Source organism: Leptosomus discolor, chromosome 11 (assembly GCF_034619465.1).
Source record: "Leptosomus discolor isolate bLepDis1 chromosome 11, bLepDis1.hap2, whole genome shotgun sequence".
Classification (NCBI taxonomy): Eukaryota; Metazoa; Chordata; class Aves; order Leptosomiformes; family Leptosomidae; genus Leptosomus; species Leptosomus discolor.
Genome location: NC_141401.1, coordinates 20286835 through 20533618, shown reverse-complemented (window position 1 = coordinate 20533618; position 246784 = coordinate 20286835). Strand labels below are relative to the sequence as shown.

Genomic DNA, 246784 nt, shown 5'->3' with positions numbered 1-246784 from the left:
CTCTGCTGGTACTTCTGTCTGTGTTAGTATGGTGGGGTTGTTTCCTTACTGCATTTGAGGAAAAAAGAACTGTAAGAGTCTTCCTTGAGAAACAGGATTTGGATTTTTTTAAGTGTGTGGCATTGAATCATATGGCTGAAATTACAAGGGTGCTTAAATGCAGGAATGGGAGCTGTGGATTCTTGTGAACTTCGGGTCTGTTTTCAGGTGATGATTTTTATACCGTTGAAAAAATCTAACTAATACATTGAAAAGAAAATACGTATGTGATGTTCTAGAGACACGAGAAATCTTCCTAGTATCGGCATAGGTGGAGCAAGGCAAGCTTTCTGCATGGGGATTTCATCATGTAGGTTTTGTCTCGTCTTTTCTGTAAGGCCAAAAAACCTGGAAGTAAATCCCAAGTATTGCTGGGAGAATACTTGCATGGTACACAACTTTATTTCTTCCTACGTATCTCTTGCATTACATTTCAGAGTTCTTGACTGGTAACTGTTCAATCAGTACTGGCTGAAACCAGCCCTGTCTTGTTTTTTACAGCTAAAAGTTGCAGGCCTAATCCTTGTAGTGGGGGAACACAGGAGAGGGTAGGAGGAGCATTTTACCCTCTTAATTCCTCAGTTGGCTGTATCTCTTTCCAGTGAAAGCCACTTGGAGCTAACCTGATGGTCAATGTTGAATATACAAATGCTTTTCTGATGAGTGGATAGACCCATCCGCTGTGCCACATAAAGCATCTTGTGTTCCTTATGTTACCACTATATGTTATTTCTGTGCCTCTAAGGATTTTCCTTTTTGTTTGGCCAACAGAGGATCCACTGCTCGCTTGTGGTACAGTGTGACAACAACAGAGTAGGAAATCCTAATTGAGAAGGGAGTTTTTCTGCCGCAGTTGAACAGATCATGGATGTAAACAGAACACAGATGTAAGAAAAAAGATCCAACAGACGCTTTGTAGTCACTTCTGAAAAAAATTACATAAACTAATCTCAGTTCATAGAAGGATTATTTTATATCTTTTTTTTTTAAATTTTGATTGGGTTCAAATTCAGTATCAAATTCTGCCTGTGGACTCCGTCAGCTACATCAGCCATACGTTGTCAGCTGGAGTACTCTGGGATATATGCTCTGAAATCAAATGCCATAGATGATGTTTTTGAAAAGATTCTGTGCAAGATGGGAGATGAGGACAGTTAAAATCTTGCCAGCAAATGTTTGATGCAAGAAACACATCTTAAAGTAATAATTAAGTAGTCAGTCTAGATACATTACAAACAGGTTGTATTTTGGCAAATTTCAGTGCCCCCGATTCCTGTCCTTAATGACAGATTTGAAATCCTGGTTTATGCAAATTGTATCAAATCACAGCATATTTTGGACTCTGATATCTTTTTTCTGGGGCTTATAATAATTACATTTGACTCCTGAGCTCCAGCTGTGAGGGCTGATACAGTAATCCACCGTCCAAGCAAGCTCCTGAAAGGAGTGTCTCTGAGTTTAGAATGGATACCATCCTGAAGAAAGGGTATTAAATATTGGATATGAAGCAGTACGCAGAGGGGAGGTTCAGGTCCCTTCTGAAAACAAAACAGATTTATGTTCATACATCCAGACTTTTAATCTAAGACTGCTAAAGGGGGATGATCACACTCTTAAATGAACCCCAAATCACTTTTGTGTTACACATGAAAGATGACTGGTAGCTTTAGTAGCGATCTCTCTGTTTTGCCACAGTGTGCCTACGAAGAGCAGCTGTGCAAACTTCTTGGATAAAAAACCTCACCCCTGGCCTGGACAACAATTTGCAGGAACCAGTTCTGGGCTTCTCATAGGACTGTGAGCACATGTCCAGCTCTGCTGATGGGAGTGAGCCTCCCAAGCGTGGGACAGTAACCGTAATGGTTGATAATCCTGGACATACTGGCAGAACATGGGAAGGAAGGTATTTTTTAAATTAATTTCTCATTAGAGTTTCAACTCTGAACTCTCCCAGCAAAATCAATAATTTTTTTAACCTCTTTTTCTGAATTTACTAACCTTAGTTTACTAGCTGTGAATACCATGTGTCTGTGCCTAAAACAACCAGCTCTAGGTAAGGCTCTGTATTTTCATCTTAACTATTTCTCCTTTCCATTTGTGCTTGCTACTTGCTCCATCTCCTTCCCTTCAGATAGCACCAGTAAAGTACATCTGGATCATAGCATTTATTTGGAGTGTATATTTTGGGAGTCAAGATAGCTTGATTTTTATTTCTGGCTGTTACCAAGTTGAGTGATTTTTTTTTTTTTTTTTTTTTTTTTTTTTTTTTTTTTTGAGCAGGTCACCCATCTCTTTCATGGCTGATTTTCTCTGTAAAAATAGGTTTGTCTTTGATAGCCGCGACAAGTTTCAGGGCGAGTACAGATATTACCCACTGAAAACAGCTGTTATGTTACCTAAACAGCGGAATTTTACAGTTGTTTCAAGTCAAAGCACTTCGGTGGAGAGCATGTCAAAGATACTTTTTTCAAACTTGGTTTGTATTTTGGACCACTTGGACTGGTGGGATGCATTCCCAAGGTGAAAAAGGAAAATACAGAAGGATAGTAATAGCTTCAGTTCTGCTGTCAAAAGAACTCTTGCCAGAATGGGAGCTGTAAAAAAACACCCATTAATGATTCATAAAACAAGGTGCCATTTCAAGACCTAGCCAGAACATGGATTATGCTTTTCATTCCCTTTTGACATGGATGCTAAGCTTCCAGAGATGGGTACTTTTCATTTCTTGGTGGGAACTGGAATTGCTTATCAAAGGAACTGTTTCGGGCCCCTTTCTCTTCACTGTTTTTAGGTAGTGGTTTGAATGATAAGATGCAATCAAGGGGGAAGAGGTTGTAAACAATTTGAAGGATGGGACCAGAATCAGACAAAAAATTGAGAACTTGCATATATATATATATATATATAAATACATGCAGAAATACACCAGGGGAATAACTGGATGGGTGGTAGGAAGGCAGCCAGGCACATAGAGGCTGCAATAGGCTGTAACACCGATGTAAACCCAGCGAAAGGAGGCTGCTCGCAGAAGGCTCATCTCCTGCCGGCGTGGAGAGCTGCCTGGGAAGGGATCGTGCTGGTTCCCGGCCGGCAGCGCCTGCGGCCTTGGGAACCGCACCGCAAGGAGCACACGGGCTGGAAAGCGACGAAAATTATACACGTCCCTGACGAAGAAACGAGTAATTTGTTGGGTCTAGGAGAGGAAAAAAAAAAAAAAAAAAAAGAGAGCAGGGCCAGGAGAGAGGGGCAGCCCGCCGGTTCCAGCACAAAGCGGCAGGCCGCTGCCGGGGCGGGAGGAGGAGCGGGCTGAGTGCGGCGGGCGGGCGGGCGCCGCGGCTCTCTCGCAGCCCTGCTGCGCGGTCCGCCGCCCCCGGCAAAACCTGCGCCGCGACCCCCGCGGGTCCGGCAGCGGGGAGCGGCCAGCGCCTGCGGCACGCCGCGCTCCCGGGCAGCGGCCCGCCCGCCGGTGGGAGGCATCGCGCTGCCCGCCCGCCCGCCGGCCTCCCTGCCCGCCGCTCCCACAATGCACAGAGCGGCGGCAGCCCCGCCGCCCGCCAGGTAGCAACATGGCGCGCCGCGCCCCGGCCGCTGCCTGAGCATCCTCCCTCCCTCCTCCGCCTCCCGCCGCCGGGCTGCCGCAGAGGGGCCGCTCGCCCGCATCCTACGCCATGGCAGCCTCCGAGCTCTACACGAAGGTAGGGCGGCGGCGGGGCCGGGGGCTGCGCGGGGGCGGCCGGGCCGCGGGGCGGGCGAGGCGGTGGCGTCAAGGGGGGGAGCGCGGCCCGGGCGGGCATCCCCGCGCTGAGTGAGGGCGGGAGGGCGCGGGCCGGGACCGGCGCTTCAGTCCGCGACCCCGGCAGCCGCCGGCGCCTCTTCCCAAAATGGACCCGCATCCCCGTAGGGCGTGGGGCAGGTCCCCGCTGCCGGTGCGTGCCCGCCCCGGTGAGTCACGGCCCCGCCGCGCCGCCGCTCCCCGGAGAGGCTCTGCCCGCCGGGCCGGGCCGCCGCGGCGTCGTCCGCCCGCAGAGCACCGCGGGGGAACTGGCCGTGCTGCCTTTCCCGTCTTGGGCACCGGGGACTGGCCGGGAGCGAGCGGCCGGGGCGGCCGAGCCGACGGGGCGGTGCCGTGCCGCTCCTTGGAAGAGGCGCTGTGGGTTGGGATGGCAATTCCGTGCCGCTCGGTTATCGCCTTCGGAAATGCCGGCCCGTTCCTGGAAGAAAAAGCACCTTCTGCGACTTAGCCGCATCGGTGTTAAACGAACCCATTCGGTGACACTGCACCTTTAGCTCGTATTTATTCTCCTGGCAGTCGTTCAGAAGCCCTACAGTCAGCAATGATGCATGGCCGCTCGTACGCTTTTCAAACACATTTTTCTCATCTTTTTTAGTCTTGTGTGTTAGTCTCTCATCAGGTTCTACCCGGAAACAGTTACTGCCCTGCGTATGTTGATGATGGCAAAGCCTGCAAATGGACAGCTGTGGAAAGGATTGTTTTATTCACTAGCAATGCATTGTTTTCATTGCTCTGCCTTGATCTAGTGCAAAAATCTGAAAAAAAATGACAGACCACGGGTTTTTAAGGGCATAAGGGATGACTGGGGTTATCAGAACTGAGCACTGCGGTACAACATGGCAAACTCCAAATACTTCTTTCAAAAAGCTTGCATAGTCAAAGTGTGTTTCAGTGAAAGCTATGCCATCTAGATCCCTGAGCTGCTTTATGAAACACTCCAAAATTATCCCCAGTCTAGCTGTTTGTGTGAGGAGAGAAAGGAAAGGAAACAGCATTTTTGTTTTGGTATGAATAGTTCGCCTCATCTGTAGAGTCCTCCCCCTTGGATGCGGTGGACAGCACGTTGTCTGTGCATCAGTACAAATCAAACTGGACAGTCCCTTCAGTAGGCGTGACCATATCTGAATAGTATATTTGTGTAGGAGAGATTGAATGTGAGGAACTGAGGTGCACACCTGCACCCCCTAAAGAATGCTAAATACATTTGTTGATATGAGGCATCTTGGTGTCTTATGACTCATAGAAGTGTATCTCTGTTAACTGTCATTGCAAAAAGGGGTAAAAATTAGCATTCTGGTCAAGAGAGCAATGGTACTGCAGAGTTGTTCCCAGGTGCTCAACAGACCTCCTCTATGTAAGAAGTTATTTTGGAAAGGTATTCTTGGTTTATCTTTCTCTGGATGTTCTTAAAGAGTTGATCAGAAATACTTGGGTTTGTTGTGGCTTGTTTTTTTTTTTTAATTTCCAACCCTGTCTGACCTTGAATTCACTTCCTTGAGTGGTTAAATCCTTTGGTCAGAAGCTGCCTCTAAAATGGTGTCCTGTTGTCTTGGGACTGTGTTACAGTGGAAAGCTCAGGGCCCCCTTGTAGTTCCTGAGGAAGGCATGGCTCTGAATTAGGTGCCGGGGTAGGAAAGCTGCTCGGTGTTCAAGAGAGACTGTCTCTGCTGTCTTCCCTCTCTGCTGGCTTTTTCCCCAAGTGAAGCCGTCATGCTGTTTAAATCACGTTCAGTATCTCATCCTTGATTAAGTAATATAAATAATGGATTTAAGGTCATAGCATGCAGAGGTAACAAGAGCAAACACAAAGTCGAACTAGTGCAGGGATCATCCTCCAGCAGGGACTCACTGGGTGGCGAAGGCCGTCGAGATTGCTTCTATGCTTTACTCTCACACCACAGGCTGTTCTTGTCCTCTTTAGAGCCATATGTAGGCACAGAAAGAGCAACTTTCACATCTTTTTTATACTGGCAGGCAGTCAGGATTGTCATTCAGGACAGTTGCTGAAAGTACCAGAACTTCCAGTATAGCATCAGCACTTAACGTATGGCATTGGCATAGATACTTTGCTGGCAACCAGGGTGGGGTATGAATTTGCAGTACATGGTTGCTCATTGTGTGTGCATGTGTGTGTCCTGAAGCAAAGTAGCTGGCAGATCTCTTACCCTCTCCTGCTGGAAACCCATGTCCCAGTTTGCCCGAGTTGTTCCGGTCGCTATGTTCGTGTGAGTTACTTGGAACAACAGTTGGTAAAATTATGTTGATGACTGGATGACCAGTGTTGCAAAGAAGTTGTCAGCATCTCTTCAAATGTTGTCTGAGAACGGGAGAAGTAACCTCCTTATTTCCAGCTATTGTTTGTGGAAGTGGGGCTCTGCTGTACATTTCAGTGTGCCCAGTTTTGCTAATATGCACTGTTAAGGCTTCAAAGTTGGTTTCTTTGCATGCCAGCGTAAAAATGTCTGTCCCAACACTGTCCCATGTGCCATCTTGAAATAGCATACAGGAACCTTTGTTTTCCGAAGCTAAGTTGTTTTTTGTAGAAACCAGCAATATACATTTTTGACAAAGTCATGCCGATCCTGGGAAAAGCCTGTTCCTTTGATCCATCTGTGTATATATCTAAACTTGGTGACTGTATAGACAGCGTCTTTTTTGCGCATGGTTGTAGTTAATGTGGAAGTCTGGATTTAAGTTGGAGGACTGGCTCTAGCGCACTCACGATCTAGTTGTGACCAACAGGCCCAAACCGTGCCGGGCTCTAGTATTCCTGTGCCCGGTGATGTTGCAAGTACGGACTCTGCGTGAAGGCATTAGCTTCAGTTTTGGGGTGCAGCAGTTTAAAACTGCTCCATGGGTTATATCCTAGGCATCCTTATTTAAAATATTATGCCTGTGAGCTCTGTTTGACTTGTCCTGTTTGACATCTGTCACTGGCAGGTTGGTGGTCCTCCTGTAAGATCGTTTCTGAAAGTTTTGGTTCTTCGATTTTGGAAACAAACTTAGGAGACTCTCGTGTTTCCTGAATCACCGTAGCCTCGCTGAGTAGCGCTCAGATGTAGCTGATCAGCATTTCGGTAACTGTTGACCAACAACAGATACATTCTTGCTTCTGCTGACCCATAAAAGTTGATATAGACAATCTAGGCCGTGCATCAGCTTTTTCTAAGTGTAGTCGGCTTTCCTTGGAAATTAAGAACAAGTAGGAATGCTTTGCCTAGGCCTGGAACTCATCTGACTTCTCTGTGCTGGCCGAGCCGTGCTAGAAGTCACTTCTGTGAGTTCCAGGTGTGTAACACCAAGCTCCAGCACATGCTCTCATTGCCTGTACCTGAAAGTTAGCAAAGCAGATCAGACACTGTGTTATGCTGCCTCTTTTAAAGTCAGAGTGAAGGGTTGACATTAGTCAGTCATTTTTTGTTCTCCATTTGCACCCTTTTTTTTTCTGGGTTTGAGTTGTTTCTGTTTCATGTTGTGCTTTCCTAAAGCGTACTGCTTTGCCCTCTTGGGATTTCTGTTTCAGTTTTGTATGGCTGAATGCAACGTGCTTATTTATTTATCTGTTTATTTATTTATCTATTTATTTATTTATCCATTCAGTCAGACACTCATTTATTTTTGTTCTTGCTGCTACCAATATGTTACTCCCTCTCCAGTATCTTTGATAGGGGCAGCTGGCTTCAGCTAGCTTGCTCCTAACTTAGGGCCTAATCCAATTTCGGGTCAAGTGAGTGGAAATACTCCTTTGAACATAAAGGGATCTGTAAACAGTTTTTGCTGGAAAGCACAGTCTGGGCAAGCTGAACTCAGTAGCTGACCTTCAGTCCTGCTGCTCTCTCTTTGAAATTGTTGAGTTTGAGGGTTTATAAGCAGTGAATTGAGTTAGGGAAGTGTCAGAGGGAACTGCAGAGAACAAAAAACCACTTGTGCAGTCCCCAGTGTCGCAAGGAGCCCTTTCTTGCTTTCCTGGGGCTGTCTGCAGGCAGCTGCTTCGGGTGTGCAGCTAGGGTGTTATAAGACTTGGTCTTCCCCTTCAGTTGCACTGGGCTCTTGCAAGTGAAAATAGTGAAAGGCAGATTCTTGACCAGGTTACGGCTCTTCTTGGGTATGTTAATGGTGCATGGGGAGGGAAATAAAACAAACAACAACCTGAGCATAAGAGAGAAAACATAACTGTGTTTCCCAATTTCTGTGCTTATTAGTGGGCTTTTCTTGGGGGTTAAAAAAAAGCTGCCTTAATTATATAGTCTTGTATACTGCTATTCAAACTATTGCTTGTGACACGAGTGTTTTCTAAACATTAAACAGTAACCGGTTGCCTCAGTAGATAGCTGCTTTGTTCTCCCAGAGCTGTGCTGCCAGGTAATGCAGAGGTGGGAGCCGTTCACCTCCACGCACAACTTGGGCGTCCCGCTCTGCATCCGAGCCGGACCCGTGCGGTTCAGAGCGGGGAGGCTGTTGCAGAGGCCAAATGTGTACTGTCAAGCAGTTGCATCTGCAAATGACAGGGAGCCTTTACAGTGTATTTTATAACCGTATCTGTGCCTCTTCTAAAAATCTAATGCAGCAGCAGAAGAGGGGATCTTTCAGTTCGTTTTCTGCTTAGGACGCTGCTGTGTCACTGGAATAAATGTGATGGCAACTCTGCCAGTGACAATTCACAGTTGTGGGCACCAACTTTATACTTATTGTCTTTAAACTGAAGGTGCTGGGAATGTAATTACCCAGCAGGCTAACAATACTTGGTTTAACCTAATCTTGACATTTTATTATGTTTTTGTGTAAAAAAAAAAAAAAAAAAAAAAAAAGAAGAGTTTCCTGTAGTTGAATGCCAACCACAGCAGCCTAAGAAACTGGAAAAACTCTTGGCTTTCTAACGGCAGTTTTGCAACATGTCAGCAATCCATCATTCTTGTTAAAAGAAACTATGAGCCTTGGGAAGCAAGGGGAGTGATGTTTTGATCCAGAGCCTTCTGTGGCAGAGCTGCTCCCCTAGGCTCCGAGTGTGTCTGGAGGGGGAAATGAGACCACTCTGGGCAGGGCGATGGGGCTGGTGAGATAGCAAGTTGTTCGTGAAAGCTTCGGGGGGGGGGGCGTAACCTGTAGGCATAGTGAAATGCTAAAAGCATGGTATCGTTGGGAGCTACTTTTTGGGGAGAGGAGATCATAGCTTTATATTCCAAAATTTGTTTTGTTTGTTTTTGCTGTAGACTAATCTTGAAAGTTGTGTGAATTCTTTGTAACATCTAAAGAATAATTGTGACATTTATAATAATTAGTCTTATTTGTTTAATTCTTTGAGTATCATGTTAAAACATTTACCTAATAATATTAGTGGATTATGTAGGATTCCCTACAAACTGTCATCAGCAATCTTTGCAGAATAATAATGTCTGTACATCTAGCTGCCACTGGTTATTTGCAGTCTGTTTCTACTGCGGTGATTTTATAGCATGTGCCAGATGGTTTAGGTAATGGAATACTAGTATTTTTTAGATAAATAAATGAGCAGATAAAGCGCTGTCGAGCTCCTGCTATCTCAGGAAATGTGTGCAATGACCACCGTTATCTTTCAGTGAGCCACAGTGCTACAGGCTGAGTTGGACAGAGAGGTGGCTGATCAGGCAGAGATACCTGGCTCCTAGGGTCTCCTTGTGGGGCCTTTGGGAGTTTAATCCTCTCCATGTGTTCTAATAACAAAGTAATTTGTCTCTCTCTTTAGTGACACTCGTTGTTTAATCTCTGTATGACTAAAGAAAGCATTTTTGTTATTGAAATTTGCTCATTGAACCAGTTGAATTGGAGGAAGTCACAGAAATGGCCAGTATCACAAGGTTTCACTGTTTCTGGATGGTCTATTTTTAATACGAATTTAAAAAAGCAAGAAGTGGTGTTAAGGTTCGTTGTGGATTGTGTTTCTACTATAAGGGAAAAGCAGTGAGCAGCTGGCAAGTCTGCTGTCCTGTGGGTGCCAGTGGGATGGTGCCTGGATTTCTGGTGAGTCAGAACAGCCTCTTCAGCAGCTCTTGGAGGAACCAGCCACCTTGGGGTGTCCTACAGGGACATTAATTGAATTTGGATTTCATTACTTCAAAACACAAAGCATACACACAACAAATATTTAACTATTTGAAGTCTTGCTTATATTACTGGAGTCTTTGACACCTGAACATATATGTGAGCATATGTACAGACACTGCTGGTTTGAAAGGCACCTTGGCTAGGGAGATGATGATGGACCCAGTTTCACTTCGCGATGTCAAGCATCACGAGCTCCTCTGATAAGAGCCGGTGGTTTGTTTCATGCCTCTCGATTAACGACAGCTTAGCTTGGTTTGCAAGTATGACGTTAGGGACAAGCAGAGTCTAAACTCCTTTGCTTGATTGGGTTTTCTTTGGTACGCTTGAAGGTGCAGAGGTTATCTCTGATCTGATTTTGTGCTCGCTGTAGTGGAGCAGTGTTTACTACTGCGTGTATTGTGCTTGACTCCAATAGTATTTATACAGTTGAATTCAGGGCCAAGAAACGGTGTTTGGGCAAGGCTGTTGTTCCTGCTGCTTTGTGAGCAAACTACTCGAGCGAGCCAAGGCAGCAGTGTGCACCTTCTGCTTGTCTTCTCTGCTGCTGAAATAGCAAGGAAGAACTTCCTATTTTCCCTTAATAATCAATGGTTCTTGTTGCCGAAAATATTAGGGTCAGAATAAACCCATGGTTCTTGGAATTTTTCATCACATCTGTGACTTGGACTTTTTCCTTAGACTGTATCTATTTGCTTAAGTTATTTTCATAGACCATGCTCATGATACACCACAACAGATGTATTTTCTTGTTTTGGGGGAGAGGCTCCTAAGAGTTTGATTGATTTAACTCGGTATCAGAACTTCTAAAGAAGTAGAAATGCATTAGGTACAAAATTAAACCTGTTATGTAGAGGTCATGGGAGACAGAGAAAATTCAAACTGTGTTGAATTCAAAGGCTCTTTGTACACTGACTTTTTGTTGGCTTTACTTTTGAGCTGCATCCAGGATGGAGAGTTGTACGATTGGGTTGCTAAGGCCTCAATTACCGATGCGAATAGCAAGGCTTTTAGTGGCTTTCCTGGCAGAGAACAGCACTTTCATGCCCATGCCAGTGCTACGTTCTGTGCCACCCTTTGCCTAGGACTGCATCATTTCCTCCTTGTTCTTGGTGTTGCTTGGCTTTGCTTAGCCCTGGGTTTGTTTAAGCCTGCTCCTGCGAAGATTTATCTTTACTCCATGTGAGTAATTGCATTGCTTAATTCTATGCTTTGAAATCAAGCCTGTAAATCTGAAAGACTGGGCCTTTGATTCTCTATTTCCTCTTATTGCAGGGAAGTAACTTTGCTGTCATATACCTGCTCAGAGTAATTTGTGCAGGAAAACAAAGGAAAACATATCCTAGGGATGTCGTCTTGTCAAGTTCTTCGTGTTAAGCTCTGTGTATACAATGTTGCAGTAAGTTAGGACTTGTCTACTTAAAACCCAATTTTAGTATTTAATAGCAAGAGTGTATTTTCAGGAGTAGCTTCCGCTTCCAGGGCCGCCACCATCTCAGGGAGGTAATGGTTCCACTCATCTTCTTTTAGCATAGCCCACTTTCTCAGTTTGCTACAGGCAGCAGCGCAGGGTGAAATACTGTGTGAGATGGATAACCTGAGCTGCCCAGCAGTGCGCAAGTGTGAAAAGCACCAGAGTTATCGAGCTGATGATCTTGATGTTTTTAGGGTCTTTCTGTTCCTGGCCATCCGGGTCATAACCCCTGCGTTTTCTGTCACAATATAGCTGCTTTGCTGCCTGCTCTCAGTTAATCACAGTATTTAGAATTTTTATTTCTATATATCTTAGTCTATTTATATACAAATAAAATGGAAAGAAGAGATCTGTGCTGGCTAAAAGGTTTGTGGGTTTTTTTGTGTGTGTGTCTGTTTCTTTTTTTTTTTTTTTTAAGAGGATAAGTACTTGGTGTGATTACCTTAGAGAATCACCCTCCTTGCTGAATCCTGGGCATTAAGCAGCTGGAAGGTAAGCACAGGAAACTTAGGCACTACTAATAAAGTTTAAAGACTTCACTTCTGCTGAATGTCTGTGGATTGAGATATTGACCCAACTTTTAATGTAAAATACCTGCAAATTTTAATGCAAATTCTGAAGAAGGTGAAAACGAATTACTTACAAAAGCAGAGGTCTTGTGTCTTTACACCATCTGTTCTCCTTAGTGGGATGGATTTAATTTCTTCAGCCTGTTAATCGGGGACAATAGCAAGAATTGTCACAGATCTTTCCCTGAATAATAATGGCATGGAGGTGCTTGAGGCTGGGGTAAAGCTTCTTAAAGTGTTAAGGGAGAAGAAGGTACAAACCTAACATCACATAATCAAATAAGCAAGGATGAATGAGAAGTGACCATGCTGATGAAGGGCCTGAGGGAGCAGTATGGAGATTACAATGGAGGAGAAGCAATCAAGAAAGCAGAATGCAGCTGTGCCTGCAGGGTCATTTTGAGTCTGTTACCTCTGTGCTCTTTGGTGAAAGTTGTGGTTTTTTTCTGAGCATCTTGAAAGCTGTTGCATTTCCCTCATTGCTCATCAAGTCTTCATTTTTGCCTTCTTAACCCTGCTTCAGGTGTGGCTGTAGGTAAGGCTGTCTGGGTAATTAGCGGGAGAAGGGGCTCGTTGAGTTTATTTGGCTCTTAGGAGACAGAGGGGATGGTTGAGAGCAGACTCTTTGAGGCTACTTACACCATAGTCTGCTGAGAGCCCTCACTTTAAAATTAAATGTTACTTTGAAGAGCTCTCATTCTGTCTTTGTAGTACTTAACACGGGGAAAATATGACGTGTGACTTCTCATGTCAAGTTCCCTAAGATTGCTGTGTGGTTAGATGTAAACTGAATGTTTCTAGCTTGACAGTCCTAAATACAGAAGAACAGAGACTTCTCATCTGAGTGACTTTCTTATCCATATGGTCTCTTTTTTGTAAATGGATATGATAAATCACAAAGTCTTGCTGCAATTACCAACACTGTCTTCGAGTTCTTCAATTTGGTTGTCACAAGACAAGATAATTTTGCAATTTGTGATTTACAGGAGGACACTCTTGCTCTTTGTAGAGCCAGAGAAATAAACTAAAAATACTATGAGTCGGCCTAACAATGTGGGAATTCATTACCCCAACATGGCTTGTCACACGTTACTCTCTGCAGACTCCATGGGTTATTCATAAGTATCTTTAAAGCAGATGACCTCAGTTGTTTTGCTGAGGAAACCAGAGAGATTCCCAAGTTGCCTGATGAGTTAGAGTACACCAATACAAGAAATATGGAAATATTTTCCATGGAGATAGAGCCTATTATGCCCGGAAAGGACACACCAACTGCCTCTGCGAGAGCTGAAAATCTGTGTTACAAGAGATACGGGATGGAAATAGATGGTATAGACTACACTTATGTTAAAGTAAGTAGAGTATGTTTGGTTGTTTTCTTGGTTTTAGCATAGGTGAAGGCTGCATAGCCAAGCATCTAATAGCTTATTAGTTTATTAAAGGTTTAAAGTAAGTAGAGTTTTGACTTATGATCTGGAGATACATAGAGAAGACTTTTTCAAACATGCCCGACAATGATTTCATTGTCTAGGACATTGTCTCCCTTAGAAAATATTTGTATGAGGAGAAGCATTTGCAGAAGTTGTTAGAATTTGATGTCGGAATGCACTTCTTCCTTGTGACGATCTTTATGTATTGGAAATACAAAGGCAATATAAACTTTCTGCAAACCATCAGATAGATAATGCTTGTAGAGAAAAGGAGTGGAATAGTTTCTCTAAGGCTAAATATGGTATACAATTTCCAACTAGCATGAAGGGTTCTAATTTCACTCCCCTCTACAACGTAGAGGTGTTTTCCATAATTTCTCATGCTAATCAAGGTTAAAATTGCACTAATGAAATGGACTGGAGCAGGCAGCACCCGGGTCCCGGTGGTGCCTGCAGCCCCGCTGACCCAGCAGCTCCATGCCCGCTTTTCGCTTGGGGATTTATGAGGACAGGACTGAAGGTCGCAGAGGAAGAAATGCAGCTGCTGTCGCCGGAGAGTTTCTGAGAGCAACGCTGTGGCCGTTAACCAAGTTCTGCTTTCACAGCTTCCCCCCAACACTTGTGGGGGCGCTTTGGGAGGTGTAACTCTGCTCGCTGGTTTTAAGTTAGAGCTTGCCAGGTCATTCACACCGGGTCATTCTGGTTTCCTTGCATCATAGGGCCTTACTGTTACTTTCCCATGAAAAAATGGTGGGACTAAATATAGCTTCATTAGATGTGCTTCACTGGAGTCAGGTTGCTGTTATGGCAGAAAGGTATCTGACCATAATGACAGACTTACGTTCTGGGTTAGCTGAGTAAAACTAGTTTTTCCTGAATAACTCAAGCTAAGTCACTAAAAGCTCTGTTTAATAATTACATGTCAGCCTGGGGCTTCTGTGTCATTCTCACAAAAATTAATCAATTAATTTTGGATTTTTAGAACCTCAAGCAGGTGTTTTACTTTCAGTGTGACTTTTTTAGGGGGCTAGGATTAAGTAAAAAGAAAAGAATGCTGTTTGGACTTGAGCTCAACTTTACAGAAAGATACTCGGAAAAGTACAGCCTTATCCACTATCAAAGTTTGTGCCAAGTATCTTCCCTTTCATTTTTAACTTTTGAATTAAGCTTTCACAGTTAAGTCAGCAATTGTTCATGCTCCAGATGTTTTACAGATATCAGAAAATCTAGCCTTATTTCACCTCTGTGAGCTAGGTGATCAGTTACGGCTCCACTACCCTTTTCTCAATAACTTCTTGTTTCAAACTCCAGCGCTGTAGCACGGCACAGTGCATCTGCCTGGTCAATACAGCCCTTTATTTTCCCTTCCTGCCTAAGCAAGTGCTAGATACACCAAATAATCTCATGGCAGTGATGCAGATGGCTCTGTGCTGAAGCAGAGACACCGAGACAAAAGACAGCGCTTCCTCTTTCTGCGTGTATGAGCCCGGGATGAACAACCAGCTGCAGCCAGCGCCATGAGCCCCTTCTGTCCCTGAGCAAAACTGGGGCTGTGCTGCGTGTTGCAAGAAACGATTTCGTTATCCTGCCTCCTGTGGGTGAGATTCCTGGAAACTGCGGGGAAAATAATTATAAAATCTTCTGTAAGGTCTTAAATCCATTTAAGAACTTGAGAAAATGAAATAAATGTTTCCTTCTGTGACATCAGCATGTAAAAACATACAGGGAACAGGAGGGTTTTGACTGAATTTGTACCTGTGATCTGGAAATAATACTTATTTCAGCGTTTAGTTAATTATGCTGTGAAGCCTGTATTATGACTTGCATCATCTTAGTGTTCAAACAAAATACTACAATGACTTGTTTCATTTGGCCTCACAGTATTTGTTTTCTTGGATTTTAAATTCAGGCACCCATGAAGTTAATCATGACATGTTGAATGTTTTTTTATTTATTTAAGTATTGGCTTTTTAAAAATTTTTAAGTTTGGGTATATTTGTAATATACCCACAACGTTCACTGTAAGCACACAAACATGAAATCATGCATCCTTTTCCTAATACTCTTTCTTGAATGCTATGTGTCTCACTAGCTTAATATTCAGGGGATGGCTATAGTTGTTTAATTTCCCCTTGAATTTCTTGCAGCCACTCTTCTAGAATTCTTGTAACGTGTTTCTCAGGTTGGATGAATTAGGTGTTTTAAGGCAGACTTATAATTAACTTCCTTTTGAAATCCCTAGCGTGTAATTCAGTGTTGGCCTTTGTTTTTGTGGTCTGGATGGAAATGCAATACAGTGTATGCCTGTCTGTGTGGGTATGACCCTGAATGAAGTTTTACATGAGTAGAATATTTTTCTGTCGCTCACTCTGGGGTAGGGGTCATGCTTCTGCTCGGTGTTTTCGCTGATCTTGCTGTGGTTATTCAACTGTTTTGTGTCTCGAGTACTGACCAAAACATTGGTGGTTCTGATCTAGCTGTAACTGCCATCTTTTTTGAAGATCTTTCAGAGCCACATTCATTCCTTTGACAGGTCTAGAAATCAAAGCTGTTTCAAACACAAAATATTCTTAAGCCTGATTTACTTAAAATGAAGAAGTGTGCCGACTTAAATGAGACTAGCACACTGCAGCAAGCAAGGCACAAGTACTGCTGTTTTGCCGGGTTGTTACGCTGTAGGTTTGCTGGTGCCTGGTGATGTGTGAGGAATCGCGCAGGCAGGTGGGCAGCGGTGCAGGGGCAGCGGTGCAGGGGTGTCGCTCCATGTCATCCCGCGCAGGCTGGTGCAGCAGCGGGGACGGAGGGAAGGATGTAGCTGCGCTTCCCTTGTAACGCAGTGGCCAGTCCAGCCTCTGTTCCAGTCCGGGTGGCACTTTGTGAAACGTGTTTTGTTTTTCTGTAACTGATAACACAACCTCAATTAAGCCCTGTCAGAAGCGTCATGTGGGCAAATTCATGGTGCCCCCAAACGGTATCGCATGTGACTTCCCATCGCTGCCCAGTGGGTTTCAGCGGTGCTGGCAGCACAAGCCGAGCAAGTCACGGAGTACGAGATTGTAGCTGTGGCTGCTGGTGGAGGATGGCTGCTTGGGCAGGATGGAGAAGAGCCTGTGACAGTGGTCTGTGAAACACAACAGGAGCTGACAAATGCGGTTCCCACGTGCAGCATCTTAGGGGGGTGAGTGGGCAACATTTTGATAGCTAAAATATTGTCTGGGTTAATAATGACTGAGTATAAACCAGAGCTGTTGCCCTCCATATGACATTTTGAAGAGGTGGTCAAATACAACCAACATCAAATGTAGAAAGCTATGTTTTTAAAGATGAAAAAAATTCACAACTTTTAAACATTTCATGTGTTTTAACTCCTTGAAAATGTTTCTTATAAAAATCATATCAATTACAACCTGGGAATATAACTGTTCTTTGATAGATTTGGTAGTTTAAAGTAAACAACTGAGTTTTCTGACCTTGATGTCAGGCCCCGTGTGTAGATTTGTAGGGTGATCATTTTCTTTGAAATTCAGTGGAAAGGTTGCTAATAATTGTAATGTTTAAAGAAAAAAAATTACTTTTTTGTTTGCTGACCAAATTTTCCTGTAGTAGCATGTATATATACCCTGTGTTTTGGATTTAGCTTTTTTTGCATCACTTTGAAGTAAGGTGAAGTTTCAGGTAAGTGTATGTCAATGGACATTTTTCCAGTGGATGAAGATGTAAATCTTGCTGCAGTGATTCTTTGTGGGATGCTGATATTTTTTGATTGTACCTTGTACAATCAAGGCGTATTTGGCAAACAACGCACAAGTTGTTTTTGTTGTTACAAATCACCAGGCCCTAAATACAAAGAGTGCCTAACAAAAATGCTTAAAAGAAAGAAGGAAAGAAAGAGACAAGAAAAAAAAAAAAGCTTTTATATCCTTAGGGTTCAAACCTAGTGAATATTTATACAGTAGATGAAATACTGAAGTACAACAGATTTTTTTCTCATTGAGCTGCGATTCAGGTGGTTTCCTTGTGTGTGGTGAAGGACACAGTGCCTTATGTGCCTCACCTTGAGTACTGCAGGCACTTTGACCCAAATTTGCAAGCCCAGTGTCAGTAGTATGCAAGCTTGTAGTAGTGGTCTCTTAGGGTGTAGCTCAGAGCCTGGGTCGCCACTGTCCCCCAGCCACTGTTTGGGAGCTCCGCGTGTGGCCGGTCACAGAATTCTCCTGAGTCAGAACAACATTTTGATCTTCCTATTGGGTAAACTAGCTATGTGAGGCTATTTTTCAGACAAAACATTAATACAAATTGTCACATATATTTTCCGACTATATATGATGATATAAATGTCTTTTTAAATTAATGCTTTCTAAATAATCAGGCCTTAAACTGTACAAGAGGTAGATAAATGGCTGTTGCTGAACAGCAAGACTGAAAATATGCTCCATACCCAAAGAATGCTACTGCCTTTAAGAAAAGTGGTAATTTTTGTTTTGATTCTTTTGCAAAGTTAATGATGCCATTTCCCTCAGGCTGTAAGAAGAATTTACATGAGTTGGTCAGAGGTTTTGCAGCAGCCTGCTTGTCATGGAAATGCTCTACTTTCCGATCCTCCCTGGTTACTTGGCATTTTTATGAAAGGAGAGTAAGTCTTATCTTTCTTTTCAAACTGCAGCCGGCAGCTGCACTTTGTTCATAGAAATGCAGAGCTTCCTTGGGAAGCTTGGGAAATGCAGGACAGATGGCAGAAATTTTGGTGGTTTCAGCAGTGGAAGAAATGGGACCTCCTTGTGCCTCATGTGTGAGTGATCAGGATCTCTTTGTAGGGGATCCAGGTTGATCAAGTTATGGCTTGTGTTCGACCTGTTACTCGTATGTCTGTGCATCTGCACATGTTAATATAAAAGCTAAACTTTTCTGTTTCAAGTGTTTCTAGGCTCAGTATTGTCTGAGAGGTGGAGGTACTGTGAACCAAGTATAGGGAAAAATACAAAGCTGAACGGAAATTATTCTGATAGCGTCAGATTATGTTTCCAGAGCAACCCCATCAAGGAAATCACGCAGCTCAGAAATCCTTTTCTAGTAAGTTTGCATTTTGCATAGATAAGTTCAACACTTCCGCAGTGTGAACTTCTATGACTTTGTGCTCTGTTTCGTGTTATGCCTTCACATTTTTTTTCCCAGCCTAATAACGCAGCCTGTTCTCTCCAGGTGGCCATGTTCAGTTAGCAACAGGTACACATTGAATGATTTTGGTCAAATTTGGCTTTGACTTTCACTGGCTGATGTTGTTCCATTGGCTTCTTCAGCTAGTGCTGCCAGAATTGACGGTTATCTCTTTGATCCAGACATTAATGAGCTGCTTTATTCCTACACAAAACCGAGGAAATTCTTGAGAGAGGGGCAATGTCTCTGAGAAAGCTTTTCATGGTGTCCTGGGTTAGGGCTGGGCCAGCCACTAATGAATGGTAGATGCTTACTATCAACGCCTCTCCCTTCTGGAGGGAGAGAGTCCAATGGATTGGGAAGGAATACTAAAACAGCTTTAGTGGAACAATAATAGTAAAAAGAAAAGATAATAATACTAATAAGAAAATAATAAAATATGTACAAATATACACAAAACCAGTACTGAACCCAACCCCCTGATGACAATACGTCACCAGTGATGCTGCAGGGCTGGCACTGGGGCAGTCCCAGGCTGGTCTCGGCAGCAGGCGGGAACTGGACTCAGGAGCTGGATTCTGGAACAGAATTCAGGGACGCATGGATTGGGATAGCAGACAGAAGAACGGACGCAGTCCTCCTTGGATGATGGCCATCGAAGAAGAGAGCTTAACCCTCGTGACCCCTCAGCGTTATACTGGATATGACGTAGATGGGATGGAATACTTAGCTGGTCAGGTTTGGGTCACCTGTCCAGCTCGCTTCACCCTACAGGTGTGACCTTTCACTTTGTTAAGATCCTTTTTTCACTTCTGGCACCTCAACACGGGATACAGAATTCAGCAGTGACCTTGGTTTCTATTGAAGCAGTTATAAGCAAGAGCCTTTCTGCATCCCATTCCTTGGCATTAACCATAAACATCAAGCACTGTCACTACTAGAAGCAGACACTGTCTGGAAAAATACGCTGTTGGTTTCAGAAAGTGCGGTTACTTGGAAGAGACTTAACTGAAAAGTAAAATCACTGGACGGAATTGGTTCTGTCCCAGCTCAAACCAGGACACATCATTAACATCTGAAAGAATACAGCTTTTGAGGCTGTAAATAAATAAATAGATGATCTCTGCTGAAGTGAAAATCATACGTGTTCACTTGTATAGGTAGATCTTGCTGAGAAACTAGGGACAGTTTTTTATGAGTTGAAATTTCCATTATCTTTTTAGCTTGTAGATAATTTCATGAACTCTTTCAGCTCTTATCAGAAGAGCCATAAGCTGGGAAGATAGCTATATCTCCTTCCGCAGTATTTGGGATTGTGCAATGGAAGTAGAAAACTATTTGATCGCTGAAGCGACTGCTGAGCCGCTTGCATTGCTAATTCCATTCTGTCAGCAATGTCACTGAGTACTTCAAGAGGTTAGTATCTCAGAAGAGAGGCTTTGTGAGTCATATGGTTTCATTTGATAGATATAGTCTGCTGATTTCTTCATGTGATCTAAGATGAAATCATGAGGTATGAGAGAACACTGCAAGTTCCCATTATATTTTCTTATGTAAAATTGTGGTAATAGAGCTAGTTTTCTGACCTACCAGTAAAAAATGAAAACTTCTGCCTGTGCTTTTTTTCTGCTGTGAACTCTTTTAGAGTCACTATATAGATATCAGTAGGCCGTTGCCTTTCAGCAGCCCAACTTGTCCTTCCTTGAACAAAGTAAGGCGATTCCACACTTCCATGTGATTTTGGACATGGTGGAATTTTTTTTTTTACGTTAGTCTGCTGAGGCTGGAAGGGAGTCTAGGCAGGAAACTGAGTTTTGAGGTAGTCATGTCTATATGCATTTAATTATTTGTTTTCCTTCTGAATTCAAGGCTATCTTATCTGTGTGTCTTATATTTCATTCTGTTTTTTTTTTTTTAAACTGGTTTAGAGTAAGCTGGGTCCTGTGAATGCTCGGCTGGAGATAGCTGGCTGCTGTCTCCAGCCCAGAGTGCCAGCGTGATGGTGAGGCGTTGTCGCAGGGCGAGAGGATGGGCCACGTGTCCTCCGCATGCCTCTTCCAGCCCTACGTCTCCGATGAGGGTAGGAAGAAGTCATCAGCGGTGAGCCAGAAATACACCCTCAGAGAAAGTACAACATTCTTACCTGGATAGTAAAGCAAGTTTGTTAGTGCCAAATCAATACTGAAATGTAAAGTGCAAGTGGTGCTATCGGTAAGCTTGGGTTATCGTGAAGGGTAACAATATTTACCTAAAATTCCATTCACTGCCTTCCCTTAAGTAAATCATACTGTTATCTCGCCTAGGAGTAGTTTTATTCTGGTGGTCCAAAATTTACATTGAATTGTTGCAAAGAGTAATATATTAATTGATCATAATTGGGCACAATTTCAGTAAAGTTCATTTGTTTCTTGCCATAATTTTTATTGTAATTTCAGTGCATTTTTAGGCTAGAATTTCCTTCCCCTTTTAGAAGGCTGATTTGTAAATCAGTGTCTCTAGAAGTTTATTATATTTTGGTCTTATTATTATGTAGTGATAAACTTGATTTTGTATACTAGTAAATAAAGAGGGATGAATAGTAGACATACTAGAGTAATGTACTTTGCAACAGAGAGGCCCCTGGTCCTGTTTCTACCAGTGATGGTGCTTTGTTTTCTGCTGTAGGGTTGGATCCCACTAAAGGTTAGGCAGTGATGGGATTTTAATGTCAACTGATTATATAAAAGATAGAATGAAAATCTGATTTTGCAAATTATTCTGCTAAATTAATGAGGTGAGAATGTTGTGAAATGATTCAATGCTTATAATTAGGAACATCTCTCTCTTTCCTCCCACCAGTTTTCTTTGGCAGGGATTTAAGGCTAGGCAGTGATGCTAGAGATGAAAAGCTACAGCTTAGTGCTCACAGGATGACTCTAATATCTGTAGGGTTATGTCATGTGGAAGGTTCAGCTGTCTGTAGTAACCCAGTTTCTGTGGTGATCTGTTTTCTGCTTTCTCTTTCCCTTCTCTAGACAGTAGAAAATACACAGTTTCAGCTGCATAAATTAAAGGTGCATATTTCATGCTGGCGTAGATCACGCAGTTAGAAACTGCTACACAGCATTCACTGCCTGAAGTTAATAGTGTTTGTGTCTCACTAGGCTACAGCCTGTTTTACATCAGGAAACTTTTCTTTGTGTAGCCTAGAGGAGACCAGCCTGCTAACCTGTTTTGCTGGACAGTCTTTAAATGCTTTCCTCTTTTGTATTACATTTACTTTGCTTTCTGTTAATTCCTGTGATGAGAGGGAAGCAATATCCCATCAGAAATATTGAGGATGGGGAACTGCTGCTATAGCTGGGGCAGTGGTGGAAACCTGGGCAACGTGTGGTATGTATTCGGTCTTCAGCTGTGTCTGCCACTGCAGCATCTTTGTGTTAAACTAAAAAACTTCCCTGCTTTCTGGCAGGGTTTTGATATTTAGGTGTTTTTTTGTGGTTGTGGTTTTTTGCTGTGTTTTTTTTTTTTTTTTTTTTTAAATAGGGTTCTGTGAGCAGGTACATTAGCGTAAGTTTGGATATATGTGTGTTCTTGAAGTTTACAGGGAATCCTTTGTTTAAAAAATAAGCAGAAAGGAAAGAAGACACTGCTCCTGAGCACACTACTTGACTCTGTAATACCGCACCTCTATTGTCACGTCCTGGTTAATTGTTTTGGAATTACTCAGTAGTTTCTGTGGGTCTGTACTTGCATTGGCCTGTACACTTGTTAGCACACACCTTCATTTTAACTCAAACGAAGTTTCTTAGCCTGTGAGTTATGGATGCAGCAGGGCTGAAAACAAATCATCCAAGTGCCCAAACTGTGGCTTCTGCTGCTGATTTCCCGGCTGCTCCACTGCCTTTTTGTTGGCCTCCATTGTGTTTTAGACAGGGCTCTGACCACATATGGAAGAATTGTTTTGGGAGTCTTTCATTTTTCAAGTAATTCATCAATATTCATATCTTTTGGGGGAGTTGGGAAGAGGATATGTAAATAATAAAGTAATACTGCGCTTTTGTACTGGAAACAATAGCAAATACATATGAAACTAGTAAAGCTCAGAGAAAAAACCCCGCAACCACATATTTACTTTTTTTTAATTTATTTTTTTTATTTATTATAAAGAACATAGTTTCTTGTCTTTGTATAAAGCAGATTCTTAGGGCTGGCATAAACATCCAGCGAAAATGAAGAAAGGCCAGGTGTGGGAGCATAACATACTCAGTAGTGGGAACAAGGAAAGTTAATTTTTAATTATTTATTTTATTATTTTTCCTCTTTCATTCGATGGAGAGAATTGGTTTCCACACGTGGCATAAGCTTTTCAGGAGTTCAGGAGCGTTCTAGATGAAGGCGGCGGCAGTGCTTTAAAGGCTGTAATGTGTTCAGGGTAAAAGCCAGTTGATTTAGGCTGTTACACATTACTCACGTGCACTGTTCTTGAGAAGCATCCTGGGCATGGGAAACAAATTGCCTTGTGAAGCTCAAAATAATTCCAGGCACTGAGCCTCCCTGGCAGCCTCCAGCTAGGCAGGGTGCCCATCTCTTTCCTGGGTCAGGGGTTGGGGCTCCTTGGGTCTCACTCCCCAACCCGCTGCCTTTGCTGGGCACATCTTATCGTGTCCTGTCTTGCAGCAAGAAGGTAGCGTTAAGTTAGTTTTTAAAAAAATCGCTAGTGGAAACAAGAAGTTCATAATTTTAAGTAGTGGGAAAACAGGGTTAATAGGGGAAAAAAAAAAAGCTTCAGCATTCTTTGAGGCAGAAGGTAAGGTGCTATACAAAAATAAGTTGTGTAAGATTAGGTGATGAAGCTGTATGACCAAATGCAATTTTCTTTGCCATCAAATGCTGTGCTTTGACAAGTACATTATAGTTATTTTGAAATAATTTAGTGGATTGAGAATGTTTTGCAACATGGCTGTACCTCGAAAGCCAAGAAGCTGTTGTGTTTGCAAAGATGGTGGGTGTGGGATGATCTCAGTGCTCTCTAGGCATTGCAAGAGCATCAGTTCAGAAGCTTTAATATATTAAAAATGTCATGGGTTTTTACTTGTGTTTCTCAAGAGCTGTTTCATATGTATCTATTTGCATGTACATGCAACTGTGTAAGTAACCAGATGGTTTCCATACACCTTTATTGATTCTTGAATATGAGATAACCATTGTATCTTCTTCACTCATTTAAAAATATTTCTGTTTTTGAAAACAACTCATATATTTGTTATGGGTTACTTTTATGAATAAAGTTTGGGTGAAAATGGTCATTATTTGGAATGCTGGTTTGTTTTGTTTTGTTTTGTTTTTTTCTGTTGTTTGGAGGGCTTTTCAAGAAAATATTTTCAGGTTTTTGGGTTTTTTTTGGTTTTTTTTTTCCTTCTGGCATTCTGGGGATAATCCATTTTAAACTTGCCCTATTTGCAATTACAAAGGAAATCTTTTAATACTTGAGATCAGATAGCTGGATAGCTTTACCTGAGTTAACACAGATCTGCCAGAGTGTTCTCTTAGGGGAAAAAAAAAAAGGGAAAAAAACGCTATATAATGTTATGCTGCAAATGGATTTAGAACCTACTCAGAAGAGTTGCTCCAAGTAATTTTTTTGGTAGCCAAATTTTTGATCTCTCTGAAAATACTGATCTTTTTTTCTTTGTAGATTTTCAGCATTGTATGTGTATCTTGGAAAATTATTTTGCATGGGAAATGCCTTTTTTCTTTTTGTGTAGACAATTAAAATTAAGCTCCTGTAGCCTTTTATCAATAGAACAACTTATTTACCTCAGACATACTAATTAACTTGTCTCTTGCTTAAGGGTTTGGCTGTTAAACATGTATTTAAAAAAGAAGAAAACAGTTTTGGTGTCATGTATATTGATGATCTAACTATAAAAGTCACTGATATTTTGTGTTGATACTGTATTTCAGTATGCCAGGGTTTGGATCCCTGATCCAGAGGAGGTCTGGAAGTCAGCAGAACTTCTCAAAGATTATAAACCTGGAGATAAAGTCCTCCATCTTCGACTTGAAGGGGGCAAGGTAGGTCTGCATATTGTTTATAAGCCGATTGGTTTTTGTTCTTGACTGGAGACTGGTGTATCTAACACAGGAAGCTGTACTGTCAGAATACATTTGTTTTTATGTATGTGCAATTATTTTTGTCCACCAACTTCCAGTAGTATTTTTTTGGAGTGATAAATTATACTGTTTAGTTATAAAAATTCATTTACCAGATTTTAAAAATAAATAAAATTTTAAAAATTGTCACTTTTATCCAACTGCCTATTATGTTCAGTTGCATCATCTTTTTCTACTTACGGTGTTAAACCTATAACCCTGGTTTGATATTCCAGTGAGAACAGCATTGCTGGGAGAACAGTGTTGCAGAGAAAGAACTGTGTCTTTGAAGTCGAGTGTAGCCATCAGAAGATTAATAAAGATAAAAAGGGGCAAGGATTAAGGGCATTACAAAAATCATGCTGTATATGGTATAGAGAAATGGTGACGTGTCTATGAAAAGCTCATATCCTTCTAGTGAAGGCCTGTTCATTTTTTTTCATGCCATTTAAATGATTATTTAATTTTAATATATGATGACGGTGATTCCACAGATCATCTAATGGAAAATAAAGGTCTACTGCAGTTGGTCAAATATTTATTTTTAATTTCTTTTTTTCTTACCAGTGAGCAGCTTAAATCCTACTTTCATATAGAGGCCTGCATAGCAATGAAGTAGAAAGAACAGATTGTATATATAGAATAGCTTCTAAATAAAATATCTTACTGGAATGAATTTCAGTCTTTGACTCCCTTACATTTCTTACATGGCAAGCTCAGTACAACCTTTTTCATCTGACAAGATTAATTTTTCCCCACATATTTGAGACTGTGTGGTGATGCTGCACACTTGCACATTGCATGTAGATGAATGGGGGTGTTTGCCAGTTAAGTCACATTGTGTTGGGACAAGGAAATAGCAGGTAAAAAATTCATTTTGGATCTAGAGACAGATGCAAATAAAACCGTCTATATTGGAGATTAATTGTATCTGCAAAAATGGTAAGTCACATTTTTTCAGTTACGTATTTTTCACGGCTTTCTGCCAATGTTCTCATGTCATATTACTGTGTATGAAGCTGGCTGTAGACCGATGGGAATCTACTTCCTCTGTCTGGTCTGCTCAAGAGGAAAATAATATGGAAAAACTTTTTAAGTTTATGATATAACATACTTTGTTTTATTTAATAAAAAGATTTGGCAGCAAAAGCAAGGGGTTTGCTTAAGTAATAGTCTAAAAAGATACTATCTCTTTACGGTTGCTCGTTATGCATAGAGAAAACCCTTTTGGGGTATTTTAAATCACATTTTTGGAGGAAGAACTGCTAACTCAAATCACCAGATAATTTAAGTCTTGCATTTTTGTAACTTGGGCATGTTTTACTGCGAGAATGGTTGGAGGGACTGAATGAGGAAACCTAAATACCAGATTCTTCAACACGTGTTTCCATTTGATTTTCAGGACCTAGAATATTGCCTAGATCCAAAGACGAAAGAACTCCCGCCCTTGCGAAACCCTGACATACTTGTTGGTGAAAATGACCTCACAGCGCTCAGTTATCTCCATGAACCTGCCGTTTTACACAACCTCAAAGTTCGATTTATAGACTCTAAACTGATCTATACTTACTGTGGCAAGTACTCTTTTCATACCATAATCTTTACAGAGAATGCCCCAGGCAGGAAAAGGAAAGTTGATTATTGATATGTCTGCCTTTAAGTTAAAGTCATTTAATGATAGAGCATTTCGTTGGGCTATTCTTATGAAAGTCCCTATGTTTGTGTTCGTTAAGTGCATCATGAAGACTTGGAAGTATTAAGGTTCAGAGAAGATTGACTTCGCTTGTGTTCCTCTAGCTACCCAATGGACTCTGTTTATAAAACATGTATTCAGCAATTGTAGCTGGCCGGTGGGATTCTGGGCTGATTGGTGTTCCCCTTAGGCTTGCTTCGATAGGCATGGGCTGGAGGAGGGCTTCACGTGGTGCAGATGCAGGAGGCTAGCCTCGCTGTTTGGTGAAGTTATGGCCCAGCTATGATGCTTGCCTCTGCGTTGAGCTCCTCCGTCTCTCCATGGAAGATACCAGTTTATTTTCTTTTTCATGTTTTCCAATCAGTGCAACTATAGGAGTGATTTGTAATAGTGCATGAGCCAATGCTTGTCCGATTACAATTAGGAACAATCTTGGTTTGAATAATACCATTTAACTCACAGTAGAGGTTACCCGAAGTTGTAATTCCTGTGATATATTCAGGTGGCCGGAATGGGGAGATGTTACTTTAATGATTGCTTCATCATAAGTGCAAAATTGCAGCTGAGTGGTCTGTTTTAAAGAAACATTGTGGAATTGTTTAGGCTTAAAATTGAGATTTCATGCTTCTGAGCATTTTTCTCTGTGTAGATATGTTTCTTTTAAATCTCAGTGTTTAGTCAAAGTACATTGCTAACTTTTTATTTAACCTTTCAATATACATATACTTTGTAAATTTTCCAAATATTTCTACAGATAAACTAGAGTCCCTTTGGACATTGTGCTAGTGCATAAGAAACAGTTTAAGTCATTAGTGGATTTTTTACATTTTAAGCTGAGTGAAACAAAACATCAGATGATGATGTGGTTGCTAGAAACCAGATATTGAAAATTTCCTTCTTGTAATTGTCTCATTAAGGCCAAGACACAGTTTTCCAGTATGTGTAGTCAAATTATGATTTTCATATTCATTGTAGCCCAGTTTATGCCAGCAGAAAACATACCTCATGATTTCTTTTTTAATATGCAATTTAACTTTGTCTCTAATTAGACTTTTGTAGGATGGTCCCAGTTCTTGGTATCGCAAGCCAGAGTATACTGAGCCTTCTTGATGTTATCATATGTTATTAGACTTATGTTTATAATTTCGTTGTACTTTGCATGCTTTGCACTGTTTTGCAAACTATAGAGTAGGGAAGTTGTGTTGCAAGGTGGCCCTTGACAGATATCAGCTAATCATGGCTGCAGGTATCTGAAGCAGGAATTTGTGTTTTGCGGCTGAAGGCCATGTCCTTTCCTCATCTGCATGTGGAATATGCCAAGGGTCAGATTTTCCCTCTTCTGGTCACTGTTACAGCTCCACCCATGGTGATGGGTATGGAGAGCTAAGGCAACCAGCATGTTAAACCTGTTGTGATGGACAGACTGCAGGCATTGATGGCGTGCCACGTTTTGCTAACTCTGGCTGTTGCTAATCTGCAGATGCTCAGCAGAGTGCATCTACTCCCAGTCTTGCTTTCAGCAGGGTCCAGGCCACGGAGGACTGAATCAGACTTTGCCACCCTCTGCTTGCAGCCAGCCTTCAATCCCGTAGGAGTGGGAGATGATTCATACCCATGTCTCATCCCATCATGCAGTCAGAGCATGACTAGAGGCACAGAATAATATAAGTTGGAAGAGACCTCTGGTATTCTTCAGTGAAGCTCCCTGCTTAAAACAGGTCTGACCAGATCAGGTTGCTCAGGGCTTGGACCACTCAAAGTATCTGAGTATTTGAATATCTCCAGTGATACCATAGCCTCTCCGGGCCATCCCTGCTGAGGGTGCATGTTCTGGTCCCAACACTCGCAAACCACCTCAGTTCCCCCAGTTTAGACATTGTCTATGTTTCTCTCCCTAGTGCCCCCAAGGCAAAGCTCTTTCTTGATGGGGGAGCGTCTTGTGAAAGGGCTTTTGTGCAGCTGGAGTCTCATGGCCTGTGCTTGTAAGGGATTTTCAGTCTGAGTTTTGTGGTCCTGTGCCTGCTTATACCACCATACCCCTCCCATAACACAGCCTGCCTGGTTTGTGTTTCAGCTGCTTGCAAACATGCTCTGTGTTTAGCATCATTTAAGAGGCTTTCAAAAGGAGTGTGCTGTCTGCTGGTTTTGTTTTGCTGTGTTTGGGAAAACATCATGGTTTCATGTTTTCCCTAGAGCAGCTTTAGTTGTGGGTTTGGCTGGTTTTATAATTTCTGATAGGGCTGGAAGGCCTTTAGCTCTTCATGGGTGGGTCTGCCAAAGGGCCTGTGGTGGGGGAGCTTGGCTGGCTGTTCTGCTTCCAGACAAGACTCAAGTGATGATTCTGGGAGCAGCATGTGGTTTTATTAGAAACATGTGGATCTGGTAGCGTGGGGGTTCCTGGTGGTCAAAGTGCAGGTGAAGGAGGTTTAACACTGCCTGGTGACCTGAGGAATGCAGTGTGCACAGTGGACTTACTAGCTCGGGTTGTCGGCATATGTACGTTATGTTATAAGCTAAGGAAAATAAAGTTGGCATGTGAGCCTTTAAAAACTTGATCCTTTGGCCATGGACATTGACCTTTCAAACCACTCTTACCGGTTCCCATCCTGAGTACAAGTTACTTCCCCTCTGCACAGGTTATTGCCTTAGAGCTCTGCCTCCAGAAGAAGCTGTATTTGCCTCATTAATCTGACTCACACATTAGCCAGGTTAGTTTAAATATCCTGTGAAGGTGGTTTGAGCTAACCCAGTTGATTTAGCCCAAAGGAGATTAAAACCACTTTAATCCACCAAGAGAATTACAGTAACATTATTTGCAACCAGTGGAACTAGAACTGGGATGAATGGATGGACGTCCATGGCCCTAGAAATGAATTTAACCATGCTGTCTTAGTATAATACATCAAACAGATATTAAATTCTTCAAAATTTCACTCTGAAGTAATCCAAACTTTTAAACAGAAAACCTGATTTCTTAATTTCAAGTCAGCTTTTTACCAGCAATTCAGAGGTGATTTGTAACTTTGCTTTACTGTTGGGACTATGAAATGAAGAATTAATGAAGGGTGTTGAAAAGGTACAAAGGAAAATGTGAATGCTTACATGGAAAAACTGCTGTGGCTGTCATGAAAACTCAGTGAATGCTGCTGTTTAGTTCAGATGTGTGAAGTACTGCCTGCTATGCAGGAGAGTAAACTTTAATTTAAATAGATACATTATTTATGTTAATATCCAATTTGTCCACAGATGGGTGAATACATTCAAGATAAAAGAATTAGATACACTTATTTTGGGTATATATAAGAAGAATGGCAAAAAGAGTATCCAGAGTTCAGTTTAGTCTAAGTGTAGGAACGAAAACACACATAAATCTGATTTGGGAAAGGCCATGATATTTCTTAAAATAGCAATATGATTTAGTGGAGATAAAAAAAAGTTATATATAAATTAATCTGGATTATAGTCCTGTGAGACAGACTGATTTAAAAGTTCCATAGAGGCATGTAATTCCGAACTCACATGTTTTGGATATTTCTAGATGGTGGTTGCTTGTTGATTTTACAGATCGCTACTGAAGTTAAGTGATTTAATATGCTGGAGACTTGTCTTGGGGCTGCTTGTTTTGAATTCGAGGGTTTATTTTTGTCAACGTAGCCAAAAGCAGGAAGAAATTGTCTGAAGCCTCGCATAGTTGGGTTTTTTTAATGTCTCTTTGATTATAGACTTGCAAAGCCTGGCAGGCTTACCTGACTTTTTGCTACTTTTTCACAGTTACAAAGGGCAGATGTTAAAAACTGAGGCGAAAATATTCCTTGAGTCTGCTAGTACTGAGGTCCCTTCCCCTCCCTTACCCCCCTCTTGTTTTTTGGCTCATCACTACAGCATTAGAACTTGGCATAAATTTTTATAGAGACTTTTTGCTTGAGCTCCTGAGTCATTTCAGTGAAGTCATGGCTGATGGAAAAACACTGACTCTACTTATATGGGCGTGTCTAGATGTAAAACTTGCCATGTATTTGAGGAAATAGATTGAGGTCTCAGATCTCTAGTGAAAGATACTCTGCTGTTGTTTAATGTTTTTGCTATGGTTTGTGCTTGGTCTATAAATGCATGACAGGATTTAAAAATGGGATGATGCTCCCAGCAGCAGTGCCAGACTGTAGATGCTTTCACTTCCCTTCTCCCAGCTTTTCTATGGAAAATTTCTTAGACAGACATCACAACACTATAATCTGCACAGAGCAGAGGGCTGGACTCTGCATTGAGGAAGCATGTATGTGTGCATGTGAATTTCTGAATAAATTTAGAAGTGAGTTGAGTGCTATGGAAATGCTTCTGGTGCAGGTTCTTCAGGGATGGTTTGTCCATGTGTAGCATGCTTGCTATAGACACTGTGCAGCCATCTGCACCTGCATTGTTGCTTTTAGGCACCAAAATATATATGTAAGAAGAAAGTATATTTTTTAAATGGCCACAGTTAAAATTAGAGTTTATTTTCTTTTCCCATTGTCATATTGCCAAGGTGAGGAGAAATTGCCATGTCAAGAGAGCACGGTTTGCCTGACGCGGCTGGGTCTCATGTGGCAGTGATCAGTGTTTTCATCCCTGCACTGAGCAAATAAGTGTTCCCTACCCATTGTAAATGCTGCAGGAGGGAAAGGTATAAGTAATCTTTGTCAAATCATGCCTGTGGGCAGAGCAATCCTTGTTTCTCATGAAAAAGAAAATTGTACCGAAAGCATTTGAGATCTCACTTTGTGGCTGGGAAGTTTGTATGGAGTAAGACTGAGTTTTCCTGTGCGGGGAGAGGAAAAGAAGGGCATGAGTTTAGGAATACTGTAATATTAAGTGGTATTAAAACAGACAGATAAGTGTTTAATTGGGGTGGAAAAATGAGAAAATGCAAGGTGTAAGTAGTTACACACGCAGATGTGTAAGATGAGGGTTTTACTGTGCCTTCTACAGTTGTAATTACTCAATTTCCTGACATGAGTGTGTACTGCTGTGTATCAGCCCTATGAAATGTGTCTACATGTAGATTTTTTGATCCCTTTGAGGATCAAAATAGTTGGTGTTAAAGCCATTTTTTGGTTTCTTTTATTTTGAAACAAATGTTAGTAATTCCTTTTGTTTCTTTTCCTTTGTAGGTATCGTCTTAGTGGCCATAAATCCTTATGAACAACTGCCTATCTATGGCGAAGATATCATCAATGCATACAGTGGCCAAAATATGGGGGATATGGATCCACATATCTTTGCGGTGGCTGAAGAAGCGTATAAGCAGATGGCCAGGTTTGTAGACCATGAGTCTTGAATGCAATTTTTTTCTAAAAGGAATAAAACTTAACATTTCTGGCTGATGGCCTTCTCTTTAATTTATAGCTTATGAAGTATTTTGCAAGATCTGTCTTTAATCCAGTGCTTTATTACATTTCACAAGAGGGTAAGTTGCCTAAGTTAGTGAACAGTAAAGCCTTATGAATGCCATGGAGATGATGGCTACTGACAGGTTACAGGAACAACCACAGATCTCATCAGTATTTAGGTCTAAAATTAGACCAATGCTTTATAAGATTATGTTGTTTTAATTTGATTATCAAAATGTGGAGATACTTTTTAATCATCAGTGACTTTTTAAAGAGAAAAATGCCAGATTCTTAGCTGTTCCGTATTTATATGTGACACTGACAACAGAAAAAAGATCACTCGGCTTATGAGTGCTATTATAGGCTCCTAGTGGAGTCAGTAAAGTCCCAGCTACGTAATCTGCCTGCGGCTGTTGTTGGCTAGAATTAAGAGGCAGCAGAGGGACAATTGCACAGTGCCTGAAAGCAGTGTCTCTAAGGACACTGTAACAGCTGCACAGGAAATCCTCGTTTCTTTAAACATTGCATGAAAATGCACTTGTCACCCAAGGAGAGTGGTTATTAGAAACTTCTTCACCTTCACCCCAAGACCCTGCCAATTTGAGGAGCTTTTGAAATACTGTTTCTAGGATAAAGATCTTTTGGGCTACTAGGTGGTCTTTGGTTAACAAGATGGTCCCTGGTATCCTCACTGGTGAGCTGCAAGCTATTGATACAGTTTTGCTTGCTGATAATACAGCTCATGATTGAATTAATCAAGTAAAGCAGTGGCAGATCTCTGCATTAATCACAATGGCCCTCAAGCCATACTACAGGAGGGGGAGACAAGGGGAGAATAGGCTGAAAATGGTAAAATGTTCATCTTTCCAGTTAGCTATCTGTTCATTTAAGAAGCCAGGTGACTGCTGGAATTAATAAAATGCTCTGTACTCTGTGAAGTCACAGCTGCACATGTGAATATGGTGGTTCACAATACCCACGTAATAGATAATTTTCAAAAGACAGCGGTACAGTACAGTGCAACATTTCATGACTTAGGGTAACTGCAAAATAGCCAATCTTTCAAAAATACCCTACATCTGCACTGTTGAATGGCAGAGGTATTTGTCTTCTTTCCTTTCTGCTATGAAAACAGACATTTACTCTGGTATGGGAATATAAAGGCAAAACTCTGTGTTGTGACAGTCACATCTGCGTTGTGGTTCTTTCAGTCTGGATCACTGTTGTTTTACAGATTTAGAGCACTGTTGTTTTAAACAGACTTGCTACTCAAGTCCCTCTAAAAGCTCTACAAAACAAGAATTTATTAGCCTTATTTTACATCTGAGGCATGGTACAGTGACCTGCAATTATATGTCAGTGATGGATGTAATCCAGATTCCCAGAATTTTTATTCTTGATGCTAACCAGTGGAAGTAAGAGGTTGAAGGGGGATCTCTCTCCACTGTCTGCCTCTAAGCGCTGTGTGAAGCAGACTTACTTCTTACCTGTGTTGAAGTTTCAAATTGCTGGATCGGATCGCCTGTGTTCTGTGTGCTTATTAGCTGAAGCCTGTGCAGTGGAGATTTCTGTCTGCCACCATCTGCATTCTCTGCTGTCAGATGAAGGCTCAGATTTTGGCTGGAGTTTCTGCTGTGGTTTTTCCTTTTTGTGTTAATTGCCTACTCTTTAGCTCTTGCTGCGCCCTCCAGCAATTCTGCTGTCCTGAATAACAACAGATAAGATGCGGTAGAACTTCCTTTTTGAAACAGATGATGAGAAATGATATCTTAAGTAATCCTCTTGCATTAATGAATTCCTTCCTTTGTGTGTTTGCAACATATTATCAAAAATTTGTTATTCTTTTATGAATAACTGACAGTACTTTCATAGGTGCAAAATAAAATCTGAGCACAAAATGAAAACAAAAAAATTCCTCTACACTGAAGTAACAATTTCATTGTTTATTTAGTTTCACAATGTTTATTTCCTTTTCTGTCTGTCTATTTTTTTTTGGCTTGTTTGTTTTTTAAGAACTTTTTCTGTCATTTGGACAAACTGGATTTGCTCGTTGAATTTTGTTTTCTAACACTGTTTCCAATGCCTTAATAAGTTGTCCTGCCCTTTAACTTCAGTGATACTTTCTACATGCTGAACAAATCACCTTTTACTCCTGAGTTACGAAGTTAAAGAAAAAAATGTGTAGATTTACATTTCTGCAGCTGGTTATTTAAAAATGAAGATCAGATTGTCTGTGACTATTTCATTGGCGCTTTAATAATTTTGTTGAATATTCATATGGTAGCTACTAGTATGGCATTAATCTGCATTTATGCATGTAATTGGTGGGATTTATTTTTCTGTTGTTTCTAACTATATTTAAATGAATGTTGGAATAATTAGTGACGATGCTTCTATCCATAAGGTTTCAGTGAGCTCTTTTAAACATTTATTGCTTAGGTCTTGTTAATTTATAACGTAATGATTTAGGATTTATCCTTGCTAGCTTCGTTACTTCATCTGCTGTAGCTGAGAAACTCCTTCCATGTGCATGGTTGTAACTAAATGATCTCTGTGGTCTTCTTCAGCCAAAGAAGATGGCCCATGACAGCAATCAGGAAAGCTAGTGATTGTACACTAAATATTTGCATTGCCTCTTCAGAAAAAATACAGTGCAAAAATGTTGGCTGCTAGAATGACAGGGATGGAGCTCACAGCTGGCTTGTGCACGAAAAGTGATATTCAGGAACTGCTTGCATTATTACCTGCAGTATAAAGCAGCACATAAAGATACCTTTGCATGTGAAATTTTCTGCATAGAGAGAGACAAATGGTGTGCTATGCGTGGGCAGTGAAGTGGTTTGCCTGTTTGGGCATCCATTATCTGCTCCTTCAACAGCAGTTCTGTCACTCGTTTCCATTGGAGGGTTAATGAAAAGGAATATGGATCGTCTTTACCGGCAGGTGACAATTAAATGGGTGATTGCTGTTTGCTCAGTACCTTCTTGTCTTTCTCAGCACAGGAAAATGTGCACAGCTCTTTTAAGACTAATCTTGTTTTGGATTACCATTTATTTTCTTCCCACCCACCGCCTCCCTGACTCTCCCCTTCTACTCCCTCCTTCTCATCTGTATCTTTGTGCCCTTTTCCTTTTCTCTCTCTGTCTCCTGCTGCTTTTCTGCACAGACCGACAGCTTCATTTCCACCTTTCCTCTGCTGTGCCCAAAATAAGCAATGAACTAGTTTTACAACTGCATTTAAATTGTGTTAGACTTAGGGTTATGTATGCTTCGTACTTACCAATAACTTCATTTGTTTCGGTTGTATGATCCTGAGCCAGGTGTTCCAGAGCAGATCCCTTCCTCTGTCCGGGCGGGAGGAGATCACCTGCGAGCGTGTCCCAGCTTGGGGGGAACAGGATTGGTCGGATGGGGACCCATCCGAGGGCCTCCCCCCTGCCACAGGGCTTCTGTGCAGAGCGGTTTGGGGGCTGCTGCGGTTCTGTAGGAACAACTGCAACAAGCTGTGCTTTTGGAAAGAGCTGGGACCTGCTCTCAGAGGTCTGTCTCTTCTCACAGATAGGAGTGCATTGTTCATGGAGAGCTTGCTTCATTTGAGCAAACATATACAGGTTAGGGACAATGTTTAAAGCAGACGAGCAATTTAAAAGGAAGTAGATTATTATTGAAGAACTTATTTTTGTCTCAGAAATGTAAACTACAGTGTCAGCATGTGAGTGTTTGCATGTGTTGAACCCTTTGAACTGCAATGCATACCACTTTTGTAAGTCAGCATTTCCAAATTGTTAACCAAAAAGTTCAGTCTTCACAGTTAGCCCTCTGTGGAAAATTGAGGCAAAGCATGAGTTGGCAAGTATTTGATTTTTAACTGTATGGTTTGCAGTAAGAGGAGATGTTGATGATTATACTCTTGAAACTGTTAAGAATTACATTAACGGATGAGACTAATGATTATCAGTTTCCTAACACTATTAGGGAAAGAAGTTCTAAATCTTTCTTACACGGTATCCCTTCCCCTGCCTTGTAGGGGTATATTGTGGTAATTAAGATAATGTATTTTTTTTTTGTCAGCGCTTTGTTGGTCTGATTTGTTCCATCCTACTCATGGTTGATGACAGATACGGCAGAGTTCAGTGCTTTTCAATTTAATGAATTAACCTGGAGATTTCCTTCTGATTAATTAGTAAAGTTGTCTAGCAGAGTGTAAGTTGAAAGTAACATTTGGAAACAGAATTACATACTGATGAGATCCCTATAAAACTTAATGAATACCAGGACAGAAAGCAACAGTGTTTAATAAAAACGTCAGTCTCCAAAGTTTTGCTTTTTCTATTTGGACAAAGTTTAATAATTTATTCAATGTTAGTGTGTATCTTTTTCATTAAATTACCTTTAATAAGCAGGCTGCCTCTCTGTTTTGTCAGATTTTCAGCTTGTATCTGATGGCTCTCAGCTACAGGAAGATTTTTTTCATAACACTTTCTGTTCAAAAGGAAGCTTGGTGAGCTGTTGAGTAGGTGGTTTGAAAGCACCTTGACTGACAGTCTCCAGTTATCCCAGGCATACCAAGATGATGTCCTCTTAGAAAAAGGCATGTTTGATCAGCTGCTGCTTTGCTTCTGAGTGTCTGATAAATGGATACTCCATTGGCAGAAGTCGGGAGGGGGGTGATTAACAACCTGTCAAGACCTGCATCCAGTTACAAAATGAGAGCCTACTGTGATGGGTACTGTGCAAACACACAGCGGCCTTCTTTGACTTACGGCTTTGACATATGACTTCTTAAATGAAAAACTTACCTTGAAAAGAGGTGGTACTTTTGGGGCTCTGTTGTTAAAATTGGAATGAAAAGGGAAATTGTCCTTTCTGGTGAGAACAGATGATTTTGGAACAGTCTCTATACTTTGGGTCTGACATTTTATGGTGTTACGGGTGCAAGACAGCAGATGGGGTAATCAACTTGACGTAACATCCAGGGACCTACTTCTCTGAGCAGTGATTATTTTTAGGCAACAAAAGGGTTAAGTATGGTCGTAGCTGGAAGCTAGAGTTCATGTGAGGTGTCCTGCTGGTAGCTAAGCAATGAGCTTTCCTAAACTATTGCAGGAGTGACCTCTGACTAATCCCTAGATAAATCAGTTGCATAGTGCTGGCTCATCTTTGTGCTCCTCTGGAGTGCAATCTGTCATGATTTTGCAGCATGTGCTGACCTCAGTTCTCTTCATTTGTATGTGTTGAGAGATGTTACTGTCAATTCATTATCTTTTCACCTTTTGCCATTTTTACAGTCAAGAGCAGTGTTTTGTGGATACAAATAAAATGGGAAGTGGTGTGATTTGTTAACTAAAAAGTTATGGGTAATAGTAATATTTCGCCTTCGTTTGGCACTTTTGTGAGCACATCTCAAAGTCCTCTCCAGAAGAGATCAGTATCGTTATTTCCATTTTAGAAGTTGAAACAGACATGAGGGAGTAGGAGAGCAACTTTGGGGAGTGCGGCAAAAGCAGGGTGTAGAGCCCCTGAATCAAAAATTGTGATCCAGTGTCTATGACTTGATCATAACAGCTCGACAATAAAATGCGTGAGAATAGAGTATGTAATTGATAGTGCAGCAGTTAAATGAGTTTGCTGGTAACATTCTCTCCAAGCTAACTTCTGTTCAGTATACAAAAGGGAATGTGCTCTATTTGGCGTGCCTTCATTTCCTGCAGCCTTGAGGGGTCTCTGTGCCAGGTGACATCTATTGCATAATAGCGTTTGCTTTCATGGAAGGCTTCGTGTGTTCCAGGCACTTCACAAGCATCACCTAAGTCTGTCTCCTTTAATACTGGTGTATCAATTTCTGCTTGTATAGAAGACAAGTAAGGCGGAGATGGTATGCTGTGGCCACGTCTGGATCAGCCCAGAGCTGGTCCCAGGCACTAAGCTTCCAGCCCATGGTCCTGTGCTCAGAACGTCCTCTTTTCTCCAGTGGCTAAAGATGTCAGTGAGAAATGCTGTTAGGCTTAAAAAACCAGTTAAACTCGAAGTATATTTAGAAATGTGATTAAAGAACAGGGTTTGTTGGACTAATGTTTCATGACTATTAAAAATGAATGATTTTACAAAGAATTTATTTACTGCTTAGTCGGGAGCCATTGTTGCGACTCAAGGTGCAGCTGAGCAGTTCTCTGAATGCATGGCGCCTGTGAAGACTGGGATGTGTCAGGTCAGAGCATGTTAGATCCAGATAGTCAAAATAAACCGATGGGTACAGGGTGTGCAGGTGGAACAGAGAGAGAAATGTGGCTGCTATTCTGCACAAGAAGTGGCACTTGCTCCTGGGGCAGAACTCACTTTTTCTTCCCCCTGCCCCATCACATCACCACAGAATGGTTCAAAGCGCTTCAGTCTCTAGTAATAATCCTTAGCAGTTACATAGCACTTGCACATCCTGGGCGTTCCACAAAAGTTACCTTGTTAATCCACACAACAGCCCTTTGAAGGTGGAAAACATAATTATCTGTGTCAGGCCGCACCTTTTGGGATGTGCCAATACAAGCGAATTTGGAGGCTTCGGCACGGGGAACAGCAGGATGACGTGACTCTGCGGGGAAGGAGGGGCTGTGCCCGCTGTGCAGAGGAGCACTGTGAGGAGGAAGCTTTAAAAATGAGGGAAAAGGGTTTCCTGCAGTACAGGTAAGGGTAGAGCGCTGCGGTGGCATTTATCAGTGCTGCCTGGTTGCAGGGGAGACTTCTGCAGAGGAAGGTGACCTCCAAGGGAGAGGGGCTCAACAGCTATGAGGACGGAGAGATTTGCTTGCTGTAGGAAGCAGCTGGAAAGAAGGAGGACAAAACGGGGATGCTTTTCCCGTGTTAAGCAAGCCAAGAGCCCAATCCAGAAACAGTGGATAACAGAGCTTATTTAGGGCTGCAGAGAACTTTGTGATTAAAGTAGTTTGTTCAGAAGGTTGATGAAGGGTAAGGTGTTGCATCCTGCCCTCGATGTGAGAGGTGCCGGGAAGGCTGCCCAGACCTGGCTGCTGCTGTTCTCTGTCAGTCCGAGAGCATTAGAAAACTGCTGAATTAATTCTTATTTATTTATTTATTTATTGAACAGTTAAATTACTTCTATTTGAAAAGCAAATCCTGGCTTTGTAGAGTTGCCAGTTTTTATAATGGCTTCTAACAGATGCTGCACACCCTGGGCTGAATTTCAAAGGCCTTTGGACTGAACAAGCGCTGCTAAACACGCACAGCCTTGTTTGCTGCCACGCAACACCACACTTCGGCAAAGGTGAAGCTAAATATATTGCACTGACTCATGCTAAACCTTCCAGAGCTGGTGGATTTTTACCAGTTGGTTTTTACAGTTGCCTTTCAATTTAGACCAAAGCAATTTTGGTCTTTTAGAAAGGCAAATAACTGTAGTGATGGAAGCATCACACAGGAGTGGAGCATGATTACCCCAAGAGTGAACCTGGGACTTACCCTGAGAGGGGTCTGGGGAGGGCAGGTGTTGGGGAGAGCACAGGCTGGTGAGCTCTGCAAAAAAAAATGCATTTATCTCTCGCAAACCACATTTCATGCTGAAAAAAGGAGAGCGTTCTAGGAAAAAAAATATGGTTGTATTTTGGTTTCAAGTTTACAATCACTGGTATTTTTAGGAAACACTCTGTTAATTTCAGCCTTTATTCAAGTCAGACCTATTTAGTGAGCCTTCAGATGAGGTGTGCAAAAACGTTATAATTTCATATTACACCGTGGATTTGTCCTTCTGTTACTTTGTTCTTTTCCCTGCATTCATCTGCTATGCATCCTTTTTCCTGTGGTGGAAGATGCCCAGTTCCTTGAAGACAGTGCTCCTTTTGGCCTGCTGGGCCTGGCTGCCTGCGTCTGGGAAGTTCCTTTCTAAATTTCTTAATAAGTTAATCAAGCTGCTTTCTGTGAAGCTCACAAAACGTTCCATACTACAGAGAACTCAACTTATATTGATAACTGATGAAAGCCAATGAATTTAACAAGAAATGGTTTTAAAATCTTTTCTGTGGGTAATTATTCCAAGACTGAATCAGCTTTAGTTTGGAATGGGTGGAGTATTAGGTGTATTTCTCTACTGCTCTAAGATCAGTATGTCTAAAGTACTTGGGAACGTTGATAAAGTAGTTACAATGCCACTTAGCACTTCCACACTGCTTTTACTTTCAGTGCGTTGTGTAAACTTCTTTTATTTCATCTTATCAATGAGGAAGTTACTTGGCAAAATTTTCTGTGCTCTTATTTTTTTTTATAGCTGCCTCATGAGGGGAAATGACCTTTATTAAACAGATTGGTATAGTCATGCTCTCAAATACAAAGATGTGTGAATGTATAGGATATCTGACTGTAGATACTGCAGATTATTTTGGTCATAATCTGTCACAAATATGCAATGGGGATGCTGAGAGATTGATTGCAAAAAATAGATTGCTTACTTAGGTCAGAGTTATGTTTGCATTGCTGGAGACACTCAGTCATGTCAGCTGCATGTATGTATGTGTATCCTTGCACAGTTTGGAAATCTGCTTTGTAGTTTGGGGTGTAAAACATATCACTTATCTTAACCTGGATTTGTATTGGTCCCTGATTAATCCTGTGGCTCTCGGAGTAGCTGCAGATAATGGAAGTATAGCAAGATTTCAAACATGCCAGCATTTCAAAAGGAATCCTATCTGACCTTTAAGCAGTGGCATTAGTTTTAAAGTTGTTTTCTTGGGTTGGTTTCCCTGCTGCTGTAATTCAGGATGGCATAGGATGGCATATCACTAAGTTCCTTTTGTCTTTGATGGGCACGATGCACATTGATAATAGAGGTAATTATGTGTGTATGCTGAGAACAGGATCTTTCCCAAATGGTCCCTGAGTTACAGGTTCCTTACCTTGGAGTTTGTGTCAGGCTCTTTGATCACTCAAAATTCACTGTTTTCAAAATGTAAAGCAATTTCAGACTTACAAGTCTACCTTATTACTACAGAACTGCAGTAGAGGAACAGCAGTGAGATAAAGCAGACATGACTGTCATTGACAGATTAAATAAAAGCTATTTATTGTGTTCTTATTCTTGCATTGAAGAAGTAGGAGATTTCAATGTTTGAAGATCGCTGCCTTTAGCAGTAGTTTGTGCTGGTTTGATTTCAATAAAAAATGAAACGCTTGCATGCCATGGGGTTAGTGCCCTTAGTCATAACCTAAACCTGTTATTCCAAAAGAAAAGAAGAAACCAGTATCAACTCCACAAAAAAAAAAAAAAACCAACAAACAACCAAAATAAAAAAACCCAAACCCACAACAACAAGCAAAAAAACCCCCAGCAGATTTAATTAAACCTCTTAGCACTGCAGCAGGGAGGAGAGGAGATGTGCTGAAAGTGGTGGCCTTCAAATCACCCTGACAAGAAGCTTCCTTAAAAACATCAGCACCTTGGCAGTGTCCTCAAGAGTAATAAACATAGATGATTTAGGATCAAAGGCAAATACTAACATCCTTCTTATCAGATTGCCCTGTTGTTTCATTTCTTCATTTTATATTAATGATATCTCACTCTGATCTTTTCTGCCAATCTCATCTATGTTATATGGCATTGAGACACCTCAACTTTGAAGTAGTTCATCACAGGCAAGCATTCAGTGTCCATATCAGAGTCTTTAAAATCAGCTGTTAATGATAACGCTTTAGCCAGGTAGAGATGCTGGTGGCTTGGGTATGAATGGATTGATACAAATATCGAGGTTGATGTCAATAATTCTGTATTCCTTTTGTTTTCCCAGGCTGATGTTTTTGTGGTGTGTATGCTTACATACATCTATTTAACATGATTTGCTGTGGAGTCATGAGCCTGAAAGACAAGATCAAGTGATACATCCAATGCATCAGTCATGTGAAGCAAAAAACCACAAAAACAATATTGTGCTTTGATGATCGAGTTTAATAGCTCCGGGCTTCTTTAATCCCCTCAGAAATGCTTATTGATGGATAGGTTTTTAACTGGTTTAGTGTTCCTGCTTCAAAGAGGGCTTTTCTGTTGGTACAGAGGAAGAAAGTAAACAAAGATATCTGTAGGGATTTTTCAGTCTATATGTCTTGATTATCCTGATCTGTTTGGACAGTTGGCTATGGAAATAAGGGCTGTGATGCAGTAAGGTGTTCTGGTTTTTGAGGGAACCAGCTTCAGTGGGTGTAGTGATCTGAAGGAATGAAAATTATTTGAAAATTGACAACTCTGCCTTTAATGTTGGTAACTTCAATGTTTCATTTCTTGCACTGGTTTTTCCCATTTTTTGCCTCTATTTTTCCAGTGGTCGATTGAAATCGTTAAAAGCTGCCTTAGATAATGACAGCTACCAATGTTTAGTCAGTGTTGTTGCAGCATTCTGTACACATTGAAGGTGCCCAGTGACAGTCTTGCTCTTGCTTCCACTGCAGCTGGCAACTGTGACCTCATGGGAGTAGCGTTTCCTCCATTCTGAGCCCTTCGGAAAGTGTCTCCTTAGATTTCTATGAAATACAGAATTTAAAGTTAGTAGTAGTCAATGCTACTAAAAGTTCTGCATTAAGATACATGCATATCCTCCACAAAGGTTTTTTTCACATCTTGAAAACAAGATTTTTTTGGTTTTTTAGACCACTTTTGGGTTTCTTATGCATTGTTATTTCATTCATATTCTACAAAACCCTTTTCTCCATGTAATGTATCTCAAGTCAGTTTGTAGCAGTCTCTTTTTCCCCAGTGCTCAACCTACTTTGAGCAGAAGCTATCTTCAGTGTTGAATTTTGCAATGATTTTTCAAAGTGTAAAAAAACCCCTGCTGGAATGTAGGTTATAGTTAAGCTTCCAGGAGTTAGGTAGCTTTACATCTATTCTGTTTTGACACTCTGACAGTGAATTTCCTCACAAACATATTGCCTGTCAACAGAATTTTGGAGGTAAAGCAAAATTGTCTTTAAAATTTACCAGCATATGCAGATATCTGTTTCTGACCTTTACCAAAATTATGACATGAAAAATTAGTGACTGTTATTGCTCGTGCTATGGCCATTGCTTGTCATAAGGAGTGGAGTTGTGTATGGCTTGGATACAGCATCTGAGTATTACCTTTGAAAATTAGACATCACCGTTATTTTTGTGATAGATAACGCTATTTTAAATTATCAGTTATTTATTCCATAGTGAGTTACTGTTCTTTTATTTGACAAGAAATAGCTGTTACCCTCACATGACGCTTCAACTATAGGCCTGAGAAAATGGATGTGGAAGACTTCTGAATCAAGTCCCCTGCTACTGCAGGCAGTCTCAGGCCATCATTTCACATTTCAGCTTGTGAAGTGTTCGGGCCTGTCCTCTTAGAACTGAAGTGTTTTTTTTGATTTTGTCATTCTTTTATTCTTCTGCATTGTTCAGAAATGGCAGAAGCTGAATGTGATCCTGACCAATACCTGAACATATTTTGTGTTTCCATGAATGGTAAACTGCTCCCAGTCAATCTGCTTCAGTCTGCTGGGGTTAAACACCTCTTTTCAGATAATTTGGCTTAGTATTGTATCACTATAATGTTGTTCTGCATCCTAGGATGCGATTATTATCCACTTTTGGGTGAAAGAGGACTCTCCCACCTTCTCATCTCCCGGCTTGCTTTCCCTCAATTCTGTTTGCAAAAGCATAATTAAAATGTTCCCTCTATTCAGAAGTAATCTTAATTTTTAAATTGTCTAATTATGGGCATTATTCAGAGAAGAAGCTCCAATAAGATGAAGTGTTGCATAGGTGATGGAATGGAGCATCAGGCTGCAAAGTCGTGTCACACATAACGCTGTTGCTCTACTTATTTGTTTCATTGTCCAAAAGTTTTAATTGTAGCTTTTTTCCTGACTGGTGACATGTTAAGTGCTCAAAATGTCAGGTCAAAGGTTGGGGGCTAATGATGTAACTAAAAATACCTCCAAAGGTGGTGTTTATACCTGAGAAAGAACTCAAGGTGTTGTTACTTGTGTTTTCTGGGGATTTTTTTCCTTTGTTTTGGTTTGGGGTTTTTTTGTTATTTTATTTTGTTTTTAATGCAGCCTCATTATGAACATTTCATTTTGCATAAGCAGAGGTTCTGTTTTAGGTGGACCATTGCTTATACCAAACCATTAAAACTAATTCTCACAGCATTTCATGCACTATCCAAGGTATTTTGATTCTATTTTACTTGTTATTTTATTTTCAATGTGGCGTTTTGTTTCCTTAAAGTGTAATGACATAAAAGAGCCCTCTGCTGAGCTGACAGAGCTGCCTGGCAGGACTACCCCACCCTCCTTCTTGAAAGACTTAAGTATCTTGCTGCCTGTGGTAGGACATCCATATGCCAAGTCTTCTGTGGGGTTGTGGCAGTAACAGCTCATGCCCTGACGCTGTTGTATTTGGGGTGTTGAGATGTTGTAATTTCTCTTTCTTCAAACGTTAAGTGTGATCTTGGGTGTTTTGTTGTGTTTTCCTTTCTCTCTGCCAAAAAGCAGAAAGAATAATATGCTAGAGAATGGTCACTCCAGTGTGTTAAAGCAAAACAATGGACTAATGTACTTTTGAAGACAAGAGAGGCTCTGAGCATGGATGGAGCACTCGCAGGGCGATGAGAGAGGACTCCGCAGCAGACAATGAGTGAGCCCTTTGTTTCTCATGGTTGCGGTAGCTGCTGCAAACACAACTGTTCCTTGCAGAAGAGATAGCAGCAATGTTTTCAGCTCTCGCAGACCCAGCCCAATCTTCTCTAGGCGAATATATGAAAAGTGTGTATGTATATGTGCTTACACAGTCGGGCAATAATGTGTCCCTTATTCCTGAGTACACGGATGAGTGCTAAGGAGAAGAGTACGTCTTCCTATCTTATGACATGGGGGAAGGAAACTCTAGGCTAATTAGCAACAGAATTCCTAAGAAGAAATTATTTCAACCTCATTTTTTCATTACTATGTTTGAAAACGTGGAGCTCCCTCCTCTGCAGTGCTCTGAAGAGTCTATTGTTTCCTACCACTCCTGAGCTCCCGATGCGGGGACTAGGGACTGCAAAACCAGCATGCACTTTCCATGCTATCACACATGTCCTTCAGGGATGTGATGGTTAGAATGAGACACCTTTATTTCTGTGTTCCTCTCTTGGCAACAGAGTTAGTTTTTTTGGTGACAGTTTTGTGAGAAGTATGTAGACTGAGTGCTTTGTTTTCTGAAAGCCTTCTGTGCTTTGGGAACTAAGCTAAAAATAATTTGATCATCAGAGGATATATTTCATAGGACTTTACTTTCCCAAGTCTTCATATATTTAATGATAGTTAATAGATGAAACAGAGCTTGGTGCTCTACAAATGAAAAGGTTGTTGTGTGGTTACCCATCTCCTGTGTTAGGCAGCTCCTGAATCACACCAGAAGTTTCATATACCATATAGAATAGTATGGTGGGGTTTTTTTATTTGAAAGAATACAGGAGGAATAAGGGAGAGCAACGCTGGTCCTATGAAGAAATTGTTCTCTGTTTTTGACTCACTGCAGGAACTGTCTGTGTGAGAGGAAACTTCTTTGTTATCGGTTGGCCCATTTAAGCCAGCCATTATGCTTTCAGTTGGACTTCTCCCCCATCCTTCGTCTGCTCTTTTTGACCATGAGCATCCATGTAACTCATGCCACCTCCTGACATGCAGAGCTATAGGCTATACCTAGTGCCCATCTACCTACCACTGGTGGACTCTGGGAGGGGGAATGAGGAAGAAGCAAGAGTGTTTCTGCTTCCTTTCCCAGCTGGGAATCTTCATCGCTACTGCAAACCATCCCAGGCACCACAGACCTCCCTTAGGAGCTTGTGCAGCAGGGTCGATGGCCAGTGTAATGAGAGGTCTCATCGGCGGATTTTCATTTTCCTGTGACCAAGGCTGGCGTCTCTGTCAGTTCAGTCTCTAACCTGGACTACACACAACCTGGATTCAAGCTAAATAGTTATGCTTTCCCACAGCTTCTCACTGAGGCTGACAGCTTGGTGTATGTGAATGTGTGAACTCTGCTGTAGTCATTCACACCTATTGCAAGTGTTAAATGGAAGTTGAGAACATAAAATTAGGTTGCTTTGATCTTCTTAACACTTTCCTATTAAATTTAATTCAGCACTCAGCCATTTCGAGTAATTTCCTTTTACCAAAATGTGGAAAATCTGCTTCAATCGATGCCTTCATTCAGTTAAACAAATCCCACCTTGACTCTCCTGGAGATGTGTGGCGTAATAGAGGCTCCTTTAGCCTATGTCTTTGTGGAACACCAAGTAGATGCTGGAGTTGTGCTCTTATCTGGGGGCTTGGCGATGTTTTTGAAGATAGTTGGCAGCTTGAGAGTAACAACGTGATCTGTAGTTTAGCTTCGTCATTTCATCAGCAGTTTTTTTTTTGACTATCTTGGAAATAGAACCCCAGATCTTCTGGAAAACCTGTAGGCTACAGAAACCACAAATCGTTTTTCCATGCATATTTCTTCGCTTCCCCTGCATAGCACTTGCTGATGGCTTCAGCAGGCGTTTGCAGGCCATGCAGGCAGTATATGTGCTGCCTGAACGTGTGCGTGCCTGAAATTTCATTCATAGTTACCGTGCTGTAAGAGCAGCCTGGTCTGGGGCTTGGCCATACTTTCTGTGTTCCAGCCCCATCTCTGTAAAGCTTTGGGGTAAGTTTTTATTCCTTCTTTCTCCACATTCCAGTATGTAAGATAGAGTTAAGCTCACCCAGCTCATATGAGTATTTTGAAATATCATTCACTTTAACCTCTTTTGCTTTGGAAATATAAAATACTGTATAAAGCATGTGTGGTCTTTGTTTTAAAAGATTCAAGCTATATAAATGCTAATTTCTATCCTTGTTATTTTGTACTATGTTTCTTAGTCATACAGGCGGGGTTTATGGATAGAGCCCTCTTTGAGATGAGAGAAAATTATTTTAGTAGCAAATGGAGATTATTTTTTTTTAAATGAGAAGAAATTATTTTGCAACAAAAGGATCACCTTCACTCCGGAGTTGCTATTTGTGTCCTGAACAGCCCTGCTTGAATTTTTCAGATTCAGAACAATTCTGGGAAAAGCTGGTGATTAGATCAGAAGGATGAAAGGTTTCTGTTGCTGACTCTGCTGTTGATTTCTCTGTCTGTAAGATGGCATTCATGATCTTTACTAACGAGCACTGATAATTTAGTGGAGCACAGTACCACAGACTTTGTATAGAAGTAGCTGCAGAAGTACGTAGTGAATAGTGGTAACAGGTACTTGACTGTAGCCAGGTTCTCTGGAGCAGCTCTGCTGGCTGGCTGGACTGTCGTGGCAGCATCAGTCCTGACTGAGCATCCTGCTTGCAGGCAGTCCAATCAGCCATTCAGGTAGCTTGGTGACTAACAGCCTTGTTTCTGCCACATGCATTTATGTTACTGCTGCATTGCTAACATTTATGGTGGAAGAGTTGTTGCCAAGTTGGGGGCACAAAAAATAATTGTGCTTGAAATAACAGCTGGTAATTAACACATCTTTGTGTTTCAGAGATGAGCGAAATCAGTCAATCATTGTCAGTGGGGAATCTGGAGCTGGAAAGACCGTCTCTGCTAAGTATGCCATGAGGTACTTTGCCACAGTCAGTGGATCTGCAAGTGAAGCCAATGTTGAGGAGAAAGTCTTGGCCTCCAACCCCATCATGGAGGTAAGAGAGCTACTGCACTAACCTCCACCCTCCAGCTGCAGTTATTATTCTGGGGCTGACACAAGCATTCATAGAGAGAGCAATCCATATTTTTTTTAAGGACCAAAGAACCTAGAATAAAGAAATTTTTAAATTTTGATTTTAATCCATTTACCAGGAGGTGCTCTAGGCATCATTTTGTGTAGTGTTTATGAAAGACTGAGAGAAGACAGGAGGTAATGTTTCAATATTGTTAATGTTTTTCACTTAACAGAGTAATTTTTATACGAATATTGCTTTAAATGTATTCAGCTTTGTAACCCTGGTAGTTCCCAGACCTCTGGCCAAATGTAAGTGCAGAAGGCTGGTTTTGTTTGTAAAATTCTGAAGAGGATTAAAACTTCTGGTCTTACCCACTGAACATGGACATCACACAGTGGGGCCAGGTGGATTATACTTTGAAGTGAAGAGAGTTGTTGAGTAAAGCAAATGTTCAGTTTTAGGTAACGTGATTAGGGAAGATAGGCTGAGAAAGCCAAGTTACGTGAGATGCACACAGTTTCTTTCAGAGGGGTAAAACATAACAGAAGAGGTAATTTTGTTATAATTAGCTCAGACCCATGCTTCGGTTCTGGAAATTTGTGTAACTAACTGTAGTCAAGTCCCAGAGCCATTGGCTTGGGAGCGTAGGTGCTGGCAAGAGACTGTGAGATACCATGTACAGTTCCCTCCTGCTTCAGGATCTCTGTTCTCTGGGAAGCTCAGGAGACACTGTAACTCTGACATCATGGCCAAGCAGAAAAGATTTCTTAGGCTCATCTGAATTGTTTTTTGTGTCTTTGCCTACATGTGTAGATTCAAGTTGTAGCTGAAACTAAGGAACTATGTTAAGAAATGATTCATCAGAGAGGAATGGTCTTGGGAGACTTCCTTGAGAGAAGCAGCACTGTCTATAGGCACGCACATGTGCATGCCTGTGGACAACGTAAGAAAATGCTTAGGACAACTGGTGCCTTGGTAGATGTTTAGCATCTCTGTGCAATAGTGTGAATTGCTAGTGGATAGACATGAGTAAATGGAGTGTGTGTAGTGAAATGTGAAATGCAAAATATTGCCATTGTTTTCTTTCTCAGGTATTTTAAAAAATGAACTATGTTTTATTCCTTCTTTCCTCCTGGCATGAGGAGTTCATGATACTCAAACTATAGCTGTCCCATCACAGTTGTGTGTGTTCTGTCACAAGGTAATTGTGCCTGGTTTGTAGTGCTGTGTGGTGTTTTGAAACTGTTTTGTGGGATAAAACAAGCTGTGCCCTGATGGCCAGTGGGCTCTGCTGTTGAGGGATGCAAATGTCCAGCTATGGGAGGAAGCCAGGGGAGCTGAGCCTTGCCTGCACCGACCCCAGTGGGAGCAGCCTGGGCCCTGGGGAGCAATGGCAGTTTTGCAGGTGTGAGCTAATCCCAGAGTACTCCTTTCCCTGCTCCGATGTTTGCAGTACATGTCATGCCATCCTTGGCCACCTTGAGATTCGGCGTGTGGCTGACAGCACCTGGGGTGCCCAGCGCCCCGTCTGCCTTCCCCTGCGTGCCACAGAGGGGGTGCCTGGGGCTGGGCAGGTGCCCGTGTCCTCACTGCCTGTCTGCCAAGTGGCAGCTGCCGTAAGAGGCTCTGCAGGATGGGTCTGTAGTTTGCTATTTGTTTGCTGGGCAAAATATCAACTGTCTACAGCTTTCCCTGTGCCACGTCTGTTTGGTCTCAAAGCCCAAACCAAACATCCTTCTCTCTCACTCCTTGGAGCCCACCTCCCAGTCGGTGGCCATCAGCTCACCACTAGTTGTCTGATTTAATTTCCAAAGCAAGGAAATTTGAATTGAGGACTAGAAATGAACTTTCCATCCATGCCTTCTTTTATCTAAAAAAACCCCAACGGTGGTCTTTATTTTCTAGGGATAACAACGATTTCATGAACCTGAGTATATCTAAAATTTCAATTACTTTAAACATTGTAATAATTGGATGAAAATTATCCTTTTAACTTCAAACTCTTGAACTTTAAATAAACTTTAGAGTGAGTGTTGTGAAATCTGGTGTTGAGACAGACTCTAGAGTAGTAGAATTAATGTTTCGATCTCTTCAGTTGATAAATCAGCAGAAACACAAATTAATCCATGTAGATTAGGAAGAAAATGAGGAATTAATTTTAGAAACGGGACACTCCTCATTTGCTAAGTTAATTGTAAAATCTTAGGAGCAGAAGGTAATTTTATTTTTTAATTTCTATTTGGACAACCTAAACATCACCATTTTATGAGCTACCATCGTTAGTGTCAGAAGTTCACATCATCTTTGCCTACTAAATACTCTGTAATATCAGCTGACCGCTATGCATTTCTAGCAACTATTTGAATAATTAGTTTTGTTGTCAATAAATATATACAGTCTTCCTATTGCAAATGTAGAAATTGTCGAGTCTTAAAACACATCTTTGTATGTAATTTCCTGCCTCTCGTTCTTTGTTACCCTGTATAGCTATGTGAATTGTTGTGGATTGTACAGCTTAGTACGTGCTCTGGAAAGCGATCTTATAATACCAAAGACTTTCTTAACTGTCTTTATAAGTAATAACTTTGAAACTAATAATTGTTTTCTGAAAATACTGTAATATATTGCTACCATCACCACCACAATACATCACAGTAGCAATAATTTGAAAAGACAAGAAATGCAGTTTGAGTACGTTTAGTTTGAATGAATTTAGTATTTCTTAGAACTGCAGAGATGCAATTTGTTCTTACATCCTTTATAGCAACTGTACCTTTGATACCCATGTTGACATCTGCTCAGTCAGGCGTGCGTGCTGCTCCTGCTGCAGTGGGGTTTCTGAAAGTCTGATCCCCGCTGTACCCAGCTAGCCCGTACCAATTCACTGGCCTTTCGTTTGCAGATTGGGAATACCAATACTCAGCATTGCTACTTGCTCTCATTGTTTTTCCCAAGTTTTATTTCAGTACAAAGTCCTATGGATGGCTACATGAACTGGGAAACTAGGACATAGATACAACTCTGTTGTTCCGTTACGGTGCATTTCAAAGTTAGGTCCTTGGTAACAGACACACAGTGGCGTATGATGAAAGGCAGTGTGCTGTACCTGAATTACTCCAGATGCCATGACTTTTGACACAGAGATGGCTTTAGGATTTGTTTGGAAGGTGAATTGCTATATGATGTCTAAAACATGATCTAATTAGGAAGAGAAAATGCTTTTCTTTGAAGTTCAGCATGTTGTGATTTGCGTGCCTTGAATTCTGATATATCCAGCTGGTACCGGTTGGGGGGTGAATCCTAACACTGGTGAGGTAAGGCAGAGGTGCACTAAGACCATTTAGGAACCACAGTCACCATTTGCCCTGGCACCCCAAGACCACATACTGTAGAGGAGAAACATTAAATATTGCTTATTGTGTATGAAGCTGTATTGAATTAATCTAAGAAAGTTAGGCGCGTGGGGCAGCATTGAAGACTGGCTCGGAGTCAGTAACCAAGCTGCTGTGGAAGGGATTCAGTTTCAGGCAAATTACATGATTCTGTACGTGTTAATTTTTAGATTATATTCAGGCACACAGTAAATACTTTATAATGATTTGTTTTCAGGAGTAGTTTGGAGATGTGGTTGATTATAGAGTAATAACAATAATAAACTGTTAGCCAGACAGAACATAGGGACTGTTTGCTGGCCTGTGGGTTTATGATAGGTAGATTTTCAGAGGTTGCAAGTACTGTACATATATCTGTACATAGATATATATGAGAATATATACAGTGTGAAATAATTGTTATAGTTTTATTAAGTCCTTAGAAGAAATACAGGTGTATGTGAGCATTTTGTTAGACTTTAATTCCTTTTAAAAGACTTCGGAGAGCAAAGAAGGATTTTTATCTGGAAAATTAGAGTATGTGGAGGTGAAATCATTGCTAGGAAGGTCAGCTCCTGATCTTGCGTTAATGAAATAACCATATAGTGATGTAACTTGCTGACCAGGCAGAGATTGCTCTTTAATAAATTCTTGATTATTTTGAAACTAGGACAGAACTGATGTTGTTAAGTGCTTATGAGCCATGTAGATGATTAAATAGATTTGGTAATTTCTAAAAGCTGTTTAACCGTCACAATATTCCCTTTTTTCAGTCTATTGGAAATGCCAAAACTACGAGGAATGACAACAGCAGTCGCTTTGGGAAATACATTGAAATTGGTTTTGATAAGAGGTATCGAATCATTGGTGCTAACATGAGAACTTACCTCTTGGAAAAATCGAGAGTGGTGTTTCAGGTAATACTGATGCAGTCGTCTTATTGCATATTTGTGTGACTGTGCTTTAAAAGAAAAAGCTATTTCTTGCTGATATTAGTTATCTCTCCGAAGAGATGGCTGTAATAATGTGTTTGTAATACAGCACATGTGGGGAGGGGGCAGAAAAGGAAAACCAAGTCAGCCCTTCATTATATGAATTATTCGTAGTTGTAAAATGTGTATTAAAAGGCTGTGTTTTTAAACATGAAATACTTCCAGTGCACTGCTGGGTAAGAGTTTGTGCTTACCATAGTATTATAGAATAGGGCTTCAAAACCTAGGAAAGCACCCATGCTCAAGAAGAGCTCTCTGTTGTGGTTTGTAAAGCTGCCATCTCAGCTCACTTTCAATCTCTTGTTAAAACCCACTGCTATTGCAATGCTTATGAATAAGTCTTAATTGCCATTATTTAGCCAAATGAGAATATGTAATTTTGTCTTTCTTGAACTCCCTTCATTTTGGTATTTCATACTTGAAGCGATCCACAACCCTTTTGTCTCCCACACTTCCTCTCCATCTTTGCTTAGCTTATAGTCTGATGTTCAGTAAAAATGAACCTACCCTTGACTGGCTGCCTAAACGTATAAAACATATAGTTACAGTTTGCAGTATATGGAGGTGTTACGTGCAGTACTGTTGTATATTTTTAAAATGAGACCCTTCTTGCTGGAAGAGAGTATTTTCTTCTTTTTTTCCTTTTTTTTTTTTTTTGTGTGTGTTTTGAAATTATGAAATTAGGAGCACTTAAGTTCAAAATTATGGTGTTTGTCATGAGTCATAACCTTCTGAGCTGTGTTTGTCCTTCATTTTAAAATTCCATCTTTGCCTTGGCAAGAAAGATACTCCCTTCACCAGCTTACGATAAATGCTGAGGCAAATGGTATTAGTTATTTTTGGAAAATGAAAAGCTTTTAAGTGTGATCATTTCACCCACCCATAGAATCCTGATCTATATTTAATAGTAATCCACAGTTCTGAAAAGTGAAATCATGCATTTTTTTTGAAATTAAAATGTCTGCATGCTTCTTGCTGTTGAAAATGGATTAAACTAATGAAGAAGGGAATGATAGATGCTGATCTATCTTTCCTTTTTCCGTGCGGCTTCTATGCTCTTCATGTAATGCTAGAGAAAGCATTAGACGTAGTCATTCTTTTCTACTCACGGATGTTTCTGGCACTTGTTAAGTTGTGAAAAATAAACAATTCCTTTCTTTTTAAAGGCAGAAGAGGAGAGAAATTACCACATCTTTTACCAACTTTGTGCCTCTGCAGCGTTACCTGAATTTAAAACTCTACGATTAGGTATGAATTTCCCATTCATTGTATTGTGCAGTTGTAGGTGCGTAGCAGCATCTCTGAGCTTTTTGAGCCATAGAACCAAAAGAATTGCTGGCTTTTAAATTCTAAACTTTTAATCCTTCAAATACTAAAATATGATGAAAATAACTAAACTGGCAGATTTCAGACTTTGTGTTTTTCAGATAAAGTGAAAGTAACAGATTTGTTTATTCAGCCTTCTCTAATACAGTGCAGTTATGATCACTAGGACTTGCTATGTCCTGGATTCCAGAGTAGCTTTCTGGTGGCAATGGTGACATTCTCTTCTCTTGGTCCTTTAAAACCTTTTTTTCCCATGGCTCCAGCTACCAGAGAATTTTACAATTTCTAGTATAATCACCTGAAAATCTTATCTTGCACCTGCATACTTTCACTTGGGCTGTTACCAACAATTACTTTGCCGTCTCTGCTAAGCTGATGATCACAAAGCTGATAAGTGAATTTTTTAATTTTTCAAATTAAAATGTTGGTAAAGGAAAGGTTTCTCGTTTAACAGGAACTGGTACTTTGTAAAAGAAAGGCATGATGATGACCTTGGGACAGGCAATCATCTCGTCATTTTTAAAATTCGATCTAAATTTCAGTGTTTCTTGTATATTTTTAAAAGTTAGCTTCATAGTGGGAAAACTGCATGGCCTGTTGGTGCTGATTTCTGAAATACCAATCTAGTTTTAAAGTGTTTCTCTGCTCTTCTGCACTGTCCTGGCACATTTAGGATTCACATCTGCTGACGCAGGAAGGAAAGGCACTGATATAATTATAACTAAAGCAGCCATTTAGCAGACTCCTCTTTCAGTGCGCTTGAAGCCTTAGCAGATCAGAAGAAAAGAGGTCTCTTACTGCAGCTGGAAGCATGGCCACTGAAACCGCAGGAATTTACACACTACCCAGGAGAGCTGCTGCTCTCCCAGTGAAGCCCAGTGCTGTCCCCAGAGTGGTCCGAAGCTACCAGTTCTCCAACCATGACTTTTCAATCAGAATGGATCACAGATATTCATAAGACTAAACCAGATCATAAATTAGAAGCAAGGCGAAAATAGGCAAGATACAATTTTTTTAAATATCCTGCTGCAATAATGGCATAATAATATATGCCACGTAATTGGAAAGTGGTGCTGCTGTCCGCCCTGCACCTACCACTTGAGTGGTTGGCTCAGACTTGGAGAATAATTGCTTCCAAAGTGATTATTCCACAGGTGTGGAAGTCTGAACCAAGGTAGAGAATATGCTTGAGGGCCTGTTGTAGGAACCAGGTAGCTTAAGAATACTTATTTGCACTGTTAAATCTTGAAAAAATTCTTCTCCAGAATAAGTGGGTCCTATGACCAGAAGGCAAAAATATACTGACACGTTTCAAATCTTGGATTCTGCCAAGAGCAACTTAATCATTACGCAGCTTTACAGATGTGCTGGGAATTTCCACATCAGTGTGTGTAAAAGGTTTGTTTTTTCTCTTATAGGGAATGCAAATTACTTTCACTATACAAAGCAAGGTGGAAGCCCTGTGATTGACGGTGTTGATGATGCTAAGGAAATGGTAAACACCAGGCAGGCGTGCACTTTGCTAGGTAATTTGTGAAACGCGGTTATATCCCAAATCCGATACACTAGTAAGCGTTATCTACATCGTGTGTGTGTATTTTCTTCATACTCTGTTGTGTTTAAAAACAGGAGAGTTTGATAAAATTTGGACTGAGATACTTTTAATGCATTAAGACGGTATTTAAATTGCGGTGGAATCACATACCTAGTGTAGGAGGAGCAGGCATTATAGGAACATAAATGGTGGATTCTCTTGGTGTAGGATACATGGTGTTGGAGGTCACTGACAAAGCATTCTGAAACAGCAAAATAAATAGTTAATTTTAATGGATTTTTTTTTGCATCTGGTTGTAAGTTGTTTTTAATAAAAGTGGAGCCAAGCAGTACTGTTAAATGCCAAAGTGTCTGAAAAAAATATGGAGTGGTCACTGACTTTTTCATCCACTGCAGCTCGTGATTCTTTCTTTCTCTCTCCATTCAAAACGTTTTATTCGTCGTTTTTAGGGATTAGTGATTCCTACCAGATGGGAATTTTTCGAATCCTTGCTGGCATCCTTCACTTGGGCAACGTGGAGTTTGCATCTCGGGATTCTGACAGCTGCACTATTCCTGTGAGTAGCAGACGAGCTGCAGGGCATGGTTTCTGCTCTGACAGTTCTGCCTTCTGCTTGTTTACAGGAACCTCTTCTGAAGCAAAGTAGCAATATAAAAATGCAAGCAATATGTTTATTTCTAATTTGTTAACATTTTCACAGTTCTTTTTTGCAGATGGATTCAACTCTTCTCAGTTTAGAGACTTCAGACAGTATTATCTCTATTATAACAGTGGCTCCCTTAATTTCATTTCAAAACTGTAATTGATCTGTCCTAGAAAAGTCTACCAGACATGCGAGCTTTGAAGTCCTGGGCAGGTGTCTAGATCTTTATATTCCTACATGAATACATTCCCTGCCCACAGTAAATGCTTTGCAGATTTTTTTTTTTAATGTTAAATGCCAAAATTGCCTCAATAATTGCAAAGCAAATGCTTTGCAAAGTCCTCTGGGATGTCTAGACATACGCATAGGATATACAGACGTGATTTGTGTGACTCATCTAAGTGTCGTGGTTTTATCAGTCCTTTTTTACCTTTGTGGAGGTCAGCAATGAGGACTACATAGTCTGATGTGAAAAAAACCTTCACTTTCAGTGGGGACCAAGGCTTCTCACTGAAGTCCATATTCTGGAGATGAGAAACGAAAAAGATCTGGCTTGTCCCTCTTCCATGGATTCACAAGTGACCAGTTTCTCCTTTTGCCTTTCCTTGAACGTCTACTGCTGGACTACTCAGCCTTCATCTTTCTCTCTCTTAAAATAGTCACAACAGTTGCAGGGTTTTTTTTTTCTCATTTTACTATCAGTCACTTTCTCAAGAATCTGCAGTAGCAGTTTCTGGAGCTGAGACAATAGGTCCTTCGTTGGGCCATGGATGATCAGCGTGCCTGGTCTGACACCGTCTGTCCGTGGGATCTAAGGGATAGCTGCTGTGAAACCACAGCGATAGTCTGGCTCTTTGGAGTGTCTTAAAAGGATTTTCACTACAAAGAAAGTGTCATTTAGTGATCACAGGTATAAAGCTGATGAGCCCCAGGACTTGGTGAGCGAGCCTGTGTTGTGATGGGTATCTCCAATGCAGGAATCCCACTGAATGAGCTAGTACAGAGCTGCAAGTTCCTATGCAGTCCTACCCTGACATGGTAATCATCTAGCAGGCAGTGGTGAATGTCTGCTCAGTGGCATCCGCTGCCTGAGCTATGCTGTTCTCTGACAATAGGCATGTCATTGCAGAGCTCTGTCGCTGTGCAGACTGGCCTACCTGGGAAGCGCTGGTGTGGTGATGCAATGGTGGTGCTGCAGGGAGCTCAGCGAAGAGCTCTGCGTGGTGCTGTGTGAATGCATCAGTTTGTTTAATGTCAGCTTGAGTAGCCCTAATGTGACATGCTTTTGTGCAGTGTTCGTTATTATTGTTATTACTTTATTATGATCTCCTGAGCCAGGTAAAGTGCTATGGCTAAACTGAAAGAAGACATGCTCTGTTAACTGGATTTTGGAGGTGTAACAGCATTGTGTATGCTGTAAGGACTGGAAGAAGCCCCAGGGAAGTCAGAAGGGTGTGGAAACAGGAAGATAAAGCTGATGTACACTGAAGTTACTGGGCGTGTAGTCACAGTCCCCTGTAATCTGTCCTTGTCAAGATGCTGCTTGTCCGTGTGCTGCTGAGCCACTGGGTGCAAAGTGAGCGTGATGAGGAATAGTGTTACGGGAGTTCCTTGGGAGGAAAGACCTGTCTGTCCTCCTTGATTTCTAGCTATTGCTTGCTTGGTAGTCACAAGGTGCAGTATCTTAACTCATTGAGTGGTAAACACACTGCATTGATTTTTATGCAGAAATCTTACATATACCCATCTCAGTGTGCAAGCCTTGCTAGTTGATTTTACCCAGTTAAACAAAGGTCAGTTTTTTCATTTGTACAGTCCAATTTGAGAGTTAGAGAACATCATTTCTATGCTCTAATATCTTAATGTTTGTCTCCAGAATTCACTGAGAAAACACTGTTTTAAATACCGAGACCAGAGCGCTAAAGCCCTTCCACACTTCTTCCTCTTCGCCTTTGGCTTGGGCTGCAATGCCCCATTGCCCGTCACTCTCTGCCGTGGGTGTGTACGAGCAGACGAGAGCATCACTCAGGAGCTGTAGTCCATTCTGTCCCCAGCACACAGCAGATGTCCTGTCCTCTGCAGTTTTCGAGCTTCTTCACTCGAAACTGAGACAGTTACTTACAAGAATTCAAAATACCAAGTCCATCCTTGCAAAGCTGGGTGATTCATTTTTGTGAAGGTTGCAGGTTCCCTCCACATGGGGGCTTTTTGGTGAACACAAGTATAGTAAAATGCCTTTGGGGAAACTGTGATTCACTAATTCACTTCAGTGATGTGAATGTGATAAGTGGGTAGGGAACTTGTTACGTTTTGAAGGAGGAAGAGCTGAGGAAGCTGCTGTTACTGCTTATCGTTGGATCACTGCAAGCAGGCAGTTCTGATTATGTGACTGCCTGTGTGCTATTGGTAATACTGTTTCAAGACCTAATGAGATTGTTTTTATTAGCCCAAGCACGAACCCCTCACCATCTTCTGTGACCTCATGGGCGTGGAGTATGAAGAGATGGCCCACTGGCTTTGCCATAGGAAGCTCGCAACTGCCACTGAAACCTACATCAAGCCAATTTCTAAACTTCATGCCATCAATGCCAGAGATGCACTCGCCAAACATATCTATGCTAATCTCTTTAACTGGATTGTAGATCATGTAAACAAAGCCCTTCACGCTACTGTAAAACAGCATTCTTTCATTGGAGTGTTGGACATTTATGGGTGAGTCTTTTTGTCAGAGATATGACACCTCTTACGTAATTATCTTACTGCAAAGCATCTTTGTTTTTATCATGTAGCACTGCATGGATTACACAAAAAAACCCTAAACCTTTAGCAGCTGCTTATTCCAGCTGAAGGAAGTAGGTGTTTAGTTTTGACATGCTGTCTAAGATCTTTGTCTTGACTGTCAGGTTTGACATTTATAGTGGGATTTCATATTTTTGCTCTTGGTAGTTCCTTTATGTATTGCACTGGGGAGAGTTACAAGGGAATCGCGATCTTATGGTTCCTCCAGGTTGACACTTCTAGAGAGGACAGACATAACTAACATGCTCTCCAGGAACATCAGTCCCTTCCCTGTGTTCCTCATCCCTGCCAAAACAGGGACCATCACTGAATTGCCCGCGTACTGCAATTTGCCGTTCTACTGTGTGCTTTGTTGCTTGATTGTGTTGTGTTGTGCCTGGAATAATGCAATGAATTTGACTGAATGGAGGGAATTTAAAATTATAGGGTCATTTAATCTGTTTTTTTTTCACTGCACTAGTAATTTTGAGTATCTGCATCTTTCAGATTTGAGACATTCGAAATCAACAGCTTTGAACAGTTCTGTATCAACTATGCCAATGAAAAACTGCAGCAGCAGTTCAATATGGTACGTAGGAAATGACTGGCATTTCCTCTTCCTTTTCCCTTCACCCAAGTCCATTCTGCTAATTGGGTCCCCAGTGGATACGATGAATTCCTTCAGTCTATTAACCAACTGTCCTGGACACGGGCTTTGGGGGATGGGGAAAGATTGTCTGTCTCCTAGAAATAGATTTTATGACTAACTGCTGCTCTGGGACTATTTGAAATTCTGATCACAGTAACAATTACAAGAGAGAAGCAGTGCTTGGCAATTAAGACCCCGAGATTGCCTGTCAGTGAGGGCACCATGTGGATGAAGTTGGAGTTAGCTGTGTCTCCGTAACCTCCAACGAGAGCCTGTGCATGGGAAGCAGAGAGCTGGGCTTTGCTGCTGGGAATCTGCCACCCACACTTCCTCTCCTGTCATTATTTTTTGAGGGTTTTCAGCCTCATCCTGAAGTTGATGACTGACGTGTGGCAAGAGGCGCCTCTTCCCCCTCCTCCAGAGAGATCACGATTCTTTCTCTCCCCTCAGCCCTAGTGACGTTTGTAATTACATAGCTTACCTGCATAATGATGAGGCAAGTTATTTATGCCAGATTTGTTGCTAGGCTGTGCTGCAATATGGGAATAGCTTTGAACTCTCTTTTTATGCGTGTAGCTCAATAGCAGGGTGTGCTCGCAGGACCGGATCCCCCCGTGCCGTTGCTCATCCCAGCAGCCGGGATGCACGCCAGGGAGTAAGCTGGGTGCTGGAGCGGAGGCTGGCTTTCCAGCCCGGTGTGCCCTTTGCGTTCTGGTAGTGCCACAGCTGGCTTCAGCTCCATAAGCAGGATGTCGTAACTGCCAAGTGCAAGGTAGCTTGGAGTTTTCTCAGCTCTGCAGCAAAAACCTAGTCGCTGTCAGAATTGTAAGGGTTCGCTGCCTTAGTGAAGATCCCTGTCCCCACGTTCCCTTCCCTCTCATGCTGTGTTGCTGTAAGCACTGGCCTCACGAAGGATGAGACAACAGGGCTTTCGTGTTGATGCCTCGCCGAGCTACCAAACCCAGCGCTGGTGGACACAGACCCCTTGGGATGCCATGCAGGTACATGGGGTGGGAGTTGTTTTAAATTGCAGCCCTGTGTCTGTGGCAGCAGCCAGCAGGCCTTCGCGTGTTGCCCGGAGCAGGCCGGTCGGGGACTGCCCAGCCGCCTCTGGGTCTCCGCAGCCTGCCCAGCCTCCCTGGCCACCCTTCCCCTGCCTGACCACCCACAGCCCGAAGGGAAGTCAGGTCTAAAGGTGTTTTTCACCACATGAATGCCTTTACAGTGGAGAAGTGGTTTTATGTTTTCTTTCAGGACTTAGGTGTGATATGACTCGCCGATAAAACGCAACTGTTGGCTTTCCTGTCAGGAAGTCACTCGGCGTGTAACGCCGCCATTAGGCGGCGGGGCGGGAATGGCTCCCGTGGGCAGCGTCAAGGAGCACTGCTTTGGAAAGGATGGCGTTAATCTAGTGAAATAAAAGGGATGCACTCCTTTATCAGGGTAGTTTTCTGCTGTCTGGCAGAGGCGTGCCAGAGAGCTGCGAGGCGTTTGTGGGCTTGGGCACTGAGCTCGGGGGCAGCTGAGGCCGGCTCCACGAGTGCTGGTGTTTGCGGCAGCCCCCCAAACCCTGCCCACAGCGCTGCTCTTTGCTGCTTGGTAGGGTGTGCTCTGAGTTCAGTTCTGCCTGCCAGAGCAGTTAGTGTGTGTTAAAATGTAAGTGGGAGTTAAAATGTCATTTAAAATAACTGGAGTCAGCGGTCTCTTTGTTTTTAAAAAGAGTGCTTGTGCTATTAAGACCACATTTTTCCTGTTTAATATCTTACTGTCTTTTTTCCCTGAAGTTTTAATTCATCTCCTATGCACATTTCATTAAAGCTGTGCAGGTTTTTTGTGATAATATTTTTGAATAAATATACAACTACATTGTTTTACTGATCTTTTTACCAGATAAGTCTTCCACAAAATTTTGCTTAAAGGATTTCTTGTGCCAATAGTCCTAGAGTCATTCTTGCAGGGTTTTGCTGAAGAGTATATTTTAATGCAATGCGTCATCTTAGAAAAAAATCAGCAGCCATTTAAGAGAAAATGGAGCTCTGTTCTTTTACAAGGAAACAGAAGTATTTATAGTGAAATTTTACTTGAAATAGAGCAGTATTCATAACTTAAAATCATAAATGCATGGCACATCCCACTTTATAAGTTACTGTTCCTGCACTTGAGGCTATTTCTGGGTTTCGTGTTGTTTTTTTAGTAAGATAAAAGAGCTTATGGTAATTGTGGGACAATATAGTAAAAAGATAGGAAAAAGTAGACCTTATTTGCTGTGGACGAGCACTTTAATTTGATCTGTTGTTTTTAGGCCAGGAAAAAAGGTTAATTTATTTTTCATACACTGACTTGTTAAACTTCAAGTTTAACTTCAACTTAAGTTCAAGTTAAACTTCAACTTCAGTTGAACTAGTGTGTCACTTGACAGCCTGGATTAATGTGCCAAGATGAATTCAAGTGAGAGTTCAATGTATTTATTCTGCATTTTATTTTACAGAAAACTGTTTTCTTTTTGCCCTGTAGCATGTCTTTAAGCTGGAACAAGAAGAATATATGAAGGAACAAATACCATGGACCTTGATTGATTTCTACGACAATCAGCCTTGCATAAACCTCATAGAGGCCAAAATGGGAATTCTGGATCTGTTGGATGAGGAGTGCAAGGTGTGTGTTCAAGGGCTTTCATGAAGAAAGAGGTTGTCAGCTGTCCTGCTGCTGGGGCCTCGCAGGGAAAAGGCATCTGCCTACAGCCATCATTTTGACAGTCTGCTGTTGAAAGGATTTGGAGAATGTACAAACAGAATTGGCAATTACAGGAGGAGAAAAATTTGTTTTAGTCATGCTCTTTTTCCCTCCTCTCCATCATGTGTCTGTATCTGTTTCTGGGTCTCCGATCAACCTTTGTTTTGATTCTGGCAACTTTCTCTTTCCTGAGTGCAGCAAGTGCAGTCTTTTTGGTTCTGTCAGATTTCTCCAAATTGCCTCTCACTTGGTGTCTCACCTTTTAGTTTAATCTATGCCAAGCCATGTACAAGGTATGGTGTGTGGTGTCTGCTTCAGTGGAAACCCAGCTTGGGGTTCTTGCATATCACAAAGCCTTACAAGCAATTGCTAACTGTGGTGGAGGAGTTCTGACCCGCTGAGGTGCTGCTCAGTCAGATAACTTGCCTTCAGGAGTGTGACACTGAAAGTGTTACTAGCGTTGTGTGGGTCACAGAGCAGCTACAGCTGCTGCTGGGCTGCACCCAGTGTGTTGGGAAGGCAAGTGCATAGCTGGTTACCGGCTTCCTTGCTAATGGCAGTGCTGGAAATCTGAGGAGTTGGAGTTTGAAAGTAAACCACAAAGTGCTGTCCCCTGTCGTCTGAGTTTCTTTTGCTACTGAAAAGTTTTCAAGACGTTTTAAATGGCTGTGTGCTCTCTTCCGTAGATGCCAAAAGGCTCAGATGACACTTGGGCCCAAAAACTATATAATACTCATTTGAATAAATGTGCCCTCTTTGAAAAACCACGTTTGTCAAATAAGGCTTTTATCATCAAGCACTTTGCTGACAAGGTAAGGACTTTTCCTCCAGTACCTCCTTTTGGGCTGGTGTTGCTGAGCACATGCGTGGGGAAGGGTCCTGGGGTGGGCGGCTGGGGTGGGCAGGAATTGTGCAGCGGCATCCCAGGCTCTACTTGGCTTCTTGCAAAATGTGTGCCCGCCCGTACACCCGATCAGGAGAAGAAAGTTGACCTTCAGCTGTGCAGAGCCAGGAACACAAACAAGAGCTACTGACTCCTGTCACATGCTGTAACCACTAACCATCCTTTTTCAAAACATGTCAGCTTACTGTATTTGCAATTCACAGCATAATTGTATCAATTCCTGTTGTGCTATAGAAATACACAAAACAGAAAATCATGTGTCTCCCTGTAGTTGTAGTTAAAGAGCAAATGATGTTGGTTTTGCTGCGATCTTCATCTGCAAACAGGAAAGAGGCCAACACACCCTTCTTTTGGCATTGCTGGAGCAGCCTGTACTGCTCGCACCCTTGCCTCTGCTGGCCAGTGAGCAGCCATCTCTAGGAAGCTGGATGAGGGGTGGCTCAGTGGAGTGCAGGCACTGTTCAGCTCCCACAGTGCATCATCAAACTGAGCAAATCCTCAGGTTAAAATAAAATAAAAAACTTTAAGATCCTATTTAAGCTTATTGTCCTGGTAAACAAAGAAGCTGCCTCAGAACATTGTCAGCTTTGTCAAAAAAAGTTTGGAGGAGCTCTGGGATTCTTACCAGTAGGTCTGTACATGCTGACATGGGTGGTTGGAGGCCTTTATTTGCCTCCACTTGATTTCTCCCAGGTTTTTGAATTTATGCATAGAATGGTCCTGTTCCTGTTACATCTAGTGTTACCTTAATGAAAGCAGCAAGAACATCTCTGTAACTGTTTAGATTCATGAGTTCTGTTTTATTTGGGGGGTGAGAGAGCAAGAAGGTTTTAATTAGTATTTCATATACTGTTCACTAGGCCAAACTTTGATATTTGAAAACAAGGCTTTCCTGTGCCTAGTCTGAGCAGTGAGTGCCAAGGAAAGCTTGGTAGTTCCAAGCAGGTGTTGGCAAAGCTCTAGGCTCGGATGCGCTCTCTGTGCTAAGCATTTTATGCTCTCCTGTGTGCTTACATGAATGCATACAGACATCTTGGAAAAAATAAAGCTATAGCTGGCAGGTTAGTAACCTCTGTGTCTTGGCGTTGTCTTCTCTGGGAGAAGGCAGAGATTCTGCTGCCCTCTCCTGGCATTGTCTCCCGCAGTAAGACATGAATGGTACCCGAGGCTTTCAGCTCTGGACAGACCTCGAGGAGATCCTCTGCCTTCTCCCCCCCTAGGAGTTTTTTTTAAATGTTTTGCAGCTCGAGGTGTAGTGTATTCATCTAAGCACTCATAAATGGCTCTACTGAAAGAAGGGCTGCTGCTGGCCCTCAATCTGTCTGCTCTGAAAGAGCAAAATTGCTCTAAGGGTCTGCTCTGGTATTTTATAGTCTGCACTTCTGCTGATAGAAGATTGAAGAGTGACCATAAGACACTTCATTAGAGTTAGCATACTTACATTATTTAATATTGAGTTCTAAGGTATAGGCTTTTGACAATAGCTTTTGGGTTTTCAGCCTTGAATTTAGGACAGTGTGATAAATACTAGGTTTTCATCTGATGCTCTGGCTGTTCTTTGGTCCAGGACACTCCATTGTGTCTTGTTGTTATCTATTGTCACAACGTTCAGACTTTTTATTGCTTCTGGTAAAAATAGTCTTTCTGAGTACAAATGAGGCATTTTTTGTAAGCTGCAGGCCTTATTGCCTCTCAGCTGATGAGATGAGATACTTTGTTCTCAGCTGCATCTGGATTTCACACAATTTTGCATCCCTGATAACTTCAGTGAAGGAGATGCGTGACACACGTTGTGATTCTTCATCTTGACTGTAACCTTTCAATCATGCTATCTCACCACAGGCATCTCTCAGCAGTGAAATATATCTGGGATAACACAGTAACAGTGTTCATCTATATGTTTTAATGTTTTACGTTTTACTAGAAAGCACTCTCTTTGAGGAAAATCTATATTTAACAAAGATGCACTGGGGGGCTGGTATTTTCAACAAGAATTCTGTGTTTTAAGTATGACTGTTACAGTTGGTGATTTCTATACAAAATATTCTTATTAAATATTTTAATACTTTTTTAAAAAATGGTTTTCAGGTGGAATATCAATGTGAAGGCTTTTTGGAAAAGAATAAAGACACAGTTTATGAAGAACAAATTAAGGTCCTAAAATCAAGTAAGGTTAGTATAAGGATTTTATTTTTGCTTCTGTTGCAGTTATGAATCCTTGAATTAAGGGTCATATAAAATTTCTTACAAGGCTAGGAAATATTTCTCCCTTAGTATCAGATCAACTGAAATGGAACATAGTTTGTGTTTTCCTTGGCTATCTGTATGAATTTAGAAATTCCTGTAGCCTAATTTTGCTACATGTAAGATCAGTCTATGTTTAACCACTGATTTCACTGTTTTGGGGTTTTTGGGTTTTGTTTGTTTGGTTGTTGGTTTTTTTTTTTGGTTTGGTTTGGTTTGTGTTTGGTTTATTTTTTTACTTTTCACAAAACTTTGCTATGTTTTCTGTAAAGGCATCAAGAACTTCTAATATACTATAGTAGTATAAGAAGGCTTAAGCCCTTATTTTGTTATCTGAAAACAGAAACTCCGTGTTGTTTATGGCCTGACAGTTGAGCAGAAAATTTCTGGAGGACAGACAAGTTCTGCTCCAGAAGCAAAATGAGAGAGAAATTAAATGTATAGACCCTAAGAACACAAACCACAATTTATGGAGTCTTGCCATCTTGAGATCTATGAAAGAAAGATAACATCTGAATTGAGAGATACTGCGTGGAGGAATATTATAGAACAGGCCTTCAGTGGCATTGTCTGCTTTTTTTAATGGTAAAAATGATAGTTGTTCTCTTCTGAAAGGTAAAGGCAATTAACTTGACATTGCACTGTGATGGCTGTTGGAAATTTGCTAGCTCTAATGGCCCCGGAAGCTGGGAATCAAGGACAGGCTATTTAAAATTATGCTATCAGGAAAACCAACATTATTCTCTTCTGTTTCTGTTCTGAGCAGATATATGAAGCTAAATGATTAAAACCTGTAGTATAATGAAAAATCACTGCAGACTTTCCACTGAGAGAAGTGTTGAAGTGGTTTGAGTGAAGTCAGTCACTGTGTGTGCGGGAGGCAGGTGGCATCCTCGGGGAGCTGGCGGGGAGCTGGCAGGGACCAGCCGCCTGCATAGTTCTGGCTTTGCTGTGGCGGGGCATGCGCTATGCAGGGTGGAGGTACAGGGGTTCTCCGAGGGGTGTAGTCCAGTGAGTAAGGGACGGCGGGGACACAGCTGCCAGAAGAGCATAACAGCAGCTTGGGCAGGCTCAGTAGGTCGTGTTAGTTCAGTCTAAACACTAAGAAACAACACGGTTTTCCCCAATGTTGAATTTTACCAAAACCTTTTTTTTTTAAAAAAAATCAACTATGAAGAAAATAGGTTTTCAAAAGAAGACTATTTTTTAAAAATTGTTTTCCAGCAGGCCCTCTTTACTATATTAGTAATTGTAGTGTGTTTCTGATTTTTTGTTGTTGTTGTTATCGCTGTTTTCTGGGTTTGCTGTGCACATTCAACAGAAGGTAATTCTAAATTGAATGCATCATCTGTCATCCCACCCATGCCTACTGTCACATACAGCTCAAATGCGTCTTTGCTTTCCAGAGTGCATGACACACACTGCTTTTGGCAGGCACTGTAGTGTTTAGCTATTTATTTTGGCCTTCTCTGTGAATCCACCTACAGGACCTCTGAACTAGTTCAGTTTCCATGCATGTATCATGAAAGCAATGCAACAGTCCTCAGCTTTTATGGTTGCTATTGGCATGCTGTTAAAATCTTCTGTTGTGGCTTTGTATTGTAAGAAATGATGTGTAAGATTGTTAGCAGCATGTCTGTTAAGTCGTCTGAAAAAATTACAGGGAAAAAATGCTTGCTTGCTTGCTTGTTTTCTACCACGTGAATTATCTGCCCTTTGATCAGTGTTTTCCCTCTCTTTGAACACTCATAGTGTTCTGCGAAACAAAGAAAATTGAAGAGATACTAAAAACCAAAACCAAATAACAGCACAAATGCCCTCACAGTGTGGATCATCTCAGCAATGCTCTCCTGTTGTTGACCTCTGCTGCAGAAGGCCATAGGTTGCTCCTTTCTTTTGCATGCCGTCACTGGGGCAGTGTCTATGAAAATGGTGCCTTTGAAATGCACTTGCCAATTTTTACAGGCAGATTCTTCCAGGGTTGGGAAAAGGCAATGAGAGTTAAATACTGATAGCTTAGAAGAGATCATCCATCTGCAGTCGGGACACTGGGGACTCCCCTCCCACCCCACCCCTGGTCTGTGAGAGCATCAGGAGTTTCAGGCAAAGCATACATTTCTGTATGGGATGAAAAGATGTGGCTCTGTAGCTCAGATGCCTGTGCACAGCGATTCACTCCATCTCACCACGGGGAGCTGAATGAGGTGGTGGTGGCCCAGTCACCCTGAACTCTTTGTTGAGTCGGTGGAAGGAGACTGGCTAAATCACCCTCTGGAAATGCCATTCTTCCACCAGCTACAGAGCTGATCTAAGGTGATGGTGCTCCTAATCCGGCAGACTCAGCTGAGATAAAGCTAAGCTGTGATACTCCTTTTTTAGTTCAGGAGTTTAGGGTGCCTTTGTAGCATTCATAGGCGTTATATTATGCTGGAGTGCTGTGCTGGATGCTACCGAGGAGCGTTTGATGCCTTCTGCTAGCCCATCTGGCACAACCACAGAGCACAAGTACCATTTTGTTGCGCAGCATGTTTCATTGGATTTCGTGCATGCTCACCAAGTTTTATAAGGCAAAACCAATTTTTTTATTTTTTAGGTTGTACTTAGCCCAAGCACTTTCTAGCACTGAAAATTGAATGCTCCTATCTCTTGGGAGAAAATGCACAGATGCTAGATAAAAGATTATTCATTGACAGGTAGAGAAGTTCAGATTTTCTTACTCTTACAATGCTTCTGAAGTGCTATAGTTGTCAGTAGAAACACCCAGTGGTGTTATTTTTAGTTATAAATTACTTCAAAGCAGCTATTATATATGGGTGTATTTTGTAGCCATTGGAAAAAGGGAACTGGAAGACCTGTATAATATTTGGAAAGGTGTTTCAGGTTTTTCCTCCACTCCCCCTGGCCTGAGAGTAGATCTTCAGTCAGATAAATTTGGCTGATTGATTTTCTTAGTTGATGGTTCCTCTTCTAAGTTGATTATTTCAATTTAGGGTGATAAAGCAGCAATATTCTTTGTTGCCTGCTGGGTTATTCTGTGTCCTAGATATTTCTCAACCACAAAGGAGTCTGATGCACTGCTGGAATATGAGAGGACTCTATTGTTTCCTTCTTAGATCAAAGCAGCCATATATAATTGCAATTGATACTTACGAAACTGCTGTCAGTATCTAACAGTTTCACATGGAAGCTATTGCTGGCTCTGTGGAAAAAAAAACCCTCAAATCAGAATTTGATCTTCAGCAGGAGACTCACTGATCAAACCCACAAAATTTTTAGTATTGAATCGTGGCCTACTCACTATACTACTAGCTTGAGTGCTTTTTTGCATTTGTCCCAATGTGAAATTCAATGAAGCTCCAGAGCTTACAAAAACTGAGCCTGGGTTTTAATTACCTTAAGCACAAACAGGTGCAATCCCTTGCTGGATTCTTACCCTCTGTATTTTTTTCTGCTCTTATACCAGTTTAAGCTGCTACCAGAGTTATTCCAGGACGAGGAGAAGGTCCTCAGTCCCACATCAGCAACTCCTTCAGGGCGCGTGCCTTTGTCTCGAATGGCTGTAAAACCAGCCAAGGCCAGGCCAGGTCAAGCCAGCAAGGAGCATAAGAAAACGGTGGGACATCAGGTGAGTTTGAAGATGCAGCTCTATTAAATAATCTCTACCTCCCTCTGTCTCGTAGTCTCAAGGTGTGCTGGTGCTTCTTGAGATCCCTTATGATTTTGAGGCAGGTGCAGCTGATTATGACTTACAGTTTGGAGCAAATATACCCTAATTACTGATACATTTTGGGTCACAGTTTCAGGGACCTCAGTTCTTGTTGTGCTGCCAAAACCAAAACTCACATTTTTCAAAATAGATTTAACATGCTGGTTGCTGAGAAGCTTTGGAAATCTTATACTGGGTCTTTTTGATCATGTACCATGTTGTCTGACTCAAACCAAAAGTGGGAGTTCAGTCTCTAGAAAACTTGGTTTGTTATCAAGGGGCTAAACATAAAACAGCCTTGTGTATGTGCCAGAATTAAATTAAAACTATGCAGATCAGTGTGGCTGGAGAACTCACTTCTTTGTTACTTTCCACTCAACAGATTTAACAGGTGTTTTCTCAAGATAGTTATATCCCCAGTCAGTGCTTTATATACAACAGATTGTCCATTGGACTGTACATAGGAGCCAAGGGGAACTTTTTTGACAGTTTAGTACTCAGTTTTTATCTACTTGCCAGCCTGTACTACTTTGCTAGTGAGTAGTGGCATTCTTCTTTTGCCTGGGGCTTCCAGGAGATCTGTGTGGATAGCTCTTTCTATGTTACTGTAGGACAGCCTGGAATATAAATTAGCTTTCAGAGAGTATAAGTTCTTTGTATCAGGGTCCCCTGCCAATTCTTGAAGGTTAACCAGCCACATCTCCCGGGTGCTCCGAGTTCTGATAAAATCACCCAAAATGCCTGGGCTTTGTCCACGGCCTTGGCTGGTTGTCAGTCCCCTAACAATGATGTTAGCACAGTGTCTGTGCAGTGTCTGAGCTGGTCGCACTGCTCAGTGAGAATCAGGGAATGTTTGATTTGGATATTCATAATTTCCCTATGATCTTCCCCAGGCCAGCTATGTCAAGCTATGGGTGGGAATAGGAGTGGCTATTCATGCTGCTGTACAGAATGCAAATCTGCTGGGCATGTGTTCATGGCAAATTCCAGTCTAAGAGAGAACCTCTGCCCACTTACCTTTACTTGAACTTTTCTGATTTTGCAAACAGTCAGTATCCTGAGGCTGGTACAGGCCTAACAGTTTTGTTGTGAGACTGAAACAATGAGTTGAAGTGTTAGGGGTACTCTCATACTACTCCTGTCAATCTACCATGTCTATTAATTTATAAATTTTGAAGAAAGCTAATGCAAAAGTGATTTTTTTCATATTCTGTTTAGAAATGTTGGCTTGGAATTGTGAGTTCGACAGAAAGAGGGAATCCATATGAATATGTTTTAAACATATAAGAGTGTTTTCATTTTCATCTGTTAGGGTATTCTGTGGTTAAGTTACACTGCAGTACATTAGGTGTCTGCAGTCCTGATACTTCTTTAAGAGTAAAGCTCCTAAAACTCTGTGATATTGGACTTTTAATCTTCTCTTCAGCAGGTCTGACAGTGGGATCAGTGGAGCTAAAGAAATGGATACTTTTTTGTCTTTACCACTCTGTTGATTTTAAATTTGATTTAAAATTTATTTAAAATTAAATGGCTATTTAGTAATGTGCCATGAGGTTTAGTCATGAAGAGATGGATTAGACAAAGATTAGGGTAGATGAGACAGTCAAAAGCTGAAAATAACTCAATCTAACCCATGTTTTTGTAATTTATCACATGCTGATACGGGAGATTTACTTCTGTAAAGCCTAACGTGTAGAAGTCTCACTGTAACATAATTCACCCAAAGATGCTATCTGAAATGAAAATCTATTTCCATAACAAAAACAAGACAGTGTTTTTTACTGAAAGCATTATTACAAATAAGCAAATATCCCTAGGTCCTCTTCCTGAGGTTATCTCAAACATGACTGAGCATATTGAGGCTATTCCCTGTATTTTCCTCTTTTTCTTTTTTTAAAAAGTTTCGAAACTCTCTTCATCTGCTGATGGAAACCCTGAATGCTACAACTCCACACTACGTGCGCTGTATTAAGCCTAACGACTTCAAGTTCCCGTTCACGTAAGCCGGTTCATGTGTGGTTCACAGAGCCTGTGCATGGGAGGGAATTGCCCAAGGCCTCGGAGGGTCGAGGTTCTGCTAAACCTTGCTCCCTCAGGAATGGTGTGTCTTCCTTCTCTTGTTATGGACTTGTCGTGCGTGTGTATGTGTACTTAGAGCAGGGATGAACAGAGGGAGAAGTACTTCCTGATGCTTTTTGTGTGTGTGTGTATGAGAAAAAATACCAGTGTTTTCATTGTTAGCTGTTTTAAATGTGACTGGCAGTTTGCACTCCTTGGGTTCATTTGACATTTGCTGGAATTCGCTTTTGCAGATTCCAATGTCTTACTCCTTACCTCTTCTTCTTATATGAACTTGCTTAGAAATTTTCGCAAAAGTCTGCTTAAAATCCAGGCACACAGGGACTCCTGTGGCTATTGGGCAGGCCAGTGGGAAGCAGGACAGGACAAGCAGCTTGCAGCAACAGCTGGCCTCGGGCAATTTCCCAGTCGGGCTGTCCTCTGTTGTGCTGAGTTGCAGAAGCATTAGCTGGACTTGTTAACCACCCATCACAGCCCACCCCTGCTCCCCATCTGTGCCACTCGTGTCCGGGCTGTGCGCAGGGCCAGAGCTCCCATGGAAGGCAAAACTAGCCCGACACCCACAGGCTCTTTTTATTCCTATGTAGATTCGATGAAAAGCGGGCAGTGCAGCAGCTGAGAGCTTGTGGTGTCCTGGAGACCATCCGAATCAGTGCAGCTGGCTTCCCCTCCAGGTGTGTTTGCCGCTCTTTAGGTTGCTTTCAGCCACAGTTCTTCCTTTTAAGAGAATTATTCATTGTCAGGAATGACACTGTCTCTGTTTTTGGGACAGGTGGACGTACCAAGAGTTCTTCAGCCGTTACCGTGTTCTGATGAAGCAGAGGGATGTTCTTAGTGACCGAAAGCAGACGTGTAAAAATGTCCTGGAGAAGCTGATTCTGGTACTATACTTAGTGCTGAAAGCATTTGGAATCTGAAGGAGTAAAGATAGCATCCCTTACTCCCTCATAGCCATGCTGTTTTAGTACTTCTACAAAGTACAAAACCGCCAATGTTAGCACAGGAACTGTAGAATTTCCCAGTGTGTCACAGGAAAGGAAGACAGTGATTTTAAGTGTGGATGGGTTGAGGTTGGGCCTTACCTTGCTTAACAGCAACATGCATTAACCACGCCTTAAGTAAGGTATAGTTATCTGAAGGTTTTCTAATGTGGAAGTATTTCTGTCTGTGTGTGTGTTGTGCCTTTCACACTGCTTTTCTCGAAGTCAACATTTTTCACTCCTTTTGTCCTTGTGACATTGTCTCCCTGCTTAGCACTGTGGCTGTCCTTGTACCTCAGCAGCCTCTTGCTATCCCTCCTGCCTCCAGTTGCAGCCCTACATCCCCAGGCTATGCAATCCACGCCACTGGCGTTGCACCTGAACTGGTGTGTTTCTTGGGATTTCTTAAGGACTGATGAACAGCGGAGGGCAGGCAGGGTCCAAAGAGGCAGTTGCAGCCAAAGGTGGTTAGTTGAGACTTCCTCAGAAGTGTCAGTTAGGAAGAGAAAGAGACAAAGTTTACTGAAGATACAAAACCAAGAAAGCTTACCTTGCTGAAGTGCAATGCCAATGTTAGAATGTTTATGGAAACAAAAAAAGAAATACTGTGCAGGCAGGTTGGGGCTCGGCTTTTTAAATCTTGCGTCGTTGGCTGGACTTAATTAAAATCTTTTGGTTTATATGCGTGTGTCTGTATTTATAGTGTTAATGTACAGTGTTAAAGTATCCTAAGCGGTAGGTCTTTGACTGCTGTTCCTTTTAACTTAACATCAAACGACCAACAAAATTAATGTTTTTTGATGTACCTTTGTATATTCTCAGAGTTTTTCCCTCTAAGGAGTACTACACGCTACAGAGAGAGAATGTTCTCTTTCTGGTTTAGTTCTGAACTTCCAAATGTGTTCGAGCAGCAGTGAGATGCTTTGTTCTGGCTTAGTCCTGATGCAGCAGCCAATGTGTACATGTTTGAAGACCCAGCTGTTTTGTTCGTACTGTGTAATGTGGTTGACGATGTACCATTTAGAGGGGTCATCTACAATTTAAGCGGGAAATTGTACGTGTGCATTGCCTGTATTGCTTTCATCCTCTGGGCCCCTTCGTCACCTCCTGTAGCCCTCCACAGCTCTTCTAATCTTTGTGGCATTATTGTCTAAGCAAAAATCCTACGTTACTCCTTTAGGCCGTGCTTGTGGCCTTACTGTATTAATTTGTTAACAGAATCATACAGAAAGAATACTTTCCTCCACTACTTAATTTCAGTCTAGGTTTACTTGAAATCTTACACAGATAATTTTGCCTCTTTATTAACTGTGCTTTCATTTAGCCCTTCATGCTGTTTTTATCCACTAACATTTAATGCTGTAACTGATCGTCTTTTTACCTCTGAAAATAGGACAAGGATAAGTACCAGTTTGGTAAGACAAAAATATTTTTCCGGGCTGGTCAAGTAGCCTATCTGGAAAAAATAAGGGCAGATAAGCTGAGAGCTGCCTGTATCCGCATCCAAAAGACGATCCGAGGCTGGCTGATGCGAAAGAAGTACATGCGTATGAGGAAGGCTGCCATCACCATTCAGAGATATGTCAGAGGGTACCAGGCACGATGGTAAGCAATGCTCGTGGGAAAACCCACACTAGCCTCAATTCAGATCCCTTTAAGTAGGACATTTAAATGTGATACATTTGTTCTCTCCTTCCTGTACTGGCTGAGAGGAAATGGTTTTCCAGGGAAAAGAAGGAAACTGAATGTAATGGTAATGAGTGTGTTTGTCCTGCCTGGTTTTGACCGTCCTGAGAGGACAGTAGCACCCTGGCTGTATGATGCTTAGAAAAGTATGTTGTTAGTGGGAGCAGAGTACAAATAATACTAGGAGGTATGTTGCAGGTGAGGTAAAGCAGGACTCTTGGCTGAGTCCTTATTGCCCAGTTTCCATGTGCCCACCCAGCTGGGTCTGTCTGTCCTGCTGGAGAAGCCATTCCTCATCCCAGGTGCAGCTGTGAAGGAAGATACGTCAGTCAGAGTCATTTGTTTGGATTGACTTCTTAGGGCTGGCCAGGGATGGGCCAGAGAAAAGGGTAGGAGTGCAGGTGGTATTGTTCAAAGACAAGATGTTCATGAACACTGTAAGAATCAGCCTTTGGAAAGAGGCTTATGTCAAGATGATTTGTAATTATCTTGCTGAAAGGCCAAGAACACACAAACATTTTCTACACGTTGAGATTAGGACGGGAGATCTGGAAGGTGGCTTAGTGGACGTAGCTTTAAAGCTGGAGAAAAGGTGATGAGAAATTAAGCTGAGTTTATCTTGTCAGTTCTATAGTACATTTCTCAGAGGAAGTGAAAATATTTCCCCCTAAAACCTTCCAAGTTTTCTGTAATTTGTCATTCTGTTGTACTGCCATACGATAAAATAGCAAGTAAATATGCTGTATCACTGACAACATTAGGGAGAAACTGAAGTACAAAGACGGTGAAGTTATAGGATGTAAAAAAAAATAGTATTCAAGCACTGGAAAATAATTACAGGTATTATTTATAATCTTTTTTCTTGCTTAGCTATGCCAAGTTCCTGCGGAGAACACGGGCTGCCATCACTATTCAGAAGTTCCAGCGCATGTATGTGGTCCGCAAAAGATACCAATGCATGCGAGCTGCTACTATTGCTCTTCAGGCTCTCTTAAGAGGTTACATGGCCAGGAACAAGTACCACATGGTAAGAAATCATAATGTTTTGCTTCTTCACTCTAGCTTTATTCCCACACACCTGCAGGATGAAGCTTCTCTGTGGTGTCCCCTTGGGAATCTGAAATGTTTGTGTGTGTGTTGTTACGCATAATGCACAAACAAAAGATCACAGCATGGATTGAGGGACAGCACCTGGAAATTAGAAAGATCCAATACTGCAATCAATGAACCTGTCATTTTAAAGGTATTCATATGTACCTAGACTTTCAGTGCAGTCAGTGCAGAATCTACCAGGGATTTACATTTCTCGCTTTTTCATTTGTTATCTAGGATGTTGAGACACTTAAATATTGAAAATGGCCTTGTCTGAATGTGCCTTGATGAGTCCAAGTCAGTATTGCGCACATCAATTCCTGTTCTGTCCCTAATTTCAGTGATTCTGAAATGGCTGATGGAACATATTGAAGGAGATCAATGTTAGCAAAAAGATACCTACAAAAATAGGAGATTAAAACTTAAGCATGGGGTAATTGTTTGGTTTTTTTTTTTTTAATGTATTGGATGTTGGTTTTGTTTTGGAGAGAAATTGCTATAACCCTGTCCTAGTGATATTGATAATATTTTCTTGATTACACTTAACAAAACATACAAATTCAACTGAGAAATTAGAATTTGCTCTTCAGCGGTTACAGGGCTGGAAACAGAATTATGATTCACATGGTTAGACAACAAAATGCCAATATGTTTCATCACGTATTTTTCAAGATGAATTATTTTAACCAGGCTCAAAAGTCAGCCTATATTTCGCTGAAAAGTGAGCTGAAAGATTTCTGTTGTTTTCCCAAGCAGATAGACATTGAAGGCATATAACCAAAAGCCAACTAATGCTTATGTTCCATGTGTTTCTTTTTTATGCTTGAAGTTTCTGTATATTTTTCCTCTGTATTAACGTTGCCTACACAGTCACATGTGAATGTGTCTAAATTCCAGCACTCTAACATATACTAACAAGAAAGTTTGAAAACAAGTAATCCCTGGTAAGAATTTCTAAGTAGTAGGATCCCTGTGCTTGACTTGGCTGTTCTTTTGTGGGGGCATCTACGTGCCTTTTTACTGGAATTCTTAGCATTTTCATTATTACCAGCCGTATTTTGTGTTGTGAGATTAAGTAAGACATGTTTTTAACAGTGATCTGACAGGTGTGACAAAGTGAGATGTGGGTCACAGCAGTATGTGGACTAAAAGCCACCCTTAGGAAAATGGGAGATGATTCTGTATGCCTGAAGTTAGTCGCGTGAGTGATGCACAGCCCATCTATCCTGTTGCACAGTTTTATAGCCCTGTTATATTCCCCCTTGATAGAGATGGTGGATTTCTGGAGGGGTCCCCGTGAGGGGTGATCAGGGAGCCTCCCCCTCGAGCAATGAGCTGTTCACCACAGTAAATCATGAAGTTCTGACATTGCACCTGTGGTGTGCTGTGTATGCATTGTCTCCTAAGGTAGCACTTCACTCAATCTGAGATACACGGATGGCCTGAGAGAGCAGCAAAGGCTCTGCGTGCTGTGGGAGGGAGGGTAAACACGGTTATTGGGAAGTCCAGGATGACTGCAAGCGAGTGAAACCGAAAGGTCGCGCTGTGACAGCACACTGGGGCTGAGCCATGGCTCTGTAGGTAATACACGGTACATATGCTGTTCATTTGGATTGTGAAAGGTACCTGTTGTTGTTAGAAGAGAGGGCATGTGTTGCAGTCACGTGACTAATACAAGGAATTTGAAATGGTTGAATCATCTGTTTCACACATCCTGGGGAGAGCTCCTGCCCGAGACATGGTGATGTGCTTCTCAGCGTAACAAGGAATTTAGTTCCTCCATAGCTTTTACATAAGCTTTCCTGGGAAATACATGGTCAATGAAATAGCTTTTCTAACCCTCTCACCTTACGTTGGAGTGGCCTGTTTCCTCACTGGATGGCATGGGTGTGAGAATTCACTGGCAGATGAGGACCATCCCTGCACGATGGAGGTATTTTATGGGACTTGTTGCTTTCAAACTTGAGGTGAAAATGTTGAAAGCTAGTTGTGTTGGAGCTGTTCAGGTGCCTGCAGGTAACCTGAAGGTCTGTTTCAGGAAACGTGTAAGAAGGAGGCAGGAATGCTAACATGCAGGCAGAAGGACTTTGGCTTTTAATCTTGCTGTACTTGTGAAAGAGCTATTTCCTTGCCTCGGTGTGCTATTTAACAGAGAGCTGGTGTTTCAAACTTCATTTTTTCTTCAGAAACTAATGCTAAGGGAGAAAATTTGTGTATCTTATAATCCTGCCACTAGTGAACCTTTTAAATCCATTTAGCTGGAAATGTAACACATTTCGGTTCATTTGCTAAGAAGTGTAAAAGAAAATAAAATTGTTATTACCCTACTAGTTTGTCTTATCAGCTTCGTGGTAAATCAGTGTAAGAATGTGAACTGCATATGATCTTTGAACTATCAAATCCAAGAAGTAACATAAAATCTTAAATGGTTCTGATTTTTTAGAATAAACTGTTGAACATTCAGAAGCTTTGTTAAGTGAACTCTAAAGTTCTCAGAAGCCTTGTGGGTTTGGTCAGGCTCTCCGAGCATATCTGTGGAATTCAGGTGCTCCAGACCTGGAGGATATCTGATTCAATCAGTGGGTGAAGGATTCAGAAACAAGTAGACTTTTCCTAATGGAAGTCTCTGGCTAACTTGCTGATGAAGATGACTGGTTTTTGTTAAATTTTTGTTTAAAATTATTTTTAAAAAATTATTATGATTTTTTTTTAACATGGTTGAAATTTGTGCCATGAAATAAGTTGGAATTATTACAGTATACATTTCTGATTAGAATAAATGGAGATTTTTCCACGCAGGCAAGTCTAAGATATGTCAAAAAAGGGAAAAAAAAATTAAAAAAAAAAAAAAAAAGGAAAACTGACTGGAACTTGTACTTTGGTCAGCTACACAACGGCTGCTGTTTTTAACAATTTGCTCTGGAGTTCTAGTGTGTACTGGCTGCGCTCCATATCAAGTGCGGTAATTTTAAACTTTGTATTGATGAATCCTATGCAAATTTGTCAATGATTCTAAGATGTTTCAAGAGAAAAGATGCAGTAGGGGAAAAAAGGATTGTATTTGTAATTTTGCCAACAGGTACCACATATTTTTGTAATTAGCTTGGATCTGACATCAACACAAAGGAATGCCTGGTTCTTCGGCGTGCCTCCAGTTCTTTCTTTCCACGTTTTTCCGTCCAGTTCCTTTTCATTTTATTCCCTGTCATTTTCCTTATTCCTGTTGTCTTTTCCCCTTTTGTTTAAACTAATTCTATATTCCTTTCCTGTTACTCTTCACCAGAAGTTTCTCTTTCCAGGCTAAGGTGTCTCGATATGTACGTCATCTATGGAGTCTGTTCAGCTGAGCAGGTGTAGTTTGCAACTCTAATACCCCTTGTGTGATTTGCTTAACTGTAGATGCTTCGGGAGCACAAGTCTATTGTTATTCAGAAACATGTAAGAGGCTGGCTGGCTCGGGTGCACTACCATAGGACCTTGAAGGCAATTGTTTACTTGCAATGCTGTTACCGGCGCATGATGGCCAAGAGGGAGCTAAAGAAACTGAAGATAGAGGCCCGCTCTGTAGAACGCTACAAGAAGCTTCACATTGGCTTGGAGAACAAGATCATGCAGCTGCAGAGAAAAATTGATGAGCAGGTAAAAGCTCCTGGGCCTCAGGGAAACCATTTAGAAATCTTGTATTACCTTTCGCAGTAGCACTGTGGGCATTCACAGAAGAATGCACTGAATTTTCATTGTAAGGTATCAGTTCTCTTTTCTGCTGAAGAACATTGATAGACAAAAAAGGGAGGCAGCAGTACAACAGAACAGTAAAGCATCCATTTGTGCCTCTCAGCAGCACTGAGAGAAAATGTCTGCTTCCTTAATGTCAGGATCTCATTTGAAGCACATCAGTTGCTCTGTTTAAGGGGAAGGTGAGGTGATTGTGTTTGATATGCGTGTGCTCCTTGTCTGATTCTAATTTGGGATGCTAGTGTGCGGGTTTAGCAACTGGACTGTTCTGTCACCTTACTAAGCGATTGGGCAAAACCACACTGAAACTTTTTTGAAATGGGGAAGCTGCTTGTTGTACTCCTGTGTCTGGGTATATTCTGTAGGGAACTAGAATGCTCCCTTAAACCAGAACTTCTCCAACAGCTGCTCTGTCTGTGTTGTGTTTTGCAAAGAACAAAGAGTACAAATCTCTTCTGGAGAAGCTGAGCAACCTGGAGATCACGTACAGTACAGAGACAGAGAAGCTGCGGAGTGATGTGGAAAGGCTGCGGATGAGTGAGGAGGAGGCCAAGAACGCGACTAACCGCGTCCTCAGCCTTCAGGAGGAGATTGCCAAGCTCCGGAAGGAGCTGCACCAAACTCAGTCTGAGAAGAAGACCATTGAGGAATGGGCAGACAACTACAAGCATGAAACCGAGCAGGCAAGTATGCAGTCTCAGATGCATGAGAAGATTTATAGAGGCCTGGTATCCACTCAGGTTTTGCCCAGGGTTACTCACTTCAGTAGTGTAGCTAATATTTTTACAGGATTTTTAAGCAACGTCATACCTGTACAATCTTAAATAGACTTGATACCTAAATAACTATGCCTGTGGTAGAATAATATACTAAATCTATATAGCGTATGTAAATATATGTATTCAGTCTATTCGGATTTGATATTGAAAGTATTTGCAAATCCAAATACTTAAGCTCCCTCAATTAGTCAGAGGTAGCGCATTCATAAAAAGAAATCATTTTACCTACTTAGAGAGTGTAATCACATAGATACCAGAAATCTGCCCCATACACAGTGTTCAAAGGCACCTGCTTATATCCTACCTGACTTAAGCGATTAGCTTATTAAACATATGTATGTGTGCACAGTCTAGTTCCACAGGCTTTGACTAACCCCTTATCTTTGCTTTAACCACAAACATATCAAACAGGTTGTCTCCTGTCAAAATTACTTGCTGATAACGGTGCAAGTTTAAATATTGGAAGAGCCATTCCATCATTATGTGATGCTGCAGTGATACATTTCAAAATCAGATAAACATAAGGAAAAACATTAATTGATTAGGCAAAGTGAATGCGTAGTAACCATAATCAGAGACAAATGAGCAGCTGGCAAACCTGGGCATGGTTAAAGTGGCACAACTTTTGGGCAGAGGCAAGGTGTTAGGCTATGGTGTTACTCAATGCAATGGAATATACAGCAGAACTAACAAATTTGTTCCTATTTTAGGAATATTTCTCTTTTAAGGAATAAATTACATTTTGGGGACTTTACTGAAAAATATTATGGCACGATGGAGTAGTTCAAGGCAGTTTTAGCATCTGATCAGAAATGGAGTGCAGAACATACAGGGGAACCTGCAGTGGGACATACTTAAGAAATGTAATTTGGGAAATGAAGATGTCATAACTTGGTTCACTGATTTCATTCTCTGAAGAAAAGTTTTAAGTATTTGACCTCTTACAACAAGGATGTCATTGCTGTTAGAGCTACTGATGAAAGATGAACTGCTTTCTGAGTCAAATATTTTATTATCTCTGTAGCTGGTATCGGAGCTGAAAGAGCAGAACACATTACTGAAGACAGAAAAGGAGGAGCTGAACCGCCGCATCCATGATCAGGCGAGGGAAATAACAGGTTGGCTTCTCTTCACTCAGGTGTTCTACTTCATGTTATCTTATAAAGCAACACTCTACTGCACAGATTGGGCTAATTCACCTTAGGTTGCATTCCTTTTTAGTTTACTGGTTTCATTTCTTTGTTTTAAGAACTCACAGGCATCAGAATTATTTACTGTTTGAGTTTCCATAAAGTCCTAAGGGTTTGAGGGTCTTCTTGGTGAGGGTGACTCTTACAAAGTGTTTTACTGTTAAAAAGAAGGCTGTGGTATTTAATACAGTTAATCAGCTGCAGCTCTTCTGGCTGCTGTGACTATGTAGACAGCAGCCAGAAGAGCGTTACTTTAGAGGCGAAGGCTGAGATGGAGGCAGTGTGATGAGGAGGGTCAGTGTGCTTGAGGCGTAAAGCATCTCATGTTTTGCTTTTTACGTGATGCAGCACTGGTCTAGTGCCCCTTTTTCCTCCCTCCTGGAATTACTAATGCAAGGTATTAGCAGAATAACTCTCTTTACTAAGTGAACCCTTCTGTAGTTACCACAATAATGCTTTGGTCCTTCATGTATTTGGCTTAATGTTTGCCTGCAGAAGCACAAATACCACACACCAGCCTCAAACAGCAGACTGTTTCACCAGCTGTGCTCCTGGTGCAGACAAATGCCTGTACCTCCAGGATGGATGCACTGCATAGTAGGTAGAACTGGTGTTCTCACTTTGGATTCCTGTTCTCTGTGGCAGAGATGATGGAGAAGAAGCTAGTGGAGGAAACCAAACAGCTAGAGCTAGATCTGAATGATGAACGGTTACGGTACCAGAACCTGCTGAATGAGTTCAGCCGTTTAGAGGAGCGGTATGATGATCTCAAGGATGAAATGAACTTAATGGTGGTAAGTGGCTAAACATCTGAGAAATCAAAAGCTGTTCACAAATGCGTTTAGGCAGAATCTACCAGTATACTGCTGCCAGCTGTGTGGTGGTGACCTGTACCTAAAAAGAGAATTTGGCCTTTTAAGTATTGATTAATTAAACTAGCTCAGCTAAAACAAACACATTTAAAGTTTGTGGTTAATTTTTTAAATTTTTTTTTATTTCTGTTTTCATGTTTGTGAAGAAGGCTAAATTTCTGCTATGACTTTGCTAGTGGTATTGCATGTACTGTCCACCCTTATTTTGCCCTGAAGTTATTCATGTGCTAAGGTTGTTTGTACCACGCTCATCCAATGTTAAATTTTAAGTAGTTCTAGGAATACTTTATGTGGCAGGAAGAAAAAATACTCCTCAATACAATGTCTGGGAAGTTAGAGAATTCCTGCGTGTGCTTCCTGTAAACCGAAATTTTCTTTCGCACAAAATGCTACATTCTTGCTTGATTCTACTTTCTGCAGCAATACTTGAGGGTGTAGGACCCGACCTGTCTCCATAGATTTGATTGTGAACTACATTTCATAGGCTTTAGTGGCATGAGAGACCAGAATCAAAAATCTTTTCTTGTAAATTTTGATAGCTGTGAAATAACACCAACTATTGCAAGCTAAATTATAAGCTGAGACAGTCACAGGGAAAACATCATACAGTGGTACTGATTTGTTTCATTCGCATTCCAGAACATCCCCAAGCCGGGACACAAAAGAACGGATTCAACCCACAGTAGCAATGAATCTGAATATACTTTTAGCTCTGAGATCACAGAAGCAGAAGACTTACCAGTGAGGATGGAGGTAATGTTAAAAAATCCCACAACTTTTCGATGCTCAATGGTTGAATTCCTGTCTCTTTTTTTCATATGTGCTTGTGAACACTATATCCTTATATTGAGATACCTAATGCTTTAATCCAACTTTTTCCATTTCCTTTTTGAAAACAGCTCGTTCTATAGTTAGTTGTGGTCCTGTGCAAAAAGTCTTTGTGAAATTATGCTTTGAATTCTTCTGTATTGCAGTAAACATAGACTAGATACTTGGCCATCCAATCGATTTGCATCTGTAAAACATTTGCTTGCCAGTGTTTGTAAGCACAATCACTTTTTCAGCATAAAGGGGGAATTCAGAAAACCAGTGATACTTCCTGAGAAGTCTGTATACTGTGTGTTCAAGGATTAAAAGTGGCAGGGTGGCTGGCCACGTTCTTAGTAGCTACATGGAATGAATTCTCACTTAGAGGTGAGGACTTCACGTTGGTTCATTTTTCTTCTATTTCATAGAGTCGACTAAAACTCCGAGAATGTACTGTCCCTTTGCATATGCACTGGTACAAATCCCAAGATATTTAAAAATTTTCACAAAGGTGACTCTTTTGATTCAGCTAATGAATAATAATCATGAATAATTTGTGGTGCAACTCCAAGCCATTCTTAGTATTTTCCAAGACAACGTCTCCTTTTGGCCCCTCCCAAAGAAGTGGGACTGCTGACACAGCAGAGAGCCATCAGGTCTGACTGTGCCTGACAGTTTGCAGATACGACGTTTTTTTCTGTGCATTCTAGCGATCTTAACTGTAAGCCATCGCACAGCTCACTCCCCTTGCCCTCTGTCTAGGTTAGTTATCTCCACAGTTGCTTTTTACAGGCTGTCATTACTGGTTTTGAAAGCCTCCGCAGAAAATTATTTTCTGCTATGGATGCAGATACCCTGACACGTTGATGCTGACACATATTCTATGCAGATTCTTTCATCATTTGCCTTTCCACTTACATTTTTCACCTTGCATAATTGTTTCAGAAAGATGTTCCTCCTTCACGGATAATCAGGAAAAGGGCAGTGCAACTACATGTGATTAGATTTCACCTACCAGCCAAATGTCATCTTTGCCTCGTAGACATACTGAATTGCTGTTCTAGAGCCGCTTTTGGGTTTTAGAATATAAATGAAAAAAATTAACTCGCACAAGAGCGTGAATAAACGCAGCACTGAGAAGATTAAATCTGTATTTCTTTAACCCCTTAAGATTTCAAACTCCAGTTAGCCTGACAAGATAGATGAATGATAGAAAACCACATTAAAGAATAGGGTCCATCTCAATGCAAACCAGTAAAGTGAGAAAACCCAAAGTCTGTTTTCTTTTTCCTGAGCTGTTGATGTGGTTTATGACTCCTCTCCTCAACAGTAAAAGCAGATGACGTGGAAATGGCTGTGCTTGCTTGTCTGCTACAGTCATTAATATTAATTTTTGTAGTTCCTTTTTTAGGCTTCAAAATTTTATGGTGCACTTCATAGTAAATGCTTTGATCTTCTTGCTACATAAAGTGCAAAATGGCTGATGGACAATTTCTGATGCACCTTCAGATTACAAACACTGGTCCTTGCCCAGAAAATAGCGACAAAGATAGTGGATTTGGCTCAGAACAGGCTGTATAATTAGCATAATAAAAGGAAAAAAGCATAAAATATATCTTCTGGTACCTATTTTTTATGTCACATCCCACTCAATTAACCTGTAAAATCTACAATCAGCAGAGAGATTTCTCTGTAGCTGAAGAACTTACTGTAGAAATAATTTAAAACTAAAATAAAAAAGCCTCTATTTACAGTTGTTTCTAGATGAGTCTAACCACAGACTTCTTTTTTCTCCTTTCCCCCTCCAAACAAGTAAGAATAAAAGGTATGCTCAATTATAGACCTCCTGTCTGCTAGGTAGTCGCTAGTGCTTTCTTTTGCTAGGCTTTAGGCTTAGATACATTTTATACTAGTAGATCCTTTTTTAAAATAGTGTTTGACAGCTGATGAAATATTTTAGATGCCAATAGTCAACTCTCAGAATCAAGTAACATTTCTGTGTTACTCTCTTTCCCCAGTCTGCTTCCCGTCTTTACTCACTGTAGTGCTTCCTTGTGATGTAGAAGGGGAATACTTCTTGACTTCCTTCTGTCCTTTCTAAAGCAGGAACCAAGTGAGAAAAAGGCACCACTGGATATGTCTCTGTTCCTCAAGCTGCAGAAACGGGTTACAGAGCTGGAGCAAGAAAAGCAATCCCTGCAGGATGAACTGGACAGAAAGGAAGAACAGGCTCTCCGTGCTAAAGCTAAGGTGGACTCCTTCTGGCCGATCAAATGCTGACGTCAGAGTGTTCCTTCTTGTGAAATTGTAGCTGTGCTAATGCTGACTGGCTTTTACTAAATCCTTATCTTGCTCTAGTACTTGCTTTATTTAATGACAAGTTTTATGCCTGGTGCTTAGTAGTAGGGACTGGTTATTTAGTTTTCCAAGGTCCTCGAGATCCTCTGATGGAAGTTAACAAGAACAGAGAGTGCTTGGGGCTTTGCTTAAAAAAAAAAAAAAGGGCTTTTTTGCTGTTTTTATTAAGGAATAGCAATATAGAAATCTACTTAAATGATGGGGACAATGAGTAATTTTTCATTTTAGGTGGAATAAGAAGTGTTTCAGCCAGGATGCAGAGCCGAAGCGCTGGGATTAGACATGTTTAGCAGATTTTATTTGAAATTCTCATCGGATTTGGTCTCCTTAAGTACTTATAAAAATATGAAACCAGTTTTGGCAATTGTTTCTTGTTAGTCTTCCACCAGTGAATTTCTTAGGCATCCTGGGATTCATCTTGCTCTGTTTCACTGCCAGTGACAGTAGTGTGATTTGCACATAATTTTATTTATATTAATTAATTACGTGTCATAAACTCATAAGTAAATGAAAGGAGACAATGCCAATATTTAAACTAAAGCACTCAGCAGTACCAGAATGAGTGTTTTCTAGTTTTATAGGAAAATAATTTCAGCTCCCTTTCCTTTTCCTGCCTCAACTAAATTAAAGAATACAAAGGATTGGATTTTTGTTTTTCACAATTGTCTGTATTCTTTCATAGGAGGATGAAAGGCCTCCAATAAGAGGTGCAGAGTTGGAGTATGAGTCGCTAAAGGTAATTCTAAAAAGGAGAATTTCTGTTATTTTCTGGTGAGAATATTGCCACCAGTTGTATGTATTGGCATAGAAAATGACATCAGCTCTCCTGTTTTCAGAATATTAGCTGAAGAAACTAGAAGAAAAATTCCCCGGCAATCATTTCATTGCAGGATTGCCCTTTTTGAGGTGTAGAATGTGTGACGGGGGCTACAGAATATAAAGATCCGCTAAAGCAAGGGGAGTTCCCTGTTGAAACACTTAGTACAGGTTGCAAATTAATTTGAGCAAAAATACAGTGATAAAAGTAGCCTTCTTTTCCAAGCACATTATTTAAATTGATTGCATACCCAAGACCACTAAAACTAAAAATATTTCCTAATATTACGGAATAATGCAGAATCTTTTAGTGTGCTGACCACTATTTGTTGTGAACTTTTTTTTTTGTTAAGGGGAGAATGAGATGAAAAAAAAGACTGGTAATTTTTTTCCCATTAAATCTGTATGATTCATGTATATGTGTTCTGATTTTTCACTTCAGACAAAAGGTTAGCCCTGTTAGTAAAATCCTCCCAGGCCCTTTTCACTGTAGTCAAGAGGCCAGCGATAACAGGAGAGATTGATTGATTTGTTGCAGTTACTCATCGTTTTTACCATTTCTATCCATAGTTTTGTACCTATGGTTTATATAGGTTTTATATATATGTGTGTGTGTGTGTATATATAGGCACACTTTGGAATGCTGCTGGTTGACAGAATTGTCCGTTTCTTGCAGCGTCAAGAACTTGAATCTGAGAATAAAAAACTGAAGAATGAGTTGAATGAGCTGCAGAAGGCCCTCACAGAAACACGATCTCCAGAGGTGACTGCTCCTGGTGCCCCTGCATACCGAGTCCTCCTGGATCAGCTGACTTCAGTCAGTGAAGAGCTTGAAGTCCGCAAGGAAGAAGTCCTCATCCTGAGGTCTCAGCTTGTTAGCCAGAAAGAGGCTATTCAACCCAAGGTAAATTATAGTGAGCAAATGAATGGTAAAGTTACATTGCATCACTGATGTGCTTTATTTCATTTAACAGCTTGCTTGAAAACACAGAAAAAAATGGTCTAGGTTTGAAAGCCTTTCTAAGTATAATCCATTGCTCCATTATTAGTGCACAAATTGCAGCAGTCCAAATTGAGAGATTCTATTAATAAACCAATTTTAGGGTTGTCTACCAGCATTCATGTAAAGATATTGTACTGACCACACCAGTCTGGCAGATACCAATGGTCTGGCCAGGATCTCCCCAGACTCCTTTAACAATGCAGAAGTAATTCCAGTTTGGAGCAGTATCATTTCTCTAGCGATTATGTAGTTTGACTGGAAAATTTTCAGTAGTTCTCAGGAATTCTTTTTAATTAATAGTTCAGTAGGTGGTACAAGGAACAATTTCTTCTAAATCTATGCAGGGTCATAGATGATTGCAAATTGATACCATTGCATGATAACATTTCATAAAGATGACCTATGAAAATACAGAAGATCCATGTTATTGCTTGATAGGTACTATGTGGTTTTATTGAGAAGATTACAACCACTGAAATGCGTATCTTCTAAAAAGCTCTAACTCTGATGAGATGATTAGGGAAATAATAGCTTTGAAAATAAGAGTAATTCAACCTGAAAAAGTATCACGTAAATCCAGGAACTAGTCATTTCCACTGAACTGAGCTATCTGGTGTTTCACAGCCACAGTAAGGAATGACAGAATGTCATCTTTCCTTTGCTACTGCAAAGTTACGTTTGTATTTGTCCTAAATAAATTGAAAGTCTGTGATGCATGAACGTGTGCACATCTTGTTTTAAATAATTATTTATAAAGAAAACAAAACTAATTTTTCTGTAATATCTAGAACATTGTAAAGAAGTACTTGAATAGTAAATCCTTGAATAACATTCTCAGCAATGGTGGGATACAAGTGTTATTTTTACAGCAGTTACAAGTATGAGGGAAATATGAAGGTGACCCATGGGATGGCTAACAGCCAGTTTGCAGATAGCATCTGCTTGTTAGGTTGGACAGCTGCAGCACAGACAGATTTTTTTAATTTTTTTTTTTTTTAACGACTCGTTTTTTCTTCTTTCTTGCTTACCAATTCGGTTGCCAGGAGGATAAGGTACATGTTTTCTTCTACAATTATAAACCAGAACTCTTAAATGCTAAAAAAAATCCTCAACAATACTTGAGCTTTCATTTCCCTGCCTCTCATAAGTAACCTACGTGTATTTGAAGTTGTTCTTGCACTTTACTTTGTGGTTGCTGAAAAACCTTCTCATTATCCTTGTGTCCCCCACATCCCCATATTCCCGCTCAGTGCAAAGGAACAAGTTACTTCAAAACAAGCAGATTTAACAATTTTGAACTGTTGGTTTATGGTAATCTGAACGTTAAAGGAAAGAGTCAGGTCTATTCAGCTCAATCAATGTATCTTGCTGAGTGTGTTTGGAGAGTAAGAGCAGGACTGTGATTTAGGAATCAGATCTCTGTTAACTTGCAAAATCCATAAATTTCACAGAAGTCTGTGATAGGAAGAACTACCTTACTTTATGATGTTCATTATTCTCATTGCTGAATGTTTGATCAGAAAATGTAGCTGAACACATAGTATTTAGGGGTGTGAGAAACTGAAATGACTGTAAAAGAAGGCTGTTTATTCAAATGTTGCAACTACAGCAGGCAGGGTATTCCTGAAGATAGAAGAATAATTAGCATTTCTTTCCATCCGCACAAAAATAGCAAATATGTTCAGACTGCTAAAGCTTGATAGGTTGGCAGGTCAGATGCAGCAGTTTTACAGTGTAATAAAATAATAGTAGAAAAAATCACAAAGATCTCATAAGGAAGTTGGGAGTAATTCTTTGAGGAGCTTATATATTTTATTGGGTTTTGTATTAGATGACATGAATCATACTAGGCATAGAGACCTAGGCTCCAAAATTTATGTCCACAAAGTTGTTATTGTAAATACTTAGCAAAATTTTACTCAGAAAAATAGCATTTGATTGTTTTGAAAGTCAAAAAGAAAAGTCAGAATTCCATCTCTTATGTTCATTAGAGTGCTATGGTTCCACTGTAATTATTCAACAGCAGTGACTCTGATCAGACTGGCCGAGGTGACTAAACATCTGTTAAGTATTTCAGGTTTTACTGAAGAAAAAGCAAAAGTGCCATAGTAAACACTGAAAACTGAAACAAAATGGTATTATGATGATATCTACCTTTAAAAATCTCAGGCCCTTGTAAATTATTTCCTGCTTTGCCAGAGAACTTAAAATAGATGAAGTGATAAATAGACCTTATTTATGAGATTTGAAAGACTACATGTAATGCTGTGTTCAAGAAATATTAATAGAATTAAGCTTGCAAAATTATGCTTCTTCAGTTTCAGTATTAGCAGCTGTTCCTGGTAACTTGAAATAAAATGCAAATTCATCATTTGATGAAAATTATTTTGTTCCTTTTACATGATGAACAAATGAAAAGAGGTTAACACATGTACCCACTTATTAGACAGACTGATATTTGACCATGTTGCATGCATTCATTTAAAAAGATACACCACATGGACATAGAAGTTATGGACCAACCTCCTGCTCAGGCACCCACACTAATTTTAACATGGCTGCTCAAGGATTAGTGTTCCACATGGGTAAAGTGACGGAAACATGGATTCAAAGAACACTTACATTGTTAAATTTACGCTGGAAACCATCATTTTTTTTCCAGAATACCATGACAGATTCTACAATCCTGTTGGAGGATGTACAAAAGATGAAAGACAAAGGAGAAATAGCACAGGCATATATTGGACTGAAGGAAACAAACAGGTACAAGTTCTCTTTCTTTAATCTATGATCAGCTGGGGTCTGCTGTGACACACTGCATGTGTCATATTCAATAAGTTGCATCCATGTAAGTCTAGATACTTAGAGAACACTTGTAGTTGGGGTTATAATTTGTTTTGAGTAGTAAAATTGCTGAAAGGATTATGAAACAATGGGGAAATGCAAAATCAAGCTTCCTGGATTTACGTCTTATTAGCCTTTAATTGCTACATTCCTTACACTGGGTGTCATTCCCCATGCTGGTTTTTTGCCTTTTGTCCAGCAGTGGTCACAGTAGTCTGTTGTAATACATCTATTGTAACAGCATGAAATGCTGTAACCAGTTGGGCTAACACCGAGAACTGAGTTTCATCATTAAGAAGAAAAACACGTATAAACAAGGGAAGTAATTTGCTAAGTTGTTTTAGAGCACTTTTTGTTTCTCTTTTATAGTAACTGTAATTTAGTGTGTAATGTCCTTAACATGTCATCTCATCACCATCACGTGTCTCTCTTGTATTTTTTTTAAACACTTTTCTTGAAAGGCAATCTCCCCAGGACTATCATATGCTGAATGAGGACGGAGAACTTTGGCTGGTTTATGAAGGGTTAAAACAAGCCAACAGGTTACCAGACTTCTCAGAATGGTTTTTTTCTTCATTTGCATCTTCTTTTCTAGCTAACTGTGCCCCTTGCTATGGGTTTCCTTTAGCTACAATATTTCTATGGCTTTAACAGTTAGGGAAAAAAAAAAGTCATCACCAGTTACACAAATTAAAGAGTTTCCCTCAAACTTAGTCCCCAAGTATGTCAAGTTTTATCATTTAAAAAGTTAAGACGGCACAACAACTAATATATAATTCATAAGAATACTTGCATAAAAATAGACTGTAAAATACCAGAAGCTCCACAACTGGAAAAGATTTGTAGCCATGTATTCTTTGTCTGCCTTTATGTCAGTTCTCAAAATTAATGTCCCTTTCAGCCTAAAGAAGAACAATCATTTTAGTAATTATAAAACTATTGTTTGGGTAGCTTCAGCGTACTCTTAACTTTCAAATAGTTACGGGTCTTACTCTCCTTGTTGTGACTTAAGTTCAGTAAATTGAACATTCTTCTCCCACTTCTCTCCATGCCAGATTCAAAATGTCAGACACAAAATAAACAACAAGCAGAAGTAATCTTTAGTTCATCGTGGCGCTGTTCAAGCCTCAGTGCAATCACTGCAAAGACTGCACGCTGGTCGTGTAATGGGCGAGATTTGCCTTCTTAGGAAATAGAATTCTGGCTCTGTCTGTGCATCTGGGCCTCATATCCGTACATGTGTCCCAGATTTCCAAAATGGATCCTAGTCCTGCACACACAACTAATTCAATAGATCAGCAGTGCTGATCATCTTCAATATAGACATTTGGTAGCAGTAACTACAGAAGGAGGTATTTTTCAATGAATGCTACTAACTAAAGTCTTTCCTTTTCTTGTGCTAACAAATCCTACATCTAACATTGTTTTGTGAGCCTGTGAAGATCTAACTGAGAGCAAGCGTTCTGCAGAGCAGGGTGTGAAAGTAGTGTTTGCTCTGCACCTCTTGTTTCTTGTCCTACCCCTGTAGAGATAAGAAGCTTTATATTAAATGGCAGAGCAATGCAGGTAAATGACTGTTTGCCCTTGCATGCTTGATCAGTCTAGTTACTAATAAATATGCCTGCCTCATGCATATTTAAACCCTGAAAGATTGTCTAATTGAACAGTAGTAACTAGTACTGTCAGTTCCTCTGTGTGTATGTATGAAATGATGAGTCAGAGCACTTGGAAGGTGCCTTGCAAGCAGGAGTAGATCCCCACAGCACTGCTTGGAAGGAGGCTGGTACTTCACACGCAAAGAATTTGAGACATGATGTGCCCAAGGGGAAAGAGCGAGTCAGTGGTGAGGATAAAATAGAGCTCCCAGATCCCAGTCCTGAGTTTGGTTCTGTTGTTAACCTTTTGTGTGCTAATGACAACCCTCTGCAGAATGTAAAAATAAAGATTATTTATGTGCACTTGCAATTAAATGGTTTCTGACTGAACAGAGTTAACTCTAAAAAGATTTTCCTCTGTTAGTATTGCAGGGTCCTAGCTTAAGCGAACACAGGGTCTTCTTCATCTTACACAGTTTGATTGATTTGATTTAGAGGTAAAACCTCTTTAAAGCCCCTTTAAAAGCAGTGACAATCTGTGAAGACTTAGCATTGCATTAACTGCGGTATGTTCTCAGTGGCACCATACACAGTAGGAAATGCAAAGCAGCGTCACAATTAGTTTCTCTCCACTTTTTGATCATGCAAGTTTAATTTAATTAGAAGGCATACTGAAGGGTTTAAAGAGTACTCTGCCTTTTTCATTTTCCTTTGCAAGCCATGGCTAATTGTTCCTGAGCAGCAGCTAAAGCTTTACACTCCCTCTGAGATTTGGGGATGTAACTTTCTCAGTGTGTTCATACAACTGTTGCTCAACTTCTTTAGGCTGCTGGAGTCTCAGCTTCAGTCACAGAAGAAGAGCCACGAGAACGAACTGGAATCGCTGCGAGGTGAGATCCAAAGTCTGAAGGAAGAAAACAATCGCCAGCAGCAGCTCTTAGCACAGAACCTGCAGCTGCCTCCAGAAGCCCGCATTGAAGCCAGTCTACAGCATGAGATCACCCGGCTGACTAATGAGAACTTGGTAAGGGAACTGGTGCTGCAGGAGCACGCTGGGGGACTTACACAGACTTGCTGCGCCTCTAAGTTCTTACTGGTTTTCAGATGGCAACCTCCTGCAAAAAGCTGCATGAGTGCAGTGGGTTTTTTGTAAAGCTAATAGGAGAGAGAGACTTATGATTGCTGACAAAGTAATAATGTTTCTGGGAATTTGTTTGGAGTTTGTGACATGGAGAAAGCTGATGGATCCTAGCTTTCAGCTGATGAGTTTAATCATTGCTAAGTAGAATGTTGGTATCCAGGGAACTCATAAAAAATACTAGTGCCAAGTAGTGGTGTTTCCTCTGAATATATTAGTCTGTTTACTTTGTTGAAAAACTCCAATGTAGTTCTTCAGTTATTTAATGTCACTTTTCTTTCCACTTCCCTCCTCCCTGTCTGAAGCTACACAGATAATCCACTGTGTAATGAGCTCCAGCTATTCAGTATGTTTTGAAGAAAGAAATAGTTTCAGAAAAAGAAACTTGGTTAGAAGTCACTTAGCTAATAATTGGTATTCCTTGTTTACCGCACAACATTTTTGTATGAAGGAAAGATTGGGTGAAACTCCCTACCTTTCCCCACAAAGGAGTATGTTCATCATATGCAAGCTAGTTCATTTCTGGGGAGATTTTCCAGAGAGGCCCATGTTGGGATATCATTGGATTATCACTCTTAAGTGGTAAAGGGAACCATGTTACTTCAGGAAGAAAAATCCTAGCTCTGAGTGTCATTGCTTCCTCTAAAGAAGCCAAGGTGTAGTCTTTCCTGCTTAATATGTGTTAACAGAAGTCATCGTTGTTGGGCTCTTGTCTTAGTAACAAAGGTTTTGAGGAAAGCATCAGATAATTCAGCTAATAGATGATGGAAAACTGATTTGAAAGTATATTATAAGTTTGCCTCAGCAGCAGCTGTCTCCCACTGGCAAAGGTAAATGGTGAATGTTTCCATCTCTGTCCTGCTGCTTAGTCATTCGTTACGATTTTTAGCTTTTTTTTCGGTCCAGAGACCTACTCATCACGTTCTGTGTTCCCAAGACAACACACAGTCGTGTAATTACATCCCAGAGGAGTTCTCTTTGTTTTCAAATACAAATTCAAATTTTACTTATTAAATACAGACTCATTCCTTAGTATTTCACTTCTGATGTTTGAGTATTGCAAGTCCACTCCAAGTCGGGTATATGCTGCTTTTCCACTCCTTGAGTGGAAATAATTTATAGGCTTTCCAGATGTGATATTAGAATTGCAGTATTTACTGCAAGCCCATCTTAGTTAGCGTAAGAAAACGTCCTGTCCAGGATCTCACAAAGATTGTATTCCAGGCTTTCACAGTATTAGTAGTGCCAGTTTTTGAAAGATCTGACTGTTCTGCAACTCATCTACATCAGCTTCTCTGAGAGAGGCTGGCGTGAACACCACAACAAAGCACTAGACAACCTAAAAATTGGAGATTCTTGATCTTGTTTTAATCTGATTTAATTCATATAGTGCTTACTGAAGTATTAGCGTCTCAAAGGGAGGGGGAAAAACAATCCTGTACCTATTTTTACAGTTTTATGAGGAGTTGTATGCAGATGATCCCAAGAAGTATCAATCGTACCGGATTTCACTTTACAAACGGATGATTGTATGTAGATCATGTGAATCCTGTTTCTCTGTTGTCTCGTTCGCTGTTTCTGGAGCACTAATTGAAAAGCAGGCTGCCTCCCTTTCTCCCCTGGAAAGGAAATCCCCTGCAGAGAGCTTCATGATGCCAATTACTTCCCTCACTGCTTTTTTTGTTAGTCTTAGCGTCCTCTATGTAATCTGTGTCTCTTTTTGATGCACAGTTTCGTTACTAATACAAGCCTTGCACTGTGAGCAAAGCAGTTTCTTTTCGAATACTACTTAATACTGCCCTGAAAAAGAAGTACATGATGCAAAAGATGCCAAATTTTCAGAACCACTTTTTGCTTTACAATTTTGGTACATTGAAATTCAGTTCAGCAAAATAGAGGGCTGATCATACAGATACTTATCAAGGTGAATAATGCCTGCAATCCAGTTATAGCCTGCATTTGTTCATGGATCTCTTTACAGTGCTGACATCTGGAATGAATAAGTCTATCCGAATCAAAATACATAACCTTTTAATATTTTTCAAAAATGCAAAATATCAAGGATAAAATTGGAAATATTTCCATAATAATTAAAGATAGCACCATATTTAACCTTGGAAGAGGATAATTTATGAGATTCCGAGTCTTAATGAGATGTGAAATCTGTTCAGTTTGTTTAGAGGAACCATAGAAAGAGCTTTATTCCTCCTCACATACTTGTTGTTCAGAAATGGCATCCCTTCACTGATGTGCTTGAAACAGTCTGTTGGACTTATATGTATTTGTTTATTAATTTCAGGAGAAATCGTTATATCTGACAATAAGTATATTGTGTTATTAACAATGTTTCTGTTGTAAAATTGAACACTGCTTTGAATATGAAGCATGGCCTCAATTCTTTTCTTTCAACAGGACTAATATCTTACTGCTCAAGTATATTATAGTAGGTTGTAAACTCTTTAATACATGATTAAGAATAATTTGTGCCTAATTCTAAGTTGTTGCCCATGCTGCACTTACATTTTTCAATACTTTAGGAGAGGTGTAGTTTCCCAGATGATGCTTTTGATGCAAGGAGCTCATAGTCCTTTACATTCTTACCAGTGCCATGAAGAATCACATTTATGAAAGAGCATTTTTCTTTGAAGCTGCTTTCAAACCCTTGACCTGGAATGATGGCTTTCAGGTTTTTTGAGCTTGAAGTTTTGCTTCCTTTAGAAGACTTCCCCTTTTTTTAATTACATGATTATTTTATGAATGTATACCATAGGTCACAGATTTATTCAAAGATAGATTTCTGGGGAGTGCTGCTTTGAAAGAAAAATACAGGTTTACTGCAAGAGTAGGACTTTTAGGTGCTAGGTGTTGTTCAGGTACACAGTGTAAGGAAGTGTGATGACAGCAAGCAATAGGGAAATGGCAGACCATCACAAGAAATGTCATGTGTTTAGATGTTTGCCTTTGGTAGATTTGAGTGCAAGTTATGGTCTTTCTGCAGATCTCTCTCTTATCGTCTTATAAAATGGATAAGTCTGAATAACAAGTCAGTCCCGAAGGCATGAATAAATGATGCAAAAATACAGGCTGGCTTTAAATAATAAAGAAAATTATTTCCTTGAGGCATTTGTAAGAGCAGGGAGGAAGCATTAGGGAGATGTTTTTGCAGCAAAATGTCTTCTGCCATAAGAACTGACCTAGTTCTGAGTGCCTGCAGAATATACCTGCCTAAGAGCTTTGCCTTTGTCACGCTGCATATAACTTAATAATATTTGCAATATTTGGCTTGTTACAGGCAGTGTACCAGCTTGCAAACCTCAGCCAGAGGATGGCACCACTGTTCAGCTTTCCTCACCGCCTTGTCATTCTAACAGCACTGATTTTGTCTCTGTCACGCGTTACGGGACTTTTCTCATATCTTAATCTTTCATTTTAATTTACAGGATTTAATGGAGCAGCTTGAAAAGCAAGACAAAACTGTTCGCAAGCTAAAGAAACAGTTGAAAGTATTTGCTAAGAAGATCGGTGAACTTGAAGGTACTTTTATATATTGAGAGAAAGACAAAAGATTTTGGCTTACTTTTTGTGATCCCATTGTCAGCATATCCATCTGTTTTAGCAGTCAGGAGGCCATGAGGTCTTCAGTAGTGTTAGCCTCTGTTAAATGATTCCAGAAACAGGAGGTGTGCTCAGAGCTCTGTGTGTTCCTTTATAAACCTTTAGAAGATTTGTCATATTTTGAAGTGATGAGTGAAGGAGATTGATGTTTCTCTGAAGGCAGAAACCATTTGAACATAAGGGAATGTCACCTGGGCTGTTTGTGTACTCAAAGGCAGTATCTCCTTTTTTGAAGACAAAAGTATACTAAAGATGAACCAGGCAGGAATAATTTACCCAGTTTTCCTTTGAATGTGAATTTCTGTATCACTGGAGCCAAGAATGCTGAGACTGTCTTTCTCCACTTGAAGTTTCCTTTCAGAGCTGTTGGCCAAACTTGAATATAGAATGCTGAGATATGGACTAAGCTAATTTAATTTTTATGAGCGTCACTGTGAGTTGCCTTAGGATCTTAGAACTGGTGAGACTGACAGCTTATTAGGTCTCTGCATAAGTAAAGTAATTTTAATTGCTAAAAGCAATGAATAATGTTACAAAGTTGAAGTATGAATTTGTTTTTAAATAATCCTGGTCCTAACCTTTCAGAAGCTTTTTACCGTCATCTGCTTTTTCCAGAAACAAGCTTAACTGCCTAATGAGTTGTTTTATTGAGCACTAAGATTGAGATCAGTGACTGTAGTCTTCAGTGTTTGAATGTCTGAAAAGAACAGCAGTACGAACTTAAACCTGGATTAACAGGAGTATATTATCCTTTAGTTTGTGGGAGCTCTCCTTGAGCTCCAGGTTGGATTTCTGCATTTTCTGTCCTGTTTGACAGGTGTACACATTTAGCATGCTTACAGGATGTGCCATAGTTTCTAATCACATGCAGCTAGGAGGTTTGTGAGAGGAGGATGTAGCTTTCATGGGATGAAGCTGAGTTCTGCTTTTCAAAAACAAACATGCAACCGAATCAGACAGAGTGTAGTTGTTGAATGTAATACCGTGAGGCACCGTGTGCAACAAGGTGGATATTACATACATCCTTTTGAAAGGTTACTCAAACTAAGTTTACTTTCAAAAAGTCTTTTAATATTGTTTAGTTCTTACTGTGGACAAGGTAGTAGGTGTGTCTGGGATGCAGTTAACTTTCTTCATAGCAGGCTGTGTAACGCTATGTTTTGGATTTGTGGCTAAAACGGTGTTAGTAACACACCAGTGTTCTGACTATTGCTGAACAGAGCTTGCACAGTCAAGGTTTTCTCTTTTTTTCCCACTCTGTCCCCTCAGTAAGCTTGGGGGTGGGAGGGCACATGGGCACACAGCCAGGACAGCTGACCCAAACTGGCTGAAGGAATATTCCACATTCCATACCACCTAAGGTCAGGAGCCAGAAGAAGGGGTTTTTGCATACAAGGTAGCTGTTGTTTGGAGGCTGACTGGGTATCAGTCCCACTGCAGGGAGGATGGAGTGTGATTGCCTTTGCTTTGCCCTCACCCTTTCCTTTGGTTATTAAACCATCTTTATCTCGACCCATGAGTTTTCTCGCTTGCTCTTAATATTCTCTCTCCTGTCCTGCTGGAGCCAGTGTGGGTGCTTGGCTGCTGGTCAAGGTAAACCTACCACAATAGGCAACAGACATCAAGCTTGAAAAACACTGGCATTTTGCAGAACTATGAACAGTGACCCTTGCAGTATTAATCTTGGATTAAGTGTTTAACGCTATCACTTTGCCTTTGTGCTTTTCTACGATAAGATCCAGGAAATCAGCAGTAAATTTGTATTAATGGATGCCATCCACACACTTCCACGCTTCTTCAAAGGAAGAATGCCGCCCCAAGATATATTTATCAGCAATCTGTCCTTTTGTTTAATGGGATTTTTGTTCATAACTGTTATCCCAAACCAAAGAAAACGTTTCTTACTTCTATATGCTAGAGTTCTTCCTTAGAGATGTCATAGTTTCCTCTGGTATGCATTGGTTTCACTGGAAAATATTACATAATTTCTTTTCCTTTCCCCTCTGAAGTTGGCCAGATGGAGAACATATCACCTGGACAAATCATTGATGAACCTATTCGTCCAGTTAACATTCCACGGAAAGAAAAGGACTTCCAAGGGATGTTAGAATATAAGAAGGAGGATGAACAAAAACTTGTCAAGAATCTTATTTTAGGTAAGCATCTTTCTCCTTTGCTCCCACGCACTCTGAAAACCGAATGATAAGAACACAGAATTTGCACCATGAAATAAATAGCTTCTTTTGGTTTTGACAGTGTTCAGTTTACCTAAAATTCCTAAATGTCTATTGTAATCTAATCATCCTTCCTGATGATATAATACATATTAACGTGTCTGCCTATTTTTTTTATCAGGCAGTTATGGTTTTTTGTTCTGTTCTGATATTTTACCAAGAAAGTGGCTCTTGGTTTTGTTCTTAGTTTTCACTGGCCATATACAGAGATGTATGTACTATTAACTGGGGAGGCTGCAATTACCTCATATAACACCTTCCAATGACTGTACACTTAACCAAACAATGTGTGTTTGTTTTTCCCAAGAGCTGAAACCACGTGGGGTAGCTGTTAACCTGATTCCAGGACTACCAGCATATATTTTGTTCATGTGTGTACGCCATGCGGATTACCTTAATGATGATCAAAAAGTGCGGTCATTGTTGACTTCCACTATCAATGGCATCAAAAAAGTGTTGAAGGTTAGTTAGTCTGCTTGGTTTAGAAAAATGTTAATTTAAAATTTGCTTTTGATTTTTATGTTAGAAGAGGGAGGAAAAGGCTTTCAATGAACTGGCTTTCACTGAAAAGGCTTTCAATGAGCTCCTCCCACTGAAGTCACAAAAAAGTCTCTTAACAAGAAACAAATTACACTGATAGCATTTCATCCATATTCTACCACAGATGCTTTGAATTAGTGGAAAAAGAACTACCTCCTTCTTATTTTGAATAGTCTTCCTCCTCTGAAGCTGTGCTTATAAAGTTTTGGATGTAGGCAAAGTTTGCATAGTGAGTCTTCTCCAGAAGGCTTAATTAAAATATTTCATTTGCAGGTTTGCTTCACCTACAGATTACATGGATTATAATATGGTACTGCCTAAAGTCTTTGCAATGTGGCTAGGAGAGTTTAGGCCAGGGTTATCTTGAAGGCATTATTAAAATGTAAATATGCTTTATGCTTCCTGGAGATTTTTCGTTTTTAAAGACAGATGTGCTCAAAAGCCAAGCATTTAATCAAGCTACTTGTTTTGAAAAAATGTTTAGTAAACAATCCTGCAGGAGCTGAGCTATTCATAGAACTTTTTGGACATTTTTAAGTGAATGGAGTCCATGCTCTAGAGCTCTAGAAATTTTAATTACTCGCATATACTGTGTTCTTTGGTGAGGGGGGTTTGTTGTCTTGTTTTGTTTTCCATATCAGGCTGCCAAAATGGTCATGATGTAAGTGACATTGATCAAAACTGAATTGTTCTCTGCTCCTTCTGCTGTCTCTGCATCATTCCCATCCTGCCTGTTGGGCTCTTCACAAGAGTCACTGTGCCACAGAATGGCTGTTTTGGGAATACAGTCACATTGCCCTGTGATTTCTGCACAGAGCAGTTAGGAGGGGTCTGTAAAATACAGAAAGATCATATCTGCAGAGGAAATAATGATCTGAAAGTTCTTGAAAAATACTACAGAAAACAGGGAGGGTGTTTAATAGTATTTTGCCAAAAACCTTGCTTTTCAAATACATTCCTGAAATGCATAAACTTTTGCAAAACATCCGAATCTGAATAGCTACAAGAAAGTGGATTTTAAGTGTTTAATTGTTTATCTAACATTTTATTATTTTATTCCTCCTACCAGTCTTTGTTGAAATATTTCTTTTTATCTTCAGAAAAGAGGCGACGACTTCGAAACAGTGTCCTTCTGGCTATCTAACACCTGCCGATTTTTGCACTGTTTGAAGCAATACAGCGGAGAAGAGGTAAGCAGTGCTCCTCTCCAGTTTCTTTTGCTCTACAATACTATTGGGAGCACTACTTTTTAACAAACTCATGCAATATCTCAAAATCTAGTCAAAGTCTCTTAAAACAGCTACATTTTTTGGAATGATGGTGATGACGTCAGTGGAAAGCACAGGGAGATAAATTTGAACCAGTTTCCCTTTATTGCAGGCTGGGGGCCCAGAGGCTAGATGTCCTTGTGCTCCTGAAAGGGCCTGCTCAGCTCAAGTAGAGGGATCTGGCTGCTACCATTACGTTGTTTAGTAATGATTCACTGCACTTCCTGTGAAAAAGGCCGTGTTAAGCCCTTTGACAATAGTATGGCAGACCAGTTTACATTTGGAGGCTGTGGTATGCCTCATTCTTTTCTCAAACTTAACTGGGCTTTTGGCTGTAAATGGCCAGGCAAGAACGCCCATGCTGGAGTGGGAGGGAAGGGTCTTACCTGCCAGAAAGTTGTCAGAGCATATTCCTGTGTCAGATACATGAAGTTTCAAGTCAAGGAAGCAGATGTTGCACAAATCACAACTGAAAAGCAAATCCTAGCATTAGCCTCAATCCAAATTAAAGTTTGGGGGGACTGTGACAATTACTTTGAAAGTATTATTTGTCAGTTGCGTGCAAAAATACAAATATTTGATTTGTGTAATATCTTTGTATTCCATTGAAGCATTCATTTCTGTTATTTTATGAATTCAGGGGTTTATGAAGCATAATACACCTCGTCAAAATGAACACTGCCTCACTAATTTTGATTTAGCTGAATACAGACAAGTACTGAGCGACTTGGCTATTCAGATCTACCAACAACTTGTCCGAGTGTTGGAAAACATTCTGCAACCAATGATTGGTAAGGCAAAGTTGAATTCCTTGAACTTCACATTGTAGTACCAAAAGGAAAACCGTGATAATTGTGGTAATTTGTATTTCTTTCTAACCAGTAGACTTCCATTAATAGTTCTTGTAGTATTCTGTTTATAGATGACAAGGACTACACTGGACAGGTTGGATTAGAGGCAAAACGAAACACTGTCTGGTTCTTCTGGCAGCAATAGAATAAATTGATATACTTTATTCATGCTTGTCATAAATCATGCATTTACAGGAAGAAACTGTTAGGACAGTCTGATATTTGTTGCTCTGTCTGTTGGGAAATAACCCATGGAAAAATCAGACCTTATTACATGAGAACTCAAAATAAATGTGGAGAAAAATGGTTGGTTGTTATTATGGACAGCAATTAGCAATGAAATAGCTAGCAGCATTCATGGAGATTTTTTTCATTTTTCTTGTCAGACAGTATTCTCACAAATTTTCATTATGCTTTCTGACCACAACATTTAGAAGAATGGAACAGCTCTTGATTTGCTGACTCTGCTGCTCATATAATCATGGTAGAAAAAACAGTACTTTGCTGAGCTAGCGTTAGACTTTCCTTTCAAACACATGTGCTGGAATCTTGTAAAAATGCTCTAAATTTAGATTTTGCAGAACATAGTGGGACACAGAATTGCTGGAAATCACAGTAAATTGTGGCTAGCAGAAAGCACAGCCTGCTCTTTCTGTGTAAATACTGTTTTGATGTCTCCCACAATATGCTTGCGTATCAGCAGTTTTCAGTCATTGTAATAATGTTGTCAATCAAATGCAGTTTCAGGAATGCTGGAGCACGAGACTATCCAAGGGGTCTCAGGGGTGAAACCAACAGGGCTGCGGAAGAGAACATCCAGCATTGCTGATGAAGGAACCTACACTTTGGACTCCATTATTCGGCAGCTGAACTCTTTCCATTCAGTGATGTGTCAGCACGGAATGGATCCAGAGCTGATCAAACAGGTTGTCAAGCAGATGTTCTACATCATTGGGGCCGTAACGCTTAATAATCTTCTCCTGCGCAAGGACATGTGCTCGTGGAGCAAAGGAATGCAGATAAGGTGGGAGAGCTTATGTTTCACTTTTCTTGAACGTGCTGTTGGAAATCTTAGTGAACTCTTGACACTGCTGAACATCATATTGATGGAATAGCAGATACATTTTTCTGCGTACAAACAGTTATGGATGCTGTAAAATTGATTTTGTGAGGTTCAGTTAAAAAAAGCTTAGTTAACTTAGGCCAAATCATACTTGGCTTTCAGGGAAATGTGGCAGAAGCAAAACAATAACTATTTCATCATCAAGTAGGAATCAGAACTGTAGGTGAAATGTTGGTAGTTGCTTTCTCAGCTTTTAGAGAAGAATAGCAAACAAGCCTGCTGCATTTTTTTTGTATGCTAGTGGTGCAGTGGGTACCTGCTGTGTTCATCCACACTGTAGTTTGCTGCATCCTATGGTAAAGCCATGTTATTCTGTTCCTGAATTTGGCATCAGTTGTCCAATGCATTTTACTGGCATGTGCCAGGAAATTTAGCCAAGGCATTCCAGTCCCTCAGGTAACCTTGAAAAGTCTCACTGTACATTTGCATGCACAAAATCTCATTTGCCTTTTTTCTTATACTCATCACATTCCTGCAATTAATAGGAACAAACAAATGGGAAAAGCTAATTAGTGGAAGGCTTTGGCCATAGTTTCTAACTGTTTTGAAAATCAAAATTTCCTGCCTTAATCAGAAGGAAACAGTATGAAGACAAGAGATGACAAGTGTGAAGGAAAAACACGTAAGGACAAAGAAGAAACTGGGAAAGAGAAAATTCACAGGCTTTCCATTTAGCAATAATCAAGCATTAATGTCTTGATACTCTTACCTCTTCATACAGATACAATGTGAGTCAACTGGAAGAATGGCTACGTGATAAAAATCTGATGAATAGTGGGGCTAAAGAAACACTGGAGCCCCTCATCCAGGCTGCACAGTTGTTGCAAGTGAAAAAGAAAACGGATGAAGATGCAGAAGCCATTTGTTCAATGTGCAATGCACTGACTACTGCCCAGGTAAGCAAAGCCTCATTATCTGTTCTGCTGTCACTTCTGAGCAGTTCTCTGCTCTGCTGGCATTTGCTATGCCGCTCTGCACGGCTGTCGCCCAGGGATCGAAGATGTCTTGCTTCGTTTTGCATTAGTACAACTAAAACAGATTAAATTGGAGGGGTAAAAGAAGGACCAGACCTTTTTGAGGTCTGATGTTCAAGATAAGTTTTGAACAAATGGGAGGAAGCTCAATAGATTGTGCAGTGTGTAGTACTATACAGTCTCTCAGTTTGTGAAAATACTTAGAGAAAACTCTTCACTCACAGACGTGTCTGTGCTCCAGAAAACTGCCTACAATAGGAGGAAATGATCTTTCTGCCATCAGAGTTAGTATCCAGTTAAGTTAATGGACAGTTCACACAGAGCTGTTGTCCCAGGGTCTGCCAACGAAAGCGTGAAGTTACTGTACCCATTAGCCTCAGAGGGCTGAACCAGGGGTATCTCAGTAAACAGCTGAAGGCTTCTATTTATGAAAGCTTAGATTTTGTACAGATAAGTTGCACTTTTGTTTAACCATGCTACATTTGTGTAGAGCTTGTAGAGGAATAAATGGATCCAAGCATCTTTGATTACTGAACGTTCACAGGAGGAAAAGGAAGAAATTTCTCCATTTCTTTCACAATGGTGTTGGCACTAGTGGTTGCATTGATACAGCCATTTTGATTTAGTAATTCACAGTGCTGGGAAAAAAGTGTTAGTTTTGTACTGAAATAAGTTACAATTCCACATGCTTCAAGTGTTTTAAGTTTGTTAAAAAGTCGTTGGTTTGTTGGTTTTTTTAGAGAGAATCATGTAAAAAAAATCAAAGAGAATTTTTAATAAGTTTTACAAGTTTTAACCCATATTATTATTTAAAGTCTTTGTGATGCAGTTCTTTCCTTTGGTGGTTTTAGCCCTGTTTTTAGAGAAATAGCTCACTCTCTCGAAAACCTGTGAAGTTGTAAGACTCTTGAACGGAAGTTACAGAAGGTGATAATTATAGGGTCAAAATTTGGGTGGGAGATACAGCATGTTTCCATGGGGTGTGGGAACACAGTCAGTTACTTATAATCTGATTTTTCCATAGTTTGGTATTTTCCATACACATTTTAAAGTTTCTACCTCCAAAGAACACATCTGAAGGACACAGTTGTATAACATAGCATTAAGCAGGTGATGGAATTCTGAATGAATCAATAAAGCAAAAAATAACAAATTCTTGTAAAGAATTTTCTTTTTAAAATAGCAAATTTGAAAAGTATATTATTAGTACCCATGGATGCATCTGTTGATTCATCAGTAAAATTAACTTAAGAACGGTTGTTCTTCTTCACAGATTGTAAAAGTTCTGAATTTGTATACTCCAGTTAATGAGTTTGAAGAGAGAGTCTTGGTATCGTTTATACGTACAATACAGGTATGGCTATATCTTTTCATCAAAAATCATGTGACTATTTCTAAGAAACCCTCTGTGAGCCAAAACGGCTTGTGTTCTGAAATGCCTTCAGGAATCGGAAGTAAACCAGGCTTTTTAGCTATTGGTTTTCAGCAATGTTGAAAAGGCAATGTCAGCCTTAAAATTTTAAGCAATCACAATTTACTGCCTCCAGACTTGCATGAAAATGTTAGTTTCCCTGTCAGTATGTGTGGGATTTTTGGAAAGTGGGAGGTTTTTATGCTTATACATCTTTGTGTATGTAAACACACTTGTATGTCAACTTCTCAGCTGGTAAAGTATGTGCAAATTTACTTTTGTAGACCTGTGTCTGCATGAGAAGTTCCAGCTGCTTTGAAAACTGAGGCCTATGTTCATGCCAAAGTTCTTCATTTAGCCCTTCTAGTTTTACATATATTGATGTGAATGACACATTTTGAAAACTCCGAAGAAAAGCAGCCGGTAGAGCAAAATAAAAGAAACTAAGATGATCTTTCTGGTCTGTTAGAAATCAAATTACATTACTAGCAGGATAAGGGAGATTGGGAAGGTAGACCTGAGATAAAACTGTAATTCCACTTACTGAAACGATGCAGTTACCAGATAGTGGGCAAATTCCTCCTTTTGCAGGAAATCTAAATATCTTCAGATTGCATTGTAAGGGGAAGATATGCAGAACCAACAATGACGAAATTAACTCGAGTTTAATGGCACAATTGCTGCAAAGTGTCAGTCTAGTTAGCATAGAGTGTGTCTGTACACACATGTGTTCTCAAAGCACAGATGAAGTACTGCCTCTTTGCAAGACGATTATTATCAATGAAGTGGCTAAATGCTAATGTAATCACTTTCTTATCTTTGCAGATGCGTCTGCGAGACAGGAAGGACTCTCCTCAGTTGCTCATGGATGCTAAACACATCTTTCCTGTTACTTTTCCATTTAATCCATCCTCGCTGGCATTAGAAACCATTCAGATCCCAGCCAGCTTGGGCCTGGGCTTCATATCACGTGTCTGATTTGAAGGATGTACTGCCAGTGTTAGGTGGAGAATCAGTTGCCTGATACCTGTACCCATTAAAACACAGTGAGCTACTGAAAACACATTTTCTGAACAAACAGTCGATTTATGCCCAGATCTGTAGTAAAAGTAGCCGGAAAATGACGTAACAGCACCACAGATAGAAGGCTAATAGAAAGATGTGCATATGTTTTCAGTCATTGCATTTATGAGGACATCACTGATTCATACATTTCCAGAATATGGAAATCAGGCTTGAACAAAAATTGTATATTCAGCTGCCTAGAGACATTTTTAGATCTTTAGTAACATATTTAAATAGTGTAAATTAAACTCCATATGTAATCTTCTCATAGGCAGGGACCAACAGGGACAGTCACAGTGCTGAATGGGGAAGACTTGAAAGTAAGGCATTTTGTAGTAGAATACACAGTCACTTGGGAGCCTGTTACATTTAGTTTGTAAAAACTGGAATGGAGAAACACAAACTGGCAATATATTAAATGATTTCTTAAACCACTTCCTTATTTATGTCAGTTTGACATAAATTCTAGTGATAAGTCTTATAGCTCACTATATGCTATAACTTAGGTGTTCATTTGTCAATACTGTGGTTTACCAAGCATACTAAATTGCTGCTGTATATTGTGTTCTTCTAAATGTATGACAAAATCATTCTAAGCACTAAAAATAAGATACTTCACTTTTTGTTGTCGACCTTATTTACAGTGATGCAGTCTGTTACTTTAACTGGATTTTTGCAAATAACACCTGTAGAGGAAAATGGTAACTAAGCACAAGTAGCACACTGGAAATAACATGTTTAGTTATTTTTAAGAGTAGTTAGCTAAAAATACAGAATCTTGAAGCAAATGATCAGAAGTCAATAATGATTTTAGTATTTATTTAGATTTTGTAGTCTGTCTAATGTTGTTCTTTCTTTGTAGACACCAGAGAGGACAGTGTGTATTTTGAGTATAATCTCTTTTGTTTTGTTGCCACTTAATAAAAAGGAAAAAAAAAAAATTCTTTCATACTGGAATTTGAGAGGAAAAACTTTAACAGAAAATTTCTGCGGTAGCTCCAGGCTCTCATTCTCTGAAAGGTTGACTAACAAGAATGTTAAGTAGATTTTGACTATGATTCATGCTGATTTAATGACTGGAGATCCAGAGTGCATAATAAGAAACAGTTATCTTGGATATTGCACATCTTCCTGAAAAGATCTTTCTATCTCACACATCTTGGATCTGCTATACAGAATTCACATTTCACAATGTGCAACATAAGCGCAGAAGCCTTGCTTAAGGTTCCAGTTCTGAACTTTAACACAGGTAGGTTGTGGTGTGTGGCTCAAATATACATGTAAAAAAAAGCCACACGCATCGCTCAATTGCATTGTGCAATATTTTTTATGTATTATAATAATTAGCAACTTAGCATTAACATTAATTTCTTTTAAAATATTGAGAAATAATCTAGAGGTACACTATTAGACTATTTGGTACTAAACCATTTGCCTGCAAGGTCTCAGAAAAAAATTTGCTGATAAGAAGACTGAAGCATTTCAGTTACTTGAGAGGTAGACCTGCTGTTTGTATGGTTGCTAAAATCGGTAGTAAAGACAACCTAAACTTTGTCAGTATCATTTTAAGATGCTCATGTTGTCTTATTTTCAAACATGTATGCCCCACGTTGTTTGATGGATGATGCCAGTATTTCCAAGAACCTAATACTACATTGCATAAACGTTTTGAATGATCTTTGCTACATGATTTATGTTGTTTTCCAAACACACTTTTTTCAAATGTTACTTGATTTCTGAAACTACAGCTGCTGTTAAGTGGCTCCAAATAAGGTATCATGTAGTTTTCAGACTGTTAGGGGTACTGTACTTGTGAGAATGTAATGGGAAAGCCTTCATGTCCAGTAACAAGGTTAGGAAAGAAAATACATGAGTGACCTACAAATATTTTCTCATATTGAAAAACAAACATTTGGCATTACAGTATATTCATACTGTAGATCAGGAAATGTATCCACTACTTAAGCATTAGTGTTAAAAATGTATGCCTAAATGTATTTTTGTTTATTTTTTAAGTTTGTTTACCTGTAAAAAGCCTTATTGTATCTTGTTTCCTTAAAAAAAAAAAAAGAGTAGTGTTTAGTAATTTATAGGTATTATCCTTAAACTCGGTGGTTTGATTGGTATTACTTTTATATCACATTAAAAGTATATGCTGCTTGACATGTTTTAAAGGAAAATATTTTTAAGTTGGAATAGATGTGTAGTTGGTAATTCATCTAACATTTTACATGGCAGTATTTTACATGCACTTTTCAGAAGTAAAATTTTAGTGTCAGTGTATAATATCTGTCACTTTAGGACTAATACCTATTTAACCATGGAATATAATGCAGATTATTTTAACATTTTTTTTTCCTTTGAATCATTGTTATGCTCTTTTAATGTGGACATATCTTTTATATTTTAATTTATTATCTATTATTATGATAGATTTTATCGGATGCTGGAAAAATACTTGTCAATGACCCCTTAGAATTATATACAGTTATTCTAGAGATTTTGCACAATAATTACCTCATCCATTTTGGTGTATTTTTATTCCAGTGATCATTATATTCTGATGTTTAGGTCACAGTCTTCTATCCAAATTTTGAAAAATTGCTTCTCAGACTTCAGTCTGGGATGGAATCTGAAAGTGCTTAAGTCTCATAAATGCAATTAATCTATTCTATCACAGGGAAAAAATAGGATCAATTTCAATGGTGAAAAGTGGATTCATATCCAGTAACATTTGTTCCCAAGTTGGAAACACCAGCATTTGCAATTTGAAGGTCTGTGTAATTTGTGATTTAAACTGAACACATTTCAAATAACGTATAAAAACTATGAGTAAACACTTGGTTTTTTTAAGATGCTGATACTTCATGTGATAAATGAAAGCCTTTAAACATAGGTTTTTCTCTCGATGCCACTACAGTACATAGATGAAAACCAAAACATTGTCAGAATGACCTGAGCTCTGATCTATTGTAGTGTCTGATGTTGTACTTAGTAAATGTATGCATCATAAAAACTGTAGCCTAATAGCTATCACTGGAAAATGTCCAAATAAAAATACAACTGTAATATTTGCTTCGGATATTTTTTGGTTGGTTGGTTGTTCATAAGCTGTGTGCTGGCATAGCCCCCAGATGATCAACAGGTTCCCTCTCTACCTTCATGGTAAGACATAGTGTTGACCGCCAAGGGAGTTGGTTAAAATATGAGGAATGTATAAATACACACACAGATACCAAGTGTGCTATAAACTGCTGTACATAGTTGAAAGTATTTTGTTTGACATAACCCGTTTCTGTCAGGATATTTTGTCACCAAGTATTAACTGTTACTGAAGTAAGACTTAAGATTTGTACTTTCCTAAAACATGGCCTTCTGTGCCATGAAAGCCCTTCAGTGCCAAGCAGGCAGGAAGGGCTGGTGAGCCTCTGGGCATATATCCACCTGCCAAAACCTGGTACTATGTTTATTCAAATCTTCTTCCTCATAAAGATAATTAAATGTAATTCCTATCAGTGCCGTAAGCTTACTAAATGCATTCGGAGTTATTTTTATCCTATTCTAAGTTAGTTAGAGATACTCCTCTGTCGTGCCTTATAGGAAGGTGATCGATACTGCTGTTGTCTTTCCCTACTTTGGTCAGGAACGGCTCCCCTCCTGATCCCTCTGGCAGCTGAAAGTGGCCATTGTATCTCATCCCTAAAGGTGTATCCACGACGCCAGCTTTGCCAGTGTGGTAACTGGGACTACCCCGCGACTCCACTACCCTTACGTACCTGTCGAAGTGAGGAGCTAGCGTGCGAGCTGTCCGCGTGAAGAGCTCCGCACGGTCAGGAATTCTGTAACCGAGTGCCGCGGGCCCCTGAGGCGGCCCGAGAGCCTCAGCCGTGCTTGCGGCGGTGAACCGCCTTCCTTGGCGGGGAAGGGCCAGGATCCGGGCTGGGCCGCTTCCCCACGCCTCGGGGCGGTGGCCGGGGGCGGGCGGGGCGCCGCGGCCACCTGCCCCTGCGGAGCCTGCTGTACCACGTCTGTCCCCGCTGGCGGCCCGGAGCGCTGTCCCCATGGCGCTGGCCGAGCTTTACACCCAGGTGAGCGGGGCGGGGAGCGGCCCTGAGGGGTACTGGAGCGCCATGGCAGGGGCGGTGCCTGAGGGGAAGCGGGGGCCGCTTTTCCCGCGCTCGCTGAGGGGGGCACGGCCGCCCCTCGAAGGAAAGGGGAAGAGGAAGGAAAAGGGTGACCAGGCTGGGCGAGTCATGCCGGACTCGTCGGCGGGTGTTTGTGCTTTCTGGGGTGGCGGCGGCGGGGCATCAGCACGTTGAGCCCCGTGTGTTACTGAGGGAGTTCGCCGGTTCGGACCTGGCGGGGGAAGGCGGCCGCTGGGCGTGCGGGAGCACCGCCTGCGGCGGGCGGCGGGGCGAAGGCACGGCTGAGCGGCTGTAAAACCCCGGCGCAGCATGAGAAAATACTTCTTTTTGAGGGAAATACTTCTTTTTTGAGACCTTTGGGCTTTAGGTGTAGGTTTCTGATGTGCTAGCCAGCGATCAGGCCATTTTAAAGTGTAAGAGCACTTCCCTGGGCGCTTAATCGCGGAGTGCTCGCTGTGTTACGCAGGTCCTGAGTAGGTTTGGCAGAACTTGGCACTAAAGGATTCTTCCACCCTAATGCGGCAGTTGTATATTTTTGCACGATTCTTCCCGCTTTTCTTGTAGTCACCAGAGTGTTGTGACGTATAATTTGTTTGGTTTTAAATTACACAAATAACATGGATATACTACTAATTTAGAAGCTGTATCTCCTCTATCACAAAAGCAGCTGCCATAATAAACTCCTCTTTAGTCTTGTGCTGCAGTGGTACTTACTCACTTGTATTAGTACCATGCTCGGAGCAGCTGAAAGAACAAATGGGGTTATTTAATCAGGAATAACGTTAGGCAGGTGAAGGGGAGGAAGGGGTGTGGGTGTAACTTGATACGAAAATGAGCAAACTCTCTTCTGTTTACTTCTAAGGCAGGGTTTGGAGGAGGCGAGCTCGGCAGGCTGGGTACGTTTGCCAATGGAGGCTCCTGGAACTGCAGGGACCTTTTCTGAAGAATCAGTACTTTTTGGTCACATGCTTTTTCCTCCCTTTCTTGTCCGTGACCTAGTGCGGTTCACTTTCTTATGTGGGAACACACTGTGTGCCCCTGAGGCTGTTTGGTGGTTGTATACTTGACTCACATAGAGTAACAGCAAATAAAGTATTCAATTTAACAGCTGTGAATATATAAGTATTTTTTTATAAGACAGGAAATCAACACAGTGTAGGAATGACACAAAAGTCAGTTTGTACTGAGACACACATGGAAAAAGCAAAGTTAAAACTGATTTAATTTAGCCATGTCTTTCATTTGTCCATTAAATAGATACTTACGGAGTTGCTTTATTCTCCCTGTGGTAGGGTAGATGAAAACATTGTCATCATACTGGTTTGGCATTGTTTAGAAAGGTTCTTTGTGTTTTTGAGTATTGAAAAAAAGCCATCATGCTGAAGGCATCAGCAAAGAGGTATCATGAAAGCGGCTGAGGTTTCGATTAGTTTTCATCACCTGACGTGTATGCCACGTTGACCTATGGTTAACCAGAAAGGTCAATTTCCATCCTTAGATATACTGAAAACTCAACTGAAGAGGTCACTGAGCAACCCAAGCTAACTTGCAGGACATCCCTGTGAAAGTCCCTCTTACCCCACATTGTTTGGTGTTGATCCTCAGGGCTTAGAGTTGAGAAAACTACTGTTGAGTAGTTGAGGTATAGTCTAGTTTGTAGGGACCCCTGTAGGCAACCACTGTTGGCGGTGTGTTTAGTGAGGGTCTTGTGTGTTCTGATGATCTGCTGGAGCTTCCAGGGCTTCCTCCAGATTAGAGAGAGAAAAAGTAATTTGTGCCAAAGCCAACAGTTGCAACATCCAAATGAGAAGATGTATGAGTCTCCAAGGTATCGGTGGGTATGCTAACGCTGCATGAAATCCTTGACTACTGTTAATTTTTCAAGTAAGCAGCTGCAGCAGTTCTCACAGGTTTACTTAAACATAGTTGGTTTAAACTAACCATGAATATAGGTGGGGTGGGGGAATTAAACGAAGGGTTCTGGCTATCAGAAGGATGCTGGAAGAAGATTATACGGCATGGTTGCTTGTGCAAGTAGGGACTGTATGGTTCTGTGCTCTCTGGTGTTACGTTACCACCTAAGAAACTCAGTACTAGTGTGTACTGGTGATTTTTCAGGCTTTTTTTCTGACGGCACTGTCCTTCCTCTTGTCCTCTCCTTATATCCACATACAGTCTTCAATGTTATCTTCGTTGCCATCTGAGGTACATGCTATATGGTATAAAAAGTATTTTGCATCAAGCTTTGAGGAAGACGGTGACGTGTCAGAAGTGGTCTCAGACTGCAAATCCTTGAACTAAAACCAGTGTCTATTAATGTACAGTTGATGCATTAGGGAGGCTTTTAGGGAGGCTGCTGCTTTGTTAAACCCTGGCAGGATGGGAAGGACACAATCTGCATCAGTGAGGAAATGAAGAAGTTGCCTGCTGTGTTATATCCTTTCAAGGAATCTTGTTTCCTATAGCTTCTAGGGCAGAGCATTTAAAGATGTCGCTAATTTTAATTTCAGCATAGGAGAACTAGGTGGTTTGAACAGCGTAATTTACATTCAAACATGTATGCTTCAGAAGGCTAGAGGTAGTTCTGTTGTCTTGATTCTTCAAATACCTAAAAGAAAACTACAATTCATCTGCCTCCATTGGAAATAAGTGCTTTTAGGAAGGGTGTTTTCTTCCTGAGGCAGAACTAGAGTATCTTACTGGGGCTGAGGCTAGTTAAGCCAGCTGATTGCTTGTAAAGAAAGAAATCTGCCTGTAGTCTTTGAAGTTTGCCCTGGAACAGGGGAAGATGTTGTTTAGAGGTTGCACTTCAGTGCCATTAAAACAAAGGTAACTGTGCAGAGTCTTTGTTGTGTAGATATCTGTGCCTATGGCAAAATACTTCTTAAGTTCAGTGTCCTAGGCTTGAATTTAGGGAAGTGATTGTCTAAATTCTGGTAAATGAGAGACTTTCTTTGGTACTTGCTCATTTGAAACCTCCTAGAAATCAGGACTCTGCCTTAAGTGTCTTTTGTTGTCTTTGTTCAGTGTTAAGAGGGTTTGAAGAGCCTGGCAACAGTCTGGCCCTTGTTCACTTTCCTGCACGCTGTGTTGTTCTGCAGACTTTACACTAAACAGGAGCAGAAAAAGCATGTTTGAGATTAATGAGTCTGCTCTCATTTTTTCTTTCACGAAGAAAAACTAAAACACAAAAATAGAGCCCGCTGTACAGAGCTAATAATCCCAGAACGTCCTGGCATCCAGTTCAGCTTTTAAGTTGCACTTTATGTTTGAAAACTTTTTTTTTTTTTTTTATGCTAGTCTGATAGTATGATAATAGCTAAGCTAACTATTATCTTGTTTTTCTGTTGTAGTACAATAGGGTTTGGATTCCTGATAATAAAGAAGTTTGGCAGTCTGCAGAAATCACAAAAAACTACAAAGCTGGAGACCATTTTCTCCATGTGCAGTTAGAAGATGGAACTGTAAGGAGAAAAGCCTTCATTATTGTTGGGTTTGCTGAGATATGATTATGTAGAAACACAGGACTCACCATTATGGGATCTAAATAACTTGCCCATATTTTCTTTTAGGATGACCCTGCAGTGACCAGAATTTTATCATATTGAAATTTGTACAGTAAACAGCTCTTACCTAAAAATATGAAGAGTGCGATCCTACTGCCTGTATAGCATTAGTATAGAATACATACTTCAAAGATCACTTCACTTTTGAAACAAACACTGAAACCTATCTTAAGTTGAAATAAATCAGAAGTGCAAGGCAGGCATAGTTATCTCTCACAGAGCTACTGTTGCTTTTTTTTCCTGAAGTTGTTGCTTTAGCTAGATCTTTTAATTTTGGTATCCAAGTTCTTACAGATTTAATATTTTGGAAACAGTATTTCTGCATTCCTGTTCTCTAAAGACAAGTATTGAATGTATGATTAAATGAATTTATTGAAGGAAACAGAAGTGAGTTTTAAACTTGATGTAAAGAACTGAAGGTTGCCAGTAAGGATAGTTTTAGCGCTAACTTAAGTTCTGACCAGGTGTTTACTTTAATTCAGTTGCAGCTGGTCTGCCCTTTTCAGCTGTATTTGAAATATGCATGTGTTTAGAGAGCTAAATGCATTTCCCATTTTCATTGATTTTAATACAAAATATTATAAACAAAGAGAATGTAGCTTTTTATAAATAACAAAGAGCTCCATCTTACTTTCATGATCTCCAAGTCCCCTAAGTTCAGTGGGATGTATGGAATTGATGAAATACAAGATCAGACAGGGCTCTGTCAACCCTGTAACTTCGTGTGAAGGTAAAAGATCAATTTGTGTTTATGCAAACATAATGCATTTTATGATGTTTCAAGTGATTTTTGTTGACAGGAACTGAATTACCCTGTTGATCCAGCTGTTTTACCACCCTTACGAAATCCTGACATACTTGTTGGTGAAAATGATCTCACTGCACTTAGTTATCTCCATGAACCAGCTGTTCTACACAATCTTAAAGTTCGTTTTGTGGAGTCTAAGCTCATCTACACCTATAGTGGTAAGCAAAATAAAACACAAGTTTTTAAAAAAAAATTATTAAAAAAAAATAATCTTGGATTACTTTGCAATATGATGTGAGTAATGTTTTCCCTCAAGTGTATTTTAACTCATTTAAGTGAACTTGTTTTTGCATGAGTATAGACTGTTGATCAGGATCACCTACCTAGTTTAGAAAATATTGTGGCTTTGTGTCAGTTTAACTGCTGTTGCCGAAAACTGGCATTTCATTGAACTAACTTGTGTTTTATTTTTGTTTTGTACACTTGCTTGTAGGAATAATTTTGGTTGCAATAAACCCCTATAAACAGTTGCCAATATATGGAGATGCTATTATCCACGCATACAGTGGGCAAAACATGGGGGACATGGATCCACATATATTTGCTGTGGCAGAAGAAGCATACAAGCAAATGGCAAGGTTCAGTATGTTGTTTAATGTCCATAAATAACACTTGAACGTCTAGTGGTAGTGTTAATTGTCACTTTATTTAACTGCTTATGTGCCGCTGGCTGTTAAGAACACCTTTGAATGGGTGGCTTAACTAGGGAAGGAGTAATTCCTTAACCAGCTGAGGAATTTCTAGAACTTGTAACTACTTTCATTCTTGATGAGGCGCAAAACACTATTTTAGCTGAGTGAGTAGCAATGACATCAGCCTAGAGTTTACAACCGAAGAGGAGTTAACAGAAGAACAGATGAAAGATGGAACTGATATGAGAGTTGACCACAGCTGTGTTTTCATACATTTGTTTTGTATGTATAATTTTTACATTTATATGTGCATTTTAGACATGTCTGATTTAAACTGTCTGATTATTTGGTTTTAGAAATAACAAAAATCAGTCTATTATAGTCAGTGGAGAATCAGGAGCTGGAAAGACTGTGTCTGCAAGGTACACTATGAGATACTTTGCCACTGTAAGTCAGTCAAGCAGCAATGCACATGTGGAGAATAAAGTACTGGCATCCAATCCAATAACTGAGGTGAGTTTCAGAGAGTATCTGTCAAGTCTGTACTCGTCAAGGAAAGAATTCTGAGAGCTGCTGGGCATCTTCGAAATCTTTAGGGATGTTTTAGCTGCCAAAGTTAGATATCTAAATTAGAAGCCTACTGTCTGAATGTTACCGATGGAAAGAGGTAGTCACCTTCAGGAACAGCCAGGTTCTGCCTAATTTACGAGTGGCCCTTTGGAGGCACTACTTTGCCTCCAGGGTTTTATCTGACCACATTCTGTTAATTAGATGATGAGAAAACAGTATTGAACAAGTTGTTTGTTTGTTTTTATTAATTGGAATAGAAAGTGGTTTAAGGTTCCTTATAGTGGGAAAACAGACTTTCTCTAATTCTCAGTTTATGTAGTGTTACAGTATTTGCCTTGAGGCTTACCTTCAAATTTGAGCCTCAAAATTTAAATCTCACAGCTCAATGCTGAGATTATTCCTTGAGCACCTTTGATTTTAGGAACTTGTAGTTCAGTCATGTTTTGACAAAGTTATTCTTATGAAAGATGCAAGTAAAACAAATTCTAAAAGTTTTACGATTTTTGTAGGCTGTCGGTAATGCAAAAACCACGCGGAATGATAATAGCAGTCGATTTGGAAAATACACTGAAATCAGTTTTGATCAGAGTTACCAAATCATTGGCGCTAACATGAGAACATACCTGCTTGAGAAATCCAGAGTTGTCTTTCAGGTGGGTAAAATAAGGTTAAAAACGGTCAATGTCAGTATAGCTACTAATGTACTACCCTTCACTAGTTTCATACAGAAAATGTTATGTGAAGCTCTGAATAGTATGTCTGATCAACATTTGATTGAAATTTTAATAGGAGCTAATCTTATTTATAATAAGAAACTAATTTATTCTGTGTTATTCTAATGTTAAGTGGAGGATGAATCTCAGGGACAATTCCGTGAGATAAGTGCAAGAAGTATTTGAGAAATCTGTGACTTTCAGTCACAACAGTAACACGTGCCAGTTGTATCTGGAAAGGAGCAGCGTATACAGGGCAGCGAGAGTCTCGGTAAAAAACTGGCTGAAAATTTATAAGGCCAGGGCTTATTACATGTGACTCATCACAGTGTCAGAGCATAGTTGTGATAATCTAATAAAGCAAGCATTTAATTTTATGAGACTGTTTTTACACCGTCCTCTTTTTTAGTAGTATTGTAACTTTTTAAGTACTATGAAAAATACTTCTATATATCTGCTGCCTGAAGGATGGTTTGGAAATAGAAAGTTTTCTGAGTTACCATGGGGCAGTGTTTCAGCTGGCTCTCCTACACAGTTGTTCCTTACAGTATTTGTCAGTTCTTATTAGTAGATGGCTGTTCAAGCTGAATTAGAGTAACAGTCTTGGGGAAGAACTCAGCGTATCGGTAAGGGAAATAAAGTATACTTGAATTTATCGCTTTCAGAGCTCTTGTTGAAGTGTAAGATGTGCCATTTTAATATTGGGCGATTTCTTTGCCAAACTATGTTGCAGCAGAATTTAGCCTTCAAGTATTGTAATCTCTTTACAGTAGTGTTGAATAGTGAATGTTTTTCTGTTCGTTTGTTGGTTTGGGTTTTGTTTTGTTTTCTTCCTGTAATGGTAGTCTTTGCTTTAATTTACAGTCAGAGAATGAGAGAAACTACCATATATTTTATCAGTTGTGTGCATCTGCTATGCAACCTGAGTTTGAGCATCTTAAATTGGGTAGGTCTCAAGAAAATAACCTACTATTCATTTTTGCAGTGCAATATTTTGAAGAATGGATTTTCAAGTGCTAGGATGTTAAGTGCTTTATAGCATAAATCTCTCAGACTTAGGATGGGATGTGCATTTTTAAGTCACTTAGCAATTAATCCTGCTTGTATTGAACTTGATAGCAAATCCCTGGTAACTTGAATAGTGCTTCATCAAGTACCTAAATGTCTTTGAAAATCTTATTCTAATACTTTCTGTGGTGACAGATGCCATAATGATAGTTTAGGGGCTTGATTCATTAATCTACAGAGAAGCTTTAATGCCACCTGGGAGAAGCAGAACTTGGCTATACATTTGCTCAGTCTTCATTCCTGTTTGTGTATTAGATCGAGTATTAAGATTGCTGGGAATTATGAATACTAATTTGTGTCAGTTTAACTGAGTTAGGCATATGAATTTCTCTCAGAAAAAGAGGACCTCCAGCTCCTTGCTGAAGAGCTGTCATTTGACAGCATCTTCGATTTTCTGGTGTTACAAGACTCTTTAACAAGCGTCTATCCCCAGTGCCAAATTTTCCAGCCTTACAAGTTTTACTTCTTATCTGTAGGAAGCGCAGAACAATTTAACTACACAAGAATGGGTGGCAGCACAGTAATAGAAGGCGTTGATGACAGAGCAAATATGGTGGAGACTCAGAAGACATTTGCCTTACTGGGTAAATTCTTGGGGATACCTTTTCAATACATTTAAAAATCGTTTTTTTTTCTGAAATGGGCAAAGGTGAATTGTTTCTGAAATACCCAAACCATTAGTAGTAATTACCAAAATAGTTTCTTTCATAGCTTATCCATTGCACTGTTGGTCTGTTTTAAAAGTACTGGGAAAGAGCAAATGGCTCTTAGCAATTAGTGATCATTGTTAATGGTCAAAATCACTAAGGGCTGGAGTCTTCTTGGGCATTAAGCTAACATGGTGTGACAGAAGTGGAATTGGAAGCTCCTTTGCCCCTATATGGCTTATGTGAAAGCCAAATCAGACTTGAGCTGGCACTTGGGGAGGTATAGGAATTTATGCCTAACCTCTCATTGGGTCAGATGGGCAGAAAGTAGGCAGAACCAAGGCTTTGCGTAGTAGTCTGCAGAGATGCTATACCATTCTTGGCTACACAAAAAGCAAGTAATCCAACATTGTGCTATTTTTGTTAATTGTACTGTTTCTGAGTATTTAAAATAATCAAGAATTGTTTTTTTAGGTCTGAAGGGGGATTTTCAGATGGATGTTTTTAAAATGCTGGCAGCAATCCTGCACTTAGGCAATGTGGAAATAACAGCTGTTGGAGATGAAAGGTCATCCATCAGCGTAAGGAAGTATCTCATTCAATACCAATGGTTTATTTTATATTCTATGCCAAAAGTCCTTTAGCAATAGTTTTTCTCATACCTGGGGCTCAGGGCAGCAGTAAATCTGGTATACTAAACTTAAAGAGATTTCTCCATCTTCATCTGTGTAGAATCACAGTGAGTGTTTATGCAAATGCTGGTTTGTGCCCAAGTTCAGAAAGCCTGAACAAAAGGCAAAAATGTGCTTAAGGGAACACCATATCCAACTGATCCACAGCTGTTGGAAACGTCATTTGGGACTATATGCAGGGTACAGGAAAGACAGCGTTGTCAAAGCTGCTCAGACTGTCCCAGCAGACTATGCAAATCTAAAAAGCAAGGACACCTGAACATAGACTAAAGTAACTTTTTCTTCCCATGTCTTAATCCAAAGCATCTCATCCAGTCTAGGTTTTTCTCTCCTGTATCAGAGGCTCTATCCAGTATTATTTGCTTTAGGTCTTCTTGATATTTTGCCAGACAAATAAGTGAAGAGAGCCTCTATAAAAATAAAAGTCGTAGTTTGTTGTCAGTGGTGCTAGGATTTCACTGTCTAGACAACAGTTAAAGTATTAAATGTAACCTAATAATACTTATTTACCTTCTTTAAAGCTGAAAGATAAACATCTCAATATATTCTGTGAACTTCTGGATTTAAACTGTGACAGAATGGCACAATGGTTGTGCCACCGAAAGATTATCACTACCTCAGAGACTGTAATAAAGCCAATGACGAGAGCGCAAGCTGTTAATGCGAGGGATGCTCTGGCAAAGAAGATCTATTCTCATTTATTTGACTTTATTGTGGAAAGAATTAACCAAGCTTTGCAGTTCCCTGGCAAACAACATACTTTTATTGGTGTTTTGGACATTTATGGGTAAGACTTTCTCTGGAAACAAATTTACTTTAAGTTGTGTCTTTTCTCTACAGTCGGTAAGAGGCACTTTTCAATTTATGCTGCTACTGAATTTAGAGGGGTTTGTTTTACTAAGAGGTCATAGACGTGTAAGTTCTTTAGCGTCCAGAGTAGTAGAAATGTTCAGCAACTATAAATATTAGTATTTTTGTGAATGAGGTTTAAATTTAACTTTTTATATGATACTTTTAGATTTAACTCTGGATTTTTTTAGCTCTGTTATGTCCGGTAACATTAACTTCTAGGGAAATTTTGAAATGCCTTGGCATCTTCATTAGTCTTACAGTTATTTATTTTTCTTAGGAATATTAGGATAGCTCCAAAGTCTTAGAAAGATACTACCATTTGTATTTAAATATCAAGGGATTTTTTTTCTTACTTGACATGTGTTTCAGCTTTGAAACGTTTGATGTGAACAGTTTTGAACAGTTTTGCATCAATTATGCTAATGAAAAACTGCAGCAGCAATTTAACCTGGTATGTTCTTTTATTTGTTACAGTTCTTTGTTTATTTTGCTTCAGTTTTGAGATTATCAATAATGGATATTAGCAAATGCTATTTGTATTTGAGTAATGGGTATTTCTGGGTAATGGCTATCGAGTAATAGATAAAAATATTTTGTTTATATATGTATACATACATGCTCACATACACATAAATGAAAATTTCTGAGTTTATTTTCTCACAAGACAGACATACAGTGTACTACAAAATATATATTTTGCTTCTCTCTTATGTATTCAGTCACACACATGCACATGATGTTTTTTTTCTTCCTTATTTATTACCTTATATTTTCATAATTTTCACGTATCTAGCATGTCTTTAAACTTGAACAAGAGGAATATATGAAGGAAGATATCCCATGGACTTTAATAGACTTCTATGACAACCAGCCTGTCATTGACCTTATTGAAGCTAAAATGGGAATTTTAGAACTTCTAGATGAAGAGTGCTTGGTAATTTAAAAATTCTTGTATTAAAAGCTCATAAAAAACTATATAGATTTTTACAAGTTGGGCTTGTAATCCGGCCTTTTAAATCGGAAGTAGAGCATTTTCCTCATAAAAGGAACTTAAATGTTTGCCCTCTATTTGGTAATTTTAATTGTAAGCCACATAGTCTATTTTTCTCTTATAAATTTAAGAACCTAAAAGTAGATTCTTACCTAGAAGCTAACCCAGCAACTAGAGTTCTTCACTGTGAGGGTAGTGCAGTACTAGAACAGGTTAAGCAGATGTGCAGGGGGATCCCCATCCCTGGATACTTACAGGATTTGAGTTCAAACAGCAGCTTGATCTAGTGTTGGTGGTAGTCTTGCTCTGAGCAGGAATTTGGACTTTCCAAACTCCAGGGGTCTCCTCCACCAGTATTTCTACAATTCAGTTATTCCACAAATCACTAGTTTTGATACCAAAAAACCAGTCTTCCTTTCCTTTTCTTTTAAGTTCTTGTTGAACCTAACAAACTTTGCCTTTTCTTCTTCAGTCTTACTATTTTTTCCTCTGTGCTCTTTCCTGACTGTAGCAATTCCTGAATCTCTATTTTTTAACTCTACATAGGGTTAGTTCCCTTAGGCTTCCAAACTTACTGAAGTAGCTTTGTTAGTGAAGAACAGGGGAGGGAAAGGTGAGCCCTGTTAAAATGTTCTCTAAAACGTGTTTTGATGATACTGGCAAGTCGTACTTCTCAGAATTCAAACCATGGAGTAATATGGGAGAAATTAGGGAATATTCCCTAACTCATTAGCTTATCTGTTATTCTGCTTATTAGCATTCTCAGGAATCAGATTGCCCCTGATTGCAGGTAGCATCCTCTCAGGACAAAATGGTTTATGACTTGTCAGAGAAGTAACTCTAGTCAGCAAATTTGTGGATTAATACGACCTTGTTTCTTAAAATTATTTGCTACAGGGAGTCACTGGCTAGTCTGAAAAGACAAAAACTGTTGTTATGAGGCCTCCTAACTCCCTGAAGATGCTTTATTCAGACAGTATTTATTGATAGTAAGCAGTTTTGCCGTTTTTACAATCCAACACAGTTTTGTTAAAGAGATCGCCCTTCTCATTTTTACAGTTACCTCATGGAACAGATGAAAACTGGCTTCAAAAGCTATATAATAATTTTGTCAATAAAAATGCACTCTTTGAAAAGCCAAGGATGTCAAACGCATCTTTCATCATTCAACACTTCGCTGATAAGGTAGAGAGTAAACAACTTGGTATTATTTTACCCTGTTACTAGCAGTAGCTCATTCAGAAAAGAAAAAAACTTAGGAAGTACGGGAAATATTAACCACGCTTGTTTGGAACTTCTATAAAATTGATCTTCAATACATAGTACTATTTATTTATTGGCAATACTGCCCATAACGTGCCATTTAAACATAAGAAGTGCTTAAGATAATGAATTTGGGAGTATAAAAATACATCATCAAGATAAAGAGGCAGGAAAAGAGTACAATGTATAAATAAAATAGTTGATTTTGTAGTCCATTACATTTTAGTTATTGATGTTTCAAGTGTAGTATTCCTTTTTTGGTATTTTGATTTGAAATCATAGAATAATGAAGAGAGAAGGAAAGAAATTCCTAACGAAGACAGAAGGAAATTGCAGTTGATAGTAGATTCTAACAGTTTGTCCTGCTTCTAAATTTGCAGTGTGCATGTATGTATGCTTGCCATAATGAAACTGAAAAAAGCAGAGTTTCAGCCATCGTGTTTAAGACTAATAAAGAGTTGTTGGTCACCACAGCTTAAAGTTGTTTTTCCAACTGTTCATGTATTGCTGAAAAGGTAATGATTTTACCTGTTTGCACAGGTACAATATAAATGTGAAGGATTTCTGGAAAAAAACAGAGATACAGTACATGAAGTATTGATTGAAATCTTGAAAGAGAGCAAGGTTTGTGAACAATCAGTAATGGTTAATTTTCTGAGTACCTGATTGTACTGGAATTCATTCAGATCTGGTTTTAAAAGATTTGTTCTGATAAAAAGATTTTTTTAATACATTGAAGCAATTAGTTTATTCTTAATTTTTATTATGTTCTAGAAGTGTATATTTTTAATGTTAAAATAACATACAAAATGGAAAAACACAGTATTCATTTTCATATATGTGCATTTATTTTGCTCATTATGTTAGTAATTTTTTTCTTAATATCTTCCTTGAAGAGCATTTTGGAATCCTTGTAAGCGAACAATTCAGTTTATTTTTTTCCTGTGGTCGTAACATGTAGCTTTGATAGGTAGTTTATCATTAACACCTGCCTTTGTTTATTCTTCAAAAGAGATTAAGAGAATGCTAGAGCAGGGAAAACAAAAGATGTCTTGTATGTGCCTGCCACTTCCCATCTGCTTGAAGGCCCTATCCCTTTCGAGTCTACAGCCTTGAGACTTCAGGATGACTGTTCAGAAGCTAGCTTAATCTGACCAAAAACCATATTCTTAATTTAAATTAAATATGGTGAAAATATAACCTTAAGTGGTCTTATTTTTAACTCTGTCTGTATTTATGTCCATGTTTGCTTATACCGAAATAGCTTTTGCAGGCCTGCTTAACAGCTGTTGAGTTTTCTCTGTGAAATGTGTAAGTGCTTCACAATAAACTCAGAATTTTTGCAACTGTTTCTTCGAGTAGATTGTGGCTTAAAGATCCGGCTCCAAGTCCTGCACTGGCCTAAGCATTAAGATGGATGGAGTTTGCATTTTTATGTTATAGTAAATGTAACTTTTATTTAAATGTTATTACAGTTACATGGTATTTAACTATGATTTTTTCACCACACTTTTAGTTTCATCTGTGTGCAAATTTTTTTCAAGACAATCCGGTGTCCGTTTCACCTTTCGGTTCAACTATAAACATCAAGTCTGCAAGACCTGTTATCAAGTCACCTAACAAACAGCTCCGGCTGACTGTTGGCAGCAAGGTACCACATAAATGTGCTGTTCTGTGATGCTTGTACTTCAGGGAAGTGTACTGGACAGTCTGAGACTACGATACTGTATTCTGTTACTATTCACGGGAATAGTTTTCAGCACAGCAGGAGGCAGCCCCAGTACTGTGCTCCCGGTCTGGGTATAAGTAGGTGGGTTTCATTTATATATAGGAGACCATTAGGTACAGAAGGACTGTTAAGTTTCCTGCACTTAAAATCTAAACTCTAAGAAAATCTCCCAATGTCCGGCCAAAACCTAACAAATAATTAAAAAATTAAGATTTGACTTTTTACTTAGCTGTAAATCTTTCATTAGCAAACCTGTTATGCCTCATATTTTCTAGTTCCGGAGTTCTTTGTCTTTACTGATGGCAACACTCAATGCGACCACTCCTCATTATGTACGATGCATAAAGCCAAATGATGAGAAGTTGCCCTTTGAGTAAGTATGTTAGTGGTGATGAGCTGTTACATTGCCTTTAAAATTAAGGGAGTATTTATCTATTGCACAGTAGCTACACGTCAGCAAGCTAAATTCTTGTTGTTAAACAACTTCCTATACAAAACATATTTTTCCTTTCAAGATAGCAGAAGTAAAAAAAAATTATTTTCTTACAAAAATAGAATCATTCCGCAATAGTTATTGATACCATAAAAATTCTTTATTATCTCAAGATTTTTCAAGTTGGATTTTAGTGTTTGTGTATTTGTCATAACATTTTTAGGGGAAAGATTGCCTACCTTTGGTTTCAGTTGATGGATATTTTGTATAAGTATATTTGCTTTTGTACAGCATGGATTAGCACCAATTCATGTTTGGGGAATAAAAGCCACGGCCATTTTCTTTGTGAACTTCCCTTTTGTCCACAGAAGTATTTAGAAGAGCTTTAGAAGTCAGAAACAGTATAAGCAGTATAGCCTTGACTTTTTCCCACAATTTTATATCATTTTAATCTTATAATACAATAATAAGATAATTTGCATAATTCTTATGACCAGCTTGATAACCACTAACTTGTGAGTAGGAGTTAACCTCGATGCAGCTATTGGCCTATTTTGTGGGCAGACGTGGAAGCACTCTAGTTTCGGTTATACAGTGCTCAACTGGAAGGTAGTGTACTGACAAATAAAATAAAAGCTTTTCTCATATCTGAGTAGAAGAAAAGAGGCAAACTTTGATTCTAAATTACATTTTTTAAGTGTCTTAGTTAATTTTCTTGAAGCCAGACAAAATCTGTTCATGCGAAACATGCTACAAACGGCACTGTTTCGCTATCACTGCAGTGAGACCTCATTGTCCTGTGTAATAGCAATGAGGGGGGGAAATAGCTTGGATAATATAGAAAACATGTCTGAATTAGACTAGAAGAGTGTACCATAAAGTTTGTGAAATAACGATATAGTCATCTGTGATCCATGGGGATCTCTTAAATAGTACTGGATCAACACTGTAATGGAGTGCTCTGTGGGCATTTCATCTCTGGTCCAGAATTGGAAAAGGTCTTCCCATGCCTTTTGTTGGTAGTGTTGAACATAGATATTCATGTGTAAATCCTGGTTTATTTATAATTAGTGTGCTAAAGGGTATGTAGGAGTTTCTTCCCAATAGACTGCTGAGGGAATTTATTTCTGTATATGTCTGAGAGTGGCATGATTATTTGCCACTTGCTGACAGGAACTGTCCCAATTAATATTGAAAGGAAACAGGACTTTTCATGAAAGAGAAAGAAATGCAGTCTTCCTTTTGTTTCGCGGAAGAAAAAGAAAACCCAGATACTCTTTATCACACATTAAAAAAAAAAACTGGAAAACCAAGTATAACGCTATATGAAAGGTAGGGAGCCCTGCGTCCTATGGGCAGAAATAAAAATCCAGCTAGTAGAATGGTTCTAATTATTATAGTATGCCAAACCCATGAAAAATGTAAAATGTTACTCTGCTTTTTCAGGTTTGATTCAAAAAGAATTGCTCAGCAACTGCGAGCATGTGGTGTTTTGGAAACTATTCGAATTAGTGCACAGAGCTACCCATCCAGGTAGGGATAGCAGTGGGTCTCTGTATGTCAAAAAATACTTAGGTTTCTCTTAAATGAATTGCATTTGCTAACTTTTAATTTTCCAGGTGGACTTACATTGAGTTTTTCAGCCGTTACAGCATTCTTATGACACAGCAGGAGCTCTCCATGACTGATAAGAAGCAGATCTGCAAGGTTGTTTTGCAGCGGCTGATCCAGGTTAGTTTGTATATAATGACCCATGATGTATTATAGCATGTATTACTAATACAGGCTCTCTTTTGCCAGGAGTAATATGTCACTGCTCAAATAGGAAAGATATTTACATTATTACTGTCTTTCCTGATTTAGCGTGTTGCACATAGGCTTGCGAGTCAATGACCTTGTGTTGTGACACAGTCATGATATGGATATATGATGATTTCACCTCTGTGTACTTAATATCTTCACTTGTAAAATGGAAGATACTCTACCTATATTTATAAACCAGTGAACAGTAAATGCTATACATTTGTCAAATATTAGAAGTTTGTGCACACGAGAGGGCTTTTGGTGGTGGAATGCAGCATATTGGAGAACTGTTCTAAAAACATGCTATTTTGCATATGGCTTCTGTTTGTTAGGCAAGCCTGTAGAGGTGAGGCTGGCCCAAGTCAAGCCAGCGGTTCAGTCAGCATGTCAGGACTGAGTTCAGACTCGGGGATGTGTAAGACCAGACACAGGGGTACTTGCAACACAGCTCTGACACAGGCCAAGAGTGAGAGCCTGAGCTTGTAAGCAGCTTCTTTTCGGAGTTTTTACTCACACAGCTTGCTGATTCAAGGCCAGACATGTGCACCAAAAGGTAGTGTTGAGCCTGGGGAACGAGACTCGTAGGAGGGGCTGAAGAGGTTGCTTTCAAGGCCTTGATGATAAGTCCAGCTCCTCCCTTTAATTTGAGATCACTGGGGTGCAATTTTTGGATGTAATTCTCTGTGTTTTCCCTGCTAAGTGGATTTCCCTCCCCATATACTCCTATCTATAAAGAAGGCAGAGAGGATATTCTTATTTAGCAAGATCACATTTCAGAAGAGCTTGCCTGAAGTGACAATTTATAAAAGGAAGAGAGTGCCTGGTCTCCAATAATAAACCAAAAACTTAATGTATCTGTTGTTTTCTTTTTCAGGATTGTAACCAATATCAGTTTGGGAGAACAAAAATTTTCTTCAGAGCAGGACAGGTTGCTTACTTAGAAAAGCTGCGATCAGATAAACTGAGACACGCCTGCATCATGATCCAAAAGAGTGTTCGGGGCTGGCTGCAGCGGAAGAAATTCCTTCACATAAAACAAGCAGCTGTTACAATACAGCAGTATGTCCGGGGACAGCGGACTGTACGGTACTCTTGGCCAATAAATGAATTTGCTGTTAGGGCACGCCTGAAGGCATATAGAAGGTCAAACTAATGCCCAACACTAATTTGGAAGTGTAATTTTTACAAAAGAACAATTCAGATTGTATTTCCATTTCCTCTTGGTTGTAATTATGGACTTGAAAATGTTCAAGTTATTCAGCTGATATGAGGAAAGTGCTCTAGCAGATTTCAAATGACTGCTGGATTCCTGAGAGGCCTTGTCTACCTGTAAGCTCAGTCCTTAGCTAATGATGCATGTCCCAGTTGTTGCCCTGGGGCTTACTGCTTGGCTTCGGAGCCAAAGAAGAAATCAGGTAGCAGAAAGGAAAAGCAATTTACAAAGGTCTACAAATTAGTGTGTACAAATTATGATGAGGAATTATGCAGCAGAGAAAGTGCACCAGTCAGTCACAGAGCAGGCTGAGGAAGATGGCTGTATGTAGGCTTTGAAATTTTCGGAAAGAGACCATGAGAACAGTTGCTTGTGGAACAGATTTTAAAGATTGTGGATAATTCCCTCTCTTAATTGAAGAAGCAGCTGTATTTTAGATAGCGGATGCCTGTTTTCACTATCTTCCTTTTTTGTGTGTATGGTTTGACTGACCAAGGGAATGAGCATGAGAAACCTAAGTGAAGAAACCTAACGTGACCTAAGTAAATTTTATTGTCTTTTGAATGAAGGCAAGCTATAACTGCAAGAACTCTGAAGCAAACATGGGCAGCTATAATAATTCAGAAATACTGTCGGGGTTACCTGGTCCGTAGACTTTGCCAGCTCATCCATGTGGCTGCTGTAACAATTCAAGCTTATACAAGAGGACTTCTGGCAAGAAAAAAATATCGGAAGGTACAGCCTATCAAAAATTTTGTTTCAGTAACTGGAAACAGCTGTTGCTCTATAAGAAAGATGGAGAAAAAGGCAGTGATCCCTAATACTTTACCTTTTACGTGTCTGATTCTCATATTTTCTACTCTATTTTTGTATTGTTACTATAAAAATACTAATAGACAGTAGCTTAGATCTAATCTCTGAGCTACCAAGAACCCTGTCAAGGTTTACACTCAACGCAGGTCGTTTGGTGTGATTACTGCAATGGTTCAAATGTGTCTGTGGTCTGGGTATGTCAGTATTTTGATACTCAGGTGAGAAGTATTGTCATTACCAGTAGATTCACAGAATGTTATAACTGATGCCGATTGAGTCATAGATAATTAGAGACAGATGTTAATATTTTATTTTAAAGATGCTTCAAGAACACAAGGCTGTGATCCTTCAGAAATACACCCGTGCGTGGCTTGCCAGGCGCAGATTTCAGAATATTCGGCGGTTTGTATTGAATATCCAGCTTTCATACAGAGTTCAGCAACTGCAGAAAAAGATAGAAGAACAGGTGAGGGACACCAGTTTGGTTTATGATTTACACTAATTTTTTTATCGTATCTGTTTTATTCAGAGCTCTCATATTGACTAGAGGCTCACGTGAACTGCGATATCCAATACTTTACTTGACAGGACAGAAGAATATGTAAGGGATATGGTCCTTTATGATAAACCACTGGTATTCTTCCTACATCTGGGGTAGGAAGAATCATCTAGGATTTCCTTATATTTTTGGTTAGTTGTGCCAATGAGAAGAGTCCACAGTGAACATTTTTTTTTTAAACAGTTTCTTAAGTAGTCTGTCCAGTCTCTGGATGGGGTTACTTGTATTAGGTTGAAGGATGTGTGAGATACTGCTCTGGTGCAACATATTTAGTAACTTTTGGGAAGTCCATATTATGTTTATTTTGCAGCTTATTTTTGAGAGCCATACCAGCCAAATCATCTTTAAGATGGTAACTTTAATCTAATTGATGGAAACAATCCTTGGTTGAAATAATCATGACTGATATGGGATGGTGAGCAGAAATAGGTCAGGTGCTTCCTTCAAAATTCTATTAAACAGTTTCAGGTGTGCATTTTTCTGTTTTCTTTTAACCTGTCTTGCTCATTGTAGAGTAGAGAAAATCATGGTTTGCTGGAACGATTGACCAGTCTGACTTCAACTCGTATGAATGACATGGATACAATTCAGAAACTCGAATTAGATCTTGAAAAATTGAGTGCTCAAAAGAGAGCATATGAAGAGCAAGGGAAGAGACATAAAGAGGACAGTGAACAGGTAAATTTTAATTGCCATCTGGTTGCTTTTTATTTTAGTTGAAATTTTTCAGTTACTGGGTTTATGATATGATTCGAGAGTTACTAAGTAACTTCACTTTTGGCGGGGGGCCATGGCACGGAAGGAAGGGAGTCCCTATATGCTTGTTAAAATGTAAGACCTTCTGTGACCTGTTTCTTCCTCTTTTGTAATTTGTATATTATGCTTACTTTTTTGTGTGTACAGAAAATCTTAAAACTTGAGAATCAGAATAAAGAATTACAAGAACAGAAAGAGACCTTAGAAATAAAGCTCCAAGAAAAAACTGAGGAAATGAAAGGTACAGTAACTAAAAGGAGTTTTAAAGGAGTTATAGTGGGGAAAAGTTATAAAGTCAGGTTTTCAGCAAAGGTAAATTACTTTTGTTCTAATAAAAGCAATATAAATGCTGAACTTGCAGTAAATTAAAAGTTGGTCCTAAGCTTTTCTTGCTTAGAATGTGTAGTGCAAATGCTTTTAATTTAATAATTAAATTAAATTTGTTCTTTTGGGAGCAAAAGCTCTCTTCCTATTGTGTTTCCTGTTTCATGCGCATGCATTCCTCCAAAGTGTCACTTTGTCCTTAGTTCCTTTATATACTGCTTTTAAGAATCTAATTTCAAAGGACACAGGCAGCACATGAGATCAAGTAAACTTTAGATGAATAACACTTTGGTGTTTCAGAACCTTTTTATTCTGCAGCTTTACTTGTAAAATTTACTGTGTGGTAATTTTTGGCACTTGAGAGAGTAATTTCAGCCTTAAAATATGTTGAGGATTACTTATTGAAACGAAACCTCATTATGGTCATACTGTTTTAATAAATGCATATAATTGCATGAAGGTCTTTGAAATACTGAAATATTTTTTGACAGAGAAAATGGATGACCTCACGAAGCAACTCTTAGATGACGTGCAAAAAGAAGAAAATCGGAGAATGTATGGAATCTGAATGTTACTGCTTTGAAACAGTATTCAATTTTTCTCTTTCCCTGCCTTTCTTCCTCCTGCTGTAAATGTATTATGCTCACATCACTTACAAATCTGTTGGTGTTCTTGGACATTAATGCTAGTACTGAAGTACTTCATGTACAGTTGAGGAAGAGCCTGTGCTTATCTGTGGGTCAGTCACATGCAGTAAATTATATCATAGACCTGAGGCTGTTCTTGCTTTTACAGTTTCCTGTCTTTTTATGTATCTTTCTGAGAATTGAAAGGCAACCCTGATTGTAATGGTTTCTTTGGAGATATCCTCAGAATTCAGTAAGGACTGGAAGAGCAGCTGATGGCCATACCAGTCAGAATTCCTGTGAAGTAAATATTAAAGGACAGAATTGAAAGATTCAGCTTGAAGGAAAGGCAGTGTTTGTAAAGGACGTTTGGTTAAAAATATAGGGGAAAAACTATTTTTTCCCCCTTTGGAATATCATTTGCAGTGTTAAAAATCCTATTATTTAGTTTTGCCTTAAATTCTGTCCCAATATCTGAGTTAGATTTAGGGAAATCTAGGGACAGTCTCATCCCATTATCATCCATTTTGTAGATTGATTCTGAGGATGTAGGATAGCATTTTCAAGTAATTATGATTCATTTAAGTTTTCTTCAATGAAACACGTCCTTCAAATTAAAACAAAATCAAAGCATATTCTTCACATACAAATGGAGGAAAATAAAACCACCTTTTCGTTGCCTTTTTTAGGATACTTGAGAAAACTTTCCAGAGTCAGAAGCAGGAGTATGAAAACGAGATTGAATTGCTCAAGGGAGAAATTAAGGTTATGAAAGAAGAAAAAATTCAGCTAGAACATCAAATTCAGCAAGAAATTGTAATTCAGGATGGCTTGAAAATGGAAGTAGGACAACTTACAAAGCAAGCACAGGTTAAGTATGACACACTTGGTTTTGGCGTCTTTGCTAGATAAAGCAAGTAGAGAATGTGGGTGTTTCGTTTATAGATTATCTTCACTGGGTTTTTTTTTTTATTTCCAGTGCACTTTTAGAAGTTGCAGTCAATAAGCTGTATTTGATACACTACTATGTTGCGTTGTTTTCATGTAATATACAATATGAGTAGGTTATGGCTCACATAAATAAATGCATGTTTTGAAGAGGAATTGTGCCTAAATATTTATATGTTTGAATGTGTGGATCTTTTTTTCTTCCTTTTTCCTAGAAAGTATTCGTTTCTCAGGGGATTTTTCATAAATGTACTTTATAAACTGAAGCTGAAAATAGTACTTTTGTGTGAAGTCACTTTTTTTTCTCTAATTCCACGTCACAAACATCTATGTTTTCACTACATCGCATTACTGCTCTGAGGCCTTTAAGCCTTTTACCACGTGAGCTTATTCTTAATTATAATTATCTTTGTGATTTAACTGATACTCAGCCCTTGTCTCAGTCTATAAATTTTGTCTGATTCAGAAAATACCTGAGTTGCAAAAGGAAATTGAACTGCTGCAGACGCAAAAATTGGATGCTGAAAAGCAGGCCCAGTCACAGAAGCGAGAATTGAGGGGTAAGCTACTAGATAATTCAGTACTACCATCATATCTAGTGAGCTACTAGATAATTCAGAGAACTTACCAAGCACAGTGTGAACCAGGCCAGTTTAACTTGATCTCTTCCATGTTAGCTTTGACAAAAACCCAGTCTCTTTCATATCCCATTGTGATTTCATTCTATTCATACCTTTACTTGCAAGGGGGAAAAAACAAAAACCCAACAGGTGAGTTCTACAAAGTGATCACTGAATACTGAGATCTGGGTCTGGGGAACCCCTTTGGAGAAACTCTGATTTCGAACGTTCATGCTTTGTGTTTGAAAATAAATACTAATAATTTAAACTTCACGTAGAATTTAACAAGTAGCTTGTAGAGACCCAAGAATACGGAAATAATACATTTTCTAGCTTTCATTCATCCTGTCTTTAGCCTTAGGTCCAATAGATGTCAAATACGTTTAAATAACTTGCTGAGTTGGGTTCTCTTTGGGAAAAGGTACTTAATAAGAAGCACTACAGTTGTGCACTTTTTTCAGTGTCAACAATGTCATAGAGCAAACCTGTATCTGCAGCATTTAATGTAGGAACCCACCACTAGATGACAAGTCATCTGTACAACTGCAGCAGTTGTCCAGATTCAGAAAAGAAGGGTGTAACTTTGCGTTGAAAGTTTGATGTATTTAGAAAAAAAAACAATATTGGTGGTGTACCTATCTAGTGTACCTTACATGTCCAGAAGTAGAACCAAGTCCCTCATCATATTCTTGTAGTAAATCAGATGTATTTACAGAGTACCAGGAAAGAACCTTGTAGATTTAGGAAGAGGTTGGTTCGGATTTTTATAATCAAACTTAATTTGAAATGTGTGGAGAAAATTATTCATATAATAAACATTGTTTTTTTCCAGAAAAGATGTCAGAAGTTACAAAACAGCTTCTTGAAAGTTACGATTTTGAAGATGTAAGAAGCAGGTAATTTTGTTCTGAGGTCTCTTTAAAAAAAGCTTGAGAAATGCATTTTGTTCGCCTCCACACTAACGGTACTGCCATGTATTCTAGACTCTCTATGGAGGATTTGGAACACTTAAATGAGGATGGAGAACTGTGGTTTGCTTATGAGGGCTTGAAAAAAGCTACAAGGTTAGTTCAGTTCTTCAATGTTTTCATAACTCCAAGCTGTGATCCTTAAAATAAACAGAAAGATCAGTGTAGAAAGTAGAAAGACAGAAAGAGTAGCTGATTTGACAGTGCGATACTGAACATCTGTTTTAAGAAATGAGTGAACAATGCATTGTATGACTGCGTAGGCAGCTTAAAGTCAATTTAACAAACTTTTACTAAGTCAGTGAGATAAGCATGTGTGTGTCACTTGGGGATACATGTTTCCTCTGAGATATCTTGCATAACTTTCATCTCCCTTAATGCACAGGTGATGTAGTGGAATGTCTGTGTGTTAACCCATAGTACTTTGTTTTCACTTTGTATTAAACTTGACCCAGTGCATTGAGGTCGTACTACATGTGCCATGTTCTTTCTCCCCTTTTTTAACAGAGTATTAGAAAGTCATTTCCAATCTCAGAAAGAAGTATATGAAAAGGAGATTGAAAGTTTGAACTCTAAAGTTGAACATCTTAGCCAAGATATTAATCATCTACAAAAATTATTTCGAGAGGAAAATGACCTAAATGATGGGATTCGACTTGAAGTTAGCAGGCTAACTTCAGAAAACCTGGTAAGATCAAGGTGTAGTAAAGCAAAGTATCCAAACGTGTTTGTGGCACAAAGCCCTCAAAATCTTGCTGTCAACATTGTTGAAATCTCAAGGCCCGAACAGATATGGCCATCTAAGATTGCACATCCCTACAGGCTCTTTCCCTACATACTGAGGTAGTGGTGTTAGGAGGCAGACAAATTTATCATCTGAGTGCATAGCTTGTTGGGGCAGCCTCACAGGGGCTTTTTCTCTTTTGTTTTGCTTAAACCTGAATTGAGATTTGCTTCTAATCACAGAATGGCAACCATTTTACAAACTCTGACGTGGCGTGCAGTGCACACACAGGTTTTGGCTTCTGTTGTTGATAGCTAGGGAGACGCTGAGAGTCTTTAGAATGCGTTTGAACCCGTGTATGCTTATGTGCCTGAATATTCAGATTTTATAAAAGATGTTTTGGGCTTCAAAATGTTGCCAGAATGTCCGTCCGTGCCAGCTTGTACAAATATCTTAGTTGTGCTTTTTGCAGTTTCTCAACAATCTGAGGAACTTTCGAGAGGTGTAATAATTTCTACAGATATACATCTTTATACTGGAAGTCACGAAGAAGCAAGTATTCATTTAGGTTTTTTATTTACTCAGAATTTCAACTAAAAATGAATTGGAAGTTTAGCAGTGACTAGAAAGTTAACTCACCATATCTTTTTTAATACCTATCTAATTTAAACTTCTCATCTGATAATTAAAAAAAATCTAGCCATTTTTTGGTCAGGCCATATATTTTTCTGGTGGAACACTTTCAGTATTTCAGACTTAATGAAAAGCAGTTTTGTTATTCTATAATTTTCTATGGGTCAGTATTATAACAGTGCATTTGAGTCTGCCTGCAGTGGAGTTAACTTTTGTTGTAGCAGTCTGTATGATGCTGCATTTTGGATTTGTGGGTAAAACAGTATTGATAACATGAGTGCAACCTCTGTTCAGCAACAGCCAAAAAGCTCAGTGTCAAGGCTTTCTCTTTTTCCTACTCTGCCCCACCTTGGCAAGTTAAGCTGGGGGTGGGCAAGAAGTTGGGAGGGCCCGGAGCCTGGACAGCCAACCTGAGCTGACCAGAAGGATATCCCCTACCATAAAATGTCATGCTCAACTATAAAAACTGAGGTAGAGGAAGAAGAAAGAGGGTGTTTGGCTTTATCTTGACCCAGATGTTTTCTCGCTTCTGCTCTTCCTACTCTCTTTCCTGTTCTGCTGGGGCATGGGGTGGGGGTAGCAGGGAAGGGAGCATCTCTGTGGGTGTTGGCTGCTGACCAGACAGGGTCAACCCACAGCAACCAGCTTCAATTTTCATTGTACTGAGGCATTCAAGTTCAGAATTCAGTTACTTCCTTCTTTCCCTGTAATCAGAGGACAGAAATTAGCATCTTTTGCTTAGAAGCCTCTGAGAAAACAGCCCAAAAAACATTTCTGTCTCTCAGGCTGACAAGTTGTGTGATTTGCTAGTGAAAAACCAGACACCTGTGGGATTTATGGTAGTTACAGATTTGTGCAGTTTTGAGGCTCTCCCCACCAGAGACCAGCTAAGCATATCAAGTAGCTAACAAATTGCAGGCAAGGCTTAAGAGTCTAATTATTAGTACTGTTTAAAACCTATCTAACACAAGGAAGTGCTGTTACTCCAGAAGATAGTATATACCATATTATTTTTCTGCTGAGTGAAAAACAACTAAAGAAATATTTTCAAAACAAAGTTACTAAAATTGAAAATATAAGGAAAAGTTACTTCTAATGTTATTTTTTGAAAATAATTTTATAACATGTTGAGTTTTTTTAAAATGTTAATTGGGCTAGGGAAATTAAAGCCACAGTGTGATTTCCTTTAAACTAGAAGAGAAGAATGGTAGTACTGGCCCGGTCCAAACATTTTGTTAGCTTACTGTTTCGTTTCTAAGAGTGGCCAGCAGCAGATGCCTCCAGAAAAGTTAAAAAAGTCAGGCAAGGAGGTAGCAGTACTCCCCCACAGTCTCTCCCCCATCTTTGACTATTTGCAGTTGAAGGTCTTCCAGTGTCATGGGAACTATTGCAGACATTGGAAAGAAAGAGGGTGCTGAAATACACAAACCTTCTTTTTCCCTAAAAGGTGATCCCAGACCTTAAACAGCAAGTTTCTGAACTTGAAAATCAAAAATTAGATCTTGAAAACCGCCTTCAAGAACAGACTGTAAAGTTGAAAGGTAAAGTACCAGTATGGTCCCTGGTCTTTCAGTTGTTTGAGGTGAACATGATGAATTCCCTATATTTGAATTTTTAAAAGCTGAAACAGTATTATGTGATGACTTAATTGCCCTGTTACTTTAGTGAAATGTAAGAAACACAGTGAAAAAATGTGTTGTACAGTTTATATCTCTTACTAAAGAATAAAATACATGCTAGGATGTGTGCTTTTTTCTCTTTTTTCCTTTTTGAGGTCATTCAATCCTATGGTTTGTATGTCTGCAAGTGTATTCAATAGGGCTTTGCTAAGAATACGTGTAATGCAGTATGCCCTTTGGAAACAATCATAAAAAGGAAAGATGATTTGGAACTTAAGGCATATTCTATGAGGTGGACTTCAGAGGCTGTTGAATAATTAAGAGTGGGAGACAGAGGGAAAAGTTCTTGCTAAATTTGCTTGTTCGAAAGTTCTTCTCAATTTAGGAAGGCATACTTTGCTGAGGATTCTGGGTGTCTCTAACTGCAGTGTCTTCCTAGGCAACTGATTTAAAATTTGCAAGTACTTTTACTGACAACTGCAAGAACTTAGTAGTGTCAAAATTCCTTATCCCGTGTAATCTTCTGTGTGGTGTGGATTAGTCAGATATTTCTCTGATGCATTATCTGCAATGTTGTTAGTTTTGTTATGAGTGTAAGAAGAGATTTACTGAATACTAGTACAGAACAGTAAGCAAATTTGATTTTTGTTGTTTTTCTTTTGTTTTGGGTTTTGTTGCTAATTATTACTGAAAAAAATGAAAGAGATGTCTAATCGGCTCCGTTATGAGCTAGAAGGGGATAGAACGCAAAGACGGTAAATACATATTTTGGTTTTTTTTTGATGTAAGAAATGTAGTTACTGTAAGCTGTGGTAACAAAGTCACTTAAACTCTTTAAAGCACCGTATTGTACCTAAGTTTTGCCTTACAGGCTTTTGTACAGTTAATAATAAGTAATGGACAAGTATGATACAACTATGCTTTAATGAAAGAAGAATAAAAGACAAAGCTTCTTACCTATCTATTTTTAGAACTAATGAGGCTCAGAATGAAGTAGACATAAAAGAAAAAGAGAGACTGAAAGTCACAACCCAAGAAATCGAGGGTCTGAGCAATGGTTTGAAGCAAGATGAAGTCCAGGATGAAGTACAAAGCAAGATAAAGCAAGAGACAACTCGACTTACTGTGGAAAACATGGTGAGGAAATGAAATCGTCGTTAAGAAAATGCAGGATGAAAAGAAAGAAATCATGATTTCATGTTGTGGACGGGATGTTTTCTCAATTCATCAGGGGAGAAAAAAGATACAAAAGTTTCATTTTTTTTTTCCCAGCAATCATAAGTAAAAGTACATCATAGTGCTCTTTAATTGTGGCAATAACATGTAGCAGGAGAACTCATTTTTACTGGTGGTTGCTCTGAACTAACCGACTTTGATTATTACAGGATCTTGAAGAAAAACTAGACATGAAAGATAGAATGATAAAAAAATTGGAGGATCAAATCAAAACCCTTACCAAGACTATTGAAAAAGGTAAGATGTTGTTATGTGATTATTTTTTTTTTTTAATATCTTTGAATGTTCAGTGTGTATTTGAAGGAAAGTATATTTTAAAAAAAAGAAAAATGTAGGGTTTGGGGCAGGGTTAGAAATTTAAAACCTCAGAAAAAAGTGCCAGGGAAACCCTTAACAGAAATTACATAAAAGTCCTTCCTTGTATTATTTTTTTCCTGGCTAAGTAATGGGCACATATGGGACCCAGACTGTACGATAAAGACTTAAGCCAGAGGCAGAAGGTTCTGTCAACAAAAGTTAATGCATACCCTCACACAAACTGTCTCGGAGCCAACAGAATGTTAGTTTTGCATCAGATGAGTAACTCCTCCCATTAGCCTTCAAATGGCAGATGGTTCCTGATATGAAGTTAGTTTGTACAAAGTTCTTCTATAGCAAGTAATTCTTCACTATAGAATACTCTTAAAAACATTGCCGAGGTGACTCATACATTGTTGCTGTTTATTTGTCTTATTAATGCAAGTAATTCTACTGAATCCAGTGAAACTATTCACATGAATAATATAAATGTTACTTCATTCATAGTGCTTAGAACCATAAGCTAAGAACATTATTGTGAACAGGGCCCATATTCTGTTATTACAGAGAAAACTGCTTTTCCCCAGTAGTTTGTTCTAACATGAACATTAGCTTAGCTGTTTACCTGCAGGTAACAGTGCTTTTGTGTTTGACAGCTGAAGCTCATGTGCCAGCTTTGTCCAAAGAGTACATTGGAATGATGGAGTACAAAAAAGAGGATGAAGAAAGGATCATTCAAAATCTGATCCTCGGTATTTTAGTTACACTTCAAATTTTATCAGTAGTCAACCATACTCAGTGTAGAACACTACAACAACAGCTACAAGGCAGCATGTTTCACTTCTGTTCAAAGTTGCCTTTTTCTCACTCTCTTACCACCAATACAACCTGGAGGGCTCTATATTGCTCTTTTTTCTACAGCCAGACATTTCAAGTACAGAAGTGCTTTATCTGTGTAAAAATCATTTGTCTGACTCTATGTAGTGCTGACTCTATTATCTTTCTTATTATTTGTTCACTTATAAAGCTATAAATCTCAAGAGCACACCAGGGACTTGAATTTACTTTCTTCCTCGTCGTCTGCTAAGTCTGTAAGTCACTGGGCTTATATCCATGTGTGATGGATTACTCTCCTGTCTGTCCTTTCCATATCATTCCCTTCACTGAAAGGAAATGTACTTTCATGTTTCTCTTGTTACTTTACAATATTAATCTTACTGCCAAACCAGCTTTTTGCATTAGCTCACAATTAATACTAAACTCGACAAATTTTCCATGTACATTAGTATCATTATTAAATACTGCTTGGAAACAGTATTTTATCTCTTCCTTTTCTTCTCACCTACTTCAGCCTTGTGAATGGTTATACCTTTGTGGACAAAGGTGTGTCATTAAACAATGCCAGAATTTGGTGGGGCCTCCAGTGGGTAGTTAAATGCAGATTGCTTTTTGAAGTTGTCCCGTCTGGCATAGCCCATGCTGGACCTTAGAATTTGCTACAATACTCTCCTGCCTCTCTGGAAAACTTACTTAATACCCTCATACGAACAATACTGTTAGAGAAGTTTTCAGAGACAAGCAATTCATCAGTAAATCAATTCTCAAGTGACCGGTCACTGAAGAAATGAACCCCATAGTGCTTGTCTTTTTCAGAATGATACATTGAATCATTGAATTTTTATATAATAAACCTGATGACTCTCCTTCATGCAGATTTAAAGCCACGTGGAGTTGTAGTTAATATGATACCCGGCCTTCCAGCTCACATCCTATTCATGTGTGTGAGGTATGCAGATTATATGAATGATGCTGACATGCTGAAATCTTTCATGAATGTAACCATTGATGGTATCAAACAAGTTGTTAAGGTAGGAATTATGTTTGGCTGTACTGTACTTTTTGATTTTTTAATGTAAGGTTTAAAAGATGCATGTGTAGTACCTGGGGAATGCTGACACTTTCATTTGCTAGTATTCCTATAATAGCATAATAATTGTTAGTGACACTCATTTTGAAGTTTGTAGTAGTATCCCTGTAAAGCCTCCAGGTAAGGTTCTGCTGTGCTGAACACAGAATGCACAGAATGCATTAACATAAATTATTTTTGTCTGAAGAGCTTGTTGACAAAATAATTTAAAGTATTTTACATTTTACAATGAGCAGCTGCTTAGGTGAAGTGCAACTGTGCTTTCAGCACTGGTAGAAGTTGGATGAGCAGAAATAAAGGTTAGTATGTCTGGCAGCAGGCAGGTATCAGAATTTTAAGAGATTTTTACACTGCTGTTCTACTCGTGTAATGTTCTTTTGATGTGTCATTTGGTACTCCAGCATTAGTACCCAAATGATTAAGCTTATGTTGCCAGCCAGTTTACAAAATCAAGTCATAAACAAGAATTGTTAGCCTGTTGTCTCATCAACATAACGAATGCAGCTATGGGAGTGCTTTGTTACGGGTTCATAACACAGTAGAACACCAGGCATGCTTTGTAGCACAGGCAGGAATGGACTGTGGTTTATGCAGTTGAATTTGTTGTATAGAGAATACCTGTAGTTTATTCGCAAACAAATTTATACCATTAGAAAAGCTCATGTTTACTTAGCTAAGAATAAAACATACTTACACATAGTTACACTTGTGTTTATATGTAGTTCAGTTTTGTTTGTGTATACAGGTGGTGTTCACACTTTTTTGCCGGAAGGCCTTCAGTACACTATGACGCTATGCATAGAAACATGTAAAACTGTTTGGTTCAGACTAATTTATTTAGCCGGTCTGTCATACAAGACCTAAACAGCGTTCACCAAATAAAAAAGGGATCTTTGCTATGTGTATATTAGCCTGAAAACAAAACATGATTTCTTCAGCTAGCATGTATAGATGCTGTATGCTCCTTCTGCTATAGATAGGCTTTATGATACTAATTCTGTAATGGTCTTAAGTTTAGTTATTAAATTAACTTTATGAGACAATACCATTAGAAGATGGCTTTACTTACCATTTTCAGGAACATTCAGAAGACTTTGAGATGTTGTCCTTCTGGCTTTCCAATACATATTATTTTCTTAACTGTTTGAAGCAGTACAGCGGGGAAGAGGTAGGAATGATTTAATAAAATAATTTCATGACTTTACCTTTGAAAGACTTTAATTGGAATTAAAAATGGTGTTAATAGATAGATAATTATTCACCAGCTCAGCACTGTTCTTCCAGATATTTACGTATTCACATTGCTCTGCAGTGGTGTTATGTCTTACACAAATAATAAGACAGTGTAGAACTAATGGATCAAGTGAAATCAAGGAAACACTGAAGTGCTAAAGTAGGTTGAAGACATGACATGGAAACTGCTACTTCATTTGAACTCTTCCCCATGAGTTTAATGTGAGCTGGACTTCAGATATCCAGCTATGTATATATATAAAAACCAGTTTTACTATTTTATAATTGTGACCATTCAGACACCTACTGCTACCAAAGTAAGATTACAGAAGAAAAACTCGGGGAAGGAGCAAAACAATCAAATGACCAGATTTTTCCTTATTTCACTTGCTCATTTAAGCTAGGCTTTAATATGAGATTCAAAATTCTTTTGATTCTTTTAAATTGAAAACTATTACTATTTTTTTTGCTAGGTTTTATAAACTTAGGTTTAATATAGGTAAATTGAACTGAAATTGCATTGACACATAAGAATATAGCCTTCAGGAATAAAGCAAAGAGGTACCATGCAGACTTGGAATCGCAGTAACTGTACTGTCTACACAGCAATACTCCCTCTTGTGGTCATAACGGTAGCATCTAAAGAGCAGTGGAGAATTAAAGACATGTAAACTTAATTAGTAGCAGTCTTTTATAATTTAGTTGCAACAGATAGGGGAAGTTCTGAATCCACAATATTAATTAAGAGTTTTAATCTATATTTCCGATGAACATTGAAGACTTCACACAAGTTAGGATTCCGTCTAGACTTTTGAAGTCAGAACTTTCCTGATGTAAAGTCCAAAAGTGAGATCGCTTTGCAGGAATAAAATGTAATGGGTTTTTTTTGATCGCCAACAGTTTAAACAATGGCGTTTTGGCTTTTTTATTGGGGGGGGGGGCGGGGCCGGGCCGGGGAGGCGGGGGGGTGGAACAAGAGGAGTTTGCTTTGTGTTTAAGTGATCTAGGAATTGCTCCAAAGTTCATTGAAATCTATGCATGCCTTTCCTTTGCCTTTAGCAGGCTTTAGGAACAGAGTAAATGTCAACATAAACTGGAAAATTAAGTATGGGAAGCCCAGAACTGGAGGCATCCATTGAAGTTACGTGTAGCTTTGACTTATTCTGAGACTGTGTTCAGCCAGAGATGGGATGAGTTACTCTGAATACGTACATTACGTTGTAGTAAGAATTTATAATTACAATGTTATGTGATTTCTATTTATTATATTTACAACTTCTAGGAATTTATGAAGAGTAACACTCCACATCAGAATAAGAACTGTTTGAAGCATTTTGATCTCTCGGAATACAGACAAATTCTTAGTGATTTGGCCATTCGTATCTATCACCAATTTATTATTGTAATGGAGAACAACATTCAGCCCATGATTGGTAAGACAGCAGCAGTCCAAACTGACTTAAATGTAGCTTTGAAGTATACGAATGACGCTTATACATGGATGCAAGGGGTGGGACAGGATTTGTGCATATGTGTACCTGCATGTGTGTTTCTGCACGTATGAGTTCCACTGAATGGTATATCCCCACAGGGTTTGGAAAGATTTTTTTCCTCACCACATTTCCTGGTGTGGGATAATGCTTTGAAACCGATCAACATTCTACAAAAACAAAAGGCTTCTTAAAATGTGTGTGCTTCAGAAGCCTTCATTAGTATCTTACATTTTTTGTATTAACTTTTAAAATATTCTGAAAGTACGTTTTGTTCAATAAGTAAGTTAACGTAACTGAAACAAGCATTAGGAGTTTGGTCTTACCAGTTATTTTCTGTTGTATTTCAGTACCAGGCATGCTGGAATATGAAAGTCTTCAGGGAATTTCTGGCTTGAAACCGACAGGGTTCCGTAAACGTTCTTCTAGTATAGACGACACGGATACCTACACAATGACCTCTATCCTGCAACAGCTCAGCTATTTTTATAGTACTATGTGCCAGAATGGCTTGGACTCTGAGCTTCTAAAGCAGGCAGTGAAGCAGCTTTTCTTTCTGATTGGAGCTATCACCCTCAATAGTCTCTTCCTTCGCAAGGACATGTGCTCGTGTAGAAAAGGAATGCAGATAAGGTAAAGCCAGTGAAGTTTCAACAAGCTTGGGAATGAATTCTTAACACTCTTATGCCCTTTATCTCTAAGTCACTGGCTATTCTGTAACCGTTCTGCTGGAAGTAGCCAATTGGTTTTTACTCTTTCAGTAAAAGTAGATCTTTGTGTTTTGGGCTGAGCTTTTTCAAAATAACATATTACAAATTGTTCTTTCTATGGAAACAACAATGGAGGAAAAGACAGAAAAAGTTACAGTCTGGGGTTTAGTCAGACGTGTTTAGGATTCTTTCCATGCTAGTTCACTCATGATGTGACAAATAGTATTTTTAATTCTTTCTTACTATAGTAAACAGGTGCAGCGTCCCCTGGCTGGCAGACAGACAAAAGCTGACTTGCATCTTTCATGCTCTGTGATGAGAAAGGCACTGAGACAGAGCCTGTGAGGATGTAGTTCAGGCATCATCTGTCTTGTTATGAGCGTCGAGAGAACATGCTCCTAACTGTTTTGCAGAAGATACAGTTCATTTGTTCTCTAACAGTCTGCAGACTAAGGTGAAAGAAAACCAGTAAAATCTTGACCCATCTGGAGATATTACTAGAAGAAGGCTGCTTTAACCTTTAGGTGATCAGTTATAAGCCTGGCCCTGCTTTGTAATATGCAAAGATTGTTCTCATTTCCTGTACAACCTCACTTGTAAATGAGTATTTTAAAGACATATAGTGCTACAGTGTAATAGGGAATCCCAGTATATATTAGTAATTTTCTGTAAATAACAGCTAAACTAATAACTTGCTTTCTAAAAAAAATTAAACATACAAGGGATTAAACTTACAGATCAATAAGCTATTAATTGTTTGTTTTTATAATCTACAGGTATGGTTTTTAACTTGAAATGTATGAATTTGAACACTGCATTAGAGGATCATTCCTCCTTTGGAAGTCTTTAATGTAACTTGCTTCTTAGGGGGAACTTGACATTTCTGTTGTCTTTTCGTGGTTTAACCCAGATGTAATATCAGCTACTTGGAAGAATGGCTTAAGGACAAGAATCTTCAAAGCAGCAATGCTAAAGAAACTTTGGAGCCTCTATCTCAAGCAGCCTGGCTCCTTCAGGTCAAAAAGATCACAGAGGATGATGCCAAGGAAATACCTGAACATTGCACATCTCTTTCTACTGTGCAGGTAATGAACCATCTGTTTTCTTCTGGCAGCACCAATTGCAGAGTCCTAGCTATCTAAAATAATTTGTTGCAAAGAGCTATTGGCCTTTCATTTGATAAAACCAGCATTCCTCAGCATTCCACATCACCACTTATTAAACTGAATTTTTAACTCCTTATTCCTGATTGTTAGCATTTCAACTGCTCCCATGGTGAATACTTGCCTGCTTTGTTCTGTCCTATGTTTTTGTTCCACAGTCTATTTCTTTTCTTTGTCACAGGCTTTTTTTGTTTCCCTTAATCAATTCAGCTTTTTCTGCATCATCTTGATCCTTCTGACACCTCTGGAAATGAGGCATAGCAATCATCATCTATGTAAAAACTCATTAGGTGACCAGTCAAATTTCTGTCTTTATTGTAAAATTCTTTACCGAAACTTAAATTAAATATCAATAAAGATGTCATATTATTTCTTTCTTCTTTTTGTCTTCTCACTTCTTGTGACACACTAAAATAGTCTTTTGCAATTTGAACAGATAGTTAAGATCCTCAACTCATACACTCCTATAGATGATTTTGAGAAAAGAGTGACGCCATCATTTGTTCGTAAAGTCCAGGTAAGAGCTACAATTATTCTTTCTCATATTCAAGTTACAGGATGCTTCATACACACAGTTTTTGATGCTACGTAGTTACACTTGTCCTTCACATCATATTATTACTAAGTTGCTCAGCTTCTAGACATTTGGAACTGATCAAAACAAGTCTCTCTAACATCATGTGAAAGCAAGGTTTGCAATGAGAAACAAACAATGTACTGGTTTTGCTTTGATTCTTAATACAGTATTTTCTTACCCTTTCTGTTATAATTTCAGGCTCTGCTAAACAATCGTGAGGATGTTCCACAGCTGATGCTCGATACCAAATATCTCTTTCAAGTGACGTTTCCTTTCACTCCCTCTCCACATGCTTTGGAAATGATACAAGTCCCCAGCAGCTTCAAGCTTGGCTTTCTCACAAGGGTTTAATAAACCCAGTGCATTGGTATTTCCTCAGAGACTATATAAAGACAGGCAGACTTTCCGGGTTCATTTCTCCAACTAGTGGATAGTATGGCAGCTTGCAGTGAAATTAAACTGTTAAAAACTTGTTCTTGAGTCAAGACTTAAAAAGTAGGAATAATTTCAGCTTGTGATTTACATATCTCTTTTCTTGCTCTCCTCCCATCATTACAGTCCTACAATGATGGCTTTATATCATCAGCTGGACACAAAGCTAACCATACAGTTTTCTAGCCCAAACCTGACAAGAAAAGTGTTTATCTGATAAGTTTGCATTGGTGCCCTGTCAGCACCCATCAGAGGGGAAGACTGACATGTGATAAGCGTTGTTACTTTACAATTTTCCTTGCCTTCACTTCCTGTAATGAGATTTTTTTTTTTTCCCAAGGTAATTCTGTTCATTGCCTTGATATACTAGGTCTGTTTTACAGTAGCTTTCATCCTTCTGTACTTCTTATACCTTTATTCCTTTCTTTCATGAGTTCCTCCAGAAGACTGTAGTAGGAGGGAAGAGAAGGTACTTCCACAATTGTTTTTTAAAAATCAATATAAATAGCTATACTGAAACTGGGGAACTGAGCTCAATCTAAGAGAATTGCTGTTAGAAACCCACATTGCCTTTTTGTCGGGGTGCTGGCCTGGCTCCCTGAGTGCTTGCATTGCGGCTCAGGCACGCTAGACAGCTCTTTGGCCAGGGGAAGGACTAGGGTGCTCTTCTTGAAGACAGATTTCAGTTTTGTTCTCTGCAGTGACAAGTCTGGATTTTCATACCAGTCGTTATAACAGAAGTCAGATATAAAGTTCATGTCATGATCCAGGTTTGAATTACAAGCTTGTTTCTCTAAAAAACAGGAGTCGTGTCCTGGTTTGGCTGCATCTCTAGTGCAGTGTATTTCAGAGTATACACTGAAGTATGCACACGTGCACATCATCTTTCTCCCTTTCTTTTTTGCTGGTTTTCCTCCTCCAGTCCAGACCCTGAGTAAGAGTGAATGCAGCCACTGTTCCCTGGTCTTACTGACAAACCAAGCTTAATTCCTTACATTTTGTCTTTATTTTATTTCAGTTGCAGGATCCTTAGATCCTTAGAAGCAGAAGTGGTCCCCTTTTTGCTTTGTTCAGCCTTCTCCCTACAGTCAGAATGCAACAAACAGTAACTTTGTTTAGTACTGGACCCTGTCAGAACAACTGGAGAAACAGAATTCACCTCACCACAATGATGAATGTCCTTAGAAACTCCTCAGTAAATAATGCTCATTTTCTAGCTAGTAGCTAGTCTATTAGACACAGTTATTAAAACTGAGTACTAAAGCTTTGAAATATTTAAAGGATTCCAATTAATTTAGTTACTTTAAATGTCACAGGAAGGAACAACCAATTTGATTTTTTAATTATTATTATTATTACACAGTGTTAGTACTGCTTGTTTAATTTCACAGAACAATCTGTAAATATAAAGGAATCATTCTTGATATTAGTGTTCTTGGTGTTTACTATTTACAGTGAAATATTCATGGTGATATCCACAGAGGTATATTCAAAATATATGAAGGAAAAAAATTGTGTTTTGTTTAATAACAATAAAAGCTGTACAAAATATCACAGACATGTAGGTAGACTACTATTTTAATCTGTTAAATAAAGTAGCTTTTGCATTGGTAGTGCTTTGAGTGATGCAATAGTTATGTTTTCAATATGGGATCATTTGAAAGAAGTTACTTGGAACTCCATGAGTATTAGTGAGTACTGTCAGTCTTGTATTGCACCATAAACATTTATTTAATGGTCCAGTTGTTTTGTTGTAACATTGTGTATCTTCCTGTCAGAATGGTATGCTGTCCTTGCCTCCTCATGAGTTTCTGTAAGTATTTTAATGCAAGCAAGTTCTGTTGCTGTAATTTGTGTATAGCCTTTTTTTACAGTTACTGGAGCTGTATGGCTGTTACCTAGGATGGTATGAGTAAAATCACAGCCCACTCTTAACGTCCACATCACAAAGATCAGAAGGCGTGTATGTCTTTATGACAAAAATTGTTGATCAAGGAAAATTGTTCTAACAATTTGGTGCGAGGTTACTTTGAGACGTTTGTGTGAAGTGTGGTATTAACACTGTGTATGCAAACAACATAATGTATTTTTAAAAGTCCAAAATCAGTTACTGTATGCTTTCAGAAACTTCCCTTGCTTTTGCTGTCATTAATGCCTTCAGTCAGTACGTAGGTGCAGAACTCTGTTATCTGTAGTTCTAAATATAAGGAGCAGTTTTAGTGAAGGCAGATACATGAAAGAGGCATTACTGAGGTTAACTTTCCTACAATGATAGTAAAGCAGAAAGCTATTTCAGTCCCATGGGAAAATGTCGAATGATGATCCCTACTACAGTGGGAAAGCACTGAAATGGCTTATGGAGAGATATGTAAGATGCTGGGGGCATCTGTGGATGTGTTGTTCAGACATGTGACTTCTGCAGTTTCTGGGAACAGCACTCAGCAGCATAGGTGGTCCCTTTCAGTCCTGTGTTCCCATAATATTCAAATAAAAAAGATGAGGACAGGTTACTTCTACCCAAGTCTCTGCTGGGCTGAGACCTAATTATTTTTTTCTGTATTTTTTTTTCTCCTCATTTTGTCTCGGATCCTATTGACTATCAAATGCAAAGATCTAATGGCATGATTTCAGTGACTCCAGTAGCGTCTCAATAATAAGTGTGATAAGCCTTCAGCACTTCTTTAATTTTTCAGATGTGTTTTCATAAATTTTCCCCAAATTTTTTCAAAGACTGCAAAACCCAGGAATTTTTAATCTTACTGATTTTAAATTTATCATCTTAAAACAGGTGAATAGTAAAAGTATATCCAAGGAAGAACCAGCATGGACACTAATCGATTTGTTTGTCTTCTAGATTTTGTAAATATAAGATTGACAGTGCTATTTGTCAGAAGTCAACCTGATAGTCGGAAAAATCAGTTGTCAGTTACCTCCCCAATATGTTTAAACTTTAACGTTTGGAAACCATCAAAAAATTGCTGCTGTATGGAACAGGCAGGTAGGATCTAGTTTGTCTAATAGTTTATGTTCTTTATTCTATATTCTGGAAGAGGACAGTTAAAATAAAGCCTTCAAACTGTAATCATCAGTTCGTAACTGACCTGAGGTGATACAACCTGAGAGGCTGAGCTTTAAATACCCTTTAAGTAGACTTAATAGGAAGGTTGCCTTTCTGCATTAGCAGTTGCACACGGCTTATTTAGTCGTCTTGAGAGTCTCCAGGTTCTTGCTGTTTGAAAAGGTAGGTAATTTTGAATATTTATTAACAAGATTCATTGTACAGAATTTCTCTGTAAGTAGCATATTTCTTACTGTATCACCATGCTAGCATTTTTAAATTTCTACTGTAACTTTAAAAACCTAGTAAGCTTAAAATTTCAGGCTACAGCGCAAGTTGTAATCCTTTTAGATCTTTTTGATTTAAATAATTTATATCTGTATAAAATAGTATACAAATCCATCATTATCACAATCAATCTCAGGTATAATACTGCTTTTTAATTATTCAGAAGTTTTGTTGGCTTCTCATGTAGAAAATTTTGTAATATGTCATAATCTCATCTGAAGTAAAATACTGATAGCAGGTATGATTCACCCTGTATGTTACTCCAGCAAATTCTCACACTTTAGCAAAGATTAATTCTGCCCAGAGTATTTATTCCAAGCCTCATAGCTCCTTGTCTGAAGTCTCTAGATCTAGTAATGATATTTTGTTCAAATAAGATGGCGTTTTCCCCTGTAATACCTCACTTTACACTTCTGAAGTCAAAGTCTAGTTGGCCTGGTATCTTGAGGCTTCACACCAGGTATATAAATCTGTGATTATATCACCCAAGTTGCCCTCAGTGGGAACCACTAACTCTAAGAACCTCGGGATAAGAGGTTACTCGGCTGTAAATGTCCAGTTTTAAGAATCTAGCAGAACTGAGCCCTGGTGCTGTAATCACTTTAAAGCTACGAGCAATACTAACAGAGAAGGTCCCTGAAAGGATGGCAGCCTATGGTCACAGGCTTATTGTCAAACTTCAGGACACATTTGTTCCTTTTCATCAAATGGAATATAAACCTCCTTGGCTGTGTGTAGCTATTGAAAGCTACAAGCAAATTTCAGATTAATGTGCTGTCGTTCATGTCAGGACAGATTGCTTCACACATGTTCTGGGATGAAGTTATGCATCTCCTGGAGACAACAGCAAAGCTTTTACTGACTTGAGTGTGGGCAGGATTTCTGAGTTCATCATCTCATTTTTCAAGTATCCGCTGAAATACTTAAGAATAAGCAGCAGCATGCAGGCAGGTGCATAGAATACAGTTTGGTTTATTTTTGGTATAATGTCCAGCCAAACAAATTCTAAAATCTGCATAGCTCATTGAATTTCTTCTGCTCCATTTAAATGTCTCTTGCAATAGCTTCTTCTGTTAACCCATAAACTCATTATTTATAGGTATGTCTAAATAATGTTAAAAGCTTTCATTTTAGAATGGTAAAATGTCCCATTTTCCCTATGAAAAATGTAAAGAGAAAAATGACACTACAGTATTATTCTTGTTTGGTTTTCTGACTATCAAATAGTTTTGAATTCTCTGTTGACGATAGTGCTTTGATCCTAGAGATGCCTGGCTTAAGAACAAAAGTTGGTTTATAATGACCCAGGTTGCAGTGTGCTTGAAGCATCAATTTCTGCTCAAGCAGCACAATGTTCATAATATTTTTGTAGCTGCTGACTGAATCCTAGGTCTTCTTTTCAGCTTTAAAAATCATGCATAATATTGACTATTTAATAATGCAGTGGAAAAAGAGTAAGTATTGATCAGTACAGATTTTTCACAAATCCAGCTGTTGTTACGCATTTCTGGTTACTGTCTGCTGACTGTAGTTAAGTAAAAACTAAGAGTAATTCCCTGCATGTAATGAATCCCTGTGCTCAGTGCACATTATAATGATGTGTAATCAGTGAACATTATAACACAATATATATTTTGTTTTTTATTTTTCTTCATAAAAATATAACCTGCAGAGCATGTGACTGTCTTGCATATCGTGACAATTCACAAGCTTGAGAGATTAGTCACAGAGAGAGATTATCCAGGCTACAGATGTCTATATACAGCCTAAGCTGCATTAGCTAGCAGAGCAGTAGCAGTAGTGGGAAGCTTTGTGCTGGACTGGCATGCACTCTTTCCTTCTTCTCTGTTTCTTTCAGCTCTCTCGAACTGCAAAGATGTGTGACCAGACCTTTTTAGCAGTTGTATTTGGTCCATGTGACAAGTGCTCCAACGAGAAACCCCTTAGGGCTGTTTACATCAAATCAGAACAACTCAGCTACTGCTCGCTATGTGTGGAAATGGTATGTTACTGATTTTATCAGCCAGGATGCGGAAAGACTGCAAAAAACAGGGGTTGGATGTATTAATGGTCTGTTATGTTGGATTTTTCTGGACAGCAAATGAGTGTTGACTGCCAGACAATGACCTCTGCTGACACCTGGTGTTTCCAGACCCTGCAACAGAGGGGAGGCCCTGGGGTTCAAGGATGCTTTTTATGATTCTTGATGGGAAAATGGCCACAAACTTTTTACCCTAGGATACCGCATTCCTCAGCTGTGCAAATGTTACGTGCCTGTCTAAACTCTGCTCTGGGGTATATGCATGCATGTCTGCTTGGCCTATGATCTTGAGTGTTTTCCATTACAGGACTTAACAGAAAAAGATGAAACCGTTGCAATAAAATCATTCACTAGTGACTAGGGGATATGAAGTTCATCTAGTCTGTCTCAATAAAAGCGAGACACAAGTGAAGTGCTGTCAGAACTCCTTCATGGTCCAGATTTCATACTGAGACCATGGTGCCTCGTATGCTATGTGTGGTGCTTGGGTAAGAGCTGGAAGTAGCTACAATGAGGATAAGGTGGGAAAAGGTTGCACAACAGTGGAGTGTCTTCTGTCACCATGTGTGTGCATCACCGCAGAAGGTGGTAATGGGGGAGATGAGCAAACCTGCTAGCCTGACCAGCAGGCCCCCAGAGTACCTGCATGAAGAAGGGATGACGTTGGAGGCTTTCTAATCTCCAGCAGTTACTGGTGAGGTGATATCCCACTCTCCTGGTAGGGAGCACTGTTCTAGAGAGATCACAGTGGTGTTTTTTAGGTGAAATAAAAAGCTAAGATCATGAACCTATGTGGCTACTGAAGAGCTGGGCTTCAAAACTCATTTTGTAAACTTAACAATTTCATTGTCCTGATTGTAATTCAACTTGGAGTAGTCTTATTTTATCTTCCTGAACCATTGTGCATTATCAGTTGGAGAAGATACCATTTGCTGTTTCCTCACCAGAACTGGTCTCTACAGTGACTGAGTAGGGTCCAATACTTTGTTGTATTTAAGCGTCAGAAACAAATGATTTCTGCAGGAATGCTAAAAGGTTTAACTAGCTGTGTTTACAAAACACTGTTTTACAGGCAGATGAGAGCACTGATTTGGTGCTTGTAGGTCCTGCGGTGTGTACAGTGCACGGGCTGACACAGCACATTCTCGTGCGTTGCATTGTTTAGAAGGAAATTTAGATGTAATGACTGCAAGACAAAAGACAGTCCCTTCCTGGTTTATTTGCTTCTCCCAACTTTGAAATTGCTGCTTTGTTCAGCTCCTTCTTGGCCAACAGCCTATAAATAGCTATTATATATTATAATATCCAGTAAATTTTTGCAGGACTTGATAAATGCATTCTGGAATTGCAGGAAACCGGCTGTTTGTTATTTACAGTTCCTGCAACTTTCTCTTTATTTGCATTATGGAAGTTAGACTCTTACCAACTGAAACAGCTGCTAGGTGGGAGCAGATTGAGACTTCAGGAAGAATTGCGTCAGTACCTAACAGCCTGTTAGGCTTCCTATTAGCACTACAGTAGGATCTTGGGCTTTCTGGTAGACCTGGCTTTAGCTTGCTTCTTAGTATTTATGTTGTAAAAGATTAAAAAACAAATATTCAGAACACAGAGAGCTCTTTGTGCTAGCACTGAAATACGTATGGGTAGGGAAATTGTATTTTTTGAATTGATTTTCCAGACCTGAGGGTATGCTTTGGCTTATATCAAAATGCACAATATATCCCTGCCACACTTGTGCACTTGTTTGGGAATCCATGTGCATAATGTGGTGTATGAATGGCTGATCTTTTTGCAACTTCCTGATTTGCACATGCATCTCCTAATTTCAGTCCAGCAGATGCACACATGTGTTTTCATCAGCCAGTCTTTGTGATTTCCCCCAAACCCACATATGTTCAAGGATAACAGAAATTGCTGATTCCCAGTGTTGAGATCATCCTACTTCAATTGTTTGCCTTTTAGACAACATAATCTCTTCCTTCTGGGGTTTTGCCTGCTTTGGAGATTGGTACTAATCAGTAGAAACTCAATCAATGTTTGCTGATTTAGTCTCCCCACAGAAGTATCAGTAAATTAGCTTACAATTTAAAAAGAGATCAGCTGGTGAATTCGACTGAAAACTTGTTTTAAAGGCATAACTTTTGAGATAGGCAGCAATTTGTGACATGCTGTTAGATCTTCCATTTTCCCCAGTGTCCTTATTAACGGAACAGCACCAGCTTTCTTCTGTGCATCCCCATCACTGGGATCTGGTGTATTTGCCATGTGTGGAAGGTAGGCAGTGATGACTGGTTTTGCCACAATTCTTGGTGGTTAATGTTTCTGTAGCAGCTCCATAGAATAATGCCCCACAGAAAGCTGACTACTTTCAGAGTGGTTACCTCAAAATAGCCTCAAAATATATGAAGCCAGGGGTCAGCTTGGCTTTGCTCTGTCGGGAAGAGTCAGAGAAAAAAGCTGTCTTATAAGTAGCTGTCCTTATTTTGGGCAACTTGGAAGCTCACTGCTCCTGAGGACACAGCAGCCAATTTGGAAGTCATCAGCTTTCTAGGGAATGCTGGTGGTCAGTATATAGCCACAGCAACAAATACTTCTATGTGCCAGTCATTACTGCACAATTAATGGATCATAACATCACAAAGTGGAGTTCAGTTACTTGTTACTGCTTTTCCATATATTCCATGTACCATACCTCCTGGGATGTCTTCACAGCCTTTTGTCCTGTGCTGATGTTGGTTTGAAACTCATCTGAAAGCAGAGACCAGATTAAGAGAACCTATACTTTGCCCACTGCTGCTGACTGAACTGCCATTTCAGATTGAACATGCCTTCAGCATAGTGAATTCTAATACTGTATTAACAAATTATTTACTACTTAATATTTTTTTAAGCAATTGCCAATACATTGTTAAAAGTACATTGCCTTCAGTATGGTTAGATTTTATGAAAAGGGAGAAACAAAAAGCCTTGATTGTTTATTGGATAGTAATATTTTTCTTTTTTAGTTGACCTAGTACTGTGTTATCCTCTAAATTAATCCAGCCCTGGTTCATTTTATTTAAAGCTCCCACACGGCCTTACTCTAACCTGTGTTTTTTGCATAGTTAGCTAATGACTACATGGGTAGTTAAGCAGCTTGGTCAGATGAGCGAAATACTTTTTTTTTTTTTTAATGCAAACAAAATACACGTTACGTATCACACACTTCTATAGCTTGCTGTGTTCGGTAAAGGCTCCTCTTTCACCTCATGGCTCGGCTTACCCCTGTCATCTTGGGATCAGTATCACGTATCAGTCTGAACATGTATGGTTCCCAAAGACTCTCCCCTTCCATGCTGTTCCTTGTAGACTTTTTAATCCCGTTCCCCAACGCAGGGAGACTGTTCATACCAGTAAGGCAAGAAAGCCTGTTTTTGTCACTGTCAGAACTGTGTCAATTATCTGACATACAGGCATTATCTAAGCCAAATTCCTTCGAGCCGATGGGTTCCTACCAAGGCAAAGAAATTTCCTATGTTTTTGTTGGATTTAACTTCTAGGCCCCTTCACGTTTATCAGGTGTCAGAAATAGGGCATCTGTCATAGATTAAAATCCTTCAAAACTGAAGTTTCTTCTTCAAAATCTTCCCCTGCCACTCCCCCAGGACACAGCTGCACTATTGAGTTTAATATAAGTAGGTTTAATTTTTCAGACAGGAAGATAACACACTAGAAGCTTCCTGTCCCTTTCCTGCTAAAAGATGCTTTTTTTTTTTGTTCTTTTGGTATCACTTTAAAAATACCGAATTTTTATTTCCTTGGCACTGTCATGCACTGGAAGGCATTTCCAATGCGCTCTTTACCCTGAGGGGCTTTGGAGGATGTGCCCATATCCAGCAGTATGTGACCTCCATAGCTTAAACTGCCTACTTTTTCTTTGGTCATACGGAATGTAGCTGGATCGATTCAGCTCAGCATTCAAAATCAAGTTCAGGGTTGCCGACGTGCTGTCGGGCTGATGGGGTTAGGTCCCACCAGTTTCTGTGGGCAATGAGAAGACTGGAAATACATCCACTGCGTTTGACTCTCCAGTGAAGTAACCCAGCTCCTGCCTGCAGATCCATTGACCAAGAGAGACCCGAGCACACGGCCAGCCCAGGGCCTGAATTCAGCCTCCAGAGTCACCGTGAAGAGCTCAACAGCTCTGCCTGCGCATCCCCGTCTGACAGCGACACTGCTGCGAAGCCCAGTGTGGGAAAGGACTTTTTTCTCTGAGATCCACATTGTGTCCAGGACGTGCCCTGAGTCTAAACAACAGCTGCAAACACGTATTTTCTTATCTCCCTTTCCAATCTTGGCACATCTCCAGGTTGAACAATAGCCATTGGATTGTCTTATTTTCTGGCTAAAGGGAGACAATGGGAGTCAATATGAGCAAAGTTAGTCTGTGTAGATCAAGGACAATTGCTGTAATATGAGGACATTTTCAAGGAACTCCCTTTCCAGGGAACAAAAAGCCACAAGGCCCTGTGCCATGGCTGTTTCTCTGGAAGTGTCAGCTGCTCTGTGTGCCCAGCACATGCTCCCAACCTGCACCCGGGCAGAGCCTGCAGAGCTGTGGATCTGTGCCCTGGGCTCACACCAACACCAAACTGGAGGGTTCTTTGTTCCCCTTGGGGTTTTAGAAACTAGTCCCTTTCAAGGTCTCAGAAGGCCCCAGACCCTAGTGTGCTTATCTGTGTGCAGGGGAAGGAGGTGGCTTGTTTAAGGGGGGGAAAAAAAAAAAAGGAAAGAAACCCTGATAACACTAAATTTAAAAACAAGGAATTCAAAGCGTAGTAGAGCGAAGGGTTCACTTCACCATTGCATCTGCCCTGCTGGCACGGGAGCTGGGCCAGAGACCTCCTGAGTGACCGAGGCTCTTAGTGTCCCCTACCCATAGGAGCATAAGAGAATGATGGAACTGAGCTGGTATTTGCTAAGCCTGGACAGGATCTGTCTTCCCAGCTTGATGTTTTAAAATGCCATGGGGGTGACTGTGTGGAAAATCCTGGTACCAGTGGTCAGTGACCAATGACTTTTTTTTTTTTCTCTCCTCTTTCCCCCCCAGAGTGTGCAACTTGCGGCACAAACAAGTTTGGGTAGAAAGCAGGAACACCTTTTTGCGTGTATTTCGGAGGCAGTGAAGCCTTTGGGCTGTGAAAATGGCTGGGGCTGTACAGCAAATACCTGCCGGTGGAAGCCTGGGGGTAGGAGGAGAGGCTGGTCCCAGCTGCCTGCCCGCAGGCCGGCGGGAGGCCGATCCCGCCGCCCCGCTTCTCTGCGCGGGGCCGGGCAGGAGCCACCACCTGCCCGCACGTCCGCCGGGGCCTGGTCAGGCGCTGCCCGCCCGCGGGGCTGGGGCGCACCCAGCCGGCCCTGGGCGTCAGCGCCGGGGGGAGGGCGCCCAGGCCGGCTCCGGCGCCGTTGCTGAGGCAGCAGGAGCCTCCGCAGCATCCCCGGGAGCCTGGCGAGCAAACTCCTCCTCCCTCCCGCTCTCATCTCGTCTCTCTCCCCGCTTCCTTCGCAAAGATGGCAACCGAGGGGCTGCACGAGAACGAGACCCTGGCGTCGCTGAAGAACGAGGCCGAGAGCCTGAAGGGCAAGCTGGAGGAGGAGCGGGCCAAGCTGCACGACGTGGAGCGTGAGTGAGGCCGCGGCGCGGGGGCCGCCCGGGCCGGGGGCGCGGCGGGGCACGCCCGGCGCCGCGGGCCCGGCCTCGCCCGGCGGAGGGGGGGAGGCGGGTCGGTCCGCCCGCCCGCCCGCCCGGGAGAGGCAGCGCCCCGCTCCGCAGCGGGGTGCGGGAAGGGCTGCCTGCCTTTAGTGCCGTGACCGCCGCCTTGCCGTGGCTCGCCGAAGCCCGGCCGAGAGCACGGCGGGTGCGAGCGCGGTAAAAACGGGGAGCGGCGGGGGAGCGCAGGCGGCGCAGCTCCCGGGGCGCCCAGGGGCCCGCCGGTCCCCGGCCGCGGGGGTTCTGGCCTGGCTGGGGCTGCGCGTCCTGCACGGCCTTGGGTGGGGGGGTGAGGCAGAGACCGAGAAATAGCCCCCGCAGGGGCTGCTGAGGTTGATGTGCGTCGTTTTAGCGTGCATCTCAGCGGCAGAAACAAAGATTAAACCCAGCCGTGTGGAAGTTGGTGGGAATTGGCTTTAACGAGGCCAAGATCTCACCCAAGGTGGAAGGGCTTAAAAAGGAACGTTGTTTCCAAAACCAGCTCCTTCTCTGCGCTTCCCCCAGGGAAATAACTTGCAGGGATCCAGTGCTGATTCAGAGGTGCGGGTGAGCCAGTGCTCGAGCTGTCGATGCGTGACTCGCCGGTACCAGCTGCAGCTCCGAGATGCGTGGTTAACTAACAGAAATGACAGGGAAAGATTTCAACCCCCCCGCCCCCGTTCAGGAACAAATAAGCTAACCTAATTTTTTATGGAGCTTCTCAAATAGGTGTTAATTCATCTGTCCTGAGATATAAAACTTCATTATTTAATTAATTACAATGATATATTGTAGGGTTTTTTGAGAAAAACATGTAAATTACTGTATTCCTCTGAAATCACATAGGTCACACTGTTAGAAATACCAGTGGGTCATTAAGACTTTAATTTCATCTGTTTTGATGCCTTAAATGTTGAAAAGGAATCCAAGCCTATATCCAGTGATTTAGCTCTTAGTGTTTTGTAAGACAGAGGGACTGGCAAACATTCTTAAATTTCAGGTGAGGAAGGGTTAAAAGATTTTTTTTCTGGAGTAAATAGAGCATTTTCTTCTCTAAATTAGGCAATCATATGTTATGTGAGTGTCCTTTTAATAGAAATCATTAAACAAATGGAGATGGCCTCATTACAGAAACATTACCATAAATCACAGTATTCCTACAGTATAATTTCTGTATCAGGAGCAGTGGGGCCTCTGTTTAACAGACCTGTTAAGCATTTGCGTAAGTTCATTTTTGCTCACAAGGAATTTACCTATGATTGCAGTGATACTGTAACTCTATGTGTCACTGATAGTCATAGGATATTTATGTCTTTGTCATGTGTGAAATCTGTAAACTTACGCTGGAAGACTGTGCTTGCATAGCCATCACATGATTTCTGAAACAGAAGTCTTAGCTGCTGTAAAACAATGCTCCCTGATACTGATTTTGTATCAGAGCTTTTTTGCACTTAAATTATTCCCAAGGACTATTTCTGTAGAGATTGTAAGTTACAGAGTAAAGCATCTCTTCTGGGTTTTTTTGTGGATTTTTTCTAATCTAAAATTGTATCTCACATTTTTTTTGCTCTGATCATGATTTTCCCCTCCGTGGTTCCCAAAACAAACAGCTGGCTGAACTAGGATTGCCCCTATTTTTTCAACTGGTTTTGAACAGCAGCTATCAAAAATGTGGATAGAAAAAGGAATTACTAAACGTGCATTTGATTTGTAATCTTACAATTTTAAGGATTCAGTTCTGTCACTTAAAATTTTAGGTGTAGATAAACCAGTTTGTTCTGTTCACGAAGTCCATAAATTTTTAAGGCCAGAAGAGACCATTAGGACCAACTGACTTCCAACACAGAAAAGATCAAAGACTCAATAGTATCTGCAGCAAGTCCACACCTCCTGTTTAGGCCAGATGATATGCTTTAGAAAAATAGCCTTTTTTATCTGAACCTTTGTAAAACCACTCAAGCTACTTATTTCCTTTAGCTGATCTGCTTGCCCAAGTGCATCATTTTGAACTACCTTGAAACAATATTGGAGAATGCTTCAAAATAATTATCTGACTCTAAAACCTGTGCTAGGCGGGTGCAGGATTATTATGGCTGTGGTTGGAGATAAGCGTCCTCAGAGAATCAGTAAGGCTAACCCAGACAATTCCACAGAGTCTCGGCTGCATTGACATAATGGAAATACTTTGTCCATTGTTTGTGACATGTTTGTTTTTTCAGATATGTTCTGGACACAAGCATCTTTCCAGCTGCCATAATAACCTCCTGTCCTGTGTTTTCATGTCTTTTGATTGGATCATTTGGCAGGTTTCCTTGGGTGAAAGTAGGGGGAAATGTATCTTTTCCTCAGTGGGTTTATATGGTGCTTTCTCAGAAACTTACTTCTGGCCTCCTGTTAGAGATGTTATGGACAAATTGTCAGGACTGGTGGACAGCACTTGTCCTGGGCCCAGCTGAGTGAGACTGGTCGAGCAGAGATTTCAGGTGAGAACATTGTTCTGGCACAGCCTGTGGGGCTGGTGGTTTTGAAAGACAACTCTTGAAAAGCTGATCCACTAGAAATCAGCCTCTGCCTTAGGCAGAAATTGCTCCCCTGACCCTGTGCCAGGGAAAGATGTCAAAGTTAAGGATGCCCGCACCCTTGCTGTGGCAGCCCTTCCTAGCCCGTGAGCTTTCTTGGAGATCTAGAAAAGTGAGGAAGGGTGAAGCAGCAGTGCAGCTCCAGAGCCATCACCTGCCACGTGGGATGTGGAGCTAAGCATCCAGCATGGTGTTGGAAAGCTTAAGATATTCTCCATCAGCTTGCTAAAGCATGTGAGCTTCTGCGTTTACTTCAGTAGGTTTGTCAGACATTGTCCTTTAGCTAACAGAAGCTGGGACATCTTAGGTTTCAGTGTGGACAAACACACTGTTGTATGCAGGGAAGCGCTGGATCCTGTTAGCTCTTCTCTAGACAGAATCATTTTTAAATCTGATGCCAGGGTCTCCTGCCCCAGGACCCCTGCTCTGCTGTGAGTCTTGAAGCAGCTCCTGTCCTCCCTGATGCGCCTGTGAAGTGTGTCAGAGCTGCCACAGGGTGCCAGGATACCTCATGGCCCTGCTCAGCTCCATGCTGGATGAACAATGCTGGAGCAGAGCAAATAGGTTTCCTTAGATGACGCTTTCTCCCAAACTCGTGTGGATGATGCCAGCATGAGGCATCAGGGTTACATGAGACACCTTTTAGTTCTGTCAGCTGCAGTGGGAGGAATTTTATGTCAAAGTGAGTTTGCACAATTGGAAATGTAAATTTCTTGGGGTTTTAAGAATATCAGCTGAAAGTACAGCTATTCGGTGAGGTATGAAAGAAGTGACTTCTCCCCCACCAGAGAATGCTACTTGGGGAAGTTCCTTGCCTGCCCTCTCTGTTTCTCTTTCCCATAAAAGAAAAAGCTGACCCACCCATGAAGTCCTTGATGTCCATAGACACTGTTGAGAAGTTAGGTAGTGCACCCTTATAGCAAATGCCAAGCTTCCCTGCTCGCTCAGAGCTGTGTCCTGGCCCTCAGTGCTCCCCTGGCCACCAGAAAGAATGGCACAGCAGAGGAGAAGTCTCCAGCGCCAGCGGCTAGTGCCTGTGTCACCCTGCACCACTGCTGCGGTGCTGAGAGCCAGCTGTGGCTGGGAGTCTCACATCCAGAACAAGTGTTTTACTATTGAGACTTTAGAGATTTGATGCTTACCCCCTTCTTTTGTATGGTTTTCCTCCAAGACCCAGTAGTGGTCTTCGCTTTGCTGAGTACCTTGACGTATGTGTCAGGCTGGAGGCTGCCTCTGCACTTTCCAGCCTCAGTCAGATTGAGGATTTCCCAGTAAAAGGAGGCAAGGGGGTAATCTATTTTCCAGTTATACTTGGGTGTGATGGCCTGCATGAGCTTCATCTGCTATAGCCCCAGAATTCAAGCCCTGAGTGAATTCATCCTTATCTTTATCTGGTCAATATGTTCATGTACTGCCCGCCTTGGTTTTACCACCTGCCAGCTCTGAAGCAGAGTTTGGTGGCTTGCACCGTAGACTCAAACTTCATGGATTAATTTCTCCAAGTGACATTACTCATAAATGTAGAGATTTGCTGGGGCAGAGCTTTGATGCAGGGCTCTCTAACCATCAGCCCTTTGCAGTTCATCAGGTGGCAGAGCGTGTGGAGGCACTGGGCCAGTTCGTGATGAAGACCAGGAGGACTCTGAAGGGTCATGGAAATAAAGTGCTCTGTATGGACTGGTGCAAAGACAAGAGAAGAATTGTGAGCTCTTCCCAGGTATGCTGTTGGGCAGATGGTTTTTAAAGCTACTGTTGGGCTCTATACAAATCTCATGGCTGTGCTATGTGCCAATCTTTGCAGGTGATACCTGTGTATAGTGTAAATGTTTTCAAGATGCCCTTAAAGCAGTTCATTGGCAATGTATTTGTTCAGAGAGCATAAATCCAAGCTTCTGATCATCACTACGTCTGTTGTAGCTAAAAGCCTAAATATTTATTGTCCAGTCATACACAGATTTTCACCATATTCCCTACTACAATTGAAACTGGAAAACTCATCTGAGGCCACTTTTATTTCCTTGTTCTTTACAGATAAGATATTTAGTAACACCTTCAGTTTACGTGTTCAGGGAAAATAATCAAGAAAAGGGAAGAAATGTTGATTCTTTTAGAGTTTTCTGTGCACAGAAATGTCTTCTTCAGTCTGTATGATTGATGTGACCTTGAAAGCCTGAAACATCCTGCCAAAATTACTGCATTTAGTCAGGCCTTTTGAGAAACAGTCCTAACACCTGCTCAAGACCAGTCTCATGAGCTGGAGGAGGTAATGAGATAATTACTTTCTAGATCCCCTCATTTGTCTTGAGCCCAGCATGGCAGTGAGTGAGCTTGTTGCATCTCGCAGCTGTTCATTGGCCTATATGAAATCTGTCAGGGGTCTCCCTTGAAGGATAAAAATAGGCAAGCTGCATTGCAAGCCACCTTCAGTTAACTGAGTTTTTACCATTCATGGTGATCTCAGCAAAAAGAATAATTTTAAGCAATTAATGTCACATTTTTTTAAGTGATTAACACGTTATGAGTGTGTAGATCAGAAAGCTGAGCAGGCAAGTTGTGATGCATTTTTGAATTTTTTTACTCTATTTTAAGAATGGTCGTGAGTCCAGGTACAGCAACAGTTGTTGCTCAGTAATAAGCATTTCGCTCTCATGATACAGGAAGGATAACAATATTATGTGCATAAGGCAAAGTAGCTGGCATGAGTGTGGCTGGCATACACAAAGTGGTTGCGTTGCTCTCTGTGAAGGTTCTTACAATGGCTGTTTAGCAGATTGTATCAATGGATAATCGAAGGTTAAGTGTAGTGAGAAGTGAAGGGAAAACCAGGAAAAGATGGGAAAAGGAAGATTAATAAGCAGTGCCATGTCCATAAATAGTCCCCATGAGTGCTGCCAGCTTGGTGAGTGATTTGTAATACAGGTCACCTCTTGTATTTGTAAGGCCCTGTACTGAGGCACTGACAGATCTCACTTGGGAGAGGTGCCTGGCTTTGCAGGTGGTGATTACAGGCTGGGGAGGAACACATTGTGGCTGAAAGGAGGCGAGCGAGGTTTCCACAGGAGATGGTCCTGTCCATGGCATGTGCTGCAAGTGGGAGGAGTTCTCACAAACCCACTAAAAGGGAAGGGAAAAAAATAAAAAAAAAATACTGGTCTTTTAAGACAACATCATTCATCTCCGTGAGGAGGAGATATGCTTTTCTTCTGATCAAAGACATAACTGGCACTACTGAGGAGTGTCTCCTCAGTGCTTTGCTGTGACTATTATGCTGTTGTTAAAATGGAGACAAAAATGTGGTGACATACAGACAGGGGAGTGGAAATGAGCAGCAGAGTTTTCCACAAATTTGGGAAGTAAGCTGACAGCCATGTCTCTGGAAGGCCTCAGTTTCTCTTTCTGTTTGTGTGCTTTCATTTAGGATGGGAAGGTGATTGTGTGGGATTCCTTCACTACCAATAAGGTAAGTGAAACTTCAGCAAAAGTCAGATTTCTGTGCACAGGGCAAATGACGGTGGGATAAGATGGAGAACTGAAGGGCTCACAGGTGTCACAGGAGGCAAAGGGATGATGGGATAACATGCAAACCTCCACCAGCACCTCAAACCAAGGGGCCCAGAGCAAAACACCTCCCTTGAGCTGTTTCTGAGCAAAGTCCCTGTCAGGGTACTGGGGTTTGTCGTGGTCTTCAGCAGGAAGCTCTGATCCAGCCTCTTCGCTGACAGGGAGGCCTCCTGGCTGGGGGCAAAGCGCAGCCAGCAAAACAGAGGCCCTCCCTGGGTAATCCCTGTCCCAAGTGCCATGTCTGATCACCCGGGATCCTTCAGCCATGGTGTTCACTGTGAAATGGTGCCGCTGCTCCTCCAAGCCCTGCCAGGGCTGCCTCGCAGCACCCTGCTCCACACAGCTGAGTAAAACCAGCCTGTTTGAAACTCGCTTTTACATGTGTAGCAGTGGGGACTTTTTAGACACAGAATAACCCAAATTAAAAAAAAAAAAAACATGCTCTGTGGTCAGTTTGGGGCTCATGAATAAGGTGGAAAGTGTCAAGGAGGGACATTCTCCTGCCGTTCTGCTGGGTTCTGCAGTAAGGTTTGTCCCAGCCTTACATGTGAGTTAAGGCTGGGGAAACACCTATACCTTTCACTGACCCTAAGAATGTCCCACAGAAATACTGAACTTGCTACTCGACACTGCTTTCCTTGCACTGATGAGGGAAAGTGACATCCCAGTTTAAAGAGGTGCTGTATTTCAGGAACATGCAGTGACGATGCCGTGTACCTGGGTGATGGCGTGTGCATATGCCCCGTCTGGATGTGCCATTGCTTGTGGGTAAGTTCCCAGTTTCCACAGCTGCTTACACAGAGAAGCTTGATTTGTAGTGGTGTCCCAGTGCTTTCAGATGCTGACAGGTAGAGGTTTGCGTGCCTTGGTTGTGGATGGAAGGACTACATTCAGTGCCGCGGATTCTGTTCCCATAATGGCTTGTACACATTATCTCCACTGACTTCAGTGCAATAACATTTGTTGTGTAAGCACGGAAAATAATCCTCTTTCAGCATTTATATCATGGGTTAGGAATCCTGCATGCATGCAACTTCTCTGTTCCAGTTTGGTTGTGTATGTTGGATCTGTCTTTTAAGGGAGAGAGGTTTTAACCCTGTTCTTACTTTGCATTCTTTCTTCTACAGTGTAGAGAAGGTTAGTCAGTAATGATTACCAGCACATGAACAGATCTTGCCAAGATGGGGTGGGGAGAAGTAACCCCATCCTTGATAATCTTCTCCAAATTTTCTCAGGGCTCACGTTTGAAATAATTGAGTTCATGACGGGGAGAAAAGAAAGAGATATGTTAGCAAAACATCTTTTAAAAAGGGACTGTGTGGATCAGACAGACAACGCAAGCTTGGGGCAAGAGAAGCTTGCAAATCCAGAAAGCAGAAGACTGAGACAGACAGGCAGACTCCATAAATGTGTGTGGAGAGGAAGTCCCAAAACTATTTGCCTAAAACTCGAAGAATAGCAAGAAACTCTGTCTTCACACTTGTGAGAGAGGCAGGGAGGGCATATATGCATTGCAGTACCTAATTCTCTGTTTCTGTTGTGCTGTCAGTTAAGTGCTGTGCACGTAATGTAAGGCACAGAACCAGCACCTGGTGGTGTGCCGGGACCCCAGGACCGGGGCAGGGCTCATCTACCATGGCTCTAGAAAAGGGTCAGACCCAAGTCAGACCCTTTAGAAAAGAGTCCCACATCTGGCCTGGGAGACACAGCTTTACTGGTGCAACTGTGCAAGAGGGACACAGCAGCTACAGAGGTCAGTGCTTCTGTTGCCTTTTTTCCAAGCCCTTCTAAAAGCCCTATCTTCACACTCACTACTTGCTATACCATCTTTTCCGTAGAGTTATGTCAGTTTTATTAAGGTAGATTAGTAATGATGCTTACGTACTGATCCTCACAATGATGGATGTCAACAGAAAAATGGCAGTTTGGCTCTATGTGAAACTTTAACCCAGAGGTGACTGCTATGTCACCTCCCACTTTATACTGTCGTGAGGTTTCATTCAGTGCCATTTATAAACTCGATGAGGGTAAAAAATACTGAGATGCAGCTGTTCAAGTTCTGTAAAGCAGCCAGCCTGGTGAGGCAGCTGGGGCTTCCCTGCATGGGGAGATCCCGGACAGCACAATACAGGGAAGTCGGTACTTGTAAGGCTTTGGCAGCGCAGCTCTGACAGGTGGTTTCCTTCTTATCACCACTCGCCTTTTGTCGTTGCAGTTTTAACCAGTTCTCCTCTCTCTGTTACTGCTATTATTACTCTCTTTAGTGGCCTGGACAACAAGTGTTCTGTGTACCCTCTGACATTTGACAAAAATGAAAATATGGCCGCAAAGAAGAAATCGGTTGCAATGCACACAAACTACTTGTCTGCCTGCAGCTTCACTAACTCAGACATGCAGGTAAATGCATTCCCTACCCCGCTGCTCACCGTCCAGCCACACCTAACGCGAGCTGCCCTCATACACGCTGCAAGTCACCTTCCTTGCACCTGGGGCACACAGGGCCCTGGCCTGCCCCGTGCTGGGGCTGCTGGAAGACTCTCGCTGGGGGCAATGAAGGTGCTGCAAAAGCTGATGTAAGGAGATGCTTGTCACAGCCCGTGGCCAGGCTGTCATGCCTGTGCCCTGCAAAGGCCTGTTGTTTCTGCAGAGGGAGCTCGCTGGTACCTGTGTTCTCTGCTCACAGGGTCTGTGCCGGCTTGTGCTTTTGGGAGCTCAGACTAATACAAATAGTTACAAACCCAGTTTGACTCAGGCTAGATTTGGTACATGCTGTGCCAGCCGATGGAGACTTTGTTATTTGCCTGCTTTGTCCTGGATGTCCAGCCAACTTTGCTTTTGCTTTCATTCTTAGTACTTTTTGTTTGTACCAAGTGAGATATTGAAGCTTGAGGATGGTCCCACGGGGCCAGCCCCGTTGCGTGGTATGTTCCCTTGAGGGAAAGGAGGGATGCTATCCCCTTCTCACAGCTGGGGGTTTGGAGCACAGAGGCCCACAGTAGGAGATGATGGCAAAGCCAGGAACTAAATGCAGACCTTCTGAGACCAGGCCAGCCTTCCTCTGTAGTGAGTATTTCAAAGGTCTCTTTCTCCAGGAACACAAAAGATGATGAAAGGAGCCGGGATAATCTCCTTGTCCTCTCTGGTTTTTGAATTTAATTGAAACTCTGCTCAGTGCAGCTTTGCAGCAAAATAAGTGGCAGAAGGGAGCATTTTCATTGCTCTCTGTCAGCAGAGCTGCTGGAAAGGGAATACTTTGTCCCATTCTTCCAGGTATTTGGAGCTGTTCTGAAGGAAATATCAGCTCTCATTGCTTCTATTTCAGGACATGAGATGCCCGAGAGTATGTTGTTGTTTGTCAGTCTATGGTTTCTGTAATGACTCCAAGGTGCTAATTTAAGTCCATTGCCATGGAAACAACTGGTGGAGGTACCCAGTGCTCGGGCTTGCTTAGTCCTGACCTTACTGTGCAGGAGCCCTCTGTAATTGGAGCAGGCTAAATTAGGTGGAATGTTTTTGATGAGACAGAAAACCAGTGTTCTCTTTTCTTGTCCATACCCATATGCATCTTGATTAAATCCTATGAAAGAGAAAATAGTTATTTATTTTTCATAATAAAAAAAGAAAGAAAAGTTGGGTCTTTTTTCTCCATATTAAATACATCAAACTGCATTGATATTGAAGGTAATGTATTACTATTGTTAAATCCACAGTGGATTCAGGTGCTTTATATTCAGTGATTCAGAGGTTTGTCTGAAGACTTCAAAAAGACATTTTCTTGTGATTGTTAGGCTTATAAGTGATCATTTATAGGGCTGCGTGTTATTATTGAAACAAAGAGAAGCAGGTGGGTTAGCCAAGCTTCTGTTAGGACACTGTTATGTAGAGGATCCTAGAGAATCCAAGATTTCTTATCTTTTTCCTTTTACATAACAGCCTCAAAATTAAAATTGTTCTGTAACTCTGAGGGTGCACAGTGCAACAAGCAGATTTTCCCAGCTGTGTGTGGAGCAGCTCTGCTCTCCCAGCTCGCGTCACTGGGGGATGTAGTGCCTGTCCTGGAGCAGCCCTAGCGCGTGGTGGAGGTGTCCCCCAGCCCAGTGCCCCTACAGCAGCCACTGCTAGGTGCTGTGAATGCTGCTGCTCTGCCCTGTCTGCTTTCTTAAACTGCAGCTCGGTTTTCCCTCAGGAATGAAAGACATGGGGAGAGTTTAGGAGCTGGTGTGCCCACAGGCATCTAGCAGTGCAAAGGAAAGAGGGGAGATCTGGGGGTAGGTCACCACTGATTACAGCCACTCTCAGACGGTGTGGGTTCTGAAAGAAGGGGTCCCATCCTTGCTTCTCATCGTGTTCCCACGTGGGCCACGGCAAGCGCTGAACTGCAGAGCTGGGTGACCCAAGCACCTTGTTCTCGGTGCCCCCAATGAGTCTCGCCAGAAGAAGCCTCCACTGCCTCAGTACGCAGAGAGCCAGGGAGCCTCGCTTCCTAAATTAGGTACCTACAGCTCTGTGATGTGATGATGCTCCCCACGTGACAATGCTCCATGTATATTAATAGCAACGGTTAATTGGGATCTCAAGTGTTTGGCATAGGGCAGGCAGCCATACTGCCGGTGCGGCAGGGCTGAGAAGCAGGATGAGGCCTGAGGTGATGGCAGAGGAGGCAGAGGTAAGCGTGGCCCCTCTGCCCTCGCTGCTGCTCCCAGCCCTGGTGCATGTGCTCCTGGCCAGTGGGGGCTGTGTCCCTGCTGTTCCCTGCCCTGTGCAAGTGCTGGCTCTTCCCATCAGGCGAGGATCCCCGCCCGGTGCTGCCGGAGCTCCTTGTGCAGCAAGCTGGAGCCTAGTAGCAAGGATTGTTAATTTTCTTCTGGTTTTAGATTTTTGGAGGGTTTTTTGGTTTGGTTTGGTTTGGTTTTCAATATCCATACCCTGAAGTTGAGTCCATTACATTTCTCTTTAAGCGTTAGCCGGAGCTCTGAGTTGCCAACAGACCCTTCCCTTACACCTCTGGCTACTCCTGTTCCCCTCATATCTTCCTTACACACTATTACAAGAGCAAATACTTAAGAGCTGAAAGTCTTCATTCCTCAGCCAAGTACAAATATTCCTCAGAACAGAGAGGTTCATTGATTTAGACTCAAAAGCTGGCCAGAAAGACAAGTCAGGACTTTTTTCTGCTATTATCTTCTCAGAGTATTAGCGTCTCTCTACTGCAGGATTTGGAACAGTCTGTTCTGCAGCTTTGCAGACCTCTGTTTATGGGAAGAGTTTTTGGAGCATCTGTCAAACATGTTCAGTGTTTAACCTTTGTGCAACCCTGTGAATGGTTTCATGATTATGTGATCATTTTCTGCCTGAAGAGTATTTTCTTTTTAACTTCTAACTACCCACTGGGGTCCATTGAGTTTCCTCACCGACCATGAGAAAAACCTGTGTACGAGACTGAGAGCCCTCCTAAGTTCACCCTTGCCTCCTTCCACGCGAGTGCACAAGGACCCTTTCAACCTACAGAATTTGTGATTGCGTAACAGCTTCGGGTGCCGAGGGGAAATTTTGAACAATGGAGCATCATCAGGATTTAGCCACAATAACAAGCACTGATCACATGTGCTTTCTACAAGCACTGTAGCAGATGAGGGGAGCTGTGAGCTATGTTCGGTCAGTGTATGTTCAAGCCCTTTCACACACAAATGGTTTTGGACAAGTGAGAGGTGATGGACTTACCAAACAACTGTCTAGACAGGCTTACTTCCCTTTCAGAAAATCTATGTCTTAAGCCAAATTAATTTGGTTTAACCTGGCTATTTCAAGCAGAAAAGAAATTTAGAGAGTTAAACAGGTATACTTAACTCCAACAGTTCTTCTCTTTACCCAGGTTGAATTCTAGCAGCCTAAATATGGATAGGGTTAAATACAGGGGCAGACAGGAATACCAGTCTGGTTCTACCTCCTTTTTTGAGGATATGGAAGTGCCGGCAGATCCTTACTGCCATCAGTTCCCCAAACCCCACTGCACAAAACTGACCGTTATTGAAACTCTTTGTGGGTATAGCTATGTCAATACAGCTCTTCTTTCCACTCTAACTTCTTTCCTTAAAAATAAAAAACCATAAACTGTGCTTAGATTCATATTGGTTTTATGGCTTTGATTTACTGCATAATATTTCATTAAATTAAAGCTGCCCTTGGTGTATGTATAGGATGTCAGTTGTTTCTTTGTGAACTTGAAGATGATCTGCTGATTTTTCTGTTGTGATTCTTCTTGCCGCATCCTATAGATCCTGACAGCAAGTGGAGATGGAACTTGTGCTCTGTGGGATGTTGAGAGTGGGCAGCTTCTACAGAGTTTCCATGGTCATGGAGCTGATGTCCTGTGCCTGGACCTGGCCCCTTCTGAAACGGGAAATACATTTGTCTCTGGGGTAAGCGGGAGCTTCCTATCGTAATGTAAAATTAAGGAATATGGAAGGGAAAGGGCAGCAAAGCAGGAGGCTCATGGTCTTGCTGAGGGAGTGCTAGAGTATGTGTTGGAAGCCCCAGTGCAATCCACTCATTGCAAGCACATTTTCCAAGCTGGAGCAAATTAAACCCCTGACTGTGGGGTCAAACCCACCCAGCCAGTCTGACTGCAGTTCTGCTTACTTAGCAAATTCCATCCCACACCAAAGCAATCCAGCCCAAGATCAAAACAACGCCTCTCCAGGGAAGGGAAAGGCTCAGAGTCAGAGCAGTGGGCTTGTACCGCAGTGGAGGTGTGAGCTCCTGTGGATAGGAACTCGGCACAGCAGACCACCTCCTGCATCTGGCTCCTTTCTTGAACTTCGCTCTCTGGAGCTAGGCAGGGTGTGCCAGGCGGCTGCTCAGGGCATCAAAATGGGGCTGCAAATAACATGCGTGCTGCTATGTCCCTCAACCACTCCCCAGAAGCCAAGGGGTAGCTTGGGCGCTGGCTGACCCTCATAAAAGTTGGAGCAGGGCGATGAGGTGCGGCCACATCTTCAGCTGTTGCTGAATCCTTGGTGCCTTCCAGCGGTACCAGAGGCATTTTAAGCCCCTTCGTCGGTCGAACACTGCCCGCTCCCTGTCTTGGCCCAGAGGAACATGCAAACCTGACTGGGGTTGCAGGGCTGGTCTGGGAAAGTACCCAGGGCATCTTACAGATCTTGTCCTGCTGCTGAGGGATCACTGTTCCCGGGCAGCTGAGCCATTGGCATGCAGCCTGGCGGTCAGGCAGGCAAGACATAAAGGTGAGTGAGATGGGGCTCAGCTCCTTTTCGAGGTGGTTCTGGTCTTTCCCGTGTCAGAAATTGAGTGTGCAGGTGAGAGCTGTTGGGAACTGAAAGATGACCTCTCTTACTGGAGGCAGGTTGCTACCAGTAACTTTGCTGAAGGTACCTGGTTTCTGAGCCCCACCAGTGCTGGTCCAGGGCTGGTCCTGTGCTTGGTGATGGAAACGGCCCTTGTGCTAGAGGGTGCCGACCATGGATTAGGGGATTCTGCTTGTTGGGCTTGGACTCATGGTCCCATCCCTACACAGTAAACCTGGACCTCTTCTGTTACGACTCTTTTATCAAATTTGGCTGGCCTGTGAGAAGCAGAGCCCAGCACGCTGGCCCAGTTTTCCTGCTGCTATCACAGCTGCTCCGAAGCGTGACTGAAAGCTAATTCTATCCGAGTGCATTACCCCTCCTGGGCTTTCCTGTCACCGACTTTGCTTCCCAGAAAGGATAGATTCATTCTCCCTGGGAACAGCTCAGCTTATTATAGGGCAAAGAATAGCAAGCAGCTATGTTACTGCTAAGAGAGTATGTCATACTTGTGTCAGTGTAGCAGCTCGGGCATGTCCATGCTTACAGGGACTCGCTTAATTCATTACGTGCAAAATACCACTTCAGTGAAGATCCATCTTATATGGTGTCAATGCAGGTATAGCCAAAACAGTGCAACCTGAAAGTATGGTGGCATAGAGAGACTCCCTGTATGTTCTGCCTGTGTAATACAGTGACCTCGAGCTGGAATAAGCAACGCCAGTACATCAGTGTGCAGACTGGGTGCTGTTACATTTAATGACCTAACTGAAAATCCCAGCCCGCCTGGCTGAGGTCAGGGCTTCGTCCCGGGCTGTTGTGCTCAGTGTCCTCTGAGTGCTGTCCCTTGGGGCAAGTTGGATAGCACTCAGGGGGTCCGTCTCTCCACAGGTGGTTGCTGATTTCTCCTTCAAAACCTTTGGAGTCAAAGCACCAGCTTGTCAGATTGGTTTTGCCCCCTCAATCCCAGAGAGGGCAGTAAGAACAGTGCACATGGAAGCAGTACAAACAGCTGGGCTTGGGCTGTGGTGGGGCTTGAGAGGGAAATGTGCCGAGTCCAAAATGTTCTCTGTTTGGTTTCCCCTGGACAGAAGCCACAAGTTAGTACAAAGGAGCATTACCTCTTTTAAAGGATGACATCATTAGTAAAAAGACTAGGATTTCGTTTTAACAAGAGAGTTTAAAAAAAAATAAAGATGTGAATTATGAAGAGACTGTTTAATTTAATTAGCAATCATATTTGCTTAAAAATAAATAACATGTGTGGCACGGTCTGTGGGGCAGGACGTGCTAGCTTGGCAGAAGCAGCAGCCGTCTGGCCTGCCCTGTTTTTCCCACGCAGCCCCAGAGGGGCTGAGCCCCCTGGCGCTGAGCCTACCGCCAACCTGCCCCTCAGCGGGGTCATATTTATTAAAATCTCCCGTCACTCTTAAAAGTCTGTGTTCTTTTTTCTGTCGCTGCAGTTGTGACAGCAGCGAGACATTGCAGCTGAGAGCATGGCCCTATGGGTGTGAGAAGGTTCCTACCCTGAGGACGCAGACTAAGTGGGCTGAGCCCCTGGCCCAGAGCGTTCAGGGTACTGAGCACTTTGCAGCAAGCACTGAGTGTTACATGATCTTTTCAAAGCACAGCTTGGAAGGCCAGGTTGGAGCTTGAAAATGAGATTAAAATGCTGTTATGCTTCTTTTCTCGTCCCAGCCACACCATTGAGCACATGGGTGCAGAGCCATGGCAGGGGTTAACTCCGGTAGGAGGCTGGGCAAGAGACCCTCCAGATGCACTTATTTCGTTTGCTATTTTGGTGTATGAAAATAATTAGTTATGAAACTTTAAATGCCGTGTATTAATTTTTTAAATTGGGCATGTTAAGTGGTAAGGCAGTGAGTCAGTCAGCTCTGTGGCATGGCAGGGCTGCAGACACAAGTAGGGCAGCAGCACAAGCAGAGCAGGGCTGTGAGTGGCGGTGGGTATGGGACTGCCTGCGCCAGCCCCCCAGGCCTCTCTGCCCTGCACGGTGCTGTGCTGGTCGGCAGCACCACTGAGGCTCCAGCCTTCGTGGTGGATCCTGCTCCTAACTGCAACTGCACCAGGCTTGGGGGTACCAGTACAGCCAGTTCTGGGGCTGCTTTGCTGGTTAAATCCCCTCAGAGCTGTGGTGTTCAGAGCATTTGAATGTAGCTGGGCTTGATGACGTGTATCAGGCACGTGAGGGATGAATGTCATCATTTGCACAACCGTAGTGAATTTTTTTCTTATTAGGGATGTGACAAGAAAGCCATGGTTTGGGATATGCGGTCCGGTCAGTGCATCCAGTCATTTGAAACCCATGATTCAGATATCAACAGTGTCAGGTCAGTATGTTTCTGGGAGAGGACACATTTGCGATGTTGAACAGTGCGCTGGTTCTATTTTTGAAGTCTGACCTCATCCAAGTAATGTAATGTGTTCTGGTCTTTTTTTTACTCGTGCACAGATATTACCCAAGTGGAGATGCTTTTGCCTCTGGTTCAGATGATGCCACGGTATGTTAATTCAGCAACCTAATTTAGGGAAGTTCTGTTACTTCCCGGGTCAGATTTTGCTAAAAGACTAGGTCACATTTACAGAGAACTTTAAGTGACTAAACTGGGCCTGTGACACTGAAGTTGCAGAGTAATAATGCTGTAATATAATATCTATTAAATACTATATATAATGCTATAGGAAAAATCTGGTAACACTTTGTAGGTCACCTCTGCAAACTTTTCTACGTGAGGTACTGTCCAAATATTCATTTCAGATTTTCTGTTTCGAAGTTTCGTGATCACAATTAGCTGTCTTACTGGAAGAGATTTGGCTTCATATAGTTGTTGGTCACAACCTAGGAGGAACCAGATGAAGTGCTGCAGCTTGTGTCAGAAGGAGCAGCACAGTGCAAGGGCATGAAAGGAGCCTGCACGTGAGTGCGCACGTCCTGGCGAGCAGAGGGGCCACGGGCTCCGCACGGAACTGGGCAGACCGGGTCAGATGGCCTCCGCAGCCCTGCCCATCCTGAGAGCACAGCCCCAGGGTGGCCTTGGCCACGTACATCTCCCTGTCAGCCTGACTCACTGCCAACGCTCTTCACTGCAATGAGTCACTGCAGACAGGTCATCCTAAATGATATAATAGCTCTTCCTGGATCCTGCTTGTCTATGAGCAAGCTGCTACGAGGGACACAGTGTGCATTGACAGGTAATTTTGGTCAGCACCTTGTATGCAAAATGCCACTTAACCTCCTGGTGCCTTCAGGCTCCCAAGTGATGTACTCGGCCTGTGGCTCTTGCTGCAGCTGGTGGGTCCCCATGGGGGACCAGGCTCTGCCTGTTCCACAGCCCTGCAGGGACTGAGCTGGCAGTTGTGTAACTTGAGAGCAGACATTTGGGAGGCACCTTGTTTCTCATGTTTGTCCTAACATCACACCGAGTTGCATGAGGGTGAAGTACTCTGCCCTCGGAGTCTGCTCAAGTACTAGCTGAACTCAATAGAAACATTCCCTTTGTCTTCACTGGATGTCAGACCTTCCAAGGCTTTTCTGAAGAGAGCGTACACTGCCTTTAGGTCTTAAAAGCTGTGATTATAAATTTATATCTCTAGCTCTGTGGTGAGCCCAGTGGCTCTCCACATGTTCAGATGCAGTACTGTGAGCACTTGAGATACTGAGGGAGTGAGATGGAGAAATTGTCCATCATTAAATTCCAATGAGAGCACTCTCTTTTTATGCCCAGTACCACAGGCTCTGGGCTGCTGTGCTTATTAATTTGTTTGATGGGGTTTTTCTCTCTTAACTATTCCTGACATTCCCAACTTGAGCAGGAGAATGGGAAATTCCATCTCTATACTTTTGACAGAAGTTTTGGCAGTTTCCCTCTACTTCATTCTTTAGATGAAGAAGTTGGTGATTTCAGCATTGTGGACTGATGCCCTGACTGGTATCCTTGACCTGATTTGTATACTTAGGGATTTCGAGGAACAGATAATCCTGACTGTCTGGAGGGAAGCCATAAAAGCGTGCTCACATGGCAGTGCTGTCACCTGCGGTGACTCTGACTCCCTGTCAGGACAGTCTGATGGAATTATTCAACAGCGTGGAGCACTGGGAGACCTGGATGTCACATACCTGGCAACTCCCTACTGCCCTGCAAATGAAACAGCCTCTCCTTTATGCGCAGGCTTGAATACCAGCCATTTTTCATTAGCAAAGTCTTCATATTAACAAACCCGTCTGGCCAGTGTTTGCTTAAACTTAACTTATTGAGGAAGGTTTTCAGTTCAAATAGTTTTGGAAGTGTATTTTGATTTCAGGGCTAACAAACTGCCTTACTGCGTGGCAATGAGGTCTGGTCTGTCTATACATTATTTCCATGTTGAACAAGCCCAAGTGTGCTGGCAAATGATAAAAACAGGAAGTGCAGGTTGGAGAGGTGATTCAGGATTTTCCATGAGAAATGAAACCCAAAGATCTGTATAAAAATGTATTATTTCACTTGGATTATTTCCATGTAGGTTTTTTAGACGGAGGGGCCTCACGGAAGGGCGGGGGCTGTTTGCTATCATGTCTTACTCAGAGCCAGGGCTAGCATCTAGGCTTCCCTGTGCCAAGGGACTGCCTGAGCACCATGCCATGTGGCCTGCGTTCTTAAAAGATGACTACAGATTTAATCCTCTGTCTCCCAGACTAAACTGTTGTTTTTAGAGACTGTCTCCCCATGCAGCTCACCAGCAGCAGGATGCCCTAATACGTAGGAAACCACAGTGGGGAGGCAAGAGGGTGGGGGGACTTTCAGTGGGTGGCCTATCACTCATCTCTTTATAGCAGGACAGGCAAGAGGCTTAGAGAAGTGCTTTGGAAAAGCAAGTTCTTCACTCAGTTTATACAAAACAGCCTTGTGTTGCTTTAGATCCCTGTTAGACTCCAGAAGAGTCAGAGTTACAGCGGGCAGAAGTAGCAGAAGGAGAGAAACCAAGCAGCCGCTTCCCATGATGCCTGTTAGGCTGCAATCTTTCCCACTCCCATTTTTTCAGTGAAATGTAGTAGCCATTGACTCCAGCCTTTACTGAGGCATATGTGTTGGTTTTGTTTTAATCCTAGTGTCGTTTATATGACCTTCGTGCAGACAGAGAAGTAGCAATTTATTCCAAAGAGAGCATCATTTTTGGAGCATCCAGTGTGGACTTCTCTCTCAGCGGTGAGACCTGAACTTTGAAGGTTATCTTAATGTTGGGATTTGAGAGAAACGTAAAATTTTGCCACTTCCATTTGCTAAAGCATTTGTTACGAAAGTTATTAAAAGTAATACTAAGTACCAAAAGAGACATGTAACGCATGGAAGCTGTCCTGTGTCTCTGTAAAAATAATTTCTTTTTAAATAACCTAGGTGGCCATTGCTTCGTTGTAGCGATGAAATGTATTTTCCCAGCCCTACTGAAGGCAGGAAATATTTTGCCATTAACTACAGCTGGGTTAGAATTTCACAATGATTAAAAACATTTCAAAGGAAGCATGAAATGTGACTATTAAGCACACTTACATAAATAGTTTTTAAAGGATAATAAGTGATTAATAGACAGTAAAAGTATGTTAGAGGAGCATGAAGACAGAGACATTACAATTTTTCACTAGAGATCTGGAGACGTGAGCTTGAGTCTTCTCTCTCCTCCCCAGCACAAATGCAGAGCTCCCCCAGTCACCCTGCGTGGGGATGAGTGGGTGGTGAGCTGCCCTCTGCCTGGGACAGAGGCGGATGTCTCTGTCATGGTCACAAGCACCACTGCTTGTCCGGTTGGGGACGAGGGATTGCTTACCAGATTGTTTACTAATCATTTAACCATTTGTGTTCAGCTTCTTGTGTGAAGTCTGAGCAAAATAGTATTGCCCTGCATTAGCTGTTGAAGTGCTCTTTGGTCTGTCTTGATTTGGAGTCATCCTCCATCTCTAATGACTGAGCAGATTCTATATATTTTAACCCCATTTTAACTATATTTTTAACTAATCAGTTTTAAGTGGTTCAGCATTTAGTATGGATAGCTCAGCAGTGGAGCAGGGGTGCCTCACAGGAGCACAGCTAGCCTGGGGGAAGCAGTGATGGGGGCTCACTGTGTGCAGAGGGTGGCACGGGAAAGCTGGTTGTGGCTTGCTGGGTGATGGATGTCCTGCAGAAGGCCCTCGCTGCAGTCCAGACGTGTCACCCACTGAAGACCTCACCTTGTGAAATCTCTTTGTAGGTCGCCTACTGTTTGCAGGCTATAATGATTACACCATAAATGTCTGGGATGTGCTGAAAGGGTCCCGTGTATCCATTCTGTTTGGGCACGAAAATCGTGTCAGCACCTTGCGGGTCTCTCCTGATGGGACAGCGTTCTGCTCGGGCTCCTGGGACCACACTCTCCGAGTAAGTGCTGGGAGCGCTCACTTTGGATGCCTCTTTCTTTGTTGGTTTGATTGTTTAAAAAAAGGGGGCGAGGGGAAAGGGTTGTTACAGGAAGACTGACTCTAGAGGGACTAACAAGGGTATAAAAACACAGTGTAAAGCATGAACAGAAAATTCAAATTAAAAGAGCCCCACAAAGTGCTAGCAGAACTGTTACATTTTGAATTTGTGGCTTAAATAATACCATCACTGCTGATACTCTGTGCCATTAATCTGACTGCCATGCCAAATTTTAATTAAACATTTGATAGAATAGTCAATGTCATAAACAATTGTTCAACTCTCTCTCTGCAGATCTGGGCTTAACCTGAGATCCTGTATACAGAATCAAATGAAGACCGAAACCCTGGACTACAAAAACTGCATAAAAAAGCCACCCCTCAAAATCAAATATTCGCTACACTACAAAAGAGTGACACTGAACCCACAGATTAACACAGCTAGGTAGAAAATGTAATCTGCTTGGACACATAGCAAACATCAACTCGTAGTACAATGAAATGTTTTTAATTCTGTTTTAGAACTATCCTATTTTATTAGAACTAGTTTAGATAACTGTAAAGGGACTTTTCTCTGAAGTCATATCTCTCTGTATCATAGAATTGAGTATTTCAGTGCACATTATGTATTTATTTGCATGAATTGAGTTCCTTTTTAAAAGAAAAAAAAAGAAAAAGAGATTCCTGATTTTATCAGGATGTAGCATAAGACTTTGGAAACATTCTGTAGTAGTGCGTTGAATTTTGGTGTTGAAAAGTGGAAAGAAAAACAATTCTGATACTTTATGATGGCGTTATGGATGACTGAACCTTGGTATTAGGTGGAGGAGCAAAGGACCTACTGTGAAGGTACTGTCTGTTGCCATAAAAATGTATTTTTTGTACAGAAAAGGAATCCTTTCAATCCCTGTTTTTTCCTCCCATCTTTTTAGATAAAATAAGTATTTCATCTCTGTTACCTGAATATAAAGAATCTAAATATATACAAACTGATAATCTGCAAAGAGGAGGGATATAAACATGATTTACGTAATCATGAGGTAATACTTAACCAGTAGTTTCTTAGAAATTTTTAATTGTATCACTTGGTGAGTGAATTTTCTTTTACTTAAAGGAATACTACATGCTAAGCACTAAGCACCGTTATACTGATGGTCAGATCTTTTCCAAGTCAGCCACAGTCATTCTACGATCATGATTCTTACTTGCATTTTGGGCAGTTCACACCATGTCGGCAGGGCAATGTCGCTGAAACGCCTATTGAGGCAGTATGTGCCCATCTTGAGGTCCTCCTGCAGTGTCAGAGGAGGGTGAGTTCATGCAAACGCGAGTTGACCCTTACAAGCCAGACCATACCGTCCTTGCTCTGAACGGCAGCTTCCTGCTGGCTGGGCGTAGTTCAGGCGTACCTGGGCTTGAGAGCGAACGACAGTGAGTTGTTGGACACCTGCTGTGAGCCGCAGTCCTGCCAGCATTTGACCCCTGGTCACCAGAGCACACAGGCCCGTCTGATCCAGGAGCTGCTGGGCTTCAGGAAGTGGTACAGCCAGCCGCATCGCTGGCAGCACCCAGCCCTGTGTGAGCACGGTAGCACAACACAAACTGGCAGGACTACCTCTGTGCAGAGCTGATGCGGTAGAATTAAGATTTAATCAGATGAAGCTGAGATACAGTTAATTATATAACTATTGGGAAATTGTCTCTGCATTGATACATTGAAAACTATTGAGACTAGAGTGTGTCACCTGTGCTTGTGCTGACAGTTCCTCAGTCTAAGCTGAGTAGAGGCACAGAGGGAGCAAAGTGCCGGAGTAATGCTGGGGGCTTGCATGGTCTGACCTCTGAGATGCAAGCGGTGAGATACATCTCTGAAAAGATCAAAGATAGGATTTATATTTAGATTGAAACAAGAGAAAACAAGCTTGATCACAAGCTCGCTGATCACTGGAGATGGCTGTTCACATAAGTTTGATAATAATATCCTCATTCTATTTGGAAGTGGGATTTTTTCCCAATTCTATAAAAATTACATTAGAAACAAAGTTTCCTCATTCATGAAAACATGAGGTTCCATGAATCCATAACCAATTAACCTAGGCCACTGACATCTGTATCAGCCTTCAGTCCCTAATGAAATAGTTCAGCTGTTTTCACTTGGAAAAGTCAACTCTGATGCTTTGCAATATTTGTGGCAAACTATCCCTGTAACAAACTGAATGCACTATGGAAACGTCATATAGAGCTCACTGAGCAATATTGAGTCAATACACTGTACACGTTTGATCAAAAGATTAATATTAATGTTTAGATAGTATTTATTGGTAAGATGTTTGTTTCAAACATACTACATTGTGTTGATACTTATGAATGGCTTAAATACAATAAATTGTATTTTACTTATTGAAAAATGTGTATAGTCGTTTCCCATCAGTTCGGGAGCTATCTTTTCTGGGTTTTTGGCGTTTACTTTTTGCACCAAGCAATTTCTTAGATCATTTGTCCTGCCAAAATCTAGGGCGAAATCCAGATCTACCAGAAAATCGCTTCTGGAATATCTTCTGGAAATACCTAAGGTGAGCCACAGCAACTGAGAGTGAGCAGTCCTTGAAAGTACCTGAAACTTCATCTGAGCTCCTTCTGCATTCAGGAGGCCAGAATTCAGGTTGTGGTTTCCTGCTCAGAAGGATCACAGCTAACATGATGTTTTCTTCCCAGATCCACATTGACATACCCAGGAACACACTGGAAAATGCAGAGTGTATGTTTTGTGGGAGCGCAGGATTTTCCTCACGTTGCAGTGGGACGTCAGTGAAAGCTGGGCACCAAAATGCTGTTGAAGGCTCAGGCTGTCGCTGTCTGGGTAAACCGTATTTGCCACTCACCTTGAGAGGCAGCAGTTCAGCTTTCTGCCTTGTCAGTAGAGAACTGTGCTGGGGTCAGCTGTCCTCTCCACTTCAGTGTACGTTTTGTGGTCAGCATGAAGGTGGTTGGTGGAAGTGCTCAGTTTAGACACTGAAAAAAGCACCTCCTTAATTTAGGCACATTGTTTCATTTCCTTTCCTCTGAGGGGCTGGGGAAAGTGCTGAGCCAGCTCGTTCTCAGTGACTTCAGTGCCCAAACTGTCGCCAGTTCCAGTGACAATGAGGCTGACATTGCATCTTGCACTGCTGTTCTTCCAGGGAGAAATCCCATGGTTCTTGCACTTCAGGGCCACTCCGCTGCCTGTGGACTTGTAAGTTGGGCTGCTTGGACTTGGCACCTGTGAAAATCATCTTTTTGTTCCTGAGGTGATGGTGAAAGCCATGAACCAGGACAGGCCTCAGCTTCCCATCAGATAAAGGAAGACAAAGGAACAGGGCACTGAGGTACCCATTGTGTGTCTTCCTCACTAAAGGTTGAGCAGGGAGGCTTTGGAAAACCCAGTGTTTTGAGGGGAACGGGACAGCTCTGCACGGGGACAACTCTGTGCAAGCCAGCAGAATCCACCGGTCCTCGGCACCACGCCAGTCCTCCCTGGGCGGAGTTGCTGCACACAGTTGTCCTTGACCTCGTTTTGAAACCTCCCCTTTTGGTCTGTTAAGCTACTTGTGTCTTGGAAACGCCTCTATCCCTTTCCAGAGGGAGAGGTTCTAACCTGCGTCTCGTCCTTTCCCCGATGTGTCCCAGCCTTGGAGACAGCCGTGCAGCTCTGGGTGCAGCAGGGAAGCAGCGGTGTCACATCAGAGCCCTGGCACTAGACCTACCTTCCTGACCTGCTCCTCAGCTCGAGCCGGGAGGTGAAGGAAAAGCAGTCCGGAAAGGCTACACAAGTGGGCTGCAACCAGCTTAAATGTATGGAGAGCAAGGGAGCTATAGCTCGGGCAAAGTCACTGTCAGCCGGCGCTGTCCTGTTAAACAAAAATGTTATATAAACAGGAAGGGTGGAAAAGGATATTGCTAGAGAAAGAGCAGCCTCTCCCTCTTGCTCTCCTGCTGTGAGGAATGCAATAGGAAATTCCTCCTCCAGGATTAACAATCGTAAGGAAAACTCTAGTTAAAAAAGCATGTGTGCAAAGCACTGGTGAAAAAGATATCGTTCCAGCTACTGCTCTAGCCCATAAACACAGACTAGATTTCCCTGCCTAAAAACAAAACAAAAGCCAAATATGGGGATGTAAAACTAGGAGTTTGCCTTAGGAACAATTCTGAGAAATCAGGCCAATTCTTGATAGTGATCTGAGAAATTGCAATAGGATTGAGTCCAACCATCTATTTTTAGACTTTCTAACAGGGCTGTAAAATGGAGACAGAGAGCTGTAACTCAAGATAGGTGGAGCGAAGCTGAGCATTCCTATATTGGTGCGTTGGGCACCTTGTGCCTGTAGTGTGATGAGAGGCGAGAGCGGACCCAGACCCAGGCAGCACCTCTCGCAGCACTGGTGTGGGACTGCACAGTGACAGTGAAGTCATGGCCACACTTTGCACTGGGCCACTGTCAGAACCTTGCTGCCAGCTGGCACTGAGCAGGAAGCAGGAGTTGGGTGTACCTGTGCTGGGCCTGCCATAAATCTTGGGCTGTTTTTTATGGGAGTTTTGATGATCTGTTGAGCAGTTGATGGTACTCACAGCCCGAAGGGCACAGCAGGGATGCGAGGTGGGAAGGATGTAGCTGAGATGTCTCCACTGGTGCTGTGCGAATGACACCACTTGGCTGGTGTTTTCTCAGCCATTTTATTTTACGCCAGCGGTAGTGAAGGGCCCAACCTTTGCAGTACAAAGGTCGTAATCCTGAATTTTGCCTATATGCCCATCAAAAAGCAAATGCCACTGCATTCCTTTGGTGAATACACAATGCACTCATCCTAGAAGACCCGAAGCTCCTTTGATGCAAAGAATAGAGGTCCAGGCCACTAATGTGGAAAAAAAAAAAACCACATGAAAAGAGAACCTTACAGCCAGCATCCGTTTTGCCTGACTGCGCGGGGAAACCCGCGGCTTTGTGCGGCGGGCGCGCGGCCCAGGGCCGCAGGCGGGCCCTTCGGGGAGGCAGCGGCCGCCGCTCGGCCGCGATGCGGGACGTGCCGGCCCGGGTTCGGCTTCCCCCCGCCCCGGGTTCGGCTTCCCCACGCCCCGGGCCCCGCCCCGGAGGAGGGGAGCGCTCCCCAGCGCCCCGGGGCGGACTGGGCTGGGCTGGGCCGGGCGGGCCGGGCGGAGGGGCCGCCCCGCCTCTTAGTCGGCGGCAGCTGCTGCTGCGGGGCCGCAGCCGCCGTGGGCCGCCGCCATGCCGGGCTCGCTGAAGGAGGAGACGGCGCTGCTGCTGGAGGATTACTTCCAGCACCGCGGCGGCGGCGCCGCGCTGCCCCCCAGCCCCACGGCGGCCACGCTGCGGCGGGCGGCGGCCGAGCTGGAGCGGCGGGAGCGGCCCTTCTTCCGCTCCTGCGCGCCGCTGGCGCGGGCCGAGCCGCGGGAGGCGGCGGCGCTGCTGGAGCGGGTGGCGGCGCAGCTGGAGGCCGAGGGCGGCCTCAACTGGGGCCGGCTGCTGGCGCTGGTGGTCTTCGCCGGCACGCTGGCCGCCGCGCTGGCCGAGCGGGGCTGCAGCGACGGGCCACGCTGCCTGGCCGCCGCGCTGGCCGCCTACCTGGCCGAGGAGCGGGGCGAGTGGCTGGAGGCGCACGGCGGATGGGTGAGCGGGGACGGGGCGGCGGGGACCGGGTGGTCGGCCCGGGCGCGGCGCAGACGCGCGTCTCCGGGAGAACCGAGGGCGGGCAGGCGGGAGCCCCGGCCCGGCAGAGTGGCCTGGGGCGGGTACCGGGAGGCCTGGGCCCCCTCTCCCCGGTGGGCAGAGCAGGGCGGCCCGTCGGCGCCGTGCCGCAGCCCGGCCCCGGGGGTGTCGCCGGGGAAGCGTGCTGGCGTGCCTGCCAGTGATGGGCGTGTGCGGCACCGGCGGGGGGGCCGCAGGGCATCTGGGGTGTCTGGTTAATTCAGAGCGACGTGCAGCGGGTACGCGCTGGGTGTTTAAGGTGCGCGGGGGTACCCCGCGTCGTGGCTCAGGGCAGTTCCCTAAAGGTGCTGGCGGCCGCCTTTGTCAGGCTGCAGCCTCCTAGAAATACAGGAACGACGGGGCTGGCTTGTGGGGCGCTAGGTTTGCCCTCTCCTCGGGTCCGCAGTCTTCGGATTTTGGAGAGCAGGCTGATGCAGGGCTTCTCCCAAGGGTAAACACAAAATGTGCCTGTACCTAAATATGCCGGTGCGTGAAACCACCCGTCCGCTAGACCTGCTGCTCTGGTTCCTGCTTGTCCTGAAACTGGTCAGGTTGGGGCCTCAGGAAGGTGTGGGCAATAGCCTTAATGTAGGTTGCAGTGTAAAGCGATGGCTGCTGTTGCTTTCTGCCACTTGAGATGCACACTGAAAGTAAGGCTTTTAAGGGGTCTGCACAGCTCTGCCTGTGTTTCTGAACAAAATGTCAGCTATCCCGCAGAACTGCACGTTTCCTATTTTCAGTCCTAGTGGAATATTTGATGCCAGTACAAATAAGCACTAAAAATAGGAAGGGGGGGAAGCGGCTGCTGGTTTCGTTGACTTTTCCAGAGACCAAAATGAACTTGGTTTTCCAGTGGTCACTGGTCCAGCTGACTGCTTAGAACAGTATGCTGGTTGGCTACGATGTACACTGTCACTTGGCAAAGTTGCCTTGCCTGTTCGCACAAATTAAAGTGTAAAGAACAAAGTTCCGGAAGAAATTAAGAGTATAACTTGTTTACATAGACATCTGCGGAGCAGAGTTCAAACACGACCATCTGGAGTTGTATTGCTGCCACTTCTGATTATCACAAATAACGATCTGGGAGAGCAGCTGCCAGCTTTGCTCTGTCATAGGTCAGCTCTGAGCAGTGTCCACTTGGCCCTTCCAAGAGAGTGTCTAATCAGTCCCACATCCACTGAGATGGGACCAGCTTTGGGCTCCTGTCTTTCAAGTGGAAATTTCCATATCCTGTGTTTCAGATGCTTTCTGAAACTTGAATGAAGTGGAACAATGCTGGCAGCTCCCATCAGAAATTTGCTTAAAAGGGCAAAAATAACGTAATGACATGCTGAGCATCTTGATAGGAAGTTTGCAATTGTCCTTTGAGCAAAGCATACAAACACTTGTAGCTACTGCTTTCAGACGCCTTGTGCAAAGGCTCTCACAAAGCATTTTTTTTGTGCCCAAGGCAGCAAGCTTAGACTTTTGTGATTAAAATAGAGACTTCTGCAGCTGACAAGTGCTGTACTGGGAGTGTGAACCAAACTGTGCTCAAAGGCTTGTTAAAAGAAATCTCGTTAATTGTAAGCCAACCAACTTAATGTCGTTTCTCTTGCTTTTCTAGGATGGCTTCTGTCGCTTCTTCGGTGGACACGGCTCCCAGCCGGCTGACCAGAGCAGTACCATAAGCAATGCGATCATGGCCGCAGCGGGGTTTGGAATAGCAGGATTGGCTTTTCTCTTGGTCGTGCGGTAGGCTGATGAATGGATCTTGTTGTGGGAAAGTACTCTCAAAACTGACAATTTACCAGATTTCACTCTATTTTCTATAGAACAGACCCTCTAAGAAGAAGTCTATATTTTTAAACTGGCTCGGAAAACTGTCTCACCAAATCCTTGGCTATAAACTGCTTCACTCGCTACCCAGTAACAGCACAAACAAATGTGTACTAAACCCACCATTTGTGCATGTTCAAAACCTGTTGTCTCCAAACATCCTCTGGACTTTCTTTTTGAAGGTGTAACCTAAACTTTAGCATGGTTCATGTACTGTAACTTCTGAGTGCTCGATGTTATGCTAGGAAAACGTTATGGTGGACTTGCTACTAAACCCTCTGTTTGAGATGTCTTATTTACATGGAGGCAAGTCTTTGAACCCGCCTTCCATTGATACTGTAAAGTGGGCGAACGTTGACTGTGATTTAACATGTTTTAAGGCTTCAAATGCAGTGCACAGCACTTGTTACCTAAAGGCAACATGTTGGTTGATTTAGAGCAATTAGCGCCCATGATGCAAGAGGCATTGGGGCTTAATGTAACATAAGGCTGATTTCATTACACTACAAGAAGATTAAGTATTGATACAGGATGGTAATGGCTGCAGTACTGGTTCTTACTGAAAGGAAAGGAATTTAAATATTAAACCTTAATTGGTATATTGAAATCCAGTGGAGGCTGGAATTTCTCTGGATTTCCTTGACAAAACAAGAATTTCCATATATCTTAATATATTTTTGAAGTATTTATCACTGTATAATACTTGTAGCCATGACATCTTTATTTTTGTTTAAAACTTAATGCTGGTTCTTGTCACTCTAGTGCGTATCAAACGTTGTCTTGTTTGAGTAATATTTCACTCTATTTTCAACATGCTGTGTGTTTCTTTCAGTGGTTGTACAAATTGCCTTCTGTTTCTGGTAGCTGTTAATAACGTTCCTGGGTTACTCATAGCGTGTACAATTTTAGTATGGTGACTTCAAAGGTGAATAAATGTTAAGTATTTTTATTTTAAAAAAACTTAACTTTCTGCTTATTTGGTTGGATGGGTGATGGTACTCAGACAGTGAGTATTTCGGTGGCTACCTGGATGCATCAGTTCGTATTCACGTTCCTGGTGCTTTGACCTGAAACAAGGGAGCTGTGCAGCAGCGGAGCAGTGTGATGCCAGTCTTTGTTGCAGAGGAGTTCTGCAGTCAAAACTAGGGCTAAGAAAGCCTAAGGGGAAAATCCAGTCCAAAAGGCCTATCTTCACCACTGTGACTGGAAATAACCCGGTGGTTTTGTAGGCCAAAACTTTCCAAAGTTTACTAACATAGCTGGGTACAGACAGGCTCCTCCGAGAGCCACTCCTGCTTGTAGACAGCAACAGAGCTTTGGCTTCTCTGCCAAGACTTGCTGCTGCCTCTCTCTTTCACCCATGCACACTTTTTTACTGAAACTGGAGTTTCTGATATGCGTTGTGATGACTGTGCAATAGGTGATGGCATTCAACCTTCTCAGATTCGTGATACTGAGCAGCTGTAATTTTTGAGAGTGGGGGGTCTTAACTCGTTTAAAAAGCAGTCTCATGCTCCAGTCTCCAAGTCAGATATTTTCTGTGGCACTGGTGGCTCTGATACCTGTTAAACGGTGCAAGCCCATTGTTCAGCCTCCCTCTCTGGCCTGCTGCTCTGTCCCGAGCGAGGGTATGCCCCTTCGTGGGAAGAGCAGACTTCCTCTTGGGAAAGATCGGCCTGGCAGCTGGGCCGGCATCGCTGTGGCCGGCAGTGGCCACCCTGCTTCTCCTTCTGCTGTCCACTGGGCCATGGGGGTGCCGTGTGGTGGGGGCTGCAGCCCCGTGCCGGACAGAGCGGCGTTGTGCTGACCGGCCACAGATGCGGGGAGAAGGACAAAAAGGGACATTCAGGGATGGTAAGTCCCGCGGAGGTGGGAAGGAGCTGGTGGTCCTCCCCCTCGCACCGCCCGCTCTGAACAAATGTCTGCTTGTTCTCTGACTTCCAGTTCTCTAAACTCCAGCTTGGCTCCTCTCGGCAAAAGGATCAAGAGCCTGCGGGACCGTCGTGTTCAGTTCCTCTCTCAAGTTTCCACAGGGACAGTGCCTGCTTCTGTGGCAGCTGGATGCTCTCGGGCATCTGCCTCCAGTCTTCCTGGGCAACCCGGAGGCTGCGGTCCCTGAAACTTTGGCTACAGTGGGAGTGAGCTGGCTGATGCTGGGAAGTGAAGGTAGTTTCCAAAATGTGGGCTGCTTAGGGGGATGCGTGCTGAAAAGCATGGCAAATGACAAGGCAAGAAATAAGAAATGCTTTAAACAGAGGTCAAATGTTGCATGGGAATTTCCTGCTGGGGATCTCAATGTCTCTCCAGTACAAAGCAGAAAAAAGATGAAATATCGGCATCTTGATTTCCAGTGTAACCTGATCTAGCAGGCCCCACAGAAGCAATAGCAGAGGGGATATTGTGATGGTTTTTACAGTGTACTCTGAAAAGAGAAGAAAATGATCTGAAAAGGTCTTTGAATAAAGTCACATCAGCCTTTGGCGTAAACTTGACCCTTTACAAGGTGTAGCTTGGAAAGCATCTGCTGCTCTTCCTCGGCCTGGGAGAAGCTGGGGGTAGGTTTCCTGAGAGCTGGAAGAACTGGGGGTAATTTAGGAAAGCTGGAAGGCTGAGTCAGGAGACTGCAGTGCAGCGCAGCAGCAGCGCTGCCTGGAGCTGCCTGATGCCTGGAGCCAGGCTGCTCCAGGTCTCTGCTGGGAGCTCAGCCACCCTGAGAGCGGTGGGCACAGCCCAGGCTGCTGGAGCCTGGCACAGGGGGGTAATCTGCCTGCCCCAGCTGGAGCTGTGCTCCCTGAGCTGCTCTCTCTGCTGCTCGGGGGCTGTGGTGATGTGGGATTGCAGACCAGGGCTTAGATCACTGAAGCTGCATTGATTTCAGGGCAGTTTAGACTCACTCATGTTTGCATGACTTCTGATTTTTTTTTTTTTTTTTTTTTTTTTTTTTCAGTTTCAGCCTGACAGTTTGTCTCAATGAAGTCCTGTATTTCAATTGAAAACTGCTGTTCATCCTCTTTTCTGCCTCAGAAAAGGGAAGCAAGACGCTGCAGTTCCTTTCTTTAAATGCAGAAGGAGAGTAGGTGGTGTTTAAGTACAAGGCTGCGTCTGATCCTCATGACAGCTTTCAGATCTTCAGTGTTGGTGTACTTCCCAGGCAGGTGGTGGATGCAACAGGCCTCGTCTTACCTAATGATTCGCCCACAGCGATGGCTGTAGGTTCTGCTGTAGCCCTGGTGTGCCTACACCTGCAGAAGCCATCAGTTGTGGGTCAGGTCTTGTGTTTGAAGGGAGAGGAGAGAAATGAAGGTGCTGGCTGAGCTGTGTCCATCGCCTGGCTGCTCGTGCCTGTTCTGGTCTTTCCTGCTCTGCTGTGCATGGAGACCTGCGCAGGGCTGAGCGGCAGAGAAGGTGGCGTTCCCAGCTTACTGTGGTGTTCACAATGGTCTTACTGGAGCCGTTAGCGTTATCTGCTGGCGCTGCACCTGCTCCCTGCGCAGTTCCCTTCTCAAGGGGTGTCCGTTGTAACCACGGCAAAGGCTGCAGTGCTGTTGCAGGAGCCGGCTGCCTTCTTGTTAAAGGAAAAAGCAATCTATTCATCAGGCTTCTTCAAAGTGTTGAACTAGCCAGTGGGTTTCTTTTTGACTTGGAAAAAATGAGACACCTTTAGAGCTCAAAAAACGTGAGTTGCAGAATGGTGTTATATGGCAGTTTGTGAGCTGCTTTGCTGTGGTATGCAAAAAATCTGGTCTGGCATGTCTCACTGAAGGAATTGGTGCTGGTGCTGTGTCCTTTTCTGCCCACACGTGCTGCTGTCGTGAGGGGATGCAGCATGGGTCTGACCTGCAGGGTGGTACCCAAGCCCAGGTAGGCCAGGAGAGCCCTGTTACGAATGACTTACTAATTGGGCAGCCAAACAACCCTCCAGAGAATCACTGGAAGGAAAAAAGATCAAGCATGTGGCATTTATTCACATAATTTCACTTCTTGTGTTCATTCAATTTGGATAATGAAAACAAACTTCTGAGTTTCACTTCTGTTTCTCCGGCTGCTTTCTGTACCAGACTCGAGCTGGGTCGTGCTTGCAATGACAAGATGTGGTGTGGGGAGAGCAGGCGCAGCTGGGAAATGACTTGCTTTCAGGTTTAAAAAGATTCAGTGTAATACCTGCTGGTTTGGGGAGCACTTTAAAATGTTACCTTCAAACTTTAAACAATTATCCTGTCACAAACGGAAGTTCTTAAATGAGAACAGTTAGCAAAAATAATAAAAATCCTGATTTACTTGGAGTCAAATGTAGGATGTCTGAAAATCAACTCTGTGCTGAGCTGAGGAGATCGTTTCGTTGGGTTTTTTTCCCTCCACCTGGGCTTGGTCTGTTTGTTTTATTCAAATGAGATGAAGAGAGGACCTGGCTTTCCTTGTCAAATAGGTCTCTTTTTCAAAAAACCAGTCCATTTATTTCTGCCCAACCTGTGATAAGTTTCTAGCACCACAGCCTGTAACTGATACTCACCAGTTGGTAATGGCCTGGCTTCTGTGTCAGAGCTGACGTGCGTTACACGTCTCCATTAGTTAAGAATTAAACCTATTAAAATGGCTGGTTTAATTCAGTAGGGGACCATGCCAGCTATCGGGGCAACTGAGATCCATCGTGTCCTGTAGTAAAAGACACTGCAGTGCAGGGAATTAGAAAACCCTGTCTGCAGAGAGCCACTGTAGGCACTACAGAAAATTTGTGCTCTCTGGATTTAATCCCTTTAATGATTCTGACCTGTGACAACAGTTCACTTGAGGGAGTTCCTGTGTTTGACCCAACCTGCTCTTTTGTTTGTCTCTGAACAGCTCAGCACAGGGTGAGTAACAGCAAGAACCCCACACCCTGCTTACAGCTTTTGGATACTGTCTCTCTCTTTCTCTCTCTCTCTTTTTTTTTTTTTTTTTAATTTTTTTATTTTTTGTAATAAGATGTGGCTTATAGCCAGCAGGGTCTGTGGGGAGCGATAGCCGGGTTCAGCCTAACCACGGGGAAGTTCTCTGTGCTGTATTGCACCTCAGGAAGGACCAGGCATGGTATCTGGAGCTCTGCTATGGGCAGCCTGCTCTGCAGCCTGACACCAAAGCCAGGAGCTCTTGCTGGTGCTTTTCATTTACAATGCATAGTAGTAAAAGTGCAAAAGTGCTTGGCTTCATCAAAGTGCTAGAGAGAAAGCACTGGCTGTGGTGTGCTGAGCTGACAGGCTGGTTGGCTTCTTCCTTGTAGCTATTAGCGTCTTCAGAAGAATCTCAAGACTGTTGTAATTAATTTTGAAGCATTAATTGTGAAGCTTTATGATCAGCCCATTGGAAACTCCTCAAATATAGGCAGAGCCGTGTGGCTGCGGTGAGGAGTCAGTGCAGGGCAGGCAGTGTTAACTCTCATGTCTTGAGGCTGCCAGCAAAAGCACACTCAGTGGCCCATCTCCTGGCACGCAGGCTGGACCCTCTTGCTCCTCCGTCTGGACGTGGCTGCCTTGCCAGCCTGGGGCTTTCCCACCTTTCCTGAGACAGAGGGTGTGCTCCCAGAGGTCCCAGCAGCCTGTCTGCTGGAAGCGTGGCCATGCTGGGATGCACCCAGTGTTGTCCTGCCCCTGGCAGCAAGGCCGCGCCGCCTCATCGTGCCAAGCGCAAGGCTGTGAAGGAGTGGTTGTATTGGTGCTATATCGGCTGGGTGGTGGTTAGATGAGTTTCTAATGATTATAATGCATGAGCAAGAATGAATTCCACCAGTCGGGTGTAAAACAACCCTGTAAAACAGTAGTGACAGGACCAGCAGCAGCCGAGAGCTGATGGTACCTGACACGCAGGGCAAATGCTTGTTTCCTGATGTCCAGCATGTGCACGGTGGGTGCTTTGATCCAGACAAGCTCTTTAAATGTTGGACCTCAATATACTGGGAGCCTGCGAGTGATGACGTTCCTTGAGCGTTTCATACCCAAGCTGGATGGTGGCATTTTCAAGCAGAACATGGGATGTGGTCCAGCAGGTGCCAGCACTGCCAAGGAGGGCTGGATTCCTGCCCGGGCGGTGCTGGATCCTGCCTCCTCACACAGCCCCGTACAGGGCAGCGCTGCTGTGCTGGGACGGTGTCCCCTGCGACGGGGGCGTGGGGCTGTCGCCCAGCCACTGCCTGCTGCGGGTGAAACTCAGCCGTGCAGACTCAGCCAGACATAAGTGGTTTCTGTCCCAAAACTCCACAGAAACCCTTGAGCTTTCTGGCATGTGAGAAGTCTGTAAAAGATGTGCAAGGTTTGAATTTTTTTCTTTCTCTCTTTTTTTTTTTTTTTTTTTTTTTTCCTTTCGCTAACCCACACATGCCCTGAAGAAGGTGTCTCTGCGGTAGCCTGCTGGCAGTCCCAGCATGAGCGCCACTTCTGTGCAGGGCTGCTGCTCAGCACAAGTCACGCACACTGCTGTAGCATGAAGAACCTGGCATCCTTAAAAGATCTTACTGCCAGTTGTGTGGGCACCTCTACACCATAGCAGCATGACCCTTCCCCTGGTCTAGAAAAACAACAACAACAAAAAATTTCTCATAAACTCTTTCAAAAATAGCACAAAACTAGCTTGGATCCTCTGGAGTCTTGTGTATTGTCCTTGGTGATGTTCAGAGCAGAACAGCACCTGCCGCTCTGAAACCCTTTCAGTGGTCCTAGTTGCTTTTTCCAAGTGAAGGTCTGCTCCCTGGGAGGAAAAGGTTACACGTGACAGCTGGTTCATAGTGCTGGCTGTGGGGAAGAGCAGAAGAGGGAGCTGCTTTCCGTGGCTCCTGCTCCCACGCCCCTGGAGCTAGGGCTCTCCACTTCCCCTCGCTTGGGAGCTCCTGGGTCTCCTGCTGCGCTTGCAACACAGGCTGGGTTTGCTGAGGACCTCAGACAGCCCTGTCACATCCGATCGGAAGCAGTCGTGGGCTGATTTCTCCTTTTTTGTTTTTACTGGCAGGACCAACAGCTGCCCTTTTCTCCGCTGCTGACAATTCTTCTGTCTAGCTTAACTTCTGAAAGGCTCGTGGTGGTGGTTCCCCACTGTGAAGAGACCTTGTGCCTTTGACCTTGCACTGCTGCGGTACCGTTTGCATGGCTGCCGGAGGCCATAAAGCTGTTCGTTGTGCACAATAAGGCTCAAGCAGCGTTGGTTGTTTTGGGCATGGCTTATGGGGGGTCCATGGCCAGTGCTGGTTTCCTTAGAGTCAACATAGGCCTTCAGGTTCCTGCAGCCAAGTAGTCGTCCCAAACAAGGCTGGGTGCTCCACTTTTATTTAGGAGTAAGCACAGCAACTGTAAACAGAGCTAAACTTGATCACAGTGCCCTTTTTGCTGTGAGAAGAGTGCTTACAGCAAAATATCTCAGTCTGGCTGAGTGTGCACCTTGCCCTGATCTCTCCACAGACCAAGCCGGGGCTGTGGATGGGCTGGCAGAGGTGTGCTCTGCTCCCCTCTGGGGGAGCTGCCGGGACATCTCGTGGCAAATGTGGCCACCGGGGATGACCACTAAGCAGGTGCCTGCAAAGCCATTCACTGCCTGCTGCGGGGTTAGCACCAGCCCTCCGGAGTGACTCCAGCCTTCCCAGCTTGCGGTGGCGATGGTCTCATCCAGGTCCTGGCGGAAGGGTTGGGTGCAGGATGTGCACTGGGCAGTGAGAGGATGCTGAGGGGATGGAGGTGGCGCGTGTCAAGGGCCCTTGATCAACCAAACAGGTTCAGCCAGTGATGGTGGTTTAGAGGCCCATCTTGCGGCGGGTTTGTGTGGAGCTGCTTTGGTCTGTGTGCTGGTTTGCGTGCTACTGAGCTGTGGAGCACTCTGTGCAGGTCACAAATGAGCATACTGGCTATAAATAAGGGCAAAAATCAATGGATTTTGTTTAACAAAATTCTGAAGTTTCCCTTGTTGAGAAGCCATGGGGATGAAGGCTGGCTGGGACAGGGAAGACGAATGGAAAAAGGTTTATTATTTTAGTCAAATCCTTGACTTGGCTGCAGCCAGCTTGTTCAGCAGCAGTGTGGAAACGTACCAGGTGAGAGGCAAACACACCGAGATCAAGTGCAGCGGCAGCAGGTAGAGCTAAAGGGCATCACGAGGCTGTGTCTGTCTGTAAGGGCTGCTCCTTATCGGCACACCTGCTGCCCTCTGCGAAAGCAGCCCCTTGCCACCTGCGCCTTTGGTAGCTGGGAATTTTTCTGAAGGAGCCGTAGTTATTGGAGCTCCGGCTATGCCCTGCTGGCACTGAAACAGGAACGGTGTTTGGGCCAAGGGGAGCAGTTAGAGTTGCTGGGAATGCCCGCTTCTCTGCTGCCGGGCAGGCAGGTGGCGTATGATGGCATTGACTGAAACCTTGTGGGAAACCGTCTGCGGTTCCTCTCCACCGAAGCTGCCCAGGCTCCCCAAAAAGGATAGCGGGCATAGTTGGGGCTGCCGAACGCTCCTCGCTCGCTGGGTCAGCAGGCAAACTCCTGCCCTGTTCTACGGCTGTCAGCAGGGGCAATTACTAGACTTGCTGACTAGCTGCAAATCAAGGGGCAAACTGCCGTCGGCTTGCAGGGACAGGAGGGCTGTGAGTGCTGGGCACACTCAAACATGTGCTCAAGTGGCCGGGCACCGACTGGGACGTAAGGGGCATCAGGGGAAGGGCTTCTATTCTGGGTGCTTTTTGCCAGGGTTTGCACGGTGTTTGCTGGATGCTGAAGCATCCTTGGGAAGGCAGTAAAGGAATGCTCAGCTCACTATCTGCTGTGGTACACAGCTCTCACTTTCCAATTCCCCATCTTAGCTGGAGGTAGAGAAAACACCATCCTATTCCCCTAATCTTCTAAATGGGTGCCTTGTTATCAATGGGATGTCCTGGTTATCCTTTTTTTGCAGCTGGTAAGAACAGGACCCAGCACTCCTGACTCTGGATCTGTTCTTTGTACATCTGTGTACACATAATGCTGCTCCTCACCAATGGGGTCTCTGGCATGTTGCTTCCAGCCAAGTATTAGCGACTCAACTGACTTGAAGAACCAAATGCGATGCAGGGGCACAGAGCAGCCCCAGTGGGTGCCTGGGGAAAGGATCTGACAGGGCTGCCAGTGAGCAGCTCTCCATAGGGTCAGGCTAGTGGTGCTGGGGTAAGGCTGGGGCTTTGACAGGTGCTCATGCCCCCCCTAGAATAGGGAACTAGGCATCCTGAGTGAAGCATCTTCTGTGCCTGGGTGTCCCGAAGGTTTAACAATCCCAGCAGTAGATAAGTGGGTGGTAAGGAGATTGATTGCCTCCCACAAGGTACACAGAGTCTTGCGCTTCTGCAGAAACACACCACTTGTTCAACCAGGTAAATAACTGGTTTAAAATCCCCTCTTGCAGCAGCTGACCCTACACGTGTTTATCCAAGTGACTGGAGTTGTTCCAGTCCCTCTGGTAAGTGACCTTTCCTGAATTTTTCTTTTGAAGTTGACATTTAAGAAGGGGGGAAAAAGGCACAGCAACAAACAGTGTTTTAACAGCGATAAAGCTGTACGTGTCAACAAAGCCAGGAAAGCTGTGCCAGACCCCACACTGGCGGCTCGGCCATCCCCGCTGGAGTCTATACGGACAGCGCTAGCTTGCATTTCCCAACCTGCTTGGTTTTATGTGAACCAGCGTTTGCAGGGCCTGTGGGCTGCTCCTGCTGCCCGGGCTGGGCTGGGCTGAGCCAGGCGCGGGGAGGCTCCACAGCTCCCAGGAAAGGCTCCTGAGTGCAATTAAGGCCAAGCCGGCTGCTGGCAGCTGGAGGCACTCACAGTATTAGTTCATTACTGCAATTCAAATGAAGAAGAATCTTTAATTCTTCTTTGAAAAGAATCTGGGTTTGGCAGGAAGTAGAGCACTTGGCTTATTTTGAAAATGCCTTGGACAATTTTGGTAAATGTTTTACTGTGGTTTTGGGAGGAAGTAGAATTTACCCCTAGTTTTCATGTTTCTTGGCTCTCAGCTTCAGCACTGCTGCAAATCACCCCTCACCCCTGGCAGTTGTCTTACAGGGAGATATTTAAGCAATGAAGTCTCTGTGCTTTGCAGGAGGTTTACCTTTCCAGCCTAGATGCTCAGTACATGAGCTCCTCTTCCAGGCTGGGAAGTGCTGAGGGTATCACAAAAGGCTGCTCAGCACTGAGGGGTTCCCCAAATCCTGCCCTCCCCGTGTCCTGGCTGATGCTGTAGCTCCAGTGTGCTGGCTGCCTGCTGCTCCATCTCTGCTGGCCTTTATGGGATCTCTTGGGTGTCCCTGCCATGTCCGTCTGCAAAGCACCCCACAGCCCTGCTGGCCTGGTCCTGCAGCTCTTAGCCAGGCTTTTGGCTTAGTTGAAGATGGTGAGCAGGACTGCGAGGAGCAACCAGCTGTTAGAGAGTCCCTGCGAGGTCCACAGGGACCACCCCAGGGATGGCCAGCCCAGGGCTTTTCTCCCTGCCTGCATGGTCCTGCCTTGAGAAGAGAAATCGAAACAAGGACTTTCCAGTGGTTGCATTTCCCGCAGCCGGAGGCGTAGGAGTTCCCTGGGAAACAGCTGGCAGCAGGGCTCCCCTGCAGATGGGTGCTTCTGTGGCGTTTCTTGCAGAGGCCCCGGTGGGAGTGATGACAAAAAGGCCATGAAGCAACGAAGGGACTGGGGCAGGGGCAGAGCTTCGGTGGGGCAGGGGCGTGCTGCTGGCTCAGGGTGAGGCTGGGCAGCCCCGCACCGGAGCCCTCCTGAGCACACAGGCCTGCGGGCTGATGACAAACTTTCAGTGTTTTGTGACAAATTTCAGTTGAGAAACGCCTAAACGGTTCTGTCGGGACAGGCCTGATGCGCCTGGCTTCGTGATGATGCTGTTTCTTGTGCAAGAGGAAAAAAACGGTAACGAAAAAAAAAAACCCTCAGGTAAGTCCAATAGCAAAGATACTTTTAGCGAGCTGAGAGCCAAGCCTTGCCTTTGCAGCTCCCTGTGTCCCTGCACAGCCCCAGCTCTGCTGCTGGGAAGCTGGGCACAGCTGGCGGGGCAGACAGGGCCCTGCAGCCCCCAGGCTGCAGGAGCAGGGGCCAGCAGCTCACAGATCCCATTAGGAGTGTCTGTCTGCCACAGCTGTCCCCAATGCCCTGCTGTCCCCAGGAGGTCTCTAGCCCTGAATATTGACATGAGACAGACAAGCTTTTCTGCTTGATGATGCTCTGCAAGGCTCTGTGGCTACTCCGGAGCAATGGCAAATTTGGGATCTCACCCACAAAGTTATCTTTAATCTGTTATGGCAAGACTGCCTCGTTTCGCTTTTGCTTACAGCAAACCTGGGTGTTGGCTTGCTGCAGGGTCGGTACGTGAGCCCTGGAGCGGGACTGCCTGTATCCGGACCCTGCCTTCCCCTGCGATAACGTCAGCGCTGGAGAGCAGGCGGCTATTTTGGTCCCAGGAATGCCAGAGGATGATTTCACTTTTGTTTTGCACCCGATAACCTTTCCCATCACAATGAGAGACGATGTCTGCGCTCCCTGTGCTTCTGTGTGCGAGAGGAAAGCCATTCAAGCGCCTCTGCAAGGGAAAAGAAAAAGCCATTTTAAAAATAGCTGCTCGATTGTCCATGGAGCCTGGGCAAAGGAAAGGCAAAACCAGCTCCATGCTGTACTGTGCACTGTGTGCTGGGGTCAGCTTCGCCGGCTGAGCCAGGGCACGAGGACGGTGGCCGTCGGAATATTTGCTGTATTGGCTTTTCCCATTGGCCTCGTGGGGATGGGAAGGTCTGGGAGAGACTTTCTTCTCAATGCAGAGTGGGGCTCCGGGAGAGCTACAGCAATGCCCTTTGCCACCCACCTGCCCGTCTCTGCCCCTCCTGCCCTTCTCTGAGTCCTTTCCCTGCTGGGTTTCATGGCTGGGAGCTCGTGTAGGAGCAAGGCGAGACAAACCCACCCTGGGCCCCAGGCGAGATAAGTCTGGTCAAACCCAGATTGCTAAAGCTCAGCTCCAATTTTTATTTCCTGTGGGGAAGGAGCTGGCTAAAATAACTTGTTTGGTTTTTTTTTAAGCTTTCAGCCTGCGACTTCCCACGAACTGCTGACCCATCATGTGACAGGAGCCGCAGTGGGGCCGTGCCACGAGATGCAGTATCACCGGCTTATGGAGCTGCGCAGGGGCCACGGGTGAGCACTGGTGCTCAGGTGGGGAAGTGCCTCCCAGTGCCTGTGTGTGCTGGGGCATGGGCAGCACCCGGGCACCAGCCCTCTGGGAATGGGCAAACCCCAAAGTGCTTTAAGAGGGAAGGCAGGAAGCTTACTTACCACTGGCCCCCATCCTCTACGGAGAGATGCTTCTCTGCTTCCCCAGTGCGGCATGGCCCCGCTACGCTGGTGCCTGCCCCGGCCTTCAGAGTGCTTTATAGCCCGTTTTGCAGGCTGTTGGCCAGTGGGGTGGCTACCTGGGCTCCTGTTTGATCAGTCCGTTTGCTCAGTGGGAGGGTTTTGCTCAGTCCCCTGAGCACACGACTTACAGGGTGGCTCCAAACCTGCCCTTGCCCTTCCTGAGCTGGAGCCTGTTTACAAAACAGTGGCTGAGGGCTGCTATTTATCCTTACATACACGTTACATTCAGAGTAAAGCTAAAATGAAAGTCATCTGAGTTTTCTTTAATTAGAATAAGATCTTGATGAATCATGAGGTTCTTTACCTCAAGAATGCACCAAGAATTGACTTTGGCAGCAGACATCAAGGTACAGCAGTCAGCGGAGCTCGCTGGCTGTGTTGACGTCTGCTGGAAAGACTTGTTTTTCCCTCCCAAGTCACATGCTAACTTGTGATCTGATCATGAGATACAAAGGATAACCTTCCAACACTTATTTTTCCCATCTGGAATTTTAAAAGGCAGAGGAAAAGAGCAAAAAGTAGCATAAGGGAGGGGGAAAAAAAAAGCCCCCTTGCCTCTTTTGGTTAGCATTGCTGTAGGTGCTGTGCTTATTGCTGGGACAGGGCAGAAGACTGGCTCCAGCATGATGGGCTGGACACGTGCCCGCTGCAGCCGTGATGGAGAGTGTCGGCACGGGCAGAGCAGTGGTTGCTGGTGTGTTCAGCCAGGTGGGCATCCTCCCTCCAGCACGAGTGCAGCTGTGTGCCGGCAGAGGTGGGCAGGGGCTGCCTGTCCCAGTGTGGCCTGCACTGGCATGGCGGGGGGGAGTGTGTCCTTCCCCAGTGCCTGCCCAGCACTGGCCCTGTGCCATTCTTCAACGTTAGACTTGCATGTTTGATTATAAATGTCAAAGTAACATTTTTAATAACAATATCCCAATGTAATCAGGTAGGCAGGTGGAATTATTTGTTACACACTCTAGTCCAAAGGTTTATAGTAAGCCCAGCTGCAGGATTAAACCAGAATCACCCTTGAACAAAATCCCCCATATAATCTCTGGGGAATTTTGCTAGTGCAGCTTGGGTATGTTTACTTCTGTGAGATGACGCCTATCAAGCACCAAAAAACCCCAGAAACCTATCATGATGCTGACACAGGGGCTGTTGGGAAATGAGCGTTCAGGCTGCTGAAGGCTTTGGCCTGAGAGTAGTTCTCGCTGAAGAGAGACCAAGGCAAAGCAATGGGGCAGGGTTGTTTATTTTCCGAGCCAGAGAGGTGTGTACCATTGACTACCAAATTTTGATAAGGAGGTTGCTGCCCACGGTTTGCATACGTTCAGCAAACCTGACTTACACGAACAGCGGGATTACTCTGGGAACAGCAGGCTGAGATCAGCAGTGTGTGCATGTGTCTATCTGTCTGTTCCATGCTAGGAGCAGCTACATAGAGACAGAAAGTGTGGCAGACCATGGCCATGATTTCAAAAATCCCATCGCCATGGGATGCCCTTGGCTGCACGTCTGCCAGGCACTTGCGTCTGTAGGAAGAGCCAAGGCTGGGTGTCCTCTGGAGCCATGTGCAGGGTGACCAGGCTGGCATCATCCCCCAGTTACTCAGTACTTCCCCTCCAGCGCTGCTGAGCGAGTGTGTGCAGTGTCAGTGTCCTGCGGTGCTGTGCCGTGCTACAGTGCGCTGGCGGGTCTCTGGGGGTGGGGGGGTTCCCCCTGTGCACCCAGGCTCTGTGTTGGGGACCAGGGAGCATGGGAGGGCAAGGACTGTGTCTGCAGCTACAGCTGAGCGAGTAAGAAGAGAGGTTAAAGCAGAAAGGCACTTGTGGTTTCCTTCGAAACTAAAAGGCCCCGCAGTGTTTCAGGAGGCAGATGGCATCAACTAGCTGCTGCACAGTGCTGCATCCCAGGGGCTGCTGGTGTGTGCAGAGCTGGCCGGGCTGTGGAGGCTGAGCCCCCAGAGCATTCAGAAACTTTGTGGTCTTTTGGGAGGGAGGTGTGTAAGCCTCATACATTCCTGGCTAAAGCCTGCTGGTCTCCCAGCTCTGCCTGTCCAGGGAGGGAGATTCAGGTTTGCAGGGTCATGGGTGGCCAGACCTGACCTGCGTCCCTGGCCCTGGGATGGATTATGGAAGGGGAGATGCTCTGGGCAAATCCAAAGGGGCTGTGCCTGTGTGTGACATGCTGTGTGACAGTCTGACACAGGATGAAAAACCCTACTGTAGCTGCCCTGGAAGTAAGTAACTGCAAGGAAGAACGTAAAGGAATGGATGTCACACTGGAGGGAGGCAGCCGGTACAAACTGAGTTATGAAAGCGCTGCCTGCAAGAGCAGCACGCCTGGCCACAGCCTGGCCACAGCTATTTCGGTGCCAAGAGAGGGCTGAGCGCAGAGATGTTTCCAGTAAAAACACACACTGGTGTCAAGTGGGGAAGGGGGGAGGCGGGATGGAGTAGCACAGCAAAAAGACACCCCACCTGATAGGGAGGGCACAAAGGGACGGTGTCTGCTGGGTGCCTGCGGTGTGGTGAATGGCGTTTTGACTGTGGTGGGAAGATAGACTTTGATGTTTCAAGGAGGATGGCTGAATGATGGACTTTCAGTGAGAAGTGGATGAAATCCAGCCTGCGAGGCTCAGCTGTCCTCTGCATCTTTGCCAGGACTACGATGCTTATGAGAGGCTTTGGATAGCTGGAACCTGATACAGTCCCTAGGCTCAAAGCTGGGGAAGCACAAACAGGAGATGATTTTAAATTAAAACCGAAGCAATCCGTAATAAAGACTCTCTCTAGTAAACAGGGTTATTTCTGATTTCAGGTTTTGAGAAGTCTTGAAACTGTTTAGGTCCAAAGTTGTGTGTCTCCAGCTACTACATGAGCTTTACTTCGCAGTGTCCTAACCCACACTCCCATCTCCCCACTTAGTGCAAAGATGATTTTTTTTTGTTCCAAAAAGCAAACTATTCTCTTTCCTTAGGCAAGTATTTTTGTGGCCTCTGCAGCAGCATTATCCAGAGATCATTGATGGGCTAATGAGGGGGTTGGTGTGCAGTCGTCAGTGGTCCATGCAGGAAAGTGCCATACCTGCCTCCAGCTCATGGGCATTTGGAAGGAGTTTGGGTTTTCTGGACCTGGCTGACCTGTCTCTGTGCCCCAGGGACATCTCTGAGCACTTTGGTTTCCCAGTTCACAGGCCCTTTGCCTGCCCCTAACAAAATTAGGGCAGGCCTGACCCAGAAAGCTGGATGCAGAAGTGATCAATAGTGATGGTAATTGGTCGGCAGCACTGCCTGGCTTTCGGCATCTTAGTCCTTAAAGAAATGAATGCATTTAGAAAAAGTGTAGGCAGTCTGGCTCCGGTGGCTGGGGCATCGGCTGGAGGGGTCTTCAGCCGGTGGTCCAAGGGCCACAGAGGGCTGAGTTTGCCATGCCCCATCCCTGGCGAATGACTTTGGTCCTTCTGGTCTCCCTTACTGGTGATGGTGTGTCTCAGCAGGTTTTGCTGTGCAAGGTGTTTGTTCTGCAGCAGCAGAGAGCAGAAAGCTCGGGTGGAGGGAGGCAGCCAGGTCAGGTGCCGTGGGAGGGGGACACAGCAGTTCTGGGTGCAATCACTCCATCACTGCATCTGCTCATCCCTGAGTGCAGTGTAGACACTTGCTCCTGGACAAGAAAGAGGTCCCAGTTTTTAAGCAAGTAAACAAATCCCAAAGAACATCCTTTTGGAGCTGCCCCCTCCTGCCTGCTCGTGTCCCTAGAGGACAACGAGGTCTTTGTGACAGCCCAGGGCTCTCGGGAACCAAAACAACCTCGGTATGAGCTCAGCGGCTGTAAATCAGTGCGGTCCACCGAGTGCTAGTAAATTTAGTGCTGATTGCTTTGATCTGAAATGCTTTTATTTTGTACCCTCTACAGAGATAGACACAAGGTCAGACTAATGGCTGATACATGAAAAACGTATGTGGCCTTTATTGATTTTGCAGTGATTAATGATTCAAAGGGAAGGCCGGTGATTCATGCGCACGAATAGTGCCTGAGAATGAGCAACACTGACTGAGGCTGCCTTTTAATTCCAGCATCGAGCCCATTTCCCATTGCTCAGGGGTACCAGCACTGCTGTCATGGATGTCCTTGCACTGGATAAACACCCATTTGTACGCAGTGAGCCCTTGAACCCATGTCTGAGTTCTATTTGCCTTGCTTTTGCTGTCCATTTTGGAAGGGGATCAAAAATAACCGAACCTAAAACCTTATTGTAGTCTTGTTGGCAAAGCCTCTTGAAGCTTTCCTGCTGCTATCCCAGGTGGCCCGAGAGGAGAGCCCTGGGAGAGGGTACAGCACAGCGCCTTGCTCAGCCTCATGTCAGGAGGCGCTGCAGCAGAGTGCCTGCAGGAGGCATCCCCTGGATTCAGCCCTTTGGTTACCTTAATGTAAGGTAACCAAATCCATTGGTGCAATGGATTTGGAATCCATTTGATTGATGTGATGTGATGGAGGCGATACTAAGCGTCATAATAACCATTTATTTCCCCATTGCACAGGTGTCTGTCTTGCATCAAAGTCATTTAGATGATTGAGCTATGATAACGGAAGTTTGTCAGCACAGCTAAGGTTTTGCCCATAATCATCAAAGAAGGTGGATGGATTTATAAAATATATATTAAGAATAACTTAAAAAAACCTGAATTCTCTTTAAACAGAAATCAGCTCCAGAATAGAACAAAACTGTCTTTGCCCAGAATGAGTAAAGTAAGCTAGAAGAGATACTCAAAACTGAATGCCTCCTCCAATTAGCTAGCTACACATCTTGCCATTTTGCTATTATTTTCTTGATCTACCAGCGGATGCTCTTTTGCTTAAACAGAATTTGACAGGATGTAAGTGCATACGGGCTCTGTTAGAAATACCAAACCACGCAGTATTCTCCCAAGTTTCGTTTTATAAGCTCTTCTGTCTGAAAGAGACAAATTCTCAGAAGCAGGGAACATGCTTCCTTTTCTGAAGCAGGAATGCTGGACAGAAAGAAAGGTCTTCCAGAGTTGTTTTTTTTTTTTAGGGCTGCTTTTTATGGCTTTTCTAGTAGGGGCTATTGCGATTCCTGGAGAGAAGGAAAGTCGCGTGAATGCACGCCATCTCTTCACAGACTTGAAGGGCTGGCTACCTGACTGCAGTGACTCTTAGGACAGGACATTACAGGGATTTTGCACTTTTTCTCATGGATGGTGGTAGCTTACGGTTGCTTTTGAAGGCAGGCATAGCCAAGTGGGAGTCAGTGAAAGAATTATGCTCAAAGCTCTTTTGTGCAGGCTTTAGAGATTTCTGATAATTTCTCAACTTTAGAGAGACCAGCTTGTGTCATACTCGTGTAATGAGCTGTTTGGCTTTCTCAGGGAGACTTTAGATACTAGTGTCCGTATGCTGCCACCTTATGTTCAGAAATGGAGGCTCTTGGAAATAGTGATGTTAACAGTGCGTAAGTGACCCTGTAACTGTAGGTCTAGTCTTCAGTATGAAAACAATCATGTCAAGTTATGCTGTTTGGGTTCCTTTGCTTTCCTTTAGGAATCTGAGATTAAGGCTCTTGGTTGTGTTTGGGTTTTTTTTGGGGTGTTTTTGCCACTCCCTACCCCCCCCCCCCCCCCCCATTTGTGGATGTATTTTTCTTCCTCCTTCCCAGTTCCTCCCTGAACTCAGAAATAGAAAGCTGTTTTGTTTTCTAGTTCAGGGAGCCCGGAGACAAATGCTGGAATGCATATCTTTGGAGCATAACATAAAAGAGCATGACTTACACCTAGAAGATTGTGACTTCTATTTTCTGACGCTGCTTTTCATGGTTCATTCCTGCTGTCAGCTGGCAACAGCCAGAAGAGCCAAGAATGCTCTGTGAGGCACTGTGTAACTCCCCACTTCTAGGTTCTTGTTTTAAGGAGTACTAGCCAAGCTGCTTCGAGTATCTGGGAAAGGCACAAAGCAACACTAAATAACCATCACTGAGTACTGGAATCTGGGATGTCCACCCATCTCCAATGGGGCTAGGTAGGACAAAAAGTACTTTTATTATCCCTTCATCTACACATTTGTGTGCACCACCTGGGTGCATCTGAGAAAGTCAAAATTGTTCAGTGCCTCTTGGAACACTTGGCCTTATATAGGTCTTTTCAACACCTGAAACAAGTCCAGTGGAAGAAACTTGGATCAGAAAGGCTGTCTTTAAATAAGAGTCTGCCTCTGGCAGCAGTGAAGAGTATGTAACAGGCCTGGCTGTCTCCATGTATTTGGAAGCATAATGGCAAATTGACTGCTGAATTCCCATATGGTTTCTGTAAGGTGAGAATCTAAGCGTTAGCTAGGTTTCTAAGTGTGGTTTGAAGGACAAAACTGGAAAAAAAGAGTATTTGAGTTAAACAAAACAATGATTGCAGATGGTCTGTCTGCAATGGGGGACCCCCCCACTTTTAAATTACTCCAAATGTGATGATCAGACCACAGTTGCTGTAACTTGCTGTGGTGCATTGCCAGGTGTTCTAGCTGTCCTGTGATGAAAGCTTATCCTGAATGATGGAATCCAGCCTGGGGTAGAGGAGGGCAAGCCTGCATTAGGCTTATACACAACCTAAACTTACAAAGTGAAATAGTGCTGTTGTCATTGTAGGGTATGAATTTCATCCATAGCACTTAAGAATTTACTTTGGATTTCTCTGAATTCCTTCTGCTAGATGATTTAAACATTTGCAATGGATAAACTAATAACTAGTTCTGTTTTGGGCAAAATTGTTGTGTGGTGAACTATATGCACCTGGGCTTACTATGCATGGACAGTGCTGAATAATTTTAAGTCCAGTTTCTATGAAGAAAAATTGTATTCAGAGTCTTCATTTTTAGGTGAAAGCTATGAATTTTGATCCTAGAAAATGGAAGAGGGAATTAAAACTTCAGCTTTTTTCTTTAATTTCTTTGTCTTCCACTGAGATCTAACAGCCTGTGTGTTAAGTGCGTGCTTATCATGCAGTGGAGAAAACTTGAGGGCATTAATAGAAGCTTTTCTCCACGTTGAACTGCATACATACATAAATATAGCTCGGCACATAATGATAAAGATTTGCTACCAAGTGGAAATCAGTAAAAAAGACCAGGATTATTTTTTTTTGGTAAATCAGATTTTAATTTGAAGTTCTGCATTTCTTTTTCCACAGTCACAAATTATATTTGTGTTTTTAAAGTCTGAGCAATTTACAGTAAATTGATCTAGTAACTCAAAAGTTGGTATTAGTGTTTGTCTTCTCCAAGCCAGCCATGGCACTTTAGAGCCTTGTCATAAGACTTCCAAACAGAGGAGCTCATATGGCTCACAGTGGTGCTACAAGTCCTCCTGTAGTAGCAGTGCAGGAAAGTTAAAGAGAAGGGGAGGGGGGGGGGCAAGTCTTCAAAACAAATTGTTTTACTGTATTTTGCAGATAGTAGTCTATGAAGGTGATGGCTCTTGGAAAGATAACAGCTCTGTATAGAGTCCTGGTCTGTGCTTAGAAGCTTTGGTAATGCTATGGTGTATGGAAGCCCTAACTGTTACACAGAACACCACTGTACAGGGTCTCATATGGAAACATTATTTGAAAAAAGAAAAAAAAGTCTGGGTACAGGCAGTAAATTTTCATCTTCCTGTTTTCACTGATAAATCTGTAGCATGGCTGGGGGAAGGACAAAAAACAGTTTCTGGTTTTAAAATGCTGAAGAACTTGGGTGGTGCCTGTTGAAAAGATGTTAGCAGCATCAGTTGGTGGCTCTTGACTGATTGTCCTGCTGTCAGTTACAATCATAGAATAGTCTGGGTTGGAAAGGATCTTTAAAGGTCATCTAGTCCGATCCTCCTACAAAGAGCAGGGACTTCTTCAACTAGATCAGGTTCCTCAGAGCCCCATCTAGCCTGACCTTGAATGTTTCCAGGGATGGGGCATCTACCACCTCTCTGGGAAACCTGTGCCAGTGTTTCACCATCCTCATTTTAAAAAATTTCTTCCTTACATCTAGTCTGAATCTGCCCTCTTTTAGTTTAAAACCATTACTCCTTGTCCTGTCACTGGAGGCCTTACTAAAAAGATTGCCTCCATCTTTCTTATAGTCCCCCTTTCAGCACTGGAAGCCGCTGTAAGGTCTCCCCGTAGCCTTCTCCTCTCCAGGCTGAACACCCCCAATTCTCTCAGCCTGTCCTCACAGGGAGCTGCTCCAGCCCCCTGAGCATCTTCGTGGCCTCCTCTGGACCTGCTCGAGCAGGTCCTTGTCTGCCTTGTGCTGGGGGCCCCAGAGCTGGAGGTAGCCTTGCAAGGGGGGGTCTCACCAGAGCAGAGCAGAGGGACAGAATCCCCTCCTGGCCACGCTGCTCTTGGTGCAGCCCAGGATGCGATCGGCTTTCTGGGTTGCAAGCGCACATTGCTGGGTCATGTCCAGGTTTTCATCCACAAGTACCCCAAGTCCTTCTCCCCAGGGCTACTCTCAATCCCTTCATCCTCCAGCCTGTATTGATACTGGTGGTGCCTTGTTTCATTACAAAGAATTTCTGTAGGCATAATTTTAGACAAGAAATATATATTTTTTTCTAATTACAAATACTCATATTATTGCAGTTAGGAGAGCCAAACACCTCTTGAGAGTAATAAATGAGTCATAAAGGCTAGGGGCTAAGGCTGAGACTAAAGGAAGTAACAGCTAATCTTTTGTTTTTATTTTTTGAAAAGAAAGCTCAATTACTGTCTTAACCCGAAGGTCATTTTCTGTCTTCTGCCTTATTCAAAAAGGAAGTAAGCTTTTTTTTAATTTCAATTTTTGTCATCATGTGTTGGGTCAATTTCATTAACCAACTTATAAATGCCACTGCTTCAAAATTCAGAGTAGTATATAAATTTTAACATCTAACTTTTCTTTTACCTTGATACTGCTCCCCAGCCAGTTATGGACCTTCTAGGAATATGCTTCCAAATAGGCTCGGGAGTATTAAACCTTGTGGTTGTAATGAGAAGCTTTGAATCCAGGGAGGAGAAAAGGAAATGAATGCTTGAATTATTTTCTGATGTTCTTTCTGTAATGATTTTTGTATTGAGTAAGTATTATTTCTTCCAAAGTTGAATTCTTCTATGCATTTCTCAATCAGCTTAATTCTTCAAAGCGTAATTAGCATATGAATTTTTAAATAATTTCTTTTATTCTAGGATGTAGCTCAAAACAGTGAATTAACACCTGTGAGCATCAATTCCAGACAAATAAAACGTGAAATGAACGTGTGGTGCCTAATGGCAGGTCTGTCCCTAACTTGCCTCTTTCACAGCATGTGGAAGTTTCCTCTGTATGCTTAGTGATCCAGCATACGTGTGCACAACAGTCTGTGTAAGTTAATGTCTACCCTCACCAATAAAGTCATTTTGAATGTCGTGATGCGTATGTACAAAAATAACTTCTACTGAGCCATCTGATGCTGCTACAGGAGTCCAGAGAAAGGTGAGGCAGTAAGCTTCTAATGCTGACACAATGTGGCATGAGGAGGACACTTTGTTCTAAGTGCTCTGTTGGGATGGCTTATTTAACGTGTTATATGTAGTATCTATATAAAGCCATGGCCTTATTAGAAAAGTTTGAACAACACTCTTGCTGCGGTGCAACATTTCAGCAGTCCTTTTTGTACAACAGGGTGTCTTGGGATGTGCTCTGCATGTGAGGTTTTTTTTCAGAGATGAGTTGGCCACGTAACACTGGACAGTCATTTCTTCTGAGCAGAAGAAAAAATTCTGACCTTGCTTACCAGGGCAGGGGACCAGTGGAGGGATCAATAACTTAGAGAGAGAGAGAAGGTGCCAGGAAGTTGGTAAGCTCGCGTGCTGGCCAAAATCAGAACACAAAGGCATATGGAGGGGTACATGATGGAGTTGGGTCAAGGTAAGGGAGCGGAGCACTGGGTAGGCCACCAGGGGATCAGGTTGAGAATAAGACCCCCGTGCAGTTAAGGTTTAGGAATGCAGACAGATCTGGTGGGAAAGGGAGCCCAGGTCCTTGCAGTGGGTGTTGACCCTGCCTCAGTACTGAGTTAGTAATGTAGCTTTGGATCTGTAAATGGATTCTACTCATATGTGCTCTAAACTATGTTAAAAACGGGAGGTTCAGTATTTTTCACTTAAGGTTTATTGTTTGGAGTTTGTTCTTGAGGGTTTCTCACTCAGGGGCCATGGTTTATTACTTTATTTTGTGGGGCTCATTATTTACCAGTCAGAGTTTGCTGCTTACTCACTTACTGATCAGGGCCACAGGATTTAAAATCTAACCTCATCCGTAAACTTCAAATGCCCAATGACCATTTGGGTTCCAGGGTTTACAGTTTACCATTTTGGGGTTCAGGGTTGATTAAATTATTGTGAAATGGAAAGGTCTAAATCCCGAGATAATAAACTCTAAGCCCTTAACAGTACACTGGGAACCATTCTTTGGGATCTGAAACTGTAATGCACTGGACTACTTTGTGATCCCTGTAAGAAAGGCACACAGACTATGGAATATATTTATTAAAATTCTATTTATTGAAGCTAATACCAGAAGGAAGAAGAGGATGGTATAGATAATCTTATGTCCTTCAGGTGCTGGGAACCCTGAGTCATGTGGTCGGAGGGACCTCTGATCAGGGAACAGCACGTGCTGCAGTTCCCACCTGTGGAGAGGTTCCACTGACAGTTTGGTCTTTTGAGTTCTTGCAGGATTTTCTTAGAACAAAATAACACCATTCATCATTTCTGCTTTCAAACAAAAGGATGTTCACTTGAGAACCTTTGCTTCACTTTGATAGAGACAAGGACATGAGCTGTCTACAGGCTCCTTTTTTATGATCAGCTGGCTGAGGTTATCCTGTGACCAAGGGATACATACAGCACAACACAGGCTTGCAGACCAAGCTATATTTGCAGCATTGTACGGCACCAGGCCTGTGCCTTCTCACCTCAACTGTTAAGTAGACCACTAACTCCTCAATAGACAATAGTCCTGTGGTTAGGATCACTGCAGTAACCTCTTCCTTTGACACCAAGCATTCACCTGTGTGTTCAGGTCTGAAGTCTCAGTTTGATCCAGTGGAAGCATGACCTCTTCAGTCAGACTACCAAGCTGTGAAAGCTCTTTGCAAGGCAGAAGTGCAGACATGTGAGAGCAGGATTTTAATCTCAAACATCAGATCTGAATCCCGTCCCTGAAGGAAAAAAGCAGAAGGAAGCTGGCAGCTGCTCAGTGACTTGCTACTTCAAGGGCAGCAGTAGGAGTTGACCCTTCCCCACCTGACTAATGAATGCTGGTCTGGTAATGACTCTTAAGGTATTGCTGGAGAAGAACGGGTGTATTGGCACTGAGCCCCAAGGTAGATTTACTCCCAGGTGTTGTTTTTGTTGTTGTTTTCCTGTAGAAAGCAAGGATGGAACCCTTGGGCTCGACAGTCATCTACTAAGGCTGTCTTTGCTTTCCCTGCTTCATGTCTAATTACTTTGCACGCTGGAGGACAGGGTGGTAAGTAAAATCACACGTTGTCTCTAATCTGAGTGATGAGGCCGGCACAGGAACCTTGTTTGCTTGCAGGGCTGGGAGAGGTGAGTACGGACAGCACAGAGGTGAGGAAAGCTGCAAACACCACAACAAAGCCCAAGGATCACCAGCGCATCACTCATTTGCAGATGAGCCAGTGATCAGCTCGGATGCACTGGTTTGTGACCAACACTGCAGCCCCTCTCGCAGAAAGCAGTCTCTTCTCGCCTGCCTTCAGCATGGCGTCGGTGCTGCTTCCCCCGACCCCCCACCAGCATCTGTTGACTCGCCGCTGTCACTCCCGCCACCCTGATGTCACGTGCAGACAGATACAGCAATCCCTAGGTCTTACTGGGGGGGGACACACGACGACGATGACGACGGAATGACGACGACACGGACCTCTTCCAGAGGTTCCCTGTGTTGCTTCTTCTGCTAGGTAATGGGGGCGGGGGGGGGTGGGGGTGGGGGGGTGGGGATGGAGAGAAACAACCACCAGGATTTTAAAGCAGCCAAATGCAAAAGGCTGAAGTGCATCAGCCACGTGGATGCTTTTTTGTACAAGGCAACGATTATTACTGCTGAGGCTGGGAGTGGTGGAAGGGCAGAGAAATATAAGCCCTGTGCCCCCAGAATTGGGTACTTTGGGTGACAAGATCCGGGCACCGGCTCGGGCAGAGGCACTGCGGTGATGCTGCCGCCCTGTGGCTAGCATTCGGTGCTGCAGCTCAGAGGTCGCGCATGCGCCGTGGTGCGCTGCTGGGGCCCTCGCTGCTGCCACCGGACGACCAACAGTGGGTACTGCAGCTCGGGAGCGGCGCATGCGCTTTGGCGCCTGCTTCTCCACGCTGCCGTCTGTCGGTGACGGCCACGCGATGCTGCGGTGCCCACGGGGCGGTGCCCGGCGCCGGCCGCTGCCTCCCCGTCGGGTCGCGCCGCTCCCGCCCCAGGGGCGCGGGGCCGCACCGCCGGTACCATCCCGGGCACGCGCTGCCCGGCGGGCGCCGCTGCCGCGTGGCCGAAGCGCGGTCCTGCAGCGCGGCGCTCGCGCGCTGGCCGGGGCCCTGCCGGTTCGCCGTCGGGGGCCGGCGCATGCGCGATGCGCGGGAGCAGCATGGCGGGACGCTGAACAGGGGATCTACTTGCGGCGGCGGGTGAGGGCCGAGGCCAGCGGTGAGGCGAGCGAGCCCCCTTGGCGGGTGCGGGGGTCTCTGCTGGGGGCGGCGGGACGGGCATCCTCAAAGCCCGTGCTGCGGCGGGCGGCCGGTCTGCTCGGGGCGAGCCGGGTCAGGGCAGCCCCGGGGAGCTCCCGGGATCTGGCGGGAGGGAAGAGAGGAAGGAGGCGGGCGCTCTCCCCAGGCACAGACGCCAGGTGCCTCCCCAACTCGCCAGAGCCGCCTCTGAGCCTCCCCCGGCCCCGCTCGCCCCGTGCAGTTGCCCCAGCGCCAGCACCTCCCCTGCAGCCTGTCTGGTAGCCCCAGGTCACCCCCCAGCCCTATCGTGACGGCAGCGTGTCGGCCATGAAATGTACTTGGTTCTTCCTTGGTGGGGGTGCCGTTAGCTGTAGCGCAGGGACAGAGAGGTGCCTGTGGAAGCCCCTGCAGGAGAGGCTTTGGGTAAGGACGATCTGTGGCAATAACGGTCGCTGCTTCTCTTTTCCCTCTCCCAGAGGCTGCACTGAGGGCACAGGTGTCCAGTCTTTCCCTGAGGATGTCATTGACTGCACCTGCTTCAGGTTTGCCTGGGTTGTCTCTGCCTGGCCTCGCTCTCCTCACGGTGTGGGGGTGAAAAGGGATGGGTGGAGCACTTACTGGCTGTGGGCAGGAGCTGCTGCAGCTGAAGGTGGAGGGGCCAGAGAAACGTAAAGAAGCAGCAGGCAAAGGCCATCCGGCTGGCAGCTGCCTCTCGCTGCAAGTAAGAATGAACGTGCCTCTCTGGGTGAAGGAAGATTGTGCTTTGTAGTCTGCAGTGGGCGAGGCTGCCGCTGTGCACCACAAGGTGTGTGTGCATCAGCAGCAGAGTGGTACAGTGGTGTAATGCGTGAGCGAGCGAGGCTGTATGTCTCGTGAGACCTGTGAGACACACACGTATTCTGTGAGTCAAGTGACTAGAGCTACAGAAGAGGAAGGGAGAAGGAGAAAGAGGCTTCTGACATGCCATAGTCTCCCAGCAGCACTGAGAACGAAGGCTGCAGTGAGTCTGGGCCCTCAGGACCCTGTCGCCCCTCTTGTGCGTCCCAGGCCCTCCCTGCTCCTCCCCTGGCCCTCTCTCCTTCCCACACTGCTGTGATTTATTTTTTTTTTTTCCCTCCCCTGTACCTTTCCTCTCTATTCTTGTGTCCTGCTCCCTCTCGCTCTCTTTTTTTTTAATCCTCTGTCTCTACCCTGTAGCCCACTGCTGTTTTTTCCTTTTCCCTCTCTTTGTCCTGATCTGCATCCATCTCTGTTTTCCTCACAGTATCTCTGGCCTGTTCCCTGGCATTCCTTTTCTCTCTGCATGTGTACGAGCCACTCTGTGTCCCTGCTTTCCTACTTCTCTGTCCCTTCTTCCTTCTCTTTCTTTTTCTATCCCCCTTCGTTTTGCTCACTGTCATGGTTCGTTTTTTTTTTTTTAATTCTGTACCTCACTGTCCCCATCTTCCTTCGTGTTCATCTCTTGCTCTTTCTGACTCTGTGCTGCTCCATGCCCTTTTTTTCTCCTCCATCCCTCTACAGGGTTCCTAATACCTCTCTTTCTTTCTCAGTACTTTTTTCTTTCTCCATATCTCTCTTCCACTGCCCATCAGAGTTAGTTTTTTTTCTCCAATGCTGTCCTGCTCTCTGTCCCTTTTTTCTGTCATTTTGCCATGCTCCCTGTCTCTGTTTTTTAATTCCTTTATCTCTGTTCTGCAGCCCATGACTATTTTTTTCCCTCTTCCATCCCTTTGTCCTTCTCCCTGTCCTTTTTTCTTTTTCCATTTGTTCTGTTCCCATCCTTTCCCACTTGCTCCATCTCTCTGTCCTGCCCCCTTCCTCTGTTTCTCTGTCCTTCTCCTTGTGTTCCCCCCATTTCTCTGTTCTGTTCCCTCTTATTTTTTTTGTTCTCTGTCACTCTATCCTGCTCCCTGTCCCTGTTTTTTCTCACTCCATCTCTGTTCTGCAGCCCAGTGCTTTTTTTTTCTTTCTCCATCTATCTGTCCTGCTGCCCATCCTAGGCTTTTTTCCCCCTCCCTCTCTGTCCTGCTCCCTGTCTCTTATTTTTGCCTTTCACTTTCTCCTGCCTCCCTGTCCCTTTTTTCTCTCTCTGTATCACCTTGTCTTGCTCCCTGTCCTTGTCTTTCGCTGACAGTCTGCATCCTGCTTCTTGTCCTTCTTTTTCCCCTCCCTATCCCCTGTCCTTCTTCCTGTCTTTTCTTTTTTCTCTTTCTATCCTTCCGCCCCAATGCTTCTTTCTTCACTTCTGTCCTGCTCGCTGCCCCTTGTTTCCTCTCATTGTCCCTCTGTCCTTCTTCCTCTTCCTGGTTATTCTGCTGTTATCCCTCTGCCCTGCTGCCTGTCTCATTGTTTTAGTTATATCCCCCTGTCCAGCCAGACGTCACCTTTTGCATTTCTCTCTTCCCTACTCTGCCCTACTTTATCTGTCATTCTTTCCACTTCCCTGTACCCCTCTCTCTGCAATCTTGTCTCCCACTCCCTATGCCTCTCTCTATCCTGCTGTCCTGGTCCCTGTCCCTCTCTTTGCCTCTCTATCCGTGTTCTTGTCCCTGTTCCTGTTCCTGTTTTTTCTTTCTCCATTTCTCTGTCCTGCTGCCCATCTCTGTCCTGTTCCCTTTCTAGTATTTTTCCCCTTTGGTTACTCTTTTCTTCCTGCCCCTACTTTTATCCCTCTGTCCTGCTCTATGTTCCCTCACTCTCCCAGTGTCTTGCCATGTGTTACCTCTCCTTCTCCCTGTTGATTTTTTCCTCTTGCTCTATCACCCTGTCCAGCTCCCTAGAAGTACTTTTCTTTAATTCTCTGTATTTCTGTTCCCCTGTCCGTCACTATTCTTTCATTCTCCATCTCTCTCTTGCCCCCCATCCTCCCCTTTCTCTCTGTCATTCTTTCCTCTTCCCTGTACCTCTGCTTTTCTATGTACTTGCATCTCCCTCCCTCCCTCCTCCTATCACACTGTCTTGCCCTTCATCTCTCTCTTTCTTTCTACCCTTCTGATGTGTGTGTGTCCCAGGCCCCCATTTGAGGTGCCCTGGTCTTTCTCTTACATTCTTCTGTCATTCTCCTGTTGCTCTTGCTCTTTTTCTCTCTCTTCCTCTGTTGCTGCCCATCACTATTTTTTCTTCCTCCATCTCTTTGTCCTGCTCCCTGTCCTTATCAGTCTTTCTCTTTGTTCTGCCTCCAGTCTTTCTTTGTTTTCTCCATCTCTGTACTTTTCCCTGTACCTTTTTCTGTCTGCTCCTCAGTCCTTCTCCCTTGTCTTATTTTTCTCTTTCTGCCCTCTCTCTCTTTTTCTCTGTGACCCTCTTGCTGTTCCCTTTCTTTTCTTTATCTGGTTATCTGTTGTCTTACTTGTCCCTCTCTCTCTATCCTGTTCCCTATCCCTAATATTTATTACTTCACTTCTCTGTCCTGCTCTCTGTCCCTGTTTTTTCTCATGCTCTACCTCTCTGTCATTCTCTCATTTGCTCTCTGTCTCAGCATCCTGCTCCCTGTCCCCCCCTCCTCTTTTGCAGCATCCCAGTTTCTGGCTCCTTGTCCCTCACCTGTTTTCTGTATCCCTCTGTCTTTCCTTGTCCCTCTGGCCTGCTACCCATCACTGTCTTTTTTTTCCTTTTTCCGTCTCTCTGCCTTGGTCCTGTCACTCTCCTTTCTCTGTCTCTAATGTTTCTTTCTCTGTCTCTGCCCCATTCCCTGTCCCCTGTCTCTTATTCTCTCTGTCCTCCATCCTCCACCTAACTTTTTGTCTGTATATCTCTATACCACTGCCAGACCCACCATTTCTTGCTATATCCCCCTGTCCAGCTCGCTGTCCCGTTATTCTCCTCTGTCCTGCTCCCTGGCCTTCTTTCTCGTCCTGGCCCTCAGGGCCCTGTCACCCCCCTTGCGCATCCTGGTCCCTCAGTGTCCCTCCCTGGCCCCCTCTCTTTTCCGCATTGCTGTGATTATTTATTTTTGTGCTCCCCTGTACCTCCTTTTTCCGTGTCGCTCTGAGCAGCACTCTGTCCCCATCTTTTAGGTGCTCCTAATCATGTTGTGATGCTGTTTCTTTCTCCACCTCTCCTTTTCCAGCTCCCTGTTCTTCTCTTTTAATTCCTCCTTCTCTGTCCTATTGCCCCTTGGGTTCCCCCTCTTTCTCCATCTCTCTCTTTCTTGCTTCCCAGCCCTGTTTTTAAATGCCTCTGTCTCTCTCACATAGCCTGTTACTTTCTTCTTTTCTCCATCTATGTCCATCTCACTGCCACGTTTTTTAATTCTTCCTCTCTGCCCTGTACCCTGCTGCTATTTTTGCCTTTCTCTGTCGAGGTCCCTGTCCAGCTCTGGATCCCATTTTTTTTAACTCCTCCTTCTCTTCCCTGTAGCCTATCTTTTTTTTTTTTTTTTTTTTTTTCTTTCTTTCCCCCATTCTTTATCCAACTTCCCCCAGTACCCTGGCTCCCTGTCCTTATGTTTTAATTCACTCTCTGTCCAGGTCCCTGTCCCTGTATATTAATTCCTCCTCCTTCTTGCATTCAATGCTATTCCCTGCTATCTCCATCTGTTTCTGTCCTGTTTTTAATTCCTCCCTCTGTCCCCCATAGCTTGTTTGGATTTCCCCCTTGGTCTCTCTGTCTTTCTGTCTCCCTCTCTCTGTGTTTTCATTCCACGTTCTCTGTCCCATAGCCCCACACTATTTGTCCGTCTCTTCAGCTCTCTCTGTCCAGCTCTCTGCTGCTATGCTGCTTTTTTATTGTTCCTCCCTATCTGTCTTGTAATCCATCACTCTTTTTCTTCTTTCTCAGTGGCTCTGTGCAGCTCACAGTCCCTGTTCCGTAGTTCCTCCCTCTTCCCTGTGGCCCGCTGCTGATTTTTTCCGTTCTCCATCATGCTCTGTCTGGTCCCCTGTCCCTATTTATCAATTCCTCCCTCTCTGCCCTGTAGCCTGTCGCTTTTGTCCCTTCTCCATCTCATTGTCTCTGGCTCCCCCATGACCATATTTTAGAATTCCATCCCCTCTTCTTTCTGTACACGTTGCTGTTCTTTTTACTCTCCAGCGCTCTGTTTTTCTGGCTCCCTGTCCCTGTTTCTTAATTCTTCCTTCTCTGCCCTGTAATTTGTTTTGTGTTGCGTCCCTCTGCCCCTTCCCTTTCCTCCATTGTTCACTGTCCCCATTCCCTGCCCCCTTTGTTTCATCCTCCCTCTCTGCCCTGTTCTTTGTAACTTTTTGTGTCTTTTTCCATCTCTCTCTGTTCCGCTTTTCCTTCCTCATTCTCATTCCTGCTGCCTGTTCCAGGTTTTTTCAGCATCTACATTCTGCTCCCCATCCTTTGTCAGTCTGTTTCCTGCTCCCTCTCCCTCTTTCCAATGCCTCTCTTCACTCTCTGCTTCTTTCTTTGTCAGGCTAAGTGTCCCCGTACTCCTTTCGCTGTCCCATTCCCTGCCTCATGCTTTCTCACTACACCCCCTGTCCAGCTGGCTGCCACTTTGCTCCTCTCTCCTAGTGTCCTGCAGCCTGCTCCTCACTTTTGGTGGTGGTGTGGTTTAACCCCAGCTGGCAGCTAAGCCCCACGCAGCTGCTTGCTCATCCACTCCAGTGGGATGGGGAAAAGAATCAGAAGAGTAAAAATCCATCACTCCGAATGTCCCCTGCTTCCTCCTTCCCTCAGCTTTCTGTGGTGAGCATGATGTCGTGTGGTATGGAATATCCCTTTGGTCAGTTGGGGTTGGCTGTCCCAGCTTTGTCCCCTCCCAGCTTCTTGTGCACCCCTAGCCTGCTCGCTGGTGGGGTGGGGTGAGAAGCAGGAAAGGCCTTGACGCTGTGTAAGCACTGCTCAGCAGTGATGAAAACATTTCTGCCTCATCCGCACTGTTTTCAGCACAAAGCCAAAATACTATGAAGAAAATTAACTCTATCCCAGACAAAACCAACACAAGCGACCTCAACCTCTGCCTAGCAGCTCATTGTTCCAGGAGCTGACAGACCAATTCTCTGTTCCCTGCCGGGCCAACGAGCATGGCTCTGGGAACAACTGCCGAGGTATCGCAGGGGCAGGCCCTGAGCCCTGGAGCAGACTCGCTCCTGGGACTTGTTACATGTGTGACTGAACACACACTCGCTGTCTCCTTCACCCTCCTGGCTCCATTTTATCTCTTCCAGTGCATGTGAAGCCATCAAGTCCTTTGCGGAATTTGCAGCCGTTCTCACTGTTACTGCATTTTCCTCGTTTAGAGAAGACATGGGGAATAAAGGGGAGGAGGGCAAGGGAAGAGATTTTTTTTAATCCCTAGACTGTGACTATCGAGGATGAATAGCAGCAGGGTGGGAGTGAAGGAAAGCTGCTTACTCTTGTGCTACCATTTGATGGGGGAAACCCCCTGCCATTTAGTTCTTGCTGACAAGTGAACCTCCCAACAAAGGGGTCTGTGGACTGCTGTAGCCTCACCCCTGCATTGTGATCCATTGGATAGCCAGGCTGCTGTTTAGGATTACCATCAGACATACTTAGCTATGTAATGCAAACTGGTTTGTGCTGTTTAAGAAGAGATTTAAAACTGGCGAGGAGCATCTTCTCTGTCTAGGCTGAGGGAATAACGGCTCACTCTGCAGAACCCGTGCGTGTCCCTGCCTGAAAGAATAAATGCACGGGCAAGGTAAGCTGGAGGTGTGGTCAGGAATCATCTCAATGAAGCCTTGGCTAAGGAGCCTTTGCTTAGCTGGAACATGAATTTGCATTTCCGGGAGTCACCTTTGATTCTTTTGTCTGTATTTAATCTTGTTGACTGAAAGGTAGTGAGTGAACCTGGCTAATAGGTGTTACTATGTAGAGAAATGCCGGTTTATTAGACTATGAAGCAGTATTAAAATTGCCAGTTTCTGCAATAGTTATTAAATTACTTGTGTAAATTCTGTGTGGCTGTTTGTTTCATCAGCCTAGAAATAGCTGATGTCTTTGGGACGTACTGTTTCTTACACCCTATTGCCCTTCCTGTACCTGTGATGGAACTGAAGTGGAACATTTGAAACAGATGCAGACCACAGACTAGTAATGTAATCTCTTACAGCACAACTTGTTTTGAACATGTTCTGCCTCTTTCTGCTGCCTGGCTTGAGATCCTTAAAGTCCACTGTTTGGACAGACGGTGTTTTGGAAAGCTGTCCTATCACTTAAAAAGTGTTTCAAAGTCATTATGTTTTGGGGATTGCATGCAGTGGTTACTTAACCTGAAATGTGTGTGGAGGGTAAAGTTTACTCAGTCATTTCAAAGCTCACACTAATGTATGTGTGATGGAATTTCTTCACTTTTGTAAAATGTGATGTGATGTAGAAGGACCCTAACAAATAAACAGGAATAGGAGATTGTCGTGTCGTGTTGTGTTGTTTTGTTTTTAAAGAAGAAATACCTCTTTCCAGCCTGGTCAGGAGAGCTTTGCTCTGTGTAAATAGCATTTTTGCCTCCTGGCCTTGCAACCCAATATGAATCAAAATGACATTGGAAGAGTTATTCCTGTTTCTGTGACTTCAGTTTATATTGGAGAGGCTAAAGTAGAGGTTTTGTGAGAAGGGACTAGTGATATCCCAAAAGAATGAAGACTTGATTTGGCAGAGCTAGAGCAGGATACATAGAGCAGCTGCAGCAGTTTTCAGGATGACTAGTGTGCAATACCAAGGGAAGATTATTAGAGAAAGTAACTGATCTATCAGATAGACGGAATATATTGAAATGTTAGATGCTACAGGAAATTGTCATCACTTTAGATAGGTCATGCAATTAACTTCAGCTTCCCCTGCTTGCCCCAGAGATGCAAGTTCTTCACTGTGAAGTCGGGAAGGGAACTAAGTTGCCTTAGTTGCTGCTGTTTGGCTTTCTGTTCACAGCACTGTTTGCCAGCCATTCTGATGCATATTAGATTTGACCGGTAGCAGCTGGGAGGTCATAGAAAGATCACTTGCTCCTCTGCATTACACCTGCAGCTGAGTGCTGTAGAGCATTTGGATGTCCCCCAATTTAATAGTGTTACTGTCAATGTGTTAATTTCAAAGTAATTTCAAGAAAAGTTTGCAGTTGCGTAATGTCAATTGCTGAGTAAAAAAAATCTGCCATGATAAAATTATTTCACTTTCTAGAGAAATGAAAAAGGGGAGGCACCAAGTGTCTGGTCTCTTTATACCCAAACTTGTACTGGGATAGTGAATTTGGATGAAACTTGGCACTTGATTTGTTGCCATTCCAGTTGTTTCATGGCTGAGGATCAGGACTATAATACAAGTGAGTGACTCTGTGTGGATGACCATACAGGCCTACGTCCAAAGCATCTCCATCTGAACAGTTCAGAGTGTGTGCTGTTGGCCTACCATAAGGAGTTGAAAGGGATGTAAACTATCTTAGTGCATGTGCAAATTTTTACCTGTGTATATTTGTGTGTCTCAGCCTTCCTAATCTCCACTGAGAACCAGGGAAAACCTGTGAACACTGTCACACAAAGCAGAGAGCAGAACTGTGTACTGGTACTCATCAGAGCCTGAAATGGAAGTAGCTCTTCTAATAAATGGAGCTTTGCTGGTCAGAATGTATGGTCTTGGCCTAAGGGGATGAAATTCGTCATGGAGTGAAGAAAGATGGACATCGATTTAAGCTTTTTTGGGCTGTGTCCTGCTCTTGTGAAATCAGTATCATCTAGTTTACAAAGCTCTGAATCTTAGAGGAGCTGTGCAGAAGATGACATATCCTTTATCTGTCAATTTATGGTACTAAAGTAAAGCTGTAAGCAGGGAGACGGCCTGAGGTCTTCTACTTACTATGGTTTTTACATAATGAGTAAATAATGCAATTTTTCTCTATGTATGAAGCACAAAATACAGAAACATTGTGGCTGAAGTTATGTAGACCATATGTTCCCTAGGGCACCTGCCTCAACCTTGCGTATGGACTCCAGGCAATGAGGCTTTGATCCCTGAGTGCGATGAAATCACTACTAGCTTTCCAGGGGAGCCAGCATTTAGGCCGGGGAGCATTCCTGGAGATTGATGGACTGCTGGCAGATGGCATATGAGTGACGATGAGCATCTGTTAACTTTTAAATGTATGTCTATGGCCAAATGTTGGTCTCTGTGGCCATGCACTGGAAGACAGGAGAGGAGCTTGCTTTTTCTGACTGGCAGCTACTTTGTGCTAAAACAACCTCCCATTTCATTACCTTCTGCTTTTTCCTGCCCTCACATGGCCTGACATGTTTTGTGTGTCCTATTGTCAGGCTGTAGCTTATTGCACTTTTTAAAAGGCTGGGTGCAACAGAGTTTTGTCCTGATTAAGGCCACTGCATTCAGCAGCTGTGTACAAATTGATGATAATTGCTAATAAACATAATTAAATTCTCTGTAAAGAGATGATCTCTCCTCCTGACATTCTGATACCAGTCTCTCATACTCCCTGCAGTTTATCAAAACATTTGTTACAGCAGCTGGCCGACTAATGCTACAGTGGACTTCAGCTTCAAAAGAATGTCCCCAGTATCCTGGATTAATTGAACAGACTGCCCTGGTGTTTAAAAGAGGCTTTGGCTAAAATGTTAACCCTCTCCCAAACTCACTGTGCTGGTACAGGCAAAACTACCTCCTCTTTACACAGGGGTTGATTCTGTAGGTGCTATTTCTCCTGTTCAAGAGCAGGAAGAGCATTGCCAAGTCCACCACTGTTAGGTACGGTTTGGCAGTTACACGGTTTGCCATTCCTTGTGCACGTTGTTCAAGGATGTGCTCCCCCCAGCTTTTTGTGACTTTACTGTTCTCTGTCTCTTGGGCCCTGCCTCGAGGCTGCTTTTCCCAAACAAAAGCAGCCTAAAGGCAGGTTTAATTGGTACACCAGTCACCTCAACTGGTGTCAGGGTTGTGTACACGAAATAAAAAGGCAACATTGTAATTTGTCTTTTATTGGACTTTGAAGGAAGAGCAAAGGTATCATTTGTTTGCTTCATTGTTTGCCGTGGGAATGAGGTAGCATGGTACAAGGTGTCCTGGGTTACAGTGTAAAATGTGCCAAAAGAAAAAAAAATATATTCTATTACCATCTTCAGGAGCTGTTGAGACCAGGTGGGGCGGTGCTCCCTGCCTCCCCCCTCTGGACTATCTCCTGTTACTGGGCACAACAATGCCTTATCGCCTGACCCATCGATAACTCGCTCCTGGGCTATCTCCTGTTAATGGCCCATCAAGGAACTGCCTCACGACTCCCCATCCCATTGTGAGATGCTCCGCCCGGGGAGGGGGGGGAAGGAGCCAAGCAGTCCATGCCAAATAAAAACGGAGATTTTGAACACCCTAGCAGCCTTCTTCCACTGGATTCCCAGAGGAGCTTTTCCCCCCACTGGAGTTCCAGAGGACGAGAGCTACCTGCCGACCACTGGACCTTCGGAGGAAGACCAGACTCTTTTACCTGATTGCTGCTTCCACAGAACTACACCCATCACTTCAGGAGGACTGCAGCCAGCATCTTATTGGACTGCTACTGCCACCCTAACAGGGTGTCAGGTTGTATTCCTGACTCTGTCAGTGTAAACCAGTGGGTTGTTTGTTTTTCCCTGCCTTGTATTATATATATATATATATATTAGTAAAGAACTGTTATTCCTATTCCCCATATCTTTGCCTGAAGGCCCGTTAATTTCAGAATTATAATAGTTTGGAGGGAAGGGGGTTGCACTTTCCATTTCAAGGGAGGCTCCTGCCTTCCTCCACAGACACCTGTCTTTTCAAACCAAGACAAAGGGAAAGAGATGCAACCAGAGGAAGGCATTTTTCTGTCACCTAAGGTCCTTTGAGACAGCAGCATTTGCTCTTTTAAAGGTGGTGCTGATTTAGAAAACACAGATCCCTGGGTGTTCAAATTAACTTGTTGTGCAGTTATGAGTGTTTTACTGCAAAAGAGTTAATGATGAACTGCTTTGTTTCTGGGATTCCATAATGGCTGGCTTTTGGGATTGCTAAATCTCTTCTGCCTGAGGGTTTCTCTGAGTTCAGGTGTATAACTTGGATAAGAATGATCACACACTAAACTGTTTACCACTCTGAATAATTTAGTGAAACCTGGTTTTAAAGCCTGAGTCTTTGTTATTGAGAAACCATCACATCTCTTCTACTGAATTTTCCTTTAGGTTACTCATTTAAGATCTCTGCAGCTTAGCCTGACGTCTTAGGCTATACCACAAGAGAATGGAGATTAATGTATTGTTTGATGTATGCTGATCTCTGACCTTCAGAAAATGAAATGCTCATGTGATTTTGCTGATAAAATAACAGAGGGACTTCAGACTCCCCGAAACTTTTTTTTGTTTCCTTTTTTATCTTCATGTTGTATTCTGTACCTTGGAAGTCGCCCCTGCCTAGCCTGATTCAAGAAAGAAGAGGGAAAATACAGCAAGGAGCTAGCAAGTAAATCTGCTGTGATCCTTGTTCTTGCAGTCTGTACAGTTTCTTCAGTGATGCCTTAGGCGTAGCTGGTTGCTCAGGATGTTGCTGAGGTTGCCATTGGGGCAAAATCCCTGGTGTGCCCTGAGCAGCTAAACCAACTATTTTAAGTGACCACTCTTGGGGGCAGTAAGAGAGAGGGGGAATTAAGTACCTCCAGTCTGGGCAGCTAAACAATTTTCTGACATTCCTTTCTGTAGCAAAGGAGATTGCTCAAAAGAAAGTTGCCAGTCTCCTCCAGGCGGGAGGGTATCCTGTAACATTGTTAGGACAGGGGAAGGTGAGAGGAGCGGCTTTTATAAAGTGAGTCAGCTGTGTGTTCTCCGTAAGTTGTATCTTCTTTTGATGTTACTGGAGGCTGGGCTATGTGGGCTGTTGGTCTCTCCTGAGAGAGAACTTTTTTATTCTTAGTCCTGATTAGAGAGTCCACCTTAAGGAGCAATCACCAAGGAGGTTTTACAGGGTAAATGAGGAAGAGAGAGTAGTGTGCCTACATGGTTAAATTCCAGAAAAGTATAAGAAAGTATTCTGGTACAGCTGGCTTCCTGATGACCTGGATGTAGTGCCTGCCAGAGGTGATTGCTTAAGTGCAGTTTGAATAGAAATCATTAAGGAGATGGCACTTGCCTGTGGACAGATTACACCAAGAGACTACCAGGTTTGATGTACAGATTTCTTTACTGGCTTGTCACAGTCAGCTGTAATAATTTTTAAACTAATGAACCAAGGCCCCTAAATCTACTACAATACGGAAAGGAGACAGTGTTCCCTGGCTCCTGAAATGCATTGGGTGAAACAAAACCTGTCCAGCAAGGCTGATGGTAGTGCTGAGACCCTTGGTATATGTCACCTAAAAAGAAAATCAGAGTTCAAATAAGAGCCTCACAGGTTGAGTAATGTGAGATTAATAGGAAGGAGAAGGAGGCAGCTGGAGACAGCAGTTGCAACATATTGCTGGGTCATATAAGCTTATTTTTGTTTGCTAGACATTTTGTTGTAACAATTAAAGGTCAAGTGACTTCTGCCCAGGTGAAATATCCTGCCTCATGTTGCTTAGAAAGCTTCTGACTATGTGGGAGCTGCAAAAAAGTATCTAGTAATCAATGCTCAAGCCAATAGGCCCTGTGTAAGTCTCTGCCTTTGGAAAAGAAAGGTGTGCTGTCACCCACAGCGACAGCAGAGGCTAAGAAATAAGACCGATGTCTTTGTGGCTTTTGACACGTTGTTCTTCTTTGTGGTTGGCTTCTCCTTGCAGTTTTTGTAGCTGTTCACAATTGTTTGCTCTGAAAAAGTCAGAGTAGGGAATCACCATCTTGTCACCACCAGTGTTGTGTAGGAGCCTGGGGTCAGAGGAGTGACTGCAAGGCAGACCTGCAGTGCGATCTGCCTTGTCTGTGAGTCACAGCACTTAGGTAACTCAAAGCATTTGAACCTGCCAGTTCTTTTACGGGTATTTCATCAGACAACAGGGCCAAAAGCTTGTTTCCAGAATGACTGTTGGATCTCTCAGGTCTTGTGCTTGCACTCTGAGTGGTGAGCACAGATGGGTGGTACACCTTGGCCCAAGAGCAACAACTGCTTTGTGGGTGCTCCCAACAGTAGATGTGAATGAGAATATATCATTAATATCAATGGCAGTGTGAACTGGAAACAATAAATGTAAGCATAATTATGAATAACAACTGCAAACAATACCCAATTCAATATCTAGATCGTTTTGTTTCATAATATGTAGAAAAATAGCACCGGATATTCTCGGTACAAGGCACAAAAATGCAAAGAGAAGTCTTACGCACTAAATATGCATGGAATGTATTTCAGTTTTGATGTGAAAACCCATAGTAACTAATAGCACTTCTTTGATACAGGAAGTCAATTTTGGGTGCCTTCCAACCTGCTACAATCTACTTTCTTCTTAAAATTACAGCACAAAAGGCTTTCCTATCGGTTGGGTTAGGCAAGAATCTGTATTAGGACAGTGTAGTGGCTGTTCTGGAAAGAAAAGAGATTCTGTTGGCAGATCTGGTTGCCTCATTTTCTGATGGCAACCAATAAGAGAAGTAATTCTTTAACAGTTGTTACCTGTTACAACTTATTTTATTTCCTTGGTCTCATCCAAAATGAAAATGTTGAAATACAGCAGTTGAAGTGGTTAACATCGAAGTCTACCTATTGAAATATGTCCATGCCTGTGGATTCATCAAACAATGTACCGTTTTTTTAGTCCTTTATAGTCCTTGATGAATTAAACCTTGCAGCATCAATTAATTAGTGAAAGCTAGTCCTTAATTTACAGGGGAGGGAGCTGAAGCCCAAAGGAAGTTTTGGCACCCCTGAAACCAAAAACCAAAACTCTAGACTGTCTGCAAGAGTGGCCTTTTTCTGACTGCATGGAGGTTTTTTGCTGCTTTAGTTTTCTGTGCTTATGCTTGGTTTATATCTTACAATGCAGTAGATAACAGGATGTTTTCTGGTGTGTTTTGCAGGGTTTCTGGAGGAGAGCTTTTTGAGTTCTTGGCACAGAAGGAGTCTTTGAGTGAAGAGGAAGCAACCAGATTCATCAAGCAGATTTTGGATGGTGGGAATTACCTTCACTCTAAGAAAATTGCTCACTTTGATTTAAAGGTAAAGATGCTGATTTAGACTTGTAGTTGGTTTTTAATGATGGACTGTACCTTCTACAATTTGTTAGATATCTATATTTGATAACATGCCTAAAATAATAGGTAAGACCATTTTAAATGCACTTCACAGGTGAGTGCTCCAAGGAAGACAATCTCCTTTATCAGGCCTATGGTAACTTTTGGATGGGCTTAAATTTACTGACTGAGAAAAAGAAATTGTAAGTCTTCATCCTTCAGCTTTGCATTTGTGGTATCATCCAAAGCATGCTGTTCTGAAAAACAAAACAAAAACCTAGAATGATGTACGGAAGAAAGGCATTTTTGGGAAGAGGAGAGACAGGTCCAGCTATGAACAACTGTTGCTGCTTCCAGTCCCCTCTGTTAGAATTACATGAGGAGCATGTGTTTTCCAGTGCAGTTTGGTTAACAGAAAGACTTCTGACTTTCTTAGCTGCTTAGGGCCTTGAGAGCACATCACAGAGAGCTCTCTTCCTACCATGTCAGGTACCATCTATAGCTTTGGTCCTTGACTTTGGTATCAGTGTAGCTGGCCTAGACAATACAAAGAGGCTGTCTCTCTCTCTCTCTCCTTTTGGTTGTGGCCTACCTAGGTGAGCATGCTTCTCCGAAGCTAGGAGTCTATTGTCCTTGGGAATGAAACTCTTGACAGTAGAAGAAAGTGCTGTCTCAGTAGCAGACTCAGAACTACAGAATTGGCTGCCTCAAAGATTACTGCTTCCAGAAATACGTTCAAAATGCATTTATCCCTTGGAGAAAGTAGAATAAAACAGAGGATGGAACTGGTTTAAAATGAAGGAAAAAGGAATAAAATCTGCTGCTAGATTACATGTTCGTTGCCCTAACTTTAAGTCTGGGTTAGTTTATTACTTATTACATGTGTGCTATAGATAGACTCCTCCCAAATTCTCAGGATATGTGCTGATTCCTTGTGCTAAATGTGTGTCTAATGCTGCCTCTGCCTTAAATTTCTTGGTCTTGAGTCAATGTCAATGGTATATATGTTGCAAATCACATCTAACCTAAGAAACTGATTAGGAAACTGCTGTCCAGATCTTCACAGAGTGCATGTGAAAAGCGTAGATGTGTGAACATATAAAGGGTGTGCACTTGATTTTGAAATTGCTACATGAATCCAGAAGCCAAAGACTGAAAGTTTTCACTGTGTGTTAGAAAACAGTGTAATATCCAGTGGCATGAAATTATTGCGAGAATATAGGTGCAACTTCTTCTATACAGATCTCTAGCTGCTAATTTTGTTACTTAATACCAGTAATGTCAGGTGGTCAATGAAGATGTTACAAGAAATGTGAGCTAGAAATCAGAAAGAATAAGTGAATCGTTTCACTGATAGTGAATATCAAATGACCTAAAATATATTCACAGAATAACTCTCCTTGATTTTAAAGGACTGGGTTTGGTGTTTTGCTAGTGTTAAATTAATCATGTATTTGTAAACAGTGATCTGATTAGATAGAGGAAGATTCATAATCATGAATCAGCTGTCTGAGTGGAGACCAGCGGTAAGTGGTGTTCCTCAAGGGTCAGTATTGGGACCGGTGCTGTTTAACATCTTTGTCATCAACATGGACAGCGGGATGAAGTGCACCCTCAGCAAGTTTGCCAACGACACCAAGCTGTGTGGTGCAGGGAAGGGAGGCCATCCAGAGGGGCCTGGACAGGCTGGAGAGGTGGGCCCATGGAAACCTCATGGAGTTCAACAAGGCCAAGTGCAAGGTCCTGCACCTGGGTCAGGGCCATCCCAAGCACAGATACAGGCTGGGTGATGAGTGGGTTGAGAGCAGCCCTGGGGAGAAGGACTTGGGGATGCTGGTGGATGAAACACTGAACATGACCCAGCAATGTGCGCTCGCAGCCCAGAAAGCCGATCGCATCCTGGGCTGCACCAAGAGCAGCGTGGGCAGCAGGTTGAGGGAGGGGATTCTGCCCCTCTGCTCTGCTCTGTTGAGACCCCCCTGCAGGGCTGCGTCCAGCTCTGGGGGCACCAGCACAAGACAGACACGGACCTGCTCGAGCGGGTCCAGAGGAGGCCACGAAGTTGCTCAGGGGCTGGAGCAGCTCCCCTGTGAGGACAGGCTGGGGGAGCTGGGGGTGTTCAGCCTGGAGAAGAGAAGGCTCCGGGGAGACCTTACAGCGGCTTCCAGTGCTGAAAGGGGGCTGCAGGGAAGGTGGGGAGGGACTCTTGATCAGGCAGTGTAGTGATAGGACGAGGGGTAACGATTTCAAACCGAAAGAGGGGAGATTGAGATGAGATGTTAGGAAGAAATTCTTGACTGAGAGGGTGGTGAGGCACTGGAACAGGTTTCCCAGAGAAGCTGTGGCTGCCCCCTTGCTGGCAGTGTTCCAGGCCAGGCTGGATGGGGCTGGGAGCAACCTGATCTAGTGGAAGGTGTCCCTGCCCATGGCAGGGGGTTGGAACTGATGATCTATAAGGTCCCTTCCAACCCAAACCATTCTGTAGTTCTATGATTCTATGAATTATCTTATCACTTGACAGGGTTCCATTGACTGCAGTGGAGTTACAGTGACTTAAAGCACCTAAGCAATAAAACATTCCAAGAGGTAGACTGTGACTTTTTGACATTTCAGTCTGTTCTGCCTGCACTAAACAAGCTTACATCATGTGAACATATATGCCCTAGAACCATGGAAGAAAAACAGACTTGTTAGCCTGAGGCTAAAATATTCTTGATCCAATGACTATGACAATAAATTATTCATATGCTGTCTTTCCCGGTGCAACTCTGACTGAGAGTGTGTGTTAACAGGAGCTGCTTCCACATTAGAATCTGCTGTGAAAAGGCCAGGCAGCTGCCAGCAGAGAATCAAACTGATTCACTGTTGCTCTTGAGCTTATGATTAAGTTATGACAAATTAACGCATTAAAGCTTTTCGTGGGAGATAAATTGAACCCATAGTTTACTCTGAAACCTGTGAAATAGGGCCATGGTAGGGAGTAACAGGCTGAGAAATTTAGTTGAAGAATAAGTTTATGAAATATCTGGTAAAGAAAGTCAAAGTCTGTGGTTGAAAAAGTTAGCTTTAATTTCACAGTTCTAGCTTCAGCTTTTCCTGACAATGCTGTGAGAAATGCTACACGGTCTTTTAATAGCTTGCTATCGTATAGGAGCTAGGACCTCTGATCCCAACTCTTTCAATTTTCTGGACTGTTCAGTTAGTAAATCCTAGATCTTTCCTGGCCTTGTTGTTGCAGCTGTGAATTTAGTCTCATAGAGAAGAGCATTTTCCTTCCCTAAGTAGGTTCAGATGTGACTAGAATACCTCAAGAAGTGTTTGATAAGACATCTTCCAGTGGGTTACAATACAGAACAGGGGCAACTGGGTAGAAAGAGTGAGGTGTCCCAGTGTAAATTACAAGAAGAGATCAGTAAAATTGCTTTCAGTCAAAATATTCAGTGGTGCAGCTCTCCCTCAGGATCAAGCAGCGGCAGTCTGTCTTGGCACCAGGTTTCTGCACTGCTTCAAGCTACCTGCTAGCTGCTGTTAACGTGTGCACCAGTTGTAAGTGAGGCAAATCCACAGGGTTAGGGTGTGACATCTTCCTAGGAGGCCCTGTGGGCCAGGGGTATATTTTCTGTTTTGAGAGGGGAGTTTCCATGTTATGTTATATCACAATACTGCTGGGTCGATAATCTCGTGGCATATCTTGTCAGATTAGGGAACTACATACGGTTGGTTGAAAAACTTCGGTCTCATTGTGAAAACAAGGTATCTGGTTTTTGTCCTGGCAATAGCAATCATTAAGAAAAGCTTGGGAGTGCTAACAGGAAGATAGAGAAAGGCAGATTTTGCATGGGATAAAATTAAATGAATTAAAGTATTAATCTTGCTAGATTTGCTTAGCTTTGATGAACTTCTGGGCCATTCAGATAGTCAAATTTCACAGTTATCAAAAGAACGAATTGAAAATGATTAGGTACAGGTATGTGTTTCTCGTCTTACAGTGTTGTATATGTGAAGAAAAGAAAACACTCGAGAACTCTGTTATTTTCCCAAGATATTAATACTATAATCACAAAGATCTATGTTTTGTTATTTTTAGCCTGAAAACATTATGCTTCTGGACAAGCATATCCCCATTCCACGCATCAAGCTCGTTGACTTCAGCCTGGCTCACAAAACAGAAGATAGAGTTGAATTTAAAAACATTTTTGGAACTCCAGAATTTGTAGGTGACCGACCAACCCATTCCTTTGACTCCTATTGAAGTTCTGTGAGGAAGCTGAGACATCTTTTCAAAGTTAGGAAGTGAGGGGTAGAGGTAGTTTCAATCTCATTTGTATCAAGGCGACCTCAATCTAGAAGTTTACTTTATTTTTCTGGAACAGGTGAAACATGCTTTCTATAAACCAGATGTGCTACTCCTGTGAGAGCAGGTTGCTGCCAAGTAAGTATGTAGAGATGTAAATTCAGGATTGAGATTGTGAAACCCTGCAAATACAAATTACAATTTTTTTTTAATTGTTGCCTAAGGCAAGTAAACTCTCTGCATTGTAGTACACAGATACACAATTACATGAGTGTCTGTATCATTGCTTTCTAGATAAAACTGCCTCACGATTTACCCCTGTTGAGTACAAACCCCTCAACTCTCCTTATATTTTTCCACCTGATTCTCTTTTTGTTACTCACTGATCATAGTTCTAACCTGTCTCGCTTGGATTTTAGGTTAATCCTCTTCCTTTCGGCTAGTTTCAGTTAGAGGTTTTGGGCTTGAGGGGCAGGGAGAGAATTGTAATACATATTCCAGTTAAACACGACTGTTACAGAGAGCTTTTTTCATCTCATTACCTCACCTTGGTCTTTTCTCTTGCTTGCAGTCTTATATGGGGATGTTTTCCAAAGAGGAAATGTTTCTTACAAAGATGATAGGGTTTGACATGGATAGCAACATAGCCTGGCACGTAATTTCAGTCTGTTGCCCAAGGGCTGTTTCTGACTGGCCATTAGAAACTAGCTTTAATGGCACCAGTTAAAAACAAAACAAAAGCTCAGATTCTTAGGGAAAACAGTATCATTGGGAGGTAAAATAATTTGTAATTTGTTATAATTTGCACTGTAATTAGTATATAATATCTTGTTTATTCTTGAGTCGCATTATGCTGCAAGTTACTCTACATAAACTCTTCTGGACACCTCTGAACTTGAATTCCTATCAGGGCTGTGAAACTATAAACAGGGCATCCTGTAACTACCTTTCCTTTTCCCACCCTGCCTTTCTCCCGCTTGGTAGTTCTTGACCTGCTACTCAATTCAGCCTGGTAAAATTTTTTTACCTCAGTTGCTAATATTGGATTAAATTTTTCTTACAGCTCCAGAAATAGTAAACTGTGAACCGCTTGGACTAGCTGCAGATATGTAGTAAGTTTTTAAATTTTTTTTTTTTTTTTTTTTTCAGGTTGCTCTACTATTATTTTTTCCGAATTTGCTCTGAATAGAATCCATTCTACTGCAACAAATTCAAAACCTAACCTGTGACAAAACCAAAAAACTTGAAGTGCAGCTAATAACTCTTTGTTCTGTCTTTCCATTTTTGTGCATTCTTTTTAATGAAAAGTGTTTAATTTCTGCAAAATTACAATGAAAAATGTAACAATGGCAGTTACAGAGTTAACAGTTTGCCACTGTCCACTGCAGAGGAGCACTGTTAAAAGAAAACATGTTCCTGCAGTGCTTGTGACAGATTTATTTATAAGAGCACTGCATGCAGAGGAGACCTGCGTACTAATCTGATCTGCTGAGAAGGCAGGCAAAAGAGGTCACCCCAAATAAAACATCCTTGCTTCTATTCCTTTGTATTTCTGATTTGTACTGTGGTAAATACCTGCTAGAGTAGAAATACATAAAGAGATTTTGAATGTGCACATTACTTAAAGTTATATGTAAAATTAACTTTTTCTCTGAAACACCATTCTTTGAGAGATATTAGCAATTATCTAAAGCCACAATGGCTATCCTGCCTGTGTAGCAGCTACTATTGGCTTTTTCATATTGAGTACATTAAGAAGAATACAGTTCATGTAGAACCCCTGCAATTAATCTTCTTTGTTTTTTAGAAGCATAGGAGTCATCACCTACATACTGTGAGTACAACAGGTTCACTCCTGTAGAAGTGTTCCTAAAGCTCTGTTGCAGTAGTTCAAAACAACTCTTCCTTTTAGTCAGTTAAGGAAGGAGCTGCACACACAGAGCAGGCAGTGGTTTGTCTAATGGGCAACTGTTACCCTGCAGCCTTTTCGAGTTTAAAATAAGGGGTAAAAGGGGAGGGGTATTCTGAACAGATGAAGAGCAAATGTTTCTAGCATCACTGGGCATTTCTGCTTCTTATAGGACCTCATCAGCTCCAAGTGGTAGAGGATGGAAAAGCCCAAGCATGAGCTAGCAGTGTGTGGAGAGAGTAGAAACAGAAAGTGTAATTGTACTGTTTACAAGGTGAGTTATTCAGGTGAAAACAGGGAAGTTTTAATTTGCTTATAGAGACAGTAGACTAGATTAGTATGCATAAATATGGTCACCCATATTCAGAAAGGTGAGTTTAAGCTGGGATAGGAGAAGAGAAGTTGACCCTGAGAACAGAGAATTCGTCTTACAGGAGAAAAAAAGCCTTGTCAAAGCTAGTAAAGCAGAGGCTGGTTGGGAGTATCATTGCAGTCAGTAAGTACAAGGGAAAAAAAAAGATACTTTTTAGAAGACAAGTGTGTGAACTGCTGATGAATAAACAAAAGTAGAAAATTATGACAAGCTCGAACTCTCAAAGGATTGAGGTTCTGTGGGCATCCTGGGGGCAAGCAGTCGGGAGAGTTTTAAGATTTGTGAAACCGCTTGTGTGACAATGGATGCATGGAATGGAGGGACAGCACTCGTTGCTTCGAGAATTCTTTGCCCTGGTTTGATGTGAGAATTACAGAAGCGGTCAGGGATCCTTGTACCCAACTGCTTCCACTGATATCAAGCTGCTGTGACTGCTGGGGAGCAGTGCATGATAGATACTGCATGCTTGGAAATACCTCACCCTAACATTCCTGCCCTGGGCTTCTGCTGTTCCTTGTGACGCTTGGAGGACTAATTTGCTGCCGAACTTAAAGAAGGTGCACTCTGGTGTTAGAGGGATTTGACTACACAGCTCAGGGCTTGGTACAAGTATGGAGGCTTGAAGGGGAGGGATTGTCTTTTCAGTGTGGAAAATAAATGTAGTGAAATGAAATCAATTTGTGGGCTATACCCAAGGCTTAGACCCCAAAAGCTGTAAAAGAGCTATGGTCCAAGAGATCAGATTCAGAGCAACAAATTCCCTCCCGTCCTGTGGTGCAGGATAGGGGTACTGGTTGAGCCTAAGCTCAGGTAAGGGGGTTTAAAATATTGTCCAGACCCTTGCTTTTTATCAGCACTCTGGTCTTCAGCAACATCTGTGCTTGACAGGACACTGGACTTTGTAAATTGTTGTTTATGTGTGTTCATAAATGATGGGAGAAAAACTTAGGAGTTGAAGGTAAGCAGGTGGGAAGTATTCCCACAGTAAGTATTCCCATGCGATTACTGTGATGCAGAGATGGGCAGGTGCTCTCAAGGATTTTCTGTTGCATGGAGAGTTCTATCCTGGGGGCAGAATAATGAAGCGGGTTTCTGTACTGCCTCCAGCGTAGAAGATCTGTTTTACCTGGTTGGCTAGTAATGATTGCTGTAGTAATTAAGGTTGAAGTGTCTCCCTACAAATGATCAGAAAAAAAGAGCATGTTTTTTTATGGTGGGAGGGGTCAGCTTGCATTATATGCTGTGTACTAGAAATTTGTATGCCTTTAACTGCTATTGCCTGTTAATTTTAAAGCCTTTTGTTCTGAAGAATTCTGAATAAATGGGGTGTATTCAATGATACTGCCTACTTTAGCAAACATGACAGCAATCAAATGGGTACCATCATCGGGTACAGAGATCAAAATGCCTACAAGTCTTTAATTCAGTAACCAGTCAAGTGATTCACTGGGTTGTAAGGGCAAAGCCTTTATTACTGAGGTCTCCTGTTAGATATTTACAGGCACTGAGTCAGGATATGACAAAAGTAATTTGCATTAGGTGTCAGGATTTGAGACTCCTCCCATTTCTCAAACCTCCAAACTGGATCCCAAAGGGAAAAAAAAATCAGAGAATAGAGTACTGTTGGCTTTGGCTTCCAGCGAAGGGCCAGAAGGTGGAATTAACAGCTGCTTCATGGCACAGTTTTGGGAAAGGGAAAAGAAACCGAGGCTCTAGGGCAGGTTTCCAAGCTTTAGTTTTGGAACAGCACCCCTGGTCTGTGGCGAGGCGCCTGCTTGTAGCCTTCTTTGTGGCTAACAGAAGTGGAACAAAAGCTTAAGAGAGAGTATGTAAAAGCTGTTAAGAAGTGGAATTGACTGTGGCTTATGGGGTGAAATTTGCTGCATCAAAGACAACTGGAGGACCTCACTCCTGCTGTGTTGCTGTGCCAGATGCTTTGGTGTCACTGTGTGATGGCAGAAGGACAGGAAACAGTTCATGCACTCAAATGTTCATTCTGTGGATAAAACTGCATGTGGTAGCTGGGGGCTGGGCTGAATGGCCCAGGTGGTCCCATCTAACTTTCTGCTTACTCCCAAATTCCCAGCCAATGTGGTAGTGTCAATACAGACGGGGTAAAAGGTCTGTTGAGCAGGATCATGTAAGCAAGCAGTTAAGTATTCAAAACCTCAGTTTAGATCCCAGCAGTCTGCTGTTTTGAGCCTGCTGCATCCTGAAACTGTGCTATCAAAGCTAGACATAATAGGTAAGCATAATAATAGCCCAGAAGATTATAAAAAAGGGATGAGATCAGTTTCCTTGGTATAAATAACATTTTTCCATAAACTAGACTTTTGCAAGTCAGCGTTCTTGTGGATTGGGGGAAGGACGAAGGGGAGGGAAGGGGAGAACAAGACGGGAAGAGTCTGCAATGAATCTGTTCTGACAGTTGAATGTTATGGAGCAGAGGTGAATAGTCATCAAAGATGAAGGTCGTCAGTCACAGTTGAGAGATAGGCAAAGCAGGGGAAAAGCTTTTTCTGTCTAAGTAAAGATTGCTGAATAGCATTTTATTATGATGATATCCCCGTTATATCCTTGCAGTTGGAGCAGAGTGCCAACAGAATGAAAATTTTTGTTGTTCAGAAACAATTGGATTTTATTGCAGCCAAAGTCTTTTTGTTTGTGGATTCCTTTTAATGAGCAGCATGGCCCTACTTCTCCAGCAGAGTTGGCCCCTAGGCAAGGCCACGCACCTGACTTCTGATCACACATTGTATTTTGGTTCCAGCTGAGAAAGGTCTCTTGGCTGAACTCACCATGCAGGGAATTTGTCAGTAGCTTTGCAGACAGAAAAGCAGTAGGGGCAGGGCTTTTCCTACCCGGAGAAGATCTATAGAAACACAATTTTATCTGCTTGAAGCTGGTAGAAGCTTCTCTCTCATAATGTTTGTGGGTTCACAGGGGTAGAGACTCTCCTCAGCTGAAGCTTTTTCTAGTTTGATTAGCAATGACTTCAATAAGACACTTAGGAGAATCTGTGCGTTTCTATCTGTGTGCTTGCATTAGTGCTGCACTAGAGACTTTCAAGATGAGTCTGCCTGATAACCCTAGATGTAGTGAGCCAAAGCTGGACCTGTTATTTCCCATGTGGCATGGCTGCTACAACACAGGATCTGCAAGTGTCCTGAGAGTACGTTACACAGTCACTATAATTCCATTAGGGGACCTCTGCTGTTTATTTTTCAAACTGATTCTTCTTTATGGGTTAACTAGACTTAGTGGTGCATCGCCTTTCCTTGGAGAAGCTAAACAAGAAACACTTGCCAACATCACAGCCGTGAATTATGATTTTGATGAGGAATTTTTCAGCAATACCAGCGACCTGGCAAAAGATTTTATTGAGAAGCTCCTGGTGAAAGATACATGGTAAGTAAAAATTCAGAAAGATACACTTGTCTCTAAGATAAACCTGGTGAACTGTAGCCTGACGAGTAATCTGCAAAGCTTTCCTTGCAGTGTGTGTTGCTGTTCAAGAGCAAGACAGGCGGATGCTGCTGTTAATCACTGCACCCAGAAACCCTAAGAAAAGAAACCAAATTTTCTCAGTTAAATTTCACTTTCAGGACTAAATTCTCACCTGACTCAAGCTGATAGAATAGTGTGTAGGCGAAGGGCTGAACATGTGTTTTTGTTTTTTAGGAAACTGCTTACAATTCAGGAAGCTCCGTCTCATCCATGAATAACGGTAAGACTGAGGAAAGGGGCAGATCTTGATTTTTACCGTGAGCAAAGCAGAGATGATGTTCTCACTCTCATTGGTGTGTTAAATGGAAAACTGCCTTCAAAGTACTTAGTGACCCAAGGTGTAACTGGGAAGAAATTCGTGGGGTCTGACTAAATCCTTGCATTCCTGCAAATGACTTCTTTTGTTATCATAACTTTCAAAAAGAGGGTGACAAAGCTTTGATGTTTGTTGCATATTGCAGTATGCTGCATTAGACTGGGCTTTGCGTTTTTCCATCCTTCTCTGTTTGCATAGACATATACTACATGTTGGGTTTAGTGCTTGCTTGAGTTGAGAGTTGACTACAGCCAATGTGGAAAATATAATTTCTCTCAAGATATAACTGCTGTAGCAAGTGTGCTGATTTGCTTACATTTGTGTGTCTGTGTGTATTTTTTTCATCATAAATATTGCTTGCTTTTGTGGATAAATCTCTTATTGAAAATACATTTAGCTAATCTTAGCATGACTAATGAGGATGTTTGAAATTCAGTTTTTGCTTTGCATTGCACAAAACATTAACTGTAGTTCTATCAGGATTGTTGGTTTTCGTCTTAAAATATTGATAGCTTTGAGACTGTGAACTGCTAAAAATTATCATGAAAATAAATTGTAGCCCTGTTATTTACACTTACCATATTGGAATGAATGCACATCACTTGTCATATTTGGTTTTGGGTTTGTGTTTTTGATTTTTTTTTTCTTTTAATCAAATGCATGAAGGAAAATCTGTGGGAGCAGAGAATCTCCCAGCATTGTGGAAGTTCGGGCTGCATCCTTTGTGTAGATTTTTTTGATTACTGCGCTGTCTTGTAAATGTTCAGTAGTATTGGTTCTTCTCTCTGACAAATCACCAGCTGAAAGAAGAAACAAAAGTCCAAGAAAACAAGAAGGTTGAGAACACACAGCTGAAGACAAAACGCCTGAGAGAGCACACCATAAAGTGCTATTCGAGTATGCCTCCCAATCAGACCTACATCAACTTTGAGCGCTTTGCCTGGGTAGTAGAAGACATTTCACTTATGGGACGGGGTTTCAGCACTTTGGCTGTGTCCCACGCCTACTTGCAGGAGGACACTGATACTCTGGTTTCCATTTCTAATGAGAAAGAAGCTTGGTACAAAGAAGAGAATGAAAGTGTGAGGCACAAGCTGTCTCAGCTGAAGTATGAATACCATAAAATTGAATCCCTGAAAAGACATCTACAAGATGATATCAAGACTGTAGGCACAAGTCTTACAGGCATAACCGCGAAATATGCTGATCTGCAGAGTCAGTATGAATCTTTCAGTCAAGAACTTTCTGAGGAACTCAAATGGATACAGGATTTAATGAGTAGTTTTCATCTGGAAAATGAAGCCTGTGTGAATGGAAACTTTGACTCTGTTTTCAACAAAGATATTAATGAATCAGTAAGGGAGCTGTTAAATAGATCTCACTGTGAAGAATTCCTTGCAGGTTTGAATCTTGATATAGCAGAATCAAATCAGTAATGTTGTAGATCAGGCTAGGTGCAGGGTTTGCTGCCTGTTTCAATGTATAGCAGTTTAAAAAGTTTTCAATGCATACATTCTACACAAAAACATCACCTAGAACTAAAATAGAAATTCTGATGTATTGCACAAGGTGCTGACCAAAACCATAAACTCCCAGTGGTTTGTAGCATTGAAGATTTTTTTTTTTTCCCCCATGTTTGGTGTCTGAACTTACAGGAACTAATCCCAGTGGTATGGACACATCTAACCCTACAGCCTTTTGCATTACCTATCTCATGCTTCATCATGTATTACAGTTCCTGAAGATTACTAAGTAATTAACTTGGAATAAAGAGTAGGTCAGTCTGTACTTACTAGAAGCTGGGTGGCTGGAAACTAATAAAAATCTCATGATAGCATCTTTGGTTGGATGGAGGAAACAGTCATGTAGACGTGCTGCAGGCAGTTCTATAGACCATACAAGAGAAATATTTGCAAAGTTCTGTCTGTCCCGTAAAACAAAGTAAATGGTGTAGTAATTTAACATTTAGCTAGTACTGTGGAAATTCTCTGTGAAATGGCTGCTGATGAAGAAAAGTTCAGGTTATTTTTTTAGGCCAGTTATGCAGGGTGAAATCTTTTACCATCAAAGGTGTTTGCTGTTGATTAATCCTTTAGTTTAAAATTCAGCTAAGTTTCCTGCCCTCTACCAAAGAAATCCTATTCAAAAGACACAATTGGTAACTTGTGATGAAATGATCAAATAACTGTGTATGTAATTTTACAGTGCAAATATTAATTTGTGAATGGTAAGTGATAACATAGACCTCTGGTTTGCATTCTACAGTAAAGAAGATGACAAAGCTAGAACTAATTCAATCTGTGGTGTGGGATTTGAGACTAGTGTTCCTGCTGTGAAGATTTTTTTTTTCTTAAGTTTTAGAAAATAAAAGAAAAGTTGGCCCGAGCTTGCATCATGCCTTGCTGTCTTGTATTTCAAAGAAGTCATCTGTTATACCATATTAATATGTACAAATGTACCCGTCTTGGTTTTTGGACACAATAGATAGTTACTTATGCAGGTTGTAATTGTTCCCTGCTGGTGTAGTTAGTGACTGAAAAAGAGATGTCAAGCTTCCGTGTACTGAAAAGAGTTGCCAGCCTAGGTGCTGCAGCTAGTTTACAGCCCCTTTGCTTAGCTGTATGAATTTGCTGCAAGGTGACTGTTATGCAGCTACAAGAATCAGTGAGATAGTAGCCAGGTATCCCTGCGTCACTGCTCAAGTCCATTTAGAATGGATCTTTATATATAAAGTATGTCTTTCACTGCCCAGCCTCCCTCCTCCTTTTCCAAAGAAGCTAATGACCTTAATTGAACTGTTGTTGTTCATAATATTATGAAGAATAATGTTTCCTACCTGGAGATAAAAAGATAAAAGCATATTGTCATCCAATTTGTGTAGAGTACAGCGGACCCACCACTGACATGTCCTCAGAAAGACGTGCAGAGGCTGGTGAAAATTCAGAGTTCTGAAAACAGTTACTCAATAGGGGCATTGTTACTCCTGTCATTTTACTCGGTGAAGGATGGAAACTGGATGTGCCCTCTGTGGCATCTTTCTTTGCACAAGATGTAAAATTTTCAAAAGCTTCAAAGCAGTGTAGATAGCCCAGAGCTGTCCCTAGCAAGCTGGTGTTGATGGCTGGGGAGAACTGGGCTCCACTGTGACAAATAGTATTCAGAATTTTACATATGTCCATTTTTTATTCTCAGAATGCTTCAGTCGTCACTTCTGCAGGTTCCTTTGAGCTGGAAGACCCACGAGATACTGTCCAGGGGAACTGGAACGTGGGCTTTTTTTTATGAGGGAGAGCGTTTTAATTCTTAAGAAGTAACATGTCTTAGTGAGACAGTATCTGCAGAAAAGACTCTCAAGAAAGAGAGTCTGCTTTCCTTCAGCCATGATCTCATATTCTCTGTTAATGTAGATTTTCTTTGTGAACAAATGCACTGGCAGGATGAGAAGGAACATTAAATGAGGCCACTCTGTTCCTGAGCTTGTTTGGGTGAGGTTAATATTGTTGTGATTCAGTCGTCGAGGCTAGTACTTTCTGAACTGGAGGTCACTGACGTGCTGCTTTTGAGAAGGCATTCTGATGATTGAGAAAATGACAAGGTCACTGGTTTGCAGGCTACTTAGAGATTGAGAGGCAGGTATTAACAGTCTGGAGTACTGTCAAGTGAGCTATTTTGATTCAGCAATGGTTCCACTGCAGAAAGGGCACTGAAATTTTTCATGATGATTGTACAGCTGACATACAGCCAGTGACATTTTTTCCACTTCAAATTGGTTTCTATTCAGTGTTTTGTTGCACCATGCTAGCCTTTTGCAGCATAAGGAAATGATATTTAGTGCCTAAATGTTCCAGTTCTGTTGTATGCAAATAGTGTATACATCTAAATGAGAAAGAGGCCTAGCTGATAGCTTGGCTCCTTGAATTACTGTTGAGATACCTGCATAAATGCTGTACCTACATTTGAAACCTAAGTGGGGAAGTGGTGAGGGGCAAGCTGCAGTAGCTGCCCCTGCCCTGTTGGACTAGGTGATCTCCAAAGGCTCCTTCCAAACTCAACTGTTCTGTGATTCCTGGAGAGTCCAGTGTTGACCAAAGCTGATCATGGACTTACTTTTCTTGGGTCACCTTCTAATTGTGCTTGGGATCTGTCAATCTCAGACTAACTGCAGAAGATTACTCACAGTGGCAGGTTACCTGAGCTGTTGTGAGATTTTGATAAGCAGACAGGGTTTTATTGGCCAGCTTTGTGAGAGACAGGAGAAGGGCTAGTTTCTGGTATCACTGTAGTATTTGGGTTGTCAAATATAGCTAGTGCTCGCTGAAGTTCTTTCATATTTCACATTCTCATGAATTCACGTTCTCCATCTTCAGATCTGAAATGACTGCCTCAAACTTACCTATGTACCTTTGAAGTCTGTCCCACAGCACAACTTTTTTATTTGTTCCTTCTGTGATTAAAACAGCCTGGTAAAAGGAAAACCTGTAAAAGCACAATGCAGAAAAGGTTTGCTAGAATAAAATGAAGAGCTACATGTTGGAAGTTAGGAAAGGGCCCTAATGTATCTTCCCTTTTAAAATGTCCTTGTAAAGGGCAAAATGTGAAAACTTCTGTCTGAAAACTTACAAGGTAGCACGGGACCTAACAGTGCGATGATGCTGGGTTTAGTCCTATTCTGTCATGATTTCTAGCAAGCACATGCAAAACCCCTGAGCAGCAGTGATGACAGCTCCATCATCTTTCTGTTGGGCCTCTGGAACCTTTTCATTGCTCTCCCAGAGCCTTTCAGAAAGAGGGACATGAATAAAGGGCAGCTGGTATGAGCTCAATCCAGAGAAAATGGAGATGGTGCAGGTGTGCACTGAGAAGCACCTTAGCGACTTTACAGAGTGAAAGCGTTGCCTTAGCACCCTCTGGCATCCCCTTGGTTGCCTCCTTTTATTTGACTGTCCTTCATCCTGTCCTTTGGCTAGAAAAGCTGTTTGTAGAATTTTTTTTTTTTTTTTTTTTTTTTTTTGTATGTGTGGAACATGATGAAGCAGAAGGCAGAACTGGAGGCTGGAGCAAAGTCCATGCCATGTGATACCACTTTTGTGCCACGTTGAGTGGCTAGGAAGGGGCAGCAGTGGGACTTGGAACAATTTTGTGCGCAGGGCCAAGTGTGACCACTGACTCTGCACTAGTTTTAGGATTTTGTTCGAGATCAAAGGGGTCCTGTCCAGGCACAGAGTGGACTAGATTGAATTATTTTTCTTCTGCTTTTACCTGTGTGAATCCACAGTTTCCCCAGCCAGCATTCTTTCCATCCAGCTCCAGAGCACATGAAGAATCTTATGTATTTTGTGCACCAAAGGAAGCAGAGCATTAAAATTGCTCTCTTACCTTCCAGCCAGGGGACAAAGGACAGGCTTTGGTTCGGCAAGCATCTGTTGTTAACATGGAAAACTTCAAAAGGCAATATGCCAGAAGGTGATGGAAGGTATGACAATGACCCTTGAATCCTCGTGTAAGGCTTCCCAAGCCTGATGAGATCAGAGGGCAAGATAGAGCTTGAATGTAAAATTGTGAGACGCAGTAGATAAATGAAATGTGTTTGTCTATGTCTGCACTGCGGATGTGTGGTCACATTCTCATTCTTCCCTCTCTCCATAGCTTTCTTACAGTATTGTCTCATCGTGCAACCACTTATCTCATTCACTGGTGACAAAGGTCCTAATACGAGATGACAGTTTGGTAGGTACAATTCTCAAACGGGGAGAAGGACCAATTGTACTGTGTGGTAATTTTTGCTGTCCTTATATGGATGCAGAGGATGGCAATGGTTTTGAGTGGGAAACCAGACAAGACCATGGCATCCCTTGTGTGTCTTTAGTGCTGCTGTAAGTTGTGTTACTACGGCAAAAATGTTGGGCAAGGAGAGCTGGTGACTCTGTAAGCCCTTTAGGTGCTAGCCACATTTGTTCTGTAAAGGAGCAGCATGGAGGCTGCGGATTGTTTGAATACCATAGCAGTGACCATGCTGTCTGAGAAATGAGCACTCATGGAGTCTGCACTGCTGCTGTGTGATGGAGGGTGGGGGACCCCTGCAGTGCATGTGACCTTCTGGAATTAAACTCTGTGAGGTGTCTATGAGGTCTGCCTTTCTCACTAGATGATAAGCTAATCATTTTAGAACATCATGTTTAGGAGCATGATATCTCATTTGCATGACTGAAACATTGTGGCCTTTCTGTTTCAGAGCAACTGTGAAAAGTGACAGTGAGGATCATTCACAAAGAAAAGCTACTCGTCAGAGAAGCAGCAGCATATCATAATGTAATGAGAATTCCACGAGCAGCAGACAGAGGAAACATTTTCATCCTTGCTGAAAAAAGCAGCCATGACAGCAGACCTTCACTTCTGGTCTGAATTCTTGGTATGGTGCTTCTCACTTCTCAAACTCCACCAACAGCTGGATGATGTTGTAAAATGCCTACTGAGCATTGTAGAAAATTGAGGATCCACATTCCCAGGGAGATGCCACAGCACAAGCACTGGTTGGAGTGCTTTTGTATGTTGAGCATTTCGGTGATACTTCAATCTGTTTGTGATATCAGCTGCACTCAGGACATAGGGTTTCTACTGATATTCTTTTACTGCAGATTAATTCACGTTCCGCACAATGATTAAGGCTGTGTGCATTATTATTTCAGTCAGGGAAATCGTTGAGTCTCAAGGAAAATTTTAAATACAATTTTTGTATTTGTTAATAGCATAAATATTTGATGGCAGATATCTGAGAGGTTTTGTTAGCTGTGTGCAGTACTCTGTTATTGCTGTTTTTGAAGAGAAAATCGTAGTGCCATTACATATCATAACCTTCATTTCATTAACCTAGCTGTAACAGTTCTGTACTGCGATAAGAATTGTGCTCTGGCCATCGTCTCTGGCTGAAGACTAACACAACTGTCATTGTCAATTTGAGTACAACTGGTTCTGGCCGCTGAGGGGATGAAATAGGCCAGGACAATTTTTGGATGAAAGAGAGAACAAAATCTGTAGTCACTTGCGTGCACCAAAATACCAACATTTCTACAGAATGATGGTGGGACACTTCACCAAAACAGGGCACTTAAAAACCCAAGGTATATCAAGAAATAGTCTTTAGTAGACTTTGTTATTGTTTTAATTAATCGGTGGCAAATCAGAGATTCATTAACACCTATTTGCATAGGTGCTGTTTACAGGTAACCCGAACTGCAATGATCTATGTTTTATCCAGGGAGTTGTACCCAAAATTGAGGAAGAATTCTGATATTGATGTAACTCCTTCGTGCGAGGAAGTTGCATCATTTTAACTGTATTAGTTTCTGAGCCAGTATTATTCAATTGGTACCAAAAAATTTGCATAGATTAGGTTATTTTTTTTCATTGAAGATATTAATTGTTAGAAGTTCGTATTTATTTTGCCATTTAATAAATTAAAAATCACAAAACAAGCCTACTAGAAACAACTATATAGATTGACAGGGAAACTGGATTTGTTTGGCCTTATGGGTGTCATTTCTAGGCTGAGGTTTTAGAGCGGAAGGAGTGAGGTGTCTATGAGGTGGCTGGCTTCCAGTTTCTAAGAAAGAAATAAAAATATACTGCTTTTATTTGTAGCTTTGTGTCTTTGCTAGGCAGAGACTAAAAGGCGGTTGATGAGGAAGGATTTCTATGAAAGGAAGGAAAAGTACTAGAAGCATTGGAGGAAAGAGGCAGAGAAGTAGGATTTAAAGGAAGAAACATAAAATGAAGGAGATGGGGAAGCAGTGGAGAGGAATGAGTATGAGGGGGACATGTAGGGAGTAGAGGTGAACCTGGACTAGGAATGTTGAAGGAAGAGAAAGAGAATGTAAGTGTAGGAATTGTGGAAGCGGGAGAATGAATGTTTGGGCAAATACATTTTGATACTATTTACTGAATTTCCCTTCATTTCGTTCATGTCTTGTTCTGCCATAGCCTGTGACGTGCCTGGTCAAGGGATAAGGAACAAGGCATTGGCTTCTCACATTCAGTTAAAAGGTGTTCTATTTCTGAGCTTTCTGTGTAATTTTCGAGGCAGAATCCTCAAAAAGTGCTATAGTATATATTAAGAGGGAGCAGTAACAGGAAAAACTATGTTTCAGTGTCTGGAGGGAATCTTTCACAAATAGAGCACTAAAAATATATTTGGAGCAAAAGCCGCCTGGCTTATCTATCAAATTTTGCTTTCTGCTTTCCCTGTCCCATGCGTTACCATTAGTTCGTTCCCTGGGCTATGGAAAACCAAATAAACTCTGACCCAGTGGTATTTTTCTGAATTCCCAGAGTTTCAAACCACCCTCAGCTTCCAAATGAGAGAGGGCGGGATGTGTATGTAAATTGCACTTCTGAAAATTTAGCCCTGGTTAAAATAGCTGTTAGGTTGTTGCATTGGAATGGTGCTTTTGTGGAGGTGGGGTCATTCTTATGTAAAATCCTAGCCGCTGCTGAGCAGGGTGAGATGCAATAGAAAGGCAGGCAGAGGAGTGCAATGCAGTGTGAAGCCATCAGCTGCAGCTTATTTAATGCTACATTAATAAAAGATATAAGATGGTGTTTTAACAAAGACATTACAGACAGCTCATGGTGTTTGGTCTTCAGCCATCTTTTTGCCCAGGTCAGCTCAGGACAGGAGTGCTGGCTCCGTCACGGGAGTGCAGCAGGGTTGGCCTTTCTCTAGAGCACTTGGTTGTTTCATAGCCTCACGTGGCTCCCGAGTGACGTGGCGTTCATTGCACAGAGACCACGACAAGCAGCACTCGTGTCAAGCCAAACTGTTCCCTGACTGTTCCAGACAGGAGCACGCTGTGCATGTAGAATCTCTTGTTCTCGGGACTAATGTTTGTGATTCGTTGGGAAGTTTTACAGGGTTTTTCCAAATGAGATGTTCTGTATTTATCACCGTATCTATTCCATTGAGGTGGGAATTCAGCCCTGCTCCAGGGAGACATAGTCTAATTAAACTCTTTTTATGGCACTGGAAGACACCTTCCTCGGTGCAGGGGTTAGTTTCATTCTTTACCATTGGTAGTTTTTGAGGGACAACCTAGAGGTTCCTTTTATTAAGGAAAAAAAAAAAGCATGGAAGGGAAGGGGGGTGGTGGTGGGAAGAGAGATATGCAGTGCACTTCAATAAAGCCATTTATGTTACAGAATTTGCTTTGGTGGGGGAGAAACGTCTGTTTTCTGTATATTGTTTTTGAGCAATAAGGAACCTGGAGATCAGCGCTAGTCTGAAAAAAACAAGTATTTTTTATTAAAATAAGACTATTTTTATTGCTGTTTTAGTGGTGGTGTTTTTACATGTGTGCCTATATTTTTATTAAGAGAAATACTGATTTTTATGTGCCCAGAAATAGTATAGACTGTCAAAAATAACAAGTATATTTGTTGTTCTGATTTGCTAATAAACTTTTGCAAAGCAGGACGAGCATCTTGTCCTTCTTCCCTTCCACGCGAGCTGGAGTGCTGCTCTGAACCAGGTAAGCAGGGTCCGCGGTGATGCCCTGGTTTGTCGCGCCGGGAAGGTCAGTCCCTGTGTCGCCTCCGTGAAATGTGACGTGTCGGTGACGCGGAAACTGCGCAGCGCTGGCCGTGCGGCGCCGGGGAGCGCACCGGGGCGGGGCGGGCCGCAATGCGCTGCACCTCGGCACGTGGGCAGGGGGCGCTGCGGCGCTGGCGGCCCGGGCCGCGCGCCTTCCCCGCGCGCGCCGGGCGTCGCTCCCCTGACGGCTGCTGCGGGCGGAGGCGGGAGGTGCCCCGCGGTGCGGGTACGTGGGTTGCCCGCAGCTGAGGGGAGAGCCGTGACGGGGGGGTCTCTCCCCGCCGGGGACGCCGTTCGGGGCTCGGGGAGGGGGTTTGGAGCCGCAGGTTTCGGCCGTCGAGGAGGCGCTGCCCTGAGGGGCCGCTCCTCTCCCGGGCGGGTCCCTCAGCGTGCGGGAGAACGGGGGTCGGGCTGGCGGCACAGAGGCCCCTGGAGCAGTCGCTAACGCTGCCTCCCTCACCTGTGGTGGCAGCCGCGGGGAGCTGGCGCTGGCTGCGAGCACAGGCCGCTTGGGGCAGGGGTGAGAGTGGGCTCCCGGAGAAAGCAGAGCAAAATGGCTGTTTCAGGAGGACAGCTGTGGTGCTGTGTGGGACCGCAGAGGAGCCGTCACCTTAGCCCCAACTAGCCTTTTAGCTGGAGAGGGCTGGTAGGTTTGCTGTTAGCCACGTGCTGAAGCAAGAGGGAAGGCTTGCAGGACCGCGATGGACCGTGCTTCCTCCTCAGGATCAAGGTCCCTGCGCCGCACCCCTGTGTCCCGCAGCCTCAGGAGGGAGGTAAGCCTGGCTCCTTCTGACCCCCGGAGCTCTGAGCACTGTTTCTGGTGTTGCCTCTGGTGTGTGCTGTCTGACTGCATTTACTGTGCATCTCGTGACTTTTTTTCTTTTTAGTGAGAGGCATTGCTCCTGTCCACATTTGTGTGTAGATCAGGGAATCTATATGTGGCAGGGGAAAAAAGGAGGTGTATGTTTAACGGTGTCCAGTTGAGAACCAAAGAGGATTCAGAGGCATTTATTTTACCTCTCTGTTTTCCATATGGTTACTCTGTGAATTGGCTGAAATTATCTGTATTTTTGCTTAAATGTTTACACTGTCTTTGCATAACCTCAAACTTTATCAACTTCAGTGCTCAAGTGGTAGGTAGTATGTTATTTTCAGCATGCGTGTTTCAATGAGAGGGGTCAAAAGCAATGGTGGTCCAGATCCACCTTACTGTTGGGCAGGGATAGAAGGGCACCATCACCTGGAGATGATCATGAGCCTGATGAAGTGATACTACAGAAGATCTCACCCAGCTGGGGCAGGAAGAACAGGAGTGCTTACGGGGGATGGCCAGAGCTGTGTCCCAGCTGGGGTGACCAGGTGTGTTGCGGAAGCTCAGGGGCAGAAATTTGGCCTGGGGGCAGAGCTTGTGATCAGCTGAGAACATGGTTTCAGATGGGCAGGAAGTCTTGGCCCTCATCAGAGTCAGTGACTTTGGTGAGGGGAAGGGTGGTTTGAGGAGAAGCCTTAGGGAGCCCTGGTGGGGTGGAGAATGGGCTTTGGCCATCTGTGTGACGAGATGGGAGGGAATGGCTGATCTGGTGGTGGTGTTTGTGCAGGAAGCCTGTGACCATGCCCTATGCACAGCATACCCTGTGTAAGAAGCATGAGGCTATTGAGTTATTCGGAGGCCTAGTAGCACAGACCTGTGGCTCTACCTGCAGCTCTGCATGCCGGAGGCTTAGCTTCTAAGGTTTCTCTTTGCAGTGTCATTGCTGGTGTAGTCTGCTGTTTATTTTTGAGGGGTTAGGTGAAGAGACTGCTGCTAAGCATTAGCTTTTTATAGGAATTTGCTGCAATGTGTGACCATCAGTCTCAGAGGTGTAACATTTTCTTATCCTACTTATAACTGTGCTCAGTCACAGGCTTTTTTGGGGTGGGAGGTATCTGGTCAACAAAATCGGGTAAGAAAAATTGTCACATCAATAGTTCCTAAAATACTGTTTTTCCCAAGGATGAGTCTCATGAGCTACATATGATACTTTGTTAAAAATGATTGTTTGGGGTATCCTGTAGTAGTGTGTGTAAGTTGTCTTAATATAGCAATTATTTGGAAAAAAGCTTTCGAGTAATGCAGCTGACTTTTAAATATTTTCGTTCTACCTGAAATATGTTGTAATGTATTGGTATGAAATTTGAATTTCGTTAGATTTGTTGTTTTGAAACATGGAAAAGCCTTTCTAATACTTAGCCTAGAGCCTCTCATTCAGTTGACAAAAGACAGGAAATGCTAAATTAAGTTTAGTCCTAGTCGTACAATTCAAGTAACAGAAAACAGTGTAAGGATGGAGTTTTGGTCATGGTGCTGAGCCTTAGTCTTGTCTTGGCTCCTGCTGTGCCTTTAAAAGCCGCAGCACATGAAGTTAAGTCCTCAAAAATCTGCAATGAGCAAAGTCTGATTTTGAAACGTGAATGGCTCAAGGCCCATGGTCATGAAAAGCTGACAGTAGGTAATGCTACTCTGTCATCTGGAGTACTCCATTTCCCTGCATCTGCACCTGGCTCAAATGAGGAGGAAAGGCTTTTCTCAGTCTGGCACAGGAGCACTCTGGAAGCTTGTGGTAGTAGAAGTCAATATTTAAACATGCAGCATTCCCTGCGCAGCATGTATCTGTGCCTGTATTTATACTGTTAGGAGGCAAATCAATGAGTTGGAGACTCCAGATCCTGTCTTGGTGTTTGGTCATTCTGCCCAGAAGAAATCCTACAGGAGCCTGTGGAACATCTGGAAAGATACAAAGCAGGCGAATGTGTAATTGGAGTACATCCAAAGCCAGTTTCTAGGGGCAGATCACTTACCAACAATGATCTGTCATGCCAGGGTCCAGAAGTAGACCCTGCTATTTAACAGTCTTGTGACTGGGGCCCGGGGATGTGCTGTTACACAAATACTGGCCTAAATCTATTTATGAATAATTTTTTGTCTTAAAGACTGAATTCATAGAGCTGTTCCACTTGACGTGCATGTTGTTGGGAGAGAGGGGATTATATGGGAGAACATATGATTTTCTGCAAAATCACTATAATTACATTGTGAATGGGACCATGGTAGATTAAATGATTGATTAGTTAGCAGGGCAAGCTGTATAAAATGATTTAGATCTCTAGTTTTGGGCTGTCTAGAGCATGTAAGGCAATTTATGATTTTCTTGTCAAGTGTATGCTGGTGTTACTTATGGAGAGATAAGAGTAGTCATGCGTGTGGAGCTACAAGTACCTTTGGCTTTGGCCAAAGCTTGTTTCAGACCACAATCAGAGGAACCTGGGTAATGCTGCATACAGGAGGGGGATCTGTGTTTTCTGTTTTATGAGACAGAGATGTCTGTCTCATAGTTGCATGCAGTGAGGTTGAACCAGATCTGTCCTTCTGCTTTCTGGAGCAGTGACTGCTTGTTTCCTTCCTGTAGTTTCTCTTCCTAGTTAGCCAAGATCTACATTGCAGAACTGATTTCCTGGGTCTCAGTGCACAGAATCAGTTGATGTAACCCTCTTTTGCTTTGAAAGCTGAGGCCATTTAGCCTGCAATGCTATGTGCTTTCAATGTATTTTAAGCTAAAATAAATCGTGTGGCTTGTGGTGACCAGAGTTCTCATCTTTTCACAGCTGAGAGCCCTAATCACAGTGGTAGAGAACAATGCTCCTTCTCTTTGGTCTGAGCAACCTCTACATCCCGTATGCAATACAGAAGCAGCGGCACCTCTTGTAGCTGTGTTGAATGAAAGACTTGGCCTTCACCACAGGAGAAGGTTGGTGCCTGATTCTAGGGGACAGTTCAGGGCTGCCTCCAGAGGTAGACACTTGCCCACAGTCTAGTACAGCACTGAAGGAAAGGAGCCTTGAAGAATAGTTAGGTTTCAGATATGTTTTTTTTCTCAACCTCTCCTTATGTCTTTCTGGGGTAATTCCACATTCATCATACTGCTTCTGGGAATGCCTGACTTTCTCCAGGTAATATATAGAGTAGAGGTACAGAGCATATATCTATGCTTTCTGCTGGCTCCACCAGCTCCAGGTGGAGGACAGGAGTCTAAGTGCCTACTAGATAATGACTGAGGGCTTACCCAGCTTTAATCATCCTCCTGTTTTTGTGGCAAAGCAGAGACTTGTGGCCAAGCTAAGTGTCATGCCACAGCCTGTTTTTTTTTTTAAACCCTGAACTTTGTTGTTAGGAGGGTTTGCCTTTGCCCTTTAGCAGAGGAGAGAATGATTGGGGGAGGAAGGAGTTTGCTTTCCTTCATGATTGATGATTCTTGATATAAACCATTAATAAAAGTGATCTGCCAGCTTACACTTTTCATAAAACAGTGTGGGGAAAAAGTGATGCAGTTTTAATGGAAATGAAAAATTTGGGTTTGCAACATAAGTGCCAAGGAGACAGAAAATGTAAGTTCAATGGGTATGTTCTACTTGGCAATATGGTACAACATGGTTCAGGGCAGATGGGACAGGGGAGGCAGGGCCTGAATCACTTCAGAAACAAGTGTGATCTTCTGTAAGAATATCTGGGAGGAAAAGACTTCTGAACAAGATCTCTAGGGAACAGAATGAAGATAAACATGCTACTACACTTCTCTAAATTATCCAACAGGGAGTATATTTTAGAGACCATGGGGGTTCCTTTCTTGCTGTCTTGCTTTTGAAGTTCTTCCTCCCTTCTTCCCACAGCAGCTTTCTTGCCTTGTTCTCCTCACCCCAAACTGTACTTCCACTCAAGATTTATCATTTCAAGGAGAACTGGCTGTTTATTTCTTTAAAAAGTCACATTGGGAGAATTCTAGATGTTCATTCTCTTTGTTTTGAAAATCCATTCAAGATGCTCCAGACTGATACAAATGTGACTGAGAATTTTTTTCCATTAATGATGTTGAATGTAATGTTTATTCTGTTTAATGGCTTTGGCTTCACTGAGTAAAGCAAATCCTAATGTTCAGATGGGTTCCACTTTTGAGACATTCAGGTAACAGAAAGTTACCTGGGCCAAAGAAACGTGTGTTTCACCACTGGATGTCATGACTAGCCTGCTTGTATTGGTTTAGGACTGTGCAAATAATTTGCATCCTGTGTTGAAGGTAGACCAAGCAGGGTGTACTCACACCACTACATCTGTTTGCTACTAGAAAACTCTCCAAATAAAAAAAAAAAGAGGGCAATAAAAGTCTCTTCTGACTACTTCAACCTGAAATAAAAACAAACCAATAATTGAATGTGACAAAATAGCAGTTCTGCCTCCAAGTTTGGGACATGACTTCCAGTGCCTTTTGGATAGGCGACACGTGCTCTTCGTGACAAAATCTGCACTGGAAGTCTGTTGTGCCTCTGCTTCAAGCAGTTTCTGTAATTAACATTAATTAAAATATTTGTGACCTGCTGTGATCTAAGTGTCTGTCTCCCTTTGTCAGCTATTGTTACTGCTCATGTATGAGGGGGTGCTTGATCTTTAATAAACTCTGCAGTGCAGATCTGCAGGAGCTTCAAAAGATCCTGGGCAGAGCAGTGTTCATTTGGGAGACACAAATCAGCAGGCCAGCCCCAGCAGGTAAATTTTAGAAAGGAAGATGACTGACCTGCCCTTGATAGTGTTTGTGATAACACTGGGGATTCTTAGAAGACATGCTTAAACTCAGAGGGCTGATTTCTGGGGGTTGCTGATGCTTGTTTGGGAGTTGCTATATGCATCTCAGGCAAGTGGTTGCGTACAGCTGAAGCAACTTTATGCCTTCGGTTTGAGCAGTGCTCATTAGGGAGGCAGCTTTCTTTGCCCCATAAAAGGATATATAATGGACAGTACGTTTAAGGGGAAGCAGCTGACAAGTTATTGCATATCTGCAA

The 246784-nt window shown here is 42.4% G+C and overlaps 5 protein-coding genes across 6 annotated transcripts; all 5 read left to right on the top strand.

Annotated features, from left to right (window-relative positions):
* The first annotated feature begins 19137 nt into the window (after nucleotides 1-19137).
* On the top strand, nucleotides 19138-104332 carry MYO5A (myosin VA). Its single transcript, XM_086471340.1, has 42 exons — nucleotides 19138-19275; nucleotides 24484-24594; nucleotides 26075-26246; nucleotides 31513-31657; nucleotides 47286-47442; nucleotides 51608-51751; nucleotides 52993-53074; nucleotides 54571-54678; nucleotides 55157-55263; nucleotides 57797-58062; nucleotides 58636-58717; nucleotides 61292-61432; nucleotides 62197-62322; nucleotides 64503-64586; nucleotides 68122-68283; nucleotides 70266-70363; nucleotides 71031-71117; nucleotides 71216-71324; nucleotides 72817-73028; nucleotides 73980-74136; nucleotides 77601-77840; nucleotides 78371-78619; nucleotides 79740-79833; nucleotides 80551-80699; nucleotides 81417-81530; nucleotides 83691-83834; nucleotides 84625-84678; nucleotides 85435-85662; nucleotides 86805-86813; nucleotides 88424-88524; nucleotides 89067-89147; nucleotides 91026-91224; nucleotides 92793-92867; nucleotides 94779-94872; nucleotides 96963-97109; nucleotides 97495-97649; nucleotides 98828-98917; nucleotides 99636-99786; nucleotides 100588-100870; nucleotides 101691-101865; nucleotides 103217-103297; nucleotides 104180-104332. The coding sequence occupies exons 1-42, from the start codon at nucleotides 19138-19140 to the stop codon at nucleotides 104330-104332; spliced, it is 5754 nt and encodes a 1917-aa protein (XP_086327466.1).
* Nucleotides 104333-108480: 4148 nt separating this feature from the next.
* MYO5C (myosin VC) lies at nucleotides 108481-143118 on the top strand. 2 transcript variants are annotated; one of them, XM_086471706.1, is made up of 41 exons: nucleotides 108481-108507; nucleotides 111918-112028; nucleotides 112931-113096; nucleotides 113372-113516; nucleotides 113927-114083; nucleotides 114650-114793; nucleotides 115718-115799; nucleotides 116398-116505; nucleotides 117043-117149; nucleotides 117782-118047; nucleotides 118482-118563; nucleotides 118906-119046; nucleotides 120163-120288; nucleotides 120907-120990; nucleotides 121883-122017; nucleotides 122371-122468; nucleotides 123975-124061; nucleotides 124148-124259; nucleotides 125206-125417; nucleotides 126114-126279; nucleotides 126677-126823; nucleotides 127430-127594; nucleotides 127820-127913; nucleotides 128488-128551; nucleotides 129312-129492; nucleotides 130037-130130; nucleotides 131023-131086; nucleotides 131174-131254; nucleotides 131666-131846; nucleotides 133963-134056; nucleotides 134838-134889; nucleotides 135106-135271; nucleotides 135520-135607; nucleotides 136324-136419; nucleotides 137381-137535; nucleotides 138673-138762; nucleotides 140110-140260; nucleotides 140668-140950; nucleotides 141938-142112; nucleotides 142627-142707; nucleotides 142966-143118. In XM_086471706.1, exons 1-41 carry the CDS (start codon nucleotides 108481-108483, stop codon nucleotides 143116-143118), a joined length of 5211 nt encoding a protein of 1736 aa, XP_086327832.1. The 2 variants fall into 2 exon arrangements, with proteins under 2 accessions (XP_086327832.1, XP_086327831.1); XM_086471705.1 differs by having other exon boundaries at nucleotides 133963-134057; nucleotides 134827-134889.
* A 5303-nt stretch (nucleotides 143119-148421) lies between these two features.
* Nucleotides 148422-174267, top strand: GNB5 (G protein subunit beta 5). The gene is made up of 11 exons (XM_086471339.1): nucleotides 148422-148547; nucleotides 154137-154248; nucleotides 158474-158610; nucleotides 160312-160353; nucleotides 161146-161222; nucleotides 162719-162851; nucleotides 166730-166873; nucleotides 170018-170109; nucleotides 170232-170280; nucleotides 172869-172965; nucleotides 174002-174267. Exons 1-11 carry the CDS (start codon nucleotides 148422-148424, stop codon nucleotides 174265-174267), a joined length of 1275 nt encoding a protein of 424 aa, XP_086327465.1.
* A 5199-nt stretch (nucleotides 174268-179466) lies between these two features.
* On the top strand, nucleotides 179467-182718 carry BCL2L10 (BCL2 like 10). Its single transcript, XM_086471724.1, has 2 exons — nucleotides 179467-179868; nucleotides 181553-182718. Exons 1-2 carry the CDS (start codon nucleotides 179467-179469, stop codon nucleotides 181682-181684), a joined length of 534 nt encoding a protein of 177 aa, XP_086327850.1. The 3' UTR covers nucleotides 181685-182718.
* Nucleotides 182719-225021: 42303 nt separating this feature from the next.
* Nucleotides 225022-232769, top strand: DAPK2 (death associated protein kinase 2). Its single transcript, XM_009949805.1, is given in 6 exon segments — nucleotides 225022-225151; nucleotides 226292-226340; nucleotides 227036-227062; nucleotides 230766-230918; nucleotides 231192-231237; nucleotides 232134-232769. Coding segments are annotated over 6 exon segments (1029 nt in total). The 5' UTR covers nucleotides 225022-225033.
* Nucleotides 232770-246784: the final 14015 nt, after the last annotated feature.

Coding starts and splice junctions, on each gene's coding strand:
- MYO5A (XM_086471340.1), top strand. CDS start 19,138: ATGGATTGGGATAGCAGACAGAAGAACGGACGCAGTCCTCCTTGGATG. Junction 71,325..72,816: donor TCCTGGAGAAGCTGATTCTG/GTACTATACTTA, acceptor CTCTGAAAATAG/GACAAGGATAAGTACCAGTT. Junction 84,679..85,434: donor TGGAGTATGAGTCGCTAAAG/GTAATTCTAAAA, acceptor CGTTTCTTGCAG/CGTCAAGAACTTGAATCTGA.
- MYO5C (XM_086471705.1), top strand. CDS start 108,481: ATGGCGCTGGCCGAGCTTTACACCCAG. Junction 114,084..114,649: donor CATCCAATCCAATAACTGAG/GTGAGTTTCAGA, acceptor CGATTTTTGTAG/GCTGTCGGTAATGCAAAAAC. Junction 119,047..120,162: donor TTCTAGATGAAGAGTGCTTG/GTAATTTAAAAA, acceptor TCATTTTTACAG/TTACCTCATGGAACAGATGA.
- GNB5 (XM_086471339.1), top strand. CDS start 148,422: ATGTGTGACCAGACCTTTTTAGCAGTTGTATTTGGTCCATGTGACAAG. Junction 148,548..154,136: donor GCTCGCTATGTGTGGAAATG/GTATGTTACTGA, acceptor TCCTTCGCAAAG/ATGGCAACCGAGGGGCTGCA. Junction 170,110..170,231: donor TCAGATATCAACAGTGTCAG/GTCAGTATGTTT, acceptor ACTCGTGCACAG/ATATTACCCAAGTGGAGATG.
- BCL2L10 (XM_086471724.1), top strand. CDS start 179,467: ATGCCGGGCTCGCTGAAGGAGGAGACGGCGCTGCTGCTGGAGGATTAC. Junction 179,869..181,552: donor TGGAGGCGCACGGCGGATGG/GTGAGCGGGGAC, acceptor TTGCTTTTCTAG/GATGGCTTCTGTCGCTTCTT.